Raw genomic sequence first — 288,358 nt, 5'->3', positions numbered from 1 at the left:
TTAAAAAAATACAAAGTTTTAAGCAATAAGCTGAGATAATTGCATTTTTTTTTTTTAAGGAATTTTGTAAGAGATCACATTCAGATCAATGATCAAAACATACACAGAGTTTTAACCCCTTTTAACTGATTGTTTTAAAAGTTGAGTAAAAGAGTAGCCACCTAGTGGATAATAGCGGAAATCTTAATTGTCGTTAAAACTCGTCATTGGCAGGGAAGCATTTCTTCTTCTTCTTCTTAATTGATGAGATAACTTGTCAATGGTGGGGACAGAGTAAAAAAAAAAGATTTTAGAAAAGGAAATACTGTGTCGCATATTGAATATTGCTAAATATATACATTTGAAAAAGTGAAACGATCCACATCTAGAGACCCAAATATGAGAGCAATTACTTTAATAACAACCAACCAGAACACACTGGCAACTGCATAGAAATCCACTAAAAACACACATGAGCCACGTAGCTGTTATACAATAGTTGCCTTTCACAGCACATTTAAATTGTGCCTTGATTATTTTCTAAAAACCTCAATGTCTAGTAAACAATTGAGTTGTCATGTTCTCAAGCTATTAAAATGCTTATTTATGCTTGTTTACAGTGGTGACAATTGTTCTCTCTCATATTTTCAGCTGACCCCAGGCGGCAAGGCGGCCCAGGCCGGAGTGGGTGTGGGTGATTGGGTAGTGTCCATCGGTGATGCCAACGCAGAGGATTTGACCCACGTGGAGGCACAGAACAAGATCAGAGCTGCGACGAATTCCCTCGCTCTCTCTTTGAGCAGGTACACAAACAACAAACAACATTTTCATTGAGTTTCAGAATCATCACATCTTTCTTTGTCCTACTTTCAGTGTTCCCACGGGTCCTTGAAAAAAGTTTGTGAATCTGGGGGAAAAAATTCAAGGCCCTGGGAAGTTTTTGAATATGTCCATACATAGATACAGGTCATTGAAAGTGCTTGAATCTATTTTATGTCATAAGTTTTCTGGAAAAAATCCATATTATTCCCTGTGTAGTGTAGAATATTATCATAAAAATTCGAGGCTTTTTAAGAACATGTGCTAAACTGTTTGCTTTAAATGTTTATATCTTCTGTATGTGAATGTTGATTCATACAAAAATGCTTTTTTGCATAGTTGTGTTTGACACATGAAAACGTCTTGGGTTACGTATGTAACTGTTGTTCCCTGAGAAGGGAACGAGATGCTGCGTCTCCCTTGCTATACTTCCCGCATCCCTGTATCGCCATCTTTGGCAATATTTCTGATAGTGATATACATCCTGGCTCCACGTCACCCTGTCTTTGTCGTTAAGTCTCACTATTGGTTAAATTTGATATACACATTCAGACGCACCTGGAGGCGTCCCCAAAGTGTCACCACAGTGACGCAGCGCAAGTTCCCTTGAAAGGGAACTGTAACAATGTATCTTTAAAGGTAACACGATGTAACATTGCTCTCACTTGAAATGTGTCCCCACATTTACTCCTTAAATTTGAGGGTATTGGTCCTTGAAAGATCCTTGAATTTGACGTTAACTAAGGTGTGGGAACCCTGTGCTTTACGCAGTGAATAGTTTATTACACTCATGAAAGATAAGTATAGAGCATGCAATTTAATATTTTTTGTTTGGTATGAAATTTCGGTTTGGTTTAAGATCTAAAACTCTTTATTTGAAGACTTGCTGGGTTAAAAATATTTGGTTCTGTTAGAGGAGTGGATTTTATTGTGGTTTTCTATTTAGTTATTTTGGTGTCTTTAATTGTGCGTTGCTTTGCGATCTTTAAAACTATTATCCCAAGTTCTCGCTCTCTTTTTACAAAACTGCTCAGGAAGCAAATCTCCAAAAGCTTATTTTTTCCTGTTACCATAACATATCTTTTAATAACAGCTTGGCTTTGGACATTGTGACATTTCAGCAGAATTAAGTTGGAACTTTAGGCCTCCCAGTTTTTTGCCAAAAGGTTTTAAGGGAGGTAAAGCCTTTCCTTCATCCTCTCTCTCATCTTGTGTAATAAAACTGTCCTTTGTCTGGATCGGATGACCCAGGGCTAAAGGTAGAGCAGATAAGCTGAAGATGAATGTGTAACTTTATGACCGTAGTCGCTTCTTTCGTTTCTACACCGAGATGAGAGAAACTCCAGTGCCCTAGGACACAATCCCGAGATGGCTTGGCTTGTGCTCTTTCGGGATGCTGTAAAAAGGAAAGTTTGAAATGGACCATGCTCCCCTCAGACAGAACGGTGGAAAGAGTATCGTGTCTGTGGTTGAGAGATTATGTGAATTGGGAAAAGATGAGCAGAGCACGGCTGAAGAATGACAGATGTGCTGTTTCCTCCTCTGTCATTAAGGCCGCCCCTGTGATCAACACAGCTGAAATAGAGGCTGTGTAATGGTTCAAACCGCAGTTATAAATGTGCTTTTTTTCCTTTTTAGGTGTGTAAGAGTAGTTTATATGTCATCACAGTAGGTAAGCACTTGTAGCGGTTAGTAATGGCCTGTTTAAGAGATGCCAGTACAAAAACTATTGAGCTGTGAAAATTACAACTCCCTCGATAAAACGCAGCTTTGCGTGCATGCATGACTAATTGAAGAGTTTTAACATTTTGTTGGGCAGTTAATGCAAAAATAAAACACTATTTACTTACCTCCATTTTTTTCTAACCTATATGACTTTTTTCTGTGTAAAGGCCTGTGTTCCAATGACTAGGTTTAATTTCAAGTGTTGTATGGCTTTAAAAGACTTTAAATACAGAGCTATGTGTATTGTTATGCCATTTAATATTAGTGATGCACCCATCATGAATTTTTTTTATTTTTTTGCTGATTCCTATTGCTGATTTTTTACAAGCAAATAGGCAGATACGGATTTCATTTTATTCTGTGTTCTGTTTCACCACCAGCGTTTTTTAAAAAAGTTGCCCGCCAGCGTTTTTCATGATTTTCACCAAAGTTTAATGCCTTCCAGAAAATGTTTTTCTTTAAATGTATAAACATACAATATACCAAATGAAAGAACCATTTCATCCTACCTTCAGTGGTTCTTTTGTAATCAGCTTTTGAATATGGGTAGGTTTCTGCAAAAACACCACATTTTGAGCAAAAAGCAGAGATAATTCCATTTTTGTGACGGACTTTTCATAGAGATCCCATTCAGAGCAATCTTTAAAACAGACACGGACATGCAGCCGCTTGCCATAGGGCAATACTTCCGGGTATAAAAAGTTGCGGAAGGGCGCCACCTGGTGGATAATAGCGGTATTGCGGAAAGACGGAAAATCTCGTCATTGGTGGGGAAGCGTTTCTCTTAATTGACGAGATATCTCGTCAATGGCGGTGAAAGAGTTAAGCAAGAATCAAAGAGTATATGAACAAGATATTTATTTACCTGTTATATAAGGTTAAACGGCTCAAACTGGCCTTAAACAAAAAATACCTGTAGCTATTTGAAATTGGAGTCAACAACTGTATCTAAGCACAATGATCAACGATGCAACATATTTGTGGCATCAGAAATTGTTTTTGTTTTGGAGTCCCCGTGAACAGTATGTTGTGATCGACTCATTTCGAGTGAAACCGAATATCACATGAAGAAAATAGCATGCGTGGCTTGTGTTTTCCAATGTGATTCGAATGGATATAGAAAAGTCGGCGTTTCATTCAGAAATGGAACCTGCAGTTGACCGTAAAAGGGGAACCAAATTTCAATGAGCTATTTTTCCCATGCTTGCAGAGATGAAATTTCATGATATGATCCCTTTAAATTAGATTTCCTTAGCTGCGTTTCCATTGCTTTTTTAATTACACAAATTAACATAAATAAAGCACGTCAATTTTGCTAAAACTCATCTTTTGCAAAAAAGTTGTTACGCTTGAATGAGATGTTTTTTAAGCAGTTAGAAAAAGTTGTATTTCAGAAAGCTGCAATGCTAACAATTCACATTTTCATGTCACCTGATCATGTAAGTCACATAATCATTTATTTGAAGATGACGCGGTATAACTAAAACCTACCAGAAACACCTCAATACATGTCTGCTCCAAAGTATAAGAGTCTTTCCTTGCCAATGTTTGGATAACACTCCTACATCTCTCTTGATTTAAAATAATCTACTATTACCTCCTACGTTGCTGCTTTTAAGTATAGGGGATTTCTTTGGCATCAATTTTTGGATAATACTCTTGTGTGTCCTTCGGTAAAAAATAATGCTTATTGTTGTGGATGGATGTGATATTAGTAAACCTACCAATATCAGTCGAGGTGATGTTTGAAATGACTTATCACGAGAGATAAAACTACCTTGCAGGCGCGTATCATCGGTAAATGGAAACACTGCAATGTTTTGTTGACATTTAAAAAATATCACTAAAGTTTTGCGCAAATCTGTAATAGAAACGCAGCTACTGTTCTGTAATGTCAAAATGTATAATTTTTTTAAATAATTTAGAGGATAAAGAAGTAAAAAAAAAAACAATCAGACGGGCTGTATAAAAGCGCAAAATCACTCTCTGACAGTAGATGGCGCTTAATAGCAGAAATACAGCGGTTACAATGGTTATCATTATAACGGCGCAGCTGTGGTCACCTATGAACAGTGTTTGGAATAAAATGTCGTAGACTTTGTATCCATAGTGCAAATTGGCCAAAATAAATAAAAAATCTGTGTGGCCGGTTGATCCGTGCATCTCTATTTAAAGGGGCCATGGCATGAAAATGTGACTTTTTCCATGTTTAAGTGCTATAATTGGGTCCCCAGTGCTTCTATCAACCTAGAAAATGTGAAAATCAACCCAGTAACTTAGTTTTGGTAAACCATTCTCTACAAGCACATAAAAAAATAGGTTGATGAAATTTGGCTCTCCTTATGATGTCATAAGGAGCTCTTATTATAATAATACCACCCCTTAATCTCCACTATCCAACAAATCCAATAAATTATCTGTATGATATTTTGAGCGAAAACTTCACGTATGTACTCTGGGGACACCAAAGATTTATTTGACATCTTAAGAAAGTCTTGTGACATGGCCCCTTTAATACATAACCTGACATAACATTGGGCAAAAGCAGCTTTAACAGTCTTTGCATAAAATCTTTTGTATTCCACACAATACAGAACATCATGAGTTTGAAGGGATTTCAGGATGAGTAAATAACAGATTAGTATTTTGGGTGAACTACCCCTTTAGCCGTTTACCACAAGTTTGACTCATGTCAAATAGTCATTGTTCCCACTAAAACCCCCGTGGAAAACAGAAAGGACAAAGGACTTTGGTTATAAAATGTTCCTGATGCGGAAAATCTCTAATTCCCCAAATTCCTCAGATCTTTGTCAGAAAGCCCACATCTTTGTGAGATGGGATAAGCTGATTGGAGGTGTGAAGGAAGTGGGCGTGTCCTCCTCAGTCCTATCACTGGTCAAGATCATATGATGTAATTCCTAATGTTTTTATGGAGTTTGTTGTGACATGTAAACATCTCTGCTTGCCAATGTTCATAATTACCCCTGTGCCCAGTATGCTAATAGATGACTGCTATGTTCTGTCTGTTGTTGTCCATCAAAGATGAATTGCTGTGTTTTTCCGTCCTGTGGAAAGGCGAAATTAAAGACATATGTCTGAACACGTACTGTACTCTCTGATTACAGAGGCTGATGTTGTTTTAGTTTACATGCCTATGATAGCTGTTTGGGCAAGCGCTTGAATTGCGGTTACCAAGGGTTCTTCAAAAGCTTTGTTGTTTTAAGAAGACATGTTTTTTATATCCATGCTCTGCCCTTCCTGTGTGGTTGTTCTTGGGTTAAATGCAGTGTTTTTATGCGTAATAACTTGACGTTCTTGTATTTTTTTTTTCAATTCACCCTTGCTTAAAAATCTGAGAAATGCTGATAAATGTAATTTACAGTGATTTACTGTTTTTTAAAAAAAATAATAATAATAATGTAAAGAACATTCTGTGAAAAAATAAATTTGATATCTTTATATCTTTGACATGACCTCAGTCAATATTAAAGGGGACATGTCACAATAATTTTTTAAGATGTCAAATAAATCTTTGGTGTCCCCAGAGCACATATGTGAAGTTTTAGCTCAGATAATTTATTATAGCATGTTAAAATTGGCACTTTGTAGATGTGTGCAAAAATGTGCCATTTTGGGTGTGTCCTTTAAAATGCAAATGAGCTGATGAAGTGCAAACACTGATCATGATGGTGGTTTGTTGCAATTGAAACTCAATTGTGCTGTGAATCATTTTCTCTCCCTCTCTTTGCTCCCTCAGTGCTGTGGTTGGATAGTGCAGATTAAGGAGTGGTATTATTATAATAAGAGCTCTTTATGACATCATAAGGAGAGCCAAATTTCAACAACCTATTTTTTCATGTGCTTGTAGAGAATGGTTCACCAAAACTAAGTTACTGGGTTGATCTTTTTCACATTTTCTAGGTTGATAGAATCAATGGGTACCCAATCATAGCACTTAAACATGGAAAAAGTCAGATTTTCATGCCATGGCCCCTTTAAAGTAAAATCAATGAATAAAATCAAACTTTAATGCTCCAAATCCCATCATTATATTTTCAGACTTTAACCTGGATTTCACAGACAGGGTCACAAATTTCATGAAAGAACAATGCGTGTGCGTGCCCGTGTACCAGGTGTGCCTCATACATCCTGAAAAAAAGCTGCTGGCTCTTTGATCGCCCCCAGGTGGTTGGATGGAGTACAGTAAAAACCCTGCTCTCTCCATGCAAACTCGGGTCAAAATAAAAAAAGAAATTACACTTCCAATAAAATTTTCCAAAAGATAGTGTTGGTCCTTTAAGGTAGTTGTTATCACGCTGATATATGTTCACTTGTTTATTTTTGTGCGAAGTTTCATTTTAGTTAGTAATTTGATGCTATAGAAACTGGGCGTGTTGTTATGATTGACATTTATAATTGACAGCTTCTCTGAGCGGAGTCTCCGAGCTTCAAGGGAAGATTGAAGATATAACTTAACTATACATTTTCGATTTCTGTGTTATATCACACCGACAAAATGAGTTGTATTTCACTTACCGCATTTAGCAAGCCAGTTAAATGAGACGTTTAGGGGGCGTGGTTGAATTGGGCGTGCAAGCGTTTTGGCAGAAGTTTGATAACGTGGCTCCGCCTCCGGGCGCTACGGACGATTCCTTCAGCGCTTGCCCTGGCTTCAAACTGATGTTTTTGTGTAACATGTCTATGGTGCGTACAATAGCCCAGCGCTGCTTTATATGGTCACTATGGATGCCGTTTATTTCCTGTGCCGTTTCCTGGACCTTGTAAAACAGTCCATTTTTCTCTTTTTCTCTGAGGTCTCTGCACAAAGGCCGCTGTGCGAGAGATCACTGTGTTACAGGAAGTGCTGGATAGACACAGGAAATGCAGACTCACTGCTGGAATGCCACAGTTTGTACAGCCCAGATAAAATGCCCAATTTAATTTTAGAAGAAAGAGGAAATTCACTTACCAACAGTAACATATGGTGATACATGATAAATTGTACTTTTTTTGTACCTTTGGCAGACACTATCTTAAGCAACTTACAATGTATTTAAGCTAGTAGTTTTTAAACTGCGGGTCGGGAACCCTTGTACAGTGGGATTAGGGACATGCAAAATTTATTGACTTTTTGCTATATTGAAATCCCTTATGGTGTATCTATCAAAGTTATAATTAATTCATAAGAAAATTAAAAGTACTTTTTTATTTCGAACAAACACGTGTTTTCTCCATATTTCCATAAAAAAGTCTTTGTTTTTTCTTTTAAGAAAAATTTTGTGCCTTTTATTGGACAGAAGAGTAGGGGAGAGTGAGGCACAACCTAATGCTTTTTGACTTTTATCATTAAAAAATATTTAAGTTAGATTAATCATTTTTTGCACAATCAACACACACACACCTTTTTGGCCACTAGGTGGTGCTAGACATGTATTTTTCACGTCTAGCGCCCCTAGAGGCCACAAGCGCCGCGGCACTGTCGCAAAACAAAAGAAGACAACTCTTTAGGTCACAAAGTGTGCCTTCCTGCATGTAATATGAATATAATTTCGTGGGTTTTATTCTTTTCAAACGCCAAAAGATCGCGTAGCTCATGTTTGCAAGCCAGTTGTAACGGTGGTCGCTTGGTTAAAGTTTATGTATAAAAAGGGGAAATCGAACTCTGATCACCGTGTTGTTAGTCCATGAGGTTACCACAGCGCCACAATGTCACATAATATAAGTCTCTCTTTAAACTCTCCAAGTAGCCTCCAGAAAAATTCACTTAAAAAAAAGACAAGACTTATATATGCAAGCAATATAACATTACTTACTTGTACAAAAGCACGAGGGCCAAGTCAGCATCGTTCAGAAACCCCTCCTCCTCCTTTATTTCACGCCAGTGAGCGAACGCTGACCCAATATTGATCCTCGTCCTTCTTTTTATTCTGTCACTCTCCTGTTTCCTCTTTCGGGTCTCCTCCGACGTACCCTTAGGTTTCTTTTTCTTAGTTGCTGCTTCGGCCATGACAAAAACATCAGGAAAATAAATAATTATGCTCTCACGTCCGAATTTGAGAAAGTGGAGGAAGTGACGTATGCCATAAAGCGGATTTCTGTAGTTTTTTGTTTTGTGCTCCGGTTACTACCCGAAACCCCAAGTTTAAAAGCGATACAGACCCCGTCAGGCTATGGTAGACATGTCATTCAATCTTTTTTAAGTAGATGTACCATCACAAGGGTCTTGAAAATATATTATGAAGGTTAAAAAACTACAAAGTGTTTAAGTTTGTTTGTGAGACCTACCGTTATTGCATAATTACACTGAAAGTGACAGGAGTGCAAACGTTACCCCATAGAACCCCATTTAGAAACATCAATTCAAGATTCGAATGCACATTTGCTAAACCTATTGAAGCACTGTCCACTTGGCCATTACCTTTAAATTTACTTATATTTATAGATTTATGTAAGTTATCCCAAAATCTTTAGTGAAAACATTTGGCAACTGTCCATGATGCTGAATAATTAATATATTTGCACTATTATATGTTTTGCATATACAGTACTGTGTTTTTGTTTTATATACTGTTGTTGTACTTTAAGGAAGAATCAGTAAAGAGAAAGTTTACAGTATTTGTTGCTTTTTGGTGAATTGATGTCAGCTGTGTTTATTTTGACTCAGAAATCTATCATTGTGATTCACTGCAGATATGTTTCTATTCCCCACGTTTGAATTATATGTGAATCAAAGCGCTTGAACCGCAGTCGGTCATTTATTCTCACTGTACAGCTGCAACATTTCATTCAGGCTGATAAAATAAAATCTAAAGCCAGAGAAAGCAGATATAATTCCCACGAGTGCACAAATATCTGTCTGTTCATCTATTAAAGTCTCTTAATGAGTGTTTATCTGCCATTTTATGAACGTGTTTTAGTGACTTTTCTCTCTGTCTTTTATTTTTTCTCTCCAGAGCTTATAATCCAACCATTGAAGAGCAGAAGGTAAGAGACAATTTTCTCTTTGTCTGACAGGACCACCGAGCTTTCAAAACATCACCCCAGCAGTTCCCGAAATCTAAAATGAATTCGAATGGATTTTACTTTTGTTTCTATCCCTTTTATATGAAATATTTTTTGTTTTGCTCACATGAGCAATGCTTTTTAACTTAACTGTTAATGCACATTGCAGACTCCTGCTATTTTTTGTTGTTGTTGTGAAAGCTCGGGTGGTTCGTGTCTTTGCCTGTCTGATATAAATGTGACAAATTTCTTGTCTTGCTTACACATCCCTTCAGCGGTTTACAAAAGAGTTAACCGAATGCACAACCCCAGATATTATCAATATTTTCATAGCCTGAACAAATCTGAAATGTGTGCATTTAATGGGAGAAATGGCGCCCCCATGTGGCCGCAGTAAACCATAGCATAACCAGAGCTGTTCCCTGGTTATAATTCAAGTCATATGAGATTATAGTTATGCTTTCAACACAATCATGTGCTGAGAGCAGCAGGAATACAAGAAGGTTGTTAAAGACGGACCTTGGCCTCGTCTCAAGATAAATATTTGTGCCTAGGGTGTGTTCACGCCTCTTAAATGATCCTTTCTGCACTTTCACCGAGCTTGTATTGTAATTTCCTGCGAGAAGACATTGAGACAGTTCACACCTTTTCCTCTGTGATTTAATCTTTTCATTTTGAAGAGGATTAAACATTAAAACCACATCTAGGATTGTGCATTTACATGTATTTCCACTAATATGAAAACGTGTGTGTGTGTGCAGGGCCGGCCCTGGCCAATTTGCTGCCCGAGGCAAGATTTCACCTGGTGCCCTTTAGAATCACAGAATCATAATTGTGTTCCAATAATTTTGTTCATAAACTTAAATAAATATTCTGTAAACACACACATGCACACATACACACAATACCCTGTTACTCAGGCATTTGATCTTGACATTGTTAAAATCTTGTCTTTTTTACTGTACATTTAACTTAAAATATTTAATGTTTGTACAAGAAAACAGCTCTTATAAATGAATTATTAGTAGCATGTTGTAGTGTCGCGGGAGATTGTGCTCATTGTTAAATAGCTTTGTGGCTATACTGCATTGAAGCAGCAGTTTAAAATATAAACCCAGAATTCAGCCAACGTCAAGAACAAAAAAAAAAACAATAAGGCCGAGACGCGGGATTTAAATTACGTTACACGGACCATGGTTTAAATTTCAATGTTTCTGGACAAAAATACCAACTTTGTCTGGTATTAATAAGCTGCACATTGGAGTGCTGGCTGCTCCCCGCAGTGCTGAAGACGCGTGATGGCACATATACACAGATATTTACGTGCAATCTATTGGAAAGCGGAGGAGTCATTAATTGGGTTAGTAAAATAACGAAATTACAGCTTTTAAATATAAGAAAAAAGTTTTTTTGTAAAGAGATATTTTTTTAAAGTTTAAAAGTGCAGAACTCTTCTCAATGGGAAGAAAGCTATACTTTTCCCCTTACGTGCAACCTATCGGAAAGCGCAGATGAGTTAGTTGGGTTAGTAAAATAATGAAATTATAGATTTAAGTACAAAATAGTATTTATATAAAGAGAAATATTAAAATAAAAAAGTGCTGAACTCTTCTAAAGTGGAAGTAATAAAGTAAAATAACGAATAATAATTATATAATAACGAATAATAGTTTCCAATAGGTTGCACGTAAATATCTGTGCTGCCATCAGTACTCCGTCCGTGCGCGTCTTCAGCACCGCGGCCAGCACTCCAATGCGCAGCTTATTAATACCAAACAAAGTGAACAAGTTGGTATTTCTTTGCAGAAACATTGAAATTTAAACATGGTCTGTGTAACATTATGTAAATTCCGCGTCTCTGTCTGATTGTTGTTTCCGTTTTCTTGTTCTTGACGTTGGCTGATTTCTGGGTTTATATTTTAAACTGCCGCTTCAGTGCAGTATAGCCACAGAGCTATTTAACAGCATGATCTTCCGAGATACTATGCTACTAATAATTCATTAATAACTGCTGTTTTCTTGTGCAAAATTAAACATTTATAGTTAAATGTTTATATACATATATTAAAAAAATATATAATTTTGGCGCACGGACGCCCCAAGGGGTCGGCGGCGCCCTTAGCATTTGCCTATTCCGCCTATGCCCAGGGCCGGCCCTGTGTGTGTGTTTTGCACGGTCTGACATGCATGGTGTTGCTTTTGCACTGTGTGTCTTTTTTCTCAGGATACGCTCAAACTTGCATCCAGTCAACCCAAGTACTCGTTCGCACCTAGTACAGCCATAAACAAGATGGCACGGCCGTTCTCCGCACCTACTGGCAACGGCGGCAAAGGACCCATCATCAAGCCGGTGTCGTACGCCCCCAAGCTTAACTCCAGCTCGCAGGTGCCGAGCAGCAATGGGTAGGTGACCGGCCAGCCAGAAACTCTGGCTCGTAATCTCTCTTTAAAGCCGTGGGACATTCGCGATGAGCTCAGTCCACAATAATGAGACTCATTTCCCAAAGGCCTCATGTTTCTCATGAAACAGCAATATCTCAGCGCTGAGTAACAATGGCCGAGCCTCCCAGAATTCCTGTGGTGAGCGCATTTCCCAAAAGATGTCTAGATGCGAGAAAAATTATACTTTTATCTTCAAGTTTGTTGACTTTTAGTGCATTGCAAAGCATGGAAGCAGATTTAGGGTCACCGAGTTGAAGTGTTTTTGGATTTGTGCTTGTAATAAACCGTGTGGCTTTAAACAGCTGTGTCTGTTTTCCGTTTGGGAACAGGCAGGTCACATTGCCACCCTTCATGACCAGACGTCCTCTGAGAGGAACTGTTTTTCGGGATCAGCTCAAAAATGTGATCTTTATCCGTTTTCCTCTCCTGTTTTACTCTTCATCATAGCTTTGCATTTCTTTTGCACCAAAGATTTTGCATTTCAACAAGCACTTTCATTTAAGCTCAAACCAACATATGTTAGCAGTCAAGTAAATAAAATAATTGTTGATTTTTTGGCATAAGCGAGTTTGTTAAGGTTAAATGTTTTTGTCTATCTGTTTGAGAGAGGTCTGATCCGACTTTAGGCGAAGACTTGATGTTTTGTCCGTGGCTGTTTATAGACAAGACCCTCCTATGAAATGTGCTGAGCCCTTAACGTGCCGTAATGGGTCGCGGTGCCGAATTACTTAAGGGTCTAATTTGGAAAGGCTCCTCCTTAGCACAGCATTCCTCACAAATACATTCCACGAATGTAATGTTTTATTCACAAACGTGTCCTTGTTGTTTTGTTCCAAAAATGAGAAATAATAAATTCCCTAACCGTGACATAACCTTCAGTTGAATACTGGGAATGGGAGTGGAACGCTCTGGAGTTTTGGAGTGTTATGGAAAGAGGTTGAATTGTTGCTCTTGGAGTGTTTGGAGGATGTTTTCACCCCAGGTCTTCATGTTTTTTGAAGATCAGTGTCACGTCAGCGTTCTCGGCGTGTTTACAGAACTGCATGCCGGCAAGCTTGTTTTTACCGCTGTTTACTCTAAGGGGCGCTATTGCTTGTGTGAAAAATCACATTGAGTTTGAAGTAGAGCCCTGCATTTCAGCCCGAGCCCGACGGGGCCCGACCTGTTTACGTCCTTCGGGTCGGGTTTCGGGCCAATTTTAACGTCACAGCAGATACGCGGGCCGGACCTCGGGCTTATTTAGGCTGCCGCTTCTCCATCTTTTTATAGTTTTCAATTTAATTAAAAGAATCTTTTAACAGACATTTATGATTGGAAAACAAACATTGGAAGAGGTTTAACCTATCGCATGAGTCCGCTACGCACAGCCACACATTTATAATGCAGCTGTTTTAACAGCGTATTTAAACAGCAGGATCTTCAGCGCACCAGGAAAAATTATAAATGGAGTAGATTAAAACCTTGGATACTGTAAATAATCTATGCAGACAGCATCCAAGACATAATCTATTAAAGACTTCTCCCTGTATTCATTTCGTGTAAGAAGGCTGTGTCTTTATTTCTTGTTTGTGTATGGATCGACTTTTTTATTAGTTTAACTGTTGGATGGATACATGAATAGCCATGTTCTGTGGTAAATCCTTACATTTAAAAAAAATGTATATGCAAAAGCGAAGTTGTAAGATAAGGTAGCATGCATGTTTATTCTGTTTCATGTTTATTTCGTTTCGTTTTGTATAGCCCTTTTTATTTTTTTATTTCTGCACCCGTTGCAACTGCGAGCAGCAGAGCAACCTGCCTTCGCTTTTTAAAAATAGTATGTGTTGATAATAAACGTTTAAACTAACATTGCTGAAAATATTTATTTTATATGGTTGATATTATAGGCAAGTGAAGTGTTGATTTGAGAGGATCAATTCATCAAACATGTCGTCAACTTGCTGTCGGCCGCTAACCACTTGGTTATCATAAAAAACTTTAACAAACAAAAACTGCTCTAAAATGTTAATAAAAAAGAAATATAACTATTTTGCCATTTAAAACAAAACTGAACTGCTTTAATTGCTGCAAGAGTACAACTGTACAAGCTGTGTAAGGAGTTATTTTTTGCTATTTCTTTGGATTTCTTTTGCAAAATCTATGCGGAATTTTGCAGAAAGATTTAAAATGTTTTAAAATGATCCGAGAGAATGTGCGCTGGGAATATTACAAAACAATAAAATATTTTATAACTATATATTACATTTTATTAAAGGATTATCCTGAATTAAACTGGACCAACATGAACCAACAGATAATGGATAATGTGCTGTCACGACCATAGTTTTATATAATATACATATTACTGTCTACAGTGTAAGAGTAAAAAGAAAAGGCTTCTCATAATGAATGTAGCGTATATAGCAAGATAATTTCATCAGTTTAACAACACAATGTATATATATATATATATATATATATATATATATATATATATATATATATATATATATATATATATATATATATATATATTTTATTTATCTTGTAAACGGATTTGAAATAATAAATAATTGTCGCGTCATGTAGCAAGAGAGATGATAGAGATCTCATTAACTTCTCCGCAGAAAGTTTTATTTCAAATTCAAGTTTTACATATTAAATAGGCTATTAAAAAGTTTGTGCTTCTCTTATAAAAACCTCACAGCAGACAGCACAGACTTCTACTCACAAACACACACGATGCAGTGACTATATCTGCGGACACAGATTCCTAATGGGGAGAATTAAAAAGTTCGGACTCGGGTCGGACTCGGGCTGAGAATTCTGATAAGCTGTCGGACAAGGGCCGGGCTAGGGCCTAAGCTTCTCGGGCCAGGGCCGGGTCAGGGCCTAGATTTTTGGCCCGTGCAGGGCTCTAGTTTGAAGATAACAATTGCATGGATGTATGTATAAAGCTTTAGGGTCCAAATGTTTACAGTAAAAATGCTTTTAATTTTATTATTAACCCTTATTATCGCAATTAAAATGAAAAGTAGAAAAAGTAAATCTTCGGGTAAACGCAGTAATGTAATGTAAAGTAATGTAGTTACTAATTCGTTATTGCAATTGTATTACTTTTCATTAAAACAATAAAGTAAGGGATAACTCAGTAATTTAATAACAGTTAGTTCTGATGTTATTGAAGTAAATACTGTAGATCAATGATATATAATGCAATAGGGAATTTAACACAAAAAAATTAAAGTCTAAGGTTACAATGCATGTTTTTTATGTATCCTTCTCCCTTTAAATACTTTTCTATTTTCTCTATTAACTATTTGGTTATTAGCATTAATATTACTGCGATATTGGCTGTTTATTAAACATAAAAAGCACATATCAATGGCTGATTCTACTTATTATACAAGCTTAATCCAACACAATTCCTACCAATACTTGATCTTAACAACTACTTTACTAAGTATTAATAAGCAGTAATTAGCAGTATATTGAGGCAAAAGTAGTTAATAGTTATCTAATAGTGAGAATAATTGATGTACTTTTATATGATTTTTTTCAAGTCGTTTTAAGCTATGTTTCATCTTTTTATCATTTACTAAATAGGATTTAGAAAGGAATAAGTAATTGAATACGTTTTGGAGAGAATAATTTGTGAACTAATCAAATCACATGATTGATGATGTAATTACTAGCTAGTTATTAATTCATTTTTTATAACTTACAAAAAAAGGGTTTTGCAGCTGAGCTCTTCATATATTTACATTTAATATCATGTATAAATGCATTTATTTCTCAGTTTAGTACCCTATTGTTTTTTTTATTATTATTTTCTATCGCAGGTTTATACTGTGAACATTAGGATCTTATTGTTTATATGTGACCCTGTCTTTGAAATCCAGACTGAAGTCTCATAATCTAATGATGAGATTTGGAGCATCAACGTTTCATCTCAATCATTGATTTCAATCTTGGATATGACCTTACTCAGTCAATATTAAACATTTTAAGGTTATATAATGTTGTACACAATGTACACAAAAAATAGCTTTAGCTGGGTTTTCACACACGCTCACCTAAAGGATTATTAGGAATACTGGTTCAATTTCTCATTAATGCAATGGTGAAATGGTGTGGGGGATGTTTTCTTGCCACACTTTAGGCCTCTTAGTGCCAATTGGGGATAATTTAAATGCCACGGCCTACCTGAGCATTGTTTCTGACCATGTCCATCCCTTTATGACCACCATGTACTCATCCTCTGATAGGATAATGTACCATGTCACAAAGCTGGAATCATTTCAAATTGGTTTCTTGAACATGACAATGAGTTCACTGTACTAAAATGGCCCCCACAGTCACCAGATCTCAACCCAATAGAGCATCTTTGGGATGTGGTGGAACGGGAGCTTCGTATCCTGGATGTGCATCCCACAAATCTCCATCAACTGCAAGATGCTATCCTATCAATATGGGCCAACATTTCTAAACAATGCTTTCAGCACCTTGTTGAATCAATGGCATGTAGAATTAAGGCAGTAGTGAAGGTGAAAGAGGCTCAAACACAGTATTAGTATGGTGTTCCTAATAATCCTTTAGGTGAGTGTATGCTCATGCCATTTTTTTAATTGCTTGGTAGTGTCATATAAACTCTGTTATGAATGATCTTTTTAGTTATGCTCAGCTCAAAAACATTTAATCGGCAAGAAATGACTTCATATTTTTAGTGCAGTGCCAGTGAGATGTGATATTTGGCTAAAGGGTTGCTTCTGGGGTATGCTATAATAAAGTGTGGTGGTGAAGGATCCTTTGACTTTTTTTAATAGGAGGTAGAGCTTTGCTGACTTTGCTGTCCTCTTACTTCGCATGTGTGGGTGATTTTCTGCAAGAAAGCCATCAGTTTGTTTCTGTTGCTATGTTTGTCTCTTCATCTTGTCTGTTATGTATTCTTTGTCACTACATAACAATTTTTCTAAACTCTTCTCTATTTTTCTTTTTATCTCTTTTGTTATTCCACAGATGGAAGCTCCTGAGAAGTTAGTAAATGTCTTTATTTCCCTCAATGCTCTGAGAAATGTGTGCAATTATAATTTTTGGCTATCAAACCTCAGCCTCCAGTGTTTTCCTAAATGTAATTTTTCTTCTCTTTCGCAAGCTTGCCTTCTTACACTATTGGCCTTCATTTATATTTTGCAGACACTTTTTATCCAAAGCGACTTTACATTGTATCAGTATGTGTGTTCAATGGGAATCAAACCCATGACCTTTGATACTGCTATTGTAATGCTCTATCAATTGAGCTACAGAAACACCAAAGCTTTCGGAGACGGCAGAGTAACCGTCCCGCTGTGTAATTATTCCCTAATGGATCGGTTTGGATGTACAGCTTTAGTCTTTCATTGATGTTTCAGACTGTAATAGTTGTAAAGTCAGGTTCTCTTCATGGACACCATTGTGTTCCTGGTTGTTCTGATCTCACTTTTTTCCTCTGTTGTTTTTTTGTGCTTTGTTTCCTTTTCTCTATCCTTTTTCTTCTTCCACTCTGTCGTTCATTAGAGTCGAAGCGTTTTATGAGGAGTTGTACCCTGAGGGAAAGTAAGTGCTGGATCTAATGCACGAGCTGAATGAACACAGACCTGCTACTGACCTCACTAATAAACTCACTTTTGTGTGGTTTTGCTTTCGAGGACATCTGACCATGTTTATTTCAGCGCTTTTTCACTCAGTAGTTGAACTTTATTGAAAAGCGACACTTTCGCTGGGTCATTTGAAGCTATTAGCAAATCTAGCTCTCTGTGGAGTTGTTTGAGATTGAGACGGTCTTGCTGAACTTGAACTGCAGTTTTAGTTTTGCATGGGTTTTTTGTGCATGTAGTCATTCATCTGATGTGCCTGTAATCTCAATCAGATAACTTTAAAAAAAAAAAGTGTACCATGGTAATCATAGTAGTTTTAATCATGTGACAAGAATGTTGTAAAAGCTGCAAGTACCCTCATGATCATTTAATATATATATGCATGCATGCATGTATGCGTGCGTGTGCGTGCGCGTGCGCGTGCGTGCGTGCGTGCGTGCATGTGTGTATGCATGCATGCATGCATGCGTGTATGCATGCGTGCATGCATGCGTGTATGCATGTGTGCATGCACGTATGCATGTGTAAACTACTATTTCTCTAACGCGTAAGGAGAATGCCATATAAACACGAGTAGTTTGGCTAAGCGGTCCTCTTTATGGTTGATGTGTTATATTGTTATAGCTCTAAAATTGTGCAAATGATTGAAGGTAAAATATTTTGCTCATGCATGGATCCATTTGGCGTTATGAAGGTTGCCATAGTAACTTTGTGAGCTGTTTTCGTCCTCAGAGTTGTAATTTCGTAATTACAGTAATTTCAACATAACATGAATGCAGCAAAATATTGGGTGTGTACTGTATCTCACCTTGCATCAATTTTTTCTTCAGATATGAATGATACCTTACTGAATAATCAGACTTGAGTTTTTTGACTTGGCCGAAGATAAAACTGGCAAATCAAAATTTATCAGAAATCTTTTGAAATGTGGGATAGTTTAATTCGGACCAGAAAGTAGCCTACGGCTTGGCAATCATCCATAACACCTTAATATCATGGCAGCAAATTTTGTGTGGTTATGCTCCAGTTTATTTTTTATAACCTATGTATTTTGTCAAAAAGTTATCATGGTCATTTACTCTCACTTACAGCATGTTTTGTGGATATATAAAGGTGATTAAATAATTGCAGGTACATTTGGTGTCCAAAGTCATTCTTTTATTAATGTTTTTTATTATTTTAATAATTTGGTACTCATATTTTCAGTAAAAAGTGTTCGTATAGCTGCAAATCATAGTTGACCAGACACTTTCAAGGAAATGTTATATTGTTATGGCCTATATTATAACATCTATAAATAATGACTTTGGACACTAAATATACCTTTCAAATTTTATAATCACCTATAGACCAATTTAGAGTAGACGTCACAGTTACGTCACTGCAAGCTGCGCGCGCAATGCGGTTGCAGAAAAACAGTGGAAATGAATTAGACACGAGTGAAAAGAGCAAGATAACTCCCTGGAAAATGTCCTGTTGTGCTGTTAAGTGTCAGAATAAGAATGCCAAAAAAGATGGATTTCATTTTTATAGAATACCTTCGTCGAAGACATCATTTGAAGATAAACGTAGGTGTTTATGATTACAATAAGCCCTTAAACGGACAGAATGGAGCGAGGAAATCATCTGGAAATCTTTTAATAATTAGAATAGAAAATAAGTAGAGAAGATGTCCGATGTTCTGTCGAAGTTTGTTCCCTCCATGTGTTTCTGTAGCGTTTTTATCACGTTACAATTATAATTTATTAAGGAAGAAATAATAGAAAACAGGAAAATTATGAAATATTTAATAAACGCTATTATATATAATACATGATAGTATTGCTTTTACATGTACTTTTAGCGATTCAGACTGTAAAAATAATTGATTTAGCAAAAAAGAACAATACATATACATTACATACATGCATATCAGTAGCCAAGCCATTTAAACTTTTTATCTATCTAAAAAATAAACGTAACGTGATTAAAACGCTATAAGAAACATTGCACTAAAGGAAAACATAAAGGAATCAGACTTCGACAGAACACCGGATCCATAAAAATCACGGTTTAATGCTAAAACACTTCACAACCCTACTGCGGAGCAGTCACTTTCTGCAACCAGTTTGGCTCCGCCCACAAAAAACGTCATCTCTGTTTGCAAACACGAAATTGGTCTATAAGGCGAGTATCTTTCTACAGTGCATGGATTACGTGAGCTAATTCACCAAGTTTTTGTGGTGTGTTGCGTGTAAATGTAAATGAGAGAGGTCACGAAAGCTCATGTGTACAGGCACGGTTTGCGGCTGGAAAACGCGCCCTGTTTCATCCCCAACTATCGCGGTAAGAAGAGACTGATCGAGGATACGGAGGATTGGCAGCCACGCACCGGCACCACCCAGTCTCGCTCTTTCCGAATCCTGGCCCAGCTCACGGGAACTGACTTCAGTAAGACAGACGCATTCAGACCACAGTCTGTCAGCGCAGCGTCTGCACACAGAGCACTTTTGCCTTTCATTTGGGCTTTTAGCATCTTAGCTCATTTATGTCAACGAGTTCACTTGGAAAGAAGCAGATCATTTCTCAAGGATTTAGCGTAATGTGGAAAATGTCGGTATAAGCAAAATCTTAAATTATGGCGTGAATAATTATATATCACACTAACCATATGCATCACAATATAGTTATTTACACTGGAAATGTAGTCCACAATGTCATATTTTTATGACTATGCATTATATAAAAAAAATCCATTTACCGGTATGGAAGGTAAATAAGTGCTTAATCTTTTTTTATTTAAGAAAACCTTGCTTGGTTTGCAAGTTTATAATAAAAACAGTATTTATATCAAATCATACAAGTCTGGCTTCAGTATAAAAACATCTGCTTCGTGTTATATAATTCAATTCAGTTTGTTTATTTGTCATACACAGTTATACACACGATACTACTTGCAGTTTAAGAAAGCTGACAAGACTTGCATATCACTGCGAGTGCAAAGAAAATATATAAAAAAGAGGCAATGAAAAACTAAAAACAACAATAATAATAAAATACCATTACAGAATAAGATGATGAGAATATGTGATTTGGAGAAAAAAAATTTTTTGCTGACATGAGCACAACAAAGATCTACTGCAGTAATAATATTATAGTACTGTAAAATCTCTGTCTATACCTTCATACCGCCCAGCTCCTAAGTTAAACCACTTCTCCCTTACCAAATCCCATCTTTACTTGGTGACAGACTAATCTTAGTGTAGGAGGGCATAAAAGCATATCCTAAAGGACCGCAGCGCTCATCTGATATTGAGAGTAAGATCATAAGGGCTGGAAAATGTCGTCTATCTATAGCTTAAAGGGTTATAGCTGAGATTTGCTTTATGTTGTCTGAAGCTGAAGTGGTTGTGATTTTGCTCTCGTCTAAGTGGTAGTAAAGTGCAATATTCAGTCGATGGTCGTTGTTGTATCTCGTGGGATTGATTCTCGTGTTAACATACAGTATAGGATGAGGTGGCACCTTTTTTAAAGGCAATGAATAAGTGCTCAGCTGCTTTTCACAGACCAGCAGTGAATGTTTGTTTGTTTGTTTGTCTGTTTGTTTAACCGTTGGTCTGATTTGTATCTCTCGTGCTTTTCTTAGTGCAGGACCCAGATGATGAGAACATGAAAAAATCCAGGTAAAGATCTGTGTGAACTTGTTAATGGTCTGCAGTTTGATGCATTAAAAACCGCCGGCTCTGACCTTTCGCCCGTGCTCATTAAGAGCTCACGACCATCAGGTCTCTGCGGAGCAATGCTGAAAATATGCTGTGATCCACACAGAAATCTTTATAACCGGAAAAATCGAACACCCATATTTTGCATTGTTTGACACGTCACCCATTGGATGTTTATATTGTAACTTTGGTCCTCTTTTGTGTTGGATACAGTGCATACTCTTTATGGCACATACACTCTTAAAAATATAGGTGCTACATGATCCTAGAAGAACCATTTTTGTCTGAATGGTTCTATAAAGAACCTTTAACATTTAGTTTATAAACAGGTATGAAATTAATGGTCGTACACCAAGTATCCTTTGATTGAATGGTACTTTGAGGAACCAAAAATGGTTCTTCTGTGGCATCGCTGTGAGGAACCTTTTTAACCCCCCTTATTTTTAAAATTGTACTTTTTGTGACAGGTTAATGCAAACACTTTATATCAGTTTTATCCACAAAACAAACTCGGAAAGTTATAAGGCATGTTTAGCGTAATGTTCAAAATCAATGCATCATTAAAAATTTGCCTTAAAATTATATTTACATTTCATTTATGCATTTACAATTGCTTTTATCTAAAGCAACTTACATCGCATTACAAGCCATACATTTTATCATAATGTGTGTTACCTGGTATCAAAACCCATGACCTTTGTAATGCTATTTTAACACAATACTCCTCCAGTTGAGCCTGTCTGATCTCCATGAGAATTCGTACATATTTTAAAGGAAAACACCACCGTTTTTCAATATTTTACTATGTTCTTACCTCAACTTAGATGATTTAATACATCCCGATCTGTTTTCAATGCAAGCACTTTTAATCTTTGTAAAGCACCTCGTGAATGTTCTAGCATTTAGCCTAGCCCCATTCATTCCTTAGGATCCAAACAGGGATGAATTTAGAAGCCACCAAACACTTTCATGTTTTCCCTATTTAAAGACTGATACAAAAGTGAACGACACAGAGCGTCACGCACTCGCTTGATGGGCGTTCCTTGGCTGGTATCTAAAAGCGGTATCAAAAGTCACTTTAGAGGTACTGTTAAGGTGCAAGAACGACGTTTAAAAGTATTTATTTCTCCATAAAAGTAACAAAATATATGAAATAAAATGCCAAAATTATCAGATATATACAGAAATACACATTTTCCGCCATCTTGAATTATTTTCTTCGACTCGGCCACAGATCTACGTCACGCTGCCACTTCATTCCCATTGGCAGTCGCTTTGTCGCATTGCTCAGCATTTGCATAAAATAACTTTCTTGTCTATTTTGGCCCCACCTTGCTCGCGCAGCGGTGAGTTTGTCAAAAACAGCCACTTCCATTGAAAATGAATGGTAGCCTGTCGCTATGTCTCTTGTGGCTAATGTGACTGTGGGGTTAGTACTAACACATTCATGAGGCGCTGTACAAATATTAAGTGCGTGCATTGAAAAAAGATAGGTATGTATTAATTCGTCTAAGCTGAGGTAAGAACATAGGAAAATATTGAAAAACTGTGGTGTTTTCCTTTTAAGAGTGGCTAATTCTTATGAATCTAATCGTGCAAAAATGTACGATAATCATAAAACAAAACAATAGCAAAACCCCACGCCAATGTCAAAGTGGCACAGGCAAATCCAACAAAAATATATACGAATTGTAATACAAATGATCCACCTCGCAAAATACATACGAATTGCCATGAGATAGCGTTGGTTGAACTACAGGAACACTAATCTGTGTGATTTTTTTTCTAAATAGTTCACTGCTTTATCTTTAATATTCTACATCTTTATCACTTTTATTCTCTATTTATTCTCTTGCACACTTAAGGGGGCGTGTACACCAAGCTGTTTAGGTCTGTGGCCGGCGAATGCTTTCAATTGTTTCCAGTGGAGGCGCTGTGCTTTTTCAAAACCTCAGCAACTGATGGGTTTTGTCTGCGCAGTTCGCCAACGCTCTGCGTTTTTTCTGCATCCAGAGTTGAAACATTTTCAACTTTGGGTGAAATGCTCAGCTCTTCGATGTCACTTTTCACTCGGCCGTCCAATCACAGTGAATGAGGGGCGGGACAAATATAACAACACCCAACCGGCATTGTTCAACGACTGATAAACAAAGCAGAAGTATTATAGGAACCAAAGCCCTTCGTTGAAAAAAAAAATAACGTTGGCACGTGCCCACGGCCGGTGTCTGCCTGGTGTTTTCAGCCATGTTTAAATGCTTTGGTGTACACACCCCATAAGTTTTGTTTTTTTCTGTACTTTATATGCTGGCATACACTCTTAAAAATAAGGTGCTTCATGATGCCATAGAAGATTTAAAAAATGTATGAACCTTTGATTGAACGGTTCTTGAAGGAACCAATAATGGTTCTTCAATATGACATCACTTTTAAGCATCTTTATTTTTACGAGTGAAAGACTTCTCTTTTCCTTTCTGTCTCCTAATTTCCTTTCTTTTCTTCCCCGTCCTGTACTCTCTGTCCTGTGGCGCGCACGGATCGGCAGGGAAAAGTTCCTCACTGAGATTCAGAGTCCTCGCTATGCCAGGCTGAGAGACTGGCACCACGAGAGATCCGCCCGTGCCCTCAACATCTAGTCCTGAACGTTTTGCCTCCCGGCTAACAGGTGGCGAGATACAGCCGCGCTAGATACAAGCGCATTGCTGAAGCAACACGTGTCGGCTATGGGTGAACATCGACCCCAGCTATAACAGGGCAAAAAATGGGGGAGTGAGGGAACATTGTAAAGTTAACAAAAAAACTAAAAAAAAATTCAAGTAAAAATAGCAAAAACAAAAGTGAGCAACGCAGACATTGTCAGAAATCCATGCAAACTGAGCCCTACATCAAGTTGTGTTGGGAGTATCTGAATGATGTTGGTCTGTCATAGTCTCTTTCAAATGGTACAGTTTCTCTAACTGGTAATCATGTTGTTTTGTTATTATTATTTTTATGGTTGTTCAGAGGAGTTATCATCACTGTTGCCCTTCTGTCATTTCTTTTCCTTTCCTTTGTATTCTTTCGTTTTTCTCCCTGTAATTTAACATAAATCACCATTTTGATGTCATCCGATCGTTCTTTCTCTGGTTTTCTCTCCAGTAGGAGGTGAAAAGACAATCTGTTGACTTGTGTCTCTTGAGTACATAAAACACTGTGAAACTCGCTGGTGTCTTTTTTTAACCTTCATCTTTTCATTTAAACATTTTGAACATGTTTCATTCAAGTAGACATGCTGCTTAAAAGTGCACTCATATGCACAAACAAATCATAAATATTTGGTAAAATTATACATTTTATTGCATATATATTGTTTGTAGATGCTTCTGATGTAATATTGCCAATCTAAACTGATTTGGGTTTGGAACAAAGCTAAACATTTCGGTAACACTTTACATTAAGGCCGTATTGTAAGTTCATGTTTGTTAGTTCATTGTGCATTTACTAATGTGAACAATTACAACTTTTGATAAAAAAAATTTTTAAATGCTTAAATTAACATGATCTAAGATTAATAAATGCTGTGAAAGTATTGCTCATTGTTCGTTCATGTTAACTAAAGCATTTAATAATCTTAAAGGCAGGGTCCATGATTTTTTTTTAAACGCTTTGGAAAAGGGAGTCGGGCAGAGAACAAAACACATTGCCTGGGTTGCGTATGTGTGGGGCGGGTCTATCAAAAGAAGGTCCAGTTTCTATTGGGGTAGTGGGGTGTTTGTTTAGGTGATTTCAAATGTCAACATTGGCTTTCAGAGATCATGCACCCCACCTTTAACAAATACAACACTATTGTAAAGTGTTACCAAAATCTCAGACTGTGCTTGTCTAAAAATCACACATTAATCATTTTAATGACATAGTTTAATCATAATGAGAGGCTTTTAATTCATGTCAGGTTGCTTTGAGGAATTAGCTGGTGTACTTTAAAAGTCTCTTTCTCACCCTAGAAAATGCATGACTTAAGTCAAAGACCTTGTTGCCATAGTAAAATTAAAATTTTCTCAAAATAATTCAACAGAGCTCACTGCTATGTAAACAAAAGTATAAGTTTTTTACAGAAATAACAAAAATGTACAAGTATTAAAAATATAAACATTTGCTAGATGATAAGATGATAAGTGAACAGTTTGTTGGCATTATTAATTGGCCATTATCATTATTGGTTACATATACATTAATATGATCATTTTTGATCATTAACAGGACAATGTGTATCCCTCTTAAACCTTTAATGGGAAAAGAAACTCAAACTTCAAAAGGCACATCTAAAATCTTGTTGTCATTCACAATCTCACTTTTTTTAAAATACTCTCTGGTCATGGAAAGCAAAGACTGCACACAGACTTCTTTGTGTGAATAATGTGTTTGCACTCAGGGAACTTAAGGACCTGAATGTATTGTATCATTTAGTGGTGGACACCTGTGATTTATATCATTTAAATAATGTTCAGGGTTCCCACGGGTCGTGGAATTTCAGGAATATCATGGAATTTTTAAAGGTCTTTTCCAGACATTCACTCAAAAAAAAGGTTAATTCAACAAGTTTTCCACGAAAGTCGTTTAGGCTTGTACAACAAGAATAGAATAAGTTCATTTAAACAAATAATCTTTTGTTGCAATAATAAATTAATTGATTAATTAATACATTTTTGGTCATAAAAATATCTTGTTCAATAAACTTTAATTAAGGAAAACTTTTCCACGCAACTAGTTCTGGTCTCTTCAACAAGGACAAAACAAGTTAATTAAAAAAAAATGTCTTGGTAAACCAACTGTCAGTTTCTATGTCATACTAATTAGCATAAGCACATGTTAGCATGCTAATAATAATAACAGCATATGATACATTGGTCGGGTATGTGAGAAGAAACTGATCTCCAGACAGGCATTAACACAGTTAATGCTCTTTGAGAGAAGTACCTCACACATCCATAACTTAACCACAAGCGCCACTCTTCTGCAGGACTGTAACCAAACAATAAAAATAAAAAAACCTTTCTAAATCAATAAGATAAACAAACATTAAACACTATAAAGTCTTTCTCTTTACCGAAAAATGCATAAAATAACACTTAATTAAAAAAAAGTCTCTCCAAAGGCAGTTGCATGCAAAGCATGCTGGGAAATACAGATCCAAGGCCCAGTTAGTAATAGCAACAAAAATCATTCATGTGGTCCCAACATAAAAATATTAAGTTATTGTAATTTGTGGATTGAACATGATAAAATTAGGTTGAGACAAAAAAAATAGTGTTTTATTATTTCATTTAAGACAAGGTGCAAACATTTTCTTTTTTTTTTTGAGGGTTGAAAATCAGGGAATTTTAAATTTTTTTTGTCCAAGTCATGAAATGGTTTGTAATAACTAAGTTTATAAAACATTATCCAGGCATGGAAATTTGGCTTTTTAGTCTGTGAAAGTCAGGGAATTTTACATTTGACTTAATGTGGGATCCCTGAATGCGTCTCCCTTTCCATACTTCCTGCGTCCCTGTAACTCCGTCTTTGGCAATATTTCAGATAGCGATATACTTCCTGGCTCCCGCGTCACCCTGTCTTTGTCGTTAAGCCTCACCATTGGTTGAATTTGATATACACATTCAGACGCACTTACCCCTGGAGGCGTCCCCAAAGTGTCACCACAGTGACGCAGCGTGAGTTCCCTTAAAAGGGAACTGTAACAATGTATCTTAAAAGGTAACACAATGTAACCTTGCTCTCACTTGAAATGTGTCCCCACATTTAGTCCTTGAATTTGAGGGTATTGGACCTGGAAAGTCTTTGAAAGGTCCTTGAATTTGAAGATAACTAAGGGGTGGGAACCCTGCAGAATTAGATTAGTTGTTTTTGCAATGTTATAGTGATCATATATAATCGTTTCTCAGTCTCTTTAATAGAATTCATCCAGAAAATACAGGAAATGTTTATATAGTATTAAAAACAGTATAAAATGTAAACTGATGTGTCAAGTATTTAACTGAGCTCCCCTTCCACTTGAGCAATAGCAGGAAACTGCAGGATCTCTTAAATAAAACCTAAATAAAATAAATTTGGCTCAGCTATTCTTATAACGTTTATTCTAAGGGGAAATTTTTCTTTCGGCAGTCACGGTGTATCCTCCTGTCCTGCCAAGACCAAACCTGCAGACAAACCTGATGGAGTTCAAGGTAAGCGCTCTCACACCGACTCATGATCCACAGTCACTCCCACGGGAAGAGCTTAACTCTCATAAAACAAGCACGCGTTCACAAAACGCCCCGGCTGGCTCGGGCAGGCCTGCTGTTAATGGGATAAGAAAAGCCTTTGAGGGAAAGTGCCACTGATGTGTTTATAGTCAAAGATGATAATACAAGTCAATTATCACTCTCTTGATATTTATATGAGAACCGTCAGGCACTCCTACAGTATTGCTCTCCTCTCAAAGTATAAGGAGTGTCTATTTGTTTTTATAGATCCGAATAAAAGAGATTTTAATTTGCACTTATTTTAATAGCCCATAAATGTACGTACTAACAGCCCTCTGTAGACAGATACTTAGAGATTTCAAATGTATGGATTTCATTGTCTTGTATCTTAGCACCAGCTAAAGCACCAGCAAGTTCCGGTCCATCCTGTCGGCCCCCGTGGGTAACGGACCCCGGTTTCGCCGACCGCTATCACCCGGACAAGACCAGCACCACCGTGACGCAGCATAAGCAGCCGGTCCAACCCACGCCCATGCAGAACCGCAGCTCCATCCTGCAAGCGGCCCAGCAGTGCCCAGCCGACACCAGCGGACGAACGCCGCTCTGCACCGCATGCAACAAGATCATTAGGTACTACTGCCCCCTACAGACAAACTCCAGAACTAACTTTAAAATCAGTGCAACCCAAAGTACCCCCAAATCAATGGCGACCGTGGCGCTAAATGTCATTACTTACAAGACTAAGAGAGAACACGGAGAGGTTGTGTCAAACTTCACAAGGCAGCAATATTTCTTAAAATACACAGGGTCTTAGAAAAGGGCCGTGTCTTTAGGCTTTCTGCCGTGGAGAATCGATACGAAATGGAGTGGGTTTCGTCGTCCGACCTGCTATTTCCATTAGAATGACTTTTGCACACTGCACACTTATAAGTGCTAAACCCTGCCGTCGATGCCTCAGCGACCCTTTCACTTAAATGCAAAAGGCTTTTGTTGCTTGCATTTGTGTTCATGTGTATGTGTGTGTTTTAGGGGGCGCTACGTGGTGGCGCTCGGTCGTTCCTGGCACCCAGAGGAGTTTGCTTGCTGTCAGTGTAAAAGGCTCTTGGATGAGGGGGGCTTCTTTGAGGAAAAAGGCTCCATTTATTGTACCAAGTGCTACGACAACCGGTATTCACCCAACTGTGCCAAATGCAACAAGAAGATAACCGGGGTAAGAGCATTTCCTACTGTTCACAACACAAACATCACAACACAATTCTTTAGAAAAGCTTTTCACACCAGATTCAAGGTCGAACCAGTCATACAGAGTGGTGAAATGGGTTGTAAAATTGTGACCAGGGCTGTGAGATCAAGGCTAATGTCTCATATCTGGTTATGAGGTTAACTTTATAAGTTTAAGTAAATGACGTCAAAATTGATCCCATTTACTTAGAAACTGTCATTTTGACAGAAATCACCAGTGGAGGAAAAATACGGGCTGCACAATATATTAAAACTAGCAAACTGTGCTTATCACAACAAGTAATTTGCAATGGTTTGCAATAACTGAATGGTTTAATACTTGAAAATGTCAAAGTTTTAGGGCAATCCAGATAGCAGAGAGACTGGCAAGACTATACACTGCAAAAAATTATTTTCAAGAAAAAAATCTTAGTATTTTTGTCTTGTTTTCAGTAAAAATATCAAAAAATTCTTAAATGAAGATGCTTTTCCTTGATGAGCAAAACGACCCAAGAAAATAAGTCTAGTTTTTAGACCAAAAATATCAAATTTAAGTGATTTCATGCAAAAAACAAGCAAAAAAAATCTGCCAATGGGGTAAGCAAAGTTTTCTTAAACACTAAATTCAAGTAAAATTCAAGAAAAAATTTGCTTAACCCATTGGCAGATTTTTTTGCTTGTTTTATGCACGAAATCACTTAAATTTGATACATTTTGTCTAAAAACTAAAGTTATTTTCTTAGGTCATTTTGCTCATAAAAAAAAACATCTTGATTTAAGACTTGCTGCTTTGAAAAAAATGACTTTCTTTCTTGTTTTGTTTTCAGTATAGAAATATCAAAAAATTCTTAAATCAAGATGTATTTTCTTAATGAGCAAAATGACCTAAGAAAACAAGTCTAGTTTTTAAAAATATACAATTTAAGTAAAATTGTGAGAAAAAAAATCTTGAAATAAGTTAACTTTTTTCTTAAACAATTCATTCATTTTCTCACCCCATTGGCAGATATTTTTGCTTGTTTTAACCACAATTTCACTTAAATTGTATATTTTTTGTTTAAAAAAGATATTTGTACTGAAAACAAGACAAAAATACTAAGTAAGAAAATCATTTTTTGCAGTGCATTGTTTTGTTGTTACGTAGGTGTGAGGGAAAATGTGCTGTTTTTGTGTTGTTTTAAAAGCAAATGAGCTGATGAAATGCAAACACTGCACTGCAAAAAAATATTTTCAAGAAAAAAAATCTTAGTATTTTTGTCTTGTTTTCAGTAAAAATATCTAAAAATTCTTAAATTAAAATGCTTTTTCTTGATGAACAAAACGACCAAAGTCTAAGTCTAGTTTTTGAACCAAAAATATCAAATGTAAGTGATTTTGTGCATAAAACAAGCAAAAAATCTGCCAATGGGGTAAGCAAAAAATCTTGAACATTTTTCTTAAACACTAAATTCAAGAAAAATTTGCTTTTTTGCTTGTTTTCTGCACAAAATCACTTAAATTTGATATTTTTGGTCTAAAAACTAAACTTATTTGCTTGGTTCATTTTGCTCATCAAGACAATACAGCTTAATTTAAATATTGTTAGATATTTTTACTGAAAACAAGAATTTTTTTTTGCAGTGTGATGGTGTTTTGTTGAAATTAAAAAATGCAATTGTGCTGTAATTTTTCCTCTCTCTCTGCACTAAATGGCAGTGTCGTAGTTCTGTAGTGCAGATGAAGGGGTGGTCTTATTATAATAAGATCCCCTTCTGACATCACAAGGGGAGCCAAATTTCAATGAGCTATTTTTTCACATGCTTGCAGAGAATGGTTTACCAAAACTAAGTTACTGGGTTGATCTTTTCACATTTTTCTAGGTTGATAAAAGCACTGGGGACCCAATTATAGCACTTAAATATGGAAAAAGTCAGATTTTCATCATATGTCCCCTTTAAAGCATACAGATATACATACATATCAATAAAGTGCATGAAATGCAAATGCAGATAGAATGTGCTTTCTGGGAAACCAGATTAGGAAAGATGAAGCTGATGAGGATGAGAAAGGACAGCTGGCTAAAGTTTGGGCATGTGATGGACAGATTTTCAAAGTGTGAATTCATAGATGCCTCGTGCAGCTCCTTAACACAGCTCGCTCCTCCCCGCAGGAGATCATGCATGCCCTGAAGATGACCTACCACGTCCAGTGCTTCCTGTGCGCTGCCTGCAAAATGCCCATCAGGAACGAGGCCTTCTACATGGAGGAGGGGGAGCCCTACTGTGAGAGAGGTGAGCGAACGCGGCCGCTCTCGCACGCCCGAGCGCACATCTTATCGACAGCCCCTACCGAGAGCAGAGCGCTGGCTCCTGTGGTGTTTAATCATTCAAATGCTGCCACTTCACTTCAGACATCAAACCTGCTCCGCAGCGGCCCCGCAGATTGATTAGGAGATTTCGGAGCACTTTAATGCTTGAAAATCTACTTTAAATAAATACACCATTAAGTGGAGAATCATTTGATTGCCGGCTGATGAAATGCTTAATAATGTTTGTTAGGGTTTTACATAACTTATTACTTTATTTGAATTGTGAGCTAGATTCAAACCTACAGGTTAAAGGGTCAACAAGTGTACTAATTACAAAGCCACGGTGTTGGGCAGTTTCCTGGACAGGGTAAAATGCATGTTTAATGTAAAAATATCTTGCACATCACACATCTTAACATATGAAGAGTTTGGTTCTAAAACGCAATACACGCCATTTAAAAAATAAAGGAATACCGCCAAAATCGGTATTGTATCAGCTCAGTATTCAAAAGTAAATTCTTAATTTAATGCAAACTCCAATATCCGCTGTGTTAATCTTTTATCTTTTCTCCCTTTTTTCCCCAAAACACGATAAACGCCAGTCCTCCATTTCTGCAGAATGCAATAAATCCACTTAACCAATCACAGCGCACCATTACACGCACTGTAAACAATAATGGCGGCGTGTTGAACACACAGAATCCTAGTTTTCTTCATCTGCTTTGTACTTCGTGATCAACACACAAACAAAAACAAAATAATACTTTTGATGGCATTGATAAACTTGTGGTGGTTTTCTGTGGCGGGGAAGAAACGTAAGCCATCAAAATCGAATCATTTATGCGAGGCATAAGCATCAAGCTTCTGTCATGCTAACACATTGACCCCAGAGGATCTTATGAAAAACTTTACATTATTTTACTCAAAGTCAATGAAAATCATGCAGGACCAAAACATTTTACAGCTGATCGCTGTCAAAAAAGTTCAGCGACGACGTCCTAAGTATAACAGCAGCAATGACAGTGTTCTTAATATGACAAATAAAGTGTTTTTTTTTTAATCAGTGTATACCACTAGTCAACTAAATGAATATAACATGGCAAAGATGAATGCACATTTATTTATCGATTTAATAAATGTATCTGTTTTTATAATAAATCTTTGAAAATCTAATTATGGATTTGATTTTTTTATGTTATTATAACCTAAAGATGCTATGTGAAAGTTTGTAAAAGAAATTGTGGTTTTCATCTTGTCACGTTCTTGGTATAGAAAACACATTTTTACCCAAATTACTCATTATGGATTTATAGCGTTTTGAAGCCAAACTCTTCATATATCAGTGCCATTTTTTTTTGTCTTAAGATGCACACCTGTATTGTTTTTGTTAAAACTACTTAATCCCCTAAAATGGTTCTGTCCTGTGACCGGGACACCTGAGTGTACTTCAATATTTTGCTTGTAAATAATTTAATCTACAATGACAAACTATGACTGGAAAGGTCTAAGAATTTAGGGGTTTATACTTTAAAACATTTTAGCAGCAATAATAATGCAGTGGCAGTAATTTATTAATTTGTGACAAGAGTATGCAGCAAACCGTTGACACCTAGTGGCCATTGTTAGTAAAACCACTAAAAGTGTAACAAAACAATTTTTTGTGCTAATTTTATGTATAAAATATATACTTTATTGCATTATTTTTATTTATAAAAATAAATATAAACTGTAATTTGTTTTAAAAATATTTTCACCTCCAGACACTTCTGTTAAAAACTTTAAAGTGTCTTCTTTAAGGCCAAGAATAGGCTTTTAGACCAATAAAACGCATAGAGTTATATTCATTTGAAGGTATACATCACCTTTTCACCTGTGCCAGTTGAGTGGTTTAGGGGCGGTTTCCCAGACAGGGTTTAGGCTAATCCAGGACTAGGCCTTAATGCAAGTCATTTAAGTAGTTTTTACAAACATACCTTATAAAAAACCCTTCAGGTGTGCATTTTGAGACCAAACAATGTCACCAATATATGTTAAAATTAGTCAGGATGAGGTGTTTTTAAATTAAAGCAACCCAAACATGCATTTTAGTATGGGAAAATCCTGGATTAATCTAAATCCTTTCTGGGAAAATGCCTCAAAGTGTCAGAGCATGTGTGCTATGTTTGTTTTGGACAATTTTATTTATAGTAAGACGTAGAACTGAAAATGTGAACAATTAATTTGAGATGTTTCATTTGGTAATTGAGACCCATTTTAAATCTGGGTCATCCATGAGCACCACAGCTAGGCCACGTCACTCACACTTTCCTAAAATATTTAAATTCAGTAATTCGTGTTGAGCCGAGCTTGTTTATTCAATTTGTTTCCTGAATGGGAAAAATTCAGCCACCTTCCATCTTTAACTTATATTTAAGTATTGCAGTTAATCACATTTGTTGACCTCCTAATCTTACATAAGCAGACATTAAAATTTCGGAAGTAAGTGCACGTCTTTTATTATGCATATAAGCTTGCATTGCAGTTTGTGACGCTTTTCGGCTTAGAAGAGTTTTGCTGTTGTGTCAGCAGCAAGTGGGCAGCTGTTTCTGTTAGAACTAAGAGCTGCTGTTGATAAAATAGCTGCCGTCTCAGCATCCTAAAGGATTGTGCCTCCAACCCCCCAGCGTGAGACCTAAAGTCTTTCCAAAAAAATGGGCAATCCTTGTAGGTATCTGAACCAACTTCTGTTATCACGAACCAAGCATGTGTGAACTTAGAAAATGTAATCCCTTTTATTTCTGTCTCTTTTTAAAACTTTCACCGTCTCAATCTCTTGGTTTCTGACCCAGCGTTTTCTCCGTTCTGTTCTAATGGGCCTTTTTGTTTGGTTTGTTTTTCTCTGCAGACTATGAAAAGATGTTTGGTACCAAATGCCACGGCTGTGACTTCAAGATTGATGCAGGCGACCGTTTCCTCGAGGCGTTGGGTTATAGCTGGCATGACACTTGCTTTGTCTGCGCTGTAAGTCATTTTGATGCATTGGGACTTGTCCCAAAACTCTGTATTGAACCCTTTGTACAACACAACATTAGAAACAAACCCTCAGATCCATGAGCTTGAACGTTTCTCTACTAGAGTTCAAAAACTTCATCCAGATGTCTTTTTTTACACAACAGGGTTTTCATCCGAAACTTGTAAAGTTTTTATGAGATTTGGCTGTTCGTTTTACACAACCATGTGTTTTGAGGTCCTGAATCCACAAACTTTTGAAGATGGGTTTCAAAGTGCAAGAAACTATGATGTCATGCGCATGTGTTAATTCCCTTTATGAAAATGAACCATGGTTTTACTACAGTAAAAAACATGGTTACTGTAGTAAAACCTTGGTTTTGCTAATAGTAATCAATACACCAAAAAACCATGGTTGCTATACTTTTACCCATAGACTTTAAAATATGTACGTAGTGTCCGTGATGTCACCCATAGGTTTGTGAAGAGATTTTTTGAAGCAAATAGTAGGCGGGCCTGTCGTCGCATCACTCGTGGATAACCTAAAATGAGTAAAGAGGCGGGACTTGGGTGAAGCGGAGGTGACTGGTTGCTGAAACCACACCTCCTTAGCTCAACTTTAGTGACATCAGTGGCAGTTCACCCGTCACTCAAATGGCCACACCCTTAATTATGCAGAACTTTAAAGGAATATTCCATTTTCTTAAAAGAAAAATCCAGATAATTTACTCACCACAATGTCATCCAAAATGTTGATGTCTTTCTTTGTTCAGTCGAGATGAAATTATGTTTTTTGAGGAAAACATTGCAGGATTTTTCTCATTTTAATGGCCTTTAATAGACACCAACAATTAACACTTAATTCAACACTTAACATTTTTTTTTCAACGGAGTTTCAAAGGACTAAAAACGATCCCAAACGAGGCAAAAGGGTCTTATCTAGCAAAACGATTGTCATTTTTGACAAGAAAAATAACAAATATACACTTTTAAAGCACAACTTTTCGTTTAGGTTTGGTCCAGCGCGACCTAGCGTAAATGCGTAGTGACGTAGGGAGGTCACGTGTTACAAATATAAAACTCACGTTTGCTGACTATTTTAAACAATAAACTGACACAAAGACATTAATTAGTATCAGTTGACATACAACAACGTAGGAACGGTCCTCTTTCACCACATTTGTAAACACTGGGGCGGTTTCGCGTTCGTCCTCTGTGACCTCTTGACGTCATGACGTATTGCGTCGGGTCACGCTAGCGCATGACGACCTGATCTAAACGAGAAGTTGTGCTTTAAAAGTGTATATTTGTTATTTTTATTGTCAAAAATGAAAATCGTTTTGCTAGATAAGACCCTTATGCCTCGTTTGGGATCGTTTAGAGTCCTTTGAAACTCCGTTGAAAAAAACTGTTAAGTGTTGAGTTAAGTGTTAAGTGGTGGTGTCCATTAAAGTCCATTAAAATGAGAAAAATCCTGCAATTTTTTCCTCAAAAAACATTATTTCTTCTCGACTGAACAAAGAAAGACATCAACATTTTGGATGACATGGTGGTGAGTAAATTATCTGGATTTTTCTTTTAAGAAAATGGAATATTCCTTTAAGGCTTAATATAATTTAAACAGATGAGTTATAAAAAATCACCCACCCACAGTTGTCATGAAGGGCAAAATTAGCTATACAGACCAAAAACACTTTTTGGTCTGTAAACATATTATTTTCTACTGTAAAGTTGAGTATTTTAACATGGAGGTCTATGGGAATTGACTCTCTTTTGGAGCCTCTAGTGGCCAGTCAATGAATTGCACTAAGTCATTCCGTATTGGCTTCATCAGAGAGATGGGAAGGTCCCCCTTGCTTTTACCACAAAAAACATGGTTAATTTTTATAAGCGTATGTCTATAGGCATGCGCGAGTATAACCAAAACGGCAATGACGGCCTACAGGACTGCTCAAGATACACTTGTTAACGCTTCTCCAAAAAAAATTTTATGCTTTATAGTCCAGGGTCACCTTATTGTCTATATAAACAAACCTGCTTGATGCTTTGCCGTAGAAGAATGTGTACAAATTCAAATCAACATATGTTTTTATATTACTTTAACTTAACAAATAATGTCACATTATGTCAACTTATCACAAGTAAAAAATTGTAGGTTGAATTGACTTACAAAACCAAGTTGTTTTAACTTCATGCCGCATTGTTTTACAATGTATGTGCGCAGGTGTCTAGTGTTTCTTTACAAAGTAACATCGCCATCTACTGGCCTTGCACATGTAATACAGTAGGGGTGGGCGATAAACCAGTAGAGATGATAAACGGTAGAGATTTTGGACTGTCGTCTCTATCGAGGTTACACGCACATGTCACGTTGATGCGAGTCTGGTCACGAAAACGTAACGTTTGTATACGTATTTAAACACCGCAGTGTGAAAACAAGTGATTTTAAACCATTGAAACACAAACAAGAGACATGCGCGCACTGTTTCTGTGTGTGAAATTAAGCATTTTTGCCGCTTTATTGGCCTTAAATTCATATATGTGTTAAAATCCCCATATTTGCAAGTAACATAAACACAAACAATGAGAAAGTAAACCGCTGAAAGAGAAAACGCATGTGTAATGCTGCGTTCAGACCAGCCGCGGTAGAGGCGTTTAGCGCGAGTAATTTCAATGTTAAGTCAATGTGAAGACACGTTGACACCCGCCTAGAGGTCTCGCAGCTCGAATGAGGCGTTTAGCGTGGCGTGCTAGACGCCTTTCCGCCTCATTCACGTGTCTAGTTCGCGCAAATGGCGCAAATTGAGTGGTGCTGCGGCAAACGCGCGAGTTGAATTTTTTTTACTTTGGCTGAAAAGCGCGCCGCGTTAACCAATCAGGAGCTTGCTCTAGTAGTACTGTCGCTCAAGTTAATTAAACATGACTAAATCTGCTTGACTAAATCACTTTTCTACCTTTAATAAAATATATGCATTACATTTTTTATCATTCTTTCCTCACTGACTGTTTATCTTCAGTGAACTTGAGTTTCGTTTTTTTTTATGCATGTATACGTTTTTTGTGAGAATTATGAAAATTCTATGGCATTAAATATTTTTAAAACCTTATTAAAAGATAAAAAAGTGTACCGTGATACATATCGTTTTCATGAATCCTATCGTGACATAACATTTTGGTCATTTCGCCCACCCCTATAATACATCATTGTTTGCAGATCCATGTAAATCCGGATCTTTTGACAGCGTTGTCATGTGTACGTGAAACTTTAAACTACACAAAGGAAAAATGTACATTTTTACTACACCCTGGCAAAAAAAATGCTGGCGATCATATTTCCTCACATGTGAATGTGAAATGTAGTTTAATGGGTCTAATCCTTATTTTCTTATTTATTGTCTGCAGATCTGCCATTCAAATCTGGAGGGTAAGACGTTCTTTTCGAAGAAGGACAAGCCTCTGTGTAAAAGCCACGCCTTCTCTGCAGTGTGAAGCTCCGCCTTTATTCATCAGTGAGGGCGGCACAGGAGGTGCTTAACAAGACCAAATACTTTACTTGAAGCCTGTAACGTTTGACTGACTGACAAAGTGATGGATAATGTAGCTACTCTGGCTGCTAACAGCTTCGATCTGCATTTACAAAGTGTGAGACATTCAGCACAGCACCGACTCGAACGCTTGCTTAGACTGGCCACGGTTTAGCGGTCACGTTGTTCAACTGGAATGAGTAGCTTATGAACTCTTTAAACCACCAATGCCAGAGAGATGTCAGCACGAGTAACAAGGTATTTTCATGAAGTATTTAGCTGTTCCTCCTTCCTCGCTTCTTTCTTCTTCTTGTGATATTTATGTTGCTCTGTAAACAGCTGAAATACAACTGAAATACAAAGACCATTGCACATTCACAGTCTACACTTATATTGCTCACCTTTTTACCATGTTCACTTATTAGAGGTTGTTTTTTGACATGTTGGTGGTGTGAATCTCACAGATTCAAGCACATCTGGGTCATCAAAATAAAGATGTTTTAAAGTCATCGCATTAAAGATTTTTTGCATTGTCACTCATTTTGCCCACATTCTCATTAATGTAATGCATATAAACTCACTGCCATTACTGTAATACAAATGAAGAGTTTCGTTGCAAAATGAGATAAATCCATTTTTAACATGTTTTGAGAAAAATTATTATGTATTTATCATGTTATTATTTTATTTTATGGTGCTACTTAGCTGTATTTTTTAAGTTGTGAAGGTTTAAGTAAACTGAAGTTGAATTGATATTAATTGGAATGCACAACCAAAAAAAACGAGATTTCTAAAAAATTAAAAAAAAACTGAGTTATCTCGTTTTGCAACGAAACTCTTCAAATATATATCTATTATGATTTAAAGGGCCCATTTTTACAAGATGTCTCATAAGTCTCAGGTGTGTCCAGAATGTTTCTGTGAAGTTTCAGCTCAAAATACCCCACAGATCATTTATTATAGCATGTCCAAAATGCCCTTATTTGGGTGGGAGCAAAAATGCAATGTTTTGTGTTTGTACCTTTAAATGCACATGAGCTTTTGTTTTTCCAAAAGAGATGCTTTGGTTAAATACAGAGCCGGCCCTAGACCTTTGGGGGCCCTAAGCAAAATTTAGTCGGGGGCCCTTTGACCGTTTTAAGTAAGGCCTAAAGAAAAGCAATGACTACCTTATGACTATACTGCACATATGATATCTAATATGCTATTTTTTTAAATGTGTCTATTAAATTATGTTTTAATTATTCTATGTATACTGTATGTTAATGATCTTTTTTGCTGGTCCTGAGTACGTATTTCGTTCTTATGTGGCAACATGTAGCCTACAGAATGACAATAAAAGACCTTGGGGTGGTCCCGGACAGGGAATATCTTAAGACAGGACTCGGCCTTAGTTTAATTAGAAAACATAACTAATTTTAACAAAAATGCCGCACTAAAAACATTATTTGTGTGGATTTTGAGGCAAAACAAAGGGCACTGGTGTATTTTAAGATATGTCAGTGCAAGCTTTTTTCAGTTTGGACAGCTCTTAGCCTACCTTTATTTTAGTCTAGGACTAGTTTAATTCCTTTCAGGGAAACTGCCCCCTTGAGTTCTTGATTTGAGTTCTATGTTTGATGTCTAACAGGAAAAATATGATACCACTGACTGAACTGAATGGCAGTGCAGTGCAACAAACACACACTGATGAACTTGCTGAATAAAAAGACTGATAAAGTGATTTTCACTGACCATCAAAGAAACATTTTTAATTGACACCAGAGATTAAGAGGCACAAACAACAGCCTATATATAATTAAAATGAAATAGAGTAAATAGAATAAAATTTAATTAAAATATTATATAAAATAATAAATATAATACTTAAATGTTTAAATTTTTCAAATAAACAAAATTAACAATAATATCTAAAACCCAACAAACAAGGTTAATAGTACCTAACATTCTTGTTTGAAATGAGCTAAATCTGACACAAACATAGGTTTGTGGATAATAACAATTCACTTGCAAATAATATTAATAATTGAAGATTAACAATTAACATTGCATTCATAACATTAATCTAACAAAGCTGGCTACTGTATGTCATATGCACTGCTATAGTTTAAATATTAAACACCGAACAGTGACATTATACACTTTTGCAAAGGCTAGCAGGTGGTTTAACAACGGTGCGCTGTCTGGACATGTACCACGCATATGCGCATGAGTTTGTTTACTCTTACACATAAAACACTTTAAATTCAGACGTTTAACAATATAATTACACTAATGACATAAATATGTAGAAATGACAATGGCATACGTGAAATATAAGCGTAACAGAATTAATTTACCACGTTAAACCGTTTAAATATTAATTATTAAGCTTAATAAACCAATTCACGTTATGATGGCAAATGTAAGAAAGAGAAGTCAAACAGAACACAGGTTTGGTCATTACCGAAGTCAAATAAGATCCACTTACTTCGCATTTATGCACAAACACGCATAACATTAAAGAAATTGTGCTTAAAGCAACAGCAAAAGTTTGCGTCTTTATCAGTGATCCGGCTCAACTCAACTTTGCGTTCTGTGGGCGGGATGCTCGCCTGCACATAGTCGCGGGCACTGATTGGCTGCTGCGCTGGATGCTGTGTGTCAATCAATCTCGGCAAGAAAGAGATCTTATTAGCGAACTTTCATAATAACTATAATTACAAGTAACAGCCTTTTTAAAATTGCCATAATAATAAATAATGAATATTTATATTTATTTTATGTTACTTTTGATGAATGATTTTTTTCAAACACTAGCTAAGTGACTTTAGGGGGCCCTCTGCTGGCCACGAGGCCCTTTGCAATTGCAAGTGTCGTTTAGTGGCTGGGCCGGCTCTGGTTAAATAGATTTGATTTTGCAAAAAATCATGGAAAAATAACAGACAACGTCCAACTCACTGAAGGCAGAAACTATGGTAATACAAGACTTTCAGGCCCTGTTTACATTAGAGAATTTGCGTTTTAAAACGGCATTTTAAAATGAAAACGATCCTCGTTTATACTGGCATTTTAAACGCATGAAACATGACCAATCCTGTAACTGGGCATGCGCTTAAAGTGTAAAATAACTTATTACTCTAATAATAGTTTACCTATGCGCATTTCTGCAGCCTAGGGGTGTGCGATATTGACAAAAATTCATACCTGGACCCTTTGCCGGCAACTACAACAGACACTATTTTTGAAACTATAAAAATGTGTTTGGGAAAGTCTTATATTGTTCTACCTCCCGCCTACAATTAATATGATTCATAGGTTAATGTTATAAACCAAACAGAAAGGTCTTTTAAGATTTAACTCTTTCCCCGCCATTGACGAGATATCTCGTCAATTAAGAGAAAACGCTTCCCCGCCAATGACGAGATTTTCCATCTTTCCGCAATACCGCTATTATCCACCAGGTGGCGCCCTTCCGTAGTATTGCCCTATGGCAAGCGGCTGCATGTCCGTGTCTGTTTTAAAGATCGCTCTGAATGGGATCTCTATGAAAAGTCCGTCATAAAAATGGAATTATCTCTGCTTTTTGCTCAAATTATGGTGTTTTTGCAAAAACCTACCCATATTCAAAAGCTGATTGCAAAAGAACCACTAAAGGTAGGATGAAACGTTTTTTTTTTTGAAAGCAGAGGGTCTGTTCTTTCATTTGGTATATTGTATGTTTATATATTTAAAGAAGAACACTTTCTGGAAGGCATTAAACTTTGGTGAAAATCATGAAAAACGCTGGCGCTGGCTGGCAACTTTTTTTTAAAACGCTGGCAGTGAAAGAGTTAAAAAGGAAGCATTCAAGTGAACAGTACTAAACAGTAGCAAACTTGAAGCAAAAATAAAATTCAGCAAATGCAAACTTCAATCAAACATAAAAAGAGGTGAAGTATAGCTTTAGCCTACAGAAATGCTTATTGTGTTAATTTTTAAAAGTGTGCGAGGTCCGTGCACGTACTCCGCTAGCAACACAGAAATAGCAAAAAGCGCAAGAGGCTAAACGAGCATTAAATATTAATATGACGTTGATTTTATTGTTTTTATTCATTAAAATTCACAAAACTTATCAACAAAACATCGATTAAAATTAAGAGACAAATGATATGTAACGAAATTCATTTTAAAGTAGCAAACAAAACTTAAATTAAACTCGAAAATAATGTCTGACCCATTACAATTCTCCCTTCATATTGACCTTTAAAACGCCCTATATGGCATTTAAAATTACAGTCTATCTTTCGTAATAAGCTTACTAAATTTAAACAAAACATAAACAACATTACAACAATATTCAAACCCAACAAAACTCAACCATAAATAGTGAGTTCTCAAACTAAAACGGTGGTGACGTGATAATGAAAGGCGTAAACGTGGCAAAAGTAATGCTTCTTAAAAGGTAAACGCATTAATGTTAACATAGCCTCAGTCAGCGGCCGTGGGCGGGGCTTTATCAGTGTGACATCACATTGCTAAGAGAATCAAAACCGCATGTCTAATGAGACTGCTTTGGTTTAATGGTGATTAAAAAAAATGTCATTGTTGGGAGGTTGTGATCACATACTGCCAACACACATTTATGTCCAAGTGGATTTTGCCCTTTAAATAATAATTATAATAATAATAAATAGCTTTTATTACTGTTACAGTATTTAATGCATTACATTTATGAGAAAACACTATTGAGAGTAAAATGCATTTCTGTTTGAAAAAATGTTAGTGGATTTATTCTCATTTAATCAATATTAATATATTTATGTTATGTTTTTTTTTGTCTTTTTGATTGTTGCAGAATGTTTCGATTTTTTAAAGTTTCATCCATCATTTGCACCGTTGTCAACCTATGTTTTCTCCTCTCCTTTGTGACAAATCAGGGCGATGCATTTTCCATGTTATGTCTAAAGCAATCTTTTACTCTGATCCATACAATGTGTGTTGTAGGGTAAAGCATTGAGCATATGATGTATTCAGACACGATCTTAAAGTGTCCCCTCAATCCTCTAGATGCTCTGTAGCCTAGTTTCTGTTCTGGCTGATTTGCTGTGCCGGGGTACTTAAGGTAATGGCAAACCACAGTGGAATAAAATGCTCCTGGCAGCTTGACTGAAATACATTAGCACTGATTGCAGGCTTTTCAGCATGACCCAACCAATGGTCTCTACATGACTGCAATACTAAACATGCTACATTTATCTGAGCTAATCAGACAGGTAGTTCTAATTAAAGCTGCGGTCCGTAACCTTTTTCAGTTAAAAATAAACAAAGATCAGTTAAAGGGGTAGTTCACCCCAAAAATAACAATACTGTCATCATTTACTCACCTTCATGTTGTTACAAACCTGTATAAATTTATTTGTTCTGTTTAACACAAAAGAAGATATGTTGAGCAATGTTTGAAATGTTTTTCGTCTACTGTGGAAGTCAATGGTGCTTTTGTTTTGTGCTTATTTACAAATATTTTCCATTGTGATTAAACTCTCGTAGTGGGGCAAAGCACAACACACATACAGAAAATTACTCTGCAATTTTGTGTTTCGAACAGAGATGGTGCTAGAGAGGCAAAAATTACAGATTGCAGCTTTAAAGTTGACCTAATGTATGAAACTATTAAAACATTACCAACAAACAAATCTGCAACGTTACATGGTCACAAACTTATTTTGATGTTTAAAAATGAATTTTAGGGATTTTGCTAGCATGTGATTATGTTTCCAAAGAAAGTCCTGAAACGTGAAACAACGCCGGTGTATAGATAAAGTCTTCAGAGACATTGTGCACCAGATTATTTCCAGAACATAATTCCCATCATGTCCTTATCGCAATCTCTTGTTCCAGAACCGGAAGAAATGCTACAATCCAATATCCTGAGCGAATTGCTAAGATTTTGTACTTTTTGTATTGATAATGTTTTATGTACCAAGTGCCTTTTTTAACAGTTTTGCAACTTGTAACTATTATGTGTGTCGGTGAACTGCTGTATTCTTATTGTGCGTATTATAAAGAGGTTCCTATGTGAAGATGCATATCGTTTATAACAGAATTTAGCCATTTAGTCAATAAATCACTGCAGTGATTTTGCTTTGTGCTGACTTTTCTTGCTTACCAAACTGTACACTTTAAAAAAAAGATTTGTTGGTTCATCTTAACTCTTTCCCGGGCAGCGTGTTTTTAATAATGTTGCCAGCCAGCGCCAGCATTTTTTCATAATTTTTTACAAAAGTTTAATGCTTTCCAGAAAATGTTGTTCCTAAAATATATAAACATACAATATATCAAATGAAACAATATTTTCAAACAAAAAACGTTTCATCCTACCTTCATTAGCTCTCTTTTTGTAACCTCTCAAATATGGGGAAGTTTCTTCAAAAACACAAAATTAATTGTGTTTTTTTTTAAGGACTTTTGATAGAGAGCGCAATCCTCAAAACTTACACTGACATACAGCTGTTTGCCCTAGGGTGATACTTCCGGGTTTTATAAGTAGTGGATACCGATAATAACGGTACACTGCAAAAAAATTATTTGCAAGAAAAAAATGTATTTTTCTTGTTGAGCAAAATGACCCAAGAAAATAAGTCTAGTTTTTATTCCATACATATCAAATTTAAGTAATTTTATGCATAAAACAAGCAAAAAATCTGCCAATGGGGTATGCAAAAAATCTTGAACATTTTTCTTAAACACTAAAGTCAAGAAAAATGTAAGAAAAATTTGCTTACCCCATTAGCAGATTTTTTTTCGCTTGTTTTATGCACAAAATCACTTAAATTTGATATTTTTGGTGTAAAAACTAGACTTATTTTATTGGGTCGTTTTGCTCATAAAGAAAAAAGCATCTTCATTTAAGAATTTTTTGAAAAAAATTTTTTGCAGTGTATTGCGGAAAGCCGAAAATACTCGTCATTGACAGGGGAGCATTTTTTCTTAAAAACGAGTTAACTCATCAATGGCGGGCAAAGCGTTAAACAAATGAGTTACGGTTGCCTTAAAATTTTATTCAAATCTTCCCCGCCAGCGTTTTTTTTTTTTTTTAAGTTGCCAGCCAAAGCCAACCTTTTTTCTAGATTTTCACAGAAAATCATTCCAGAAAATCATTCCAGAAAAATTATTCTTAATTATATATATATATATATATATATATATATATATATATATATATATATATATATAAACAAAATATATCAAAATGAAAGAACAGACACTTTTTTAAAAAAGTTTCATTTGTTCTCTTATCACTGCTCATATATGTAGGTTTCATCAAAAATACCAAATTTTGAGCAAAGCTGAAAAACGTTCGCATTTATAAAAAACGTTTTTTTTTTTTTTTACGTGACCATCAGGGCAGACATACACACTTTTGCTTATACGATTCTTACAGTTTTTTGGAAAATAGGCCATTCTTGCTGCTCGAAAAGTGTTTAAACATTGACAATTGACATTGACACTCTTTTTTTATGACATTAATTATGCATTGTTTAAAGGTGGAGATCTGGAACTGCTCAGTACAAGTTAATTTGTGATTTATAGATTTCACATCTGAAAGAAAGAGATACATGCGTTTTCTGTGTGAACGTTCGTTTTATGAATAGAACGTATGCATTTTTGATAAATGATGAATGGATAATAGGGGAAATAAGGATTGCCGTTAAAATGCAAGGAAGCGTTTTCTCTTAATTGAGGAGAAAACTCGTCAATGGCGGGTAAAGAGTTTAAAATATTACTCAAAAAAGTTGTGTAAAAATTGTCAACTAACATTTTTAAGTTAACTCAAAATATTTTTAAGTTAACTTTTTTTCAGTGTATTAAAGCACTGAAAAGCATTTATTTTACATATAACAGACATTGTTGACCCTGAATGTTTACCATGCAAGTCAAGATTATTCCAAAGGCTACCAAAGTTTACAGAATAAATCAAATGTCAGATGTGAAAATGAGTAGCCTGCGTTTACACAAATCACTCGACTCCTCTTTTAACAATATATAATTTATTTACATCCATTTTAGGTTCAATTACTATACATACCTTTTCTGAAATTTCATAGAGATATATACATAAGGCCAAGTAAATACTTGAAAGCACTTAGAAACGAATTTCCAAAATTCTACCCACAAATCCATATCATTGTCCAAAGAGTACAGAAAACCTTCCGCGAAAGAAAGACGGCTTCCTATTACCACAAAATCATTGACGATTTACATTGACAAGGTAAATGAAAAATTAACGTTACAAAAATGAATAGAAAAGAATTATACAATTGCATAAGCGCTGTGGCATGTTATACAGCATTTTGACTTGCAGAAAGGCAAGGAACATAAAAAATCGAATCGAAGAACATTCACGGGTACACAATTCTACTGTTTTTAGAAAAAGAAAGAATGAAAAGTAAATAGCACACACTCGTACACAAAACAGCTATGAATGAGGCTGACGAAATGTACAGTCGTGAAAAGAGATCAGCTTTTGTATCATAAATAAAACTTCTGCTGCCGTATTCATCGCTCGTAAGCCGAACAGACTTCTGGTTTGTAACGATGGGCTGCTGGGATGATTTTTTTATGCCGGTGAGAAATTCATAATTTATGCACTCCATAAAGAAAACGCGCTTAAAAATGCGTAACCTGTCGAGTCTGCTTCAACTGAGCTCCTGTTTGTAAACCTGAGGGTTATCTGAGGGAATCTGAAAATGCATTCGCAGCATTAAATCCCCTAAAATACTCTTGCCGGCAAGTACTGGTGCATCGCACAACATTGTGTTGAGATTTCGTAGGAGTCTGACGATTAATTACCCATATAGCAACAGGACAAAAAAATAACGTCATTATACGAACTTACTGAAAAACAGTCGAAACCTCAAACACTTCATAATGAACTCAGTGCTATATAACCAATGAACAGTAGGCGAACACTTCACAGGTTATACTTAGACGAATGTTACGTCAGTTGTCTTTTTTGGCTCGTTATTAAAATATCATTTACAATTACTTTACAAAGTGCTGTATTAAATATTTAAATCGTTTTAATGCTCAAAACTAAAACGCGACCCGAAGCGATGACATAGCGAAAGAAAAACTAAACGTTCACGACGGCACGCATAGGAATTAAATGCTCCAGATGGCTCATAGGCTTTGGTAGCTGCAGATGTGTGTTATGTATTAACGGAAAAATTTGCATCACGAACACGATGAGCACAATGATCATAAAAATATTACAATTTGGCCTTCTCTTTGAGAAATTTATCGATTTCTCACGTTGCATCCCAGATCAAAGCGGCCAATCTGTGATCTATAGCTGTAACTCGCAGATCATCCTTCATATAAAATGAAATGCGCGCACATTCAAAAAAATCGGACAATCTTGAAAGTGTGTAATGCACATTCACGGTGCCGTGAGTCAGAGCAAAGATGTGTTGTGAAATCTATCGAGTGTGACAGGATACCACAAACAACACGGTTGAAAAATATGACGGGTTTTGATTAAGTTTTCTTGGATGAAACGTTTGCTGTTTGGGAAGTGGGAGTGAAAATCTTCTTTCTCCTACAGATAAGAGTTTGCCCTGGAGCCGAAATGGCTTTTTAGACAAAATATGAATGAAAATGATGCATTTGGTTGTATTGCATTTTCTGTTTATCAGAATCAAAATCTTCCTTCGTAATAAACTTCAAATTAAAATTTAGATGACAAATCTACAATCAGGGGATTCTCTTTGTAGAACATTTGACCCAAAATCTATAAAAACAAGCAAACATGGTGTTTATGAAAACGTCCAAGGTCCTCGATCACCAATTTGTCTTTAACATCAAATGATTCAGAGAAAGCTGTGCTATTTTCTGATGATCGATCCAGATCAGAACACACTTAATGCATCGAGGTGAATTTTTGGACTTTATGGCTTTATGTAGTAAAATACATACTGTAAGTGCACAGGGGCAGAATTAAAACCGAATGGCTCTGACAAAAACCACAGTTTTGCTTTCTTTATTAATGTTTCTGACCTGAAATTGACTAAAATCTGCTCTCGTGTCAAATGCTTTGTGAGATAAGCAGATGTGCGGCCAAAGGAAATTGTCGTGATTGGATATTGCTAAATGGTGCACATTTACAAAATGCATGTCACATATCAGAATTTGCTAAATATTCTCCTTACCGATGTGGCGGACTTGGACGACATTGCGTTTCGTTCCATACCGTTCGTTTCGTTTTAGTTGCCAGTCCGATATTAAAATATCAATGTGCCTAACACAAACATATATCGTATTGGTCAGCTGAGGCCATTTCTGGAATTGACTATACACCGTTATTTTTGTTCTGAGAGAGGGGCCATTTGATTCAGTCACAGTACATCTAAAAGCTCTGGCAGGTTGTCTATTTCTTTTCCCTATTCGCTGGGGAAGTGGCCTCATATAGTTGGGTAAACCCTGTTCTTTGATTTGTTTCTCGTCTGTGGCGGGGCGGGCAGAGGGTCGCATCTTTCCCCCAACCCCATCACTCGGAGAGACGGCCAGTCTTAACGTGTCAGCACTCGCCGTCTGACACCAGGAATATCATGGCTTCCTGTTTGCCGATCTCGGCCATCACGGCGGCGAGCTGATTGAGATTACCGCTGTGGAAGTGCTGAGCTTCCCATAAGTCCAGGATCACTGATGTGGGACTGGATTTAGATGCGAAGAAACTCATGTGCCTGTGGAGAAAAACGCAAAGGAAATCACAACTGTATGAGAAACGGTGGTAAAGATTTCAAGAAATGCAAGGGTCTTGTTAATAAAATTAACACATGAAACATTGGGGATTTTTTTCATTGTTATGTGTTGCAGTGTCACAAACCATTTTGTTGTTATGATAATAAGATGAGGTTGGTACTACATTTTTTACATTTGGAAGCAGTCTGGATTAAGTTTTTACTTTCTGCATTCAAAAAATGATTTTCTTACTAAGTATTTTTGTCTTGTTTTCAGTACAAATATCTACAAATGTAATTAACCTCCTAAGACCCGAGCTTTGGTTTGTCTTTTTTTCTGATTTCTTCCAGCTATTTGGGAGTTAGGAAGAACCAATAAATATAAAAAACAGTTATTTTTCTTTGAACATGAAGCAGTGTACACTGCAAAAAATGACTTTCTTACTTAGTATTTTTGTCTTTTTTTTCACAAAATATCAAAAAAATTCTTAATTTAAGATGTATTTTCTTGATGAGAAAATGACCTAAAATAGTTTTTAGACAACCAATATACAATTTAAGTGAATTTGTGCATAAAGCAAGCAAAATAAATAAAGATTTGCCAATAGGGTAAGAAAAAAAACTTGAAATAACTTTTTTTAAAGTTTACTTTTTTCTTAAAAACTTAATTCAAGGATAATTTTCTCACCCAATTGGCAGATATTTTTGCTTGTTTTAAACACAAATTCACTTAAATTGTGTGTTTTTGTCTTAAAACTAGACTAAGTTACCGAGCCCCTAAGGGGACATGGAGCAAAAATTAAATAAAGGTTAGTTTCATGTGCTTACGTGAAACTTTCATGTGCTCACGCAAAACTTTCATGTGCTCACGCGAAACCTTCATGTGAAGAATTTTTTTTTAAAGTTTAGTTTCGCGTGCTCACGTGAAGTTATCACGCTAACACGTGAAACTATCGCGTGTTCACCTGAAACTATCGCGAAACAAGCGAAAGTTTCACGTGCGCACACGATAGTTTCACGCGAGCACGCAAAACTTAACTTAAAAAAAAAATTTCTGCACATGAAGGTTTTGCGTTAGCACATGAAAGTTTCACGTGAGCACATGAAACTAAACTTTCGATTTTTTTTACTCCAATGTCACCTTAGGGGCTCGGTACTAAGTCATTTTGCACATCAACAAAAAAAACATTTTGGTTTAAGAATTTTTTATATTTCTACTGAAAACAAGACAAAAAAACTAATTTAAAAAAGTCTTTTTTTTTGCAGTGCAAGTGTCCATGTTTGGGTACAACAGGTTCCAGTTACACAGAATTAAGTATTATGGTGCAAAAAAAATTGATGTCCACATAAGGTAAATCTTAAATCAAAATGAATTTTCTTGATGAGCAAAATAACCTGAGAAAATAGGTCTAGTTTTTAGACCAAAAATATCAAATTTAAGTGATTTTGTCCATAAAACAAACAAAAAAAATCTGCCAATGGGGTAAGCTAATTTTTCTTGAATTTTTCTTGAATTTAGTGTTTAAGAAAAATTATTTTTTGCTTACCCCATTTGCAGATTTTTTTCTTGTTTTATGCAAAAAAATCACTTACATTTGATATTTTTTGTCCAAAAACTAGACTTATTTTCTTGGGTCGTTTTGCTCATCAAGAAAAAGCATCTTAATTTAAAAAAAATTTGATATTTTTACTAAAAACAAGACAAAAATACTAAGATTTTTTTTTCTTGAAAATTATTTTTTGCAATGTGGTGCAAAAAAAAAAAAAAAATTGATGTACGTATGTGGACATCCAGGTCTAAGAAGGTTAAATCTTAAATATAGATGAATTTTCTTGATGAGAAATCTGCCAATGGGGTAAGAATTTGTCTTTCTTTTTTCTTGAATTAAGTGTTTAAGAAAAAAGTTAATTTATTTTAATATTTTTTTCTTACTCCATTGGCAAACTCTTATTTTTTTTTGCTTGTTTTAAGCACAAATTCACTTAAAATATATTTTTTTGTCTAAAAACTAGACTCATTTTGCTCATCAAGAAAATTCGTCTTGGTTTAAGAATTTTTAGAGGTTAAATCTTAAATCAGAATTTTCTTGATGAGCAGAATGACCTAAGAAAATAAGTCTAGTTTTTAGATTTTCAATTTTAAGTGAATTTGTACAGAACCCCTAAGGGGACATGGAGCAAAAATGAAAGTATTATCGCGTGAAACTATCGAGATTAGTTTCGCGTGCGCACGTGAAACTATCGCGTGGTCACGTAAAACTTTTGTACAGTATGCGCACGTGAAGATTTTTTTTTAAAGTTTAGTTACGCGTACTCACGTGAAACTTTCGCGTGCACTTAAACTAGTTTCGCGTAGATTCACGTAAGAGTTGTTAAACTTCACAAAAAAAGAATTCTGCACATGAAGGTTTTGCGGGAGCACATGAACGTTTTACGTGAGCACATGAAAGTTTTACGTGAGCACATGAAAGTTTTACATGAACACATGAAACTAAACTTTAGATTTTTTTACTCCAATTTCACCCTAGAGGCTCTGTAAATTTGTGCTTAAAACAAGCAGAAAAAAATAAAAATCTGCCAATTGGGTAGAATTTTTTTTCTTTTTTTTCTTGAATTAAGTGTTTAAGAAAAAAGTAAACGTATTTAAAAAAAAGTTTCTTACCCTATTGGTAGATCTTTATTTATTTTTTGCTTGTTTTAAGCACAAATTCACTTTAAATCTAGACTTATTTTCTTAGGTCATTTTGCTCATTAAGAAAATGCATTTTCATTAGAGAATTTTTAGATAATTGCACTGAAAATAAGACAATAATTCATTTTTTATTTTTGCAGTGTGTAATTTTGTTAATGGTGTTTTATGACGAGGGCATGGCACACATCCTGCCCATGTTGGCATCTGGCGAGCTCCTACTAAGTGACAGATGGATTTGTGCCAAAATACCATAGAGATTGAATGCAGGCATGACCTTTGGAGGAAAATGTGCTTAATTGTCATGAAAATAATGACAACGCATAAACCAGACACAGCAGAAGCCATGAGAGGAATGCAATGAGTTACGATTAATCTGTTTAGCTGTAAAAAGTTATGAAATGATTGCAGAGAACTTGTAAGTTATTGTTGCTTAGCTTGAATTGTAAGCTATACGAGCCTCTCCGTCTTTCCATTTGTAACAAGAGCAGAAAATCCATGCAAGTTGGTCTGGTGAGACACATTAGATTCTCCACAGAGGAATATACATTATTTTTCTCCATTAAAACAGTTATATACTATCTGTAAATATGTTCATCTCTCTTTTGTTAAAGCAGCCGTCCTTTTCATTTGATGAATTATCCACTGTGGGTCTCAGTCCTCTAAAAGGGTAAAGCCCAGGTTGCATGTGACCTTTTCCATTGACCACCCTGAACCTTTCGGATCAAAGCTGATCAATAAGAACAAAGCAACCCCTTTTTGCAGCGTATTAGATGTTGCGAGATGCATCTCCCAAAGGGAAGCTGAAGTGGGTTGTTCGATCTAACAGCTTTTTTTGTACCTCGAATGCCTGGGGCTTTAAGTGTTGTTTTCTACATGTGCTCTGTTCTTAGTGAGAAAAGCTTCGCCATATTCGCTGCTTTTAAGACCAAAAAAACATTTTCAGAGGGATCTTAAGGGAGAATTGTTCAAAACCATTTCCGCCTTTGTGAAATCTGTGCTTTAAGTAAATGAAAATTGATCGTTTTGGACTAATTGAACACAAACCACAACACTTTAAATTGTAATTAATTGGAGCAAGCGAATGTTATTGGACAAATGAAGTCCGCCCATTATCTTCCATTTACCAGGAGAAAGTTCAATGGAAGAGTAATTAAATCACCGCATTGCAATTTCCTGTGCAAGTCTGAATTTAATATGTAAGTACAGAAAATCATCAAGACTATCTGCTCTAGGAATCACATTCGCAAAAACAATATCCCCACCCCCAAACCAAAATCTTTATCTTTTGTTAAAGAGGATTGCTTCCTGGGTGTATACACATCAGATATTGACTACACTGTTTGGCTTAGTTTTCCTCAAAATGTCAGTGCAAACGCTCAGTCCCAAAGATCGAATTGGAAAAAACTAAGTTGATTAATGTGCAGCGTGACCGAAGCATCCAGCATCGTACCTGTCGAGTTTCAGTCTCTGAGCCAGTAGTCTCCAGTCGGCTCCGTTGGGGCAGGGGGCGTCCAGACTGCTGCAGATCTTCTGTCGGATGAGGTAAGGGATCTGGAACGCACTCGGGCCAGCCAGGGCAGGGGTACAGTTGTCCATCATCAGGAAATCTGAGTCCAGTGGTCTGATGTCCTGGACAGACAATTCAATTTCATTCAATTTATTATGGTAACTTAGACAAATTCAATGTAAAATTCAAACCAAAACCTTGAATAAATAAAACCAAAATACACATTTGGCAAACCCTTAAGGGGATCACACACCAGCCGCGCAGCGTCACGCCGCGTCGCGTCTAGGACAACTCGGAGGTATTGTAAACCGGAAGTGCACATTAAATAGCGCGAGCTTCGTCAGATAGCGTCTACTTCAAAATGCAAAATATACGTTAGCAGCCAATATTAATCGTTAATGATTCGGGACAAATATGATGTTATTTAATGTGAAACTGTGTGAGTGGCGCTGTGTGGCGCGACAGGGATTTGAGCAACTTCCTGAGTCACAGCTGGGCAGCGCGGACAGGCGCCACCTGGCGGCGCCGGTGTGCGTATACTCATAGAAAACAATGTGTTCGATTTTTTTAGAACGGCGTGGCGCTGAGCGACGCGGCCGGTGTGCGATCCCCTTTAGAGGCGGTTTCCTGGACAGAGTTTTTAAAAACCAACCTTAAAAAAAAACAACAACAGTGAGACTTGAGACAAAACAATGGCAGTGATATATGTTAAGATATGTCAATAGAAGGCGTTTTTGAATGCATTTTAGTCTGGAACAAGGATAAGGCCTATCCGGGAATCTGCCTGGGAAGTGCATAACAAGCTCTTCATTTTATCAGCATGTGGATCAAGCGTTTGCAAATCTTTTGCACTGCTAAATCAATCCAGTTCAGCCACAGGGACTCAATGTGAATTCAAATTAAAGTTCAATAAAAAATTTTGTTTAATTTGTGACCATCTGTAAAATTCAAGATAAAGTCTTTTAATCCAATGATGAGATTATGAGCCATCAAATTTTTATTTCGCGTACATATCAATCTAAGGATGCACCAAATGTTCGGCAACCAAAAATATTTTGCCGAAAATAGCAAAACACTCATTTTTGGTGTTGAGCTGAACAAGTTAAATGACTGAATACATTTTACTGAACAATGAGGTCTTTCATGACGTGATCGAATTAACCAGCGTAGAGTGAGAGGCGCGCAAATGCAGCAAACATGTCGGTAAAAGCACATTAATCTGTCTGAGAAAGACGCAACAACATACAGCACTACAAGTTTCATTTATCATTTAAAATCAAGACATCCTGAACACCATGCACCATGCAGTATGAGACATGGCGACGATCCTCGGTATCTGTTTGCTGAAAGCATGAGAACAAGAGACTTTAGCTCTTCATCTCATGTCATAGAACGATACAAAGAGCGTCAGCAGTATATAATAAAAACTTCCTAAAACCACTCCTACAATGACAAACACACCTATAATAAACCAGAAATAAAACCATTATTACCAATAAGCTTTTTGTTAGACTGCTTTGTTGAGCGCATTTTCCTCTGTCATCTCCTGTCAATCTTGCCGCCGTCTTTTTCTCTCCCTTTGCTTGTGTTTGACCGTTCACGCCAGTGATGCGTGGGTTGATCCAAAATGAGCGGGTGCCTGCGGTCACCCACGGTTACGAGTCATCCGAAATATTTTTCATGATATTCGGGTTGCGGTCGTGGGTCGTTTAAAAAAGGTGCCAAGGACGATACGTTGAGCACTTACTATTTTTAAAAAATGCGGACCAGGAAGCTGGTCGGGTACCATAGTTTTTGGGGTTTTTTGGGGTCCGAGTTGTGGGCGGGTTAGTTAAAAACGTCAGTCGGGTGCGGGTTGTTTATACATTAACCCGCGCATCATTGGTGCACGCAGGCGCGCGTCCGCTGCTCAACAGACAGTGGTATATAAGTGTTGTTGTAAGTCTCTTAAGGCGCAATAATGAATATTTTATTTGCATTTTGCACGGGAATAGAAGATGGGGTTAATATAAGTTTAGCCAAGATTTATGTGGTTGAATGTAACTGGAACAGTTTTAACAAGTCCATCTATAGCTATCTGATCAGAAAAGTGACCAGGTGCAAAGGACCCTATAATGTAAAATAAATTTCATTGTTAAATAATGTGAAATAAATATAGTAAAAATGACATTCTAAAAATGCTATGGTGAGAAAATTGGCAAAATAATTAGCAAAATGAAAGAAAAAATTCGGTATTCGACTTAGTTTTTCATTTATTCAGTTTCGGACAAGAATTTTCCTTTTGGTGCACTGCAAAAAATTATTTTCAAGAAAAGACTTTCTTAGTATTTTTGTTTTCAGGAAAATTATAAAAAAATTCTTAAATTAAGATGCTTTTTCTTGATGAGCAAAACGACACAAGAAAATAAGTCTAGTTTTTATACAAAAAATATCAAATTCTTGTCTGAAAGTGATTTTGTGCATAAAACAAGCAAAAAAAAATCTGCCAATGGGCTAAGTAAATTTTTCTTGAATTTAGTGTTTAAGAAAAATGTTCAAGATTTTTTTGCTTACCCCACACTGTAAAAAATACTTTGCTGCCTTAAAATGTTTTGTTAAATCAACTCAGATTTACAAGTCATGTCAACAAAGAGAAGTTGTCACAACTTATAAAATATAGTTGAGAAAGTCAACTTAATTTTATAAGTTATAACAACTAGGGGTGGGCCGATACGATATTTGGTATCAATATTAGTCCGATATTTGCGAAAAAGGCTGGATCGAATATCGAAGAGGCCGGGGAGTACAATCCGATCCAATACCAACACATACCTTGTCATGGCAACTTGGGGTAAAGCGCGACTTGCTGAGCAACATGAATTTGCACAAAGTTGCACTTTAAATTGTCCAAAGTTACACCTTAACATTTTGAATTGTTTTGCTGACTAACTAAAAATGTTGCCTCTAGTCTGTTTGAAACATTTAAATAAAAATGAAGCAGCAGTATTGCACAATGTTTCACTGAGTCTTAAATTTGCTTTTTGTACGGCTAACAAATGTGTTATTTGCAGCTTAATTTATTAAAATGGTGATAGAGATGGTATTGGATCGGTATCGGTATCGACAGATACTCAAATTTGTGGTATCGAGATCGGTATCAGACATGAAAAAGTGGTATCGGCCCAGCCCTAATAACAACTCATCTGTAGTTATAACAACTCATCTCTAGTCAAGATAAATAATAGTAAGTTGAAATGACTTGTAAATCTGAGTTGATTCAACAAAAAATTTTAAGGCAGCAAAGTATTTTTTACAGTGCATTGGCAGATTTGTTTTTTGCTTGTTTTATGCACAAAATCACTTAAATTTGAAATTTTTGGTAAAAAAACTAGGCTTATTTTCTTGGAGCATTTTGCCCATCAAGAAAAAGCATCTTAATTTCAGATTTTTTTTATATTTTTACTGAAAACAAGACAAAAATACAAAGTATTTTTTTTCTAGAAAATAATTTTTTGCAGTGTGCATCCCTATTTCAATCTTTGTCATGACCTTACTCAGTCAATGTCATGCAGGGTTCACACCAGACGCAGTAGAGGCGGCAAGCGCGAGTGATGTTAAGTCAATGCAAAGTCACAAATTGGCATCCTGTGGCGCGAATTGAGTGTTGAAAAATCTGAACTTTGGCAGATTCTGCACCGCATTAACCAATCAGGACCTTGCTGTAGTAGTGACGTGATTACAGGAAGTGAGCGGAGTCTCAGCGGGGTCGCAGAAGCCCCTCCCATGAAGCAAATTTAATGACTAGGCTTTCACACGCGAATGAAGCGAGTACACTCAAATGTTCAAGCGTCCAACTAAACATGAATAGCACGTTTTTGCCGCCTCTACCGCGGCTGGTGTGAATGCACCATTAAAGATATCATGGTTATATTTTACATAGATTTAACGTAGGACAATTATATGTACATTGCAAAAATGTCTATAGCTGGGTTTTCACAGTCTGGGCCACAAAAACCAAAGCGAGCAAATCTAACCCACAATTTGAGATTGAATACTTTACCCAAAATGTATCATATTCCCAAAGCAGCTTGACAGAGGATGATGTCCTAAACTGTTCATTGACGGATCATACTGCAGGTGGGCTCAGTTACCTTTGAGATGTTAAAATCCAGGCTGATGCTCTGTCCCTCTCCTTCTACTTGCCACACACACAGTGTACAGGTGAGATCACAGATGCTCAGGTTCTGTCTCTCCAGTGTGAAGGTGCAGTGTAAGGTCCGCTGAGAGCCGCTCCAGATGTGATAGAATGGGATCTCCTACAGGACCAAACAAATGTCTCATTGAATTATTATTGCTTATAAAGACGTGCCATCAAATCCACATGGAGTCTGCAACAACTGAAATTTACAGATGTCCACTGAATTTAAATTCCCATATATTACAACCAAAACTCTTGCAAGTTAATTTTAGTAAATTTAAAGATTTACAAATAGATCCTAAAACAGACAAACCAGTTACAATATATGTTTGTCCATATTTTACCAAACCATGGGTTGCAACAAAACATATATAGCATATAAAAAGTGAAAGTTGGATCTACTTAAAAAAAAGACTTCAATTGGTAACAATTAAAACAATTTATTTTTTCAACTTAAACTTTCTTATTTTAAGTGAAAAATTTAAGGTAACAAAAATCAGTGTTTGGTGTAACACTGTAAAATAAAAGTTACCTGCTTGGCTTTATATATCACAGTTTCTTACAGACACTAGGACACATTTCTTAATACTTAGGTGACTTTTGTGAAACTCTTCACATAGTTCTCTTAACAAACTTTCAGCTTGGCAAAGCATTCAAAATGCACTACAACTACCAAAACACTTTAGTCAGGTCTCAAATCAACTCATTCTTCCAGAACAAGGTTTACAGCCGACAAACACACTTTGTCACCCACAAAACAATAACCAAAAAAACACTAACAACATGTAGCATTATACAATGTTTCTCTGTTTATAATTCACTGCATTATATGTTACTGGAATGAATCAGACATGCTGCCAAATTCTTCAAAATTTAAGTAGTGTATTTTTATTTTTTTGCACTGAGTAATTTCAAAATACAAGAATTTGTATACACGCCATCCACTGATAAAGATACAATAGGAATGCTAATCTACTCAGTCTTCTCCATTTGGCCAATTGTTATTATAACATTTATTTTTAAGATTTAAAATATATTTCATTGAAATATTACTGTAGAAATGTAGCAAATTGCTGTCTTATTTAATTTTGTATTATGTTATTTTTTTGAACATAAGTTTAATGTGCAAATTGGCCTGTATGTATAAAAAGTTTTGGCAGTTGTTGTGTCTGAGTGAGAAAAGAATTCATGAAATTTGAGAGATGTAGTCTTGAATGCATTTTGTGCCAAGGCAATGATAATTGATCCTCAGTTTAGCCCACATAGACTTCTGTTGTGCTCACTGTGTGAAGAGTTTTGCAAAAGTGACCTCGGTATTGAGAAATGTGTCCTAGCGTCTTGAATCAATTATAGCCCTTTTCACACAGACATACAGAAAATTCATCCAGGATCGTTTGATTTTTGGTTCATTCACACTGCCAATGATTTTCCAGAATCTATGCATGGATTCACAAATGCCATAAAGATCCCATAAAGGCACATTAAAGTCCTGCACTTGGTATTTTTTTTCTCATCGTCTGAACTTAGCTTATTATCCGTTATTTCTCTCTCCAGAAATTTCTGTTTATGATAAGATTATAAAGAAGCGTGTGACTTGCCGTTCTAGTATGTTGGTGAATTATATCAGCTTCAGCGAGAGCTCCCTGATCTCTGCTCCGGTCCAGTTTGCTGACATTTCTCATTGTGAACATTAATCTGCATGTAAATTCCTAGTTTTAAAGAGCTGAATGATATATCTTGTTGCAATGACATGCATGCATTTTTATTTATTATAAACTCATATGCGCTATTCTTTTATGCTGCTAATTGATCTCAGCTTAAGTGCGGAGCTCCCTGATTTCTGGTTCAGTCCAGTTTGCCGACATTTTTCTTTGTGAATGTTAATCTGCATGTTAATCCCTAGTTTTAAAGAGCTGAACCATAACTTCATGTTGCCATAACATGCGCGTCCCTTTACGGCATTGGTTCTAGGTCCTCGCGATCTTAGACGGGACGCAGTTGTGTTAACACAGAAACCTGTCTGACAATTTTATTGGTATTTTCTGGGACCAAAGTGCTGTGTGAATGAGGTTTAGGACTGATTTTAATGAACTAAACATTTTAAACTGAACCAACAAATTTTTTTATACTCACAGTGTACCAATATTTTTTTTTTACTTTTTTTACTACAAACAGTGTCTAAAAACTAAGTCTAGTTTTTTAGACAAAAAATATCAAATTTAAGTGATTTTGTGAATAAAACAAGCAAAAAAATCTGCCAATGGGGTAAGATAATTTTTCTTGAATTTAGTGTTTATGAAAAATTTTCAATATTTTTTTGCTTACCCCATTGGCAGATTTTTTTGCTTGTTTTATGCACAAAATCACTTAAATTTGATATTTTTGGTCTTAATTTAAGAATTTTTTGATATTTTTACTGAAAACAAGACAAAATTACTAAGAATTATTTTTCTTGAAAATCATTTTTTGCATTGCATGATGTAATCAAGTTTTTGTTACTTTAGTTAAACAGATTTAAGTTATACAATTTTACATCAAGTTGTCAACTCATCGCTAGGTAAACTTAAAATATTCAGTAAAATAGACTTGCATAACTAAGTTGATCGATGCATTTTTTCAGTATTGTATGAAAATATATGATGAAAAATATGATAAAATCTATGATGATAAAAAATTCTGCTTTAAATATGAACTGTGATTTAAAGTAAAAAAACAACTGTTAATTGAATGTCTGCATCTTTTTACATCTCATCTGCTTTCCCTAAATTGTAATATCAGTGATCCTGGCCTTTATATTTTCATTTTCATCATTCATTCGAGGCCAAATCTTATTGCAGATTGCATTTTTCTACCACCGATTTTCTCCTACATAAAGGAACCCAGTGTGTGGATTCTGTCCTAAAAACGTATAGAGCTAAATCTAATATAATCAGACTTACAATACGTTTCTTTCAAGTACAGCCTGTATGAGGGGTACAGATACATTTCCTGCAATACCTTGACTATGGAAAGCTTCCCAAATCTGGCAACAAAGGTAAAGTTGTGATAGGAATAACAAATCTTGCATTTCACAAAAACTTAACTTTGTTTAAAAAAAACCTGTCACTCCCTACATAATGAACGACATCCATTTTTATGAAAGTTTTGCTTTTGCAGACAATAGACCTTGCACAATTTGACGATCAGTGAGAGACACACAAAGCAAAGCCCAACACCTGATGATTTATGATGCTGTGGCTGCCGGTGCGAGCAATGAAAGCTCTTCAAGACCTATTGTTGTAGTTTCTATTGTGGATGTTCTTAAGAGCTAAATGCTCTCTATGCTGATTTGGGTTTCATTTATGAACATACATAACTCAGTAGATATGAGAGATATCATTTAATATCCGCAGTCAAGAACGGGTATTAAACAATAGCTATAGTCTATCAATCAAACACAACACTTCAGTATGAAAGTGTGATTAGGCTAATTTGTTATCTACGGTGGTCTTCTTCCACAATGTCTTATTGTGTGCAATGACACACAAAAACAAAAGATAAGCACAGACCGCATTAGACAACACATCAATCATGAACCACATAGCATTAATATGCAATACCACAGTTTGCTCTAATGGGGGAGCTGTTACACTGAAAATTACTGCAGGGAAAATAAGCAAAGACACTTGGGAAAAAGAGAAATAGAGGACACTCAGGTGAGGAAATGTCTCCTCTATGCACACTTGTGCTTTGACACTGTTGGCTGGCATCTTTAAATCCTCAGAGGAGCTTCGTATGCCAAGATTCCTCCAGAATCCAGAGAAGCTCCCAAAGGGTCGGCATACAGGATCCGGTAAGGGAAGGATGAGGAAAAATCGGGTGCTGTAGCCTTGAGCATTTACATGCCGGTCTATATTTAATCTCCTCCAATAAGAAAGAGTCTCGAGTTGGGCATAGTGAGTGAGAAAAGTACAACAAAGCTCCCAATTCTTCGTTTCTCAAGAAGCTGTTAACTCGTAGTCAAGGCCGCGAATGTTATTAAGCACAGACGTCCTGCGGTCCCTGCTCGCCAATTCACATTATAATGGGCTTCTTTAGCATCCCTGCATGTTCAGAAATACTCTAATGAGGCGAAACCAAAGAAATTTCCAATTACAGAAATCTGGAGAAGCAGACAGATCACACGCTCTGTTAGAAAACCCACCGCATCCCACAGAACATAAAAACTCTTCAGATTTGCCCCCAAGAAAAGCGGCTTGGCTGGAGCGAATGCAAACTCATATACAGCACAGAGGCAATTAAGATTCACGCCTTCACAACAAAGATCAAATAGACAAACATTAGCAGCATGTCACTGGCAAACATTTTTGAGAGAAGTGCAGTTAAGGAAAATAAACACATTTTTGGGAAAATTAAATGGTAGCAGTGCTGCCACCACACAAGGGCTTTGATATATGGTGTAGTAAGATGATGTTGATGGGGTATCCTGGGTGGTGTGTAGGGTGGTTATTTGCAAAGGTCAAAGTCACTTTTGTTATGTTATGTTTAATATTTAAGAGTGGGTTCAATGGTATTTCATGCATTCTGACTTATTAACACAGTTATAGAGTTGTTTCCTCATGCTTAACGTAGGCAAAGTGTCAAAAAAGCATTTGGACATGTTACAGAGTATTTCTGTGCCGAATGCACTTCGCCAGGGTTCGTACAAGTTTCGGAAAGTTTTTTTTGATTACAGGTCCAACTGACGTTTCAGGGTTTTTCTATACGTATCACTTTTTTATATGGGCACTTCCCCCGGAAAACCCCGCCCACCCGTCAATCAGCGGGAGACGCTAGAACTTATAAACATTCACATCACGCGACAGCTTTGTTTAATTTCAAAACTTAACAATTATGGCACAAATGAAGAAGTGTGTTTTTGGATGAAAGGAGAAGAAATCCAGCCTTATGAAAACAATGGATATAGTTTATTATCCGGGGTAGCAGCGGAGTTTTGCGTGTGTATTTGATGCACTGGATTTCAACCGGGTCACGAGTTGCATGCGGTAAGTAAGACTTCTGTCTTATGTTGTAAATATGCACGTGCATATTATATAAATGACACGAACATGTAGTGAATCATAAGTTAAAAGAGTGTTGTATAGTGTTGCCTGACTCATACTCGCTCCACCCGCGGTAGTAACTCCTCCTTCTTCATTGTTTCGTACGTTATCGGAAAGATTCGGTAAAGCTAATCTTTCTTTTATATATCTGATTAAACTAAAGACTCTTCGGAGATATAAAGGATGTCATACTACTTTATAGGTGCTCAGATTAACATCAGAAATAGATGATGAAACAGTGTGTGTTACGTGAGCTTTAAGTGTTAGGTATTCAAATTCCAAGTGATGCTTGCCTTACCAAACACCATTAACTCTTTCTGAACCAACCATTTTTTTTTAAGTTGCCAGCCAGCGGCAGCATTTTTTATAATTTTCACAAACATTTAACGCCTTTCAGAAAAATTTCTCCTTTAAATATATAAACAAACAACAACACCAACAACAAAAAACATTTCATCTTATCTTAATTTGTTCTCTACCGAGCCCCTAAGGTGACATTGGAGTAAAAAAACTCTAAAGTTTAGTTTTATGTGCTCACGCGAATCCTTCATGTGCAGAATTTTTTTTAAGTTTAGTTTTGCATGCTCACGTGAAACTATCGCACGCACGTGAAACTATCACGCACGCATGTGATAGCGAAAGTTTCAAGTGTGTGCGAAAGTTTCACGTGAGCATGCAAAACCAAAAACGATAGTTTCACGTACGCACGCGAAAGTTTCAAGTGAGCACACAAAACTAAACGCGCAAAACGTACGATTATTATATATAAAAAAAAACAATAGCGATACCCAAACCTTAAGGGTTGCAGGGGTAAAGGAAAATAGTATAAAAATCTACAAATGTGGTCATATAAATTAATACCAATAACCACCTCGTATAATACGTACAAATTGCCATTAGATAGTACAGAACCCCTAAGGGGACATGGAGAAAAATTAAATAAAGTTTAGTTTCACGTGCAGACATAAAAACTATCACATATGCACGTGAAACTTTCACGGGAGCACATAAAAGTGAAAGTTTCACATGCGCACGCGATAGTTTTAAGTGTGCACGCGAAACTAAACTTTAAAAAAAAATTCTGCACATGAAGGTCTTGCGTGAGCACATGAAACTAAACTTTAGATTTTTTTTACTCCAATGTCACCTTTGGAGCTCAGTAAGATAGCGTTGTACAGTCTGATTAGCAAATCTGAGCTCAGTTTGTGACACGGCTGAGATCTCTTCTGAACATTTAAATGAGTCCATTTTAAGGGCCTTTTTCTCAGGAGAAATACTGTATCTAAACTCTGGAGACTTGAGCAAAAATCTCATTTCTGTCTAGGAGGAATAATGGCGATATTAAAAAGATCTCATCTGTGATTTTTCTTTCTAATGGAAAGCGCAGTGAGCAATAGGATTGGTTATATGTGAACCCACCTGATATCCGGCGAGTAGTTTGCTCCTCCAGTGTGTTTGGGGCATGTCATGGATGGAGAGTCGCAGGTTGTGGTAGCTGTCTTTGAAGAGCAGGACGTGAGGTTCGTCGATCAATCGACCTCCCAGCTGTCTCTCCATCTGCATCACTTCCTGCAGAGCAAAGCAGAACATCACAGTGCTTCAGTTCACAGTTCACCCTTACAGTACAGTACGTCCCCCTAATGTCACTCCAAGGTCACACCGACCGCAGTTATGCAGAAAGTCAATTTCGCATCAAAGTGTGTTTGTGTATTAGTCAAGCCCTGGTTGTTTGTGCATCGAAATCTGCTTAATTTCATTTCTGCGGCTGTGCCAGGATAAATTTGTACCCACACGTCTGATGTTTTCCTCTCAGTGGGGTTGGTACGGCAAAGCCATTTGTTGCTATCACAATGGCCATCTGGAATTAGGTAATAATATCTGCACACACCCCCCTGATCTATCAATTCATTTTCAGGGCACATTTCTCACGCTGAAGGAGCGGAGGTCTCGCAAAGTGGGAACACTCCCATCAAAGACCTCGGGAGCGCATCTCAAACGACGTGATGAATTAGATGCAGAGGTTGCCAATAAGAACGACAATCTTTCACAACCTCCTAACCAAACAGTGGCACAAAGGTAAGGAATAAAGAAGCGGAAACGGTGCGGCGGGAATAAAACGGAAGCTACGTGAACGAACAGACAACAAATGCGGGAGAGAGAGGAGGATGCTGGGAATAATAATCACCATATGTTTAATTCTTTTCTCTGTGAATGTGGATGCACATGGGCTGTGTTCGAGAGCGCCTCTAATGAAGATGGAGAATGATGGTGATTTTTGTCTGCACATGGATGATTCAATTTTCTGCACTCTTTGCTGAGTATCGACAGGCACGGATTTCAATTAAACAGCATGAAACCTGTTTATTATCCATTTGTAATATTTTTGCTGTACATGTAACATCTCTTTGCTTATGCCTCTAGTCAATATGTAGCTTATAACATTAACATTGCTTTAAAAAAGCAGAGATAATAAAATCATTTACATTTTTTATTGTCATAGTTGGAAGGTCAAAGCCACAATCTCTCTGTAAGTAAAGATAGCAATGCAATCATTTTATTCATATAGGGTGAACCTTTTTATCAAAAAAGTCATTAGGTTACATGTCAGAGGGTACTGAAATATGAAGAGGAATATAATCTCTCCTTCATTTCTTATAGACTTTATTTGACTATAAAGCACCTTGTTTTACGTCCTCTCTTAAACACAATTACTCTTCGGGTGCAAATTAGCATCGCAAATTGCCGTTGGCGGACTTTGATCCTTATTCTGACCTATCAGCAGATCTTGCTGGATGGTAATAGGAGACACAGAAGAGCCTGCCAATTATCCCATTATGAATAACTAAGAGCATGAATACCAATGCAGAAGCAGCCCAGCCTGTCCACCCTACGTATATTAACAAGGCCGGCTCAAAATGAGGAGCACAAACATGTCAGTCTTGGCCCGGTGCTGTTGCACGCCAGCCAAGAAGTGAGCTTGCAATTTGTGTGTTTGCTTTCAACATATGTCACAAGCCGAGGGAATACTGCTCTTGTTTACACCCCATTGTCTTGCTGAATTGTCCTGACATTTTAGGAGAACAATTAAATATTATTGATTATTGAGTAAAACGGCATAAACCTGGCCACTATTGTGTTAGAAAAATAAATGATAGAAATGCAAAATTTTAGAATAATAGTATCTAAATATTGGAAATATTCTACAGAGCCCCTAAGGGGACATGGAGCAAAAATTAAATAAAGTTTAGTTTTGCGTGCTCACATGAAACTATCGCGTGGGCACGTGAAACTACAGAGTTTAGTTTTGCATGCTCACGTGAAACTATCGTGTGCGCACGTGAAGCTATCGCGTGGGCACGTGATACTACCGTGTGTGCACGTGAAACTATTGCGTGCGCACGTGAAACTATCGCATGGGCACGTGAAACTACAGAGTTTAGTTTCGCATGCTCATGTGAAACTTTCGCGTTCGCACATGAAACTTTCGCGTGCCCACGTGAAACTATTGCGTGAAATTTTCACGTATTGTTTTTAAAATGAGACGTTTTTATCTCCATACACCGCGGGCCCCCTTACATGAAAGTCAGCTTAATGTTTCTACAGTAGCCCTAAACGGACAAACTGCTCTAAAAAACGCATTTTGTAACTACATTGTAGATTGCGTTTCGAAATTGAGGTTGGTTGTAATTTGCAATCTCACAACTAGATGCTGCAAAAAAGCCCCATACATTTAAACAGTCAAATCTTGGCTACATTAGCAAATGTTTTTCATACACACCTTTTTTACGTGCTTTTTCAGATATCACATAAAAAACTGATTGAAACACTAAAATGCAAATTCCTCAATCTACATCTATAAATGTGATTAAATTTTTTCTGTCTGAACTGGAGCGCGATAAGATGGCACAACTGGACTAACCAGTGGACCGATCTTATTGCACAGCATCTCAGTGTTCAAAGTTATATTCATACTAAAATGTTTTTAATCCGTCACGATTGCATTCCCAAAAGTAGACATCCACCTCTTAAAGCAAGACGTCTGGACATCTTTGGACCACAGAGTTTCATTTTCTTCCTTTGTCACACAAGGACTTTATTAACCTATACAAATTAAATGAGGCTTTATTTGCATTTTGCGCATAAGTGCAACTTTGGATGCAAACACTCAAAAAATGCTGCATTATTTTCAACCCAGCGTTGGGTCAAACAGGGATAAAACCTAGCCACTAGGTTAAATGAACCCAGAAAATTTTATATTTGAAACAACCCAGCACACTGAAAAAAAAGATTTTCAAGAAAAACATTTCTTAATATTTTTGTCTTATTTTCAGTAAAAATATAAAAAAATTCTTAAATTAAAATGCTTCTTCTTGATGAGAAAAACGACCCAAGAAAATAAGTCTAGTGTTTAGACCAAAAATATCAAATAAGACCTTAAAACAAGCAAAAAATCTGCCAATGGGGTAAGCAAAAAAGCTTGAATCTTTTTCTTAAACACTAAATTCAAGAAAAATCCAAGAAAAATTTGCTTACCCCATTGGCAGATTTTTTTGCTTGTTTAAGCACAAAATCACTTAAATTTGATATTTTTGGTTTAAAAACTAAACTTATTTTCTTGGGTCATTTTGCTCATCAAGAAAAAGCATCTAAGCATTTAAGAATTTTTAGATATTTTTACTGAAAACAAGAAATTTTTTTCTTGAAAATAATTTTTGCAGTGCATAGGTTAAATTACACAGATGAAAATAACAGCATTTACCGAAAAATAAATTACATTAAATAAATGGAAAATCATAGGAGACAATCAAACTATTTAAATACATTTCTGCAAATGATAATAAGCATTTAATGCATAAGACTTTAATGCACTGTAAGCATTTTTGCCATTGTGCTTCCATACCCAAAGAATCATACGGAAAAAAAAATGTGTTTTGGGTACCACAGCAAAACTGTAAAAATGAACCATCAGTGTCATAGAAAGAGAATAAATTAACACTTAGCTTAACGTTACAATGGTTACCATGTCAAATATTTGTCAATGATTATTTAAAATATATAAACAGAAGAAGATGTGATGTTCTCAGACACGAGGACATGATGGTGAGGACTTGGCTGTATATAAACAAGATTTTCAATTTTTCGAAAGTGACTGTAGCCTACATAAAAAATATCTAGGGCAGAGACCACCCTCTGACTTTTCTTCCTCACTGGAAAACTAAGAGCCGGCGCAAGAGAGAAAAAGCGAATGAACCATATAATAAAAAACCATGGAGGAGAGAAAGCGACAGCTTAACATTGATGTCTTGGGGTCAGAAAAGTGGTAAGCTTTAGAGAGACAGATAACGGGATTATGGGAAGCATGGCCACAGTCCTCCCGAGCTCACAAACTCTTCATCCTCGTAGGCCTGGACAGCTCCTGCGGCGCGCTGAGCCGGGGCTCTGATGGACCGGCCTCGTGCTCCGTATGGGAATACACGAGACTCTTATAGTTTATCTCGCCTTGCCGTCTTTGACAGAAAGAGGTTAGATGCTCTGCCACCACTCCCACGCAACAAACGGCCATCCACCAAACTTGTTTGAGAAAACATTTAAAAGCAATTGAGGCAAAAGGGCAAACCTGTAGTAAAGTTCATGGTGACTTCACTTTGAATTAGGATAAACATTTACATTCATGCATTTGGCAGATGCTTTCATTTAAAGTCACCATTACAAGGTTTACATTTTATTGGTTTGTGTGACTCTGGGGTTGAACCCATGACCTTTGTTGTGCTGACACAATGCTTTACCAATTGAGCTACAGGAACATTATTTCAATCCTTAAAGGGCACCTATTATGCAAAATCCACTTATACAAGGTGTTGGACATAATGTGTTTTGGCAGTGTGTGAACACAACCACCCTACGATGAAAAAAAAATCCTCATTAAATTAAAGCAGTCTTATTTGACATGCCGTTTTGATTATCTCTCAATGTGAGGTCACATTGATAAAGCCCCGCCCACTTACAGTCCTGCATTCCCATAGTTTCCACCCTCAGCAAGTTATACTCAGTGTCCACTAGATACTATCGTCTCAGACTGTATTAATCAAATCAATTTGATCTAAAAAGCACTCACTGTCTCTTTGTAAGAAAGTGAGGAGCTGGAGCTCATTTGCATTTAAAGGTACAGACACAAACTAGGGCTTTTTGCTCCCACCCAAATAGGGTCATTTTGGACATGATATAATAAATGATCTTTGGGGTATTTTGAGCTGAAACTTCACAGACACATTCTGAACACACGTGAGACTTATATTACATCTTGTAAAAAGGCCATAATAGGTGTCCTATAAAAGATTAAGGGAATACTGGATTCAATATTCATCCTTTCTGCAGATTTTAAAACCTGATTTCCTGCATTTGTTAGATTTGCATGCATACACCACATCTGTAGGTTTTCTAAAGTGGCACTGGCTTAGTGCATATATTTTGATTTAGGCATTTAGCAGGCACTTTTATCCAAAGCGATTTAAAAAAGTGAGAAAACAGCAAAGGGATTTGTCATAGGAAAGCAATAACAGTAGAAAGGCCGTTAAAGTCACTTTCAGCTTACAAGTTTCACCGACACAACCTGTTTAGGGACGGATGGAAGACTAGAGGAATGTTTTAACAGGCAAAGCTTTTAACATCTCAAGTCTTCACAAAAAAGATGCGTATATCCAGACAGAGTTTGGAAGATCATTTCACTACCAGCAATGAATAGTGAATGGGAATGAGTGGGAGAGTGATCTTGTCCCCTTTTGTAAAGGTGCTGTACCACTAACAGCCGCTCATTCGCTGATCACAGTATTCTGGATGGGGTGTAGATGTGTAAAAGGGACTGGAAGAGTCCAACGCATTAGTCTGTGATGCTTGAATGGGTGATGCAAGATCAAATTCACCTCATGACATGTCTGTGTGCATCACCGCAATTCTAGAATGTAGGTTGGTTACTAAGGCACAGCTAAGTGGTTGCTAAAGTGTTAATGGCGGTTGTTCTGATTGGTTGCTTACTGGTCCAAGTCAAAAGACTGGGGTTCCTTTAAATTCTTATGTATAAACATTAGTAACATATTTGTCTTTGAAAGCACTACATAAATTCTTTAAGTTCAATCTATCACAAAGCTATTTAAACAAAAAGCTATTAAAGATGAATTCACAGTGGGCCTATCCATTTTGTCCCTATAGGCTTGCCGGTTATATAGTACAAGATATAACCATCATGCCACATCAAATTAAAATGAGCAGGATATAAATTAACAAGCACTGAGAGAAGTTTGTTACTTAACATATCACAATTTAAAGGTGCATTGTGTAACTTTTAAAAGGATCTCTTGACAGCAATGCAATGTAATATACATAACTATATTATCAGTGGTGTATAAAGACCTTACATAATAAAGAAATTTTTTTTATTAACTTTGAATGAATAAATAAAGTTGTTATCACGCTTATACACTCACCTAAAGGATTATTAGGAACACCATACTGTGTTTGACCACCTTTCGCCTTCAGAACTGCCGTCATTCTTTGTGGCATTGATTCAACAAGGTGCTGAAAGCATTCTTTAGAAATGTTGGCCCATATTGATAGGATAGCATCTTGCAGTTAATGGAGATTTGTGGGATGCACATCCAGGGCATGAAGCTCCCACCACATCCCAAAGATCCTCTATTGGGTTGAGATCTGTTGACTGTGGGGGCCATTTTAGTACAGTGAACTCATTGTCATGTTCAAGAAACCAATTTGAAATGATTCAAGCTTTGTGACATGGTGAATTATCCTGCTGGAAGTAGCCGTCAGAGGATGGGTACATGGTGGTCATAAAGGGATGGACATGGTCAGAAACAATGCTCAGGTAGGCCATGGCATTAAAACGATGCCCAATTGGCACTAAGGGGCCTAAGGTGTGCCAAGAAAACATCACCCACACCATTACCACCAACAAGAACAACCTGCACAGTGGTAGCAAGGCATGATGGATCCATGTTCTCATTCTGTTTATGCCAAATTCTAACTCTACCATCTGAATGTCTCAACAGAAATCGAGACTCATCAAACCAGGCAACATTTTTCCTGTCCAATTTTGGTGAGCTCGTGCAAATTGTAGCCTCTTTTTCCTATTTGTAGTGGAGATGAGTGGTACCCGGTGGGGTCTTCTGCTGTTGTAGCCCTTCCGCCTCAAGGTTGTGCGTGTTGTGGCTTCACAAATGCTTTGCTGCATACCTCGGTTGTAACGAGTGGTTATTTCAGTCAAAGTTGCTCTTCTATCAGTTTGAATCAGTCGGCCCATTCTCCTCTGACCTCTAGCATCAACAAGGCATTTTCACCCACAAGACTGGCACATACTGGATGTTTTTCCCTTTTCACACCATTCTTTGTAAACCCTAGAAATGATTGTGTGTGAAAATCCCAGTAACTGAGCAGATTGTGAAATACTCAGACCGGTCCGTCTGGCACCAACAACCATGCCATGCTCAAAATTGCTTAAATCACCTTTCTTTCCCATTCTGACATTCAGTTTGGAGTTCAGGAGATTGTCTGATTGGTGTGTTCCTAATAATCCTTCAGGTGAATGTATATGGTTAATTGTTAATTTTTGTGATAAGTTTCATTTTAGCTAGTAATTTGATGCCTTAGAAACGAGGCTTGTCGTTATAATAGGCGTTGTTGAATTGGGCATGCGAGCGTTTGGGTGGAAGTTTGATACCGTAATTGCACATTGCACAAATTGACGTTTTTACGTAACATGGCAGCGCCCATGGTGGGACATTTTTGACTTCAAGTCATTAAAATGGAAAGAAGCGATGTCGCATCGTCCATCTTTTTTCACATGCTATAATGCCATAATCCAGTCCCAATGTATTGTAATCTTGTACAATATTATCCTTACAGTCTCCTGCACATAAAGATATGATCGAATAACTTGACTGATGTTGACTAATATCTGCCTGCCGTGACTTCTCAGCTGTGAGAAAACAGATTTTGCACTTTTTGTTGATGAACAAGTCGGAAAAGTCCAAAAATAGTTGGGAATGATGAAGGCAAAGACGTTCACAGATGTAAATCATTCAGACATATGTCTGTGAGTTTTCTACAGCTGGTGACAGGGTTATTTTCCTCTCTCTCTCTCTCTTCCACCAACACCTCCACAATCTTCACCCTTTCCCTCCTCTCTATGATTAATATGAGCGATGTGGAAGCAAGCAGACAGCAATGTTTGAATTACAAGAGATCACCTGAACCGATTGTGGTTTCTCCTCCAAACACACACTTACAATCCATCTGATATGAAGACACATCTTAGCACCGCTCCATTAAAAACACATTTCTGATAAAGACTATAATTTGCGACAGTTCAGAACTTGATATTATATCACACAGATAAAGACATTTAGCCCTGCACTAAGAAAATAACAGACTGATATCTAATCTGTCCACAGATGTCTTTGATTCCCAGACGTATGGCAGCTAACTGTTGAAGAAACAAGATCTGTAAATATAGGAGGAAAGTGTTAACTATTTGAGCTTAAACTTAAACTTTATAAGCCTAATATTACTTTACATTTGAGTTTGTATATCATGGCAGATGTAAGGTTATAAAAGACAAAAATAAAAGACAAAAATAACATGTCTGTTCCAGAAGATTTCACCTTGCAGGTTGTGCTTCAAGTAAAATGTCTATGGTGGGAATCTTTCTCAATATATATCGATCATTATTCACAAACTTTTCATAAAGCAAAAATATTATGAATACTGTAACACCAACTTGATCTAACAAAATTTTTACATATTTTTAAAGTTGGCTTATTCATATAAAGTTAACTCTTTCCTTGCCATTGAGAGGTTATCTCGTCTAATTAAGAGAAAATGCTTTCCTGCCAATGACGCCTCTCTGACGAGTTTTTACCGTAATCTATATTTCTGCTATTATCCACTTGGTGGTGCTCTTACCCAACTTATAAAAAACTGAAGCATCAACTAATTTAAAAACATTGAAAACTCTGTGTATGTTTTGATCATCATTCTGAATCTAATCTCTATCAAAAGTCCTATCTCAGCTTTTTACTAAAAATTTGGTATTTTTGAAGAAACCAACCCATATTTAAGAGGTTATAAAAAGACAAAAAAATGGAGATAGGATATACGTTTTTTCCCCATTTGTTTGTATGTTTAAGGGTCTGTTCTTTCATTTGATATATTTGTATGTTTTTATATAGAAGCAAATTCCTGGAAGGCATTTTGTACAGCTTTTGTAAAAATCACAAAAAATGCGGGCGGGCTTTAAAAAAATAAATAAAAAGGCTGCCGGGGAATGAGTTAATCATGCAAAAATGTACGATTATAATAAAAAGAAATAATTAAACACCACCCCAATGGTACAGGGGTCAAGGCAAATTGTAAAAAAAAAGAATAAATGTGGTTGTACCCATTAATACAAATTATCCAAATCATAAAATATGAATTGCCATGAGATAGGGTTGGTAACACTACAGCACAGTACACAAAATCAGGATCTGTTGTATTAGTTTAACTTCTGAAATAATGTAATATGTGTGGTCTGTGATGTTTTGGCGATGATCATTTTTAATGACATATGATATTTTTTAATATTAAGAAGCTCTTTATGACCTACATTCACTCTTAAAAATAAAAGTGCTTCACGATGCCACAGAAGAACCTTTTCTGTCTAAATGGTTCTTCAAAGCACCTTTGACATCTAAAGCACCTTTCTGTTTCACAAAAGGTTCTTAGAGGTAAAAAAGGTTCTTCAGATGGTTCTTTAAACGTAATTCTAAACATAGGTTCGGGAGGAACCTAAACATTCCGGCCTGTCAATCATTATAATGGGCGTATATAAGGCACCCTCTGTGTCCAACTGCAAATCTTCCAGCATCCCTCCTCCTCTCCATCTTCTCCTTTACTGCTCTCTTTCTTCCCTGTGCAGGTCTATCGAAGGGGGGTTGAACTTTGGGCTTGAGCCTCGGCCTCAGGTTTGCTCTCTCTGAAGGTTCAGAGCTCCCTTCGAGGACAGCAAGCCAAGTTAGTTAACCATAAATCATTAAGATCTGAATGTGCATGGGAACCAAAAACAGTTCTTCAATGGCATCGCTGTGAAGACCTTTCCGCATCTTTATTTTTAAGAGTGTTATTTCAACTGTATTTGACTTCTACTATATTTTATATTTCGATTCTTTCCATTGCTCCTACTACAAGGTTGACTATCTAGTAAAAGAGATCAAAGCCACAGGGTAATGCGCTGCGACTACATTTTCTGTTTCTCTCCGGGCTGAGAGAATGCATGCACGCAAATTATACCCTGATGTTAGACAAAAGGTCAAATACGAGAACCCTCTCTCATTCTCCGTCTAACCATCTCTCTTTGGTTTCCGCACAGTCAGCAGGTAGAAAACATCAGCCGTAGCTCCACAGACATTTGGCTGCTGGGTCGAAAGGTCTGCAGGGAAAACAGAATATGGCACGGCTGTTGATTAAATGTGAACCCCATTTGGAAGAGGTACCGAAGGTCATCGTTCATTCATCTCTGAAACAAGAGAATATTTTATTATGCGCTCCTGGGTGACTGAACTTGAAATATTCTTCTGCTGATCCTTCAGACTTCCTTGAACAAACGGACAGAAAACCACTGATGTTATTGCGCTATAATCTTCTGGATCATTATGCTCGTCCTGCTGGACGTCAACACTGTTGATTGTATATAAGGACAAGAATATAGCAAGATCACGTTAATAATACCAGAAAGGTCAGAGCTGTGGCTTAAGGGTAAAGCATGGTATAGGCAGGTGACGCAAATTTAAATCCAGATGGCTATAATTCACAGTGATAATTTCCACTCTCTCTCATTTTACGCAAAATCTGATATCCGCTGTGTTATTTTGTCATCTTTTCTCCCTTTTTTCCAAACTGTGACAAACACCAGTCCTCCTTCTCTGCAGAATGCAATAAATCTGCTTAACCAATCACAGCGCATCATTCCACGCATTGTAAACAGTAATGGTGGTGCGTTAAATACACACAGAATCCTAGTTTTCCTCATCTACTTTATTCTTCGTGATCCACAAACAAACAAAAACAAAATAATACTTTGATGGAATTTATAAACCTGTGGTGGTTTTCTTTTACTGGCGAAGAAACGTAAGCCATCAAAATCTAATAATTTACGCAAGAGGCACTCGGGCGAAGGAAAAATGCCGGCTGTTGCTTGTTCTGCCAATAGCATCAAGCTTCTGTCATGCTAACACACTGACCCCAGAGGATCTTATGAAAAACTTTACATTATTTTACTCAAAGTCAACAAAAATCGAGCAGGACCAAAACATTTTACAGCTGATCGCTGTCAATAAAGTTCAGCGACGACGTCCCAAGGCTGACAGCAGCAATGACAGTGTTATTAATATGACAAAGTAAGTGTTTTGATTAATGCCATTAATGTTTATTTTTTATCTGTGTATACTACTAGTCAACTAAGTAAGGGATAATGTAGAGGCAGCCGGTAGTTATCGGGAAATAAGCCCCGACAGTGTGATCAGGACCCGACGCAAAGCGGAGGGTCTTGTATCCCACTGAAGGGGCTTATTTCCCGATAACTACCGGCTGCCTCTACATTATCCCGCTTATTACACGGATACTTGTCACATAAGAAAAAAAACGGACATAAATATGAATTTGAAACATTTTATTGGCATATTTGTTTTAAATTAACATTTTTATCCTTCCGCGAAACTTTGCACAGATGCATAAAATGATCGTAATACCTTATTAAGATCCTCTGCTTCATACTTGTCTGTCTCCATTTTTTTCTCTTTAACCGGTCTTTGAGAAGTTTTAATGCCCATTCTGTATTTTTTTGTGTGTTGGCTTCGCTGTCATGCTATATTTTGTCAAGTTCAGTCTCAGTAAGCTCTCTGTGTCTTGTCGTGGTTGTCGAGTGTTTGTCACAAGATGGCGCCAAACAGACAGTAATCTTTATTGATCTTTATTGGCGCGGAGCAATTTTACTCGTACAAGTAGTACCGGCTATGCGTTATTACTTTGGAGCGGTAATTATTTAAAAAGAACGAACCTGCAAATGTCTCAACTGACCAATCAGAAACAAGCATTCCAGAGAGCCGTGTAATAAATGAATATAACATGGAAAAGATGAATGCACATTTATATATTGATTCAATAGATTTATAGCATTTGGAAAAAAAACTTAGTCATGGATTTATTGCATTTTGCAGAAAAAATTATCAGTTTTTATAATAAATCTTTGAAAATGAAATGATGGATTTGAATTGTTCATGTTATTATGTAACAGAAAATAGTGGTTTTCATCTTGTCACTTGGTATAGAAAACACATTTTTATCCAAATTAGTCCAAATGGATTTATTGCGTTTTGGAAGCAAACTCTTCATTTGTTTATATCTCTACCCCTAAGTATAGACAATATTAATTGTGATGTTTGCCTTAGTAAGCTCTGATTAAGTATAAATAAAACATCAGGTCAAGAAACATTTGCATCTTTTGCATCAGCCGACCACTGAACTGTTTAAAGGACGTGTCTCTCACAGGTCCTGTAACACAACACACAAAGAGCAACTAGCTACAGTAGAGGCATCTCTGGACCACTGGACATTAAATATTTATCTAAATTGGTCCCATAAGACTCACAAACATATTGAAAGCATCTCTGTTGAAATGTCACAGACTCCCAAATGTCATCCACATGATCAAAGACAATGGCTTTGTTTTTAATGTGCTTTAATTGGGAGATGAAAGATTCCTGGTTTTCTTTAGCTATCAGGCACAAGCCAAACTGTTGACAGATCTGGCACAGAGTAAAGAGAAAGCGTAAGGACATACTGGATAGTGTGTAAGGACAGTGAAAGAAAAAGTTAGTATGGGTCATAATTTTCGATTAGTGTACATACAGACTTTTATGTTTAAAGTGTAAATAAAACCAGCCGGCACTTAGTGCACTTAGTTACAGTACTGAGTTTTCTAAAGACAGATTAGTCAACTAGTTGTTCAGGCAATCCAGGACTAGTCTAAAATATAATAAAGTGCCTATCTGCCTATCTCTAGTATAGAAAAGATTCTGCCCAAAGGCAGAGAGAAAACTAAAACATCATTAAATATACAAGGGGTTTCTTTCATTGGCAGCACATTACTGTGTTTAAAACTAATGTAGTAACACGATGTGTATGTGATTGAAGCCCACCGGCGATCATAACGCAATTAATATTCACAGAAGACGATAGAGGAGAGATATTATAAAAGTTATGAATCTTTGTCATGAGCGACGCTTCTAATGCTAATGCTAATTCCAAAATCCTCGGCTGTTACCAGACGCAATTACCATAATAACTCCATCACAATAAATCACGCTTACATCTTTGGAGGAAGGTCAGATCAGTGGTGAAACCCTTTAAGCTGAGTGAACACCGTCAGTGACTTTGGCGCTATGTGTCACCCGTCTCTTTCAATTAGGTCATTAGGAGGCGTTCCTAATTTTGGTTGTTTATAAACAAACGTGTAACTATTCATCGCAATAACTAACAACAGACAGATGAGGTGAGGTCCACTGCTTCACTCATTATTTAATATTTAATATGCGTCCCAAACGCCTACTCCCATACTTTAAAGGAGATGAAAAGCAGTATGAGTAGTAGGAGTGTAAATCGGACTGTTCATTACAATGCAATGTAGATTTTCTCCGCCAGCATGAGATTTTTACACTTCTTCGATACGATTAGAATTCGATCCGATAAAGGATCATTTAACTCAAGTCACTGAACCTCCACACTCCAAGATCAGCTCACTTGCTTTCCTTTCAACCACCGTAAAAACCGGCACATCCCACAATACTAATGTGGCTCACCACAGCCATCTGTGTATTTGAAGGGAGTGAGAATTGCACATGGGGAGCAGCACCAGAATAACAGCACACCGCCGCATGAAAGGTGTAACATTTCCCCTCTCATCAAAGTCAAGGAATGAGGTCACGGGTTGAAAAAAACAACATCAATTTACATCAGCAACCCAAACACTCTTGCACATATTACACATTCACATCTACAATATCTAAACAACAGAAACGGCTTTTTTGGGAGGTGCAACAAATGGCCACTTCAACCCTTCACATGCGCTCTCAAACGCTTGAGAGATAATTGGTGGGGAGTTGGCTTTGAATGGCTAAGAGCTCATTTTAAACAAACCAGCCAAATTCCTGGCATCTCTCGGGTTCTTTCTCAGCCCACCCGAGTGGGGTCCGATGAACAGCTTTGGATCGGGGAGGTCATCTTTTCTGGCAGGTCTTAAGAGGCTGAAGTGGGCAGAGCAGGGAAGCGGCCCTCTTACCGTGACAGTGAGAGCTGAGTCGAGCTCAGGGGCCACGGTCGGAGACTCTCTCCTTTTCATTTACTAATTAGGCATGCAAATGAAATCTTAACAGTGCACAGACGTGGTTCTCGAGGGAGCCTGCTTTGGCATTAGCTCTCGATTAATCTTGATCCGTTCAGAGGGGCAAAAAATTAAGCGTGAGCCAGCAGGAGCTAAAAACTGTGACTGCCCTGCAATTAAAATGCTAACACTTTAAAATAGAGTTGTATTCGGTAATATTAGTTGATGAATTGGCAAACAATGAACAATACTTCTACAGCATTTATTGACCCTAGTTTATTTTTGCATTGTACACATTTATTATTACATTTTTACATTAAACGTTTTTTAAACGTTGTTGCATAAACAAACAGCCAAACCGGATAAAAACTTCAATTACAATGTTCCCATTTATGTTTGAACATTTTCATGCAAACATCCCCTTGAATGTCTCACCTTTAGCAGGTCCTGTGTGTCATCCATGCAGTAGACACGGATGTTGTACTCGAGGGTGGAACAGTAGGCGGGAGCAAACAGCAGCAGTTTTAGGCGTTTGGCCGCAGCCATGCTGAGCGACTCCCCCACCAAAGCAAAGCGACCCAACTGTTCGGTGAAGACCCGGCACGTCTCCGCTTCCAGTTGGCAGTAATAGGGCTCGGACACCACATCCTCCCCCAACAAAAGTACATCCTGATGAACCAATGAAAAACGGCACAAGGATTAGATGGGAGGACAGATACAGGTCGTGCGTTTTTTACATTTTAATTATTCATTTAACCGAGGATTTTATACGGTGCACTCAAACTTTATGACTGCGTCCAAAATTGCATACTATGCATACTGTGAATTAGATGAAGTACCTACTCATCGACTGTTAAAACAGTAAGCACTATATGTAGTACGAATATGGATAGTATGAGTGAACTCTGACGTACATCCACCATGTTGATACATCACGTGACATAGGGTGACCATACGTGGCATTTTCCCAGGACGCGTCCCGGCCAGGATTTCAGGTGCATCTTCCAGAAGTCGGATTTGTCGACCATATACGTCATTAAAGTTCTCACATTTCAGTAAAAACATAAACACTCATTGTAGTTTCATTCTTACTTTGAAATGTAACGTTGCTTTTCTGAAACTGAAAAAATGATGTAAACCTCAATGACGTATACGGTTGACAAATACAACTTCCGGAAGACGTACCGGACATCCCTAGCAAAGTTGCATGCTGGGAAAACGGCACGTATGGTCACCCTAATCATAACACAAGTTAGCCATTAACTGGAGCTATGTTAAACAAGCACAATTTAACCACATGGGATAGCTGTTTAATATATGTTTTTTCATTTGAATAAAGCCGCGTTATCGCTTTTGGGCATTTTAAAAAAAAATAACGCCCCCCATCTTCTTCGTTGGATAACTTCTCTCCTGGGGATCACAGGATAGCAAGGGTCCATCAAATAAACACTTTCGGATCTTGCCAGAAGTAGTAAGTGCTTTTTGCCTAGTATATGCAGTCCTTTTTTTGTGATTGTTGCGGGTAAAAATCCTTGATATTGCGGTACGTTTTCTTAAAAAAATGCGATGGAATATGCGGGACACATATGCAGTTTTATGCAATGAAACTGCAGGAACTTGCAAAACTGCTGGAACTTGCAAAAACAATTTTCATCTATTGAATGATGTTCAGGTCGCATAATTATGTCACTTCATAACATTCCCATGGCAACAGGGGACATGGCTGCGCTTGTGTAAAGTAAATGCAAAATTTTTCAACTTTCTTCTAAGATATATGTGACTCTTTGCTACAAAAATGCGGAGATTATAAAATCATGCAAGCCCGCATATTTTGCACGTGGAAATCTGCAATATATGCGGCAAAAGTGCAGCGTATTTGAAAAAATGCGGCCCCCGCATAAATATGCGGACTTTGGCTGATTATGCATTGAATCATGCGATCGCATAATCGCGTTTTTCTATATAGTATATATTACGGCTATGACGATACATCGTGTTTCCCATTAAAAAGACCTGTCTAAATCAATTCTGAATCGCAAGGCCACGATTTTGTGTTTCGTGCACAGCTCGTGCATGTACTACAGCTCTGTGATCAGTAGGAAGTCCTTATCAATCTAAAATCACTATGAGTTTGAGTCAATTATAATGTGCATTTAACTCTTTCCCTGCCATTGACGAGATATCTCGTCAATTAAGAGAAAACGCTTCCCCGCCAATGACGAGATTTTCCGTCTTTCCGCAATACCGCTATTATCCACCAGGTGGCGCCCTTCCGCAACTTTTTAAACCCGGAATTATTGCCCTATGGCAAGCGGCTGCATGTCCGTGTCTGTTTTAAAGATCGCTCTGAATGGGATCTCTATGAAAAGTCCGTCACAAAAATGGAATTATCTCTGCTTTTTGCTCAAAATGTGGTGTTTTTGCAAAAACCTACCCATATTCAAAAGCTGATTACAAAAGAACCACTAAAGGTAGGATGAAACGTTTTTTTTTTTGTTTGAAAGCAGAGGGTCTGTTCTTTCATTTGGTATATTGTATGTTTATATATTTAAAGAAGAACATTTTCTGGAAGGCATTAAACTTTGGTGAAAATCATGAAAAACGCTGGCGCTGGCTGGCAACTTTTTTTTAAAACGCTGGCGGTGAAAGAGTTAAAAAGCAACAGTCGTCAAACACAATCATTCAAAATATTCTTTATAATCATGAAAATACTTGAAACAATTCGTAGAACAGCGATATAAATATTCCTGTAGACATTTCCTGGAATAGTGTTTGTAATGCTACTTCTTCTGCGGCACAAATGGAGTTTCTGCACAAGAGCGCCCTCTGGATTTTGGATGTGGTGGCATTTCACCGTAATTCATTCAAATTCATTCATTGAGAAATGCACATTCGCACGATTAATCGTCACAGCCCTACTATATAGTACAGAAGTAGGCGATTTCGGACGCAGCCTATGTGTTATATCAATGTGTGTGTGTTCCCTGGGAATCGAACCCACAACCTTTTTCACTGCTAATGCAGTGCCGTACCAACTGAGTAAGAGGAACTCAGGAAAGGGTTTATTAGAGGGATGGTGCACTCTTGCCCCGAGGCTGTTCAGTGTCAGGTTTTAGTTACAATGAAGTGATTTGGCTGAGCAGTAATGGAATGATTCGCATAATGATCAGTGTTCTGTGCTCTAATGAGACACTAATAGCAGGGGTTCATCCTGAACGCTCACACATGACAGTGCCCACTAAGAGACATATGAGCTCGCCTTCCTTCTGCTTACAAGCAGAGAACAAATCATTTGATATTTATCGACTCTGCTTTACTTACTATTCAAAAATGCTGTTTATTTTCTAAAACAAGAAAATGGAGCTCTTATAATCCTTAATATTTAGTATGCAGTGTTATGTAGTTAAAGTCTCATTAAAGTTGGATTTCACATTAATTGCAATATTTGACATGACCTCACTAGGTCAATATGAAGGTTATATCTTCTTAACAATATGTAGGAAACAGTAAATCACTAAAAATGGTTGTGTTTTCACAGACTGGGTGACATTTTGTGAGTATTTTAGTGTTTCTGACTTGCAGATGGAAATAAGGTGAGACTGAATGGAAAGGGTGTTAAGGACCGGGGGATATTGTGAGTGGTTGCCAAGGAAATGCTATTCAGTTGCTAAGGGGTTTTGGGTTGTATGTAACATGCTGTTATTCAGTAGGTTGCTTGGGGGTTACATGTTGCCCAAATGATATACAGATCAATACAGATGCCAAGGCCATAACCACATCTTGTATATTAAAAATATCAAAGCCCCTGTATGTCTATTGTGGTCATGGCCCTGACAGAGGGTTAAGGCCTCTTCTTTAACATATTCTGTAAATGATTTGAAAAATTTGTAAGCCAGACATTTATTTTTAGCATTTTTTTTAAAGTTGCCAGCTGGCACCAGCATTTTTGATTTTCCAGAAAATGTTCTTCTTTTTATAAACATACAATATATTAAAGGGGTCGTCACAATAAAAGACCCTCTTCTTTCAAAAAAAGAAAATAAACGTTTTATCCCACCTTAATTTCTTCTCCTTTTTATCACCCCCCTCACATATGGATCAAAAAAATAAAAAATTTGAGCAAAAAGCTGAGATAATTGCATTTTTGTGAAAGACTTTTGATAGAGATCAGTTTCAGAGCGATGATCAAAACATACACTGAGCTTGAATTGTTTGCCCTAACGGGTTGCTTCTGGGTTTTATAAGTTGGGTAAGAGCACCACCTGGTGGGCAATAGTGGAAATATGGATTACCGGAAAAACTTGTCATTGGCAGGGAAGCATTTTCTCTGGGAAAGAGTTAAAAAAGGTTTGCTTTGCAGCCAAAAGGGAATTATTTTTAGACCTCCAAAAATGTAAATTCTGTCATCATTTACTCTTAAGCCAAAGGTATACAAGGGACATCTGCGTAGAAACGATAGCTTGCGTTTTCAGTCTGACACATTTGCATGTATATAAATGGAAAGAAAATTGTAGTGTGACCGCCCCTCAGAGGTTACTATTTCTTCCCTACTGTACCATACAGTAATGTTAAAGGTGCATTGTGTAACTTTAAGAAGGATCTTTTGACAGAAATGCAATGTAATTTACATAACTATATTATCAGTGTTACACCTTACATAATAAATTGTATTGTTTTTATTACCTTACATTGAAATTGAGGGGTGAGCTGTTGGTTGCAAATCGGAATCTCACCACTAGGTGCCGCTAAAATTTACACACTTCACCTTTTAAGGTGTAAGATTGAAAATATAGGAATTTATTACTCCGCCCCAAACCCATTCATCATGTACTATTTCTTTCTACTATCAGGTAAATATTTCACATACATTGGAAACAGTTAATTCTACAATTTTATTATTTACCATTTCATGCATTTATAGTTTAACCATTTCAATTGTAACTTTAAAGGATTAGTAAATTTTCTAAAAAAAAAAAAAAAAATGCAGATAATTTACTCACCACCACCATGTCATCCAAAATGTTGATGTCTTTCTTTGTTCAGTCGAGAAGAAATTATGTTTTTTGAGGAAAACATTCCAGGATTTTTCTCATTTTAATGGACTTTAATGGACCCCAACACGTAACACTTAACAGTTTCTTTCAACAGAGTTTCAAAGGACTCTAAACAATCCAAAACGAGGCATAAGGGTCTTATCTAGCAAAACGATTGTCATTTTTGACACGAATAAAAAAAGATGCACTTTTAAACCACAACTTCTCGTCTATATCCGGTCCTGCGTGCAACCTCACGCAAAACGTCATCACTTCAAGAGGTCACAAATGATGTATACGAAACTACGCTCCAGTGTTTACAAGTGTGGAGAAAGAGGACCGTTCTGACGTTGTTGTATGTCGTATGATACTAATTAATGTCTTTGTGTCAGTTTATTGTCCGCAAATGTGCGTTTCATATATGTAACACATGACCTTTCCACATCCTTACACAATTACGTGAGGTCGTGCCGGTGCGTCACAAGACCGGAGGAAGATGAGAAGTTGAGGTTTAAAAGTGCATATTTTTTATTTTTCTTGTCAAAAATGACAATTGTTTCTCTAGATAAGACCCTTATGCCTCGTTTGGGATCGTTTAGAGTCCTTTGAAACTCAGTAAAAAAACTGTTAAGTGTTGAGTTAACTGTTAAGTGTTGGGGTCCATTTAAGTCCATTAAAATGAGAAAAATCCTGGAATGTTTTCCTCAAAAAACATAATTTCTTCACGACTGAACAAAGAAAGACATCAACATTTTTAAATTGACTAATCCTTTAATGTTACAATTGAAATGGTTACACTATAAATGCATGAAATGGTAAATAATAAAATGGTAGATAGTAGAAAGAATAATAGAAATAGTAGAAAGAATAGTAGATAGTAGAAAGAAAAAAAAGTTTCGAAGAAAGATTTTTTTTAAGAAAATGGACTGATCCTTAAAGTCAGTATTGTTATTAAACATTTTCTTTTATAAATCTGTTGTTTAGTTTTGATTTAATGGTAATACTTAAACACTACCTTTTGCAATACAATATATTCATACTCTGGCAACGCTCTCCGACATATTGTGTCCAAAACCAGGGAACGATTGCAGTTCTGTTCTCCTTCCGTAAAGGTTCATTATGGAATCAACAAATAACCTTAATTTTTAAGAGTGTAGAATGAACTTATTCATGGTTTGTCACATGCAATATGAAAATCATAAGCGAAATGTATTTAATTGGATGTAAAACTCTAGACAGTCAGCATGAATGGCATCATGTGTGAAAATATTTTAAAAGGCATTCTGGCCAAAGCTACAGCAAATGTGTCATTTCTCTCACAGTCTATGGTCAGATACAATCACATAATAGTTCCCCAGAGTCAGTTTAATTAGAGAAAGGCAAGTGGGACCTGTGGAGACAGAACCTTGTGCAGGAACCTCATCAGAAAGACTCCACACACACACACCTACACACACACACACACACACACACACCATTATCTAATCAAATACAGAGAAACGGCCCTACTGTCACGCACCTCGGGATCCCAGCCAGGAAATTACATCCAGCAATCAATAAAATAAGCCGCTATCTTCATCAGTGAAATTAGTATTGGCACTGGCCATTTTCCATTTGACCACAATGAAGTCTCATTTTTTTCCATTATAATTTTTTTGAAATGACTCAAAAAAAAAAAAATCCTCCCGCAGTTCGATAACGACGCGGACTATATTTCATTCCCCTCCGCTTGTGTTTCGCTGATGTGCGTCCTCTGGAGAAATTAATTGCTTTGAGTCTGACTGCCAGGGCTTCTATCAGAACAAACTCGTCTGTGTTTTTTCTCCCGCGTCTGCAATACCTGGCCAAGAACGGTGACCTGCCGCCGACGGGCTATATTTGGGCCAGGGAATGATTAAAAGTGCTCCTCTACTAAGACAGGCCTATTCATTCTTCAGCGACCCACTGCTGACACACCAAGGAGCTTGAATAATTTATGCACGGTATCGAACATGAAAGAAGACCTTCGCTCTCTTTCTCCTTCCAGTTCCTCCTCTTCCTGATCTCTCCCCGGTCTTGACCCCGACGCAGTTTAGCGACATTCGGAGGTAATGAGGAACTGACCCGGGAGCAGTGAAATGTGGGTGCGAATGGCCGTTGGATGGAACGAGGAAAGATCAGTACAATTAAATGGAGATTAAATGTGCAGGTATGAGGATAAGTGAAATGCTGATGGAAACACTCAGAGTTTTATTGTCTGAGAGACTATTTGAAATGATTATGATGATACAGCCCATTTAGCGCCATAAGAATTCAATAGGGAGATGACGCAAGAGAGCGAGACGGAGATGAGAAAGGGTAAGAAAGGTGAGCGTACAGCATGAATTCATTAGCCACAGCCACCTACATGCGACTCAATGCTTATTAAAGCGAGGCACAATCACATGGAGAAGATTATGACACTGCTTTACAAAATACTTGAATTGGGGTCAATGACTACATTCAAGGAAAACTCTTAAATCGAGCTTTTTTGTACAGTTGACGGTAAAACAAATGTTTGTATAAAATACAAAACATGTATCCAAACACACACATGCACACATATGGCATCGTTTGGCGTCCTAATTTATAAGAGTGCAGACTTGTCATTAGCCTAGATTTAATTGCAAACCCTCACCTCCCAGGTTCCTTCATAGGACTGCTTCTTCAGACGGATGGCCCAGTTCTCCAGGCAGGCATCGGAGCAGTGGTCCATGCTGAGGATGACCGGCCGGGTGAGCACCACACCGGGCGGGCCGCAGCTCACCACGGGGCTTAGCAGTGTCTGGCAACCAGCCAGGGGCAACCTAGAGGGGACAAATGGTCAAGTATGGTCAAGTATTCAGTCATAGGGCCATGAACAGATTTACAATGTCAAGCACAGACCAGAACCCTTTTAGAAGACAAGGTTCCTCTATTAATCAGACCTCTGGGGCTCTCATCTGACTTTATACTCTCTGCATTCAGGCCCAAAAAGGAGAAAGTTGCAAACAGGGCACTCTAAAAATGCTGGGTTATTTTTAACCGTACGCTGGGTCAAAAAGGTACAAACCCAACCCAAACACTCACGTTAGGTTGTAATTTGACCTATGCTGTGCTGTTTTAACCCAGTGTTGGGTCAAATATAAATATTTTCTGGGTTAATACCTTAACTGGTGCTGTGAGCGAGATCTGAGTTTACAATGCAAAAAATTATTTTCAAGAAAATAAAATTCTTAGTATTTTTGTCTTGTTTTCAGTAAAAATATCTACATTTTTTTAAACTGAGATGAAAATAATTCTAGTTTTTAGACCAAAAATATCAAATTTAAGTGATTTTGTGCATTAAGTAAGCAAAAAAAATCTGCCAATGGGGTAAGCAAAATTTTCTTGCATTTTTTGTGAATTTAGTGTTTTAGAAAAAAATTCAAGATTTTTTTGCTTACCGCATTGGCAGATTTTTTTTTCTTGTTTTATGCATAAAATCACTTAAATTTGTTATTTTTGGTGTAAAAACTAGACTTATTTTTTGGGTCGTTTTGCTCATCAAGAAAATACATCTTAATTTAAGAATCTTTAGATACTTTTACTGAAAACAAGACAAAAAAACTAAGAATTTTGAATCTTGAAAATCATTTTTTTGTAGTGTACTTCAATATTTAGCATGTACATTTTAATCTATCATGACAAACTATACATCATTGGAAATATCTAAGCCTCTAGAATACATATTTCAACAGTGTTTTATAAAATACATTTTGTAGGCAGAGTAATTGATTCATTTCTGAAAAGAGTGTGCCTCAAACATTTATACATTTAGATGCTGACGTTTACTTCAGTGTTTTGCATGTAAATTCTTATCTAATCATGACTAACTATATATCACGGGAAAGCTCTAAGAATGTCGTTTTCATTTATCATCACCATTTTGGGAAAACTGTGTCAGTTTTTAAAAGGTCACGGGCCCAGAGATAGGTCCAATTTGTTCTTACTAAACCCCTACTAAAAAACCTAAAAAAACCCTTGACAAACTATATATCACTGAATATCCCTCATGATGTACTTTTCATATTTTAAGGTCATCTGATGATAGAAATAATGTAGTGACAGTTTTTTGTAACATGACCCCCCATAGAAATGCATATTAATTATTTTATATTTATAACACTATATCCTAATATAATTCTGCAATTCAGTTTTCATATTTCAAAACCTTTTAGCATTAATAATAATGCAGTGACAGTAATTTATTAATTTGTGACAAGAGTATGCCGTAAACCGTTGACCCATAGTGGCCGTTGTTGGTAAGTCCACTAAAAGTGTGAGACAAACCTCAATTTTTGTGATTTTAACTTGAAATTTGGATCATAAACAAATTTTTTAGCATTTCTGGCATGAAATATTTAGTTTTTAAAATTTGATGTATAAAATATATACTTTATTGCATTATTTTTATTTATTACAATAAATGTAAACTGCTAAACAATTTTTTATTTAATTTATTTTCACCTCCAGACACTTACGTGAAAAACCCTAATATTTAATCTTTAAAACAAGATCAAGATTATATTATTTATAATTATAATAAGATTATAAATTAATTTGAAGGTGTACCTTACATTTTCACACCCAACTCAAAAAGTGCTCCGCCAGTTTAACCCAACGTCTAGGTTTGTCAATAACCAAGCATTTTAACCCGGTGTACATAGTAAAAATAGCCAGATGATACCCCTCTTGCTTCACATTGATAGAAAGATGAAAACATGAAAGCAAACACCACTGTGGCACATTTACATGCACAATACAAGATGTTGGTTTGATGTAGTCCATGGTTGGGTAAAATATGGACATAAATGTCAATTACTGACCAAAACCATTTGTTTTGAAAAAACCCAGCAGTTTGGGTTTATTTAAATCCAGTAGTAGTATTTGACCTACTGTAACCATTGGTTGAAACAACCCAGCATTTTTAATAGTGCACAATTTTACTGACTAAATATAAAGACAGAAAATAAATACACTCCGAAATGCATTAATGTGGTATAGAAATTCAATCACTAAAACTTCACAAGTTGAAATTGGCACAAGACTTGACCAAATTTGGGACCCCTGCAATCAATATGTGAGCGAACAATCACAAATGAAAAAATCAAAAATCCAACACTAATTGCCAGCCGGGGTGAGAAGAGAATTTTGCAAAAAATAAAAAACTCTCCCAAACATTGAACAGCAATTTTGCTGCCCTGTATTAGCATAGATTTGCATATCTGCATAAAGTCTGAGAACAGGAGGCCGGATTTATATACATTTCGTGGAAGCACATTTATGTAAATAAGTTTAAATGCAATGTGCATAATGGACTGCAATCCAATCGATCAAGATGCATGAAGTGACACACACACATAAAACCATGCACACTAACACGTGGAGATTGGCTTCACTTCTGCTCAATGCTCCATGCCAGCTTTTTTTAATCTGATTCAAACTGTGCGTCTTTTCTTTGTGAGTCAGATGCTCAGATTGGTTCAAGGGACCTACCTCATATCTTCGTTCTTCTGAGCGGTGAGATAAATCTCATAAATCTTCCCTCTGGGAATGGCCTCTGGCGGGATGAGCAGACTGATTCCTAATGTAAATAGGGACAAAAGAGGAAACGTAGGATCATTTGTTCCGTGTGAATGCTGCTTTTGTCACTGTTCAAAGCGGATCACTAAGGGACAAAACTAAATGTGCTTAATCCTCCACAAATCCATGGTCAAGGTGAACAATGTCATCTACCAGGTGTATATTTTAAAACATATCCATGCTTTTTTCCTCACTGCCAAACAGGAGAAAGATAAAGAAACAGGAGACGAATGCAATTATGATGCGCTAATGAAGCAGAATGATCTTATCTACAGCACATATGAACCCTACCATGGTGTCTTTATTACCAGAAAATTGCTTTTGGTTATAATTAAGTTTTTTGTTAAATAATAATCTTCACTGTAAAAAGTAACTTTAAATGATTTATAAGCACAGTGGCATAACTAGAATTTTATACATTTATAAGAATTTATCAATATTCCTATTCTGCACTGTGCCATTAGGCTACTAGCCCAGATGTAAACCAAAGCTGAATGTATGCTTTTCTATTTCTCAAAAAAAGTAAATATGGATGAATCTTTTTTACAAAGTTACAGAAGTTGAGTCAGAAGCATCTCTTCTTCTTTTGTTATTTAATTAACTTTAATGACAGCGACTAACTTTTAAGCATGTACTGTTCATTAGGCATTAATACCAAAGGCAATAAAATGTTTATATTCAGTTAAGACATAACTAATTGTTTACTGTGATACTCATTATGGCAACTACTTTTTTATGTGTATTTGTCCGTTTAAAACAAAAACGAAGCAAACGTTAACTGATTTAATCTCCGGGCACTCTTAACATACGTTAATATTTTCTCAATATTTGTTCTTAACAATGTGCAGTGCTTAACATCGATTAACCGGAAATTAATTATTTAAGGGGTGAAAGTGGCGCATTAAATTTGGGATGGTACCCCTCTTGCGCTGCCAGTGCATAAGCATCCCTGAAGGTACAAAATTTGAATGTGACCCAATTAAAGGCGGGGTGCATGATTTTTGAAAAACACTTTCCGGAGTCGGGGCGAGTACCAAAACACACTTTTGTGGGTCTATCAAAAGAAGATAGGTCCAGATTCTATTGGGGTAGGGGCGAGTTTGTTTAAGTGATTTCAAATGTCAACATTGGCTTTCAGAGATCATGCACCCCGCCTTTAAAGTCATGCTTTGTGATTTACTGTTTCTACATAAAAGCATCCTACATAATTTAAAGAACAAACAATCTTGATATCTTTAATATTGACTGAGGAAGGTCATGTCAGAGATTGAAATCAATGAGTGAAATCAAACTTTTATGCTACTAATCTGATCATTAGGCTATAAGACTTGGTTAAGAGCCTGGATTTTACAGGCATGGTCATGAATCTGCCTAAAATTCTTGTTTTAAAATAATTTAGCTAATCATCTGTGGTTGACTAATCGCTTTATAATTATATGTTTATAAAATATATATTATAATAACACAACACTTTTGTGACACATATACCACTCACAGAAAAATGTATTTAATCATGCTTTTCATTTAGGATTCATATTTGTCACACTCGCAGTTATACGCGGTTAACGGTGGATATAAATAATCTGTAGTAAAATGTAAATCTGGTATACTTTATAGACCAGTGGTCTCCGACATGGTGCCCGCGGGCAGCAGGTTACCCACACAAAGTTTGTGAGTTGCCCGCCAAAGCACATTCCACTAAAATTGTAATATTTATTTATTACATATTGTATATAAGCTTGGCTAGCTTTTATATATATTAAGATTTTAAACAATGATAGAACATAACAAAATAAAATAAAATCGACAAGTAAATCAATGAAGTTTTGAGTAAACTATATATAAAAAAGTAGCCCTCCAGATGTTTTTTTTCCATTTTGGTAGCCCTTATTCACAAAAAATGCTGGAGACCCCTGCTATAGATTGTGCAACCAAAAAATGTAGAAAACATATATAATATACACTCTCAGAAAAAAGATACAAGAAGGTACAAAAGTTGTCACTGGCCCGTACCTTTTAATGTCTTTTTACTTGTTTTGTATGGAGAGTCACGTGGCCTGCATTTTGCCCTGACAAAAAGTTGCACAACGTTTATTAAACAGAAACGGTGATGTGTTGAACACCCTGTTGTGATGATGCAAGAGTTGCAACTACGTTAGCCGAGAGGCCATGCTTTGTGTTCTTTTTTAAATGTTTCTGAAGCCTGGTGAAATCGTTATAAATGTGTGTTTAATACTGTAAAATACCCTCGATGTTACAGTCACTGACCTTGCCGTCCAGAATGAAAGAAAACATTCCAACTTAAATCCATTGGGCAAGCTGTCTCTTTAGTACTGCGTGGTTTATTTACATGTTGCTGCTGATTGGACTGCAGTTCTGACACACCCACCAAACAAGACAAAACTAAAACCCTGTTGCACATCGGTGCTCACCGTTTCCAGGAAACATTTCGTTCAACCCGGAAACCGTAGCAAAACGTTGCGCACCGCTTTGAACGTGCCCCTGTCTTAAGTCTTGACCCTGTTGTGCCCCCTTGTTTCCTTGTTAATTATTCATTATTAGTTAACACCCTTCACATGTGTGTCCCTGTTCCCTAGTTTAGATCTCCCCTATTTAATGCCCTTGTGTCTATTGTCTTGTGCTATAGATCATTGTTCATTTTATGATGATGCTGTGTGTTCTTGTCTTGTCTCATCCTGCCCTGTCACGTTGTGTTATTTATTTGGATTATTGTCTCTGTTTTACCCCTTGAGGGTGTTTTTGTTATATAATAAAAGTATTTTGGTTGAGAGCTGTGTGCACTTGGGTTCTGTTTTTCCCCCAAACATTACAGCTACACACTGGTGCCTTAAATATCTTAGGGTGACCATGCGTGCCATTCTTCCCAGAAGCGTCCTGTCCAGGATTTCGGCGGGTCTTCCGGAAATCGTATTTGTTGACCGCATACGCCATGCGGTTAAAAACATAAGACATACAATCGTAGTTTCATTCTTACCTTAAAATGTAACGGTTGCTTTTCTGTAATAATAATAATAATCATCTATGACGTATGCGGTCGACAAATACGACTTCTGGAAGACACCCAAAATCCTGGACAGGACGCGTCCAGGAAGAATTTCACGTATGGTCACCCTAACATATCTGTACCAAAATGGTACATATTAGGACATTTTAATATGTACCATCAGGGCTTGACAATAACACCCGCCAACCCGCCAAATGCGGGTAGATTTCGGCTGTGGCGAGTAAGACTGTAGTTTTCTTAAAAGTTATGCGAAATGATAAACAATGCGCAATGCAACACTGGGAAACTACAACTCCCATTAGCACCCAGCGCAACGCACAGAGACGCAACGTTTGTTGAGACGCACGCGCGATCAGCGGAGCACAAGAGCGCATACACACTTCGGGAAACATAAAACAATTGCATGGAAGTGATTGAAGAGATATAAAATTATTGCGTGCAATCTCTCAGGGCAAGAGCAGAGAGAAATTCAGCACATACCCGAATGCAGACGAAATCAAAGGAGACCCGCCAGCTGGGATGTTCGCGCATCATTTTAATGTAGGTTACTCTGGGCAACAATAATGCCCTCTCGACATTTGTCATTAAAAGTCTTAAATCACTTTTTACAGAAACCATGATCAAGCTAAAGTTGACAGTAAAATTCATGTAAATTTCTTGACAGATAAATAATTAAAGTGGTTGTTGAGGAGTTTGTGTTTATCTTTTCAGTTAATCTTCTACACCACTGCTCCACTTTTAATATATTCATTCAAAATTAATCTATTTATTCTTTTCAAGCATGTTTTTCATGCACCTAAATATTTGATATGATCTATACTGATACACCAGCTAAATAATGTGGTCTTAATTTGGGTGGTCAGTCTGCATTTGAAGTCAATCTGCAGCTAAAACAAGTAAATTTGCTCGAATTAAAGTCATTTTAGGATGCCAAAGTCAAGTTTAATCATATAAAATGTATTTTACCAGCAACAAAATTGTGGCAAGTGAAAATGCTGAGTGGCTAGTAACTTTGGAAAACAACTAGCCACTTTGGCTGCTGAGCAAAAAAGTTAATGTCAAGCTCTGTGTACCATCCCAATGACAACTTTTGTACCTTTTATCTTAGAGTGTATAAACACTAAAGTCAAGGCAAATCTAAAAAAAGAATCAGAAATGAAATTAAGGACTGAAAAAAAAGAAATTAAGTAAAAAAATGTAATCAAGAGAATGAAGATTGAGGTAGGGTTGGAAACCGAGGGCTGAAAAATTAAGTTATTTAGCAAAAACAGCTGAATTCACCAGCAGAGGCAGACTGTTGAAACTAACCAGACAAACAAAAACACACACATTGAGTTGTAATTATGTCTTACAAACTCATAAATAGGTTCATCCCCAGCGGACCTAAATGCATTATCTGCAAAACGTCCTCAAAACACCTGCCCACATCAGGTTTAGCCACAACAATGACCACAGACAGTCGTTGCGTTTCTAAAGGACAATGTCCTCAGCTCAGGGAGCCCTGGTTATTTCATTTCCATTCCCTTCTGAGCCGTCTGTTTGACCGCGAATGATTCATAATGTGACGGGCTGATGAACAGTCTGTCTGTTATTAAGAAGCCTAATTGCTTTGAATATACTCTGGCGGTGTCCTTGGAGTGGATAGGGTTGCGGGCGCTGTACATGTGCACTCTGCATATCGGCTTACAGCGCCACGACTCAAAACTAAGCCACTGTCTCAGCCAGCGCCGGATGCCATGAGGTATTCATCAAACGGAGAAAGGGAAAATAAAACAGGACGTTCCCCAATTACAGCTATTTTCGTCTAAAAAGAAAATGGTCGTCTTTGTCATAACACAATCATTGCTGTATAAATGGAAGCAGTTCTTTGCCTTGCCTTGTTACTCGGAGAAACGTTTTAGCAGGTGTTCTCGATAGCTCCTGTCCTAATTTACATAAAACTGCTTGGATTGCTGTGTAATTGGATCGCCTCACCCCAAGATTTTGGGCCGTGTCGGTATAATAACGCTGCAGTTTTACAAAGCTTCAAAAAACTCACTGTTTGCAGTCAAATAATCTTACCAGTGTTTGGGAGAGTCAGACGGCCACCCAGGAAATTAAAGGTGCCGTACGATGTGTTGACGTTGTCTCTCGGTAGCGTTTTGAAATACGTCTGTGTGGAAAGGCGATCCATGAAGGCGTTGGGGTCGCTGGGCAGCTTTCCGTTGTGTAGCGTGTGAGAGCCGTTGGGAAGCGGCTCGAGAAGGGGGCCATTGCTCATGGAAAACTTTCCGGTGACTTCGTGACGGGAACGCAGACTTCCCTGGTAGCTCGTAGTGGTGGTGGTCAAATCGGGCTGGATTGTGAGCAAATGAGAGTTTTCTGTATAAACAGGGAGAGAAAACAAGTGAGAAAGTCTTTAAAGGTCACGCTGGTTAAAAGTGCACGGCACAAATTGATATTCAGCGCAAACGCACACATCCATGGATGTTGCCGGGCCTTCGGCGCTGTGAGAGACTCGCTCGTAAATAAATCAATGCCTTCTCCTCCTCTTTAGCAGGCGCAATCGATTCTGTACAGCGTTTAAAGAAAGCTGTGTAGTAGCCACGCTTTACATTTTTACACTTTAAATAAAACCCCTTTTCTGTGTGGCTTAATTCAGGTGAATCTCTACATTTCCAGTCACCGAGAGTGCTATTCTTATTTGTCCGCAAATATACACTTTAAATAGAGGAAATATAAACGGCAGATTTGTTTCATGTGAGCATTAATGATAAACAGCTTAATGTTGCTATTACTAAATAATTTTTGGGAGATTTTCTCTCGCTTTCATATTTTTTTGAAAAATGAAAATTTGTCAACATGACAATGGCACACAGACTACGACTGCCTCCAATCAATGGCACACAAACACATTTACAAGACTGTGAGCAGCGACCGCCACAGGTGGCACAGGAACATGGGTGCTGAGGTGAAGGAATGAAAGACCGGGACGAGGACTGGATAGTGTAGTGAAACAATAGCCTACTGCTGCGGGCTGCCCTGCGCGGTGCCCACACACCTGGCTTGCTGGGCTTGATGCCCATGGGCTGGAAGCCAGTGGTGAGGATGGACGAGTCAGCCACATCTGCATCCAGACCTTCCTTCTTCCTGCGGTACACCAGCACCAGTATGATCAACAGCAGGGTGAGACACAGGGCGACTGCCACGATGCCCACGTAAAGGGCAACATCCTCAGCACCTGACGCGGCTGCACAGAGAGAAAGAGAGAGAGACAAAAATTAAATATAAAATACATATTACATTTACATGTATTTACTTAACAGATGCTTTCATCTAAAGCAGGGGTGGGCAGTCTTTTCTTACTCAAGGACCACATCAGGTTTTGAAAATAAAGGGCGCACAGCTGCATAAAATGAATGACAAATGTAGCTTTATTTATTCCAAATCAACACTCAGTTACTACTGTACTATATACTGTACTACATACTTTCATTTACACCCTTTCTAAACACTTTTCACTACATTAATATTTCGGAAAAAAAACTGCATATGACTGGTTACTTATACATACAGTTCTGAAGAAAACAGCATACTGTAGTATAACAGTCTGAGTAATATATTTAGCATAGTAAGATTGTGAGCCATTTTTACAGTTTTCAACCATAAGGAAGAGTAATCATGGTTTTATTAGTGTAATAACAATGTTTTTAGCAAATTAATTCCCATTTGTTTCCCACAGTTTTACTACAAATAAAATACCATAGTAAGACCATAGTAAATTTGTGGTTACAACAAATAAAAAAATATGCTTGATGTAGTTAAAGCTTGCTTTATTTTCCTAAGGACAAATCATGTCATGTGCATTGCTAGATAATTATTACATATCGCCATGATGATAAAAACAGAGGTAAGCAGTTTTTCGTCTTTAAAAATGGCAAAACATTTTGTCAAATAACACATACTGGCTTCAGTCTGATGTTGGGAAAGTATTTTGCTGTCCATTCTGTTTTAAATACGCAACATTCAGTGTTTATTTTTCTATTTTGTTGACCCCCATGGTGCGCTCATTTTCCAGTCGTGTTTTTCAGCGATAGCGTCATCTTTTGGACGTTGATGATATTGCATCAAAAAAGTCATTCTGGCCCAAATTCTACACTGTTTAATATAATTATAAATGGCTTCGCGGGCCGGATACAAGTGCCAGGCAGGCCACATTTGGCCAACAGGCACTAGTTTGGCCACCTCTGATCTAAAGCGACTTAAAAATGACACAGCATTCAACATTTAATGAATGGCTCAAAAGCTACATTTACAAGAGATATATTACAGATGCTATTTGTGAATTGCATAAAATAAAGTTGTTTTTTACAAATAGTTAATCAGTGGAAAGTTAAAGGGACAGTAAGTAGGATTTACCCCCATCTAGTGGTGAAATTGTATTTTGCATTCAAACGAACAGTGCTCTCTAGCGCCTCGCCTTTTCAAATGCGTGTTGCAACTACGGTAGCCGTTATGTACTCACTGATCGCCTTGTCCGTTTCAGCTGGTTCACTTTTTTCCCTCCCTGCTATTATAATTTATCAATATGGCGGAACGACAAAGGAAGCCTCCTTGGACTTACCCGTTCAATGTAATAAAGAGAAGATATTCTAAGCTTACAAAGAAAAGTCAGATCATTGGCAAAGGTCATTTGACACCAATGAGGACATATTTAGGAATAAAGACATTGATTAATAAAACACTTTAAGTCCTACTTAGAGTCCCTTTAAGTGGTATGGATAACTTAAGTTTATACAGAAAATGTGTGGCTTAAAGTGAGCATTGTACTGTATACTGTACAGCTGGGTTTCCCAAACGGGTTTCGCAAACCCCTGGTGGTTTACGTGGGAATTGCAAAGGTGCGTGAGTTGATGATTAACTAATTAAATATAGTTAAATCATAAAATGTAAAAAAAAAATCAACTTAAATATATAAATAAAATGTTTACCAATAAAAATATATATTTTCTTTGTTTAACTCTTTCCCTGCCGTTGACGAGTTAACTTGTCAAATAAGAGAAAACCCTTCCTTGCCAATGTCGAGCATGGCTTTCCGCAATACTGCAACTTATAAAACCTAGAAGTATTGCCCTAGGGCAAACAGCTGTATGTCTATGTAAGTTTTCAGGATCGCTCTGCATCTCTTTCTAAAACCCTTCACCAAAAAATGCAATTATCTCAGCTTTTTGGTCCAAATTTGGTGCTTTTGAAGAAACCTACCCATATTTGAGAGGTGATAAAAAGAAAACAAATAAAAGTAGGATTTTTTTTCTTGAAAGCAGAGGGGCAGACTACGGAGCCCCTAAGGGGACATGAAGCAAAATTTTATAAAGTTTAGTTTCATGTGCTCACGTGAAACTTTCATCTGCTCACGCAAAACCTTCATGTGCAGATTTTTAGTTTCGCGTGCTCATGTGCGAAAGTTTCACGTGAGTGAAACTCAGACAATGTTCTCTTTCTAAGGTAATAAAAACAATATGGTTCATTTAGTAAAGTCTTTATACACCACTGATAATAATGTAGATATGAATATTATATTGCATTTCTGTCAAGAGGTCCTTCTAAAAGTTACACAATGCACATTTAAATCAGATAAAAATAAACATGTTAAACAATCAAGTAAATAATTTAGGTCAAAGGGGTTCAGTTGACAAAAAAGGTTGATAACCGCTACTGTACAGAATGCTGTTAACTAGTATTCCATTACAAATATCTCCAGAAATGGTTTAAAACAGCTTAAAGAGACATTTACAAACAGAAACCTTATTTTCCATCTGGTCTCTGATACATACCAAATTCTGTCAGATAGTTTCAGTGTTAAGTGCAGCATTTTTAATAAACAAAATGCCTTAAATGTGACTTATCTCACGCTAATAAGGTGTTTAAGTCAATTAGCTGGCATTGCATTCAATAGATGTGCAGATTCCCAGTTGTATCCTCCTTAAAACGCTTATAACATCTTTGCTTTAGTGAGGTGGTTTGCAGTTAGAAAGATGGGAGTGTTTGCTGCCAGCTTGCAACATCAGCATTCTGCAGCCGAGTTTACGACCGTGATTTTGAAAGACACTCACTTCCATAGAGAGAGAGAGAGAGCGAGAGAGAAAGAAAGAAAGAGAGAAAGGCAATGTGTGTGTGTGTGTTTCTGACATGAAGCAGATTTCCTTATGAACCCACATAATTTCATGAGCCCTGCTGCTCTACGTCATGCAGCTTTATGGCTGAGCACCCAGAGACAATCACACCCCAAATTATCCTAATCAATTGTGGCGGTGGGAAATGGGATTTGTGAAGGTTGTCTCTGCGGCGCACTGATTTTTCGGGTGGCAGAGGTGTCCGTGTTCGCAGCTGGGAAAGCCCTGGTGGCTTTTTATTGTGAAGAGAGACCGCAGAGGCGTATTCAAGCCTATTTAGATGCTCTGTGGAGTGACATCTACTGTATAAGCTAAAACGAAAGACTGACTAAGCTCCCGAAAACACATACATTTGCATCTCTGTATACACACAGTCGGAGCTATTTAAGAATGTATACAGTATGTGTGTGTACTTAAAACCTGAGTCTCTTGCTTCAGGTACAGTACATGTCTTCAAAAGTTAATTAAATCCGACAAAACCTTTTTGGGTGATTCTCGTGAAATTAGACTTATGAGGGGTCATGAAACATTTTGATAAAAAAGTAAATGCTATCAAAATAAGAAGCATACAGTTACAAACATCTCTTCACGTTCATGATTTCAAATGACATCATACAAACCAATTTTGTAGTTTTTTCCACATTTAAGGGAAAAATTGTCATTACCGCAACGTGTCCATGATTGGATTTGGGTTCTTTGACATGAAAATATTTAAAATTAAAAAATCTAAAAAATAAAAAGCTTCAGTGCATGTTATACTATTAACATTTACAGTAAAGAAACATGTGGTATTTGGTGATTATTGGCAAATGTAGATACAATAATAAGAAATATAAATGTGTCCAAGATCAATTTTCTCATCCTCCGCAACAATTTTCAATCATTGTTTAAGCCCTCAAGGAACTAACATTAAAAAAAAATGTAAGGGAAAAAATTGACTGTGATACTCAAGATGGCTACCAGGTAAGCAGTTCTTATTTTTTCTCTCCAGATAAAAGTAAAAATTTTGTTTGCATCATTACCGAAACATGAGTTTGTAAATGCATATATTTAATGTAATATCATGTTGCGGTAATGATAATTTTTGATAATGATAATCTAAAAAATTTACAAGATTCTATCGGAAATATTTTTAACTCCTCTAAAAATAATGGTTATAGTAAGTTCAGACCTTAATCTTATGTGTGTGTGTGTGTGTGTGTGTGTGTGTGTGTGTACCTGGTAATTATCACGTTGTGGGGACCAATTGTCCCCACAAAGATAGGAATACCAGTGTTTTTGTGACCTTGTGGGGACATTTTGATGTCCCCATGAGGAAACAAGCTTTTAAATCAAACAGAATGATGTTTATTGAAAATCTAAGGTACAAGAAAGGTTTTTGTGATGGTTGGGGTTAGGGAATGGGGCAGGTAAGGGGAATAGAATATACAGTTTGTATGGTATAAAATGCATTACGTCTATGGAATGTCCCCAAAAAACATGGAAACCAGAATGTGTGTGTGTGTGTGTGTGTGTGTGTGTGTGTGTTTGTGTGTGTGTGTGTGTGTGTGTGTGTGTGTGTGTGTGTGTGTGTAGACTTGAATCAGATTAGATGCTGATGTGAAAACAAGGCTGTAAGGGAACTGCAATCTGTTCAATATGTTGTACTGTTTTGTATTTGGATGTTGAACATTCAGGCCTTTTAAACCAGAGATATAAAACACATTTCCCCTTATACTACTAAAAAAGCAAAAAGTGAAAAGGTGTGTGATATCACTGCCATTTGTCATCTTCAAAAACAAATTTTAGATCGTCCTGAATCAAACTACTATATAAAACAATGGCTGAGCCAATGTTGCAGCTTAAAACTGTTATCTGCAACTTCTGGGTTAAAAATAAACAAAATCAGTTATTACGTATGTAAGTACTTGAGTACATTAAGTAGATAATCTGCCTTACATCGTCTGACAACCGTAAGCTTATAATGGCATTTATAATTCGTGTACACTATCCCATGTACGTTTTTGTGAGTAATGTCAATTTGACGTTTTTCAATCCAACCCACTTAAAAAAATATGTAACCCTGGACCACAAAACCAGTCAAAAGTAGCATGGGTATAGCCAAAATACATTGTATGGGTCAAAATTATATATTTTTTTTATTCCAAAATCATTATGTATTAAGTAAAAGTCATGTTCCCAGAAGATATTCTGTACATTTCCTACCGTAAATATATATCCAAAAATTATTTTATAATTAGTAGTACAAGTATGTGTTGCTAAGGACTTCATTTGGACAACTTTAAAGGCAATTTTCTCAATATTTAGATTTTTTTTAACCTTCAGATTGCAGATCTTTCAAATAGTTGTATCTCGACCATATTGGACCATCCTAACAATCCATACATCAATGAAAAGCTTATTTATTCAGCTTAAAAAATAAATCCTTTAAAAAAAATATTTTACCCTTGGTTTTGTTGTCCAGGGCTACATAAAGCAACATGCAATTATACGTATCAAACTAAGATGGCGATAAAGAGGCAAAAGTTACAGATTGCAGCATGGCAATTTTTTTTTAATAAAAATACATTTCTCTGGCCAAAAATATATTTTAAATATATGCTAAATACATTGTGTTTAAAGCAATGCTCAATAGAATATATTTTTGAATTTGGAAATATAATTAGTTTTAACTTTCATACATCAATATTTAAAAAATGTATTTCAAGAGCAAGCAAATTCAAATTTTTCCTTTATGGAAAAAATTATTATTTGCCAAAATATATTTAAAAAATATGCTAAATACAATTTAATTTGCTAAAGTATATTTGAAGTTGAAACTATATTTAATTTTTAAAACATGTTATGTTTACAAGTTCGTAACAAAGATTTTTTTAAATGCAACGTAAATATAGTTTCTTGAATTGAAATATATGGAGGGCTAAATATATTTCTAAATGCTTTAAAATGTATTTATTAAAAAAAATTGACAAACATATAACGGTGAAAAATACTGTAAACATAATCCATAATATATTTTCTGGCCATTTTTTTTGTATACTTAAAATATATATTTTTTGCCGTATGGGTAAACCAACAAATCATTGTTTTGACAGCGCTATCACACACACGTTCTGCATCTCTACAGACTAAAGTCTATTTTGATCCATCAAGTCTGGGTTAAATAAGTGGTTTCAACCTTTATTAGTTTGTACAAAGACGTGAAGAAAGTTTCACTCCCTGTGTCACACCTCACTGTCTCGGCTGACAAGCCTTCATTTGTTTGGTCTACACAAGAGTGAGATTGTCACAGGAAATGATCCAATTAGAATCATCCTCGAGTCTAAAATCACACAGACAATTAAAACACGGCTGTCAATTACCATTATACCAGCCTGCGTCACTCTAATGAAGCTGTGCTTTAATTGTTCATCACACTTTTAATCACCAGAGTGGCAATAAACACGCTCATCACTATCAGCCGAGATGTTACTTAAGACGATCTGCACTTTCTGGGACTGCAGGTGCCTGGTCCAGTTAATTTAATCTAAATATAACTCCATTACTTTGACGTGCCCTCAGAGTGACGTTAACATCGCTCAGGAGGCCCGCGGGTCATCGGGCGCGTGTCTTGGCGTGTGACTGATGACTCTGTCAATACGACACAATATTGTAAAAGCAGAAAGGTGGCCGCGCTCCAGGAAGTAGCGTTGCGTGAGGGTTTATTTCATGAGGGATGGTCAATAGTGAATGACTGAACGTATGCAAACACGAATCGCATCTGCGTTTGTATTGACTTTGCATTAAAAGTGTCTGGGGGAGATGACTTCATCATGCCTTAATGGGGCTCAAGATATAATAAACTGGCAGTTGTCGCACTGAGAAATGATGGAGACTGGATTTGCACAAACAAACATATGCGCTTCAGGTGACGTAAACAGCCTAGTTAACAGTAGTTAAAGCCTCCAGAAGGGTAGCAAACACTCTCCACTCAATAATGAAATGCAGCTTTGCAAAATTAAACACATCTGGATCAATTTCACCAGCAAAAAGATCTTATTTTATTTGCTATTCTCTCCAATAAAAATCCTACAATCCCGCTCTTTATCAGTGAAAATATGAATGCAGGCATAAATAAATTAAATTATTTATGAAAGTGATTGGATTTGGTACACTACTAGTTATTTTTTACTCAGCATTGGGTCAAAAAGGGACGAACTCAGCCCATTGGGTTGTTTCAACCAAAAATGCTGGGTTGTTTTTAACTCATTGCTGGGTCAAATATTTTTTTATTTAACCCAGCAAGTTGGGTTCTTCCCTTTTTGGCCAAAAGTAACCCAGCATTTTGATAATGTACATCGTGCTTCACTTACCACATAATAGGTACTATTTATAGAGTACATAAAAATACAGTGCATTAATTTTAGTACTATGGTATATGTCAAAGTATGAAGAATTTGATACACAGGCCTATTCAACAGCGCTATGCAAATAACAGCCTGATTGTTTCTTTGCTGCTGATACTGCTAATACATTTGTATTTCATAAAAAATACCATTTATCCTATATATTTCATCGGATGCATTTCACACACAACACACGTGCACACACACACACATACATATATACAGTATTGTGCAAAAGTCTTAGGCCACCATAACCAGCTTTGTTGTTTTAGCAAAGTTTTAATGTCCATCCATATTTATTTTTTTATCTACTTTATTAAGATACAAACAAAAAAATTTACAGTAAATATGTACAAAAATAATAATAATTACATTTTCAGGACTTAATGTCTTATTTTAGGCATCGTCTGTGTTAAGTGTGACCTCTGTTGGCCCTAAACACATCTTGAGCGTTTTAAGCAGAATGAAGTAAAAAGAATAATTTCTTTAAAATTAGAAATTAGGATTTAATTTTATTTAGGTTTAAGGGATCCTGCTGTTTCCTGCTATTGCTCAAATGAAAGAGGAGTTTACCCTAAAACTTGACACATCAGTTTACATTTTTATACAGTTTTTAATCCTATATACACATTTCCTGTATTTTCTGGTTGTATTTTATTAAAGAGACTGAGAAACAGTTATATATGATCACTTTAACATTGCAAAAACAACAAATCTAATAGTAGCATGGTGGCCTAAGACTTTTGCACAGTATCTGTATATATTTCAATGGTCCCTTTTAGTTTTTCTATATTTATTTAGATATTATATCTATTCTACCATTTATAGGTAGGTGTTTAAGTAAAATTATAATTATTTTTCATTTACTGAAAATTAAAATGGGGAAAACATGGTCAAAATAAAGAGAAAAAATATTTAAAGGTGCAGTGTGTACATTTTAGCGGCATCTAGTGGTGAGGTTGTGAATTATAACCAACAGTCCACTGCTCATCCCTCGCTTTTTAAACACATACAGAAGCTACAGTAGCCGCCACCGGACAACAAACATGTCATTGTCTGAGACAACTAAGTAAAAAAATGTATCCGTTAAGGGCTTCTGTAGAAACATAGCGGCCCAAAATGGTGACTTCCATGTAAGGGAACTCTCGATGTATGTAGATAAAAAGGTCTCATTCTAAGGTAATAAAAACATAACGGTGCATTATGAAAGGTCTTTATACACCCCTGATAATATAGTTTTGAATATTATTTTGCTGATTTTTTTTAAATTACACACTTCACCTTTAATACTGCAGAGAAAACCAGTTCAAATTCATTTCTCAAGAAAAAAACACTTATGTTTTTATATGCATTTTATTTTTTGGGGGGAGAAAACCCAAATTTTTGGTCGCATCTTTCATAGGTCTTGTCATGCTCTCAGTCTTTTACATTTGCTGTTGCTGGGCAACTTTATGTCACTCCTGTGGTTTGCTTTTGTTAAAGGGACAGTAAGTAGAAGCCTCCTTGGACCCGTTCAATGTAAGTAAAGAGAAGAAATTCTAAGCTACAAAGAAAAGTCAGATCACTGGCAGAGGTCATCTGACAGCAATGAGGACATATTTAGAAATAAAGACATTGATTTTGATTATTAAAACACTTATAAAAACACTGAAATGGTCACAATACATCTAGATATGATGATTAAAGTCAATTTGTATATATATAAATATTGTTGGATGTATTTTTTGTATTCTGTATTCACTGTAAAGCTACTTTTGCTATAATGCAAAATTCTGAAAAGCACTACAAAAATGAATTTAAATTGAATTAATACTATCACTGCACCACAGTAACACCACAGTAATTTTTCCCAATGTCCTCTCCTCTTCCCAAACCCCTCCACCCTACTTTGTTCTGACTTGTAATCTCTTTGGACTTATCAGAGCATCCCTAACTCTACTTCTTATCAGGTCCAACAGATGTATTGAAGACCCAATCACTGACACTGCCGATAGACCAGGTTCACATTCCCTGTGCCCTGCTCAATAACTGAAGAGACATCCATCACGCTTTAATTGACACAGTTAATCAGGTTTTATAATTGGATAGATTCGGCTTTATTCCACATGGCGGTATTCTGCCTCCACGTCTCTGTGCTTCTCGCTCTTTCTCGCAGGAGGAGGAGAAGCAGGTGATGTGCTTTTGCTATCAGATTCCCCAACTATTGCTCCTTTTTCCTGTAATCAACACAAAACAGATCGAGCTATGTTCCTGCACTTCCTGAGGCTGATGTAAGGTGTGTCCAAACACGAGTTTCTGAAGGTGTAACATAGCGAGTCTCCGAGCGTCTTCTGCAGTGTAACAGCGGGGAGTCTTAGCCTGTTCCGGAGGGATTAAACTTTACCTGTGGGTATAGTGAATCTCAGAAAGAGGTTGCTCTTCTTTCACTGTGGGATACAGGCTATAACCTACAATTCTCATATAAAGGCCGAAAGAAACAGGCTTGGACTTGTCTAGCACTGTGACATTTGTAGAAACAGCGGTGAGAATACGTGGACGATGCTATTAGGGTTCTCGCATAATGTGTGTGTTTGCACTCGTTTCTATAAAATGACAAAATGTGGCTTTGGCAACTGTTGCTGAGTACATGTATTACAGAAAGGTTTTTTATTGTTGCATTTGAGAAGATGCCCGATCAAAGATTTGGATTTACTCCGGGGGCCCCCGCTTCTACCTTCTACAGTATGCATTAAGGGGTCCTTGGCCATAAAAAAGGTTGAAGACCTCTTTTATGATCTTAAAAAAAAAAATTCAGCCTGAGATAAATCCATGGGACAATGCTTTATGGGAAAATATAAATACATTGTAAATAAATAACCATCACCATGGTAGGTAATGTTTAATTAACCCCTCAGCATAAAACACAAAGACTAGATTTGCACTTACAGGTTACAAATTATTGAATTAATTGCTAAATGGCAAAAACCATGGTGCTTTAAAATGTCTTAATTTACTCTATTGCACGAATTAACCTGATTATCGGTGCAGGCTGCATTAATTCAGCAACATGACTTCTTATTTATCATCACTTTTTACCCAGAAACACCTGGGTGCAATTTCACCAGTTGGCATCTTACCAGACTGTTAATTATCCCAACCACACGAATTGAGCATTGTGTGGTATTCACATTGTTTTAAAAAAAAGAAAAATACATGAAGACTTTTGCATTATGTATGCTGAAATATGGCGGTCAATTACTGTAGTCCCCGAAATATCTGCATGCTTAGCAGCTCTGCAGGCGTGTAAATCAAGCTGCAAGCATAAAGATTTTAGACAAAGAACTAAGACTCAATCGAGCAGCTGCCTTGGATTTTTGTGCTTTTAATCTTGAGAAAAGCATATGACTCGCGACAGGTGCACTGGGGTTAATCTTGCCTTGAATGACGAGGACACAAAATGCCACTTTCCTTTCAACGGGAGTTTCCTTTAGCAAATAATTAAAGAAGAAAATGAAAAACATTTCCTGACTAGCCGACGCAGGCCAGATTTTCTGCTCATTACTGTATAAAACAGGTCTTTTGTCTGGTGAGAGGCATCTGCTGAAAACAGATTGGGATAAGAATTCCTCTTCAGCCTGCGTTCCAATTTTAGGGATTTTTGCCGATTCAATGTGAGCTTTAAAGATTGTAGGAGGGTGCGTATAAATGAGACGTGGGAGATTAAGATCTTAAAGTACCTCTCTCACTTTATATATACTTTTATATTATACATTTGGTGTAAATAAGAAATTAAAACAATTAAAGTGACAATTCTTTTATGCTTTTACAGTTGAAATAAGAGATCAATGTTGCATTGTGCTCAGTGGCAGCCTGTGACTTATTTTTCGAGGGCACACAATGCAAAACTCGTCACAACATGTATGTAACACGTCATGCGTGTTGCTCATCATTTCAAAATAGGTGTTCGGCGCGTCGTGTAAACTTATATGCATCATGTGTCTTGTCAAAATAAGTGCCTGCTGCATATGCGTCGAAAGTGACGCTCGCGTTTGCCAGATACTCGCTTAATCTCACGTGTAATAAGAGTTTAGTGTTAAGTTTCTGTTGAGTATTTTGTGAACGTGAGCGTCTATCATAAACCCTTTCGATGCATCTGCAAGATGCACATGGTTCACATGATGCAACGAAGACATATTTTGAATTTGCTCCCCTCGAAAGAGAAGTCACCGGCCGTGTAAATTATTAAACACTTGTTAACAATACCTAATTTCATCTTTTTTAACAATAACATAAGTCACAAGTAGTCAAGCAACTTGAGTATGCATATACATTACCATTCAAAAGTTTTGAAACACTTAACTGAAATCTTTCTCACTATCTTAAAAATCTTTTAAATCTGAATTTGTGAAATTACTTTTGTGGATAAAATATAATTCACTAAAACTAAATTGTAATTAAAAACAGTGCAAAATAGATGTTAATTCCTTCAATACTGTTTCAAATGCATCTCTGGGTGAAAGCACAAGAAGCTTCTTGATAAAATAACAAGATTAAAATATTGCAAATTCTAGACAAACCATGACTACTTTAAAGATGCTAAAATATAATCATATTTCTGTTGCTTTTGCTCACATAATAATTTCCATAGTTACATTGTATAGTGTATCCGAATTAAGTTCCCAATCCCAAAACTTTGATCTAAGAGAATGCGAATGCACTTTGATGCCCATCTGCTTGGCCGGACCCCTGGCCGTGCAAATTTCCCGTGGCTGCCATCATAGCAGCTCCTGTGCTTTTAATTTGGGCAATATGGGCCAATTAATAACAAACTGACTACAGCACGACCTCCCGGTAAAGAGCTAGTGTATGTAAACATCTAATGCTAATAACTCGGCCTTGAGCTGGCAGCTTCCAAAATTCTGTGTTTATTTTTTTTTATTTTGTTGTTGATGGAAACATTTGTAATTTTAGCACGTAATATCTCAGAGCTGCAAATATGCTGGGGTGGTTTAAGGTCATACTATGATTAGACATGCCTCCATATGTGAAAAGAGCTAAAGATTTCAGAGCTGTGTATCGAATAAAAAACCCCTCGCTTCTCGACCTCTGATTCTGCACAGACTAATGGGAGTGTTTGCTCACTTTCTACCTTTCACTTTTTTTCTGTCTCTTTCTTTTTATATCAGTCATATGAAAATTAAAGAGGAAAGTGCATGAAGTGTGCTACTAAGTGAAGTCCCGGTATTTGATTGATTGATTTATTGGGAGTGAAATAAATTATTTATTGATAATGTTTATTGATAATAATTAATTAATTTTGATAACTTGATCATTCATTATTATCCAGAACTTGGAACATGTCAGGAAAATCTGGAAAAAGGCAATGCGGATTTTAGCAGACGCTTTTATCGAAACTGACAGTGCATTACAAGGTAAAAGCTGGGGCAGTACTCTTTAAAAATATCCTAATATGTACCATTTAAGTACAGATATTTATACATTTGGTACCAATAGGTACTTTTAAAGGTACTCATATAAACTTTTTAGATGCAAATCTGTACCTTTGATACCCAGTATTATCTAGAGACCATTTTTTCTGAAAGTCTATACAGTACAATTTTTTTATCAGCATGTGTTTTCCCTGGGTTCGACTTAATGACCTTTTTGCGTTGCTAATGCAATGTTGGTACTTCTCATTTGGCTTCATGCTTTCATAAATGCATTCATTTAGCATACAAACATTTTGCATGCATGCATAAAAACTTTGGAGCCTCCTAAAATAAATCTTTGATCTAGATGCTCCACTTCTCATAGGAAATCATGAAGAACCATCTTGCAATCTCACCGGCAGTAACACCTTAACACTATCTGCCCTCCAGCATTAGTTTAAACCAAAGTGGTTCTCACCACAACCGTTGATAAAAGCCATCAGAAACTCGGATATCAAAAACAATCACTGAAAGAACAGCAATAACATTACTGAGGAGATGCTGCTGTGGTGCCATGACAACAGATGCTGCAGAACCGAAAGGTTTAACATCATTAAAAGAACACAAAAACAACAGAAATGAGAAAAGGTTAAACGAGGAAATGGCTAGTGAAAGCAAACAGCAGTGTAACCTAAGGGACATCAAGACCTTGGACAGTTCGAGCTTCTCTGATCTAGATAAGTGACCTTCCTGCAAACACCACAGCGCAACAATACACAAAGCCTGTCTGTGACACTGAACAAAGCGTGTTAATGCTGTGCTCCACCGTGCTCCTCCCCAGTGGTTTGGGTTCGGGCCCTTCCCGGATTGTTAATGGGATCTGAACTGATGTTTCCTGAGTTTGATTCAGAGTCACAGTCCACTTAGTGATGTGATCGATAAAGGAAGTCTGTCTTTTGATCGATCGATTAATCAAGGGACAGAAGTAAAGGCACTTACTCTGTGGACACTGCTCGCTTGTGCAGTTTAGGGACTGTAGATCCAGACCCTGGCAGTCTTTTCCTCTGGTACCTGGTGTAGGTTGCGTACATTCCCGGCTCCTCCACATGGTGCAGTCCACTCCGCACGGCGACCACTTACTCCATTCACTCCAACCTCCATCCACTGAACACACACACATACACACAATGGAAGACGAATTAGCAATCAGTCACGTTACCTTAAAATGTCTGCGATTCATTTGTTGTTATTCTTGTAGCTGGCTAGAAATACGTTAACTTTTACTCAATCAGCTCGGCAAGATTGACTTTAAAATCTTATTCTTATCATCTTTGCTCAGAATTACAGGACAGATATAGTTGAGTATGAAACGTGCAATATAAATAAATTTGCCTTGCATATTGGTGTTACGTTAAAGGATTACTCCACTTTCATAAAAAATCCCAATAATTTACTCACCCTCATGTCATTTTTAGGAAAAAAGGTAATTTTTTTTAATAATACATTCCAGATTTTTTGTCCGTATAGTGGACTTTAGTTTACAGTTTCAATGCAGCTTCAATGGGCTCTAAACAATCCCAACCAAGGCATGAGTGTCTTATTTAGCGAAACGATCGTCATTTTTCACCAAAAAAGGTAACCACAACTTCTCGTCTTGCACTAGCCGTGTCATGCACCATGCAGCGCGACCTTGCATATTACGTGATCGCGTCAAAAGGTCATGTGCTACATATGTGAAATGCACATTTGCAGACCATTTTAAACAATAAACTGACACAAAGACATTAATTAGTATCATTCCACATACAACAACGTCAGGACGCTCCTCTTTCTCCACACCTGTAAACACTGGAGCGAAAATTTTGCATACGTCATGCGTGACCTTTCGACATGATTACGTAATACGTAAGGAAGTTGTGGTTAAAAAGTACTTTTTTTGTGAAAATGACCCTTATGCCTCGGTTGGGATCATTTAGAGCCATTTGAAGCTGCATTGAAACTGTTGAGGTCCACTTAAGTCCACTATATGGAGAAAAATCCTGGGATGTTTTCTCGACTAAACAAAGAAAGACATAAACATCTTTGATAATATCAAGGTAAGTAAATGATAAGATTTTTTTTATGAAAGTGGAATATTATGCATTTGTTCATAATTTGGTTTTACACGACCACTGACTGACTCTTACAATGTGCCTGGAAAACAAAAAAATATTATATTACTTTGTTTCCAACTTAATTTTCAATGTTTATTGGTATTCAAGTATGCAGTGGTTAGAAACAAAAGATGATTGAAATTGGTTTGCCAAATACCAGAAACATAGCAAGCTGACTTTGATGTCACAGCCAGAAATCATTTAAATTATGGATGCACCAATATATATCGGCCTATATATCGGGATAAGCGAATAAAAGCATCACACATCTGACTTAGTTTAAAAACAGCCAATGATCAAGGCAGATTATATACTGGCATCAGAACTCATAATGTATGAATATTTTTAATTGGGTCACAATGACAACAAATTGCATTATGTACAATCTGCACTTTTTTTTAGGATTTCACAACATCATAATTTGAAACAAGGAGTATCAGTAGACGACATTCAGAGTAATTGAATATTGGTATCGACTAGGGGTGGCACGGTTCACAAAACCCTCGGTTCGGTTCGTATCACGGTTCTATGGTCACGGTTCTCGGTTCAGTACGGTTCTTGTTGTTATTTTTCTTTAAATTTTTAACACTCCAGAAATGTATTATCTTATTAATGTATTAATTATCCATAATTTAGGATACAGTATTAAAAAAAAGTTATATCATGTAATCATGCACAAACTGAATTTGACTTTAAGCACATTATTGGGACCTTCTCTGAGGAAAGCCAGGTGAGATTTTGATAGAGCAAGAGGGAAGACATTGATGATTTCAACATGCTTTTCATATATTTGGCAAAAAAGAGAATGTGTATTGCCATCTACATGAACTTTATGTGCATTTTTAGCACACAAAGATAACTTGCATTTATTAAAATGCCAACTTCAGTGTAGCTCTTAGGTTTATCACTGAGAGGCTGCTTTAATACAGAGAGTATATGTGGACGAGAGAGAAACACAACGTTTACACCTGTAATATTTAAATCCGTCTCTTTTGTCCACTTTTGACCACTTCTGTCCTGATTACTTTGAGGGGCAATTTCTGAAATAAGATCGCGCAACTTTCACACGCTAGCAAAATGAAACTACGCGGAAATCAGCCGCTTTAATTTTATCAATGAAAGGCTAAAAATAGCGCTAAAGACGTAAAACAGTACCTCAGATTAGATAAATGGTCGGAGAGAAGGCGATCTCCTGTGGCTGTTCCAGCACATTCAACCCATAGACTGCAGTTCAATCTATTGTTTTATTTCCGCTGTCATCATAGGTAACATGAAATAAAAATATGTTTCCACACACCAAACTTATACGACGCTGGCGCATCCTCCAACTGCGGGCAGACTTCCTTTTCTCTCCCACTTGCCATTTCTATACGTAACATAACCCGCAGTACTTATACTCCAAACCAGTCACCTCTTCTTTCGCGCGAAAGGGAAACACGCTATCCGAGGTCACATACAGGGCATGAGACTACATTGCGCATGCCATGAACCGTTGAACCGTGCGGTACACACGCGCTCCGAACCGAGACAAGCGAACCGAACGGTTCGGATTTTTTTCATGGACCGTGCCACCCCTAGTATCGACACATAAACTTTGTATCGGTGCATCCTCAATTTCAAAACAAAATGAATAGCAATCTATTTTTACATATGATATCTGTAAATATAATATTATTTCAAGCAGGCAGAGAAAATAAAATGACTGCGAAGGGCAAAGGATAAAATACAGAGTTAAAGCTATAACAAGTTTAAGCGACCTTGCACTTCTGGGATTTCACAACATCATGAAACAAGGAGTAAAGAGCAAAACTATCATTATCGGCATATATGTTACTCTATGTAATCGAATATCGGTATCGGCACAGAAATGTTGTATTGGTGCATCTTCAATTTCAATACATAATGAATAAAATGAACAGCAATCTATTCCCACATATGATTTCTGCAAATAATTTTTTTTAAGCAGACAGGGAAAATAAAATGACTATGTAGGCAAAGGAAAAATACAAAGAATTGCAGGTTAAAGCGACCTTTACTGCATGTTTACGAATACCACACAACTACACAGTGCATTAAATCTTCAAAAAGAAAAACTTTTAAAAGATAATAATTTATTTTTTTCATAATGTATTTTCTTTTAAAAAACAGCAGAGAGTATATGCTCATAAAAACAAGAGGACAAAAACCAAATGAAAATGTTGGAAGTCTGTCTCACAACACTCCAATTTTCTATTTCCTCCCAAGTCATTGAAGGAGTATGCCATTTTCACTTTTTCTCTTTTATTCGTCAGTTCGGACCAGAGGGTGTTTAGGAAGTCTCATTCAGACTGACGCTGTGCCAGGTTGAGGAAGGTTACTACAGGGCTAATGTGAGCGGCTCTGGTAATGAGATCTCTGGGGACGCTTAGCCATGGCCCTCACAGGACAGAGAGCAGGAGGTGAATTATGGTACTTGGATATAAACTTAATGATGACTCCATTGGACAGACTCAGGATCAGTCATGGTAGACTGCTCATTAACCTCTGCCTATGAAGCATATTTGCTACTGTAGATTTAACCTGGCCCTGGAAATACTGTGAGGTCAGCATAGAAAAACAAACAGCAAACTAATAAACTTGCAAAAAATGAAAGGTTATACACAATGACAATACTTGTATTTAAATATGCACAGGGAGATTATTATGCAGCACAGTACTAATTTCAATTCAATTCAATTCAATTTTATTTATATAGCGCTTTTCACAATTTGGTAATTGTATCAAAGCAGCTTTACATAATAGATGTAGTGAAAAGCACAGAAAATCGACAGATAGCATAACATAATACACGATAGCACAAGCAGCTAAATTTGCTGCGGCTATAAATCAACATTATAAGCAAACGTATTACTAATGTAATGTATAGAAGTTAAGCCCAAAAAGGCTGCCTCCCCGGGTTGAAAAACCCCCTAGGAGAAAAAAAACCCCAGTAAAAAAAAGTCCTAGGAGGAAAAAACCCTTGGGAGATATATATATATATATACACATTGAAACGGAAGGAGATTAAGCGGAGATTAAGCGGGTTCTGCCGGTGGTCTTTGGTCAGGCATCAGCTGGATTCTATTCTAATAAGAGAATGTGTGAAAGAAATGCTGACAAAGCTTTTGATCAAACGTTTGGAGAGTGCCAAAGCATTTAAATAATCGTCCTTGTTTGCCATTGAGTGAGCGGGGAGATATCATCACACAAGCCTGGCTCAACTTTGAATTAATGTCTAATGAATGCATAACAATATGAATCGTGTTCCTGTCTCTGATTCATCCAATGAATTTGAAAAGGCGGGTGATAAAAGATCAACAGCTCAGAGATGAAGACTTTTCTTGTCTTGGAAAACTGTACAAAGCGATGGAGAAAACGTCTCTTGACTTGCACATATTTGAAAAGAAAGCTAATGATGAACGTAAAGAGATTTAACAAAATGTCAGCATGAAACGACGTTCGCAAGCCAATTCACATCATTAATGTGACATTTCTAGAAATGCAACAAAAAATATAGGGTGGGGGATGAAATGTGTGAAGTGTGGGCGTTTCATATCAGTATGGGGTCCTGAATCAAGTTTTTCAGTCAAATGTGCTTTTATGAAACTTCGATGATGATAATTGAATTAATGTTAACTACTTATTGTTAGCCCAAAATGTTAAATGCTTCCTTATGTATGTTGCTTTGGAAAACAAGTCTGCTTAACAAATAAACATGTACAAATGTAACCAGGATTACTGTGTTAACTTTTGTCCAGTTATTGCAGTTTAATAAACGTCTGAACATTTATCTGTATATTGTTTTGTACATTGTGGATTATTATGTATATTAGGTATGCATCGATGTATCTGCCTACAGTATATTCGGTTTCGCAAAAGCAATTTTGCTCTGCACTTAGGATTTTATGACATAACATTTTATGACAAGGAGTAAAAAGCAAAACTATTGGTATCGGTAGACGTCTAAGTAATCGAAAATCAGCATCGACACAAAATCTTTGAATCGGTGCATCCCTAATGTACAGTGGCAAGAAAAAGTATGGAATTTCATATCTTCTGAACAAATTTGTCATAAAATGTAATCTGATCTTCATCTAAGGGTATTGACAAGCATAATGTGTCAAAAAATAAAAAAAATACTGATCTTTCATGTCGAGAACAACCAAAAACCTCATAGTGCAAAAAGTATGTGAACCCTCGAGTTAATGACCTCAAAAAAGCTAATTGGAGTCAGGTTTTAACACACCTGGAGTCTCTTAAGATAATACATTTGGAGGTGTGAACTACAGCTACTTTGACTGTTAAAACCCTTAAACTTTTGAAGTTTGCTCTGCACAAGAAGAACACGCTTATGTGAGGCATGCCGAGCCAAAAAGAGCTTTGAAAGAAGCTATGATCAATAATTGTTGCTTTACATAAAGCTGGAAAGGGTTACAAAGTTATTTCAAAGACTTTAGAAATTCACCAGTCCACAGTTAGGTAAACAATCTACAAATGGGGACGCTTTGGGACTGTGCTACTCTACCAAGAAGTGGGCGCCCAGTCAAAATGACACCAAGAGCACAATGGAGACTCATTAATGAGGTAAAGAAACAACTCCGAATGACAGACAAAGATTTAAAGGCATCATTGAAACTAGAGGTCGACCGATTTATCGGCCGGCCGATTAATTGGCCGATTTTTGGCATATTTTAAAAAATCGGCTTTGGCCGATTTTGCTGCAAAATTAGGCCGATTAATAGGCAGGCGCATCTGCGGGCACCTAAGCGCTGTTGTAGAGCTCGTGACGCTGCCTGCCTCTTGCTGCAAGCAGCTCGCTCCCGTCTCGTGTGTGTGCAGCCATGCCTCGTTCACAAACAGCTTTACTAAATGATGGGGATCGCGCGAATTAAGCAGCCAGTACAACAGCGCGACGGGGTTATGTCTCGCGGTGCACTGTCCGTGCAAAGATTAGGCTCATTTCATGTGATTAATGAGTGATGATGAGTTTTGTTTGCGTGACAGAGAAAGAAGAGCCGCGCCCGCACGCTTTCTGTCTCCCTGCTTTTATTACTCAAAACAAAACTGACCCGATGGCGAAAGGTCGGAAGACCAAATCATATCCACCGAGGAAATGTTTTTCGTGTTGTTACAGTAACACTTTGTTTACAGTTTTGCGCTGTTCAGCCTGGATTAGAACACAGCGCGTCCGATTCGCGAACTGACTCCTTTGAACGGATTCGTTTGAATGAACGGTTGAAACAACAGATCTGTCCCAACACTAAAGTCACAAGACGTCACTGTCAGCACAATCAGTCACTTATAGCGTCTCAGAAATGAGAATGTAAATGTGTTTAAAAAGATTTGCCCTAAATAACAGTCTCAACTAAAAACCATAGACATTTACTATGTTAACTTTATGATGAATAAATATTTTATCAAAGCAATAAAAGCAATGGTAAAAAACTGATCAAAGATGATGACGGCAGAGTGTCAGGTAATAATCTGTGTCTGATAAATGCATGGTGCAGAGGAGGTTGTAAAACTTCAGAAAGACCAGTCATATATTTTTAAATACTTTGACTTAAATAGTGACATTTTTGCATTTAAAATATCTGCTAATAATGATGAGAACATTTTGATTATTATGTACATATAGAAAATCGGCCAAACATATCGGCCATCGGCTGCCCTGATTTCTAAAAAATCGGCATCGGCATCGGCCAGAGAAAAAGCATATCGGTCGACCTCTAATTGAAACTTGCTAACATCTCTGTACGTGAGTCTGCAATACGTTTGATAGGACACCACGAATGAAGCCACTTCTTACTAAAAACAACATTGTTGCACACCTAAAGTTTGCAAAAGAGCACATTGACACTCCACAGTGGTATTGGCAAAATGTTTTGTGGACTGATGAAACTAAGATTGAACTATTTGGAAAAAACAAACAGCTATACATCTGGCATAGAAAAGGAAAGATAAATTGAAAAGTATGGGGGGACAACCAGTTACTAATTCCAAGGGTTCACTTACTTTTCCCCTGTTATTTTAAATGTTGAATGAGGGTGTTCAATAATGACATGAAAGATCAGATTTTTTGTGTTATTATTTTTAAACACATTGAGGCAGTTTCCCAGACAGGGATTAGACTAGTCCTAGACTAAAATAAATGTAAGAGCTGTCCAAACTTAAAACTACTTTCACTGACATATCTTAAAAAACACCTGTGCCCTTTGTTTTGCCTCAAAATGCACACAAGTAATGTTTTTAGTAAGGCATGTTTATTAAAACTATATATTTCCTAATTAAACTAAGGCCTAGTCCTGGTTTAAGATAATCCCTGTCCGGGAAACCACCCCATTATGTTTGTCAATACCCTTGACTTAGATCATTTTATGACACATTTATTTAGAAAATCATGAAATTCCTAAAGGTTCACATTCTTTATCTTGCCACTACATATATGCAAATTTTGTTGTGTAAATATGTTTGCAGAATATGTAAATATCTCATGTGTCTATTGTAATATTGGCTGTGTCCGAAAACTCTAAATTGCTGCTTTCCAAAGCAGGAAGACATCAACTCATGTCCGAATTCAATTTTAGATTTACTTCCTGATTCCTGAGATCTTGTCTCAGAATTCTATGCGTGTGCGTTCATCGGGAATGTGATTGGTCGAGCCTGGTCGAGTTCGAAAAAATTAAATGTTGGCTGGAGCACAAATTTAGTGTAAATAAATGTATATTTTCACTTTTTACACATTTTAATTGCATTTCTAGCGAGAAATTATTATTGTAGTTTACAAATATGTGATTAGTTATCACAAAGGCGCTCTCTGTTTATATTTCAAACACGCTGCCTATGAAGTGTGTCCGAAAGCGTTTCTCTTAGCTGCCTAAGTTTTTGGACGCAGCCAGTGTCTCACTACTGTTATTATCGCTATGATATTGCTATTGATTGTATCTGCACATGAAATTTTCATTTGAAAGAAAAACAAAAAAAAAACATTTTCCCCTTGTAAAAACATGAACTTAATCAAATGCAAAAAGCCTAGTGATATAACTAAATTGGGTCAATTCATGTTGATTTAGAAGCAGCCAAATAAAAACAAATAAAGAAAGTGAGGCAGAAAAACAGCTCATTTCCCTTTCATGAAGCAGCAAGTGTCTCAAATGTGTTTAAAACGCATGCACTAATATGAAACCAAAGGGTGTTTCATTCAAAGGCAGATAAGTCATTGTCTTTTTAGGCTTCCTACAATTATAATAAATTCTCAAATTTCACATCGTTCTGCTTCTAGGTGTGAAAAGGTGTCTGTGTGTGTGTTAATGTTTCTGTGTAGGGTGCCTATAACACAATAACGCAGTGGCAGGTCTATTTGGACGTCTTGTCCGTGGCACTAAAGAGCGTCCGACTGCTTTTACGCAAACCGCAGGAAGCCACATTTCCGCTTGCCGCTGCTCAAAATCACAGTGACTGATGCTGGACACCTCCAGCTGCCTTGTCCTTGAGCCGGTAGGAGGACCGGGAGAAACAGGCACACAATTACCTTTCAGAGCAGCGGGGACGAGACAGAGTCAACACTCACATCTGTAATCTCACCGAGACCTAAACGTTCAGTGTTCGATAGAACTGAGACAACAAGATTACAGGTGACCCGTGGCCCTGAGCCATAGAGGGCGGGGCCAGACCGTCTGATGTCACTGCAGTCTGCTGCTTTGTCAAATGTGTAAAAACACAACTTTTTGTTAATTCAGATACACATAAAATATTGTAAAGTTACTATTTTGGTTGAGAAATATTAAAGCAGAATGCACTAGGCCTTTATGTGAAGCTTTTATTTTGCTTGTATGATGATCTCATACCTTTTTTTACTTAATAAAGTTCCAAAAAACATTACATTTACACATTTGACAGATGCTTTTATGCAAAGTAAATTGCAGTGCATTACAAGGTATACATTTGGGTTAAGGTTGTGCCAATACTAGTTAACATGAATTGATTGATCACAACCCATTCTGTCTTTGTAAATGTGACCTTTCTAAGTTAAGAAGAATAGTCAGTTTGAGGCAAATTGTTGGAGGGAAGCAGTTGAACAACAGGGATTGGTGATGAAAGACTGAAAAAAAAATTGCTACTTCAGTCAATCAAAAGTTGTTATTGTAGAGGGTATTCTAAAACAGTTTTACACAATGGCAAGACTTTGACACAATTTTGTCAAAAATGTTCTGGATTAACATCTACATGAAACCACACAGTACTCTCTAAAAATGGCTGTTTTAACCAAATTCTTGGTTAAAATTACCCAATGATTGGTTAAAAATAATGCAACGCTGGGTTAAAAAATTACCCAATGTTGTTAAAATGACCCAGTGCTGTTAAAAATTACCCAATGCTTGGTTATAAATCACCCAATGATTGATTAAAAATTACCCAAATGTTGGGTTAAAAATGTAAAAATGCTGGGTTAAAAATGTAAAATTACCCAAATGCTGGGTTAAAAATTACCAAAATGCTGGGTTAAAAATTATAAAAAATGCTGGGTTAAAAATCACCCAATGCTGGGTTAAAAATCACCCAATGCTGGGTTAAAAATCACCTAATAATGGGTTAAAAATCACCCAATGCTTGGTTAAAAACTGACCAAATGCTTGGTTAAATCTACTCAAATGCCGGGTTAAAAATTAACCAAATGCTGGGTTAAAAATTACCAAAATGTTGGGTTAAAAATGTAAAAATGCTGGGTTAAAAATGTAAAATTACCCAAATGCTGGGTTAAAAATTACCAAAATGCTGGGTTAAAAATTATAAAAAATGCTGGGTTAAAAATCACCCAATGCTGGGTTAAAAATCACCCAATAATGGGTTAAAAATCACCCAATGCTTGGTTAAAAACTGACCAAATGCTTGGTTAAATCTACTCAAATGCCGGGTTAAAAATTAACTAATGCCGGGTTAAAGATTACCCAATGCTTGGTTAAAAATGACCCAATGCTGGGTTAAACATTACCCAAATGCTGGGTTAAAAATTACCCATATGCCGGGTTAAAAATTAACCAATGCTGGGTTAAAGATTACCCAATGCTTGGTTAAAAATTACCCAATGATGGGTTAAAAATGACCCAAATGCTGGGTTAAAAATGACCCAAATGCTGGGTTAAAAATTACCCAAATGCTGGGTTAAAAATTACCCAAATGCTGGGTAAAAATTACCCCAAATTACTTAATTTGAACCCAGTGGTATGTTCCGGTATAACCCAGTCATTTTTAAAGGGTAGTAACAAAGCTTCACAGTGGATTTAAAACAGAAAGCTTGGTAAAAGCAGAAGAAACCAAGAGAAAAGACCAACCAATGACACTAACGGATAAAAACACAGAAAAGGTTTCGTATTCCAAAATCATATTCATATTAATAGAGGAACATTTTATCTGTTAAAAAACTTCAAGGGGGCTGAGAGATAAAAGATAAAATTCTGCAAAACAGGGAAGGAAAAACATTTAACGGGAGTGAAGGCATACTGCAGAGTAAGCTGGGAAGCTGTTTGCTTACCATCAGTTAAGGCACTGGTGGGGTTCTGCACTTTACGTGTCCTTCTAATGATAATTCAGCCACCAACGGTGGTACAGAAACAAAGGAAAGATATTTTGTGATGTCAACTTTTGTTGTGTTTTACTTTTGTAAAATTTAATATTCAACACAGTTGGCGCTCCAAATGCTCTGAGCTTTAAAGCATTTCAAAGTCTAAAAGATTGCAATTCACAACAGGTGCTGCTCACTTAAGAGGCCATTAAAGCTTTGCACAAGCAGGTAAGGAGTTTGTGTGAGGGTCTTTGTGCTTGCGTGTCATGTGACGTCTCTTGACGTGTCGGGTTAGGCACGCAGCAGCCTCTTCACTATGCTAAAGGTTTAAATAGTCGATGATTCAACAAGAGCAGGTACAAGAGACTCATCAGGGTCAATTAGTCCTTTAAAACCCACTTATTACATTAGACTCTTCACAGCTCAACTCATCCAGCTGATTGGCCAATTGTGTTGGGTTACTGGTTTGTTCCTTTACAAATGATTTGAAGGGAGAATAAAAGACCATACTATTGATTCTTATTTTTACTGTAATATGTGTTCATGACAGAAGGAAAGAATGCAGATAAAGAATGAGTCATTGTACGATACAAAAAAGACCTTGAGAATTGCATACAGGATAGCATTGCCTTACAAATATTACTCCAATGATTTGTATTAGAAAATAACCCCTTAAATTGCATTTCCTAGAAATACTAAGGCTAAAAAAAGCATAAAAGCAGATTTCTAGATATTCCATTTATTTTCTCCAGAATAAAAGAAACTGATATTTAGCGATAACGTGTATCCTTTACAACACAGACCTACATGAGCTCCGAGAGTTCAATATATGAGCGATGACATGCTTCTTTAGAAACACAAGATAGCATGGTACTGCAAAAATGAATACTTAGTATGTTTGTCTTGTTTTCAAGTAAAAATATCTAAAATTCTTAAAAAACGACACTTGAGATGCAAAATTACCTAAGATAATTACCCAAGTCTTGCTTTCTAACAAAATATCAAGGTCAAGTTAGATAAAAGCTGTGTTAAGAAATACAAAACAACAGTGGTTGTAGCTTAATTCAAAAAATGTTTTTTACTCCACAGGCAGATATTTTTTTCTTGTTTATCTTATCTTTATATTTTTACTAGAAAACCCAAATTCCCCCTAAATTTGAGCATATCAGCCCAAAACTCTCAAAACTTACTGTATAAGGCATTAAAATAAAGGTGCTTCAAAATGCCATAGAAGAACCATTTGGTTCCATATGGTTTTATAAAGAACCTTTAACATCCAAAAAAAACATGTTTATGTTTCACAAAAGGTTCTTCATATTATAACAATGCTTAAAAGAAATGGTTCCTTCAAGGACCTTTGAGAGAATGGTTCTTTGTGGAAACAAAAGTGGTTCTATGTCATTGCTGTGAAGAACCTTTTCAGCACCTTTATTTTGAAGAGTATACGCATCTTTAAAAGTAAGGCAGAAAATAAGTAACAATCAAATCTCAAAAAACACAAGTGCTACAAAAGGTTCTTCACAGCAACACCACACACTCATAAAAGTAAAGAGCTTGTATGGGCTAAATGGTTCTATAAAGGATCTTTAAAGGTGCCAAAGAATGCATTGACATCTGTTAAATTGTTCTTTAATATCTACATAGAGGGTTTGTTGCTTTATTAAGGGCAAAAATGATCCAGAGAGAGTTTTACATGTCCATTTACAAACCTAGGATTTGCATTTAGAATGAAATGGTCTATTATTACCTTATTTGGAAGGGTCATGAATAATAATGTTGAGCCCTGCTCTGATTGGCTGTACCTCAGAGCAGCTCCATCAGTAGCTCAGTGTGTGTGTAAACATATCTTATTCCTCAAAATCTGTATCTTCATCTGATACAGACTCAAACAATCAATTGTTTGGAGATTGTTAACGGACGTTTCTGAGTGGTAACTTTGTGTTTTTTCAGTATGGACCTGCAAAACGTAACCTTAACATCAATAGTAAAACTTCAGCCTAAATGCTAGCATATAGCATTAACTAGCATATAGCGCTAACTCTGCAGTAACAACTTTGTTTTTAGCATTGTAACAACATTGTAATTTAATGTTGGGCGTACATCTGAACTGTAATGTCACAGTTGGTGTTATGTTGAAATTGGTCTTTTGCATGCACGAGGTTTACATAAGAAGGAGGAAACAATCGTGTTTGAGGCTCATGATATGTCATTACCATGTACACAACTCTTTTGATTCAGCTATGCCTAGGTAAAGATGTTCAAAAAGTTATTTGTGGTGAAAAAGGTTCTTTAGATTATAAAATGGTTCTTTAAGGAACCAAACATGGTTCTTCTTTGGCATTATGTAGTGCTAGGGTTGCCAACCGTTCCGTATAATATGGAATCGTCCCGTATTTGACACATAAAATTCTTGTTCCGTATTGAACTGATACGGAACGCAGTTTGTTCCGTATTTTATGAAAATTAATTCAGTGCAAATACATGACAGACACATAGCTTATAATGTCAGCCATGAACGAAGACCGCGTCATTTGTATAAGAAAACCCTGACGGTGCGGTAATTTCTCCCTCTGTTTGTCTATGATCTGCGTAGCGTTGCAGCCCCATCAGGGAATGCCCATTGGTCGTTTCAGTCATTGTGATGTCACGTATCATAGCAACGATGACGACAAGTGACAACAGCGGGAAATGTAAAAATGACTGCATCCGAGCAGCCGGCGAAAAAGAAACGAGCACAAAAATATAGAATTGAATGGGAAAATGACTACCCGTGGCTGGAATGCATGAGGGACAATGAATACAAGGCCAATTGTACCATATGCCGTCGCGTTTTTTCTGTTTGTCACGGCGGAGTGTGTGATATAAAGCAGCACGCATTAGGAGATAATCACAAGAGGAGCGAGAGGCTGCGGGCACAGGATGGAGGAATGTTAAGGTTCATTGTCCGTCAGTCGTCTCCTGAGGCTCATATGGTATGTAATTATGTGGATTTTTAAAACTCAAATATAGTTGATAAGAAAGTGATTATATTAAAAGTGATAGTACAGATTTAGCCTAACAATCCACATATATATCTCTCCAGTGCTCTCCCTCTGTTCCTGTGTCCCGCTCCCTCCCGTCTCATAATGTGTCAATCATTTCTGATGGGTTTCTTATTAAATAATTATGGAGTTAGATAGCTCAAGGTTTAAAAAGGGGTGGGGTCTTTGAAGAGGGCGTATTATAAACTTAAATTGAAACCATGGTTCATTGTTGGCAAAATGATCATGATAGCCTTTATATTTCACATTTATGTGGTTCAGTCTTGTATACTTAGGCCCTAAATATTTATTTAATAGCAAAGTATGCCTAAGAAGTTGTATAAAATATATTTATCTAAATTTATTAATTAGTTTCCACTATTTTCACCAGAAGTCTTCATTTCAGGGGTTATTTTTTTGTAAAATTATCTTCTGTGGGGGCATGTCACCGGACCCGGGCAACCCCCCCCAACCCCCCCCCCCCCGTTCCTTATTTCCATTTCAGAAAGGTGGCAACCCTATGTAGTGCATAAGAGTGCATACTGTAGCACATCTAAGAAAAACTGATTTACAAAGTGAAAACCAAAGTCTATACATTTCTACATTATAAGCATTTCTACCTAAAGGTATTAAAGAGATCTGTGGTGGTGAAGAAGAAATAAGAAAAATTTGAATGGATCTCTGTATAATTCAGCTTCATTGAGATGTGCTGCGTGTTACACGAGACTCTCGTCGGGTCCTTTAAAGTCACCCTGTCCTGAGGATCAGTGGAGCCGCGACGACGGACTACGCTCATACGGCGAGTCGTTTATCAAAGCCCGGCTGTTTCTCTTTCTGTGTACTGCTGTCTGACTGTGCTCTGGGAACACGACGCCTCTACCTGCAGCTAGTCAGTAAATGATGATTTATACCTCCTGCAGTCAGGAGTCACGTTTTGATAAATCGGGATGAAGTCTCAGATGTAATTTTTAGGGCCTGCAGTTGTTCGCGTGTGTCTTTCTGTGGTGATAAATGGAACGGGATGGTCACTCTCTCTCTTTCTCTCCCTGACAGGATTTGGGGGTCCTCCGGTGAGCACAGCAAAGCAGGCAGGTGCTCGTTTTTGATTAGAAACACAACTATGTCATATGTGGCCAGGACACTGCGGCTCCCTCGCTGTGACCCATGGCAGGATTAATCAGTCGGAGTGCGAGAAACATGTGAGATCCAGTGAGGAATAAAGCCACTGCAGGAACATTATCCAACCCCCTGGCTCAGCATGACCCTTATCAAAAAACCTGCCTTTGTCACCACTGTGAACCTTTCATTTTTTATTTATTTTCCTTTTTACTTTATACTTAAATCACAGCAATAAAGGTGCTACTAAAAGTTCTTCACAAGAATGCCATAGAATAGTGGTTCAAAACTCCAGTTCTCACCCCCCCCATTGCCGAATGTTTTAGATGTATCCTTATATCAAAAAACCTGATGATTCCACTCATTAGGCTCCTTCCAGACTGTTTGAAATGTTTCCTTAATTAACACATTAACAAGCTAATGGACTGGTATCAGGTATACTGGGAGAGGGGGCCCGAGGACTGGAGTTGAGAACCAATGCCATAAAAGAACCATTTTTTGGTTCTCCAAAGAAGCTTCTTAAAGGTATAGTTTGGCCAAAAATGATATTAAACCCATGATTTACTCACCCCCAAGCTGTCCGAGTTGCATATGTCCATCGTTTTTCAGACAAACACATTTTCGGATATTTTAGAAAATGTTTTAGATCTTTCAGTTGATTAAATCTAATGTTACGGGGTCCACGACCTTCAAGTCCGAAAAAAGTGCGTCCATCCTACACAAAATAAATCCAAACGGCTCCAGGATGATAAACAAAGGTTGTCTGAGGGTAATCTGTGCGGTGTTGTTGTAGAAATATCCATATTTAAAACTTTATTAACGAAAATAAATACCTTCCGGTAGCGCCGCCATCTTAGTCGCGTCCGCATTCAGGATGAGAGCTTACGCAGCCTACGGAGGCTACTCTGCTGCTGCTCTGTACCCCCGCCCTCCGAATTTGTCATACGTCACTAAGAAAAGTGCGTACACTACGCTAATACTCTCTCCTGAATACAGAGGAGTCTAAGATGGCGGCGCTACCGGAAGGTATTTATTTTAGTTAATAAAGTTTTAAATATGGATATTTCTACAACAACACCGCGCAGATTACCGTCAGAAGACCTTTGTTTATCATCCTGGAGCCGTTTGGATTTATTTGTGAAGGATGGACGCACTTTTTTTGGACTTGAAGGTCGTGGACTATGGGTGGACCCCGTAACATTACATTTAATCAACTGAAAGATCTAAAATATTTTCTAAAATATCCGAAAATGTGTTTGTCTGAAAAACGATGGACATATGCAACTCGGACAGCTTGGAGGTGAGTAAATCATGGGTTTAATATCATTTTTGGACGAACTATCCCTTTAAAAGAACGATCATCCACTATAAAGAAACATTTGTGAAATAGTTCTTTATGGAACCATACAGCCAAAAATCATATTAAATCTATTGCATCGTGAAGCACCTATATTTTTTGCACATATTCAAAAGCCAATAATCTAATTCACTAGCCAGTATCAGCAAAAAAGACTGTTAGTTAGGTGTAAATAAAAACTTGAAAGCTGGAAAACTCAAGAAAAAGCATTTACTCAAGAAAAAAATGTTGGGTCAAATATGACCTATGAACACAACTGTTAGGTTAAATGGACTGCATTTATATAGCGCTTTCATAGACCAATGGCCATCCAAATCGCTTTAAATATTCCTTCACATTCACCCATTCCCTCACACATTCATACACCACCAGCGGTGTCACCCATGCAAGGCGCCATCCAGCTCATCATCGAGCAGCTGGGGTTAGGTGTCTTGCTCAAAGACACTTAGATACTTGGTCAGGTGGACCTGGAGATTGAACCACCAACCTTTCGATTTGTAGACAACCTACATGAACCACTGCTGCCCCAAAAATCATAGACTGTAAAAAATATGGAACTCTAAAAAATGCTGGGCTATTTTCAACCCAACTGGGCTCGTCCGTCAAAAAGGAACGAACCCAGCTCGCTGGGTTGTTTTAACCCACAATGCTGGGTTGTTTTAACTAATTGTGACCCGTCACGGAAACCAGAGACACAAGTCGGCAGCACAAGTTTCGAGGAAATGAGAATCAAAGTTTTTTTTTTCAAAATATGTGATTTTCGTTTTATTGCAGAATCTGTTAGTTGAGATCACGAAGAAGCCTCTCCATGTTTGAGATAGCAGTTTATGTATATTTAAAAGCGTACATTTTGCGGTTGAAATAGGCTTGTTTTTCCGGAGATTCTAGCGTGCAGCGGGGGGCGTCATTGTCTGTGTGTATATTTACATACTGTATAAGCTTTTGTTTTCGCCTCCGCCCCCAAAGGGAACAGCGTGACTACTGAATAAGGATAGTTCGGCCCAAAACTGAAAATAATGTCATTAATGACTTACCCGTATGTCGTTCTAAACTCGGAAGACCTCCGTACATCTGCGGAACACAGTTTAAGATGTTTTAACTTTAGATTTAGTCCGAGAGCTTTCTGTTTCCTCCATTGAAAATCTATGTACGGTTTCCATGTCCAGAAAGGTAATAAAAACATCATCAAAGTAGTCCATGTGACATCAGTGGGTCAGTGAGATTGTGGTGAAGCATCGAAAATACAGTTTGGTCCAAAAATAGCAAGAATTACGACTTTATTCAGCATTGTCTTCTCTTCCGGCTCGAGCGTGAAGTCACGTGACTTGTAGTGACGAGGCTGCCCTGTTCCTCAGGCATGTTTGCTTAGTTTTATTTATTTTTTTCAAACTTATAGCGTGCGTCTCCACAGACTGTAAATGAAGCTCGGGCGCACAAAACAAAAGAAAGATAAAAGAAGCTGGGGCGGAACAAATAACAGTCAGCCGCATCATACGTCAGCCGCGTCACTGACTTTATGGGGCGCCGCAGTCGGATGACGTCAAAGTACCGCGAGAGCTCTTCAAGAAATCTTACGGAGTAGTTTAATTTTGTCTCGCTCTCGCGGTACTTTGACGTCTTGCAGCGCAGCATGAAGTCAAACTCATAAGTTACACAGAGACCCTATTTTAAATACAAAATTTGAAGGCGGGTTCATCTGTTTAACGGAACGCAAATACCGGACTGTAATCTGATATACCCTTACATGTTACGTTGTAAATAGTCCTCAAATTGTATATTATATTGTATTACCAGAAGTTCATGCGAAATCTGATGTAAACAATAGACTATATATTTCACGGATTATAAGCATTTGTGGACAAAAATCATTGGATGATTCACACATCTGAAACAGACTGGATTCGACTTGTGATCCCCACAAAGGTAAAAGTCCTGTTTATTTTTGCATGTTGTTCATTCGGACTTCTGTAATAAAATACTACATATGATGCTAGAACATCGTCTTAAAACGGCTTTACAGGGGGTATGGCTTAGCTAAATGAGATGTAAATGAGCCCTATTGTCTCTCCAGCCAGGGAAAAGGGAAAAGTGTTAACTTTTTTCTTTCTCAAATTTCTCAGCATTCTCTTTCTTTGAATGTGTTACATTCAAATGGCCACAACTTCTCCAAATCTTATCAGATTTCCATGTGTTACACATCTTTAGAAAGCTTAGAAACTGCACTTTCAGAATCTGTGAATAACTCAAAATGCCCCAGATCCGACTTGTGTCCCTACTTTCCGTGACTGGTCACAATTGTGGGGTCAAATATAAAACTTTTCTGTGTTAATTTCAACCCAGCTGCTGGGCTCGTCCCTTTTTGACCCAACACAGGGTTGAAAAATAACCTAGTATTTTTTTGAGTGAAGTGTCCGTGACGTCACCCGCAGGTTTGTAAAGAGCATTTTTGAAAACAATATTTTGCGAAGCCTGCTGTCACCATCTTGGAAGTACATCACCACGAAATCACTCGCGGATAAGCGAAAACAGTAAAAGAGGTGGGACGTGGGTGGAGCTGAGGTGGCTGGTTGCTGAAACCATGCCCACCTAGCTTGATGCTAGTGACAGCAGTGGCAGTTGACACCTCACTCAAGTGGCCACGTCCTTAATTATGCAGACATGTAAGGCTTTATATAAATTAAATGGATTAGTTACAAAAAAATTCACCCCCTCACAGTTGTCATAAAGGGCAAAATTTGCTATATAGACCAAAGAGACTTTTTGTACCAAGCTGTAAACATTATTTTCTGCTGTAACGTTTTAGCATGGGGCGGTCTATTATTCAACCCAGCACTGGGTCAAAAAAGGATGAGCCCAGCCCGCTGTAATTTGGTTTAACCCATGCTGAGTTGTTTCAACCCAAATGCTGGGTTATTTTAACCCATTGTTGGGTCAAATAAAAACATTATCTGGGTTAATTTCAACCCAGCTGCTGGGCTTGTCCATTTTTGACCCAACGCTGGGCTGAAAATAACCCAGCATGCTTTAGAGTGTAGAGACAGCCAATATATTGCAGTTTAAGTCACTACCGTGTTGGCTTCATGAAAAAAGTTGCCCCTTGGTTAAAAATCATCCTTTGCCGGTTGTGTCAACCCATGGTTGGACCAAATAAACATTTTCTAGGTTAATTTAACATAACGGTTGGGTTTGTCCATATTTCACCCAACCATGGGTTGAAACAACCCAGCATTATTTTTTTGAGTATTTGGTCTTTAAAGTACACCATAAGCTGCAAACCCCAGAAGCAAAAACTGTGTAATGCATCTAAACAGACGCAGTTGTGCTGACAAGCACAAACAGTCACAACACTCGCTCACACTGAGAAAGCACAGCTTGTAAGTTTATAAAAAAAAAAACAGAAACATTAAGTTGTTTCACACTGAATAACAATGACACAAAATGTGACATGTATTATAATCGGTTTGTGATGATTGTCAAAATTTGACTTTTTTGCTAACATAGTCTGATAATGTGCAGTTTATAAGGCCTATTAAATGTTTACATTTATGATTTTAAAATAACAATATAAAAATGTGCCAAGAATTAGTTCATCTTTATAAACTGCAGAAACCTTCCTTTATATAGAAATATATAAAATATTTTATTTGAGTGATATTCACGCAAATTGTGGTATTTCCCCCAACCCTCTCTTCTCTCTCCTTCCTTCACCCCGTTATTTTCTTCTCCGTCTCCCCCACTGAAATGCTATTTGGGTCGTAATCATTTGAAATCCATCCCTACAGATCTCTGTCAGAGGCCTTCTCCTGCTCTTTGTGTTTCTGCTCATCAAAAACGCCATATTTTGAGAGCACGTTACTTACAGAGCAGCGTAAAGGTGGCGTCTTATTAAATTTCATTGGATGCTTTGTAATGAAACAAGAGATTGGCCTAAGTAGATAAACCATCTCACTGGAGAACTGAAGGAGGAGAGGGAGCGAGTGATGAGGGCGAGCTGCAGCTGACAAAAGCTTCGATTTCCTCTCCTGTTTACTAAGCGTGGATTTTTTCCACCGGTCAGCAGCGCCTACATAATGCCATTTTTGTCCCAGCTGAAATACACTCGCAGGTCTATCGCAGTAATCAAGAGATTTCCTTCCCCCAAGTCTACCTGAGTCTAATGTCAGCCTGTAAATGAAGTGACCTGACTTCCATTTCAAACTGCACGCGATCGATAAATCCTGAGGAAAACCAGGCTCCCTGTCTTCCTTCTTCCTCCTCTTTATCCGCTTTTAACCCCTGAAGTGAGGGAGTCACGGAAAATCGTGGCGGGGAGACTCTCTTAATACCGAACTAACATTAAACCACACGTTCACTAATGCTTGCAGCGTACTTGCGTGATGCACGAGGGTACAAATGTGTCCAAACCGTTTTTAGTTTTCACGTCATCAGTTTTTAAGTAAACAGAAAAAAGACCTCATGCAGCAAAAGCGACAAAGAAAGAAATAAACAGGAAAAAAACATGATGGCCTAAATGGAGACACGAGCACAGGTTTGGCTATGAATAATTCAATGGTTTTCACGAGCATATGCACAAAAAGCTAACGCCAAGCTACTACAGAGAGAAAGCTATTGGTGCCATCAGAGCAAGGGGAAAGAAAAGTGAAAGGGTCTAAACTAACTCTATTCTGCATTGAGGGACGCCCGGTGGACGTTACCTGGACAGGTGGCAGTGCAGGCGCTTTTCTGGACGCTCTGGCCCTCGCAGGACGTCCCGCCGTTCAGGGGAGTGGGGTTGGTGCAACTCCGGCTCCTCTTCTGCCACCCGCGACCACAGACAGCGCTGCAGGCCGACCACATGGCCCACGTTGACCAGCCCCCATTCACTGCTCGTGTGCCCAGTGCAAAGGAGAGGGGAAACGAACAAAGCGAGTCAGGATTACCCGACGAGCACGAGGACGAAAAACAGCCACAATCACTCTGTGCTTATCCTACGCAGGCCACGGTACAACAGCAAGAAAATGTAAATTGTTGCTAGCGCTACTGTTGCTAAGTGGTTTGACATCCTTGAAACGACGGCCACATCTCAGCAATCATATTTTTTCTTTGGCATGATATTTTTAGCAACAGTGCTTTCATTAACATACTGACAGTGTTATACGGTTAAGCGGCATCTTTAAATGTATCCCCTTTAAAACACTGAGCTACCTCATTGGCCATTTAAAAACGTAAAAATCAATGCTGTTTATTGCTCAATCTCTTTTATAAGTAAGGTAACGTCTAACACTACTGGGTGAAATGGAGGACACATGGTAAATGGGAGTTTTTACGGGAACGGCCTAGTTTTATCTCATGACGCTCATGTGGGGAGTATATTGGTTTTCTGCAATGCACCGTAACACAGTATGGTTTTTATGGCACCAATATCTTGGCTCGTGAAATTCGTAATCCTGGAAGATTCCGTGATGATGTGAAGTCCAAAGTTCACGCAGGGTTTTTAATCAAGTCCTCAGCCTCCTCTCTCTTGGTGGCAGAATTCCGAGCAAATCTGATTTCTTCTTCCCCTGGTAACTCGACTGATTTGTTGTCCTGAAGCCCCGATCGCCGTTCAGGGTCTATATTTTCGCCGGGAGCTGCTCCCTAATTCTCAGCGATTTCTCACACCGGTCGGGCTGAATCAATTCTTTAGCCTCTCTTCTACCACTGATTGCTCACCGCAAAGAAGGAAATTGCGCAGCTACTCGGGGTCCTGATTACCTCTTAGCGCACCGTCGTGCCAGAAGTCAAATTCAGCCTTGTTAAAATGCATCTCCGGCCCCTGTCCAACAGCACTAATAACAGCTCTCACACCACCTATGGCTCAGCCAATAAGCAAGCCTGCAAGACTTCAAATTAGTAAACTGACATTTTAATGTGAAGCCATGGGGGAAAAAGGAATAGCATAAAGGACCGTGCTTAATAGTTCTTTTGATCAAAAGCTATTCAAGGGGATTTTTTCTTTAATTAATTTTTACAATGGTAGCAAATTGCTGAAGGAACATTGCGCAATTTGAAACCGCCAAATTGTATGGCAGTGCACCTACAATTCATAAGGCTATTTCTCTTTTTTCCCTCGTGCGAGGGCTTCATTGATTGACAGCTTAAAAAGCAAACAATGGAGGAAAATATCCTCGGCTGGCTCTTCGCAGGAGCCTTCCATTAAAATGCCCCCAATCATGCGGTTCTGACGAAATTCGACGACTTATCCAATCTCAATTCATCAGAAAAATAATTGTAAGTTTATTTCACTTTTTCCTATTAAGTACAACATGCTGATTTCTCCGACTGATTGGCGCCTTTGGCGTTACGAATCAACCGCTGCATTTATTCCGATTTAATGCAAATCGATGCACAGTTGTCCCTTTGCTCATTATCTTTACACTCCCTAATCAATCTGACGAGTTATGCTTCAAAAACCCCCAAAAGTTCAATTTCTTCATCGTTAACGTTTGTTTTCAACGTTGTTGTGTGTAGAGGGAGTCTCTGTAGATCTGTCTCAGCTCTGTAGTACGCATCGTGCGTGACCAACTCTGTTCTGATCAGCAAAATGCGTGTATGGGGTTGTAATGCGCGTTACCTTTAGTACGGCGCTTGTTCGCCGACCCCACCGGGGCTCAGCGATGCTCTGCAGCTGTGCATTTTAATAAAGGTCAGTTAGCTTATAAACCTAATTCATTAGCCAATTTCTGCCATTAATTCAACAAGCTCGACTACAGTGTTAATCTTTGTCAGCTCTGCTGAGATTTCTCTGACGCTTTGCTCCTTGAAATGTTGTGATTACGTAAGCAGAACAGGGTCACTTTAGCAAACTAATGCAAGCTAAAGCTGACGCTGAACTTTGTTTATTTATATTTGTATGCTTGATTTTAATGTGGCTTATTTAAAACAGTAAGAAACAAAGAAATAAAACAAAAAAAGTTGTAGTAAAAACGCAGAAGAAATATTTGAAGCTATTTTTAACGTAGTAAACCAAGGTCGGTAAATTCTTTTCTCAGAATCTGATCAAAACAGAGTTGTCCATCAAAGCTAGTCTGACTCTCAGTAAATTACTCCTGACTTTGGGTCAAAACCATTCCAAAACTTTTGTCTACTGAAATGTGAAGGCATTTATCTGTGATCCAAGAGTGGAACAAAGTATGAGAAGAAACGCACCATAGACAATCACAGTGGCCGAGGAGCTCTTGCGTCGGGCCACAATGTTCTTGGCCACGCAGGTGTAGTTGCCTGTGTCGGCCAGACGGGCTTGTTTGATGATGAGATTATGGTCCTCGGTGATGAAGAAATTGGGGTCAGTCTTGGGGTCGATCAGCTCCTCGTTTCTCTGCCACTCCACCTGGTGATATACACAGAGGAAAACATTTCACAGCTTCAATCTGACTCAGACGAATGGAAAACGCTCGGTATGATCTTACAGGTGTTGTGGGCAACTCCCATGGCCTCTTCTTAGGCTGAGGATATTAAGGTTTGGCAGGCGTTTTATGGAACCATCCGGGTATGAAGAAGTCAATTAGCATTTTAACTTTTTTAAATCTACTGTACGTAAAGAAATAAACAACGCTATCTCATGGCAATTCTTATATGGTTTATCAGGTGGCTAATTCGTACAGTACGACCACATTCATACATTTTTAACAATTATATATTTTTTATGATAAATGTATGTTTTGGCACAATTAACTTTGTACGAATTCATACGATTTCGCAAACTCATAAAATATGTACGAATTATTGTGAGATCCGGCAAAAGCTTCATCAGCAATTTGAAGTAGGGATGATCAACGTCGCAATATTTTTCATATTGCTTGTCATGCTTTGTTAATTGTTATCCGTCAAATTTGACCGCAGCAAGACTTTTACATGATTCCTTTGCTTGCAAAATGCAAATATCACATGGTATGCAAATGCTAAATTATATCAAGGTTATTTTTTCTCTGTAATGCTAAGCTACGTTAATTTTTCACAATCAAGATTTCCAAAAATATTCAATGTGCTAATCAATTAAGAAGCATTTACCGTACCATGACCGACACATCTCAAAGTAAAAAACGTAGTAATAGTAAAAAAGATTTTCACGAAAGTATTTTCTAAAAATACTTTCATTGATTAATTAAATTTTTTCCATTAAAACAAGGTCTGATATGTTTAAAGGCATTCATTTCAAATATTTTACTTACAATTTAACACACCTTTGAATATTAAAAATGTAAAAAATGTCATTACCCTAACCATTTGAAACTATCAATAGCAAAAAAAAGAAGATATGATGCCTAAGGATGTATTTATTAATAATGCATAATTACATATTAGTTAAGTATATTTTATTAAAAAATTATAATTGTAACCAATTTTGGTTCAATGTGGAAAACTATATATCGGTAATTTTAATAAAAAAAGTAATGTACACCAAAAGCTTTTTACTAAAAAAAAATAAAGTAAAATGTTAATCTGGTAGCCATTTGAAAGATACCGGCAGATGTGTTTTTTTTTAAACATAATCATTAAAATATACTGTTTTAAAGTACAGCTACATTTCAATGATGTTATAATTTTTGTAAACCATGGTAGCTGTATCTGTATTGTGCTGTGTACATACATATATATATATACACACATTTATGTATGATATGTATACATTTGGTACCAATATGTGCCTTCTAGACACTAATAGGACCTTTTCAGGTACCAGTATGTACCTCTGAGGTACTAATATGAACTTTTTAGGTGCAAAGCTGTACTTTTGAAAGGTACCTGCCCCAGTGACAGCTGGGATATATATTTTTAACTTTTTTCGTTTGAAAGTGTGAAGTATTTACACCTCAAACTAGATGATTCGCACAACTTCACAGCCTAAATAAACTGAGAATTACTGAATAATTCATGTGGGTGCTTCAACAAAAATATTGAAAGTAGCTTTCAAACCCAAAAAATTTTATTTCCATTGTAAGTGCCTTACTGTAACAGCAATTTTTTGACTGAATGGCGAGTTATCAACGTGCGTTAACCAACATTGTGCCACAGATGCTGTTAAGTAAGTTTAACTTGTGCTAAACTTGTGATAAAAAATACCAGACTGGAAAAGACAGAAAAGAATGAAGTCAAAAGTCATGAGCACTTCAGTGAGAGAAAATTGAGTTCAATTAAATCGGAGTTGAATATTTTTTTTTGAGAGCAGTGAACTGCTGTCGCCATTGTTGGGCTGATCTGGAAGTTTCGACAGACATTTTAAGTTGCAACAGCTGCTCACAGGCTGGTCCAGTGCAAAAAGACACATTATTGATGGGATCTAAGCTGCCAAATCACTTCGCATGGCTCCTCGTCAAAGTCCATCTGACTGAACAGACGGATTATGGTGAAAGACGTCACTAAAATGCGGCAAATCTCTGGCTCGCTGGTGTATTTGTGCGAGTACATTAATAAGCGTGATAATTAGCAGAGCGGATTTGAGCATGTTTCCGTGTTAGTCTCACCTCAGCAGGAGGAACGCCTTCTGGAGGATGACAGCGCAGGAGAACTTCCTGATCCAGTGCCACTTCCTTACCCAGTGGTTCCTCCTCAAAGTTCTTCCTCAGATCTGCAGACCAAAATCATGCATCTGTCATGTTATGATGTTTATTATTATAATACAACACTGGTTTTGACTTAACATTATAAAAAAGTAAATACAAAAATAGAAATTTGCTTATTTACCTATATTTGTCAAGTTATAGCAACTTAGTCATGGAAAGTAGGGGAGAGCGGGGCACAACCTAACACTTTTTGGTTTTGGCTCAATCATTAAAAATATTTTAGTTTGATTAATTATATTTTTACACAAGCAAAACACACATCTCTTCTACGAATGAACATTTAAAGTTTGTTTCTAGTACTTACCATTCTTGGACAATTACACCAAACATGACAGAAGTGCAAACGTTACAACTTACCCCATAGGTGGGGTTAATTGTAACAGGCAGGGGGTTAGTTGTAACACTTGCTAAAAATTAAGTTTGCAGGCAAATATTTCAATACTATTTTGTCTATATACTTGATATTGTTTATATATCTGCCTATAATAGAAAGCTATCCACACTGTATTCATTCATCCAGCTCTTTTCTAACAATAGTTCAATTATAAATGGATACAAATGTCTAAATATGTGATAACTGTGTATTTTTTATGGTTTATTGCACGTTATGCCCAAAACACACCCATTACTCATTACGAAAATAGGAACAACCCCTTTAGGCCGTGCGCTTTCAACGCAAAGTCTGTTTGCTGCTACGACCGTACCGGTGTTTTTTTTTACCAGAAGCGCATGCTGATAACGTCATTGTGCTAATGTGTGTCGCAACCATACTTATACTTAATATATTAAAGAGTTAAAGCTAGTTTTATACAGTACACTGTACGAAGTAAAAGTTGGATCAACTTTAAAAACTACTTTAATTCGTAAAACCTAAAAAATATATTTTATTATCAACTTATATGTTTAGGTGAAAAATACTTTTTTGTATCAAAAACTTTTTACAGTGTAGTTAAAGGAATTAATCATGTACTAAACAGCAGCACACAATGCTTAATAAACTCACTGTGTTGGGTTAAAGTATGTGTATGTTATGTATAATTCGTCAAGTATACATATATTTAAGCTAGCTTTCTTGGTATATATAAATTTTTTCATTCAGATTGCTTCTATGTGTAGTTAGATGCTTCATACAACTAGACATGTGTAATACTTGTACAAAGTGTAATGTGCCGTACTGTAAGTTAAATGTGTAGCACCATCAGAATTTCATTTCTCTGTATGTTTGTTCACATAATGGAATGACAGTAAAGCTGATAAAGTTAAAGTTAACAAAATAATAAAAATACTGCCACTGACTATTGTTTGTTATAAAAATACAAAATGTAATGAGGACAATAAAGCCTCCTTTGAGAATTGTGTAATTTTTGAATAATTGGCCTATGTGCTCAAGACTAACAAAAGGGGTTTGATTAAATTTCATTTAAATAAATTGAAAACAACAGATTGCAATGACAATGTGACTAAAAGCCATTTATTTTTCAAACAGTTGTTGATCTGAGAAATGTTTAGCAAAAACGCACACATGATCGGCCTTCAAATTCAAGTGTGGGCAAGACAGAAAAGTAATGTCACTGTGATTTCTGTACTATATAATTAGTTTCTTCCCACATACAGTACAGGAATATCATTTTTAAAATATGCATAGTGTCAGAAATTGTTAGCAGCAAGTTTGTTTCATTGATTGATAACTCATCATGCTCATTACATTACAGTATATTGATGCAATTCATCCCTAATCGTTTTTTTCCTCCAGAAAGGCAGTTTATTTGCATCAACAATTGATTAATTTTGAGAATATAATTAAGTCTTATTTTTACAGATTTTTAAACTATATGCCCAATTGTAAGCCACTGCGAATCAAAAACATATTTGGCAACATCTAACAATTCATGGTCAGTGTGAATGGAGCATTAAAGGCGGGGTGTAACATTTTTGAGAAATGCTTTGGAAAAGGGAGTCGGGCGGAGTACCATAACACACTTGTAGCCAATCAGCAGTAAGGGGCGTGTCTAGCGAGGGGAAATTAAAAATTAGATTACACTTCAAATATTTTTTCTCAACGATTGTATCTGTTACTTCTGTTATTTCTTATACTTTCAAGTGTTTGTTTTTCTAATAGGTTTGGTTTAAAGCAAGTTATTAGATGCTACTAAGAAGGGGTATGACATCTTGATTTGTGTGTTTGATTGATTAAAAAGGGAAAATGGGCGGGGCCTTGATACTGCGGCTCCACCTTACGATCATCCCTGCGCACAATCTGGCTCCAAACCATATTTGAGATATTTAGACTTTTTTTTACAGTGGAAGTTCATGCAGACACATCGTCCATCTTTTTTAAAGTCTATGTTTTTTTCGTATCCAATCTGTAATCTGGATATTGACTTAAATTCTCCAGTGGTTAAGAGGAGCTCTTCACATTTACAAACATCACCAAGAAAGTAAACTGACAGAGACATTTAATTTAATATTTCCCATGTCATATTCCATAATGTGTTTTGTGTGTGGAGAGTAATATGTGACTCAGGGCTTCGTTTGGACTGTGTACATTTCATCCGAGCTTTCTCTCCAAGAAGGATCCATATCATATACCCAAGTGCTTGTTACACCCTGCTTGGCTGCTTCACAGAACGGCTGTCTGTAGCCCCCAGGCGAAGCATCCACTAAAAGGAATTGTATTATCTTCACCCGATACCACGCTAAGACTGTGGTATCCACGCGACCACCCACTCTACGTAAAACCCCTGGGACAGGTGTTGATGCGAGCCGAATTGTATTTGCCATCAAAATTGCATTACTCTTGATGGGGGGCTGACGTTGGATGGTACAATTTCAAAACAACATTTGCATAAGCATTTGTATTTGTTATGGCAAAGAAAAGCTTTTGGAAAGAGATTTCTTCAGCTGATGCACGTAAAAATGTAAAGGGCAACTTTTATAAATAGTTGATAAACTTTGTCGGAGGCAGGGTGCGATTTGTGAAAAAAACAGAGGGGGGGATGTTTTCAGAGGCGTCGATTTCTGCGACGGTGGGTACTCACCATATTTCGTCATGAGTTATTTTGAACCCACCACTAGTTTTTACTTTTTTGACTGTTTTCAGTGGTTATGAAGAGCAATATGAGAGAGAAATTTGGTAATCATTGTCCGACCTAACAAAAATCCATTATAATATATTTTTTTATATATATATTTCTAATTAAAATATTTCTAATATTCAGAAATGCGCTCTCCGCTCACGAGCTCTGATCGGAACAAACCCGAACCTCACTGTCTGCTGAACTTGCGCAGAAACATCAAAATAACCAGCTTTTTAAAATGGTTTTAAACTAAACATTTAGACTATTTTAGCGCAAATTATGAGCTTATTGACGATTTTTTATCATTCTTGACATAATGCGTCTGTTCACAGCACATTTCAAAACATTTTAATTCATAAAAATAAATCATGAGAACATTAACTTCAATTATTAGTTAATTAATTTTTAATTTTTACACTAATAGTTTATCTTTCCCCACACATATGAACTGTGATCATGCACAACGAAAAAACACGCAAGAATTAAATCTTGAATGGCAAAACTGTATGGCACAACGTAGTGTCAACTTAAACATATATGAACAATGTATTGATTGCAAAGTTAAACCATAACAGTAGAAACAGCTTTACTGCTGCTTTTAAAGTAATAACATTAACTTTACACCGCAATGCTGAGCTACAGTGAAATGATAGAAAAGACAGATGCATTATGTCAATTAGCCTCATTTGCGCAAACTGGACGCGCCCGCGCCTCGCTAAACGCCTCATCGGCATTTATCATGTGTCACTTCTGCCATTCTCAGTGGTGTGACTGGGACACTTACTCTGCTTGTCATCATAAACAGATTATCAGATTGTCTCGCTTTATTAATATGCGGATGAATATGCTGCCTTCCATCGTTTCGACACACAGCTCCATAACCATCTCGCATGTGTTGATAGGCTTTTACTCGTGAGGTGTAACCGGGTCTGTAACCAATCAGGTAGCGCCGTGGGCGGGACATTGAGCAAGTCTTCAGAGTGGTGAATACAGAGAGGCTGCGCGGCAGCTGTATCAGAGCCAGCCAAAGCAGCGCATTTTAAAACAAAATTGACTTTATTCAAACCACGGATCCGTGATAAGTTTTGTGATCCGTCTCGCCACTAGTGTAGTAGCACTGATCACTTTGAGGGGGGGATAAATTTATCCCCACCGGGGATAAAAATTATTAAGCAGAGGCAGGGATACATTGACCAGAAAGGGGGAAATCCCACGCATCCCCCCCAGCAAATCGCACCCTGGTCGGAGGTGTAAACGTGATTTCTTGGTTGTGAGTTGTATGAAGGTTGTATTAGGGGGAGGGCCTTTCTCAGTCTAGAGAGCACATGATTGGACTAAAATCTGTGTATTTCTTCCTTTTTCCCAGAAGAGAATGAAATATTTACATCTGTAAGGTGTGAGGAGTTGATTCTAAGTTGATTCAGTCAATGCAAAGACGAGTTTAGGCATCCTGCCGCGTTAACCAATCAGGACCTTGCTGTAGTAGTGACGTGATTACAGGAAGCGAGCGGAGTGGCGAAGTCTAAGCGGAGTTGCAGAAGCCCCTCCCATGACGTGAATTTCCGCGTGAATGTCTTGAATGACTAGAATTTTCACGCGCGAATGAAGTTACGCACACACCAAACGCAGGTCATAACGTTACTCGCTCTAGATTACTCGCAGGATTTAACTTCGTGTCATGCGAATTTTTCGCTCGAGTTGAATATTTTCAACTTGGGCGAGAACGCGTTTAAGGCAAATACAGCGTGTTTTTGTGGCAAACGCGCCGCCCATGTGGCGTCATTGCATCGCCCCACACGAGGATGCGTCTGATCACGTCATTGCATTGACCTTGTATGTAATCACGCAAATCGTTGAGCTCGCATCTGGTGTGAACCCGCAGTGAAATGTTCAAGCGTCCAAATAGTAGACAGCTGCCCGTGTAGACAATTGAGTTTTTGAGACGGAGCTAATCTGTGGTCTTTTCTCTCGGTCAGGCCGACACCGCAAGTCATTTAATTCTTCAAAACAGATATCATGCCTGTCCTCACCTATCAGCCCTTTGCAAACATCAAGAGGTGAAGAGGGGTTTTTGACAATCAATTTAATTAAATGGGATTTAATGGGAATCAAAGCGGCACAAAGGATTAGATGGCCATCGAGTCCTTAGATGAAGCTGTCTTGACATTGAGGGAAATACAGAAAGGTTTCTTACAGAATTTGTAAAGGTGATACATAAAATAAAAATCTGTCCTTATTTGCTTAACCTTTCAGAACACAAAAGGTTTTCTGACTGCTCTGAAAGCATGTTGTCAAGCTTTAAAAGTAAAGGTATTATTATAAAAGCACCATATATGGCTCGTGTGCATCCATCATGCCTTCTGATGTCATATGATAGCTTGACTCATACGTGCTTTAGCATATGAAAATCATCACAAATGGCCACGAGAAACCAGCGGTTCGGCGTCACTGGTGTCTAAACTGGAAACATATTCGAATAAAGCATGTGAGATTTGCGAGTAGCGGTAGAGGCGAACATGTTCAGTGAATAGTAATTTACATGTCAGTCTTTTTCTTTAACACAAACCTATCAAATGCCAACTACAGAAGTTGCATGGCGTATATTTATGGCAAAGTTTTTTTGTAATTTAAGCTTAACAGCTCACTGCTTGTATGGGGAAGGATATAAGCTGGAGCAAACCTTTTCAAGTGAACTATAAGGTGAATGTGAAGCTGAGCGATATTTATTCAGAATATTTATAAGCGCCACACTGAGATGATTCACAATTAAATCACAGGGTGCTTTGATCACCGGTTCAGACACAAATGGTCGTCCTTTAGATGATATTTAAAAGCGAGAAGGTCTCCTGCTCAGATTTCTGCTGATGTTTGTTCTGTGTGCTTTTCTGGTGTTTAATCACTTTATCGCACACAGATATCAAAACCGCACAGCCTCTCGAGGCAATTACTAAGTGTTACATTTCAGATTAACAGATTTCCTTGCCACAGGCTCTTCTTGATCAAACTTTTCCAATCAAACATTAAATAAATCATATAAAACCAACTCAATCAATCAGCCTTGAGGAAAATGCAACATAAGTGCTAAGATTGATAGGGATAACACTACCAAATTACTGTAAAAGTCGGCACTTATGTGGTGTTTAGCACACTAAAAAATTTCTCAAAATTTTGTATTTAATGCTGATTGGTTAAAGAGTCTTTAATATGTGCTTAAAGGGATATTCCACCCTTAAATGAAAATTCTTTTAATTTTCTTAAAAATAAAGTATGGTAAGCAAACAGTTTTAGGTACCCATTGACTTTCAAAGTAGGAAAAACAAATGCTATGGAAGTCAATGGGTACCATACAGCTGTGTGTTATTTTTTATGCTAAATACAAGAGGAGATATTTTCATAAATGATGGGAAGAACATGGTAGATGGTACACATTCGCTTCCATAGTAGGAAAAACAAATACCATGGGAGTCAAAGGGTTCAGTCAACTGTGTGCTTACCAACATTGGTAATTTTTAATGATGGAAATTTTAAATATTTGTGTGTGCTTAACAAAATGAAAAACGTATACAGGTTTAGGAACAACACAAGGGTGAGTAAATTCATTGAAACAAAAAATACCACAGTTATTAATACGACTGTTTACTGTAGCAAAACTGTGCTTAATATGTGATAACATTAGTTTGACAATACCTTAGTTTATTTTCCTAACTGGTTTGTTCGATAAGACACTTAAGGCTCCATTATATTGTAATAATTGGTATTGGTCGATAAAAAAAATTACACTATCAGCTATCGGCTGATAGTTTAAAAACCGCCAAAAGTCATGGCCGATATATCCTGTCAATCAAAATGCAATGAATTTGAGGTTTGTGTAAAGAAAATTTAAAGAAACATTACTAGTTTAATTTTCAATATAAATGATCATCAGAAAATGTAATCTTCAGAATTTAATTAATGCAAAGTAATATAACCACTTAACTATCGGTATCCGCAGATACCAGTCTGAATAATCTGCTATTGGTAGAAAAATTTAATATCGTGCATAAAAATCCAAATATTTTTATTGAATGACACCAAAGCTGAACTCACATGCAATGCGCACATATGCCTTTTGGCTCTTCTGGGTTCCCGTAGTGCTCCAGGCCACACACTGACACCAGTAATCCTCCAGGCCGAAGATCTTCTCCACCTGCTGTCTAGAGATGTCAATCTTTACCTGCATCACCGGCAGCCCTGGGACAAAACCAGACACAGCAAACACGCTCAACTCAAAGGTCTAAACATATCACCGCTGACAGAGAGACCTGATCAGAGGTCAGTCTGTCTGCTGCCCCTTGGTAATTTCCAGTTAATTTGTGGCAGCGTGATTGCCAGAAGTGTGCAGCTCATCACAATGATGCAAACCATTGGCAACTATGGACGGTAAACGTGGACACTTCTACAAATAGTTATGTGGTGAACTATCATTACTTTTATGCAGTGATGGCAAACCTGCGGCAACAATGGACAATTCATCATACTCCAGCTGCCTACAGTTACTTTTCATGGAAGTGTAAAAGTTAACTTTTTGCAAGAGCTGCAAACTTTTGCAAAAAAAATCACTGCAATTTGCAATTGCATAGTATTTTTAAAAGAGGACTGTGGATGGTTAAAGGTACATTATGTCATTTTCACCATTAGAAGTTGCTAAACAACAACAACGGTGTAGCTTGATGATGGTGCGAAAGAGCGTGGAACAATGGGAGTTAAAGTCTTCACATTCATTGTCGATAGAAATCGATCTGACAGGAATCATGTTTACAGATGATGTAATGAAATAAATATCTATTACATTATATTGTACTCCCACACTGTGGCATAATAGAAACAACAACAGTGCTAAACACATCAAGTAATACTACTGCATATGACACTGCGCAGATCGACCGATGTATGACATCAAAAAGTGACGCAACAGTCCTGCTTTTGATGTCATAAGCCATCAAAGCAGCAAAAGATGAACCAAGAAAATACTTTGACAAAATGCCATTAGTAAGCATTTGAACAGGTATAAATTTGCACATTTTTTAACACTCTGGGGGTCCAAAAATGCAGCACCGCATTTTGTTGTGTTTTCTCCTCATTAAAGCAAAATCAACTTAAAATACTCCATCATTAATAATCATATACTTACGTGTTATAGATCATTTGAAACTGTGAAGGGTTTTCTTTAATTTGTGTACATTCACAATTACAACAAATCTTTGTGTTTTGTCAAATAAAGAAAATAAACCGGTTGCGCATTCAAACATTTCTGTCTCCGCCAGCTGTCTCTCAAAACACGTTACAAAAATCTATTGAAACTCCACGAATTCTCATCACACAAACATGATACACATATCCAAAGAAAGCCTGAAATGTCTTCTTTTAACAAACTAATTATAATTAAAAACAACTATTGCCTGTTTATATAATCTGTATTGAAGTAAAGAGAGTACTGTTTTTTCCTGACTGACCTCATTATCTGTAATGAGGTCACACCCACAGGCGGTACCTGATATTCATTTGCTAATGACTAGGCGAACAGTTCAAACAGTGACAAACAAAGCATAAAGTTTTATCAGATTTAAAGACTTTACTGCGTGTTTGGATGATAAACATTGTGAGGAAGATCTTCAGTTATGTCTGGACAATGTGGAAGAGTAAAGAAGCGTTCACCTCAGAAGAACAATGAAAGACTGTCTGGAGGTCTTTATATTCTTGAAGTAAGTCATTTATCCTCATTTATATATTTGCTATCATGTAATATGCTTATGGCTTGTGCAGTTCAGCCTACATTATGCGACCTCAGCAGATTGCACGCTTCGGACTGAGAAACGAGCATTGTTTAAAAACTCAAACATTGTTCAAATGTACAGTACGTGCACATGGAAACGAGACACTGTGCTAAATCTGGATGGAGGGATAACAGGAAATACTGTACAGCACTTTGGTCAGTCTTGTGGCTGTTGTAAACATGTTATACAGATAATGTGAACTAGAACTTTGCTGGTAGTTTTTCTGATATTTTAATTTAAAAATATTGGTCATTTAATAGTACTGAGAAATGATTGCCAAATAACATCACAATCATTATTTCCTAAATACAAGAAGAATGCCGCAAGCGAAGTCAGGTTTTGTTTTCTCAAATCCAAACGTCTAATATGATGTCTGGGGTGGATTAATAAATAAACAGATTTAAATATTTATGTAAGCTTTCAGTGGGAGATATTTTTCCCGGTTCTTTAATATGTGTCCTCCATTGTGAAATGAGCAGCTGAGGATTATCCTATCAAGGGTATCTTCTGAAAATAAAAATTCAAAGGGGACAAGAAAAAAGTGATAATTTGTCAGACAAATACGGCTGTACAGTCATCCAACAAAATGATTTATTTTCAGCTGACAATTATGAATGAACATCATCACAGTCAGCCGACACCAACAACAGAAAATGTGTAACGCATAATGAAGCTTGTTTTGCAAATGGGGCTGAGGTTAGACAAAGATCATTTTTCTTTTCTTTATCTTCCCAGCGTTCATCACTCTGTACGAAAGCATGACCTTGAAGATGTCCACATCCCCCTCAACATATCCACCTTACATCTAATTTCTCACATGATCTCCTTTTCTCCCACCCAAGCCTGATTATCCCTCCATCCAACCCAGTTTATCACTTTCACTCCCGCTTTTGCTTTCTTATATCTAGTTTGCATTCTTGCAAACAAGGGCTGGGTTTCAAAATCTAGCAAGACATACATTTTGAATAGATTTTGTTGCACATCATATGTGCATTTAATATTAACAATGGAAAATAATTTAAATTTGTGAAATCTAAAGTCTCATAATCTGATTAGGAGTTTGATTTCACATAAATTTTTTTTTACATGATTTCACGCAGTCAATATTATACATTAACAGCAAATCACAAAAAATGACTTTATCTGGATTTTCACAGGTAGGGGCATTTCTGCATCATAAACTATTTTGGGGCATCATCTGTACATTTAAATCGAAGCTACTTTAACTCCAACCCCAAAAAACCTTAGCTATGCAGCTTGCTTGTTTCCGAAACGCTGATTTGCACTGCAGTACCACCACGACCGCTCGAGCGTTTAATATCATAACAGGCGTTAAACAACTCTAATAACTGCATTCTGCATTTAGTCGTGGTGCTGTCAGCTGGCCCAAATAAATGCAACATCTTTTCAAATCCTCCTGGCCATTTGGGTTCTTGCTTGGACCTGTCTGTCACGAATCAATGTACATCACATCCATCACCGCTTGGCAGAGAGTCTCTGAGAGGAGAGCGCGGAGAGCGTGTGTCTCACTATCTTGGCAGACATTATGAGCACTTGCAATTACTGTTAGATTTAAACCGGCCTCCAGTGTAACTCAGAGCGTCAACATCAAAAACGGACCTCTAACAATCTCTCTCCCCTCCGACACCACGTCTGGACTTTAATCCTCGCTGACGGCTCCAAACACTTTTGCAACGGGTCAGAAATATACGCTTCGATGCGCAAATCTCTGTAATCCAGACAAAAATAAGCACGTTCCAAATTGCGTTTAATTGCATCGCTCTCGCTGTGTTTCATTCAAATTATGCGTAACCAATTCAATATCAGCCGCGGCAGCTATATGTGACCAACGAAAGGATGGATCTTTTTAGGGAATGTAATTATCGTTTCGCATTAAAACGTAAAATACAATCAATGGAAACGGGCGTAGTCGAGAAACCGTCAGAGGAAAAGCTATCTTAAGCACTGATTGTTTTATTAATTGGTTTTTGTTTCTTTTAACAGCAATTACCAAGATTTTTGACCTCACTGTCTCTCTCCGTGCTTTGCGGCAAACCGCCACGTTCGCTTGTGTTCGCTTTTGTGAACCTGCCAAACCCCTATACTGTTACTCAGGCATGAAAATTCACTTTTCCTGCATGACAGATTTAGCTGCATGATAGGCCATGATAATACCGTAATGCTGATTTGTATAATTAGTAATTAACCGCGTATGAAGTCGTTGACGGAGAACACCATTAAAATGTTCACCCCTGGGCCCTTGAGCGAGGTCGCTGAGGCAGCCCTCCCTTCGGGGTCCGAGGGGTCACGCGGCTATAAAATAATTGACTCGTAGACTCTGTGTCACACGCCAGCACCTGCTTCCACTACAGCTTAACCCCCACAGACAGAGGAAATGATTTCAATATGAAGACACATTTATTAGTAGCTCAAAGACAAAAAGGGCCTGCAGTGATTGAATCATAATTCTGAGTTATTGCTCCTTGCTTTGGCTGTGTTTTGTGTTTCCATTTTCAATACATGCGGCATATCTTCAAAATTAATTGTTAAAAATTCATGAACCATCTCATTTTTCCATGTTGACATCTAACAAATTATTAAAAACAGACATTTCATGCAATGAGGACTGGGACTCTATGATGCATTTTTCATAGCAGATCAAAAGTTCAACCAATTCCCAGGCATTTATTAGAATGTTTAATGTTCTTGCGTTTAGAAAAGAAGAAATGAAAATGACTCTCAAGACACATTTAAAAAGTAAATTGAAATGTTAAAATACCTTCAATCTACTGTAAAGACAATTGTAAGTGATTCATTAGGAGCCTGTGTTTGAACCCCTCACATGTGAAAGATCAGGCCTGAGAACTTGCAGTATAATTCGTTCTTCAGAGAAAAGTTTCCACCTCCAGGATCATGGTAGGATTTTAAGATGCACCTCAAATGAAATCCAGGGATATGATGTCATCCTTATCCAAAATCATCCTTTTCCCTTCCATTCCTCACCTTTATCACCGGGGCTGTTTACACAACAATGTTTTCTTTGTTTCTCTCTTTAGGCCATTCCAGCATCTATGGCTATATTCATGGCAAGAACCGGTTAATCCATACACAAGTTTATCCATGCACAGGTATGGAGGGGAAATTTAGATTCTCCAATTTACCTTAGCTGCTTGTTTTTGGCATGTTGAAGGAAACCGGAGTACCCGGAGTAAACCCACACTGACACAGGGAGAACATGCAAACTCCACACAGAAAGGCCACCTGACCTAGCTGGGGCTCGAATTGGGGACCTTCTTGCTGTGAGGCAACAGTGCTACCCAATGAGCCACTGAACCACTGTGCCATAATATACTGCTGTTCGTTTACACTACAGCTTAGTTTTGGGGTCCTGAAAATGCAAACTTTTGAAGTGCAAGTTTTTGAAAATTATGTTGGGGAAAGTTACTTTTAAAAGTAATGCATTACAATATTAAAGCAACACTATGTAGTTTTGGTTACATTTAAATAATGTCTCTAAAATTATTTCAGTGATAGAACAACTTTTAACTAGACAAATTGTACTGTTGCTGCAACCTGAGCAGCCTCCTAGCTGCTACAAGCACACTCTGAAAGTGGAGGTGGAGGGTAGGAAACACAGCCCCGCCCCTCCCCCTGCCTGCAGAAGAGTGTCTGATACCAGGCACTGTTGCGCTTTTCAACAACATGGGGGAGCTGTAAGTCATTTTTACATTGAAACTACATAGTGTTGCTTTAAGTTACTTCCAAAAAAGTAACTAATTGAGTTACTTAGTAACTTTTCATGGAAAGTAAGGTTTACGTTACTTTTTAGTTACTTTTGTGTTATTTTTTCTTGGCTGAGGCTTGATCTCTTTCAGGCATTACTTTACTCGTTACTTCAGAAAGTAATATTATTACGTAATGCACGTTACTTGTAATGCGTTACCCCGACACTGATTATGTGTAAACTACTTAAATGCAACGGTGATGTAATGTGCATGTCTATAGGTATATGCGAGTATAACCGAAACAACAAGGGCGGCTAACAGGACTGTGTTTGTGCTGCTCAAGATACTACGTTTATTAACGCTTATCTAGTTTTGCGTAGCTTCCTACTGAAGGTCTGGGAACCCTGACAGCTTTGAATGGCCAAGAATCACCTAAAAGGCCATATGACTGACACCTAAAGCAACCAATCACGTTTCGATTTGTGCTGCATCATGTTTAGGAGCTTGGAGATGTTGACAAAATAACAGACCGGTGTGCAACCATCATTCACAAACGTCTCTAAAGTTTATAACAACAATAGCAAACACTTAAATTACTTTGCATTGCAACGTTTATTCAATTTTGATGAAGCATATTGGCACTGATGTAAATATGAAAGCTTTCTTCTTCGATCAGATGTCTTTGTGTTGTTTCTGGGTGGACTGTTAAAGATCATGACACACACATTTCCAAGAAATCCTGTATAATTCAACCAATCAGAGGATGACTTCGAAATCTGCTGTTTCCAGAATTGTTCTGAGGCTACAACTAACGTTAATGTAGTATTTCTTTGTACAGCACCTTTGGCAGCATTGTGCTGTAACATGTGTACTTTATAACCAAACTAAACTAAACTAAATTAGTCCAGGGTCACTTCCTTGTCCATCAACATGAAACTGCTTAACTCTTTTAGAAGAATGCACACTTGCGTAGGCATGAAGTGTTTCTTTACAAAGTACTGTCGCCAACTAGTGGCCTAGCACATGTAATACAGTGAATTTAGTTGACCATTTTGACAGCGCTGTCAGCATGAAATTTTTTAAAAATACGAGGAATTTTTTTTACTACATCATTGTCATTTAAACGTAGTCTCTGCAAATGATGACAATTGTGAGCATCTGTCTGCACAAGCAACAAAATTTTAGTGTAGATGTTCTCCTTGACTAGGTGCCAATAAGATGCATTATTCAAGAATGGTACCCATTCAAATGCAAGTGTTACAAATCTCTTTTTTGCTGAAAAGAAGATGGAATTAAGTTTCAAATAAAGACGATGTGTGTAAGTCTGAGCGTGTTCTCTCCCCCCCAAAAAACAGACAAGTCAACATCGCTGTTTTTATTCTCATGAGAGTCGATACGAGGGCTTGTCTGGGGAAGAGACTTTATTTTCTTCATTCACTCTTGTTTTTGCTGCGGGTGACCTCAATTCCACGGGGGTCATTTGCTTATCAAAGGCTCAGCCTGAAAGTGGCAGGTTGGAGTATGTTTTCATTGTAACCAAGGAAATTCAATTAGGCTGAATCTAGACCACGAGGAGCTAAGATTCATCAATGGTAGCAGAGATTAAGGGGGAAATGACTTACACTATGAAGACCAACAACTATCAGTCAGAAGGTCAGCGTCTGCCCGTCACCAGCGACAAGGCTTCTTTCTCTCTATAGACCAATTTAGAGTAGACGTCACAGTTACGTCACTGCAAGCTGCGCGCGCAATGCGGTTGCAGAAAAACAGTGGAAATGAATTAGACACGAGTGAAAAGAGCAAGATAACTCACTGGAAAATCTCCGGTTGTGCTGTTAAGTGTCAGAATAAGAATGCCAAAAAAGATGGCTTTCATTTTTATAGAATACCATCGTCAAATACATCATTTGAAGATAAACGTAGGTGTTTATGATTACAATAAGCCCTAAACGGACAGAATGGAGCGAGGAAATCATCTGGAAATCTTTTAATAAATAGAATAGAAAATAAGTAGAGAAGATGTCCGGTGTTCTGTCGAAGTCTGTTCCCTCCATGTGTTTCTTATAGCGTTTTTATCACGTTACAATTATAATTTATTAAGGAAGAAATAATAAAAAACTGTAAAATTATGAAATATTTAATAAACGCTATTATATATAATACATGATAGTATTGCTTTTACATGTACTTTAGCGATTCAGACTGTAAAAATATTTGATTTAGCAAAAAAGAACAATACATATACATTACATACATGCATATCAGTAGCCAAGCCATTTAAACTTTTGATCTATCTAAAAAAATAAACGTAATGTGATTAAAACGCTATAAGAAACATTGCACTAAAGGGAAACATAAAGGAATCAGACTTCGACAGAACACCGGATCCATAAAAATCACGATTTAATGCTAAAACACTTCACAACCCTACTGCGGAGCAGTCACTTTCTGCAACCAGTTTGGCTCCGCCCACAAAAAACGTCATCTCTGTTTGCAAACACGAAATTGGTCTATTGCCTTTGCACTGAATGCAGTCGCTCTCCAATGCTTTGAACCTTACAGATAATTGCTTTCATCACCTGTATAGACACGGCGGTGGCGATAACGATGTTTATCATTAGCGTTGAATTAGAGAGGCAAATACACATTTAAAACGCATTAGTGTTTTGAACTGTGTTGAATAATGTAATGTTTACCATGTTATTTGACAAACAAATCACTCTCTTTCATTGAATTACGCCATTTTCATTACCCGTTATCGGTTCTGGTCGTCTGAGCCCCGAAACGACGGTCAAAGCCGGAGAGGTAAACAAACGCACGCCAAGCAAACAACATCATTAAAACTGTCCATTGCTCTGACTATCAAACTCTTGACTAACACATTATATGTATCTGTAGCTTAGTTGCAAGAGCATTGCATCAACAACGTAAAGGAGATGAGTTCGATTCCAGCGAACAAACGTAATGATACAATTTAAGTCACTTCGGATGAAAGCATCTGTCTAATGCATAAAGGTAAATATATAAATGCTTGCTTAGATTCAGGGGCGGTTTCCCAAACTGGGATTAGACTACTCCCAGACTAAAATAAATGTAAGAGCTGTCCAAACTGAAAAAATACTTACACTGACATATCTTAAAATACACCAGTGCCGTTTATTTCGCCTCAACATGCACACAAGTAATGCAAGTAAGGCATTTTTGTTAAAACTAGTTATATTTCCTAATTAAACTGAGGCTTAGTCCTGGCTTAAGATAATTCCTGTCCGGGAAACCACCCCTCAATGGCAGGGGGTGTATTGTACTGTAAACCTACACTGTAAAAAAAGTCCGTTAAAATTTCAATGTTATTGCAGCTGGGTTGCCGGTAATTTACCGTAGATTTAAATTTATGTTATTTACTGGCAAGAGTTTGTTCAAAGTTAAATAAATTTTAAATATTAACAAGTCTTTTCCTTTATAGAATAAAACTATACAATAACAGCCTCATGCAAAGCATTCTGGGAACCAGAAATCATCATCAACCTTTTTCTGTTTTTTGCTTCAGATTTTGTTTCCCAGAATGTTTTGCTTGATGCTGTTTTTTTAGTTTTACTCTGTAAAGACAAAGACTTGTAAATGTTAAATGATCATTTAACTTTGAACAAAATGTTGCCAGTAAATAACATAAATTTAAATCTACGGTAAATTACCGGCAACTCAGCTGCAATTTCTACGGAATTTTTTTACAGTGTACACTGCAAAAAAGATTTTCAAGAAAAAAATTCTTAGTATTTTTGTCTTGTTTTCAGTAAAAAATATCTAAAAATTCTTAAATTAAGATGCTTTTTCTTGATTTGCAAAACGACCCAAGAAATAAGTCTAGTGTTTAGACCAAAAATATCAAATTTAAGTGATTTGGTGCATAAAACAAGCAAAAAAATCTGCCAATGGGGTAAGCAAAAAATCTTGAAAATTTTTCTTAAACACTAAATTCAAGAAAAATTCAAGAACATTTTGCTTACCCCATTGGCAGATTTTTTTGCATGTTTTATGCAAAAATCACTTAAATGTAATATTTTTGGTCTTATTTTCTTGGGTCGTTTTGCTTATCAAGAAAAAGTATCCTAATTTAAGAATTCTTTTGATATTTTTACTGAAAACAAGACAAAAATACTAAGAATTTTTTTTATAAAAATCATTTTTTGCAGTGTAGGCCTTCGGTGATTTAATCCACCATCATTATGATGCCACAGCTATATAAACCATCAATATTATACAGAAACGCAGTATAACAGGCTGTTGCATCAGAGACAGGTATCTCATGCAGCGAGAATGAATGCCAATCAAATATCTTTTCTTATCCGCAATCGTGGGTGTCTCGTACAAAATGCCCTTTACTTAACAGTTATAACTTCAGATTCCCATCCGTGATTGCAGGTGTCTCGTGTCAAATACCATTCATATTCATACTGTTAAGATACTTTTGGTTATTAGTGTATGGGTCATTCCACTGAATCGGTGCCATTTCTGTCCCCTAAAATACATTTTATTAGAAAGCAAAGTGTCCTACATGTTAATCTAACACCAAATTTAAATATTTTAAAACATTAATAAAAACTACATAGAACACTAAAAAATAGCATTTTTATTGTGTCGCTACTCTACTGTATATCACTATACTTCACCTTTAAAGGATTAGTCAATTTTCTTAAAAAAAAAAATCAATTTTCAATATTTCCGGTAATTTACTCATTAGTCCTTCTTTGTTCAGTGAGAAAAATCCTGGAATTTTTTCCTCAAAAAACATAATTTTTTCTCGACTGAACAAAGAAAGACATCAACATTTTGGATGACATGGTGGTGAGTGAATTATCCAGATTTTTTTTTTAAGAAAATTGACAAATCCTTTAATTATAAAGCAAATATTTCTTTAGATATCTTTAATTTTTTGCAATTTTGTGTGGATCCATATCCCATCTTTGCTTTAAATATTTTTTACCAATAAAAATCTTATATATTTGAGATAAATGCACATTTTAGTTATGTCCCCTAGGATTTCACTCAGTCCTGTTACCCAAACACGTCCCACGTTTCCCTTTTGGAAAATCTAGGAATATCCCGCAAGTCACATTTTCAAGAGGAAGTGACATCATCTGGATCTTCTGACGGTCATGTGAAGATCAAAAGTCACTTTTCTCATTTTCTTTTCTTTATGTTTCATGATATTGATGCTATGACTGTGAATGTGAATCTTAATGTTTAGTCCTGTTACCTATATTATTTCCTTGATGTTATCAGATTATTTTAAAATAAAACATTTTGGTAAATCACTAGAATTTGCTAAGTGTCTTTATGCTATTAGCATTATTTTTACTGTAGCTATATTTCATGTATTTGCTAAATCTATGCTAAAAACTCCTCCTCTATTAAGAAACCAGGTTAAAAAATAAACTAGTTCATTCAGATGGACCAATACTCATTTTGAAAAGTAAAACGTGTGTTATTATTTTTAGTGTTAAAAAAGAAAAATATCAACTTTAATTTTGACGAGTTACAACATATAAATGGCACTGATTCGTTATGTCTTAACGTTTAATTTTATAGACTTTGGCAGTACACTATTTGACCATACAATCAAAGGATGTGAAAATGTTGATGCTATTATACGGATGCTAGATAGTGAACTTGAAATATGATTGGTTAAAGCAACAGCTTTATTGAAATTCATTTTAAGCTACATAAGCACATGATGGCTGAAATATGATTGGATAAAAGCCTTGTTTCGGTTTGAATAAAAAAAAACAGATTCTATAGTCTTATAAGCACTATAATAAAATATACATATTCAAGCACAGACTCCAACCCAAAAAAAAAAAAACAAGTAACACAAAAACCTTGAGCTTTAAAACTGAATGTGTGCCATCAGGGAGTATGAGTCAGTGAACGACTGTCTCTTCCTACCCTAATACGATACTGTAATCCTCAGTTCACTTCAGTGAGCAGCGGCCTGTGAAGAAGAGAAGAGAAGGCGGACTGTTCACGGGCCACATTAAATCCATCAGCCACCGAGCGGCACATCCGGGGACCCCCTAACGTGTGCTTTCGGGTCAAGGCTCGGCTCAAGGATTTGTGTTATTAAAGGTTTCTTCTGAAGATCTAATTTGATTGAATCGTCTATTTGCTACCGTGAATGCTTCATTCAAGGCCCGCACCGGCGCTTTCTCTTCTATTATAGACTTTTTAAGGTCGGTGACCCAGCATGTGACTGCGGCACCAATCAATTCAGTCTGGTTCGGGCCAATGCCAGATCAAGGTGAAATTTCTCTACAACTAACGCACGCTAGTCTATCCGTCAACGACTCGGGGACTCCGATGTGTGCCGTGACACGGAAAGCGAATGAGGGTGATTACGGGCAACACTGTGATTTTATGTCGACTTTTATGTGACTGATATTAAATTAAATGCTAAGCGTCTGTAACCTGGAGGAGCCCTGCCGGTGGTGATCATGAGTTTCTCGATCTGACTGTTATGTAATGGAGCATGTAAACAAATCAGTTTGCTCTTGCCTATAAAGTACTTCTGTTTCTTTTACGTAACGTTCTTATGTAAGATTATTCAACAAGATGCTGGTAAAGGTTAACAAAAGTTTCATTTGTCACCTGTCTGCTGATTGATTTTTTTGTTTCTTTGGGAATGAGAACGCTCTCGTCTGTACATAGCACGATCTTGGGATGTCAATGTTGATTGTGGTTATTTATTGGACTTTTAATGCCAAATTGCCGTTGGGAGTCAGTGTGCAGTGATCATGTAGTCATTTTAACACACAAAGAGAGTTTTAATTGAAGGCATGCGTTCACACATCTGATAACATACTAGTTCACGCTGAATAAATGATTTTCTCTTAGCAAGGTGCTGATTTTGGCTAATGTCACATAAAAGAAAAGAAATTATAACAACCTTAGAATAATCAACTTTAACTACTGACCAACGCACTCTCATTGCATTTTTTATGTATTTTATGACTTGGCTAATTCCTATTAATTCGTACAATCACATACATACATGTCTCATACATTTTGCCCTGTGACATTGAGGTGATTGTTGGGGTTTTATTATTGTTTTATTATGATAACCGTATGTTTTCTTAAGATTCACTTCGTACAAATTCACACAAATTAGCCAACTAGTACATGGTAAAAACTATGCAGCATTTTTGTCAAATCAACACATATTTTGTATGTTTAAAGGGGGGGTTCAACAATATTTCATGCATTCTGACATATTAACACATTTTCCTCATGCTAAACAAATGCAAAGTGTCAAAAAATTAGTTGGACGTGTTACAGAGTATTTCTGTGCTGAATGCACTTCGCCAGGGTTCCTACAAGTTTCGGAAAGTTTTTTGACGTTTCAGGGATAAGCCATTCGTATCACTACTTTTAATGGGCACTTCCCCGAGAAAAACACGGACACATGTCAATCAGTGTGAGACCGAGAACCAAGGATGCCTGAAGTCACAGGCATCACTTCACACAACAGCTTTGTTTTATATCAAGACTTAACAATGTCTCGAAAGACGATGTATGTTTTTGGTTTTTAAGGAAAAGAAAACCAGCTTTATGGAAACAATAGATATAGTTTGTTTATCCGGAGTAGCAGCGGAGTTTTGCATGCGTGTATATTAAACACTGGATTTCATTGAAAAGTCCCAAGCAGGTCATGAGTTGCATGCAGTAAGACTTCTGCGTTATGTTGGAAATAGGCGCGTAAGTGCATAATATATAAATGACACGAACATGTAGTGAATCAGAAGTTGTTTTTTGTACAGTGTTGCATGGCTCGTGACTCACTGCTCCTGCAGTTCGTAACTCCTCCTTTCGATTTTTTCTGTACGTTATTGTAAAGAATCAGTAAAGCAAATCTGTCTTTTATAAATCTGATAAAACAAAAGACTCTCTGGATATATAAAGAATGTAAAACTACTCTATAAGTACTCTAGATTAACATCTAATATGCAAAACCATGCGTATGTGTTATGGATGTTATGGAGTGTTATGGACACTTTAAGTTAATCAATTTCAACTTAAATGTATAAGTTATATCAACTTTTTTAAAGCAAAACTTAAAATAGTAGGTTGAATTTACTTGCAAAACCAAGTTGTTTTAACTTCATGCTGCATTTTATTTTACAGTGTACAAATTCTCTGAAGATCAAGCTGGACTGATCCCTAATCCCTAGTTTTACTTTATTGCTAACAATATTATTTAAAAACAAACTCTCTTTTATGCTTACTTCAAGCTTCATATTTATTATTTTTACTTCAAGCTTCAAAGTATTCATAAGTATTTCAACTTGCAAGCATAGCTTTGTCTACTAAGCTTATTGTTGGATCTTAAAACAAAATGTGAAAAAGGTTGGATAAATACGGAGCCCCTACTACCGCGTGCGCACATGAAACTATTGCGTTTAGTTTTGCATGTGCACGTGAAACTTTCGTGTGCGCACATGAAACTATCGCGTTCATACGTGAAACTTTCATGTGCGCACACGATAGTTTCACGTGAGAATTATTTTTTTAGAGTTTAGTTTCGCGTGCTCACGACGTAAAACTTCTGTGTGTTCACGTGAAACTAAACTTTTTAAAAAATTCTGCACATTAAGTTTTCGTGTGAGCACATGAAACTAAACCATATTTTTTTCCAAGTTTAATACCAATAAATCGTTTTGTGTGTGTGTGTGTGTGTGTGTGTGTACCTGATAATTATCACGTTGTGGGGACCAATTGTCCCCACAAATATAGGAATACCAGTATTTTTGTGACCTTGTGGGGACATTTTGATGTCCCCATGAGGAAACAAGCTTATAAATCAAACAAGATGATGTTTCTTGAAAATCTAAGGTACAAGAAAGGTTTTTGTGATGGTTGGGGTTAGGGAATGGGGCAGGTAAGGGGAAAAGAATATACAGTTTGTATGGTATAAAATGCATTACGTCTATGGAATGTACCCACAAAACATGGAAACCAGAATGTCTGTGTGTGTGTGTGTGTGTGTGTGTGTGTGCGTGCGTGCGTGCGTGCGTGTGTGTGTGTGTGTGTGTGTGTGTGTGTGTGTGTGTGTGTGTGTGTGTGTGTGTGTGTGAATAAATAATACCTGTATATAAGTGTTAATCTCATCCTGTGAAAAAGACAATTAAATTCTTAAATCACAATTATTATAATCAGCTTTGGCAGAAGGTATTCCTCCCATTGATAATTTACACCTCAGGTAATAAATTATCAAAGCTAGAGCGAAGCACAGAGGTTCTCCATCTGCTAGTTACAGAGCTAAACCTAAAAATTACATCAGACTCATTACAGCTCCATTTCATTTAACCTAGAAGGCATCTCTGTCAGAGAGTACCTCTCCAGGTAAATTAAGGACCAATTAAGACCATGTGCTGACCAAAATAATCCAAATAGCTTCAAGCACTGACCTACCAAACCATGAGGACCAGCTGACATCTCACAGTCAAGATGTCAAATGGTCCAAGATGCTTTGTGTCCAATCAGTTGGACTTTAATGCGACGTGTAAGCAATTCACTTCTTCTATGGTATTAATGTGGAGAACTATTAAAAACCTTGATTTTTAGAAGTGTATTTTCTGCTCTTCCCTTTTTGGCAAGCTGATAAAGAGAAGTCGTATGTTTTGATATTTGTTTGAGTACTGAATGGGTTTGTGCTGATTTGTTCCTGAGGGCTAGTGCACACAAAGCACAAACCGTCATCCACTCGGTTTCTCTGCCTATCAAAAATCTCTACGGGCTATTAAGCTGTCACGTCCCGTTCTCTCAGCTCCCAGCGGCTGATCTATTTATGAAGCGACGGGAGTCGAGCAGGTGTTTATCTGCATTAAATATCATCTTACCTGATTGGTGATGGATAAAAACTCTAAATGTCTTGTTGCATTGTTAATGTTTGATAAGGCCTGAGTGACAAGCAGCACGAATCATAAGATTTTTCTGATTTTGCATTTCTTTATTTGACAGAATGGATGAATAAATGTGGGATATGGATATCTGTAATCTCTGTTGTGTATCTTCATCTACAGGGAAAGAGCAATGAGATAAAGCGGAATTAATTTTGCAGTCCAACTCGAGTTGAAGTCAAGACCAAGACCATTCAGTGTTGAGTCCAATGCTTTTTCTGGAGCTTTATCTGGACTCACACTCGACACTTCTGCCCTCCAAAAGCTAAGTGCAGTAACTACGCAAACACTGAAACCGAGAAAAATGCCCTTAAAGTTTTTTACACCAGCCAGTCAAACATGTTACTGCAATTTTGGCACACACATTTCTCTGAAATTGGACAAAATTGAACCAGGAGACTTTGTCACAAGACACAACAGATCTCACAAAGCCCATTTTAACCCTTAACTCATTTTTGACCAAATGCGTAGTTACTGCAGTTATTGGGCAGACTTGATCTCTGGTCTTGGTCTTGACTCGAACACGAGTTGGACTCGACTACAACAGTGATATTTTGAAATTCTTACCGTATCCACCATTTTATAATCATCAATTTAGGGCTGAGCAATAAGATATAATATAAATGTTTTGGTTAGTTTATATGAATCTTTAAAGTGTGATACATGAGGCATAACAATACTTTGGATCCAAGTCAGAAAGACTTTTTTTATTTCAGCAACATCAAATGATTAATTATCAAATAATTATAAAAAACTGTAATATTTATTGATATAAACTGAGATAACAATCATATTTTTGCCATATATTATATTTACTTTTTTGCAAATGCTTTTATCCACTTTTCAATACTGGGTTGCTTCCTCATATGTTTGGATGATATATAAACAAGCCTAATGATCGGGTTAAATTAACCTAGAAAGTGTCCATAGTTGACTCAACCATGGGTTAAAACAAGCCAGTGGTTTTTAAGAGTTTGTGGTTCAAACTAGGGATGCACTGAATGTCTGCCAACCAAAACTATTCAGCCGCAAAAAGCAAAAACGCATCTTTATCTGACACTTTAAAATGCCTGCATGTTGCCAAAATGTTTGCTGCATTTATAAAGAGTGCACAGCTCTCACTATACACTGGTTACTATTTGATTGCATCATCAAAAACATTGATCATGATTGATCAGTAAAATTATTAGTTTTTTTTCTTCACTTTTTCAGCAGAACACTGACATTTTTTTGTATTGAAATTTCTGGTGCATTCCTAGTTCAAACCCATGTAAAAAATGATGGTAAAACTTTCTTCCACTAATCACTGTGGTCCAGCACTGTAGGTTTGCAAAATGACTGGAAACTGAAAAAATCTCCCATTGTGTATGAATATTTCCAACACCTGGCCTGAGGACACCATTCCATTTTCTATGCCATCCCATGGACGTTTTCCCAGTGCTGGACGGCATTTCCTCCATTCACTCCCTTGCCCGCCATTTTAATTGTCAAATAAACAGCTCTCCGGGGCATTTTGCTGCCATACTACAGTGTCTGTCTTCATTCTCTGCCATATAAAGCAACACATCTTAATGGTACAGTATTTAGAATCCATCGCTCCCCCAGTGCACAGTAAGAAAAATAAATGCTTCAAATCACTACCACGGGCATTTTGTTAGTCCAGATTGCATTCTGTGCAACAACAAGGGCATAGCTCTTGATCAAAAAGTAATTACTTACTAGCTGTAAGCTATGGGCTCAGCTGAAATGCATTGTGGGAGAGGAGTCTGCATGTGTGTGTATGCTGCATTGTGTCCAGCAGATACTCTGCAGTACCACACATTTCCTCTAAATGCTAAAGATTCGAAGCACGTTATAAATGTGTCAATGACGAAAGCTTGAAATACAGTCGTTCAAAAAGACAGATTTCACCTCAATGACAGATCGAATTCTTAAAACGCTTCGGCACGATAGCAAAGTTATGTGAAGATGTACCAGGTCTCAACTATTGACATAACTTTGATCCAGATTGCAAACTGGTGATAAACAGTTTTATAACTGGTAAAACTTTACAATAAGGTTTAAATTAATTTCTGATAACCGCACACCTAACTTGTCAAATGTCTTAAAAATAGGCACCAGAGCAATGTTTGTGGTAACCGTGGTATAAGAGGACGCTTCGCGTCGTGCCGCATTGCACCTTGGGTGTGCATTATTTTCTTATAATTCAATGGCCCGTCGTCAATTATTCCTTACTTAATGGATGAGTCCTATCTATTTAAAAAGAGAAAAACATTAAACCTGAAATCAACTGCACCATGACTATTGGCTTTTTTTTGGCGAGGACTGCCGTCACCATCTTGGCTGAGTGTCACTGGAAAAACGAAAAATAGGTAAAGAGGTGGGGCGTGGGTAAAGCTGAGGTGGCTGGTTGCTGAAACCACGCCTGCCTAGCTCGACGGTAGTGACAACAGTGGCAGTTCACCCATCACTCACGTGGCTACGCCCTTAATTATTCACGCCCTTTAAGGCTTAAAGCAACACCAAAGAGTTTTTTTTACCTTAAAATAATGTTTCCAAAAAAGTTTCAGTGGTTCATCCACTCTAAACAGGGTAAACAGCACTTTCACATTCGCTTTGCAGCCCTCTATCGGCCAAAACCGCACTAAAGAAGTTTCCAACTGTCGGATAGGGGTTCTGTAGTTCGAGTGAAAACTACAAAAACTTGCTTTACGGCAGACCTACAATCCAATCAGAGCCAGCTATGCTGCAGTATTTACAACAGTGCTAATGAACAATAACGCTTCTAACCTGTAGGGGGAGCAAAGAGCAATAAGTCTTTAGTGTTGCTTTAACCCATTCTCCGCCAGCCTTTTTAAAAAAAAGTTGCCCGCCAGCATTTTTTTTTATTTTCACAAAAGTTTCAAAAAATGCCTTCCAGGAAAATGTTCTTGTATAAATATATAAACATACAAATATCAAATGAATAAACAGACCCTCTGCTTTCAAACAAACAAACGAACAACTAAAAAGGTTTAAGCAAAATAATAATTGCATTTTTGTAAAGTACTTTTGTAAGAGATCAAATTCAGAACGATAATCAAAACATACACAGAGTTTACAATGTTGTTGAATTAGTTGATGCTTCAGTTTTTTATAAATTGGGTAGGAAAGCCACCTAGTGGATTTAAGTGGAGTTGTAGATTACCGTAAAAACTCGTTAGGGAAGCGTCATTGGCAGGGAAACATTTTCTCTTAATTGACGAGATAACTCGTCAATGGCAAGGAAAGAGTTAATATAATTTAAATAGATGAGTTATAAAAAAAAATTCACCCCCTCACAATTGTCATGAAGGAAAAATAAGCTTTTTGTACCAGGCTGTAAACATATTTATTTTTGTTGTAAAGTTGGGCATTTTAACATGGAGGTCTATAGGAATTGATTCCCTTTTGGATCCAGCACTTCTGTATTGGCTTCATCAGAGAGATCAGAAGGTTGCCCCTCAGTCTTTATCGATTGATGATTGGTTCTGTTAACTGGAAGGCGGGACTTTCATTGCCAAAGCGGCCATATTGAGTGTTGCGTTGTCCTCTATTCATAGTAATAGCAATGCTTAATCTTGTTAGATCCAATATCTTTGCCAATAATGACATAAGTTATACAACATTTTCATTATCGTAATTATCATCTATTATCATCATCATCAAATATTTGATTCATAGTTGCAGCCCTAATTCTTTTTTACCTTGGTTATCGCCAACTTTTATGATCTTTCTGCCAAAACTGTATTTTTTAAATACAGTGTAATCTATGGGCATCAGTATTTCCCAGGCCCGGATTGGCAATAGGGAGGACCGGGGGAATTCCCAGTGGGCCAATCTGTTTGTTTTTTTTTGGCCATGAGGGCCGGTGTTGTCATGCCACCAGCTTGAAGGTTGCTGTACCTAGGCTGCCAGCACTTACTTACAGTGCAATTTGCGGGTGGGAGATGTCGCCACCACTTTATGCCCAAGTTGATTGTGTCACAAGTTCCGACCACTTATTGGAAGAACACATGGAAAAACCAGGATGCGCCGCTTTCCTCTGCTTTTCAAAGCGCTGGCCTGTGAACACGAGTTTTGTTTCAGACGCGTTGATATTTAAAATAAACTTGCATGCAAACGACCTCTAAAAGTAAAAGGATCCATAAATCATATTTTTTCAATCTAAGTCATAGATGTAACAATGAATTGTCTATGAATAGTCATTATTGATCGACTATTGCAAGAGGAACAAAAATCTATTTGATGTAAAACAAAGTTAAACAAAATTTTGAAAATCCATTATAAATTTGTTATTTTTTGACACAAGGTTGGTCTACCTTATGTTATTTGGCAATATACAGTACACGATCAAAGTACTAAAACATGAAGATAAGGATTTTTATTTTTCCATCTGTTTCCCCTGCATACTTAATAAATCTTGCTTGTGTAATGTTATCAACCCAACAGGTAATCTCAAGACCCACCTTTTTTTTTAATAAATAGAAATATGGGGGAAAAGACAAAGACATTTAGTTTTTTAATAAGGTTGATTGAATAATATTAAAATACCTTATGGTAATTCCACACAATAATGGCATAATTGTTTAGGCTACTGTATTTGCATTGAATTGGAAATAATATATTTGAAAAATATGAGGTTGTACAAGGCTGAGAGAACAATGCACTATTTCAGGCTTATGTAGGCTACTGAGGATTTAATGATATTATTTTAATAAAGTCAGTCATGAACTAAAGTGGGCCGATCTAAAGCATAAAAAACTCCAGGGCTGAAAATGAGTCCCACTCCGACCCTGGTATTGCCTTTCGTTAAGCTTGTTTTTGTGTTTTCCAAACAGTTTACTTTGAAAAGGTTTGCAGTAATGCAGATTGTCACACTGGTGCTGACCTGCCCAGGTCAGTTAATGGAGCTGTCTGTTCACTGGATTACTGAAGTCAATGACCTTACCATCTGCTCCTGATTCTTCAACAACAAACACTTTCCCTGTCTGACACTCGGCCAGGATGAAATACAATCCCCATTAAAGGGAAAGTTGCTAATAATGCTTTATCAATTAGCCCCATTGCTATTGATTGATGTCTAGCAGGTGGTATGAGACTATTATGTCCATTTAGGGGTACAATGTCCGCTTCCTCTGCTTTTTCAATGTTCATTAAAGTCCAGGGTGTACATGAACTGGTGCTTAAATCAGAACTATTGCTCTTTAACAGCCCATTAAAACTCGGTGTGTATAATTGCTGTGAAAAATCTTTGTATTTCTATAGCGCTTATCCTAGATAATGTTTATTGGGCACCATTTTGTTAACGCCCGCAGGCGGCTATTTACTATCGATTCAATGCGATTAAGTACATCTGCTGAGAGATCGAAATATGCAAAATAATTATGTTTTAATATCAATGGGATCATGAATGATCATATTTTTTTTACCCCAAACCATAGTGAATATTTATTTATTTGTGTGTTTATTGGTTGATTCAATGAATGCATATAAGCTTTCTATAATGAAATAAGCAAGCAAGGCTTTTAACAAAAACAGTTTTACATTTAAGCAATATTATCTGTTATCTATTTATCAAGTCTATAGGCAAACGTTTTATTTTTAAAAATGATAAAAGAATAAAAAATATGAATAAAATGCTTTCTCAGAAGAGACCACACAATTGCTTTTCATTTAATTAGGTCTTGAAAAAAAAAAAGATTTATTATAATGAAAGACAAAAAGTCGACATAAACTTAATTACGCTCTTCTGAAATTATGTTGACAGGGTGGCAATAATTCTTACAGGTTTCTGAAAAATACCCATAATTCATTTATTTAAGTGGCTTGATTTTTTAACAGAGCTCCTCCTTATAATTCAGATGGTACAAACAGGATACAAAAAAATCCATTGTACCTGGAATCTCTGGAATTCACATCCGACTTGGCAGAAATCTTCCTCATAAATTAAACGTGATTGTGCTAATCATCTTGGTTGAATACTCTGGAGTTTTTCCAAAGAACGAGCAAAACAACCCTAAAATGTTGGCACGGATGAAAATTATGATAATTTGCTTATTTAACAAAATAAATGAAGGGAATCAGATCCAGAAGAACTTAATTTGCTTAGACAAATTTCCTTTCCATTCATTTGCTTAAGAAAATATTAACGAAATTCATCCTGCAAAACGGAAACGAATGAATTGGATTATTAAAAAGTGTTGTCTAAACAAAACCAAGAATCTCGGCATAGCTAAAGACACTCATGGGCAAAATGTAATTTCACACGTATCGCACCGTCAGTGGGAAATCTTTTCCTAACAAGCATTTAAAGAGACAAATATTTCCGCTTTTTTACCATTACTTGCAAAGTGACGCCACAAATTACTCTGCACAGTATGTTGGGAATAAGATGTTTGATAAACCATTGATCCCCTACGACAAAAACCTCATTGATCCCCTATGACAGGCTTTCAAAATCAACAAATCTAATATGATGGTATGATTGAATGCTGTTTATAATCCATGCAGCTAGTTAACGGAGTATATTGCGATATATATGAATGCAGGGCGAGTCCATGAAAGCCACTGTCATAATTGATTTCTATTTGAACAGATATGTCTTTATCTCTCCCCTGACTTAGCTTCGGTTCCTCAGAAGAGAGGATGAGAATTCTGTGTGTGTTAAAACAGGAGGCGAGATGCTTTGAACTGGCCAGAGAAATACAATTGAGATAAGTTACTGGAGACAGGTAATGAGAACCAATAGACTCCCAGGAAAGAATCAATAGTGGACACTGATACACAAGAGAGGAAGGACACATAGCAGCATTATTCTTCATTCGAGTAAACACGGCAGATATAAAGAAGACGTGCATTAAGCAGACAGACACAAAATAGTTGTCGATAGCTTGATATTTGCAAAGGAAAACATCCTTTGATGAGATCAGACTGTCTCAAGGTATTGATGGCTAAAAGTTTGATAAAAATAAAGGATTATGGGCGGTCTGAGGTTTAATGATAAGAAGGAGATGTGACATTTTGAAATATTAATAGAATATGTCAATCTTACCAAAGCATATTGCAATACAAATGTTTTGCATATGACATTATTCTTATTATTGCAATGCAATGAGAAAAAAAAAACAAATTATTTATTTCAGTTTTTTTTCTTGTTCTCCAGAATTTTAATGGGGACATTTTTAAAATACTTTTTAAAGATGTAAAATAAATCTTTGGTGTGCCCAGAGTACATATGTGAAGTTTTAGCTCAAAATACCCCATAAATTATTTATTATAGCATGTTAAAATTGCCACTTTGTAGGTGTGGGCAAAAATGTGCCGTTTTTGATGCGTCTTTTAAAATGCAAATGAGCTGATGAAATGCAAACACTGATCGCCATAATGGTGGTTTGATGAAATTAAAAACTCAATTGTGTTGTCAATTATTTCTCTCTCTCTCTCTCTACGGATAAGTCCAAGGAGGCTTCCATGTCGTTCCACCGTATTGATAAACTATAATAGCAAAGATGGACAAAAGCACTAGCCTACCAACGTGTTTCCACAATGCGTTTTCAGGAGGAGATCAGTGAGATTACATAACAGCTACCATAGTTGCAACACGCATTTTCAAAAGCGAGGCGCTAGAGAGCACTGTTCGTTTGAATGCAAAATACAATTTCACCACTAGTAGGGGATTAAATCTTACTTATTGTCCCTTAAGTGACAAAAGACAGTGCTGTGGTTGGATAGTGCCGTGTATTATCCCCTCCTGACATCACAAGGGGAGCCAAATTTCAAAGACCTGTTTTTCACATACTTGCAGAAAATGGTTTGTCAATCTGTGTGTTTGTTGTAGTCCAAGAAAAAAGAATTACGCTGGAGACGATAACTCATGTCATCTAGAGCTGCAACTATCGACTATTTTTTCAACCAATTAATCTATCGATTATTTTTTCGATTAATCGAATAGTCTAATGATTTTTTTATAAATATAATTCCCCAACAAATAATAAATGTAACATCTGCCATTAACGCCAACATTTTATTTAAGCATTTTCTTAATTAAACAAACACACAAACCAAAATTTTCAACATGAAAAATAAAGTGGCAGTGCCACTTTAAAAGAGGCATTATTCACCTTAAACAATAAAATAGGCATATATTAATATTTTAAACATTAGTTTATGATTAGTACATGCATTAACTCAGCATTAGTTCAGACTGAAGTAAAAATAAGTTCATTGTGATTCATGAACCCTTATATAAAATGTAATGGTTATATTATTACTGTTAATATTATTACTATTAGTAGTACTGCATTCTCATTTAACTTTAACATTTAACGTTTCTTAAGTTCCGGGTAAAAAACAAGTTCAGTTAGTATGATCTTCTAATATTTTATAAACAGCGTTTACGCCGCTGTTACTTTAAATAAACGCATGTCAGGAATACCTTACAAGACGAGCTTCTGTAATATCTGCGCACATATTCGCAAAAAAGACGTTCATTGGGAACTCCGCACTGCCAGCTGGCTTTCAGTGCACGCGGGCATATGCCTATCAGTTCTCAATGTGACAGTAACTTATTATTTCATAACTTCTTAATATAAAAACATGTCCTGCTCTTTATTTACTGTTTCAACATACTGCCCAGAAGCGATGCAATGTCGCGTCTGTCAGGCGTCTCGCAGCTCGTATTAAACGAAGATGTAAACGCAGCTGTATTAAGCACAATATGTATTGATTCTATTGTTTATAGAGTAAGTATAAAAACTTACTGTAATAGTTCAAATTCTTACGCTGACGTCTCGTCATTTTGAGGTCGGAGAGCCCCAGGTTGTTTTCTTTTAAGATGATCATACACAGGTGTTGCGCTGCTGTGGTATGCCATTTCAGTTTTACACAGTATGTGTTTAGTTGGTCTCTGCTTAAAGTATTCCCACACTTTTGATCGCGTTCTGTCTGTTTGGTATAACACGTGTATCACCCGGTCGGAGCTGAAGCCGCCTTCATTTCAAAATGTAAACAGTGCGACGCATCGACGCATTTCCGGCAAATCGATGTAATTACGTAATCGACGTAATCGACTACGTCGACGCGTCATTCCAGCCCTAATGTCATCGTTTACTTTGGGGTTTGTAGCTTCTGCATATTGTTAACAAGTACTAATACACACTTGTGTATGTAAAATCGTAAATCGGACGAAAGTTGCTCTTTAACTGAATGCTCTCGGCACATAATATACATTACCCAAATACTTTAGATTAAAATTCTTATAAATACTTATAAATAATTGTATCATTTACAAAGTGTAGTTGCATGTTTTAAAGATTTTGCAAAAGTTTACTATGTCTTGTCGAAAGAAGTGGAAAAACAGTGGAAACAGTCAAATTTGTTAAATACCAATAAAATAACTTAAAGGGACTGTAAGAAGGATTTTAAGTGTTTTATTAATCAAAATTAATGTCTTTATTTATAAATATGTCCTCATTGGTGTCAAATGACCTCTGCCAGTGATCTGACTTTTCTTTGTAAGCTTAGAATTTCTTTTCTTTACCTAAGCCCGTGCGTAATAGTCGTGCGTAAGCTCTACGCCGTACGTTATCCGTAGCCTGTGCATGGCCTGACGTGCACCTCGCAAAATTTTTATCAGCCCATCAGTTCTACGTGGACCGCAAGCACTGTGATTGGTCCCTCCCGTCAGGTAAAAAAACTGCATTATAGGTATTTCCGTTTGCAACGGTGATTTAACTCAAACTGCAACAAAAGTCGTTGTTTATTTACGTCCATAATTGCTGGTCTTCTTAAATCATACACAACAAGTTGCTGTTTCTTCTTCGTTTGTGGTTTAACTTGCCAAGCTACTTCTTCATTGACGGTCGCACTGCTACTTTGGTTACACGCATAAATATGTACACTAGATGTCGCCTTGGCTACGGCAGTTCATTGAACCGAATGTGTCAACTAGAGCCGCCATCTTGAAACAGGGGAGCCCCGCATCAGCGTCATAGGCAATGATGTAACGGAAATAAAATTACCATAAATCGTCATGAATGCGATTGTCTTTGTTTTCCTTTGGTTCGTTTCAACGGTCAGACATGTATTTAGCATTGAGTTCAGAAAAAAATAAAGTTTTGATATTTTGAAAATCTACTTTTTCTAACTATAATGTATAGTGCTAGTAGGCCTTACATCCATACGCAGCACAAAAGTCCGGCATCGTCCATGAATTCGGAGTACAGGCGGACATAGCAGCTTTACCTAGCTACTCCCTGTTCCAAGATTGCAACGGTTTTGACGCAGGCTTAGAACCCCAAGGTGACATCTAGTGTATATATCTATGGGTTACATGTGTGGATACTGCCTACCAGTGGTCTGCGCACGTGTAAGCATGTCGATGTGAACAACGACGCAAAAGTATAAATGAAAACCAACGCGGAAGCTATGCCATTGCGGCTACACTGTAAGACTTACGCCCTTTACATTGAACGGGTAAGTCCAAGGAGGCTTCCATGTCGTTCTGCTGTATTGATAAACTGTAATAGCAGAGATGGACAAAAGCACTAGCCTACCAACGCATTTTCATTCAAAACACATGAACCAACAGACAAGGAGATCAGTGAGTACATAACACCTACCGCTTAGGTGCAACATTTGGAAAAGCGAGGCGCTGGAGAGCACTATTTTTTATTGGAGGTTTATTTTTATTTTATTTCTAATTGCAATATTTAATTATTTCTAATGCAGTTTTGCTTCTTAACTCTTTCCCCGCCATTGACGAGATATCTCGTCAATTAAGAGAAAACGCTTCCCCGCCAATGACGAGATTTTCCGTCTTTCCGCAATACCGCTATTATCCACCAGGTGGCGCCCTTCCACAACTTTTTAAACCCGGAAGTATTGCCCTATGGCAAGCGGCTGCATGTCCGTGTCTGTTTTAAAGATCGCTCTGAATGGGATCTCTATGAAAAGTCCGTCATAAAAATGGAATTATCTCTGCTTTTTGATCAAAATATGGTGTTTTTGCAAAAACCTACCCATATTCAAAAGCTGATTGCAAAAGAACCACTAAAGGTAGGATGAAACGTTTTTTTTTTGTTTGAAAGCAGAGGGTCTGTTCTTTCATTTGGTATATTGTATGTTTATATATTTAAAGAAGAACATTTTCTGGAAGGCATTAAACTTTGGTGAAAATCATGAAAAACGCTGGCGCTGGCTGGCAACTTTTTTTAAAAACGCTGGCGGTGAAAGAGTTAAGTATCTTATTTTAAAATATTGTTATTATTTCTCTTACTTGAATATCTAACTTTAACAATTGAATAAAATGTCTAAAGATACCTGCTCAATATAAAATAATGGTAGTTGAATGCTGTAAATCCTCATACGCAGCAATGAATGTTACACCTACAGTAACTCCTGGCTCAGGAGAGATGATGCCTTTAAGAACACTGCTGACAGCACATTGTGAAAGTTAGGAAAGATCAATGTGAGTACCTTCAGAAACTTACACTGCTGGACATCTGTGTGTCCTTCATCTCTGGCCAAATGCTGGTCATACATCAGCAGCACAGAGGCAACAGTGTCATATACTGTACAGGCCTTGTACTGTCTCACTGTTGGCAACCGACTGTATTCAGACAGGGCGACAGTTACCATACCGTAGACATGCAATGCTCAAGCTAACATAAGCCATATTGCAACCAACATTAAAAGCAAACTAAATCTATATTTAGGAATATTTTGATACCGACTGTCATCAAATCCTTAATCAAAATTAATGCACAAAAGTTTTAAGGGCATGGATATGAATGGAAAATATACATGCCGGGAGAAATGAAGTGGGTCCACTTTTTAAATTTTGTTTGCTTCCTTATCCTCGTGTCATATAATTTTAATGAAAGTTTTATGTATACAAATAAAAAAGCGTATACTGAAGTGCGTAACAAAATACAGCCCACTGCCATGCTTCCGCTGTTTTGAGAAAAGGCCAAATCAACTTGATCTGTCAAGTATTTCTTAAAGACAGTTATAGTAAATAACATCCAATGCTGTGGTGTGAAAAAGTGACTGCCCCATTTAGAGTCGAAAACTGTAAAAGTCAGGAGTGTGAAAACAAACTGAAAAGTGTGTGTGCTTCCGCTGGGTCCTAAAGCCACCCCCAGCAATTTTTTCTTCATGAGGCAACTCTTATATAATGTACAGATTATTTAACCAGAATTTGGGGACAAACTTCCAAATTAATAAAAGTAGACATTTGAAATTTTACGTTAAACTTAAACTTTTATATAATACACTGATCATTTCTCCAAATGTGGGGGGACAAACATAGAAATTTCCACTTCTTCCCAAAGTTAAACCGCTTACTACATTCCTGCCTGCAAATGATCTGCTAAGTTAAAATTGAGCAGCAAAAGTCAAATAGACAAGTCGAGTTATGCTTTTTTACAATGCAACTCAGAGCATTCAAATCCAAATAAATAAAACAAATATACTGTGTGACAAACAAAACAAAATGCTAATTGTCTAGTCTGTGCATGTGTCACAAACATATGACAAAAATGTACGCCTGTCTGATTTAATACCTTACAGCATATCCACCATCTTAAAAAATGCGACACTCTCCTGAAATTGTTGCGGCTCCCCTGCAGCATGTCATCTGCGCGTCAGTTCTCCCAATCAGCTGTCACGCTGTGAATTGGAGGTTTTAAGTTACAGATCACTTCTGAATCCCAGCGCGCACGTGATGTGCATTCGTATGCCCCTGCGCTGCCACCAAACACACAAACATTCACTCGCTGAATGCAGACGAGTTTCCCCGCCTCCATGTGTGAGCGTAACCGCTCTTTAAGAAATTCTGTTGACATCGGGAACAATGTGTAGGTAGAAAGCTGAGCTGAGTACTAGTCAAATAGATCACTATCAAGTAAAATAACAAATACAGCGTGTCTGTCTAAGAACAGATAAAGCTGAACATCAGCGTAATCCTGATGACTGAGTGTCATGTAGGCCAGTGGTTTTCAAACTGGGGGGCGGCGAGATGGTGCCAGGGGGCCCCAGTTTTATGACATTTTATGAAATACAGTAATTTATCATGAATTCTGTGTAATTAAACCTAAAAAAATAAGGCTACTAACCAAAAGCACTACTTTTTTGTATAATTTAAATTTTTTTTTTATTAAAATGTTGAGTTTTAAAACAGTCTTTTGTCACACATTTTCTTTGGGGGGCTGCGAAGGAATGCACCGTACACAAGGGGGGCCACACACTGAAAAAGTTTGGGAACCACTGATGTAGGCTACATATACTTACACCATGGGGCGGTTGAATGCTTTATTCTGATTGGTTGAGAAATGTTAGATGGGTTTGATTATTTTTCTGTAAAACACACACCTAACCTTTTAAACGTCTTAATGGGGACATTTTTACTTTTAAGATGTCAAATAAATCTTAAGTGTCCCCAGGGTACGTATGTGAAGTTTTAGCTCCTTTAACAAGCAAATGAGCTGATCGCTGCACTTAATGCCAGTCATGTAATTGGATAGTGCAGATTAAGGGGCAGTTTTATTATAATAAGACCCCCTTCTGACATCACAAGGGGAGCCAGATTTCAATGAGCTATTTTTCACATGCATGTGGAGAATGGTTTACCAAAACTAAGTTATTGGTTTGATCTTTTTCACATTCTCTAGGTTGATAAAAGCACTGGGGACCCAATTATCACACTTGAACAAGGATAAAGAATAACCACCAGAATATTATCTTAGCAATTTCTGTGTTAACCATGGTATAAATGGAGTCCTTTGAATTATTGGAAAATAATGCACACCCACAGTGTAACGGCACAACGGCCCATCGTCAATTATTTCTTACATATACAGGACCAGATTTACTAATAGCCTGCACCAATGCAATGCAAAAAAATCTTGTCGTTAAAAAAACTGCTGTCAGGATTTACTAAGTCATGTAGTGAAATATTAGCACTAAAAAAGGAATGGACATAGTTGTTTTTGTGACTGACCTTATTGCATATGCATTGTTAGGAGTTTCCCTTTTAGACGCAACATTTATAGGAGGAGACTATTGAAATGAATCACACAATTCCCCAATATTTAACTCCCAAAATAGTATGCCATTAAATTGTGTTAGCCATTATGTAAACTAGATGTTGTGACTGTTCTTTAATGGGCACCTTGTCAGAGAATCGACTGCCGTAATTTTTACTGCCCTGTGCGTTTTTTTTTTATTGCACTCTTAGGCTAACTTGCACTGTTTAGTAAATCTGGCCCATCATCTTACAGGAATTCGTAAATATTATATGCAATGGCTAATTTGAATGAATTTGTAGTGGATTACTCAAAGACGATTATTCGAAAAAACAAGAATGAAGCCTTGCACCTAAACCAAATCGTCGGTGGCGTGAAAGCAGATTATAGAGATCGTACAATTTTATAGAAATTAGTCTCAAATAGATGCCTAAACTCTTTTGGAGAGGACTGACAAAAACAATATGATAAAAGATGCTAATGTTAATCATTAAAACATCATACCAAGTAATATACGTTCATTAGTCTAACTGGAGGCTGTTTACAGTTGCAATGCATCATTTTAGCACATTAAAATATAAATTGTAAAAGATGTACAGGTGTTTTATATATAAATTGAACTTCGATCTTTATGTTACCTGGCAACTTTAAACAAAGCCTACATGTGTGCTAATCAACTTTACTACATGCTGAAAGAACTGTAATGCTGTTATTGTATTGAACATTTCTGTCTGCAACAAAACAGCGCTTACTGCTTAAAAAAATTACCATATAAGCTACATATGTTTGCCTCAGCTACGAAAATAAGCCAGGCCTGCTGTTGCCTTCATGAATTCAATAATGCAAAACAGAAATGAAACCTTATTAATAAAAAATATGGGAAGCAGAAGACCATTTGGAAATTGGCTGCAAAACACACATTGGTTTCCTGGGACTGTACACTACAGATCATATCAAGAAAGGATTTGTTTATAAGACCTCTCAAGTGTCATTTTGTAAACGCTGCGGGTCAGCCGTGTTTAAAGGTACCTGTAGCCGGGTCCACGTCACGCTCGATCAGGTGCTGATCTTGATGAACCCACTCGCCGTTGCATTTGAAGTAGATCTGAGTGGCAGGCGTAGACCGGCAGGTGAGGGTCACAGGCTTGTTTTTAACAATATAAACATCATCGGGCTCCACCAGGAAATTGGGCAGAAGGTCGGAGAAGGCCGCAGGAAGCGGATGCGTTACGGTGGCCGCATGCTCTCCACCTGTGACGAGAAGGACGATACAAGTTTAGTCACAGGTTTCAGTTGTTCGCACGTCCAAAAACCTTTCAGCAATGCAAACAGATAATGAGTGAATCAGATCTAATTTCACACTCTGAATAGCGTGAGCAGACAGATTGCTTGTGACACACCTGAGTGTAATACTAATGTGCATCCATTTTTGCTTGAATACTGTACAGAATGTCTTTTTCAAATCACAGCTGATAAAAATCTCTACCAATGCACGTTTAAGTAGTTTTTTTTTTAAGTAATAAAAAGTAATTTATTCACCCCCATATCATCCAGGATGTTTATGTCTTTCTTTGTTCAGTCAAAAATATATATATATTTTTTTGAGGAAAGCATTCCAGGACTTTTCTTTATATAGTGGACTTTAGTGGACCTCAATAGTTTAAAGTTTCAATGCAGTTTAAATTGCAGTTTCAGTGCAGCGTCAAAGGGCTTTAAACGATCCCACCTGAGGAATTAGGGTCTTCTCCAGCAAAACAATTGTCATTTTGTCCTCCAAAAATATTTTTTAAACCACAACTTCTCATCTTGCACTAGCCGTGTGATGTGCCTGCGCGACCTTACATATTACGTAATCACGTCAAAAGGTCATGCGTTATATTTCTGGAACACACACTTGCGGACCATTTTAAACAATAAACTGACACAAAGACATTTATTAATATCATTCCACATCATCATACAACATTTTTGGAGCGGTCCTCTTTTAATTAGTTACATTTATATAGCGCTTTTCCAGTGCTCAAAGCGCTTTACATATGAATGGGGGAATCTCCTCAACCACCACCAATGTGCAGCATCCACCTGGATGATGCGACGGCAGCCATATTGCGCCAGAACGCCCACCACACACCAGCTTATTAGTGGAGATTAATTATCTTTAACCAGTAAACAATGAAGTTTCACATACATTCAGGCTAAAGCAAAGTACTTATTTATTTATTTATTTACTTATTTTTGGTGTAATGACGATCGTTTCGCTAGATAAGACCCTCAGTTGGGATCGTTTAGAGCAGTGGTCTTTACTATATTTTTTATGTCAATAGGAGAGCCACAAAGTATAAAAGGTTGCATCCAGTCATAAATAGCATGTCTGATTATCAATCTGTCAATTTGTTGCAATGCAATAAATATGAGGGCAAATCATTCTTTATCATTTACCAGTCACATTTGTAACGAAGACAAGATGATTACCCTTGATGACAAAAACAGGATTTTAAAGGATTAGTCAATTTTCTTAAAAAAAAAAAAAAATCCAGATAATTTACTCACCACCATATCATCCAAAATGTTGATGTCTTTCTTTGTTCAGTTCAGAGGAAATTATGTTTTTTGAGAAAAACATTCCAGGATTTTTCTAATTTTTATGGACTTTAATGGACACCAACACATAACACTTAACCGTTTTTTTCAACGGAGTTTCAAAGGACTCTAAACGATCCCAAACGAGGCATGAGGGTCTTACCTAGCGAAACGACTGTCATTTTTGAAAAAAAAGAAAAAATGCACTTTTAAACCACAACTTCTCGTCTTCCTCTGGTCCTGTGACGTGTCAGCGTGACCTCATGCAAAACATCATCACGTCAAGAGGTCACAGATGACGTATGCGAAACTACGCCCCAGTGTTTACAAGTGTGGAGAAAGACGACTATTCAGGCTTTGTTGTATGTAAATGATAGTAATTAATGTCTTTGTGTTAGTTTATTGTTTAAAATGGTCCGCAAATGTGCGTTTCATATATGTAACACGTGACCTTTCCACGTCATTACGCAATTACGTGAGGTCGCGCTGGCGCTTCACAGGACCGGAGATAGACAAGAAGTTGTGGTTTTAAAGTGCATATTTTTAATTTTATCGTTTCACTAGATAAGACCCTTATGCCTCGTTTGGGATCATTTAGAGTCATTTGAAACTGCAATTTTAAACTGCATTAAAACTCATAAGTGTTGGGGTCCATTCAAGTCCATTAAAATGAGAAAAATCCTGGAATGTTTTCCCTTAAAAAACATAATTTATTCACGACTAAACAAAGAAATACAGCAACATTTTGGATGACATGGTGGTGAGTAAATTATCTGGATTTTTTTTTTAGAAAATTGACTAATCCTTTAATGCTATGCATTCTTATAATGTGCGTATGCAGTGCCTCCCGAACCACTAGGGGTGCACCTTTCTCTTAATTTTATGCGCCGCTGCACAGGACGATTGGCGAGTGACATTACTTTGCCGCGAGAGCAATTTGAAAGCATAACAAGCAGTCCAATCTCACGGTATATTGATGTCATATGACAATTGCTCTGTGCAAGTGTTGCATGCGATTATTAACCCTTATCGACATGGGTATTGTTTTCAAACAAAGTTAGCATCCGAAGCAGAAAAGACAGAAAAAGCGCATGCCTGCATAATCATATCACTGTATTATTTACTGCCATGCGAGCCACAAATTAAAGCTTGCCGAGCCGCATGCACCCGCGAGCCACGCAATGAGAAATACTGGTTTAGAGCCCTTTGAAGCCGCATTGAAACTGTAAACTGCTGAGGTCCACCAAAGTCCACTATATTGAGAAAAATCCTGGACTGTTTTCCTCAAAAAACAACTTTCATAATTTTTTTATGAAAGTGAAGTAATCCTTTAATGATACAATTATAACTGGGCTGTATCATGTGTACACCATAGATGTACAGAATGTATGATGATAACTAATATTATAAAGTGTTACGCATAAATCTATAGGAAAGATCAAGTTTATCTAATTTGCATATCACTTTCAGGATATAAATATAGCCATCATCACCACTTTTATATTGAATCTCTAGCATAACTATGTTTTAATATATACCATTACTAAAATATAAAATTACACAGTACTGTGATATAATATATGGTCATACCACCCACCCCTAGACGTGCTGTTAGAAATGCATGTTTTGTGCAGTATGGGATTGTGTTACAAGACAAAGTAGGGTCCTATTTTCTCCTGAAAGAGATGTAATCCCCCCACCGCACACAAACAATACGCACGTGAGAGAAAGCGAGTCCTCTTGTTAACAGGCCGAGTAAAAAGCTTCTGAGTGAAATGGCCTTGACAGGGTTTGCCTACAGCAGCGCTGGAAGACCATCTTTACTCTCTCTACTGTTAATCACAGCCTTTTAAGATCAGAGCTGATGGACCGCAGGCCATAAATCCCTCTTACCGAATGACCGCAGCATTTCAAAATATACTCGCCGGGCCCTGTATCCAGGGCTTTAACTCAACTCTTTATTATGCCCGGACCGAACGCAGCGACGTGACTGGCAGCCGTTCGCTGACTGACGGGCTTCTATCACCTACATGCGAGATAAAGGTGGGGTGTGCGCTCCCTGCTGTTTATGGATCAAAGATCTGTGTGACTTTGTGGGCGGAAATATTTCTTCTCTACGTGGATTTATGGAAGAAGCGCCGAGGCGGTTAGATCCGCAATGTTTGGAGAGATTCAATGAGAAATCATCATTAATCAGAGCTTGGCCCGCGCCGTGCGGGGAGAGCGATTCCTCTGTGTGGCTCGGGTAGAGACTGCATCCTATCAGTAATTTTGTTGCTTCATTTGTTAGTGGAAATGTTTTTCTGGGTTTTGTAATTAAGAATGAATTGCTAATTTATCCTTTTCCGCCCACAATGCAGAGCAATCAGCTTCGGCTCGCTGTTTAGTCTCTCTTCATACTCGCTGTCCAACGCCATTGTGCATCATACACAAACAGCCGCATGCTTTGAATAAAACACAAACACGCGCCGAAGCGCCCGACAGCCTCCAGGAGTGATTTTATAATGGAAAGAGGAAAAAATCCATTTTTAAAGCGATATCAGTTTTGCTAATTGGTTATTCCCTCAGCACCGTTTCACTTTAAAGATTAGCTGCGGGAAGATTCTGTTTGACTGTTTTCACACAAAAAAATAAAACTAACATCTGGGATGCTTTCCATGTACGAAATAATGGTTCGGACTGAATGGTTCTTTGAGGAACCAAAAAATGGTTCTTCTATGGCATTACTTTGAAGAACCTTTTAAGCACCTTTATTTTAAAAGTGTAGATCAAGAGTTTAAAATTAGAGAGTTTAAAGAGTTTAAAATGTAGATCAAGTTTAAAAGATTGGTTTTATATCACATACTGGTTCAGCAGACATGAGAAGAGATAAAACAGCAGTGGCGTAGCGTCTGGGCATGCAGGGCACTTGCAAATGGGCCCGGGCCAATAGGGGGCCCGGCCCTGGGCCCACCCCAGCTTTTAATAATTTTTTTTTTCAATTTAATTTTTTATTTGTGGCCGCAATAAATATATTTTGCATGCATATCATGTGTAGTGATTTCTTATTTCTCCATAATGTCTAATTTCTCTGTCATTTTTTTGTTTGCGTTTATTATTTTTTTTGCACTCCGCGGCTGCCGTAAACTACTACCCCATCATTTTTTTACAGGGCGGCGGAGAAATTAGTCACGAGTCAAAAACTACCCAAAACATTTTGTTTTTCTTTATTTAAATCTACCCTTTAAAGTAAAAAAGTAAAGTAAAAATATTTGACTACCTTATTAAAAGTATATGTTGTTAACAGACCTGCGCGCCACAGTTAACAGTGCCAATGGGCAAGGTTGGGGGGGGGGGCTTTGGCTTAAGGGCCCAGGACTGACTTGCTACGCCACTGTACAACAATATACAGTTTTCCTGTCTGCTTTTTGAACGACTATATACTATAGGTGGTTATGTCACTGCCTGTAAGAAACCTGACAAATCTCTTAACTCTTTCCCCACCATAGACGAGTTAACTGGTCAACCAAGAGAAAACGCTTCCCTGACAATGGCAAGTTTTTTCTGGCAATCCGTATTTCCGCTATTATCCACCAGGTGGCGCTCTTACCAAACTTATAAAACCCGGAAGTATCCCTTAGGCAAACAGTTCAAACCATAGACTGTAAAAAAAAATGGACGAGGCAACGTCGCCTCCCTCCATTGTAATGAATTGAACCAAAAATGTCCGACCATGGTCGCCGCCATGTTACGTAAAAATGTCAGATTGGATCCAAGGCATGCACAGAAGGAATTGCTCTTGGAGCCAGAGGCGGTGCCGCGGTATCAAAATTCCACCCAAACACTTGCGCGACCAATTCAACCACGCCAATCATAACGACACGCCCTGTTTCTATTGCATTAAATTACTAGTTAAAATGAAACTTATCACAAAAATGAACACTTGAACATATATCAGCGTGATAACAACTACTTGAAAGGACCAAAAATATCTTTCTGAAACTTTTATTGGAAGTGTAAATTACTTATTTATTTAGAGCAGAGTCCCATTGGTTTGAATGGAGAGGGCGGGGTTTATGACTTGTACTCCAACCAGCCACCAGGGGGCGATCAAAGAGCCAGCGGCTTCACTTTTCAAGACTTATGAGGCACGCCCGGTTCAAACTCTGTGTATGTTTTGATGATCCCTCTGAATCTGATCTCTGTCAAAAGTCCTTTACAAAAATGTAATCATCTTAGATTTTTGCTCAAAATGTGGTATTTTTATAGAAACCAGAGAACAAATAAAGATAGGATGAAACGCTTTTTTTGAAAGCAGAGGGTCTGTTTTTTCATTTGATATATTGTATGTTTATATATTTAAAGAAGAAAATCATAAAAAATGCTGCTGTTGGCTCGCAACTTTTTTTTAAAAACCCTGGCGGGGAAAGATTTAATCCCATGTAAAAGCAGTTTTCTTCACATGAAACCGGTTTCAATAATAAGCAGATTTTTGATAGTTATCCGCTTATTCTGTGCATGTAAACACACTCAATGTTGACTCCCATATACTGTAAGAGAACAGGATGCAATTTTAATATAAAATTATTCATTTTTGTTCAATTGAGGGAAGTCATACATCTGGGATGGCAAGGGGATGAGTAAATTATGAGAGACTTTTTCTTTTTAAGTTTTGAATAGGAAAAATATTGAAACTCTTTGGTCATTTTTTACCGCGATGCTAATGGTCTAATCAGATTCAATGGATTGTGCTAAGCTATGCAAAAAGTGCTAGCACCAGACCCGGAGATCAGCTGAATGGATTCCAAAATGGTAAGAATCGAATGTTTAAGGAAAATTAGGGGAGCTGGAAAATGAGCATATTTTTAAAAAAGTGGATTGTCCCTTTAAGAGTTCTTTCTTTTAGGTTTAATATTGGATGGTATAGAAATAAAACACAAGTAAATTCATTACTTCACCTCATTTTGAAACATATGTGACCCTGTACCACAAAACCAGTCATTAGTCACATGGGTATATTTGTAGCAATTACCAACAATTCAATGTATGGGTCAATATTTTACGTTTTTTTTTTTTTTTTTTTGCCAAAATCATTAGGACATTAAGTAAAGATCATGTTACATGAAGATATTTAGCAAATTAAAAAATATATATATATATATATATATATAATTTCACTAGTAATATGTGTTGCTAAGGACTTTATTTGGACAACTTTAACTCTTTCACCGCCAGTATTTTTTAAAAAAAGTTGCCAGCCAGCGCCAGCGTTTTTCATGATTTTCACAAAAGTTTAATGTCTTCCAGAAAATTTTTTTCTTCAAATATATAAACATACAATATATCAAATGACATTTTCAAATCCATTTTTGTGACGGACTTTCATAGAGTTCCCATTCAGAGCGATCTTTAAAACAGACACGGAGTCACGGACATGCAGCAGCTTGCCATAGGGCAATACTTCCGGGTTTAAAAAGTTGCGGAAGTGGATAATAGTGGATAAAAAAACCACCTAGTGGATAATAGCGGTATTGCGGAAAGACAGAAAAACTCGTCATTGGCTGGGAAGCGATTTCTCTTGATTGACGAGATATCTCGTCAATGGCGGGGAAAGAGTTCAAGGTAATTTTATCAATATTTAGATTTTTTGCACCATCAGATTCCAGATATTCAAATAGGTGTATCTCTGCCAAATAATGTCATATCCTACAAAAAAACACACATCAATGGAAAGCCTATTTATTATTTAGTACAAGATGATGTATAAATCTATATTTTATTGCAGAATGTTAAGTATTGTAATGCTAAAAAGTTTTTGAGTTCAACAAATTGTGGTCCAGAAATGATTTACAGTAAATGGCTTTAGCTACTTCTCTTGGTTCAAAAGAGAAAAATATATATTTTTTCTGGGTTCACTATACATTCACACTGGCATTTTTAACAGTGAACTGAACCGAAAGGCATAAGAATCAGTCTATTGTACAAGTCAGTGTATAATTTACGAAGTAGGTCAGATTAAGGGTCGCAATTTTTTATTCGGAGACAAATTTTGGTCAGCAATATTACTTCACACGGCAAGAATCCAATATGGCTGTGAGGCGGACCGTTAATACGATTCTGTATCACAGCGAACACATATCTCCTCATGAAACAGCGACGCCATCACTGACCTTTCCCGCACCTTTCTCATCTCCCACCGCAGTAAAGCAGAGCCCGGGTCATGCAGATAGCATTAGCTCAAGTCATAAACGTCAGCCTCCAAGCTAAGACATTAGCAACATGCCATGTTAATGCCTTTCTGCTCATTTCCTTTTGTCATTTTGCGCGGCGTGCTGACTTGCTAATTTATCAGAGTGAAATACAGTAAAGAGCAAAGCTATCGCTATTGAACCTCCTCTAATGTATCGTGTACGTGTTTAACTCTTAATGAAAACTAAATGTTCTGTGTCCAATGAAGGACATACATCACTTTCCAGTTTCATGTGTTATTGCCCCCCTCTCTCTCTCTCTCTCTCTCTCGTGCGACAAGAGACAAGTAATTCATCTTACAGGGATGTTCATTCGTTTAAAACATGTTCAGATGAATTGGGAATTCAACCCTTTCGGTACAAACATGTCTATGGCAGTTGATGGTGCAATCAAGACAATTATTGCAGGTCAGAATGGCTTTTCTTTGTGCTGATGTAAGAGCAGGTCTGTGGGATGTGGTCCATCTAATGAGGCTTAATTTGGCACATTGATGATGGCCATTAGCTCTTCATGGTGACCTTTTCTACAGACAAGAGATTTAAACATGAGAGCTCTGTAAACCACCAGACAGACTCGGAGAGAATCTATCTAGCTAGCTAGCTCCCAACCTACCTACAGTATCTATCTGTCTGTCTGTCCGTCTGTCTCTCAATCCATCCCCCACCCACCCATCAACAATATCTATCTATCCGCCTGTCTGTCCATCCATCAATAGTATACATCGTGTCAATCTATAGAGTCTGTCTGTCTGTCTGTCTATCTTCAGTATCCGTCTACAGTATCTGTCTGCCTTTCCATCCATCCTTTCACCCACCCATCAACAATATCTATCTATCCATCTGTCCATCCATACATCTGTCTGTCTGTCTCTCAATTTATACTAAATATTTGTCTTTCTTTCTTCATATCTGTGTACAGTATCTGTCTATCTATCCTTTCATCCGTCTATCCACCCACCCATCAACAATATCTATCTATTCATCTATACATACTGTATGTGTGTATGTCTATCTGTCCGTCTATCTTCAGTATCGGTCTAGAGTATCTGTCTGTCCATGCATCCACCCACCCATCAAAAGTATCTATTTATCAATCTGTCCATCCGTCCAAACATCTGTATGTCTGTCTGTCAAACTATAGTATATGTCTGTCTGTCTATCTATCTTCAGGATCAGTCTACAGTATTTGTTTGCTTGTCCATCCATCCATCCATTCACCCACCCATAAACAATATCTATCTATTTGTCTGTCCGTTCATACATCTGTCTGTCTGTGTAACTATTGTATACGTCTGTCTTTCTATCTATCTTAAGTATCGATCTACAGTATCTGTCTGTCTGCCTGTTTATCCATCCATCCATCCATCCATCCATCCATCCATCCATCCATCCACACACCCACCCACCCACCCTTCAACAGAATCTATCTATCCGTCTGTCTGTCCGTTCATACATCTGTCTGTCTTTCTGCAGTATCTGTCTGTCCATCTGTCCATCCACCCACCCATCAACAATATCTATCTATTCATCTATACATCTGTGTGTCTGTCTATCTATCTGTCTGTCTGTCTATCTCCAGTTTTGGTCTACAGTAGTTGTCTGTCCATCCGTCCATCCACCCACCCATCAACGATATCTATCTATTCATCTATACATCTGTCTGTCTGTCAACCTATACTATTATATGTCTGTCTGTCTATCTTTAGTATCTGTCTACAGTATCTGTCTGTCTGTCCGTCCATCCATCTATTAATCCATCAACAGTATTTATCTATCCATCTGTCCATCTGTCCATACATATGTCTGTCTATCTTCAGTATCTGTCCACAGCATCTGTCTGTCTGTCCGTCCATCTGTCTATTCATCAATCAAGAGTATTTATCTATCCATCAGTCCATACATCTGTCTGTCTGTCAATCTATACTATTATATGTCTGTCTATCTTTACTATCTGTCTACAGGATCTGTCTGTCTGTTTGTCCTTCCATCCATCCGTCTATCCATCAATCAACAGTATCTATCCATCTGTTCATCCGTCCATACAACTGTCTGTCTGTCTGTCTGTCAATCTATACTATTATATGCCTGTCTGTCTGTCAATCTATACTATTATATGTCTGTCTGTCTATCTTTAGTATCTGTCTACAGTATCTGTCTGTCTGTCCGTCCATCCATCTATTAATCCATCAACAGTATTTATCTATCCATCTGTCCATCTGTCCATACATATGTCTGTCTATCTTCAGTATCTGTCCACAGCATCTGTCTGTCTGTCCGTCCATCTGTCTATTCATCAATCAAGAGTATTTATCTATCCATCAGTCCATACATCTGTCTGTCTGTCAATCTATACTATTATATGTCTGTCTATCTTTACTATCTGTCTACAGGATCTGTCTGTCTGTTTGTCCTTCCATCCATCCGTCTATCCATTAATCAACAGTATCTATCCATCTGTTCATCCGTCCATACAACTGTCTGTCTGTCTGTCTGTCAATCTATACTATTATATGCCTGTCTGTCTGTCAATCTATACTATTATATGTCTGTCTGTCTATCTTCAGTATCTGTCTACAGTATCTGTCTGTCTGTTCGTCCATCCATCTATTAATCCATCAACAGTATTTATCCATCCATCTGTCCATCTGTCCATACATCTGTCTGTCTGTCAATCTATACCATTATATGTCTGTCTGTCTATCTTCAGTACCTGTCTACAGTATCTGTCTGTCTGTCCGTCCATCCATCTATTAATCAATCAACAGTATTTATCCACCCATCTGTCCATCTGTCCATACATCATTCTGTCTGTCAATCTATACTATTATATGTCTGTCTGTCTGTCTGTCTATCTTCAGTACCTGTCTACAGTATCTGTCTGCCTGTCCATCCATTTGTCTATCCATCCATCAACAGTATTTATCTATTCATCTGTCCATGCATCTGTCTGTCTGTCTATCTTCAGTATCTGTCTACAGTATATGTCTATCTGTCCGTCTATCAACATTATCTATCTGTCTGTCAATCTAAAGTATATGTCTGTCTGTCTATCTCCAGTATCTGTCTACAGTATCTGTCTTTCTGTCTGTCCATCCGTCTATCCGTCTATCTGTCCACCCATCAACAATGTCTATCTATTTGTCCATACATCTGTCTGTCAAACTATAGTATCTGTCTGTCTGTCTGTCTGTCTGTCTGTCTGTCTATCAGTCTCTGTCTGTCCGTCCATCCACCCACCCATCAACAATATCTATCTACCCTTCTGTCCGTCCATACAGCCGTATGTCTGTCTATCTATCTGTCAAACTATAGAATATGTCTGTCTGCCTTTCCATCCATCCATCAACAGTATCTAACTATCCATCTGTCTGTCATCCATCCATGCATACTGTATGTCTGTCTGTCTGTTAAAAATACATACAAATACAATAAAATTACAAAATGCATACAAAATGTGCATAATTAAAATGAATTACATCAGATATTACATGTAAAACTTCTCACAAAAACACTTACAGTACTGAAGACAATTTCCACAAAACTGTCCCATGCATTCCAACATATTTCAATGTATTTAAACGTGTGTGTGTCTTATAAAGTTATTTTTTAACAGCTGACTTGAGCGAGGGAGGGAAGGGGTCTTTACAAAATAAATTGCATGGAAAGTTTCCATATTTTGTCCACACACGATGCCGTTTATGATCAAGTCAAATCCTTTATTCATGACAGCATAATCCAGACATGCAACGCTTCAAATGAAACTCATTCTGTAAGCGCTGATTGATGGGCTTCCCACGCTTATGTTGTTATAGGGTTTAATATATTCATCACTCAGTCTCACTCATTTCATATGCATGCACACACACTAATTGACACAATACCACGAAAACAAATGCCCGCCACAAGAAACGCTCGGATCATGGATCAACGCACAAATAAAGTAAGCACTGCATAATGGCAACCATTTGAATTTGAAATCTGATATTACACAAAACCAATATTTAATGGACACACCGTCGTGCAGAATCCGAAACCGCCATCTCTCATCCCCGAACGTTACATCAGCGGCTAGATATTTCTGTCAGCGACGGAGAAATATGTCAGCCAGCTCAATAAAATGACATTTTCTCACGCAACCCCAGTCACGGGAAGATGCAATTCATAATGTTCTCAAAAAATGTGGATGAATCCAAGTGAGCAAATTCATTTAAATAAACTGCATGAAAAGGCACAATAAATTATAATGCCAGGAGTAAAAAGTCTGTATTTCTCCAATTACTGGCGAGTAAAGCAAACAAGGTTTTCTAGCCAATCAGAAACAGACTGCTAAGCACCAATGAGACCAATCAGACCCAAAGGATCCGGCCCCAGCTGTGACTCCACTAAAGCCCGATGCCCAAAACCCACAGCGCCCACCGATCAGACATCCAATAAACAGCGTCTCTCCACCGCAGCTACAGATCGCTCTCTTCTCTAATCTGATACACAACACTGGCATTTGACTGCACAGCCAAAATCTGCTGATAACTGGAGCCAAACATGAAGGCTCTATCAGTTCAACTGAAATAAGGAGACTGTAAACACGGTCGGGCGGTCGTTTGCATAACAGATGACACCGCACACAATGGCTTAGAAGGTCACGTAAGGTTTCTCGCCCTTGCCGTCTGCCCTTTCCAAGACAATTAAAGTCCTTTATCAGTTCTTTGTTCCTAAAACAACTGGTCATAGCACGAACACCTGGCATAATTTAAATTTACAATGAACTAAAGCTGTAATGCGTTTTATGATATAATCACCGTTTTACAATGTCTTCACAAATTAATTTTATTAAAATTACTATACGGACTATTAAGCCATTTCATGTGCCAGTAACTTAACAACATAACCATGGTGATACAAAATGTCGGTCAAAGGACGGAAATCATTTTTCACAACTCCGTTTATCATCCGTGGTGCGGTTTGGATTGCTTCACGTGTGCTATGTTTAATGTGGTAGTATAATTCATTTATTTTAATTGCTTAATGAATGTTTGCGCCTGTGCATCATGATTAAATTTGTCTTATATGTGACCCAGTCTGTGAAAATCCAGGTAAAGTTATTTTTTGTGATTTGCATAAAATAATCTTAATGTACAATGAATATTTTGATATCTTTAATATTGACTGAGTAAGATCATGTCAAAGATTGAAATCAACAGAGCACTGCAGGGATAACATATTTTTGTAAGCCAACCCTGGAAGTTAGTGAGACGCTGGTTACTTTGCTGAAAAGCCCATTCATTTTTCACATAAACATTTGGATTATCACAAAAAATAAAATCTGTGTCAAACAACAAAATTTTCACAGATCAATAAAAATTTATTAATTTTGAAGTGTAAATGAGTTTACTATAAATATAAAAAGCCAAATCTTTACTTAAAAATTCATAAAAGTTGTGTTCATATGTGAAGACTAAAGGGCTTATCTTAGGCTACAGGGTTTCCCGCAGCACTTTGCAGTTCGGGCGGCCCGCCTAAGCTGGGAAACCCTACCGCCTTAACTAGGTTGTCCCAAAAAAAAGAAAAGAATTCGCTGCACAAGTGTCAAGTGCATCTCGGAGAATAGTGCGGATAGCTTCACACCAGGAGCGGGCACCCGCCACACGCCTAAAATGAAAAAGACGTGGTCCAGACCGTCACTGTCTGGAGGATAACCAGCCAGTTGATAAAACATCTCGGAGAATAGCGCTGACGTGATTCCCCCCTGCGAGCATGCACGCACGCCACGCGGCTGAAATGAGATAAAGACGTGGTCCGTCATGTCTGGAGGATAGCCAGTTGATAAAACACGTGTCCGTGAGAACTGTACGTGGACTTATGTTTTGGGTTTATTTAAGCCTGTTATTGTATTAGTCTATAGTTCTTGCAAATTTAAAGTAAGTTAGCTGGTGATTTTGTTATTTGAGCAACCTGCTAGCTAGGTTGCACGTGCCTGTTGATTCAATATAACTGTTGAGCACTCTTGCTCACTTTACTTATGTGCATTATTTACATACTACAGTAGTTACATTCCTTTTAGATTAGGGATGCACCGATACCGATACTGGTATTGGGTATCGGCCTCGATACCACATTTTCTAAAGTACTCGTACTCATTAAAAGTCCCCCGATACCTGGAATCGATACCACAGTCTGAGAAATGTCTATGTTTGAGCGGCGTGTAAGGGGTTAATGCCTCTTGTGTTGTCCAAAGAGGCAGAGTTTACAACAAACTGGAAAACATGTCCTTTGTGTTTTTGTTAAATTATATGAATAAAGCTGTTATCTGTAAATTTAAATCATGTTTTTTTTATTAAGTACTCGGTATCGGTATGGGCAAGTACTGAAATGCAAGTACTCGTACTCGTATTCCAAAAAAGTGGAATCGTTGCATCCCTATTTTAGATAATGTAATTAATAGTGGGAAATAATCAGTTTGTACAATCTTTGCGCTATCTATCACCGTTCGCCAGACGTTCTACAACATCTGCTTTAGTTTGTGTTTATTAACCCTTTAGTTTCACTTCATCACGCAGCTATTCCCGTTAGAGGTAAAAACATTTAATTAATTAGTAATCTAGTATGTGTACATTTTTTGTCATAGTTTCTTCAAAATCAAGTTTTTAAATAAAAATATTTTCATTTTCATCATGATGTGTACGCCCCTCCCCTTTGATTGTCACGCCCCCGGCCCCGCACACCCGTCCAACCCTACCACCTTAACCTTAACACATTTTCTGCGGGAAACCCTGGGCTACGTGAGCTACGTGTCAGTTTTCATATATTAGGGTGACCATAGGGTGACACTTCCTGTCCAGGATTTCGGCTGCGTCCTCCGGAAGTCTTTATTTATTTATTTATGTCCCCTAAGGGCAATTGGTTTTACAGCAAGACCGGCACATAAAAGGACAAATTGTCGGATTTGTCGACTGCATACATCATCAAAGTTTATTATCCCAGGTTCTTTTTCAGAAACGCAATTTCATGGTGAGAATGAAATTTGTGCGTCTTAAGAGAAATAAATGTAAACTGAAATGTGAGAAACTCGATGACGTATACGGTCAACAAATGCGACTTCCGGAGGATGCACTCGAAATCCTGGCCAGGACGTGTTTGGGCAAAATGGCATGTATGGTCACCCTATCATTTTTATTTTTGTGTCGTCCTGCAACGGCATGCAATTACACATGCAGACTTCAAACTTATCAAACTTTTGTTGAACACAAAGCTTGTTTGTGTAATGAATGAATGGGCTTTTTTGCTAGGGAACCAGCATCCTAACTTTCGTGCTAGCCTACAAGAATGCATCAATTCTGCAGCACTCTTTGTGAAATCAAAATTAGATTACTCTAGCCTGGATTTCACAGACAGGATCATGTATTAACTACCACTGGAGCAATACAAGTCCGTGATGGGCTTATGTTCAAATGCATGGAAACATAAACGATATACTGACGTCCAAAGAACTTCATACTAATACCTATCTAAAACAAAAACATCCAAAGCCATTGTCTATCTATTCCATCATCCGGATGTCTGATAAAAGATAACGGCATGTATGTGCAGCACCGGCCAGACAGAAAATAGCCTTGTCTGACGCACAGTAAAGCCCTCCGCTGACTGATGCCTGTTTACCAGCAGACAACAAATATTTGCACTGCCATGAGTTCAGGTTTAGCGAAAATCTTTTTCATGTCCAGCATCTCTCCCCTTCCCTCAAAAACACGAGCAAGAAGCATTGATTCACACTACAGGCTACATACATCTCAGTCAGGTGCCACGTTCAATATGCTTTGTTCCCCATCGAACACCACATACAGTTTACTTTGCAAAACTGAGGGATTTTACTTTAAAGAGACATTTCACAAGACTTTTTTAAGATGTAAAATAAATCTATGGTGTCGTTTTGGATGTGTCCTTTTAAATGCAAATGAGCTGATCTCTGCACTAAAAGGCAGTGTTGTGGTTGGATAGTGCAGATTAAGGGGCGGTATTATCCCCTTCTGACATCACAAGGGGAGACAAATTTCAATGACCTATTTTCATATGCTTGCTGAGATTGACCAAAACTAAAGCACTGGGGACCCAATTATAGCACTTAAACATGGAAAAAGTCAGATTTTCATGATATGTCCCCTTTAACATAAAGCCTAAACAATATAAACAAAAAAGGTATAAACGTTTGAATTGGATGCTTCACAAAATAAATCCAAATCAACCTATGAGTCTCCTAAGCAGCCAACACATAGTGAATGGCTATGATGTTTGGACAAAAGAGGAGATGTGTAATTTATATCCGCTATTAGCCATGACATTGGCTGTTAAAATAAATATTAGTCAATGACTATTGATGACAGTCAAATCAACCACAATGGCTTTAAATGGATAAGATATGCAAATTAAGACAATAAGTAAAGTTTAGTAATGGATTCGCTGCATTTCCCTTGTCTCTCTCGCTATCTAAAGCTGCACAGAAGCATTATGTTGAGCAATGGTTTTGATTTAACCATTAAAACCAATTTGCTCATTATGCGCATTCGAATCTGTTAATAGGATCTTTGCAAACCAATCTTTGCAAACAACGGAAGGGGTCACTTCGAAACGCAGGATTACCATTAAGGTAAATATTGATTAAGCCTTCAATTACACCGCCTGAAGGGAAGCCCTTAAACCGGTCGTATTGTACATTATCATTTCAATTCTCTCCCTGATGTCAGTAAAGTATGTTTGGTGCACGCACAACAGATAATTTCGTTTTATGACCGTTTCGATTTATGACCCTGTTGTAGTCCTGGAGGTCCGCTGACAGCAGAGTTTAGCTCGAAACCAAATTAAACACACCTGAGTCAGCTAATAAAGATCTTCAGAATGGCTTTAAAATGGGTTGGACCTAAACTCTGGAGGACTGCGTCATTTAAGGACTGGAGTTTGACACCTGAATCCTCAACTATTTTTTTAATAGCAGTTGGTTCGCACCTACTGTATATAAAATTGAAGTAATCTTAATTATCCAATAATAAATGCATGTTGTGAGCCTTCACACCTTCAGCCAACACTACGTACATTGTCACATCTAATTTACACTAGCACTGTGAAAAAAATATATATAATCACATTCTACGTTTAAAATAATTTAATACCTCCAGGATCCTTGATCAGTTATTGGTCTGGGCTGAAAAGAAAGAAAAACTTCACATTTAAAACAATATCAGGAGTCATTTGGGGTTTAAATGTATATGCGTGTTTATTTTTTAAACAGCTGCTGGAGAAAATGTTACGCGTTAAAAGTGTGAAGCCTTTAATGAGTATCCTGGGCTGTGAAACAGATGTCTCGAAATTTCAGATTTCATTCGCTTTTTACTGTTTATCGTCTCGTTTTCTGTCATCTCCCACCTCCCCGTAAAAGGCCTGAAAGATGGTTTAAGGTGTCAAACAAATCAAGTCAACCAAACCTCTTCAACCTTAAGTGACACCACGGTACTTGTTTATGTAACATTTTAAGAAAGTGTTACTTTGAGGCAGGTGCAAATTGTCCTCCTGTTTCCTTTTTTCAGACATAACTATGATAACAAAAAGTGCAATGTTGAAAACACACACACATAGAATATATACAAGAAAAGATTCATCTAAAAAAAGAGCAGAAGCGCCGGCCTGAGCCAATCTGCTCCCCTTACACACGGAGACAGGAACCAATACGTTTTATCTAGTTTCTTATCCAGATACATCTAATCAATATCCAGGGTCTCTCCAATGTTCCTTGAAACGAACAAAGGCTTATTTTCTACTGATTCATTGCCTGATGTTAAACCTAAAAGTGCTTGAAACTTTACCTTTAAATGTATGCTAATGAGCATTTCTAACAAGTGCATAAAGGAAACGATTGTGATTGTTAGACATGCGCTCGGGTAACTGGCACTTGCACAATATGTGCCTTAAAAAGAAACCACATGCAATGAACCAAAATGTAAATTATTTCTTTACCTCAGACTAAACATTAGACCGGAGAAGAATACGGGATCATTTATCAAATGGTAAAGATCATTTGCTGGATTGTCTTAGTGTAAGTCTGTGTTACCTCTCGTGTCTGTTCACATTTGTCTGTTAAACAGTGCTAATGAAGCTTGATATTTCATTTAAAGTTAATAAGAAAGAGTCTCTGAATGAAGACAGGATTTCATGTAGAGAGCAGCTTAACACAAGTCAATTATCCGATCCACAGTCAACAAAACAATGATGTAACATCCCATTATTCTGACATATTGTTGTGAACAGCCTTCAGGGAAAGATGAATCCAATTACATGTGCTTGTTAAACTATATAACTATTATTATATTATATTATATTATATTAATATAAAATTAATCTTGCATTAACAGTAATTTTTATTACATCAAATGTATCTATTGATTCAAATCATAATTTATCCCTATTACGTGCATTTTAATTTTATTGCATACATTTTTTTAAAAACAAATAATCAGGATAATTTTGAAAAACCTCAACATTTTCTCTTAGTCTTTTGACATTCCCGAAGCTTATGTACCTTTTGTCACTGACAATTACAAAAAATGTGAAAAATATCAGGCCCTTTCTTATGCCCAATTAGGGTAAAATGCACACACCCAATTAAAGGTGGGGTGCATGATCTCTGAAAGCCAATGTTGACATTTGTAATCACCTAAACAAACACGCCCCTACCCCAATAGAATCTGGACCTTCTTTTGATAGACCCACACATACGCAACCCCGGCAACGATGTCAGATTGGCTACAAATGTGTTTTGGTAGTCGACCAGAATGCCTTTTCCAAAGTGTTTTTCAAAAATCACGCACCCCGCCTTTAAAAAATAAACACAAAATCTACAAAAACATTGAGTGGCAATGCATAAAGTCTTTGCAATGGATATAAACAGAATGAGTGTGGGAAACCATTTATATTAACATTTCAATCTCTTATCTAATTACCCAGCATCCCCAGAGATAAAAGGAATTTAGCCCAACACGCAAATGCAGTTATTTTCCAACACAACCCTTACAAATACCAAAGAAATTACACGTTCCTCTGCAGACATGTTGTATAACCACAAACAGAAAGTGTCAGATTTTAACCTCTTAGGTGATATACAGTACATCCGTGCGTGTGAGAAAATAATCACGATAATTAGCTAATATGACGTCGTGAGAATGTTCTTATTATACTTCTCAGCGACTGCGCCAAACAAAAAGCAAAAAGACCCGCATGCGACTTGTCAACGTGTTCACCTGAAAAGCGTAACCTCCTCCGCACGCGGGCCCGGCTAAACCGTGAGGTTTCTGACTTCGGTGGTTTAATTAGCGTGACAAAGAAGCAAAGCAAGTACACCGGAGATCTTTTTTAAAAAGGCACATAATATAATACTTAACAAGAACTAGACAAAGCAAAGCACCTGAGCACCTGCTCGTGTCTAATTATAGCCGAGCTATGCTAATGCAAAACAATGATGTGCCACAGTTCTCTTTTTCTGTGCCTGCATGCTGAATTTAAAAGGCAATTGAACTTTTTGAAAAAAGGCAATAAAATATTAACCAGTTCTGCAGTGCAGAACCTGACAGTGTGCGTAAAGTTTTCTTTAACACGAGTTAATGAACCTTCAAGTTTTGCAGGAGGCCTTGCAGATGAAGTTTTGCAGCGATTTATACTTTGAGATACTAAGGTTGAATTTTCATGCTGCTCCTAGCTGCTAGTTAGTGCCGGTAGACTAGTACAGCCATTGTGTTCGTCAGCAAAACTGGTGAAGCAAGTTAACTGCAGGACACCAACATTTAAAGCACAACATATGCTGGTCTTTATACACGGAAGAAGGATAGTCACAGCATTCACATAACATACACTGTAAAAAAAATTCATATTTTTAACTATTTATTCTGTGATTTTAAAGAAAACATTTAAAAATGCTCCTGTAAGAACTCATTAAAGGGATAGTTCACCCAAAAATGAAAATAATGTCATTAATGACTCACCCTCATTTCCTTTCAAACTCGTAAGACCTCTGTTAATCTTCAGATCACAGTTTAAGATGTTTTATATTTAGTCCGAGAGCTTGTTGACCCTTCATTGAAAATCTACGTACGGTATACTGTCCATGTCCAGAAAGGTAATAAAAACATCGTCAAAGTAGTCCATGTGACATCAGTGGGTCAGTTAGAATGTGTTGAATTATCGAAAAATACATTTTGGTCCAAAAATAAAAATATTACAACTTTTAGCATTGTCTTCTCTTCCGCATCTGTTGTGAAGCACATGTGCAAGACTAAAGTCGCGTGACTGCAGTGACGTGGCTGACGTGTAATCCTCAGTTATTGTTTTTTTTTTTAAACTTACAGCATGAGTCTCCCTCAGACTGTAAACGAAGCTCAGGCACACAAAAAAAAAACAGCTGGGGCGCACCAGATAACACGTCAGCCGCGTTGTACGTCATCCGGAAGAGAAGACAATTCTGAATAAAGTCGTATTTTTTATTTTTGGGCTACTATATTATATGATTAACATGTATGTATGTGTTTGTATTTTTGAGAGAAAAATGTTTATGCGTGGTTTTTGAAAAAGCTACATTTTTAAGTGACTAATATATGTCCACAAAACCCATACTAAACATGTTGTCCCAAGACTTTTCAAAACAGGATCTAGTAGTCTAGAGTTTTTTTCTTTAAAATGATGTTAAAATCATTCTGCTTACTCATTCACATAAAACAATAAATTGATTTACAATTTCAAAGTCACTTTTTGGTTAGGAAGGCAATATGCAAGGAGGCTGGAAGCTCTTGAATAATCTGTGATTGACAGCTGAAGAACAAAACACTTGCATAATGAGCTGCATAATGAGCCTTTAGGCAGTAAGATGACACCATTATTGTTACATGTTTGTTTGTGAAAGGAACACAAAAGAAATGCCTTCCCATGCGTGATCCTGCGTTAAATGAACTTACTGTGTAGAGATATACGCGAATAAACAATGTTTTAAATGTGTTTAGATGCGTCTTATTACAAAGTGCGTCAAATATGAGGCATTGTGTGTTTGTGTGTGCGTTTGGCCGTCGATCGGGTCTGACGGAAGCACAAAGAAAACATTAGCGTCTGAAGATAACTTTTTTTACAGGCGAGAGGAAACAACAAGATGTGACGTTTGCAATCGCATTTTTTATAATGATACCACAAAGCGCGTCAAATATGAGGCATTGTGTGTTTGTGTGTGCGTTTGGACGTCGATTGCTTACTGTGTGATGAAGCACACACACTCGCGTCTGGAGATAACTATAGTTACAGGTGATAGTAAACAAGTAGATGTGATGTTTGCAATCGCATCTTTTATAATGATACCACAGAGCGCGTCAAATATGAGGCATCATGTGTTTGTGTTTGTGTGTGCGTTTGGACGTGGATTGCGTACTGTTTGATGAAGCACACACCCTCACGTCTGGAGATAACTTTAATTACAGTCACGAGTAAATAAGTAGATGTCATGTTTCCACTACTCGGATTAAAACTCAGAGATGGAGTCTCCATTGACTGTGGGTTTGACTAATGAATATGGATGCTCTCTGCTCTTCTCTTCAATGAAGCGGGGCGTGGCTCATTATAGATAATGCAGTAACAGGGGAAAGACGGTACATCTCCCTCTTCTAATACAGTTAACAACGAATTACAATATTTGTTTTCGATTTCACTTACATCAGTTAAAAGTAGACATTCCAAGCATTATGTAGACATTTATCTTTTGTTTCTATGACAAGTATTCGTTAAGTTACAGTTCATTTTTCTGACGTGTTTCTGAAAGGACTTCACTGAGGGAGAGAGAACAAAACGTGGATCATGTTTATTTTCTTAATTTGCGAAAAGCACAACATTCTGTTTTTATTTGGAGTGGACAGAAAAAACTAGAAACTTTAACGTTTTAAATGATGTATAAATCCTATCAGTATGTCCAAAATCAGCAGAGATATCTAAGTCTCTTTGCGGAGTGATTTAAAAATAAAGAGTTTGCGGGGCCCGCTCCGCAGTCGACCCCAGAGTGTTAAAATGTAAAAACAACATATTTTTTACAGGGTATAAGTTACATTCTTACATGTATAGTGGCCTGCTTCTTTAACCAAAAGCTTAAGTTATTTGCCACACTGTACTCTTAAACTCTATGCTGTTTCAATGATGATAACATCCGGTGATTAAGAAGGCCATGAAAAGTGTTTGACTCCAACCTTGTGTTCATAAAAATCACACTTAAATCTATTTAGTAGCGTGTATGGTCACATTATCACCTCCGAATATAGGAGAATCACAGGAAAAGAGCGTTTGCACCATAGGATGCTGTCAAATGGCCTCATATTACTCCATCATTATAGGACTATACAGCACAATCACTGGACCTAATGACTCCCGTGAGATGTCTGCCCACACCATTATGGACAAACTTCAATGCTTAATAGTCTGAAATATCTTGAGTCGAGGGTACACCCTGGTTTCTTAAAATGTAAACCCATTTGAATGTTGAAAATGGGGTGAAGGATCGCTCATCAGATAATATTACTTTTTCCATTACTCTGAGGTTCGGGTTTTGAGCTTTATATAAATGGTAATATATCTTCGTGAGTGGCCCTGGATTCAAAAGGTTTCTAAATGGCAACACTCACATAACTTCTAACTTCCTGATGCTAATGACTTATTGTTTTTGTTGAGAACAAGTGACCGAGGTGCCGATTTGTTTTTGTGAGCACGCTGACATGTATATTGATGCCTGCCACTAAAATTGTACATGCGGGCACCATTTTTCAATTTGTCCTTACTCTGTATTGGTTTTCATTATCTGTCAGACTGTTTCCATTTATTGGACAACTAATTATAATTATTAAAAACTTTTTAATTAGCAATGTTGCTACAATTAAGTCACCAACAGCATTGCAAAACTCACATTTTGTGAGACTTACAGGCAATAAATTACACATTTTTAATTGGCAGGTAATCAAATGTAAATGGTTCAATGACGTGACGTTAATTATTTTGTGTCCGTATGGTTCAATGAAATGTAAAAGGGTTAAAATTTCAAAATAAATTTGTAGATTACTTGCAAACATTCTCTTTTTGAGAAGTCAAAAATTTCTGTTTTTATTTAATTTTGAAAGAATATTTAGGGGATAATTGCAAAAATGTCAATGTGGTGTAACCGGTCTGTCAATTGGCGTAACTGATTTAAAAAAAATTAAAATATAAATATATTCATAAAACATGTGGAATAAAATATAATCATCTACTTAGGGTAATATGATTTTTTAACATACATTTTTACATCATTTGTCAAAGATCATTTAAAAAACAGAGCTGCTGATGTCAGGACAAAAAAAACGCATTAAAATTTACATTTGGAAATAATTAATAAAATTATATTTTAAAATGTTTTTTTTATGATTACGCTTACATGCCATCAAGGTGGATAAAATATTTAATATTTTTGGCACAATTGGTAGTTACACCTTAACTTTCATAAAAATGGTGCAAATGTAATTTTTTATTGCATAAAATCAACATAAATACACTACGTGCATTGAAATAAACCTGATGTGTGCTTTTAAAACAAGTTTTTTAAAAAGATTTTAGATTTTTGTAATTTTGTCACCGACCCAAATAACTTTGCAGATACGTGTGTAATTCATCGATAATTGTAATTTAGATGGGAATTGTTAGTTAATCAACATATTTAAAAGAATCAGTGAATAATAATCTTGTTCACTCAAAATAAACTCCCCAACACATACGCAAAAGCCTTTCAAGTGCATTTAAACGTGTAGAACAGTGACAATAACATTAATAGCAGTAATATTATGGTGTAAACTAAATAAACTAAATCTGATTGGATTGATCATCTTTAAATTCCAGCTTCTCTGTCTGGCTGTCAAATCGTAATGATTGTGCGACGCTGTTATAAAGTTCACAAGGATGCAGAGAGAGATGACATATACTCGCATGAAGGAGAAGGGCAATTGGGACTTTATGAGATAAGACTAAATCCTTTCTAGGAATAAAATACAAAGAAATCCGATCTGAGTTTAGCCATAAGTCAGACAGACACGATGCTCGACTCGCATGCTTGTTTAGGAACCTCAGGAAATTCAAGCTTCCCTGGAATGGCGTTCTGATCAATTCTATTCATTTTCCCCAGACGAATCGCTATGATTTCACAAGCGACAGACATATCATGTCCTGTGACTTCAACCGCTCATGAATACAAATGATCTAGAAAGCACATCTTTTACAACTGGAGACCACCTCTGAAGCATCCCGCCCAAAGCCTGTGATCAAAGATAAGCCGGTGCGTGTCGAACCCTGCCAAGCTGCTTTGTTACAACGTGAATAATAACACAGTGGAAATCCACGCACATAAACGTCTTCGCCGCTGTGATCATCATAATTCTAATAGATGGGTTTCGAATTTAATACGATCGTATTATCTAAGTATTTTCTTTGTCATTTATTACACGTTCTCATTTTTGTTCTCCGCTCGGCGGCACATGCGACCCGGACGCTATGACGTGATTTACTTTGCGCAATTAATAATATTAAGTTATTAAATGACAAGTGTTCCTCGCAGTTAATGAATAGCTAGCCTAGAGTCAATAAATTCTGGAGATTATTGCTGACATTTCATTGGCGTATCTCTCATGAGCTCTTGGAAACTCGAGCAAGCTAAAAATTACTTTATGTTTCTACACTGAAAGTCGTCCTAAAGCTTTGCAAGCACTTAAATGATGACTATATTCTAAACAAAAAAAATCAAGAGTAGTTTCATACAGTTTCACATTTTCGTAAAGTTCATACACTTCGACGTAGATGTTATTCTGACATTTTGACTGTCGATATGGTTGCTAGACATCAGCACAGCTTCTCCTGCAAGGGCTAAACAGCCAAGTTAACACATGTGGGTGTTGGATTCAGTTTATATTCTCATAAGTGCAACAGCAAACGATTCAATTTGCAAGTATACAAGAAAAAAAACACGTTTACCAAAAGGAGACACAGGAAAAGATGCTTTCAAGTGTGTTGCGAGTACCCAATGATTGTGAACCTGCTAGATCCATTTAATACTGCGGTGGAAACGGCACATGATGAATAATGGAGCAGATGTTATAGACATGATTACATGGCGGAGATGCCCCAAAACGCTACTTGAGATCAGAGAGCAAAAGAGACAAATACTAAGAGACAAGGTTGCATTACAGGAAATTGTACAAATGCGAATGCCGGGTAAGACTGAAATAAAGTGCAAAAAAATGCACGTAGGCCGAGCAAAGCACGGCATGTGTGTGTGGCGTACTGTATGTGTTCTCATTTGGTTTTTGGAAGGTTGATGTTTTTTTGACAGGCGGGAGGATGGGGTGGAACGGTTAATGACACCTTACCACAAATTGGAGAGAGAGGACAAGCTCTGTCCAATAACAAGGTCTCTGAATGTCTGAAATTTTCTTTATCTACCAATATTACCTCTCTCTCTCTCTCTCGCGCGCGGTCCCTCTGGGACAAGCTTATCTCTCTGCTCAGCACAGAAAGAGACATTTCTTAGTGCTGAAACACAATTTATTTTCCCCCCCTTCACACCTGTCATGTCGGTGATGGGTAATTTATGGCAACTGTGCAGGCTAACTCTTCCAATGAGATGATTCTCACTAAAAATAAAATAATATTAATAACAGCTTCACCCTTTGGGAATATGAGCACCAGCGTGTGGTTGACATGAGTGGCGGTTACTACGGGGACCACTGTGTTTTAAAATGAGGGCAGAAACATGGTTGTGACATCATGCAATGACAGTGCTCATGAATATTCATTTGGCTGTGCACAAGCATGCATTCTGTGACAGTACGGCTTTTTCGTTTCAACTGTAAGGTCTATATGGTATGTGTGGGTACATTTCAGAGGTGGGTACTCGTATGTCCTTTGACGTAATCACAACAGTGACCATAATTTACTAATGCATTTTTAAACAAGAACAATTCAATCATGAGGAATACATTTCTTGGTACCTAAATCACTTAAAGGAGGCATATGATGAAAATCTGACTTTTTTCCATGTTTAAGTGCTATAATTGGGTGCCCAGTGCTTCAATCAACCTAGAAAATGTGAAAAAGATCAACCCAGTAACTTATAAAAACTTGTAAAAAATACAATTTGGCTCCCCTTGTGATGTCAGAAGGGGATAATACCGCCCTTTAATCTGCACTATCCAACCACAGCACTACCATTTCAGGGCTCTACACTAACTTTTTGCACTGGTTGCACTGGTGCGCCTAATTTTTTTTCTTAGGTGCACCAGCACAAAATGTAGGTGCACCCAAATTTTTGACCGCATCGCATTTATAGTTCACCCAAAAATGAAAATTCTGTCATAATTAACTCATTCTCATGTTGTTACAAACCTGTATAAATGTCTTTGTTCTGGTGAACATGACTGGAGATATTTTGAGAAATGTTTGTAACCAAACTATTCATGAACACCATTCACTTCCATAGTATTATTTTTTTCTACTATGGAAGTGAATGACTCTCATGCTTGGTTTGGTTACAAACATTCCTCAAAATATCTTGCTTCATGTTCATCAGAACAACGAAATTTATGCAGGTTTGTAACAAAATGAGGGAGAGTTAATGATGACAGATTTTTTATTTTTGGGTGAACTATCCCTCAGTTTAGCGCACATGCTGGTTTAATGTACAGAATATAAACATGGAGGCTATATTATAATTTTCATGCTGTCATTCCATTTTCCTTATATGAGTCATGCACAGTCCTGCATCTGCGTGATAAAAATAACACTTGATAATATATTATCATTTAATGTGAAACTTTGTGAGGGTCGGCAGATTAACAGCTGAACACACCTTGTTTTAATAGCACATCCATGGGAGAATAAATGGGCACAAGTGCATTTGCTATTTAAACAACGTGGCACTGGGCGTGAAAATGATAACCGGGTGGGGCTGAAACTAGCAAGAAACACTTGTGTTGCCTGGCGTCGCATTGCGCAAGGTGTAAGATATGGCCCTTAAAAATGCACTGCATGTCACTTCAGATAAAAGTGTCAGCCAAATGTGCAATAACAATTACCAAATCGCTTTTATTATCACACATGTGCAGGGGTGAATAGAAGTCCTGTGTGTGCGTGCTCCAGTGCAAAATACACTGTCAATAACACACAAAAATATTACACTGTGTGTACCAGCAAAATTGCTCTCAATAGAAGTTTACTCCAAACGTTTTGGATAGGAAATCGATTTACTTTGCCTTTCATATTAACAAGCCTCTTCAGCCAAGAAGAAATAAGTCAAATACTTTGCCAAGTGGGTTCGAAAAGTTGTTCAAAAACTGCATCCACTTGCTATTTAAAACCTCCTCCAACTTCTCACCCTATGTTTGCCGCATTTCTCGTGAGTGTTGTGAAGACTGCACTGCCAGCGTGACTAAAACCGGACCTCCTGCGGCTGCGCAGGCGATCTCCCAGTGCCACCGCCTGCAGCACAGATTCACAGCATCATCCGCGTCAGTAGGGGTCCTTGCACATAGCACTTACGATCTGTCCTCTTTTCTTCCCCATCTGAATTTTGCACTACACCCCAGAAGATTATTTCTTCTCACCCATGATGGAGTGCTTAAAATAACACACGGAGATCTATCCTTAAGATTTCCTATACAACAACGAGTTTGGTAATTGGAGCTGGGGGGTCATTGCAATAATTGTATACATTTATTGACTTTGTTTCATATAAATGAGCGAATATCTCATAGATCTGTTTGTCCTGGCTGTGTAAACATGTTAAACAATTGTCTAGACTCTTAAGCAACGAATGGTCTGAGCTGGGCAACCCCAGCAATTTATTTTAACAGGGACAAAGAGCTTGCAAACAGCCCAAGCGCTAAACAAAGAGCCTATAGTGCACCACCAACAAAATGGTCAACCAAGAGCCTCACCGACCGCAGAACATTAAGGTACTCCATATAAATATTTGAAAAGCCCTTTAAACACGGTTTCCAAGGTTGAGGTCTATGAGGGCAGAAAAAACGCAATTACAGCCTTGGCATAATCTCTAAACACATTATGAGGCGAGCGGGGTACACTGGAAGAATACAAATAGTTTGTGTTGGCACGTCGAGGCTTGCGTACTGACCGAAGAAAAGCTTATGATTAAATCTTATTTGTCAAAAGTAAACGTTAAACCTTTCTCATCCGTCAAAGGCCACTCGTTAGCCACCGAGCTGATGCCGCCCGAAAAGCAGCGGCCGTTTGCTTTTTAAACGCGGACGGTTAGATCCATCATTGAGAAAGTGAAGATCTAAGCTCACAGCAAGGCTGATGCACGGCCTGAAAATGTGCCATGGTGACAAATCTAAGTCCTTGAAGAACCAGCGAACATATGAAGCTCCTAATGTTAGCGCTGACAGCTACTTACAGCACACTGCTATGACAGCAACTCCCTCGGCGTTTACCACAGCTCTCTAATGTTCCTGTAGATATATTTTACAATCTCTAAGAACAAACCTCTGGTTTGACAAACATCTCACATTCGGAGAGAAGAATCGATACGCAACTAATTGGAATTGGCTGCTTTACAGATATCACTGTACGACAGGGAAAAACTGGGTTTACGTATAAAGGTGGTGTTTAGCTGCTTTTGCACCAGTGCTGCTCATTCTTATTCAAGTGAATTAAAGGGGTCATATTATGAGATTTTTTTAAAGAGGTAAAATAAGTCTTTGGTGTCCCCAGAGTATAACCTGGGTTTCCCCATGCTGCCTTGCTCGCAAATTTATTCACGCTGCAAGTCCAGCATGGAAACCATGAACCAAATTTTCCCCTGAAATAGGGAACCAATCACAGAACCGGGAGGCGGCAGCAAGACGATGACGATGTCTATGCGACACACCGAAGCAGTTTTGTTTATCCAACAAGGCAGCAGACGCAAAGTTACTTTTCAATGCAGTCTTAGATAGTGTTTGAAGTAGTTTTGAACGCAAGTTTTTTTTTTAAAGAGCAACTTTTGGCGCTAAACAATTTCATATCCAAGAAGGATGTTTGGATATGGCAAGACATGTTAGCCATAGAGTTTTATAGGACCAACCTGATAGGCATAAGTACAATTAACTTATAAATGGTATTTATTAATATCATATTATCATTATGCCTGTACTGTGGTTGTCACAGTGCCACTTAGTTGTGTTGCTTTTCAATATCAATATACAGCTACCGGTTTAGTTGCATAGCTTTCAGCTGTGTTCACACATACCAGAAAAAAGTTGTTAATGCTTGATTTTATGTCGCCCTACATATGTCATCTGGTACAATTGAAACAAATGGCTATGAGCTACGTACAGACGCATTTGATAGACATTCATAGTGCCCAAAAAGTGAGCATTTGGTTCCCAGACCAGGTCTCATTCTCTATGAGACTGGTCTGGTGTTAGCCAGGCTACCCAGAGTATGTATGTATGTAAAATTTTATCTTACACTGTAAAACCTAAAAGTTAACTCAACTCAAACCATTTAAGTAAACCGGTTGCATTAGTTTTAAAACACATACATTTGAGTACTGTGAACTTAAACAAATTGGGTCATATGCAGTTATGCACTTATATTTAAGTTCACACTACTTAAATATAAGTGCATAATTGCACATGACTCAAGTTCACAGTACTTAAATTTATGGGTTTTAAAACTTAAATGGTCTAATGCAACTGGTTTACTTAAATGGTTTGAGTTAAGTTAACTGTTATACTGTTAACTGTAATAGTGCAGATTAAGGGGCGGTATTATCCCCTTCTGACTTCACAATTTTTTTACATGCTTGCAGAGAATGGTTTGCCAAAGTTACGGGGTTGATCTTTTTCACATTTTCTAGGTTGATAGAAGCAATTATAGCACTTAAACATGGAAAAAGTCAGATTTTCATCATATGTCCCCTTTAAGTAGTTTTGGATGTTTGTTTAATTGTACTGAGTCAACAAAAATTGACATTATATTGTATACTACTCTAATATTCACTTATTTCATTGTTTAAGCATTGCATTTAAGTGCATCAGTGAAATAGGCTTATTTAGTTTCTTGAAGGCGCTATATAAATAAAAACTTTTTCGGCAGGAATGAATCAGCCACACTTATCTTCTCCGGAGATATCACAAAATTGCATACTTTAACATTGCAATGATTAATTACCTCAAGTTTATTTTTACGAAAATAATTTAAACCATTATGCGCAAGACTGGAATGGAAACCCGACGATGAATTGAATGCCCTTTAAGTGTTTATTTCCTCATTATTATTCGTTTTAATTAATTCGTTAGTGCCTCAGTGCACGACTTTGCACGAGCTCGGTTTGTAAATCTTTTATATCTCGACAGTCTTTGTTTTGATTTATTTCATTAGCTATTTATTAACCTATTTATCGATTTATCCACAAGTGATTTGTGTTTCATGCACCGGCTGGAGAGATTCAGCATATCTCAGAGACAGAATCATGTGATTTATACTACGCATGTTTTCTGGCACGGAAGCACAAGTCTGTTTATATATCCAATTCCACAGAGAACAACCAGATTTTACAGCTGTATAGAAAAGCTTTACCTGTCCTTTTGCCAAGAGAAAGATGTGTCTAGGAATGAGGGTCTTCGCTTGGTCACTCTCGCATCGTTCTTTGGCGAGGTGGGTGCCAATTTATTTTAAAGTTGCTTCTATCAGACACCCGGGTGAATAGTGCAGTGCAAAGTGCTCTCCTTTGCTGACATATGACCCTGCTGATGCGGTCTGACTGACTCTCGCTGATAGCATCCAACGCGCATTAGCTTCAACCGCACGCTCTAATCAGTCTCCATACATCCACTGACAGCTCCAGCATCAGGCCTTCGCGTGCCCTTTAAATGCATCTAGTATCCCAAACACATCGCAATCCTAATTTACTTTTCTTATCTTAATGAAAGTAAAAGCAGTTTGTTAATTAAGTTGAAAGACCTATCAGGAAAAGGTTGAGTCATTATATACTAATTATGATCCTTATTAGATAGCCAGATAGCTTCCTTCAGGCAAATAACTTGTAAATAGTCAATAAACTGTTTTTTAGACCCAAAACAGTGGAAAATGTACTTTGCTCAACTTTTATAACCGTCAGGGGCAAAGGGGTCGACAAAAGACCAAACTGGTATAGCGAGTTCCCCATGCGTGATGAAATGGAGTCTGTGAATGGTGGGGCAAAGCTTTTACAGCTTCTGCCCTGGGAAAAGGTCAAGGCACGGGGTTGCCTGAAGCTATGAATTCTGTTTTCATTTCTCATCTGTAATGTTCTGCAAATGATATATGAAGTCATATTTATTATAGACCACCTGGCTCAAATGGCAGCAGTGAAATTAAAGGCATGTGTGGAGCCATGTGCAAGTGATTCTGCAGACACGCAATGTAAATTCGGCAAGATGTGGTTCAGAGGTGCATTGCATTCATGTAATTGGCACAAATTGGAAAGGTGAGCCATCTTTATTACCATCTGCTTTAATTTCTGGCATATAGGCTTTATAGTCGGACAGATCTGGAGAGTTACTCGAAGATGGCTGTGCGTGTTTAAATGCCAGAAAATCTTTACGTTGAAGACATACATTACTCATCTAGATCTTTAAATCCTTTTTTAGATGTCAAGGATGATGCATTCCCAACTTATACACTGATGAAATCATGCACAGCATCTATTTGCCAAAAGTCCTTAGATAATCATTGCATTATGTTTTGTTTCTATTGACTATAAAAGCATCTGTTGCAACACTAAGCGGGCCCTATTATGACGATCTAAACGCATTGTCTAAAGCGCACAGTCTAAATGGGCATGTCTGAACTAGGCATGGGCCGATTACCGGATTCAAGGTGCTCATTTACGTCCAAGAGACTCAATAATAATAATTTTAATCAATTGATTTTTCGTATTTAAAAGTGTTTTTATGCTGCTGTGCATCCATGTGTGTGATAAGCAAACCCGCGTTGTCATCCTGTTTAGGTGCATATTTCTAATGCGCTCATTAAATAACAAAAACAATATTGCGCCATAGACTTTAGATCAGGTTTTAGTTGGTCAATGACGTAGTCTATTATAGTTGCCTCAAAATAGCAACGCGCAACAATGCGCCTGAACACACCTCGTTTTCAGACCAGAACGCCCATGGGCACAAAATTGGGCGCAAATGCATTTGCTAATTAAACAACGTGGCGCTAAACGTGAAAATTATCATTGCGCCGGGTTGAAACTAGCAAAAGACACTTGCGTCGCACATTGCGCTGCATTGTGCTGGGTGTATGATAGGGCCCAGAATGTCTTACAGGAGCATCAAAAACCTGGTTGAACAAACTCCCAAATAAACGAAAGTCATGCTTTAACAAGAAGAACTTTGTTTTATTAGCCACACAGAGCAGAATTTACAAGCGAATTAACCTCAAAATGATTTCACTTACAGCTCGATATGCATAAACTAAGTATGTTAAATGGCTATTGGCTAACCAGAATCACACTTTACTGTAGCGTGTAAATAAGCAAACTAATAGTTAATTTAGAGACACAACTGTCTTTTGGATACTCACAGCTCATTTAACAAAGATAGAAAGTCACAAAACATGTGTTTGAGCTGGGACTCGTTTATAAATTTTAACTGCACTATAGTTGCTTCCACCAGACCTGCGGTGAAGAGGTAACTCATACATTATAGTCCTGAGAGAACTCCCTGTTTAAATTGCATAAACAAAACACACTGCCTCGGTCGACTGTGATTTATTTTGAAACCGCTGGACTTTAATGTGTCTCCAGTTGCTAATATTTCATTCTGCAACAATATCTAGAACCAAACTGTTGAAGCGTTAAACTGTTGCCATTCATAGCTCAACAGCAAGACACCATGATGTTATGCTTATGTCACCTATCGAAATTTCTGGCAGAATAAAACTTTTTCATTCCCACTTCTGTAGCACGTACAACGTGCCATATTTCTTCATTACACCAGCGTAATGCAAACAAAGTCCCTCAGCTATGAACTAGCAGGTTGGTTTAAAGCATCATTACACCAAAGCCTTTATCCGGCAAACTGCCTATCGGTCAATACTAGGTGACATTTAGACAGTCTCATCAGATGGTGAGTTAGAAACCACATCACAATCGACATTCATTCTCAACCACATGCTATCAGAAATCAATACAAACCTAAATATAAACCTCAACTATCTGTGTTACAGATTGAGCGTATAGTTTTAGCCATATTTTTAAATCAACTTTTAAATAAGATGTTAAAAAGTTACTCTACGGCAGGGGTTTTCAAACTTTTTTGTCAGCCGAACCCCCTTGACCTAAATTTTATCCCTTGAGATTTTAAGTAAATATTTAAATATTTTAATTGCACATTGGCATGTTTAACGTTAAAAATATATATTTTTCATCCGTTTATCAGTATTATTTTACATTATTATTGCTATTATCACATGTTATTGGACCAGAGTTTTCTGATATATTTTAGTGACATAAAATGGTCACATGACATGCAGATAAAACAAATAAAATACAGATTTTTGTTGGTGTTATTTACTTTTTTTCCCAAACAATAAATCACCATAAATCGAACACAAAATAATGGTTTGTGTTTGCATAATATGTGTGTAATTAATATGCATATATAAATACAAAAACATTAAATATAAATAAAAAAAAATCTTACATTTATGCATGTATCTGTGTATTTATATTTTACATTTTTATTGTATTTATATATACATAATAATTACACATAGTACATAAATTATGCAAACACAAACTTTTATTTTGTATGCGATTAATCACGATTAATCGTTGGCAATGCAAATTTTAAAATGATTTATGTACATTTTATAATTTCATTGCAATTACTTATATATATTTTTCATCCGTTTATCAGTATTATTTTACATTATTATTGCTATTATCACATGTTATTGGACCTGAGTTTTCTGATATATTTTAGTGACATAAAATGGTCACATGACATGCAAATAAAACAAATAAAATACATATTTTTGTTTGCATAATATGTGTGTAATTACTATGTATATATAAATTCAAAAACATTAAATATAAATAAAAAAATCTTACATTTATATACATAATAATTACACATAGTACATAAATTATGCAAACACAAACTTTTATTTTGTATGCGATTAATCACGATTAATCGTTGGCAATGCACATTTTTAAATGATTTTATGTACATTTTATAATTTCATTGCAATTACTTATATGTTTTTCATCAACTCACTTGCAGTTCCCTTGTGGTTTGCGAACCCCAGTTGGTAAAACCCTGCATCAAGGTTTAAGATTTTGGACTTTTACGTTTATATAAAACATAAACTGTATCCCATCCTTACGAATCAGTGACCTTGTGCCAAATCTTATCGAGCATACACCATTTATTATCGCCAAATTTTAAAACAGGGCCGCGGGTACACTTTGTGAAGATTGCGAAGTAAAATGCAATGCTCAGTGATAAATATTAACGCAAGATGCTGGGCAAAGCTGAGCCAAGTATCTATTATCAATAAACTTTATTTTTGTCAATATTCAAGTCTTCATAAAAAACTTAGTGTAATTAAAATTGATCAAGAATGAAATGTTAGCAACATTTATTTTAAAACTAATAAATGATCTAAAATGCAGCTCACTTCATCACACAAATAGCTTTCCTTGAGTGCCTAGAGACTCAACCAACATTGATTACATAAGTTTTCTCAGTCAGCTGCCCACACTTTAAAAAAAATGCTGGGTTATTTTCAACCCAGCGTTGGGTCAATAATGGACGAACCAAGCAATTGGGTTAAATTAACCCAGAAAATGTTTATATTTGACCCACAGGAGTTAAAACAATCCAATATATAAGCACAGTTTTCCATTTCCTATTTGAAAATAACCCAGCATTTATTGTGTGTATGTATCCAAAATACAGCAAGACTATTAAGCTTTGTGTTCAATCTGATTGTTCAAAGCGTTTTTATTGATTAAGACCAGGTGGTGATAATCTTAATATAACAGCGTCAATAACTAAACAGATTTGCTTGGCGTCAATACTAGAAAGGCATTTTGTTATTGATATTCCTATGTATTAGTCAGCCTGAATTCAAGTCACACAGAAGCCAGACGCAACAGTCACATGACCTTTATAAAAGTCACCACTATGGAATAGACTCTCCCGAATGCTGTTTTTCTTCGACAACATGAAACAAAAGCTAAAATTATGTGGCTTTTACCGGTACAACAAATCTGTCGTGGCAAGTTAAATGTCTAAGAAGGGCAAAAACACACCGAAGAATCTCTGTAAATAAGCCATTACAAACAACAAGTCTCCATTTTTTGATAAGGTGGTTACACAAATCCATTTGGGCCCATTTGGACCTGTAAGAAATGACTCATTTATTAAATCATCTGCCGAGCGCTGTGTGCCGTTCTAAGCAGCCCCCCTATCCGCCCAGTGCTTATTACCAATAGCTGCTATTTGCAAAAACCTTACGTGCACCCGTCGCAGCACTGATTTTTCATAAGCTAGAAAATCGTGGGTTTTTCCACAGGAAATCATCAAAGCAATTTAGAGATAAATGAAAGGTGCGATGTGGAGAGGGGCACGTCTGCATCCTAGCCGCGCCGGTTCAGCTAGCCAGTGGTTACGAGTTCAGAAGTTCAGATTTGATTCAATAACTTTGCCCTTAAACAAACAAACTATCAGCAGAATTCAAGTTTGCCACGGTAAGGTGCACAAAACAAAAAGAGCAATGCGCATATTTTAAAAAATGTTGTGGAGTGATAAAATGCATCTAAAGCCGCGTGTAGGAGTAAAAACTCAGATTTTATGGACCTCCTGAGAATAAGGCTTTAAAAAGCTCAAATGTTAAGAAGTCATATTGCATGTACATACTAAAATACCTTACTTGTTTTGTTTTATAGACCCCCATTTAAAATGCACTACTTCAAGATAGCTTTGTTGAGCACTCACCTGCTTGCATGTTTTTGTTTGTATCCCAGTAAAGATATCTTTAATATGCACCTTATAAATATTTTAACAATTGAAATGCATCTGTAAACGTGTTGAGAGATTCTCCACCCTGGGAATTAAGCATTAAGCATTCAGATACGGCTTTTGCTGTGACACGAGCCCCAGACAGCATCTTTACACCAATTCCTTTGTGAGGTGATGATAGCCTTGTTATGGAAATTCTCTTCTCTGTGTTTAAGACAAAATGTCTCTTATGGTTTAAATGGCCCTGTAATTGCGATGCGATAAACATGCATCAAAGAGTGATGCGGGGAGAATGCAGATATATTCTAATTACAGAAATCATTTAGAAATAAATAAAAGTGGCTGCTTTCGACTCTCGCGTGACGGGCACCTCTGACACCCGGTGAATGGGGACTGGAGAATGCTGCAGTCGAGCAAAAACACACTTGCACTTTCTCGCATTCGGGCTGCGTGCGTACGAGCTCTTTGATCTGTGTTCTACTTTCACTTCATTCCCTCAAGTATTCGCCGTTTTCGACAAAAAATAAGTGCAATGGGAAAAAATGCATAATAGGAGAATCAGCCCCCTCACACAGCTTCTTTCCAACTGAGCTTTATCATTTTTTTTTTTTTGTTTAGCATCAATACCACAATAACTGAGATGGAAGACAAAGCATACGGCCTGTCTGTTCATCTTTTGGAAGAACTTTCAACGTTAGCAACTATAGCAAAATGATAAGCATTATAAATTAATTCAAGTGCAATAAAAGATTTGGGTTTGTGTGTTTCATGAACAACTGGACCTCCCTAAGATTTGAGTCCGCTGTATGTTATATCCATATCATTTTTTGTCTTGGTTTTTAAAGAAGCACCTGGAGATGTTGCTTGGTACTCACACTATCTCCTGACTACTCTCTTCGCCATATCTCTTTGATTTAAGCATGGTAGACGATGATGCACATAAAAATATGCCTGGTTATTGTTTTTTCATGTGATCTCTTAAATAACTACTAGCCTAACTCATATACATTTCTAATATTGTTAAGGACAATTAAATGGTCAGTAATAAAAACTAATCTAAAAATGAGAAATAGCACAAATAAATACAATAAAACAAACATGCAAATGAAATAAACAGTGCTATTCATGTTTTCAGGTACAGCACAGAAACTAAATAAATAAATCAGGAAATACTGCATAGTCTGCACTGTGTATATTCTTATTAAAGGTGCAGTGTGTAGTTTTTAGAAGGATCTCTTGACATAAATGCAAAATATTATACAAAACTATATGATGCCGGGTGTATAAAGCACCGTTATGTTTTTATTACCTTAGAATGAGATGTGTTCATCTTCATACACCAAGGGTCCCCTTACATGAAAGTTGCTATTTTGTGCCGCCATGTTTCTACAGAAGCCCTTAACTGATAAACTTTTTTTACTAAATTGTCTCTGAAGATGACATGTTTTTCTGGTGGCGGCTAACATAGCTTCTCTATGCGTTTCAAAACAAGGGGTGAGCAGTGGACTGAGCGGTTGGTTGCAATACACAACCTCACCACTAGATGCTGCAAAAATTTACACACTGCACCTTAAAAAAGTTAGGAACTTATGATGTTTTTTTTTTCTGTGGTTTGATTAACATTAAAAACATCATCAGGTTTATACTCTAAAAATGCTGGGTGTACTGTCACTTAAAATGCATGGATGCAATATTACACAACTGCTTATATTTATTTAATGTGTAAACCACTACAATCATGGCACTTTGAAATAATTTTGCGTTAAAATGTCTCCTTAAGTGCATTTGCACGCTGTCTTTATCATTTCCTTGTACTAGAAAGCTGTCTGAAGCCTTGATATGCAAATCGCACTCTCGCTTTAGAGGTGCGCGCAAACAAAACTTATCAAAAAATACGTAAGTAAAGTGTTGAAATCATAAATATTTAAATTGACTGTTACATCGCTGCTAACCAAACACATTAATTTTAACACGTTTGTAATAATGATCTTACCAATGATGCAAGTGCTCGGTACGCAAAAGCGCCTTTTTGAGCAGTGTCTGGTGCGCATTTTTATTTTAACCAGTTATGTTCACCCTTGGTTATGTGACGGGTTGATTTCAATCATTGATTTTACACCGATTTCAATCTTTGACATGACCTTTCTCAGTCAATATTACAGATATCAAGATTAGATTTTCACAGAAAGATAAAAAACGACTTTAGCTAGGGTTTACAGGCAGGGTCACATATAAACACAATAATGAATGTATCATAAATTATACTGCAAGCGGTCTACAGTGTGTAAAATTACTTATTTATAACCTTGTATATCTTGCACAATCAATTTCCCACCTGGCCAGGACCCTAAAAGTTAGCAATGCCAAAGCACAATTCATTATAAATGTATGGCACCTGCGGCCAAATCATTTGACCAGAGGGACCCAATTGTTAAACACCCGATCAGTGTTTAAATACATTAAGATTCTGCTAGACTACACAGCTAATCCTTTTCTGTGTATAATTAATAAAGATAACAGCCAAAACAGATCCGTAATCTGCCAAAACAAGTGTCCACTGACTTCTCTGGAGCTCGCATTAACACATGCACAGAGAATACAATTCATTATGCATCCATTACGAGAAAAATCTCCAACAATTTAGGGATTTACTACCAAAAATATGGTGCTACACTCTTTAAGGTTAAAGGAAAACTCTTGCATGATTTAGGCCACACTTTCATGTTTAAAGTGACAAAATTTTTCCCTCATGTGGCTCAGATCGGTTATGACCCACGGACAAGTAAGCAGGAAAAAAGGTGCATAGATTCCGATATTCCCTGATTGGTTTTAGGCCTCATTCTTAAGTGGAAATAAATCAGATATGAATCGGATGCATGCATTTGCGTCTGCAATGTAAGCAGAAAGATCGGATATTCCCATCTCAAGACGTGTCGTGCACCATTGAAAATGTGATGCTGGCAAATGACGTCAACTCAGGTGGACACCTCCCGCGATCACATGACTCTTCTTAGCAGTGCAATGGAGGACGATGGCTCCTTTTAGTGAAGTAATTTTGAAGTTTTATGTCTATATAATATAAAAAGCTGTATAATCAATGTGTCCATTGCATATCACAAGATTTTACTTCCTCTGTGGTTTAAGCTGTTTCGGGACAGTATGTTTACCTTGAATTGTTAGCCGAGTATTTAGTGTAAATGTTGATTTCGGATACAAACTTTTGAAAGATGATGTAAGTGGTTCGTCAAAAAGTCCGATACAGGCAACAAATCGGAATTGGGCATCAAGTTTGCAGTATAAATCCAGCCTTAAGCATCATTAAACCATACACATTTCTTTGATCTGCTGAACACAATGAAGATATTTGTAATTAAGCTAAATGCAAGAGCACCATTGACCTCCATATTAGAAAAACTAAGTCCTGTGGAAGTCAATGGTGCTCGAAAACGGTTGGGTTACAAACATCGTTCAAAATATCTTCTTTGTGTTCAGCATAACAAAGAAATGTATACATGATGAAGAAATATATACAATGTATTGTAACAACTTGAAATAAGTAAATAAGAACAGATATTTTTGGGTGAACTATCCCTTTAAGACAGAATATATTTTAACTCTTTCCCTGCCATCTCGTAAATTAAGAGAAAACATTTTCCTGCAAACGACGCTTCCCTGACGAGTTTTTTAATCTGTAATTCCGCTACTATCCACTAGATGGCTCTTACCCAATTTATAAAAAATGAAGCAAAAATTAATTTTACAAATTTTAAACTCTGTGTATGTTTTGATCATCATTCTGAATCTCGATCTCTAACAAAATTCCTTTACAATAATGCAATTATTTCAGCTTTTTGCTAAAATTTTGTATTTTTGAAGAAACCTACCCATATTTGAGTGATTATAAAAAAGAAAACAAATGAATTTTGGGTGAACTATCCCTTCAACATCCACAAAACCTTTCTGTTGCACAAAAGCTTCTTGTAGTGAATAAGCTTCTATGCTGTCAGATAAAAGGTACAAAGAGACTGTCACATGGATTGTACCTTTCATAAAGGTCCTAATATGTACCATTTAGGTATAGTAATGTACCTCCGGGGTCCCAATATGTACCACTGAGGTACTAATGCTGTGTGCACCGTTAAGGTAAGATATAAGTTACTTTTTGAAAGGGTACCATTCTAATATCAGCCTTAGCACCTTTATTTCTGACAGTATACAGACAAAAACTTAATAAAGAACTGATTTGACATAAAATGTTTTTATATGGGATCATTGTGTGAATAACCCTTTTAAAACCTTTCTTATAAAACGGGCAGTTCTGGTTCTTTATTCTAATTGGTTGAAACGCATTCTAAGCCGTGAAAAAATACACCGGTAACCAGACCACATTACATAAGTATCACTGCGCCACTGTTGCTGCGTACTGATTTATGAAAATAAACACCACAGTCTTTAATCATATTTTTAATTTGTCTACAATTGCACAATTAATGGCGATAACCAGATAAATGTCAATAAATATTGTTGAGTCATCTCGTCGATAAAGAGAAAACGTTGTCTGAGGAGTTTATAACCCAATCACGTGTCTCGTCTCGTGGAGTAAGTGTCTTGTCACACCCCTAGTTTTTGTGTATAAAAAACGACCCTGATTTAATCATGAATGATAGCTACATAAATTTAGAAACACACATGTTATGTTAGTAGTTTGTAGTGTAGTTACTTTTCTCCCAACAATATTTTAAACAAGCCCGCTGTGTTATTGGCCTAAGGGTTTCTCTTATTGCACACAGAAAACCCAAATACAAAGCTTTGACTGTTTGGCTTGCATAGACTGAACAATGGTATCCACAGACAAACTAAATATAATCTTTCCAGATTTTGGCAGACACGCACATCTACTATTAAAACAAGCACATTTTCACAAACTAATACAATTTTCTAGAAGTCAATTGAAAGCTTTCTAACAGTTTGTAAGCACACAGCGAAACAATATTACAAAATGAAATTCCAAAAAACCCATGTGGACCTTGCTCTGGGCTGGGACGTTTTGAGATTTCACACCTTGTTGAATTACCTGGCCCCAGGTAACTTGTTAGCTTCTTAGGAAAGAGCCAAGTCCTGTTAGATTTCAAACATCTGCCGTTTATCGCCACACATAAAGCTCACACACCGCACTGGATCAATGAGATGCAAATCTAAGTTTATTATGCATGACGCCGCCTATCCACGGCAGACAAAGGACTGCCTCAACACTGCTGCCTAATATTTGTGCAACTGTATTGCATGCTGTCTTGGTATCTCGTGGTGTCCCGCTGCGCGTGTGGGAAACTTATTCTTCAAAGCACCATAAGTGACATGAGCAGAAATGGAGAATCCCTTCATCAGCTGCCTCTGCTTTATCAAAAGGGGACTCATGGCTCCTGTTAACTGTCAAGAAGGCGGCAAAGTGTACTTAAACCCCTTCGTCCGAAGCTAGGCAACGTATGGCTCGGTGTAATTGCGGTCATACATCTCTGACCCGTAGACAACCAATCAAGATGGATCCCTCTCCCAGAGTAGGGCTGAGCAGCGGTGATTTTGGGTGAATTAGGGATGGGACATTATTTAACGCCCACCCCGAGTCACATTAAGGAGCATTAGGCTCCACAGTTGTTAAAGTGTTTGTCACACTCTAAGAGCATCCATCTGTGCAATGCTGGGCCTCAATCAATAAGTAAGTAATCTACCGCAATGAGAACAAGTGTGGTGCATTACTCACCCGTACCCGAAAACAGGCAGCCACCGGAGGACACCACAGCCCGGTTTGTCGCAGTGGACGCTTATCTATTACCTGCCCAGAGCAATATCGACAATTCAAGACTCCAGGCATGTGCTATATTGAAGCTACAGTCAGTGGCCTTACAGCGACAGACTTCTCATTGGATTCCGTCGCTCCTGGCTGCCGTTTTTTGCACTGCTTTTTAGGGCTCGACAATGCACTAATATCTGAACTTCAGCCAGGTGCCCTCTTTTGAGGACAACCCTGAATGCTAAATGAAAAAGCAAAAGATCTCCAGTGCAGAGAGATAAATGTGTTCTTGTAGCTTAGTGGTTCTCAAACTTTTCGTTGTGTGCTCCTGCTGTGTAGGGTGCATCCCCATAAAGTAATTTAAAACATAAAACAATTCCAAGATTGTAATTTGAATTAAACAAAGACATATTAAATTATACAATGTAGTGCTGTTGCTTAGTAGCCTTAGTTTTCTTAGGTTTAATAAAAGGGCACCTATTGTCGATTCACGTTTTTTACATTCCCTTCGGGTGTGTAAGTGTGTTTTGGTATGTTAATGATATGCAAGAGGAACAAACCCCAATGTAAACGATGATGCAACATAAATCATTTTTATTGGACTACAACAAACACACAGATTGTAGGCAACAGTTTACTTCGTGGGATTGGTGATGTAGACAAGACCGATATTATCATAATTCCTCCCACTTCTGACTCACAGCCTGTAAGTTTACAACCATGTTAGCATTGCATTGTGAGCGAATCTTTCAAACATGGTAAGGAGCACCAGTTAATCTGTACGTTGTGATTGGCCTGAATACCTCTGACATCAGCCGGAAATGTGCCGCTCCTAACCATGTTTTAAAAATTAGCTCCCAGTACAATGCTGACAGGAGTTAATATCGTCTTTACTACCTTATCTATACGAGACGAATCTGATCCAAAAAATACAGATGAGCAAGCTGAGCCAGGGCGGCTTGAGCAGAACGCAACAGATTGGTAAATTAAGGATATTAAAACATTGAAATCGTAGAAACAACAAACAACAAGCACCACTCTGCACTGCACAAAACTTGTGTTTGAGTCATGGTTTAGTTCAGTGGTCGCCAACACATTGATCGCAATCGACCGGTCGATCTTTGACACTTCCTCTGTAGATCCCGCAAGAAAAAATTAAGTTGGTCCAGGTCCGGATCATCGGGATCACCGCAACAATTCCCGGCAGCCCGCCGACTTAATTTGCCCTGCTGCCAGTCAGCCGTTTTATTGCTTTTATGAACTAAAGTAAAATATTACGAATTCGACATTAAATAGAAAAATCATCAATCAGTTTCACTTCACGCGCGAGCAGAGAATTTGCACCGCCCACGCACCAAGTCATTGCAAAGTGAGTATAATGTGGATTTGAATTGGTGAATTGATAATTTGACAGGATTTTTTTTTTCGGCATACAGTCTTGTTCAAAATAATAGCAGTACAATGTGACTAACCAGAATAATCAAGGTTTATAGTATATTTTTTATTGCTACGTGGCAAACAAGTTACCAGTAGGTTCAGTAGATTCTCAGAAAACAAACAAGACCCAGCATTCATGATATGCACGCTCTTAAGGCTGTGCAATTGGGCAATTAGTTGAAAGGTGTGTGTTAAAAAAAATAGCAGTGTCTACCTTTGACTGTACAAGTTTGACAAACTCAAAACTATTTTGTACAAACATTTTTTTTTCTGGGATTTAGCAATCCTGTGAATCACTAAACTAATATTTAGTTGTATGACCACAGTTTTTTTTAAAACTGCTTGACATCTGTGTGGCATGGAGTCAACCAACTTGTGGCACCTCTCAGCTGTTATTCCACTCCATGATTCTTTAACAACATTCCACAATTCATTCACATTTCTTGGTTTTGCTTCAGAAACAGCATTTTTGATATCACCCCACAAGTTCTCAATTGGATTAAGGTCTGGAGATTGGGCTGGCCACTCCATAACATTAATTTTGTTGGTTTGGAACCAAGACTTTGCCCGTTTACTAGTGTGTTTTGGGTCATTGTCTTGTTGAAACAACCATTTCAAGGGCATGTCCTCTTCAGCATAGGGCAACATGACCTCTTCAAGTATTTTAACATATGCAAACTGATCCATGATCCCTGGGATGCGATAAATAGGCCCAACACCATAGTAGGGGAAACATGCCCATATCATGATGCTTGCACCTCCATGCTTCACTGTCTTCACTGTGTACTGTGGCTTGAATTCAGAGTTTGGGGGTCGTCTCACAAACTGCCTGTGGCCCTTGGACCCAAAAAGAACAATTTTACTCTCATCAGTCCACAAAATGTTCCTCCATTTCTCTTTAGGCCAGTTGATGTGTTCTTTGGCAAATTGTAACCTCTTCTGCACATGCCTTTTTTTTAACAGAGGGACTTTGCGGGGGATTCTTGAAAATAGATTAGCTTCACACAGACGTCTTCTAACTGTCACAGTACTTACAGGTAACTCCAGACTGTCTTTGATCATCCTGGAGGTGATCATTGGCTGAGCCTTTGCCATTCTGGTTATTCTTCTATCCATTTTGATGGTTGTCTTCCGTTTTCTTCCACGTCTCTCTGGTTTTGCTCTCCATTTTAAGGCATTGGAGATCATTTTAGCTGAACAGCCTATCATTTTTTGCACCTCTTTATAGGTTTTCCCCTCTCCAATCAACTTTTTAATCAAAGTACGCTGTTCTTCTGAACAATGTCTTGAACGACCCATTTTCTCAGCTTTCAAATGCATGTTCAACAAGTGTTGGCTTCATCCTTAAATAGGGGCCACCTGATTCACACCTGTTTCTTCACAAAATTGATGACCTCAGTGATTGAATGCCACACTGCTATTTTATTGAACACACCCCTTTCAACTAATTCAACTAATTGCCCAATTGCACAGCCTTAAGAGCGTGCATATCATAAATGCTGGGTCTTGTTTGTTTTCTGAGAATCTACTGAACCTACTGGTAACTTGTTTGCCACGTAGCAATAAAAAATATACTAAAAACCTTGATTATTCTGGCTAGTCACATTGTACTGCTATTATTTTGAACAATACTGTATGATATAAAAAACAACTTATAAGAACCTTGCTTGGTGGACTGTGCGTGAATGTGTTTCATACTAAGATACTAAGTCATTTTTATGAGAAAGTATCTAAAAAAATATGAAATATCAAGTCATTATTATGATAACGTTTCACACTGCAATGACATACTGACTGTTTGTTAAGAATGTTAAGAACTTTGCCGATGTTTTGCCACACGGAAAGTGGAAACTTGAAATATTATGAGTTTTCTTGGCATTTGAAAATTGGATCCATGCATTTTATGTAATTCATATATATATATATATATATATATATATATATATATATATATATATATATATATATATATATATATATATATATATATATATATATATATATATATATATATATATATATATATATATATATGGCCTTAATTAAACGCCAAAAGTTGGAGAACCTTTGATAGGTAGATCTTTTCATTCATTAAGGCCGAGGCTGGGGATCTTGGGCGTAAAAAGGTTGGTGACAGACCACTGGTATAGTTAGTAGTAAGTAGACTACTTACAGGCTGTAAGTCCGAAACAGGTGGAATTATTATAATGATTGTTGTGTCCACATCAACAGGCCCATGAAGTTAACTGTTCCCTACAATCTGTGTGATTGTTGTAGTCCAAGAAAAGAGGTTTACGTTGGAAACAATAACTCGTATCATCATTTACTTTGGGATTTGTACTTTTTGCATACTGTTAACATCTAACAATACACACTTACACACCAAAAGAAATGTAAAATCAGGAATCGGATAATATGTGCTTTTTAATAGTTTAATTGAACAATATTTTATACAGTACAGGCCAAAAGTTTGGACACACTCACTCGTTCTTTATTTATATATTTTTCCACATAACAGAATAATAATAAACTCGTCCAAACTATGGCATAACACAAATGCAACTGTGGGAATTATGTTGGTGACTGAAAGCATCCAAAATAAATCAAAATTCTGTTATATTTTGTCATTTGAAGTGCCAAGAGCCTGTGCTGCTTGAGAAAAACTTTCTAAAATCTCTATTATAATTATACTGAAATAAGTTGTATATCAGTGTGACACCGAGCAAACCGAGAGCCAAAAGAGTTTGTTTACACAGTTCCTGTGTGTTACTAGTTTTCATCATGTTCCCAAATATCTTCACATTTCAAAGTCATGGCCCTTGTAATCCACAGTCTACAGCTGACATTTTGAATACGGTCCAAATATCCTAGAGAAAATCTCACATAACATTTGGCCACGTCCCAGCTCATCTGCCACAACGAAAGATAGCTGTCCATCACCCGTTACTGTTTTTTAAATAGCGGACAAATGCAATGATTTCTCCAGTGCAAACTTTACAGTGCTATACCCCTACAAATAATAAACATAACCCTTGCTCTGGACTTATAGACTACACATGTATTTATAAAGCATGTATTAATGCATATAGCAGCAAGTTATTTGACAAAATAATGAATTGTCTCTCTATATACTGTTGCTCCACTGGTTATGCATGAAAAAATATATAATTTTACTTCTTATTTAAAAAAATAATAATAACATGGGTATTCAGAACAGTTTCACGCTCTAAAGCCATTATAAATTGGACAAGGCAAACCGACAACACTTTAAAAGCTACCACTAAAAAACTGTAAATGGGCTGCCTGCTAGATAATGTCTTTAGCACCCTTGACAACAAAAACAAATGACCGGACCAAAGTTATGTTCCAATTCAGAGTTTCAAATTGCTCTGTAGATTTGTTTTCTTTGCCCTCTTCGATAGCTAAAGCATCATTCACCTGCTGATTGTGCACATTGATTTCCAGTCTACGAAATGCACTTAATATCAATGAGGTGCATTTACTTCTGGCAGGGATCACCACATTCAATGAGCATGCAAAATTCATTGCATTTTTCTCTTATGTATATCTTACTTTATGTAAATAACTTCACATTTAATTTTCTATGCATGATGGTTGGAGTGCGCTATGAAGTTCATTTGAAATGACCTTGGGGCTTTCGAGATACCAGGCCGAACGTGCTGCAAGGGTTTATTATAACTATGATGTTAATATAACAAACTTGAAACAAGGACATTGTGAAGTACACCGAGAGTGCTTTACGATTTTTTCTTATTCAAAAATGATGACACACGCTATGAATTAAATGTTAGCGTGCTTCGTGATTTCATACATTGGAGAAATTCAATTACGCTCTCCTTTCCACTCCATTAATGAGAAGCCGTGCTGCAGTCAGAAGTAATGTGCCCAGAATGATATGTGTGACGGAGCACGGTTTATATTCATTTCAATCAGAATGACCGGCTTTCACAACACCTGCGTAGACGTCGACGCGTGCGGACGAAAAATAGCGCCTGATTCCGTTCTGCGTAACTAGCGGACTAACAGAAATTTCCGAAAGCGGGTTGATGTACTAGTTCTGATTGGATAAACCAAAGTTAGGGATCCTATCGTATTCATCCAAGCTTCGAGTTCATAATGGCCCTTGATGTAGCATCTGTCGCAAACAAAGCTCTTTAAATAAGCTTTTCATGTCAAATTTATGAGCATTCATCGTCTGCAGATGACGGTCAGCTATGTTAGTGACGGTATTACATTCATGTTCAATATTGTGAAATTATTGTAATTTGTATTTCATGTGTAATCAAGGCTTTGACTAACCTACTGGACCTTTTATTCCTTTCATCAATGGAACAGTGAGTGCTGTGTGTCCTCTGAAATAACCATGCAGCTGCAACTACCACTGGTTTCCAGTGCTGAAATTATGAACCACTTGTCTGTGGTTTATAGTTGGTAGAAATAAAAATGATTTTTCTTTTGAAGATTAGGTGAAAAAAGGCAGCACATTCTCACTTCCATTTCATTACAGTAAGTACTGACGTTTGGTCAGCACCTCTACGTGTCACTTTTTTAGCACCCTTTAGGGTAGAGGTGGGGTCATAAATATCATAAATATTATTTCTACTTTTACAAATGCAATGAATTAACTGCATGAGTAAAAAAGCAAGTATCCTGCATATCCAAAAACGATGCCAAAGGGTACCCTGTGCCATATGCGCTGATCCTGTGACCACCAAAATGACGGAAAACTACCGATATACTCAATTAATTTGAAAAACACTGAAATTATTAAACATTTTGATTAAAAAGTAAATGCAAAGTATGAGTATCAAAATAAGAAGCATACAGTTACAAACATCTCTTCATGTACTATTTTGCACATGATTTTCAAATTACATCATACGAACCAATTTTGTTGTTTTTTCCACATTTAAGGGGAACATTTTCATTACCGCAACGTGTCCATGACTGGATTTGGGTTCTTTGACATGGAAATATTTATAATTAAAAGATCTAAAAAAGAAAAAGGTTCAGTGCATGTTATACTATAAACATTTACAGTAAAGAAACATGTGGTATTTGGTGATCATTGGTAAATGTACAGACAATAATAAAAAAAAATATGTGTCCAAGATCAATTTTCTTATCCTCCGCAACAATTTTCAATCATTGTTTAAGCCCTTAAGGAACTAACATTTTCAAAAAAAAAAAAAAAAAAAAAAATTGTTCGAAGGGACATAATTGACTGTGACACTGAGAACTGCTTACCTGGTAGCCATCTTTATTTTTTCTCTCCAGATAAAAAGTTAACATTTTGTTTGTCATAGTACCAAGACAACTTTTTAGTTGTCATTACCGAAACATGAGTTTGTAAATGCATATATTTAATGTAATATGTTGTGGTAATAATCATTTTTGATAATGATCATCTAAAAAATTTTAATAATTCTATAGGAAATATTTTTTTAAAATCCTCTAAAAAAATGGTTACAGTAAATTTAGTCATTAACCTTATATGTGCAAAAAATAGCTTTAATTCTGATGCTGGACGCCTTCTAAATCTGAGTTTCGTGAGAATCACCCATTTTGCGTCTTAAACAACGTTGAAAGCACTACCACGGCGCTTTCCTCCTCCTTTCCAAAGTGCTTGGGCGCTCCCATAGCGTCTGCTGTTGCTTAGCAACCTAAGCATTGTGTGAAAAAAGAGATGTCATGTGCGTTAAAATGTTACGGGGTGAGGTGCTGACCAAACGTCAATATGTGCTAAGTTGGGAGTGAAAATGTGTTGATAAAGGACTTGATAAAAGATGAATAGTTGAACTGACAAATTTGTAAATTACTTCATTACTTTATAACCCTGTACTCTTCCTGCTGAATGTTGCAAAATCGTTCTTGTGTCAAAATGAACACAGTGGATCTTTGCAACGCTCATTTGCAAAATGTAATTCCACAGATGGACTCCAAAGCTGTTTGCTCGAACGTGAGCGATCTGTCTGTCGACTGCCTCATCCCCGTGTGAACAGGTTGAACAGCATACATGTTAACTTTTTAAACGGTGCAACAAGCTCATCGCTGTCTTCCAGTGCATCCTCTCACCCACTTATCGCGGTGCTCTGCTGTTTTGAGACAAAAGAAAGCTCACAGCATCTCTGATAGTCATAATCACAGCTGAACATGAAAATAGGTCAGTGCGACGGGCGTGACGCCAGGCCGTGCTAGCTGCCAGCTTTACGGTCCCATTTCCACACCATTCGCAAAAACAATATGCAGTGACTGACGTACTGTAGCTGCTTTGGTGGGCCACCAATCAAAATTCTCACACTTGATCGTGGCACCTTTTGATAAATTGTAAGCGCATGTTCTGGTTTGCCATTTGGTAAAGTGCTGACGTACGTAGCAGTCGAATTTGATGATTTATAGGTGCGTACCTGATGAACGATAATAGCTATTAAAAGCAGAGAGAAATAATTATAGCTTATTATATTTTGTGGCTAATAATTACAGAGAAATGTTACAGCTTGTTGTGATCTCAGTGGGATACAAACAGCAATGCTGTGCTTATAAAAGACACAAAACTCAAAACCATTTTATAATCAGAAGTCTGCAGTACTCAATTAACACCCACTGCATTTTGTTATGGCAGAGACAGCAGATGAACTAAATGTCAATTTGGTGACTATGGATGTCCCATCTTTTAATTAAGAGGGACGGTGACAAAATGCTGTCAGATTTTTTGATGATATGAAATGTGTAAGTTTCTGTAACAAACTGCTTTGGGGATTTTCATCTTTCTCTCATGAGTAGGAGTTAGATGCATTATAGTTAAATGCCGAAAGCACCTTCCATGTACACTCCAGGTCAAAAAGTTTAGGATCTCCTAAAAAAAATGTTTCTAGTTATCTCTTTAAAAGCATGTGATGTGTTCGTTTTATACATAAAGATGAATAAATGATGACAGAATTTTCATTTTTGGTTGAACTATCCTTTTAAAGGGGACATTTCACAATACTTTTTTAATATGTAAAATAAATGTCCCCAGGGTACATATGTAGTGTTTTATCTCAAAATACCATATAGATAATTTATATAAACGTGTTAAAATTGCCAATTTGTAGGTGTGAGCAAAAATATGCCATTTTTGTGTGTGTCCCTTTAAATGCAAATGAGCTGATGCAAACACTGATCACCATAATGGGGGTTTGTTGAAATTGAAACTCAGTTGTGCTGTCAACTTTTTTCTTTCTCTCCCTATCTGCACTAAATGGACGTGCCGTGGTAGGAATGTGCAGATTAGGGGCGGTATTATTATATTAAGATCCCCTTCTGACATCACAAGGGGAGCCACATTTCAAGGACCTTGCAGAGAATGGTTTACAAATACTAAGTAACTGGGTTGATCTTTTTCACATTTTCTAGGTTGATACAAGCACTGGGGACCCAATTAAAGCACTTAAACATGGAAAAAGTCAAATTTTCATGATATGTCCCATTTAAAATAAAACATTGGACTAAATAAAGAAGAATAATAGCCAATAAGAACCCACCATACAAGGAAACATCTTCAATACTGCTTTAATACTGCATTTGTGATATTTAAATCACAATTATGATGAATTATGCTTATTCTTAAATACATAATAATAAAGAACAAGTACAGTTCAAAAACAAGTACGTTTTGAATGGTAGTATACAATATATCAGGATATTTTATTTCATTATTTTATCTTTGTTTGTAAAACAAACATGTAACAATTATGTGAGTTTCTAGCAATAGTACCAACTGCCCCTTGGCACCACCTGATGGTGAACTCATTAACGACTTTGGTGGTAATAGGCATTTTGATGGCAGTCTATTGTAGTTGCAAATGGGCGTAGCTAAAGGCTGGTTCAGACAGGACGAATTTTAAATTGTCGGCTGAGAGACTCCCACACACAGCAATAAAACATCACGGGTCTAACAGTTTTGGCCGTACAGTGAGTGGTGCGCAGCAACATGGCAAAATCAACACATCACACACAAACCGATTTGACTCCCGAGCATTCCCAAGTCAGATGGGAAATCTCGCAAAATCTCTCGAAACTAAACGTGATTTCAGAGAAACAATCCTGGTTGACGAAGAAAATGCAGGGGCGATAGTTTGTAGATTGTTTTAACTGAAAAAAAAATTATCAAAAGAAAAGGCGATGGTCAAAGAAGTAGAGACAATGCGAGCATGATATGGAGGTGAGTTGTTGTTTTTTTCTCATAGAAATGTCGTTGGTCCTCCATCTCCGAAGTCAAACGGACTTTCTGGTGCGCCATGCCGCCAGCTGTTTTGATTTTGTTTCCCGGTGCTTCCTCGCTGCCTCGTCACCTCGCTTTCTGATTGGCTACACGTCACAGTCCACAGGCTGCATGCTCGTTTGTCCCCGGGAGATACCCAAGATACACAAGAAGAAATCAGGGCCAAAAAAAATCCAACATGTTGGATATCCCTGATTTGAGATCGGAGCGGTCCCGAGGTCCTTACGAGTAGACGAGAGCTGTCTTAACACACCACACACGGCAGGAATATCTGATCAGATTATTTTACGATAATCGGAGCATCTTTAAGATTGTCGGAATGGGTGAATCGGGGATAAATGGGCCTAATTATCTATGCCCAGCTGCACTACTTCCTGAACTTCAGCCAGCTCCATGTTTCCTGTCTTCCATTATTGGACAAACTGATTAATCCAGGTGTGTCTGATTATTGTTGTTGTGACTACTGAGGAAAGGCACACCTGGATTAATCAGTTTGTCCAATAATGGCAGACAGGAAACAAGGAGCTGGCTGAAGTTCAGGAAGTAGTGCAGCTGGGCATAAAGCCTATAAGGTGACCCACCTCAAAGGGACATTGCCCATTTTCAAAGGTCCTGATAAAATATGCCTTTGTTCAATTCAAATAAATTTTATTTATACGCCGCTCTTCATAATTGTTTATCAAAGCAGCTTTACATGATTTTTCAGGAATAAATGAAAAACCGGCAGATCTCCCTCAGCTCCGCACGAGGAAATAAAACCCGGACCTGGGTCATTGTTTAGGGCTCTCCGGAGTCACCCGGTCTACTCTCATACAAACCGGATGATTTTGGCAAGTACACAGAGTTCCTCAGCGAGTGAGTAAAGAGTGAAGAAATTATGAGAGAGCTGGAGGTGGTGTTGCTAAGAGATCCGGGCATGTAAAGAGGGACTGACAGTGGCATTAGAGACCCCATACTGGGCTGTGCAGCACACTGAGCATGATGGACCATAAAGTGACCTATGGGAGAAAGAAAAAGGGTGGGGGGGATCTGCATCAGCCATGTACCAGGTCACCTTCTCTGCAAGGCACAAGCTGTGTGATGAGCCCTGAGGACAAGGTTGTAAACGCAGTCACTGTTCCTCACACATACACTGGATCTCCCACACCATCTAGCTTTATTCCCAACAAATAAAATCAGGAAGAAGTATATAGCAGTCAGCATTGTGCTACAGTTCATTGCACATCAGTCTGTTAAAATGTCCTAAGCTGCCTATTTTTATGAGGTCTCATTTGGCTGCTTTTATATACAGTATGTGGAAACACAGATAAGGACATTTTTTATACATAAATCATAAAAATATAACCTTAAAATAAGCATTCAGTGATAATATATCCTTGATATCTTTAATGCTGACTGAGTAAGATCATGTCAAAGACTGAAAGGGAAAGAGAGAGATTCTGTATATTATTCTATATGCATTATCTGGGGCATGAGGTGGTTTTCTCATTAGCATTTAAAGAATAACAATGAACTGCAATGCAAATTACAACTATTAAACAATTCCCATTCCCACCCCTAGTACATTAAATGCAGGTACAGTCCATTTGAAGCAATCTGAGTTTAGTGGCTTGCTATAGGCACAGTGGAGCTATCGGCTTACAGTACGTCTCTCACCGCTCGGCTAACTCATAAAGTTAAATTTCCTTGCTGAGTGATGCAAAGAGCGAAAACTCAAAAACGCAAGTACAGGGTTAAGCACCTTGGTCCTCAGTGGATCTGCACGCCGCGTTGATTGATAGAAAAGAGACTTACTCAGTCACTTGGCAAATAGCAGGTGCTTTTCATTCAATGTGACCCAGGGCAAGGGCCTTGCTGAAGGGCAGAACGGTCTCGGTAGACCTTCCAGTTCCTGGGTCAGCGCTACTTGAGCATGAAGCTGCCGTCTTGATACATAAACATTAGGGTAGCACGATCCAATAAGCTAACGATATGCTATCTCAAATCTTTTCTGCTCATTACTGTAGGACACAAGTCTGCAATATAGTTTTTCATATAGATTGTGATTACCGACAGCAAAAATTTTTTTCTATTTTTAAGCTTCTTGTTTGCAGTAATCACAATCTATTTTATGTTCTCTCAAAGCGCACCTTCAGAGATGTTGACGGGAGGCTAATGCGATCCTCAACCGTTTTCCTTTTGATGTATGGGTGATTTTAACACAAGCTGTGTTACCCTGGGACTGTCATCTTTCAGATTTGAAATTACCCAATCGATGACGCTAAAAGCTCTAATCTGATTGTTAAAACAGCTGATTTGACAAAGCTGTTATCAAACTGATTTAAGCATCAATCAATATCGCATTACGGGAGAGTCTCTTTTCTCCCGCAGAGCTGATGCTACTTTTTCAAGGACTCGGTAGTCCTTATATCTGACCTTTCAGGCAGAAACACACACGTGCACGCAAGCATGTTTGTGTGGGCAAGAGCAAATTAATTGGTCTGTTCACAGACAAAGCACAGATACATTAGCTAAATAAATAATAAACTGTACTAAAAATACATGAAGCTTGCTGAAGCCAGTGAATCTTTTAGGGGGACATTATATCATGAAAATCTGACTTTTTCCATGTTTAAGTGCTATAATTGGGTCCCAAGTGCTTCTATCAACACAGTAAACATAAAAAACTCAGTTACTTAGTTTTGCTAAACCATGTGAAAAAATAGCTCATTGAAATTTGGCTCCTCTTGTGATGTCAGAAGGGGATAATACCGCCCCTTAATCTGCACTATCCAACCACGGCACTGCCATTTAGAGCAGGGATCAGCTGATTTGCATTTTAAAGGACACACCCAAAAACAGCGCATTTTTACTCACATCTACAAAGTGTCAATTTTAACATGTTATAATAAATTATATATACAGTATGGTATTTTGAGCTAAACTTCACATAGGTACTCTGGGAACATCAAAGATTTATTTGACATCTTACATCTAAGTCTTGTGAAATGTCCCCTTTAACATTCAAGTTTAGAGATCATCACTAGCTGCGTTTCCATTAAAGATTTGAGCAAAACTTCAAGGTTATTTTCTAAATGTCAACATAAACAACAACAACTATTGCGAAATGACTGCGTTTCCATTAACCGATGCTATGCGACTAAAAATTTATTTTGTTGTCTTGTGATGAGTAATTCCAAAAACCATAACAACGGGTGTGTACGAATTTTTAGTGCCGTGCAGATCCACATGCGAATAACATCAAAATACGTTGAGAGTGACTCGAAAGCATACAAAACCGTTACCTCCCACATCGCATTTGTGGTAATTCGATGTCATGTGCTTGATGGTTCTTGTGATGCCACATTAAGTTTTGTCTTGTTCTCTAACCAAACATACTGCCGCATATTTAACTAAAGAATGATCATGTGCCATTCACGCACATTAGGTGACATATAAATGTGAAACAAACTGTTATAGTTTTGCGATAAATATTCGTTTTTCGAATGGCCTGAAAAATTACTTTACCTGAGCGTGAAAATGTTTCTACGATATTTCAACGTTATCTCACGAGAATTCGTACATATTTCACGAGTTGTCTAATTCGTATTAATTCATACGACCACATTCGTAAATTTTTGTACGATTTGACTTGACCCCTGTGACCTTGGAGTTAGGTGCGGGGTTAGGGGGTCAGTTTTTGTTGTTGGTTTTTCATGAGAATCATATGTTTTTGCACAATTAACTTTGTATGAATTAGCCAACTCGTAAAATATGTACGAATTCTCGTGACATCAGGCGAGTTTATGCAAAATTGCCATGTTTCCATTGAGCACATTTAATTAAGCGCAATTTGAAGGGTGAAAACACAGCTACTGTAAAACCTTATTTATTCGTTCGTTCAATAAATGTGTTTTTATACTAAATTACTTTGCTAAAAAAATATAAACTGGGACGTCCCACCTTCAGCTTAATCTGGAACGCCCCATAAACAAGCAAAACCACAGCATTCTGTAAAAAAAAGGGTTTTCCTCAAGGGATTTAAACCTACAGACTTGCTTTTGCCAGCACCCAGCGATTAACCAGTAAAACGTACACATAAGACATCAAATCCAATTCATTTAAACAAAATTCATTGTGCACTGCGGCATAAATAAATGTATGACTTTAAATATTCCCTTTTTTCCGTCTGGAGGAAGGATAGATGATGTTCTCACCTAGTCTTGTGCCCACCTGGGCAGTGATGCCCAATTAGACTCTCTCTGATGAGCGGTCCAGGAGCCCGGGCAGCAATTAGGACAGCAGGGAGAGGCTTCTCATTAGCGGAGACGGCCGGCACTATTACGCTTCTCCTGAAGTCTACATTTCTGATTCCAAAACATTCATTAGAACACGGCTTATTGTATCTCTGCCTGAATCAAATTTCTATCAATCGCTCTTTAAATGGTTAGAGGCTAAATAAGGCGCGTTGCCTTTCGGGGTGAATGTGTGCGGGTAATGCATTGAGCCGTCTGGCAGACATCTTTAAACTAGAACTAAAAATTGAATATAAAGAAAACCATTTCATTAATCCTATCTAAATGCAAACAGTACAGCAAAAGACATTAAAATGCAGTTTTGAAGCTGTGTGCTGAGCCACCAGTTCATCGAAGAAAAGCCAATAAGCTTTCTTCAATCTTACAACGTTTTTTACTACAGACAACCATACTTGCTATACCGCAGCACTGTTTCTGCAATATTGCTGACATGGCCATTTTTCATCCACAGCAATACTAATTACAGGGATAGTCCTCCCTGCAGCATTGTGGGATTGAATACCTTGCTCATGGGCACAGTGGCGAAGTAACAGGATTGTAGTTTAAAAATCCATATGGTTTCTGGTCAACACTACTTGAAACACTTGGGGACGGTTTCCCAGACAGGGCTTAAAGGGCACCTATTATGCAAAATCCACTTATACATGTTTGGACATAAATGTATGTTGGCAGTGTGTGAACACAACCACCATACAATGAAAAAACTCACCCTCTCCTTGTATGTAATTGTTATTAAACCAAAGCAGTCTCATTAGCGTGGGTTCACACCAGCCGCACCTAGTTTTCGGCTTGAACATTTTGAGTTTACTCGCTTCATTCATGCATGAAAGCCGCGCATGAAATTCTAGACTTTCAAATGGAAATTCGCCTCATGGAACGTGGCGCGTTTTTCTGCCAAAGTTCACATTTTTTAACTCGCGAGTTTGCTTCAGCAACGCTCAATTTGCGCCATTGAGCCAGAATCACGTCTACCGCGCCGCACTAAATGCCTCATTTGCGCCGCGAGATCTCCAGACTTGCATCAATGTGTCTTCACATTGACTAAACATTAAAATCACTCGCGCTTAACGCCTCTACCACGGCTGGTCTGAACGCAGCATTCGACATGCCGTTTTGTTTCTCTTATCATTGTGAGGTCACACTGATAAAGCCCCACCCACTAACAGCCCTGTATTACCATAGTTTCCACCCTCAGCGAGTTGTACGAGATACTATTGTCTCAGACTGTATTAATCAGATCTATTTTAACTGAAAGCACTCACTGTCTGTTTGTAAGAAAGTAAGGAGCTGTAGCTCATTTGCATTTAAAGGTACAGACATCAAAACAGCCCGTTTTTGCTCCCAACCAAATAGGGGCATTTTGGACATGTTATAATAAATGATCTTTTAAGCTGAAACTTCACAGACACATTCTGGACACACCTGAGACTTATATTACATCTTGTAAAAAGGCTATAATAGGTGTCCTTTAAGTTAGCTAGTCTGCGAATGTATTTGCCTTAACTGAAAGCAACTTATCTTAAAATAAAAATAAAATTTTATAACTTGTTAGTTTCATCCTGCTACATTTAATTGTAATTCTGTCCTTCATGTAAAGGTGGCTGCAGACGAAAAATACTGCACTGGATGCTGCAGCTGCACTGTATGTTGTGTAAAGGAGTTTCATAAATCATACCCGTTTAGCATATATGAAATCTAAAGAAAGCTTACTTGACTTTGCCCGGTCATTTAGAAGAAAACATTACTGCAACTCAGCACAGCTGCAGTTAATAAACTGTGTGTTGAGGCCGACAGACAGTGTGTTACCCACGCATCGAATACATTTTTGCAGTCTTTAAGGTACCTAGAACACAATGCATCTGTTATCCTTTGTGCATTTAGGGCACTCGGTATGCCAAAGAGAAGAAATATGAACATTTCTGTTCTGAGAAAAAAAAACAATGCACATAGAAATAAAATAAAGATGCATGGATGTACAGTACAGCTGATCTTGTTTCGAATAAATATACATTTGCAGAAGTTTTTGACTCGGAGAGATCTTGTCAGTTCTGGCGGCAGAGGCGGAGCTGAGCTGAACTGTGTGTTACAGAGCAATATCTTGTAGCATCAGGGGTTGTGTTTTTATTATTATTTTGTTATATAAACAATAGCATGTGGGAGCATCGGAAAAACAGGGGGTGTGAGAGCCAAAAAAAAATGTCCGTGAGAAACTTGGCTCACAGCAAGCAGTTTCTGATGGGACTTTGTATTCATGAAACCACAGTAAATTCATAGCATCTGTCAACTAACATTCATCTTCACAATGGCAACGTATTTAATTGCAGTGCATCTAAAATTATGAATCTTTGCACAAAACAAAACATTTCCTGTATTTATTGCAACAAATACGCAAATATTTGAAAACTCCTGACGAAAAACTTTTAAGGTCAAGTACTCTGAGAATTAGCATAAATATTTCTAAAACAAATGTCATTCTTTCTGAATTATCATCTAGCAAAGACGGAGATAAATGGGCTTCAAATGCAACGCAGAATGATGTTTATGAAATAAAACATTTCTGCTTTTTACTCTAACCAAACCTCTAGATATTGTTTATATCACTAATAATATTTATATCGCACATTTATAATTAATTCTTATAAGATTGATGCTGATCCAAGTAGTAACATTCACAGATATTTTAGGCAGTATCAAGTTTTGCATCTGGCATCAAATTATGCAAACATCTCAGAATAAACAGGATGAGCTGGCTTTTTATCAAAGTCTCTCCTTCAATGTCTTTTTTCTTATTTTCTGGAGGAAATTACATTTTCCTTAAACAAAATAACTACTTTTAATAAACTAGGCCAATAAAGAGCACGCTGGGATATGCAAGTCTTAGATTTCCCTTTAGTGCGTCTATCACATTAAAAGAGTGTAAATGACTGATTGATTTTTTATATCTAATCTGTTTGCGCTAATTCTACGCATCTTACACCTGCGCCGCTCTCAAGAGGACAGTCGTTTTAACTAATCGTACACAAGAAAATAAAAGAGGCAGACTTTATTCTTCTCATGAGTTGCCAAGATTATGTTTTCTGTCTTGCCCAAAATCACTCTGCCACTCCACCTCACCTCCAAATCCAACAACAACACACGCCCAAAGCCATGTGGCATGAAACCTTCGCCATATGGCATCTGCACAAAAACAACTGTGAGAAATTAGCCCAAAATGGCTCAGAGCTCTCAGTAGATGGAGATCAATGATGGCTACTTATCACCTCAGGACAGGATTCGTGTGTTATTTATCTAACAAAGAGTGGCTGTAGTTGGCACTGTGATCAAGGAACGTGTATACATCCTACCTTTAACTAGAGATGGGTCAGGTTGGTTGACTAATCTAGATTAATGTTTCTCAAAGCAGGAATATCAACTTGAGCAGGTTTGAGAGATTTTGCTTTGTTATACCAATAACTGAACCTGAAATTGAGACATGATAATAATAATAATAATAATAATAATAATAATAATAATAGCAGCAATAATAATAATAATAATAACAGCAATAATAATAATAACAATAAAAATAATAGCAGCAATAATAATAATAATAATAATCATAATAATAATAATAATAATAGCAAAAAATAATAATAATAATACTAGCAATAGTAATAAAAGTAATAATAATAATAATAATAATGGCAGCAATAATAATAATAACATTAAAAATAATACTAGCCATAATAATAATAATAATATAATAATATAGACCGTTTCAGCAGTAACAACATAAACAAGCCACTGTCGCGGTCCGCACCTAACTTTCGGCAAACTCCGCTAATAATAAATAACAACAAATTCTTTAAACATAGTTTATTTATATAACAAGCAAACAAAACAACACATAGATTACCTAGGAAACCAAAACATTTGTTATTTTCGACGAGGCATTTGTTCAAGAGATCAGTTTAGCAACTAGTCAATCCATTAAAAAACGAAACCGGAAGTAAGGTTCGAATCCAGACGTGTATCGCGTGTGTCCGATGAAACCATCTATTAATAGCAGCATTAATAATATGATTAATAATAATAATAATAGCAGCAATAATAATATTAATAATAATAATAATACTAGCAGCAATAGTAATAATAACAATAATAATAACAATAAAAATAAAAATAATACTTGCAATAATAATAATAATAATAATGTTTTAATTATTATTACTATTATTATTAGTTATAATATTATTATTGTTGTTATTATTATTATTGTTAGTAGTAGTCGTAGTAGTAGTAGAAGTACTGGTGGTGGTTGATATCATCCTTATTATTATTATAGGATGATTTTATGTTCTTCTGTAATTATTGTCTTAAGCTATTCAGTTTCTATTTAGGGAAACACGTGTACACTGGTTTGGTTTGCTCATACAGTAGGTGATATTTTTATATATTCAATGATAATTAAATTCAACTGCACATGACTTCTGTTAAAAGCACCATCTGTTTTTCATTTAATAATAAACTCTCTATGATGGGCACCAAAACTGGCAGAACTTCTTATGTCCTAATTAAACATGTATACATTTCTTTGTTCTGATGAACACAAATGAAGATTAAGCATTAAGCAGAAGCACCATTAACTTTCATTGTAGGAAAGCAGAATACCATGGAAGTCAATGGTGCTTTAAAACTGTTTGGTTACAAATAATATTTTTTCTTTGTGTTTATACAGGTTTTGAAACAACTTGAGGGTAATGACCGAATTAAATTTTTTAGGTGAACTATCCCTTAAAGAGATGGTAAGGATATTGTTGTGCTGATAGTGGCAGTATGGTAAACATGAATGCTTTAAACACCAACCAACACCAAGAAACTAATTCATACTAAATGATCTGTACTAATTTGGCGATTTTTGGACTTTGTTAAAGGGATAGTTCACCCAAAAATCAAGAATCATTTACTGACCTTCCTGTTGTCACAAACCTTAATTATTTAAAGGCAGGGTGCACGATCTCTAAAATACAATGCTGACTGCAGATTGGCTACAAGTGTGTTTTGGTACTTAGCCCGACTCTCTTTTCCAAAGCATTTTTTTCAAAAATCACGCACCCTGCCTTTAAGGGAAGATCAAGTATTTTGAGCAATGTTTGTAACCAAACCTACTACGGAAGTCAATGGTGCTTCTGATCTTTAATCAGGCAGCATAAATTCATTATAAATTATTTTGTGTTCAGCAGGACAAAGACATGTATACAGGCTTGTAGCAACATAAGGATGAGTAAATGATGACAGAATTTTCATCTTTGGTGAACTATCCCTTTAAGATGTTGGCCCTTCAGATTAATCCTCTTTACAGCAACATTGCTTCAGTCCTCAAAGTGCTGCTTTTGTAATAATTCATCGCTCTTAACAATCAAATTTCAAGACAATTACTGGCAAACGATAACCTGCCTGCTGTGTACACTGTTATACAGTTATTATGTAAACCCTGTAGGTCTTTGTTTTGTAAAAACTACATTTGTTTTGTGCAATAAAAGGATTTGTAGCTTACTATTGAAAATGTTTTTTTTATATATATATAAGTTAGTTAAGTTTAGTTTATTGTCCACAAGCCTCATCACACATAGCAATCCTAAAAAAATAAAAAAGCACTATAATAATTATAATGTTTTGTTACCAAATACCTGTCTTGCATTCTCATGCATGCTACAGTATATCAACAATCAATCTTTGCAGCCATGCAGCCAGATCTGTTTTGCATCTATCCCATTTTCTTACTGCATTTATTTTTGCACATTTCGCCAAAGCTTTTTACCCAAAACTTCTTCATTCGAATTATACATCAGTGTATGTGTCCAAAACTTTAAAGCTCCAAGCACCATGCTCTACCACGACTAAAAACAGCCAGCAGATGCCCATTAAATCACATCGACCTTGTTGATCTAAAATTGAGCCCAGGCTGCCGTTTCCAGCGAGGAGATTTCCATTTCTCTGACCGCAGTGCAGTTATAGCAGGTGGGGGGAAGCTAAAGGAGAACCTGTTAGGCACATCTCCCTTCCTGCTGAGAGAAGGCCACTGTTACCCCAACACTCCATCACTGCGCTGACACGCCAACGCCGTTTCATAATGAGCCGAGGCTGCGAGAGGCCGGGAAACGTGGAGAGAAGGGCAGAGCCATCGAGGCCCGATGGAGGAGTGTGGTTTCATCTAAAGGAAATCAAATCAGGCCAGTTTATTAGGAGCACGGCTCCAGAGAACACAGTTTACAAATAGAAGCCAGTGGGAGCGCTTGCATAAAGAGGAAAGCGTGGGAGTCCACATGAACGCTTAGGATGCAACGCTAGTAAGGCTCTTTTATAGGCAAGGTATGCGTTGGTCAAAGCATTTCTATGAACAATTATTTCAAATATTAACATTTAGTTATTAAATAAATTGATTGTACTATATAAAGAATTCCAACTGATTTAAAGGATTAGTCCATTTTCTTAACTCTTTCCCCGCCGTTGACGAGTTATCTTGTCAATTAAGAGAAAACGCCAATGACGAGTATTTCCGGCTTTCTCCAATACCGCTATTATCCACCAGGCCCTTCCGCAACTTTTAAACCCGGAAATATTGCTCTATGGCAAGCGGCTGCATGTCCGTGTCTGTTTAAAAGATCGCTGTAAATGGGATCTCTATTAAAAGTCTGTTACAAAAATTGAATTATCTCAGCTTTTTGCTCAAAATGTGGTGTTTTTGCAGAAATCTACCCATATTCAAGAGCTGATTACAAAAGAACTACTGAAGGTAAGATGAAACAGGTTTTTTGTTTGAAAGCAGAGGGTCTGTTCTTTCATTTGATATATTGTATGTTTATATATTTAAAGAAGAACATTTTCTGGAAGGCCTTAAACTTTTGTGAAAATCGTGAAAAATGCTGGCGCTGGCTGGCAACTTTTTTTAAAAATGCTGGCGGCGAAAGAGTTAATAAAAAAATCCAGATAATTTACTTTTATTAGGAAAACATTTCATAGTCTCATTTTAATGGACTTTAATGGACCCCAACACGTAACAGTTTTAATGCAGTTTAAAATTGCAGTTTCAAAGGACTAAACAATCCCAAACGAGGCATAAGGGTCTTATATAGTGCGACGATTGTCATTTTTGACAAGAAAAATAAAACAATGCACTTTTAAAACACAACTTCTCATCTTCCTCCGTTTGTGTGACACATCAGCACGACCACACGTAATTGCGTAATGACGTGGAAAAGTCACGTGTTACATATATGAAACGCACATTTGCGGACGATTTTAAACCATAAACGGACACAAAGACATTAATTAGTATCATTCCACATACAACAACATCTGAGCGATCCGCTTCTCCACACTTATAAAAAGGGGCGTAGTTTCGCCTACATCATCCGTGACCTCTTGACGTGATGATGTTTTGCATGAGGTTGTGCTGGCGCATCACAGGACCGGAGGAAGACGAGAAGTTGTGGTTTAAAAGTGCATATTTTTTTTCTTGCTAAAAATAACAAACGTTTCGCTATAAGACCGTTATGCCTCGTTTGGGATCATTTAGAGTCCTTTGAAACTGCAATTTTAAACTGCATTAAAACTAGTAAGTGTTGGGGTCCATTAAAGTCCATTAAAATTAGAAAAATCCTGGAATGTTTTCCTTTTCGACTGAACAAACAAAGACATCAACATTTTGGATGACGTGGTGGTGAGTAAATTATCTAGATTTTTTTCTTAAGAAAATTGACTAATCCTTTAATACAATCAGTATTTTGTCATCTTGTCCATGAATGGCCTACACTGTAGGCCCTACAGCATGTGTGTTTGCAGTAACAAGACAGAAAGGTTTTTGAACATGTATCAATATTTATTTATTTAAAGCCCACTAAGCAGGCCTGCACTTGATCTTTTACATGGTTAAAAGTGAAACTTAACCCCTTAGCTTTCCTAAAAATGACAAAAAAATTGTTCATGCTTTATAAAAATGGTTTACGTCATTCGAATCAGAAGAATCTCAGTTTAAAACATAAGGGTGGCAATTTTTTTAATTTTGGGGTCAACTGTACCTTAAGGGGGTTTAAGTAAGGATTCATTAAAAACATACTGCTGAATTATTGAAAATAATTGATGCACATCTGAGATGAATATTTCTAATAATTCAGCAGACCAGAGTCCATAATTTTACTTATACTACAACACAAGACATTTTTCAGATGTTTTATTTTGGTTTTGTCCTTGTAAGGCTTTTGCTTCCAAAACATCATACCAAAATGTAATTTTAGAGTAACGGAGGTCTGAGCCAGTGATATGCAGTTATGAGAGAGAGGGGAGAGAGAGAGAGAGAGAGAGAGAGAGAGGGAGAGACACGTTTGCAGTAATAAGACAGAAAAGTCTGTGAAGAACTATCAATATTTATTTACGTGTCATATTTTTTCAATTATCTGCAAAAAAAAACGAAAAACCTGTGAACAAGAAGGCCTATCGATTCAGCATATTGGTTATTGGCAAGAGTTGCTTTTGCTCCACATTTCATTTAATTTTTTATTCGCTAAGCTGAAAAAAAAGGAAACCAGAAAACTTCACTAAATGTCCAAATGTGCGATTGATCTGTTATTGAGATGGGTTAGGAGCGAATTGGACGCTTGTTGTTCATCTTATGGTTAATGCAAATGCATCTGTCAATCAAAGCATCTGTAGATATTGCTTCTGCAAACACTAACACACTGACTGATAAACAATGCTGCCGTCATCCAGCTGTAATTTCGCAGTCAAGTCAAGGTTCAGAGGAGTCAAGGAAATATGGAGGAAATAAACACAGCTTGTGTCACAGAAACGCTTAGTCGGATTTTTCCTTTATGATTTGCACGTCTTAAAATGCATTTCATCAACTTAATTAGCGGCCTTTTCTCTACTTAAATGCATTTAAAAAAAGCTGTCATCAAAGCACTCCATAGTAAGTGGCCATTACAATAAAAACATTTACCCTTGAAATGCTCCAAGCATCGTGCATAAACACAATATCTGTCAGTCGATTGCTGATTTGAATAACTTATTTGTGCATATTTGTTGCCCTAAGTATATATGTTAAATTTCATTGCAAGTTGCACTTATGACAAATGAATGTCTTTAAATAAATAAAACTTTTAGGTCAAGAGGTATTTACTAACTAGAAAGTAAGCACAAGCACAATTTTCATGCAATATATTTGTACAGAAACTTCTTGTTTTGATTTAACTAAAAAAATCCACCACAAATAACCTTGAAATCGGCAATTGCAGAAATATTCACAATAAAAGTCAAATAGTCTAGCATCATGTACATGCAGATTAATATTTTGCATGTGATGCAATGACATTTAAACATTGCAAGTGAATCCAAAAGCCAAGGCACAATAATATTGCCTTAAAGGGACACTTCACCCATTTGCATTAAGCTTTGTATAGTAAGAACCCCAGTCATGTTTTTGAATGGTCGTGCATCATTTTCTCAGTTGCCGCTGAGACAGGAGAAATACAGATTTCAGTGTTGCACTTCCTTCTTTCAATGATGTAAAAATCATCATTTTGCATCATTGAAAGCAGGAAGTCCAATATCTTTGTTGAGGTGGTGAGACTACAAACACCCCTTTTCTCGGTCAAACAGGCACCAAATTCGAAATGTATGTTACATTTCCACTACAAATATGACGCACTTTCAATAAAGATTAATGTTTTTAAGGGTGAAATGCTCCTTTAAGATGAAACAAAGCAAAATTCTATCGGGGTCAAGGTAAGCCGCGCACCGGCACATCTCCATGAGCAATCCCTCCGACCGCATGCCGATGGAAAAGGTAATTACACAGCAACAGTGTGAGATTCGGCTCTTTCATCTCCATGTGTTGAAGAACCCAAAGCGCAGGAGATTGGCTAAACCCTGTCGCTCCGAACAATCCCTCTTTTTCTACACTCTCCCCTGGCCTCCCAAATTCAATTGTTCGGTTCCACGTGCAGAGGTCACATCCCATCGCCCCAGCACAAGAGTGTCATCTGAAGAGCACCTGCATGCCGGGTACGCCGCCTGTGCAGTACAAAGCAGGAAATGTCGTCCTGCCCTGCGCGGTCCTCACATTTACATTTGATTTAGCAGCTTGATTGGGTCCACCTGGCCTATGCACCCATCCTTACCCGCACGACTGCCATCTGTACCACGACAGATTGAGATGCATTGACTGAAATTGGGAAAGATGTACACATTTAGCACAGTATCTCTACACGTTTGTGCATACTGTACTAGTATCAGGTAAGTCTGTTAACACTTAGTTCTTATGAATAAACCATTAGCCTACTGCTGTCCTGAGTACTACAGCATATACAGTACTATATGCACTACTACTTCATTTATAAAATGTGATTGGTCCACTAGAACCCGTATTTAATCGCATTTAAACTCCCTAGAAAATATTCATAATGCATGCATTTTTTTATTATTCATTGTTGGTACGCAACAAGAATCCCGAAATATGAGAGATGCTTGTATTATAATGTTATTTTGATCACATCCATCAGGATGTTACATTGTGCTTATGCTTAAATCCTATTTTCTGAACAGCCAGACATTTTCACTGCGGTACAACATGGCAATTAGAAAATTACACTATCCATCTGTCAGCCGCTTATGTGTATCGCTCGTATTTCTTTGCAAAAAATGCATGGTGCTACTTCAAACTACAATCCAATCGACTCACCCACACTGTAGTAATCTAGTAAATGGGCTGAATCTGCATCCCAAACCGGCTAATCGGGAACATTTCATTAGCAGCATACTGAATATTGATGCCTTCACAAGGTCATAAACATAATGCGCCATGCCAAAAAAGTTTAGAAGGTTAATGCTCTGAATCTGTGATTCGTTCAGCATTCATATCCATTGCTCTCCCATCTCGTCACCGAATTACATTTCTGTTGACACACAGCAGACGCCCGACAGCTTGTCTTCCCATAGACCTTTATCCAAAAACATTATCATTGGGAAAACAGACGGTTACTTCAAAAATGGACAACTGTTCTCATTTTGGCTTATTTCAAAAGGCACTGGGTATCATAACGGGTCGAATTTCATACTGAGAAATACCTTAACCGATTTATTATCGACAAATTAGGGCCGCTTTGTCTGCAAAATTGTCTGCAAATTCGCCTGTGTGCATACAGAGATCAAGTTTAGGGTTTGGGGAAACTAACAGCGTTGAGGGTGATGTACGGCTCTGCTAAACTCTTCTCTGAAGGTTTCTCTGGGTAGGCTGTCGGTCCCTATAGCATTGCTGTTAATGTTACTACACTACTGCTTGTAGCAGATGGTAATGAAGAATGCTCCAGTGAAACAGAACCTCGACTAATGACGCACAGCTTCCAGTGCTAAAAAACAATGCCTGCAGTCCAGCATAGCCTTGAGATCTCAATACAACACACACACACGCTATACAAACAACTAGAGTTTGTTTTGAAAGTCTATAGCTTCCTTTAAAAGTCCTATAGCTGTGTACTGTAGCATACTGCGGTCAAATCTTGTCTATATACTTAACTATTTTCCCAAGGTACCGTTTCCTTCCATAGCTTTATGTCTCATTCTCAACTCAAATCTATACGTCTATTTAAGTTATTAATTTAGTGGGTAGCATCCAGTCAAGAGGATAATGGGATAATGTACATTTAGTTGCTCAATAATGACCTGCTGTCTGTAATGTTATCTCTTATAGACACAACTGGATGCGTACACACCCACGCACACCCACACACAATAATATGCTGTTATACTACATATAACTCAATGTAATTAAGCTTTATTTTTGCACAGGCCTATTAAAGGGTTAAATGGTGCCACATGGTGATCAACAGTAAAAATGACAAACTTTACCTCTTTGCAAAAGGAAAAGCCACCAACAATCAAGAATGCATGATAATAAGGTGTCATGCTCTGCAATTAAAAAAAAATATATATATAATGGAAGTCAATGGGGCATAAACGACCACAAACCATAAATGAGGGGGGAAAAGCACAAAAACTAGAAATGCATCAAAGCCAATATTTTTACTAATCTTTGACTTGATCAAGACCAGGGCTTTGAACCAGAATTTTCCCCCAATTGGTTCGTTCCGAACAGAAACAGTATTTTAATGTTTCTGGTTTTCGGTTCAACCCTTAAATTGACGTTCCTGAAACAGTTAGAACAAAAATTAAGTTCCCGAACCGGTAAATTAACGTTCCATGTCAGCTGTGGAACATACAACAAGTAGGCTGATCATTAGGACATTAAACTTAAATTATTAGTCTACATAATTTTCCTTAGGTCTCTATCTTGTCATAAAACATTAAAAAAGGCAACATTATGTAAGCGCAATGTAATTCTGACATGCCTACATTTGTTTCAGCATTATACATGAATTAATGCAAGGACCATTTCTGCCATGTCGTTTATTGGCAAACAACTTAAACAAATGTTTTTATTAGAAAAAGAATACTGTGGTTTAGGGCTGTCAAATTTTAATTCGAATTTCGAATATTCGTCGAATGTAAAAAAATATGCATATTCGAACGTAAAACTTTGCATTCGAATTTTACCTGTGTCAGGAAGCTCACGCAACGTGATAATGCATAACTGACGCGGATTGTTATACAGAGCGCGGCTCAGCCAACTATGCGGAGCGAGCCAGCGTTATTCATTTGAAAAATAGCAAGAAAAGACAGTGGGGATTACGAGTCGGACAGAATACATATTAAAAGGGCTGTGTGATGCTGCTTTGGTTTTTGGAGCATCAACTGGAATTCAACCGCAAAGTGAAACTAACTGAGATGAATTATTGTCGTCTGCTTCTTAAAATAACTGATCAACACGAAAGTGCCATAATACAGCTGTTTGTTTAGCAACATTAAAACCATATGTGCGTCTACAGAGTCCACACCGCATATGAGAGAGTTGCAATGTAACGCCGCGGTGGCTTTATTTTAACTGACTGGAAACTTGACTTTCACCTGGACATTTGATATGCAAGTTTTTCATCAACATTATCTGCGTGAAATATACTGTAAACATGATGATCATCTGCCAACTCGACTGTTTCAGCACGTCCTCTATGTTAATAACGGAGAGTCTGCTTTATTAACGGCTTCGCTCTGCGCGTAAGTTAAACATTTCTGTTCTGTACTTTATTACTCGCATATATTTCTACATATTTTCAACCAAGGAACACACAAAATATAATATAAGTTGTTGTGAATAGCGTTTAAGCTTGACAAAATTTAAATGACTAATGATCTTTCCCCACTTATTTTGGCTTAAATAAAGATTAATTCGTTTTTATACTTTATTAGAAACACGTACTTATCTACTTATATAAAATGCCCTATATTAATATGCATTGTCTATGTATGGCATTTGTTTTGTACATTTACAGGTGCACAACTATACTGGTTAATTTTGATTTCATTAGCAGTGTTTATAACATTCGTTTTAACAAAAAATATGCTGTGCATGATTATATTATTGGGGCTTTGTGCTGGGCCCTCTTGTGGGCTTTTAGGAGTATTTTCTCCAAGATAAAGTATGTCTTTATAATTCGAATATAATTCAAATTTTATTATTTTTCAAGGACGAATTTCGAATGTACTTGTTCAGCCATTTTGACAGCCCTACTGTGGTTCGCTTGCTTTTTGAAACGCGTCTCTCCGTGTATGCACTTTTGAGTGCACTTAAACACGCGCACACACAGACGGAGGACAAATTCCAAACGGCTCTTCGGGAAGAAGATGCAGCATAAACAGTCGCTCCACATAAAGTGAAAATTATGTTGTTTTTCAGTGCTTTATTCACCAAATGTATTTTAATGGACTACAGTATGAGACACAGTAGCACAACGTACTCTCTTTCAAGTTTAGTTCTGATCTTTGAAAGGATAATCACGGAGTTGGACCGACCACATTCAACTGCATATGCGTCTGTGCATACATTTTGTGCTTAAATTGTTTAAAATGACTTAAGAGTTACCATTTGTAAGCCTTTGAAACAAATGATTAACTTTCACTCTATTTAAATTTGCGTATTAATCCGCAAAACGCATGCAAGCCGAACCCTGGGTAGTGATCTCTACGGATCACAGATCAACTGCAATCCGTTACACCACTAATTAGTATTAAAAAAACAAACATCTTGCAATATTTACCTCTTATGATTGAGCATTAGAGACTTGAGTAGACTTGCTGGTGGCAAGCTTTTCATTTCTCAGAGTCAACGATGACCGGAAGTGAACTTTACCGAGTCATATTGCACAGAAATCTTGTCAAAAAACGGAAAAAATAACGATAATAACCGGTTACCATTATTTTAAATAAACGTTTCTGTTCCAGAACATACATTTTTTTTTTAAGTTTCTGGTTTCGTTTATGTTCCTGGCAAAACATCAAAAGTTTCTGGTTTTCGTTTTTTGTTTCGTGAACCGGTTCAAAGCTTTGCCCAAAACTGTGGAAAAGGTAAGAAAAAAATTAATTTAGTTTTTTTCCCCAAATCAGTGACCCACTTATGAACCTGGCAATTAAAGAGTTAAAATCATTTGGTAGTTTTGATCAGTAAGTTAATTAACATATTTATGCAAAAAAATATTCATACATTTTTACAGCAGTTTAATTAAGTGGCCTTTTTTGGCCACTAACAACACGAAAGGGTAGTAAATTTGCCCATGGTATATTGTTGAGTTTTTTAAAATAATCTAAGCATTTTCTTAAAAACGGTGTAAATATAAGATTTGCCACCAAAAATCATTCCAGTTGCTGAAATGCATAGAAAGTTGTGGCCAAATAAAAAAAAGCCAAAATGTCCCCAACAACACACATAAGGGTTAAACTTTATAAACTATAATAACTAGCTTCTAGTAACAACGCCATCTTTGATTCACGAGAGTCACTGTGCAACGTTCCCATAGCAACGAGCGTTTGCTACGCTAAAACTCTCGCATGAGCCCAAGATGGTGCCGCTACCGAAAGCTACTTATTTATAAAGTTTGAAATATGGATATTTTTCTTACACAATCCCACAGAAGGTCTGTATTAACCCCTTGGAGCCATATGGATTACCTCTGTGAAAGATGAATGAGTTTTAAAGTCAGAAGTTGTTCCCTGATCCCAGTTTTCTACCATTATAAAGCTTGGAAGTGCAAGGACATTTAATAAAAGAACTCCAAATGTCTTCATCTGAAAGTTAATGGACATATGTATATCGAATTGCTTGAGGGTGAGTGAATCATGGGGTAATTTTGCCTGGAGTATCCCTTTAAGCATATTTTATAAACATGTCTTAGAAAAAGACGTTGCTGGTGTTTATCTCAAGACAAATCAATGGCACTGGCATATTTTAAGATCTGTCAGTGCAATTTATTTTCAGCTGAGATAGCTCAAACATATGTTTTAATCTAGGACTACCCTTAAGCCTTGTCTGTGAAACCGGGGGAAAGAGAATTAGAGTATTATCGAGTTGTGAGACTATATGCCAAACAGTTTCCTTATTAACCTGAAGTTGACTGCGGGAACATGGGTAATTAAAGAAGATGATGAATGTTACAGAGGATCTGCCTCCTCCGAAATAACCATGTCCCAGTCCACCCATCAACCCATATTCAGACTCACGAGCGCAGCGGGAGGCTTTGAGGAAATGCACGATACAGTAACCTGCTGGTAATGTGATGAAGAACAAGCAACATTTATGTAGCGCTACACTTATACTGTACTGCTATAGAGAACATAACTGTTTACAAACAAACACTTCCGGCACCCTTAAATTGGTTCAGATTAGCGCTTCGTTCAGATTGAGACTCAGAGATCAGATTAAGAACGATAACGTGCTATGCTCAGTATTTTTCAACTGTTCCACTGAATCTGTGCCATTTTTGTCCACAAAACATTGGGTCTCATTCACTAATAATTGCGTACCTATTTGTGAGGTCTTGCTGTCGCTGGAGGAAGACGGTGCTGTCCACCGAGCAACATTAAAGAAGTATTGGAAGCGTTAACATATATGACATTTAATTAATATGACAGAGACGCGCATCTCTATCTAAAATAAAACAGACAGAAGATCAAGTGATTGACGTTTGGACTTTTCATTACATTAACATGACATTTACATTAGGCATTAGGCAGACACTTTTATTTAGAGATTTAAAAAGTGAGGAAGAAAGGCGTGAAGATTTGTCATTACGTGGATCTTCTTTATATGTGTAGAAAAATAAGTAGGCAATAATAATGTATAATATAATATATATAATAATAATATAGATCATGTATAATAATATATAATACAGAAAATATTGTAATATAAAATATAATCATGTACATTTTATATAACAACATTATTATAAATATTATAATTATAGCCTAGTATTTTATTATAGCGTATGTGATTTTTGCGTATGAGTTTTCTTGAATTTTTGCATACATTAAGAAGACATTTTGATACGATAGTTTTTGTTGAATCACGTTTTGTTCGTGAAAACATCCGTACGCACATCTCACGCACAAATTTGTGCGCACACATGCTAAGTGAATGAGACCCATTATGTGTGTAAAAATGAAAGACAATTAAATACATTTTATTATTAAAGTGCACCTATTTCATTGCTAAAACACAACATTGTAACATGTGTTTGCTTGGCTTATGGTTGATTTTCAACGTACCGCAAATTTTTGTAGCTCCAGATATCCTGCCTTCCTCAAATGCTTTGATTTTGTACAAAGCTCATCGATCTGAAAAGCGCTGTGTCTTGATTGGCCAGATAATCTGTACGTTGTGATTGGCTTGAATACCTCTGACGTCAGCAGGAAATGTGACGCTCCTTACCATGTTTGAAAGATTCGCTCACAATGCAATGCTAACAGGAGGTAACTTACAGGCTGTGAGTCGGAAGCGGGAGGAATTATGATAATGTCGGTCTTCTCTACATCACAAATCCCAGGAAGTAAACTGCTGCCTACCATCTGTGTGTTTGTTGTAGTCCAAAAAAAGAGATTTACGTTGGAGACGAAAACTCACGTCATCGTTTACTTTGGGGTTTGTACCTTTTGCATATCATTAACATGAACTAATACACTTACACGCCAAAGGAACTGTAAAATCGGGAATCGGATGATAGTTGCACTTTAAGCAATGTGTCCTGTGCATAAATCTAACAGCAAATCAAACTATATAATTCAAAGCAATAATACAAATTATACCCCCTGTATAGATTTATAAACATGATTTATGAACAAAAGTGCGTCTCACGTGTTTTTTTTGTGAATTAGTATTTTTTTATCAAACTCTTAATAAATTTGATGAATTCATAATTCATGCCAAGAGCATTTAGTTAATATCATTATATCTCGGAGGTGGCGTTTAGCAGCTTTTGCATCTGATTTCTTCAATTCTATACAGTAAACTGTACATTTAGCAAATGGTAATAATAATCTAATAATCTTCTTTGTAAACATCGGCATCATGTGTTTAACCTTGCTTTGTGTCTACCAGGTCCACGCATGTCAAAGACAAGTTGCCACCAAAACATTGACACCCCTAACATTATGCTTCTGGACAAACCACACCCCCTTCCCTGCATGATAACAACCTCACGTCTCTTCCCTAAAGTGTCATCACCAATCTCCCAGTGTCTCTATTCACTACCCGACACATGGAGGACTGCACGCTGCGTGACCTCGGTTCCCATGTTGATTCGCCCATATTAAAGTGTTTGCAGTAACCAATTACCCCTGCCAATGTTCACTATATGATTAAATATAGCAGCAATCACTTACTATTATTCATCATTGTAAAATGACGAGTACAAGTTAGTAGATTAATTGAAGTGTCACATGCAACTCTCTGGTGAATAGTTTGCGACATAATTAACTATCTTCCATCATTAGTTAGCGGTCTGTCCCTGTTTAGAAAAGGTTAATGTCACTTTGCATCTCTGATTGAAAGCAGTAACACTCATTCTCTGCTGGGTCACTTCAAGAATATCGCTTCATAAATCATCCACGAACCTTCAGGGCTTTAAGCGTGAAAGATCCTTTTTACAACATAATGATAACGCATATTTTTATAACATCTGCAAATATAGAATATTTATCCATATTCATAAACCTTGAGGATTTACTTACTGTCACAAAACAGATCACAGGTCCGCTGAGTCACGCTGATAATAATACCTGATGCTTACATGCGTCTCCTGTGATCAGCCTTCATTAAGAAAAGTGTGAAATCGGCAGCAATGTCTGCACATGTTTGCTCCAACAAACACTTGATATTAATATCACCTCAAAGGAAGTTTAATGGGAATTTATTAACTGAAGCATGTGTGTTTTATACAATCTATGTCCTTTTATGTTGGTATGAGGCATTTTTAAGATATTCAGTGAAGGTTTTATGAACTTCTCCAATTTGTGTGATTCATAAACATTTTAGACCTCATTTACGCCTGTCGATTATCGCATCATTAAAGATAGATGTCATTAAGAACTCAAGAAGTGCCAGTGTGCCATAAGAACCACATGTATATAAGTTCCTCCATACATTTACGTTTGTTCATTTAGCACATGCTTTTATCCAAAATGAAAGAGCGTTCACCATTTTGTCAAATGAGCATACAATAAGCATAGTCTAAAAAGATACAGTATGTTTAAAAGTAGGAATACAGTATTATACTGTAGGTAGGGAAGGGAAAGATGCACAACATATATAAAAGACTATTAAATATGTTTACCGCACCACTATCTGGTAAATATTACAATTGTTCTTCATAAGAAATCAAAAGACAATACTACACGTAAAGACAGATATTTGCAAGGCCCCATAAAAGTTTTTCTTTAACCTTAATTCACTTAAAGTCCCACTGTGTGGTGCAAATCAAGTTTCTTTTGTTGTTTATGTCTATGTGCTATTTTAATACGCTTTAAAGGAAAACACCACCTTTTTTCAATATTTTACTATGTTCTTTCCCTTAAATTAGATAAATTAATACATGCCTATCTTTTTTTAATGCATGCACTTAATCTTTGTACAGCTCGTTGTGAATGTGTTAGCATTTAGCCTAGCCCCATTCATTTCTTAGGATCCAAACAAGGATGAATTTAGAAGCCACCAAACTCTCTCATGTTTTCGCCACATTTTATTCTGTGCCACCATACTTACTCATGTAACTACTCATGCAATAGGGAAAACATGGAAGTGTGGCTTCTAAATTCATCCCTGTTTGGATCCTAAGGAAAAAATGAGGGCTAGGCTAAATGCTAACACATTCACAACGCGCTGTACAAAGATTAAGTGCACGCATTGAAAAAATATAGGTATGTATTAATTTGTCTAAGTTGAGGTAAGAACATAAATAAACTGTTAAAAAACGGTAGTGCTTCCCTTTAAGACCAACCATCATTCAACACCATTTAGACTCATTAAACCGCATAGACTCATTAAAGACAATGAAACAATTGCAGCACGGCTGCTTCAGCTCTTCTTACGTGACGTACGTGTTAATGGTCTAACCTGTTAACATCAGCACCAAACTCAAGTATGCTTTTTCTGGAACTGTCAAATGTGGCATCTATGCACATATATATCTATGGTCTGAGCTGTTGTGAGTGGAGGCGGGTCTAATTCGCATATTTATATCAATATATTCACTTGCTGTTGCGCTTGGGTAGAGGCAGGGACTAATTATCATATTCATTTAGCACATGCTAAATGAGGCAGGGGTGTAGAGTTACATTCAAGCTATTTTAATGCATGAAGAAAGTGTTATCACAGGTGAACTTTTACATATGCTGTTTTGATCCTCAAAGATGAGTCTTCATAGAAAAAAATAGTTACTACAGCGGATTTTACAAACATTTCACCCACCCAGCCAATAATACAGTATATTGACTGACTAACTTCCCATCAGTCAATCTCAGACACTGCACACAATTGTAAGGAGAACATTCAAACTGGTCTATTTCCCACAGGAAACCAAGCGAATAAGAAAGCCCAGACAAAGTCGGTAAATAATGTGTCCCGGCGGTGCCCGATTCAAAACATTTGTTTTCACTTGCTACTGTTTATTTTATCCCATTGCATCTCAGAGCTGGTTTGACAGCCTCAAATCCCATCGGTCTACTTTATGAACAATATTCATCACGAAACCTCAGAGGCTAATTATAGCATTAAGCCCCCACCCTTGGACCGCTTCCAGTAGCCTGGAGAGCGATACAAGCAAGGGTCCGTCAGCCGAAGGCCCCGGCTGTCCGAGAGGTGATGGGTGGGGCTTGAGAAGCAAGGTAAATGTTTGTCTCGGGTAGGGCGGAGAGGCCGAGCTCTACCCTGACCCGTTTGCGTTAGGGGAGCGCTGATTTACGACGTTGCATTTGCTACCTATTGAGTGCAATTACGCAGAGCAAGAGCCCGTACAAACAAGGCCTTAAAAAGAGGCCATACCACGTTCAGGAATAGCAGGGGTGTGAGATAAAGGAGGCCGTCCCTGAACTCAAAGCTCAGGAGGAAGATTTATCACTCCCACCGGCTCTAAATCTAATCTTTCTGCGATCCGGTTGGTACTCCACGGGAAATATATCCCGTAATCGTATAGCATGCAAAAAACGCTCCTCTCTCTTTTCATTGTTATAAGTGCCTTTTTAATATCCAAAGGATCACTGTATGAACCAGCAGGCTGTCTATGGGTTTTATTGGTGACAGGACGTCTGGCGAGGGCACGGTTACTGTTCTTCTTCATTTGCATTATGAAGTGAGAAGAGGGTAACAGAAATATGTGACGAGCACATTTTGACAGATTAGCTCAGCCGTGTGTTAGACCTAAAGTAAAGACTCAACATTTATTCAGACTGACTCTTTATCCACTCATTGGATTTGCATACAGTAAACACTGAAGAGAGACAATAGAGAATAAAATAACAGCTTAGCCTGAACAGATGCTTCACACAAACACATTTGTCTTCACTAGCAACTGACTCATTCATACACGCATTCAGCCAACGAGATTTGCTGCAAAGGTAAACATGGGACTGTCAAGCTTTTTGATTTCATCTTTTCATTTACATTTTTAAAAATGTGTGTACTGTGTGTACTACGTTACTAGCGCCTCCAAAAATAGAGGGATTTTTACATTTCAAAAGCGTAATGGATGTACCTGCACAGAAGGGATGCAAAACTTGTTGCCATGATACTACAATCTTTTGGGTGCATGTCAGAGAGATGCAATGTGGTTGCTAAGGTGGTTGTTAGGATGTTACTATGCAGTTGATATTGTTGCTACATTATTCTTACTAGTCTAAGCCTGTGTATCAATGTGGTGAATCCGTATATCAGTCCTTTCAGAGTTTTTTTGTGATTGTTGCAGGCAAAAATCCTTGATCTTGCGGCACGTTTTCTTAAAAATGTGATAGAATATGTGGGATATTTATGCAATTTTATGCGAGGAAATTTGCAGTAACTTGCAAAAATTGTGGCATATATCTGCAAATTTTTTTATGAAATTGCGCTAACTTGCAAAAATTTTGGGGTATTTATGCAGTTTTATGCGATGAAATTGTGGTAACTTGCGAAAATTGCGGGATATTTATGCGGTTTTAATACGTTGAAATTGCGGTAACTTGCGGTGTATTTATGCTATTTTATGTGATGAAATTGCGGTAACTTGCCAAAATTGTGGCATATTTATGCAGTTTTATGCAGTTAAATTGCAGTAACTTGCAAATTTTTTTTGGATATTTATGCAATTTAATGGGATAAAATTGTGGTAACTTGCGAAATTTGCGGCACATTTATGCAGTTTTATGCAATGAAATTGTGGTAATTTGCAAAAATTGCGGGATATTTATGCAAACAAAATAACTTTTTTATGGTAAAATTGTGGTAACTTGCAAAAATTGCGGGATATTTATGCAATTTTATGCAATGAAATTGCGGTAACTTGCGAAAATTTGGCATATTTATGCAGTTTTATGCGATGAAATTGCGATAACTTGCAAACATTTGGCCATTTTTATGCAATGAAATTGCGGTAACTTGCAAAAATTGCGGGATATTTATGCAAATTTTTTTCTATGAAATTGCGGTAACTTGCAAAAAATGCAGGATATTTATGCAATGAAACTGCGGGAACTTGATAAAACTGAGGGAACTTGCAAATACTGTTTGCAGATTTTGCAGCTTTTCAATAATGTTCAAGTCACATAATCACGTCACTTCATAGCGTTCCCGTGGCAACAGAAGACATGGCTGTGCTTGTGTGAAGTAAATGCAACATTTTTCAACTTTCTACTAATATGTGATTTTTTTGCTACGAAAATGCGGATATGAAATCATGCAAGCCCTGCATATTCTGCACGTGGAAATCTGTAATTATTATTATGCCAAATTATTATGCAATGAATCATCTGATCGCATAATCGCTTTTTATTTGGAGGGACTGGTATATGGTGTATGCAGGTTCAGACACGTGTAAGGACCCTAGCTCACTTGACATTGGGACCCTGTTCATTTATTTTCCTGTGACATGGCTGCTTAAGCACGTTGTGATCATTCACAGCTGTTATTCATCAACAACCGGCAAACCAAAATAATTTATGCATCCATGCAGAAGAATATAACATTTAAATATTAAGTATTTATTGTGATCTCTTCCTGTCTAAGGATGTGTGTTTATATTAAAACTAAAACAAACTTTTGTCTTTATAAACTTTCTGTTGCATTTAATGAAGTTTATTGTGTAGGCTCTCGTGATTTCGATTGGAGAGCTCCAGAAAAGTTAATGTGATTTCCAGTAAGGGAACATAGGGACTATCAATGTTCACTTGTTTTTGCGTTGAATTATCGGAATATTTAGGGAACGAATGTTCCAGAGCACTGGAAGGATTTTGCGATTGAGACAGCACTTAAAATTGCGGACACCCGGACTACTGAGCAAGGGAGCGGATTAAGTCACAGCCTAAATTAGGGATGCACCGATACCAATACTGGTATCGGGTATCGGCCTCGATACCACATTTTCTAAAGTACTCGTACTCGTTAAAAGTCCCCCGATACCTGGAATCGATACCACAGTCTGAGAAATGTCTATGTTTGAGCGGTGTGTAAGGGGTTAATGACTCTTGTGTTGTCCAAAGAGGCAGAGTTGACAACAAACTGGAAAACTAGTCCTTTGTTTTTTTGTTAAATTATATGACTAAAGCTGTTACCTGTAAATTTAAATCGTGTTTTTTTATTAAGTACTCGGTATCGGTATCGGCAAGTACTGAAATGCAAGTACTCGTACTCATACTCGTATTCCAAAAAAGTGGTATCGGTGCATCCCTAGCCTAAATGTCTGTAATGTTCTGTTTTCTTGATGTGAAAAGTAAGTCTGTTAGTTTTTATTTTTGTTTATCATGCACAAAACGAAAGCAGAGCATCCATATCAGAATCAGAAGAGCTTTTGTTGCCTGCTACCACAGCAGAGTGACAAGGCACAGATAAATAAGTAAAAAGAAATAAGTTTTATCCAAATAGACAATAGGCAATGTTATATACAATGGATGAAGTATGAAATAAAAAGAAGAATGGATGAATAGGTTGCTCAGTTTGGTATTGCACATGTTTTTTGTTGGGGGGTTTTGCCAGCGGGGGCATAAACTGTTCATGAGGTAGATGGCCTGAGGATAGAAACTTTTCCTATGCCTGGCTGTTCTTGAACATTTGTCAATACACACCACCCAACATTTCAGCTGTTATCGATGATTCAGACAATTTACTGGACATTTTGGTTGGAGGCGCAGCGGTGCTAGTAAAGATGCGCAAGCATGGGAAACGAGCAGGTGCGTTCATCACGCTCAAACAGCACAGCTTTAGTATCTCGCTCCCTAGCATCCAGCAAATCTGCCCAACAAAACGGATGAAATACTTCTGCTAATTTAAAGGCATTATATGAAGAAAGAGCTTACAAAAATCAGGAAGTTTAACTTTTAACAGTTCAACTTTAAACTTAAGATTTTTATACATTAAAAATGGCACAATTTGCCTTTAAGTGTGACTAAGACATGTGCCGAACATTCATTTGGTTAAAAAAGGTTATAATTTAAGGTAGGAGGAGGTCCGGTTCTCAATCTTTAATGACTATAATGTTCACTCATTAGTGACTATTCAAAATGTGTGAATCAATTTGCATTGTGACGAGAAATAGCCGTTCTGGCTTTCTTAGAAATATCTGAGGGCGGGAATCATTACCGAAGTGTGATAGCCGTTCACACAGGAAACAGCACCCGGGTTTGACGATGGGTGGGTAGAAGGTGGTAGAGACCAAAAAAAGAGGCGATGAATATGCTAAAACGTGTGCAGACTTACAAAGAGACGTGTGGAGGATCAGCCCAAGTCTTCATCATCAATTTTTGATGAATTATAGAGAGTCTAGATTTAACAGGTATGCTGACATCATCTTTAAATCATCACATAATTGTGCCATACGTTAAATATTTCTTACCAGCTCTTAACTTGCATTTATGTATAATTAGTCGACCATTTTTAATGTAGGCTCGAGAGGGGACGAGGTTATGACCCTGTGGTTGTTACAGGTTTGACGTGGCATAAGATAATAAGGCACTTTGTACGAGCTAAAAAAAGAGATGTAGCAGACTAAAAATGTTAGATGTCTTCAACATCTCACGCTCTTTTCATTTCACTTGAAACCTGCAGAGCCTTGATTTAGTAAGAGTAAAGGTAAAAAGTAGAAAGGGAGGCTTTTTATTTCCCTAAAAACTGTGCGCTGCCTGTCAAAACATTCTTTGTATTCACAGAGAGAAAGTGAGAGAAGTGATTTGTTGGAAGCGGTAGTTGAGTTTGACAGTTCTGCATCGCTGTGTTTCTCCCTGACATTGTTTTTACGCTAACATCTTATATCTTCCTGATTACTGATTTTCAAAAGGACCCATTTCCATCTCTGCCAAAGTCATATTTCCAAAGAAATCCATTAGGGCTCTGAAGCACTTTTGTATCGCATTAAAAAATATGGGTCACCAGGAAATGACATCAATATACAATAACAATGAAACAAACTATAACATTTTAATTTTTAAAAATACGTCTCAGGAATCCTTCATCCTGGTCTATTCCACTGTGCTCCATCTAGCTGTAATCCAACATCCCGTATGTGCACCCCAATGTGAAATTAAGGTATAGTGCATGAATATTAATTTGGTCGTGCAGATGTTAGCTGCTAACCTTCTGGGGCGTCCAGTTTAGCAACCTAATTAATATTCATGAACCATTATAGGATTTGCTTATTCGCCATCTAATTACCAACACTTTAGTTTCCTACTGGTTGAATGTCAAGTAAAGTTTTAAATATTTATGGGTAATCCCTTTATTATTTAGGTTTTAATAAAAAAATAATTTATATGTGCACCACATATTACAGTTAACTAGGGCTGTCAAAAGATTAATCGCGATTAATCGCATCCAACATAAAAGTTTGTGTTTACATAGCATATGTGTGTGTACTGTGTATAAATATTATGTAAATATAAATACACACACATTCATGTATATATTTAAGAAATATTTGCATTTAAATACTGTATATACATTTCTATAATTTATATTATATATAAATATAAATATTTTATATATAAATATAACAATTTTTTCTTAAATATATACATGATTGGGTGTGTTTTTATATATAAATAATAATTATACACAGTACACACACATATGTTATGTAAACACAAACTTTTATTTTGGATGCGATTAATCGCGATTAATCTTTTGACAGCCCTACAGTTAACATATTATGATATTTTATAAACATAAACAAATGCATTATTCGTTTTCAGGTCTTGAATGAGCAAGCTCACATTAACTCATCGCTTTACAAACACAGCATTCAATTCATTATCAACGTTTAGCTGTAATGCAACGCTTTAGAAATGCAGGTTCTTGACGCAGGCGGCACTCCTCTTAAATAGTTGTGATTCATTCATCTCGTGGTCATTTTATACTTCGATCTTAGATTTATTGCCCATTTAAAGTGAGTGGAAAAATGGGAAATCTCTTCCCCGTTTACTTTTAATTTGTTTAATGCAGTCACTTAAAAATATCTCAGTCAAGTCATCCAATCAGTGTTGATGAAGGGCGGGCGTATAATGAGTTTGATAGTGGTGTGTAAGTGTGAGCTTTAGAGCAGGGGTCATCCCAAGGTTTATAGCCAGCAGTCGACTGACTTTTTCAAAATGACGCTGCTGAAAACAGTGAATATTGAGTGATGTGAGATTCGGTTTGATCCTCGCTTCAGATGCTACATGTAGTCAAGGGTGGGAGAAGCAGATGTTTGGAATTTAACCATGAAAAATATTCACAAAAGGTTTAGGAGACAGATGTAGTTTCTGTAGTATATCTGTTCGCATTTATTATAGATGTGTTTAAGGTAAACAATCACGAAAGTTCAGATTAGAAATGTATGCATGTATCAAATAGTTTGATCATTTTGGTACTCATTGTCATGGATCACAAGATGTTACACGCCATAACAATTTAATATTTTCTGTAAAAAGTATTTTTATAGCTGAAATAGTCTGAAATAGTAATTATCAACTCTGTAATAGTCAAACTCTGTTACCCAGCTAGAGTAACAGTGTGGACTGTTATAATAAAATAATAGAAAATCTAAACATTAAAAAAGAAAAAAATATGACATATCATTAGGGCTGGGTATTGGCAAGGGCCTCACGATACGGTACATGACACAATGTATGGCACACGATACCACGTGCCGCGATACGATACGTTGCATGTTGCGATACATTGCAATACTTTTCATTTTTTTCATATCAAAAATGCAAAATATAGAGCAAACTTGCTTTACTTTTTTTTAAAGCCAAAGTGCTTCCACACATCAACTGTGAAAGCTGCAGGTGTTTTTACATTTTCTGCCATTTTCTCACTCCCGCTTACTTCTGAGACATTGGCCGAATGGCCGTATATGACAGACAACTGGACAGCGACAACTACAGGAGGAGGATGGATGCACACAGAGGGATTTGATGGGTTTTTAAAAATATTGATAGTAGAGATTGAAATATTGATACACTATCGTGAAAAAAAAAAGTTTTACGATAGTTAACTGTATCTGTATTTTTGCACAGCCCTATATATCATAAATAATTACCATGTTTAAACCTTATTTTTCATAAGATATGTTTTTTTTTTTAAATCTACAATTTGACTATATCCTCTAGTCCTATTACACACGCATAACACAAAAGACAATGAAGCCAAGCAAAGGTTCAAATGCACACACAAATATACAAATACCTAGAAACAGACTCATGCACATGCATGCACGCACCCAAACAATTAAAGAAATGCTTTCCAGACAGAAGGCTGATTGTTTATCGGTCTCGTAGCAGAGAATGGAAATCTTCAGTTTCAGATAAGACATCAATCTCCCTCCGTGGGCTGCGTGAATAAATCTGATTAGGAGCAGAGTCATTTCCCCTTCAGGACTGTTTTATCAGGCCGCTCCATGCCGCCGCTGGAGATAATTCTCACCAAACTCACAGCCAGAGGTTCATGTTCTTTGCTCGCCACGGGGATGACGCTATAGTTTTACCAAACAGGAACATGTCCATCATCTCTGGGCAAATACGCCGATGCTTAGCGGGAGAGAGCGCAGTGCATTTAAAAGCCCGCGACACTCGTTTGAATACGAACAAAAGCGCAGTATGTTGTGGTTCACTTCTTACTTTGAATGAATATTAAATTTCAAATACACGCAATCAACATGCCATTTTCCAGTAAAGTCTTTCATGCATAGAAAAGTTAATTGAAAAGTAACACCAGATTATAGTAGTCACATCTAGATTTTTTTAAGTACTGCATGCTTTTGCAATAATTGGCACCATGCAAGGGTAGTTAGTGCATTGCGGTTGCCATGGCATTTTGCACTGTTGTTAGCATATTATTATCCGGTTGCTACAGTGTTACTCAGTCCTTAGATACAGCAATCGTCCCTATCTGATAGATTGTTCCTGTTTTATTATCAGCTATGTGCATGCTTTTTTATGATTCATGCCTATAGCATAACTGCAAAAGAAAAGTTTTTTGCTAACATTTAATACTTGATGTTCTTAAAAGTGTAATACAAATGTTATCTCCACTAATAAAATGACAAAAAAATAACTAATTTGTTACAGTTCTGCTCAGGAGATGCATTAGATGATCTTTAAGTTCAAACAAGCACTAAAAAGGAAAATACTTGGGAAAACTATTTTCCTACACTACTACAGGCCAGAAGAAAAAGGAAATCAAAGATAATGGAATTATGAGTAATGTCTCTGATCTGTGCAGATGTGGGTTCGGCCTCATTGCCATTTACCTCCTTCACAGAGGAAATAAATCATATCAGCAAAGGACCACAAGTACTGCTGAACGCAATAAAAAAAACAGGAAATCCTGGGTGGTTTTATCAGCAAATATTTGGGAGGAAACTTTAGGCTATTTTAATGCCAATAAATAAAAGATTACAAATCAACACAGCAAAACAAACCTTGACGTGGCCTTCTGTGAAATAAGACAATGCAAATGTCTGTAATGGGGATGGATAGTTTTTTGGGTCAGACGCGTGGGGTTATTTACTTTCAGATGACAATAAGGTTTTGGCATAAAGCGCAATGGATGAGAAGATAATTATGATGCATTGCTAATAGAGCTGATGTCTATAATTACATAACCCAGTTAAAATGACAGAGTGCATTATGTTCGTTTCTATCCTATCACTACAGGGGATACGGTTAGCTTACTGAGGCGTCCTGCACGGGAGCTATTCGAATCCATGGTACAACATGACGTGGCCTTCTTTCTTGTGTTTAAATTGTTGTGATGTGAAGAGAAATGAGAGATGATTATGACGCACGCGCAAGTACACTTCGAGCGTAAGAGCGCACTTCAAATGATGAGAAAATTCGATCAGGAAATAATTAGTTCTGTTTTTATTCTTTCAAGGTCCAAAGAAAAGTAACTCAAGTGATGTGGAGGGCTCGTGGGTTGTTTACTCCAGATGTACAGCCCATTGTTAATGAATGTTTGTTCCTATGTAATTGAGCCGCGGCGTATTATAGATAAAAATGAAACTGAAAATGGAAGATGTGAGGAACCGTCACAAAAACCAAACATCTGTCCGAATCATATTTCTATAAAAACTAGCAGTAGTACCAAGATCAGTGAGTATAATGCACATAAAAGCCTGACAAAAGAAAAAACTATCTTACAACACTTTCTTTAACAAACTGGACAGCGGTCGACATGGGGAAAGCGGTAAAGTAGATTATTTCCCGGTGCTGAGACTCATCTTGTCGTCGGAGCACAAAGTGAGGGGATTGATGAGAGAGGAGAGGGATAAAACGAGAGGCGGGAAATGGAGGCAATAGTGCATCGTTTATGCTTGTGGCAGCCTGAGCCTCTTGTGAAGTATGAAAACATAACGCTGATGAAAATCCTATTGATTCCCGTCGATTCGGTTTACACAAATTGCACTCTGCCTCTGCGCTCCAGGCTGTTAGGGAGGAAAATTTGTTGCATCTTCTAGAAATAGCCTTACTGACGGTCAACAATGACAAATGGCAATATTGAATGCAAACACATGCGGTTTTACAGCTCAACAAAAGCTTTGACCTTGAGGGCATGTTACTAAACAGATCTACTGCTCGCATTATCGCTTTGCATTCAATGTCAGAGCAACTTTTTAAAGTTGCACTATAATATTAATAATAAACTATATTATAATAATTCAGTTTTGCTTTAATGAATTCATGCATTCGTACAAAAGCCCTTTGTTTCCAAATGTAGGGCAGAATTTTTCTTTCTATTTTTGTGGTAATGTATTCATGAACAGAAAAACATAAAACTTTTGTTTGTATGTCCTTCGTTATATCTTTTTCTTAGTAAACACTTTGCTTATGTTTTCATTACATACTGAACATTTCACTTGAAGTTAAAAAGTAAGCAAATATATGTCAGAGCATGACCCAGTAGTTACATTATGTACCCAAAGAATGTAAAAAATATTAACATAGTGCCTGTGACGTCACAAGCAATTTTGAAGCCCAAAGTAGGCATAGCCCTCCGTCACCATCTTGGCAGCGCGTCACTCCTGGATAACCAAAAATCGGCAATAAGGTGGGTTGTGGGTGGACATAAGGTGACTGGTTGCTGAAACCACGCCCACCTCACTTGACGGGAGTGACAGCAAAAGCAATTCATCTGTCACTCAAGCGGTCACGTCCTTAACACTTTCCCCTCCATTGACAAGTTTTCTCGTCAATTAAGAGAAAACATTTGCATTATCCACAAGATGGCGCACTTACCCAATTTATGAAACAACTGAAACGTTATTTACTCATTTTAAACTCCGTGTACCGCATTGTTGACTCGAGGAAAAGCCACGTGATATTTACTCTCGTTTGATTTCTTCGTTTATTCCTTTTTTTGCCTTGTTTCCCTGACTGCATATGCAGGTACTGTGAGTTCTGAATGCTCTTTCTCTGCCGTACTTTTGCTCTTCCTAGAGTGCCTCGTGCACGTTCAAATCAATCGGGTGTGCGCATGTGTGGGCAGATCCCATAGCAACAGGGGTGGTGCCATGGTCGTGAGAGAAAGTGATAGTCGCGCAAGCCAATCATTTGTTTCGTCCCGAATGGAAATAATTAACTGTGTTTAAAACAGTTGTGAGAGGTCTACAGACACTCGAGTTTTTACTCTCTATTTCAAAGTACTTACTTTTTTAATTATGTATTAGTATATAAAGACAGTTTAAACAAATTTGTAAAAAACGTTTTTTAGATAATTCCTGCCTATCCTGCCTTTAACTTCTTGACGCGCACTAGCTCGGGGGCGGGATGACGTCATTTCTATATAGCCTACTGTCTACAAACATTAATAATATTAACATTACTATACATCGTTTAAAAGGTCTATGGGTTTTGCATCAGTGTATGGTCTCTGTTTTGGGCCAGAGTGGGGGTGCTTTTCAAGCTGAGGAAAAAATTGATCATAGGAAATGTTTTTTTTACCCGTTTTGTTTGTTTGTTATTTCTGTTCTATCATTTGATATATTTGTATTTTTATATATTTTTGGAAGAAAATTTTCCTGGATTGCATTTTGTGAAACTTTTGTGAAAATCACAAAAAATGCTGGCGGGGAATGAGTTAATTATGCAGAACTTTAAGGCTTAATGTCATTTAAACGGATGATTTACAAAAAAACTTACCCCCCTCACAGTTGTCATGAGGGGCAAAATTAGCTGTATATACTACTAACACTTTTTTTAGCAGGCTGTAAACATATTTATTGCTGCTGTAAAGTTGGGCATTTTGACTTGGGGGTTTATGGGATATGACTCTCTTTTGGAGCCCGTCAATAAATTAAAGTTGCCCCTTGTACCCCAGAGTTAAGCAGTGGTGCGCATATAGGCAAAGCAGGTTTTAATCTGGCTTGCAACATATCCTGAACTTGCAACATATTTCCCTCCTTCTCCCTAATAAATCTACATTGTAAAAATGATATTATATTATATCAATATATATTTTTTACGTTGTTAAACTTAATTTGTTGTCAATTTATCAAGTCAAAACTTAAAATAGTAGATTGAACTGATTTGCATAACCAAGTTGTTTTAACTTCATGCTGCATTTCTAGTTTCAGTATTATTAAATTTACTTGTATTATAAAAAACATTATTTATATCTACCTTTTCATTGTTGAAATTGTTTACAATTCTGATTTGACCTTTTAGCATCACTGTCTAAAAACAAGATTTGAATACATAAGTCCTACCATTCACATTTACATTTAGGCATTAAGCAGTCGTTTTTCACCAGGCCTTCAGACTATATTTTTAAAGCTGATCCATATATTTGACTATTGACCACAAAACCATAATGGTCATAAGGGTACGTTTTTAAAACATAGATGTATACATCATCTGAAATAAGTAGTATAAATAAGCTTTCCATTGATGTATGGTTTGTTAGGACAGGGCAATATTTGGCTGAGATACAACTGTTTGAAAATCTGAAATCTGAGGGTGCAAAAAAATCTAAATATTGAGAAAATCACCTTTAAAGTAGTCCTTTAGCAACATATATAATAAAAAAATATATATTTACTGTATGAAATTTACAAAATATATTCATGGAACATGATTTTTACTTTATATTTTAATGATTTTTGCCATTAAAAAAATCTATAATTTTGCCCCATACAATGTATAATTGGCTATTGCTACAAATATACCCGTGTGACTTATGTCTGGTTTTGGGGTCACATTTACTTTTCATGGTATTTGAGTGCATGTGTATTACACGAGTCCCAAGGTTAAACGGCCAATCTAAATAAGCCTGTGAGCTAAATAATTACAGCTGCCTCGTCACATCACCTCCTCTCGGCTTCTCGGCAAAAGTCAATCGGACGCCAATGATGGAGTTGATTTCAAGCAGAGAAACGATAGAGGAAGGTCATTTGACAAGACCTAACAGCATATATGTTGAAACAAGACAGACAGCCGCTCCTGATGTTTATCTGTTAGTCCAGCGGCCCTGTTGCTTTTTTAAATTAAAGATAGTGAGATAGCAGCACCAGGATGAGTGTTTGGACCAATAAGAGATGTAGAGGGGGTGACTACTACATCTGACCTCTATCTTAAGGTCAAGGGGTCCTGTAATACTATTCCATTACTCGTATCATCAGTCTGTGTTGCCAGTGACAGAATTACCGTCCCAATGGTTTACACCGATTACATTTTGATCCCTGTGTGTTTACTTCTGCTGTACCGGCAAAGAGTATTGGTTTTTTTTTCTGTATTTCCAAATTGCATATACAGTAGATTTTATGGTGATAGCATGGAAAATAGAAAATAAGACTTCTGTACAATTTACTGCCTCTAATATCAACATATTGTACTACACAATCTTAGAAATAAAGGTGCACGATGTGCAATGTTACTAAACTTGGAAATAAACCAGAAACAATCCTGCAATTGTGGATGTGCCTGATATTTTGTCCAGTATAAAAAAAAGCGCACCTTACACATTTTTTGTGAAATCGGCCTTAGCAGTTACATCTGGTGCTGGTGAATGTGGCATCTATGTACAGATATATCTATGGTCTGTGCTCGTGTAGAAACACGGGCTAATTTGCATATTCATAAATTTGCATACCTAATGAGGAAAGAGTTACATTCAAGCTGTTTTAAAGCATGAAGAAAATATGATAAAACAAGACGTTCAAATGTCACGAATACACCATTTGGTTCAAACATTTGTAAATATAATGCCATACATGTTATTTAAAGACATATTTATTTTTGTGTATTATTATTTTGAGCTGTAGTTATTTGAAAAGAACGAACCTTGAAATGTTGTGACTGGCCAATCAGAATCAAGCATTTTGGAGCACCATGTAATAAGGGATTTTAAGAAACTTTTTACAAAGAATGATCTGGAAATGTGGTGCTTTAAAAACAAAAAACAATACTTTAGCAAAGCTTGTTTGTACCTACTGTATACAAACATAAGCAGAGGTGGGTAGATTACTTAGAAAATTACTGATTACAAACTACATGACAAAAATCATCAACATTTTGTGTAATGTAATCTGAGTAGTCTTTGATTACATTTACATTACATTTTATTTGATGTCACATATATTTAAGTGGGATAGTATTGTACTATTTTGTCAAACATATGCCAATTTTAAATAATTGTTTTAAAGTGCATTTGTCATTACATTGCATGTAAAACATAAATAAACATCAAATCGGCAATAATTTTTTATTCAGGTAAGATTCAGATCAAATTTCACCACAGTAACACTGTGTTGCATGCATATTTTATTAAAAACTTCAATGACTCTTCTATATAAAATCTGATGTAAACACTGAAGAATATATCAAAACGTTGTATATTTATTACTCTAAATACTTTGACCTTTACAATGTTATGTGAAATGTATATGCAAATACATTTAGGCCCACCCTTGTGATCAGTTCGCTTATGAAAGATTATGAACATTATGTAAAAAGTAGGAAAAAAAGAAATGAATATGTAACATAATCCATGTGAAGGAATCTGTTACAATAAAATAGTAACTGTACGATTTCGAGTATTTTAAAATGTAATATAATTTAAGTACACGTAAACAACAAGTATCAGTTTTTGGAATCTGATTACTTAATCCAGATTAGATGTGATCAGTAACTACCCAGTTCTGAACATGTGTTGCTTAACCTGTCATTGGTCTGTCCCTTTTAATGCAAATTTAAAATGACCACACAAAAAGCAGATGAATGTATCAAGCAATACATGAAAAAAGACCAGACAGCATGCCTCGCAGTATGCTGCACACTGAAAATATGAAAACTGATATTCACATACATATAGACACAAGACGATGTGAACAACACTTTTCAGAAACATGTTGAAACACTACCCATCAAAGCAGCCAGGCGGCCGATACAGACGCGGGAGAGTCTGTGCGGAGCTCAGCGAGACACATGAGTTGAAAAAACACAATATGTTCCAGCTATCAAGGGTATTACTGGAGATATTAAACATAAACCAGTAGGACTCGGTTGGGTTGGCAGCTGTGGGAACAGCTAGTGTTTGCAAGACTTATGTGGGGATTCAGGGGCCAATGTTGGGAATAAAGGCCAATGTTGGGAATTAAATATTAACATAGGCTACTGCTGTACAGTATTTGTAAAAGCAATATGTGGGTATGCAGGGTTTCCCGCAGAAAATGTGTAAGTTCAGGTGGTAGGGTTGGACGGGGGCGGGGCCAGGGGCGTGGTAATCAAAGGGGCGGGGCGTACGCCTTATGATGAAAATTAAATATTTTTATGTAAAACACTTACATAAAACTTAATTTTGAAGAAACTATGACAGAAATGAACACATACTAGATTATTAATGAATTAAATGTTTTTACCTCTAACGGGAATAGCTGCGTGATGAAGTGAAACTAAAGGGTTAATAAACACAAACTAAAGCAGATGTTGTAAAATGTCTGGCGAACGATGTTAGATAGCACGAAGATTGTACAAACTGATTATTTCCCACTATGAATGACATTATCTTAAAGAAGTGTAACTACTGTAGCATGTAAATAATGCACATAAATAAAGTGAGCAAGAGCTATCAACAATTATATCGAATCATCAGGCACGTGAAACCTAGCTAGCAGGTTGCTCAAACAACAAAATCACCAGCTAACTTACTTTAAATTTGCAAGAACTACAGACAAATACAATAACAGGCTTAAACCAACCCGAAACATACTTACAGTTCTCACGGACAATTGTTTTAGTGTCCGCACTATTCTCCGAGATGTTTTATCAACTCATTCGACTCATTTCGACCGTGTGGCGCACGTGCCCACTCACGGTGTGAATCACGTCAGCGCTATTCTACGAGATGCACTTGACGGCCTTTTTTGCAGAAATTTTTTGTTTTTTTTTAAATGACCTAGTTAAGGCGGTAGGGTTTCCCATCTTAGGCGGGACACCTGAACTGAAAAGTGCTGCAGGAAACCCTGGTATGCAACCCTAAACAATTCAAACCGGAATGTGTTAAATTATCAAGATGATCTCATCAAATTACATTTAATTCAATGATTGATGTCCAGTTATTATTTTGTAAACAACTAAAGCGTGTCAATGTAATACATTAATTTAGTGTGACTAAAAAAGTGATAAAAATTGTATGAATCATCTATACATAAATCCTATTAAAAAAATGACTTTTTTAGGATTGCAGACATTTTAACCAGCAGCATCTTTCAACATTGCCTCACTACCGCCAATGCGCCTGTTTTACCTTTTTAATCAATGTAAAGCCCTAATAAAACTGTCTGAACTCTTGCCAATCCATTAACATAATGAGTCAAGACAAAGATGTTAAAAATCGCAGCGGATATCACTTTCTGTTCATTTATCGCTCTGGAAATGCAAGGTCGAGTTGAGCGCATTGCATCATGGGATATGTCTTGCACTGCGCCATGATTTCACAGTAATAGTAGAATATTCGGGTGTTTTAGGCATACATAATAATCTGTATATAAAGCATACACAGTAAGAATTGTATAGAAATTGTCTTGTCCCTGCAGAACAGAAGTGACACAGTTTGTCGTTGTGAGCGGCATGTGATCTGACACCAATGGCAAAGGCGATAAGTGTAGGACGGCCAAAAAAGTGCAATGAAAAGCCTCGGTGCAAATGTTTGAAGCTCGACAATCCAAATACTCATCTAAATGGCGGATCCAATGCAACTCCAGGAAAGTTTAGGCCACAGGTTTAAACCTCTAAATCTCAAACTTAGTTTCTCAACATGTTACCTATTCATCTCATCCTACTTTTGAATATGTTTAACAAGATATGGATGCATACAAACCCTGGAATTGGAATTTCTTATCTAGACCGCTCATGCACGACTCTGAAACGATGCTAAAGCTTTGGCATCAACTATAAAAAGGCACGAAAAATTGGCGGAGGCTGCATTAATTCAGGGTATGTGAATAATCTTAGCATCTGCTTGCACTGTAAGTCGGTTATGAGAACCGAGGGGGGGATTTCAAATACGAACCGGCTGACATCCGGCTTTTATGAGATTGATAACATCCGCACACATCTTTGATGTTGATGGGTACAAATATTTTCTATCATCTTACTATGTACTTTCATGACTAAAAAGAGCCGCAAGCAGTCACGGTCCAATCCTGGCAGAGTTATGGTGTGATCCTATCCCTGCACACACCGTTTATCGTATAGCTACAGTACTTTAACTAGAATTTTGGGTTAAACAAAACAGGTTGGATCTTAATGAGAAGAGGTGCTGAAATGCAAATGGGCATCCCATATTCTTTTTTGCATTAAACTCAATTAGCTGAAATGAGAAGGCCTGTTAGGTTTTACCATCACATCAGGCGATCATGCATAACACAAACGTTCTGAGATACAGAATCAGATAATGCAAATCGGGTTCGTTCATAACTCATTTACAAAAATTTGGCATTAATATGACGATTTTCAGAGCTCTCGCTGTCACAGAGTCATGCGGAGAAATGTGAAATATATGCAGTATATATAAATGAGACAAGTTGATGCATTACTTTTGTGAGATTTTGTTTGCAAATTCATTATTCGGAAGCCAATTAGCTACAAAATATCATGGCAGTTTTCTGTATTCCCTCCAATTACCCTTAACAGTGGCAAAATATTCCTGAATACCATCTTACAAACCAGGAGTCCAAGACCAATAGCTATGTTTTTATTTTATTTAACCTGGCACAGAATCTATAAGTTTGTCAAAAACACGATAATCTGTGTTTTCCCAGCATAATCTAAAAAAAGATTAATTTGCCTACAATTGATTAGCAAAATGGTGTAAATCTCTTCCCAGACAGCAGACGACTCCGGGCCGAATCTGCATCAGATCTGCACCGAAGCCACTGACTTCGGCACAAACTTGGTTTGAATCCGGTTAAGAGTCATAACTTTGTAAGTCCTTTAAATTTCCAGGTCTTAATGAAAAATTCACATATTTAATATGGTCTCAGACTTGTGGTCGCCATCTTAAGTGGGATCGCTTAGAAAAAAGACCACCAGACAAGCAGCACAGGACCCCGGGCCGAATCTGCACCAGATTCGCGCCAAAGTCAGCCGCTCGAAGTCATCTGCTGTCTGGGTATCAACCGCATGCTGTGTAATAACACATATGAGTCGACAGAATGTAATCATGTGATGCAAATGTGTACAGGAATGTGATGGACCGCATGAGCACGCCAGACCATTTACCCAGCCATTACCATTCATTATCTCAGCTGTAACGGACTAATGCAAACATCCATTTATGCACAAGTAACATGTTGAGCAAACAAGCTCATCTTCTCCTCCAATTAGCACAGAGTGTGACATCTATTGTGAATCAACATAAAGAGTTTCATTAAAAGAGTGCAGCTATCCCATGATTGTCCAGCAAAGGGTCATTATTGTTCACTGGGTGAGAACATATCCATTGACAATTCAATTTGAAAACGCTTGTTGAATGACGTTGTTTTAATGGGTAATGAGACATGTAATGTCCCAAGTGACCATGCATACCTAAGGGGTCACTCATTGTAGCATTTTATTTGTGCTATTTAAATGCAAATCTGTGTGAGAATGTGTTAAAAAAATAACTTTCTTCAGATTTAAACAACTTTACTTTTGGCTTGCCAAACAGCTGTTAATGAAGCTTTGTGTAAGGAGCAAACATTCAAGAGGTCGACCTTTAGTGGATTTTACCGATACCAATAACTAAGGTGGTCCATGCTTGCCAATAACCGATTAATCGACCGATAGTTTTTAAAGTGTATACTGAATAAAAACAAACATAACTCTCAAAGTGAAACAGTGCTGAAATGTATTACAAAAGTAATAAAACAACAGTACTGAACCATGAAAATGTGCTATATTAAATAAATGTATAAATAAAAATATATGAATTATATAAATAAGTAATGAAGTAAATACTTCTGTGAAATACTCCCACTGGTAAAATTCAAATGACATAAATGCCTATTATGCCTGTAGTCTTGTACTTTATGCTTCTGTTTTAACATTTAATAATTATCTAATCAAAATAACAAAAGATTTATTGTAGTGATGATAAATAAGAACTGAAATCAGATTTTGATTATTTGGATGTTAACGTAGCCGACGGCAGCATGTAGTTCGCTTTCTCTAGTTATTAACTTAAAATATGGATAAATCATGGATAAAAGTAACCAGCTAGATTTAAACGCATGCAAATTGATAGTTATAATTATGACATTAAACATATGGGTTGGATTTATCTGTGTGTATTTTTGTTTGATGTACTACTATTATTGTCCTGTCATTCTTGACGACAAACTTAGGTTCCTGCTGCATCTATTCAGCAAATTAATTACTTCGTATTGATAATAAGGAAAGGACACACTCAGAGAAACTATCGACATGGTTTTTTTGCCGATAGACGATTGTTCTATCAATGAACTATCGGTGCCGATTAATTGTCAAAAACCGATTAATCGGTCTTCCTAAAAAAAACAAATGATAATATCTCTGCTTATTACACTGTGCTAAAAGATGTCATCTTTAAAAGATGTCGTTCGTTTTGTGGCTGCTGTTCAGGTCGTCAATACAGCAGAAAGGTTTGCTTGCCTCCATTTACGTGAACGCGCTGATGACGCATGATGTCTGCGTGAACAGGGTGCACAGTGGCATGCAAAACACTTTCACAGAAGAGTAGCAAAACTTGCATGCATCCAATTATTGCATTCAGTCCGAGTTAAATGATCTGTTGAACATTTTTTGGTCCTACACCTTTTACAGATGATTTCTACAAATACATTTAGACAACTTACATAGTGATTGCCATGTATATCAGGATGTAAGGAGACTTTCAACCAGCATAACTAAAATGTTTTTGGATCAAATCCGATATTCTTGCCTTTAAAATAGATCAAGGAGTTAAGCAACTAGTTAACTGTACATGGTTCAGTTTGTTCTTTAAAAACACACTTGCAAGTAATGAAATGGTATGCAATTCAAAGAACGTTTGAAAATGTTTACTTTTAAAGAAAATAAAGGTGCGCTTTCATACCTTCTTTAGCTAAGGACAACGACCAATTAGACTTTACAATGCTTATTACAGAGCTTAAGTGCACCATTTCATGCAGTCTTAATAGCAACGATTTGGTAAAAACACTTGCTTTTAAATACAGCACACCTGGCTTGGCTACACCTGCGTCTTTGTGACTGATTGTTTTTAAGCAATTCAAGCTGTCGCAGAAAATTTCGAGGTTGAGCCGTGAAAGCCAATACTCCTGGTTTCTCTCTCGCACCCTTTGTCCCTGCCATGTCTTCATGTCTGAAGGCCACACCTTTGTCTGTAGGCACAAACAAAGGCAGACAGTCTAATGGACAGGATCCCTGTGATTTCGGCCCCTTTGTTCCACCCCACACTATTAGGAAATGCCATTAGTGCTCTGTCAGACACTGATGGTTACTGACAAGACACTGAACTCTCCGGTCAAGAGAGCAGCCTGCAGCCATAAGTGTGTCACTAGTTTTCTTGCATGTCTCTGGGTCGCGGGGATCACCTTTGTTCTAACTCCAGCTAATTGAACGACGGTGGTCGAGCCGGTGGTCCGGGTGGGCTTCAGCTTGACGTTAGCTTCACGTGTCAAACACAAAGAGGGAATTAGAGCAAAGTTAGATACACGGCGCCTTTCTCTTTGTTGACGGATCCTTTATTTATTTATTTTCCTACACAACCCCACTGTCAGGAAAATGAATGCTAAGTGAATAGAAGACATAGGCTGCTTTGTTTAGCGGCCGGCTAATATGATAAGATGGTTTCTACACGGCCTGGTACGGGATGATAGGGAAGACTAGGCATATATCATACACCTCCGAAATTGATTAATGTTACCTCCATATGGGCGATCTGCAAGAATGAAAAATCCTCGAGAAGAAAAACTGGCATATCTCAGCATTTAAAAGAATATTGCACCATGGGCACGTTTAGTCGCTGTGTAATAAGAAAGGCCAGGCTGTCCTGAGACCGGGAGGAAATATGGATAAGACTGGAATTTTGTGCCGTCAGACGGAATGATGTGTGTTCCTGTAGCTCAGCTGGTTGTGTGTTGTGTTAGCAGCTCAAATGTCATGGGTTTAATTCAGGAAACACATGCAGATTAAATGCAAGTTGCTTTGGATAAAAGCGTCTGCCAGATGCATAAATATGATTATTTTATGTGTGTTATTTGTGTTTTGATAAATGTTTTGTCTCAATATTCTACATTAAAAGTTATGTCTTTCGTATTCGGGCTACTTGCATTCATTTCGGGCAACCAAAAACTAAAGAGTGCCTGCCCGAAGGGCTACCAGGGATTTTTACATTTTTGCAGTTTTAAAAAACATTCATAAGCTACATTATCATATTATTCTGTTGTATTGCACTGTGCAAAGTTTTTATTGTTATAAAATTAAACATACAGTAAAGAGAGTCATTCAATTTGTACAACATATAAATGTATAATATTTAAACACGCACATTAAAGCACAACAGATTGTAATTAGCATAAATAAACACCTCGTACTGCTGCACGACTGCAGATAATAAACATATAAGCTTAATAAATAAATACTAAACTGACAGTGAAGATATGCTAATTAGCAACATGCAAACTACATGTATAATGTGTGTGTATATATTTCAGTTTTTTTCAACACAAATACATTTTAACCATTAATAAAAACCTATTTACTCGATTTTTATTGCATATTTTACAAATACGGATGTCCCCAAAGGGACGTTTTTCTCACGTTTGTCAGGTTTGTTTACTTTTGGGTACAAATTTGTTCTCAAAATATATACACAAACGTGTGTTTGAAACAGAAAAGACTTTCACTGAACAATGTATTTTCCGCTAGTCTACATGAAGCTGTACACTGTTCATTTATATTCACTGATATCCAGTATTACAAGCAAACCCATTTATAAAACATGATGATATACTGTATGAAAGCACAATATGGTTTAAGAATACAAGACAGAAACAAAGTGAGAGAAAAATCTACAGTACACGTCTCTAACAGGCCAAAAACACTTACTTCATACTACATAGCAGACAAGGCGAGTATTATGTCTAAATTCATAGTATTCGAAAATTAATAGGTGTAAGGTACCTGATCTACTACATCCAGCAAGATTTTAAAGTGTGCATTCGATGGACTATCCTGTGAGCCGCTGGAAGAGGAGAAAATGTCGGAAAGCGGTGAAGTGGCTGTATTTAAATGTAAATACACAAGGTAAACAGTTGTTATTTGTGGTTAACTCTTTCCCCGCCATTGACGAGTTATCTCGTCAATTAATAGAAAATGTTTCCCTGCCAATGACGAGTTTTAACGGCAATCCATATTTCCACTATTATCCACTAGGTGGCACTCTTACCCAACTTATAAACACCGAAGCATCCACTGATCCAACAACAGTAAAACACTGTGTATGTTTTCATTATCATTCTGAATCTGACCTCTAACAAAAATGCAATTATCCCAACTTTTTGCTCAAAATTTGGTATTTTTGAAGAAACCTACCCATGTTTATCAATGAATAGGTACTTTATCTCCTTCCGTATACGTACCGTCACAGTATGTGATTTCGGCTCATCCTCATGAATAAGGACATCTAATGTATGACACTGATTAACTTAACAGAATCTTTAAACTTGTTAGACTGAATCATGTAGGTAAAACAGAAGCCTTTTGGAAATCATAAACCATTTATAAAAATAAGCGGCTTTGTGTTTCCTTCTGTTTGGGGTCCAATATATATTTTTTTATCTTTTAAAGGCTTGATTGAGACAAACCCTTTATCTAAATAATCCAAAAATCCAAGTGGGATATTTATTCATTTTTTTATTGTACAAAGTGCCGTCTTTAATGAATCCTTTATCACAGCGGTTCCCAACTGATGGGTCACAAACAGAAAAAACAGCTTCAAATGCAATTCATCAAATGCAACTAACCATATAATTGTGGACAGTTTGGATTTCAAAATAGGCTTATCAAGTTTAAAAAAATGGGTAAATGCCTTCTTTCACTCAATCTGGTTTTCGGTGGATATTCATCTGTCACATAGCAGATGCTACCCAAGCCAGGCAGATCTCAACATGGCCACAACCCTAAACCATGAAAAACAAAGCAAATACAACCAGCGAAGATGTTTATATGTGGTATTTTGGGGTCTTTGCATAAAGAACAAATCTGGCACGATGTTGAGTTTCAACGTTCAAATGCAACACCGTTAAAGCAAAACCAGAGCACCAAATACATCCATGAAAATCTTCCTGCAGGTACGGCATGATGAGAAACACAACTAAATAAAAAGCAGGCTTGTTCGCCTTTGAAACTGTGATCGCACTTTAACCCAGATTATCACAAAAGGACACTTTCAATAAATATTTCTATGTCAGCTATAATGAAGTACATTTGTAAAGTGACACTGGATCACTAAGCTCTTTGTACGCTGGGTTAATTCATGAACGAAAGCCAAAGATTGTTATCAACTGAGCTGCACATAACCTGATCTGACATAAAAACACCTATTTTCAGCGTAAAGGAACGTATGTGTCTAAATATAACCGTCTGAGATTTATTGTAATGAATCAGTGGGGTGATGCTACACGCTTAGCAGCCCTCGGTGGTGTAATTCAGCATCCTGAAAGTTAAGTGTGAGACAAGGCCAGGACACCTCTACACACTTTCTATCAGTGACATCTCGACAAACCAAAGTGAGTCAGAGAGAGAAAAAAAAAGAGATGATTCACACAGCTATCAATGAAAGGCCTCTCAGAGAAAGCCAGACCTGAAATGTTGAGAGCTGTGAACGTCTGGATTGTTTTCTTGAGACTTAAATAGGAAATCTCAAACTGCAGGCAGAGAGACGGCCTACTTGAGTCACGCTGAACTCGAGAGATAATTTCAGACATCTGATAGAGAAAAGAAACAATTAAGGCTTGAAAATCTTTTAAATAACAAGATGGACCTCGGCTGTGGTTGGTCGGAAACATAAACACAACCACTAATTAAGTTCAAAGTATTCTCTTCACAGCGAGGATCTCCCAAAGATATGATTTTCTATTTTGTGCTGTTAAAATGAAGTCTAGTTTTAATACACAGTTAGGATTTTTACACTGTGCTTAACTTAGTTCTAAACCCTGCTTTTAACGCTAGGTTAAGGAGCGTTTCGCACTTATTTAGAAGCGGAGACACGTGCGTTAGTTTGATTTTGACATTTTGACAGAGCTGCATTGTCACAAAGGTTTGTTGCTGTTTACTTGAACAATATTTAAAATAGTATTTTGTTGTCACAATCTTATTTATTAAGACGATCATAAACCAACGTAGGTTAGAGAGATGGGACTCAAGAAAGGCAAAGCCAATCGTAAAGCGATGTAGGTTAAAGAGGCGAGCCTCATGAAAGTCAAAGTCGATCATAAAGCAACGTAGGTTAGAGAGGCGGGACTCAAGAAAGTCAAAGCCGATCATAAAGCGACATAGGTTAGAGAGGCGGGACTCAAGAAAGGCAAAGCCAATCATAAAGCGAAGTAGGCTAGAGAGGAGGGACTCAAGAAAGGCAAAGACAGTCATAAAGCGAAGTAGGCTAGAGAGGCGGGACTAAAGAAAGGCAAAGGCAGTTATAAAGCGACGTATGTTAGGGAGGCCGGACTCAAGAAAGTCAAAGCCGATCATAAAGCGACGTAGGTTAGAGAGGCGGGACTCAAGAAAGGCAAAGCCAGTCATAAAGGAACGTATGTTAGAGAGGCGGGACTCAAGAAAGGCAAAGCCAATCATAAAGCGACGTAGGTTAGAGAGGCGGGACTCAAGAAAGGCAAAGCCAGTCATAAAGCAACGTATGTTAGAGAGGCGGGACTCAAAGGCAAAGCCGATCATAAAGCGACATAGGTTAGAGAGGCGGGACTCAAGAAAGGCAAAGCCAATCATAAAGCGACATAGGTTAGAGAGGCGGGACTCAAGAAAGGCAAAGCCAGTCATAAAGCAACGTATGTTAGAGAGGCGGGACTCAAGAAAGGCAAAGCCGATCATAAAGCGAGGTAGGTTAGAGAGGTGGGACTCAAGAAAGGCAAAGCCGATCATAAAGCGACATAGTCTAGAGAGGCGGGACTCAAGAAAGGCAAAGCCAATCATAAAGGAACGTATGTTAGAGAGGCGGGACTCAAGAAAGGCAAAGACAGTCATAAAGCGACGTAGGTTAGAGAGGCGGGACTCAAGAAAGGCAAAGCCAGTCATAAAGCAACGTATGTTAGAGAGGCGGGACTCAAAGGCAAAGCCGATCATAAAGCGACATAGGTTAGAGAGGCGGGACTCAAGAAAGGCAAAGCCAATCATAAAGCGACATAGGTTAGAGAGGCGGGACTCAAGAAAGGCAAAGCCAGTCATAAAGCAACGTATGTTAGAGAGGCGGGACTCAAGAAAGACAAAGCCGATCATAAAGCGAGGTAGGTTAGAGAGGTGGGACTCAAGAAAGGCAAAGCCGATCATAAAGCGACATAGTCTAGAGAGGCGGGACTCAAGAAAGGCAAAGCCAATCATAAAGGAACGTATGTTAGAGAGGAGGGACTCAAGAAAGGCAAAGACAGTCATAAAGCGAAGTAGGCTAGAGAGGCGGGACTAAAGAAAGGCAAAGGCAGTTATAAAGCGACGTATGTTAGGGAGGCCGGACTCAAGAAAGTCAAAGCCGATCATAAAGCGACGTAGGTTAGAGAGGCGGGACTCAAGAAAGGCAAAGCCAGTCATAAAGGAACGTATGTTAGAGAGGCGGGACTCAAGAAAGGCAAAGCCAATCATAAAGCGACGTAGGTTAGAGAGGCGGGACTCAAGAAAGGCAAAGCCAGTCATAAAGCAACGTATGTTAGAGAGGCGGGACTCAAAGGCAAAGCCGATCATAAAGCGACATAGGTTAGAGAGGCGGGACTCAAGAAAGGCAAAGCCAATCATAAAGCGACATAGGTTAGAGAGGCGGGACTCAAGAAAGGCAAAGCCAGTCATAAAGCAACGTATGTTAGAGAGGCGGGACTCAAGAAAGGCAAAGCCGATCATAAAGCGAGGTAGGTTAGAGAGGTGGGACTCAAGAAAGGCAAAGCCGATCATAAAGCGACATAGTCTAGAGAGGCGGGACTCAAGAAAGGCAAAGCCAATCATAAAGGAACGTATGTTAGAGAGGCGGGACTCAAGAAAGGCAAAGACAGTCATAAAGCGACGTAGGTTAGAGAGGCGGGACTCAAGAAAGGCAAAGCCAGTCATAAAGGAACGTATGTTAGAGAGGCGGGACTCAAGAAAGGCAAAGCCAATCATAAAGCGACGTAGGTTAGAGAGGCGGGACTCAAGAAAGGCAAAGACAGTCATAAAGCGAGGTAGGTTAGAGAGGTGGGACTCAAGAAAGGCAAAGCCGATCATAAAGCGACATATGTTAGAGAGGCGGGACTCAAGAAAGGCAAAGCCAATCATAAAGCGACGTAGGTTAGAGAGGCGGGACTCAAGAAAGGCAAAGCCAGTCATAAAGCAACGTATGTTAGAGAGGCGGGACTCAAGAAAGGCAAAGCCGATCATAAAGCGAGGTAGGTTAGAGAGGTGGGACTCAAGAAAGGCAAAGCCGATCATAAAGCGGCATATGTTAGAGAGGCGGGACTCAAGAAAGGCAAAGCCAATCATAAAGCGACGTAGGTTAGAGAGGCGGAACTCAAGAAAGGCAAAGCCAGTCATAAAGCAACGTATGTTAGAGAGGCGGGACTCAAGAAAGGCAAAGCCGATCATAAAGCGAGGTAGGTTAGAGAGGTGGGACTCAAGAAAGGCAAAGCCAATCATAAAGCAACGTATGTTAGAGAGGCGGGACTCAAGAAAGGCAAAGCCAATCATAAAGCGACGTAGGTTAGAGAGGCGGGACTCAAGAAAGGCAAAGCCAGTCATAAAGCAACGTATGTTAGAGAGGCGGGACTCAAGAAAGGCAAAGCCGATCATAAAGCGAGGTAGGTTAGAGAGGTGGGACTCAAGAAAGGCAAAGCCGATCATAAAGCGAGGTAGGTTAGAGAGGTGGGACTCAAGAAAGGCAAAGCCGATCATAAAGCGGCATATGTTAGAGAGGCGGGACTCAAGAAAGGCAAAGCCAATCATAAAGCGACGTAGGTTAGAGAGGCGGAACTCAAGAAAGGCAAAGCCAGTCATAAAGCAACGTATGTTAGAGAGGTGGGACTCAAGAAAGGCAAAGCCGATCATAAAGCGAAGTAGGCTAGAGAGGCGGGACTCAAGAAAGGCAAAACCAGTCATAAAGTGACGTAGGTAAGGGAGGCGGGACTCAAGAAAGGCTAAGCCAATCATAAAGCGACATAGTCTAGAGAGGCGGGTCTCAAGAAAGGCAAAGCCGTTAATACGTTTTCAGCGAAAATGTTTTGCATGGCATTATTTTTATGACAATCAAGCACTTCACCTACTCATTCTTATATCATTATTGTATTACAAACTATCCAAATTATTTTATAAAATAAATTAAATTCCGATTAAATTGTTTGTCTTTCTGTGATTCACACTTAAACCCTCTTGCAACTGTGGTCAAAATATGGTCTTAACACTTTATGTACCATTTTGGTATGTATACATTTGGTACCAATATGTACCTCTGAAACACTAATGTATCTTCGAAGTACTAATATGCAATTTTTGGTACCAATATCTACCTCTGTGCATAAAAATGCAAAACAAAACCAAACCCTACAGTACATGAAAATTTGTGTTTACTGTATCTACTACAGCCGAACGTATAAACTGCATCTGTGCCGTGTTGTCGATTACCGTGGAAAATTATTTTGACTCATCCTCAGTCTGAAGCGGAAAATGTGTTTACAGTAATGCACTTACAATGGATGCCTTGGAGGCAAGCTGGCAGCTCCATGAATAAACTATTAAAATAGACATTAACTTGTAAATAACCTTGAATATTCCTTTAAGGCTTTAAGTTATTAAAAACACCAATTTACATTAGCAAACCCTCTCAGTTCCTCCAGTACACATTAATCATTATTAACAATTCAGATTTTCATATTAAACTTGGGAATTATAATTTAAGGTACTATAGATGTATAAGAATCACCTGAAGACATAATACAGCAAGCTGACCTCTAAGGACGAGAAGTGACTTAATAAAAACACCCGGCACGGTAAAACCTTTCATTGCGATGACATCATAACCTACGGTTACAAAATCCCACATAAAGAGCTTCATGAGAGTGAAAATTAACAGTAGGCCTTGTTAATTTATATGTTCCAGCGCTTCAGTCTTACACTCCCAGGAGACTCGCGCCGAACGTGAAGCCTCTCAGCAGGCCATTTCTGAAAATGTGTGTGATTACACTGAAAATTAATCTGATATGTTTGGCTTCGTTTTGGTGAAAAGCTAGAAGCGGTTGCACACAAATTGCTTTTAAGCAGTCTCGGGAGTTGCAGGGCCTTTCACACTCATTTGAATTTGTAGGAATATCTCTCCGGAAAAAAACGAGGGTTCAAAACGCTCCATGTTACTTGCATTTGTCTGCCAGCGCTACAAATGTAGTCCTTTGCTAAAGCTCATTCAACATGCATGACTGCCAAATATGAACATTAATAAGTTAATATAATCAAAGTCATTTAGGATATACAGACACAAATTTATAGCACTGACTTATCTCCTAATTTGACAGACATAATCAGGTTTATAAACAAATATTACACAGCTAATAAACCCCAGGTTACTATAAACAAATTAAAACCTAAAGAGGATGCTTTTTTCCTTTTTACACTGCCTAAAAGGCACTATTAAAAATACGCATGTGCTTTTTTAGAGATTAATAAGTGCAGCCTTTTACTTGTATGCTTTTCATATATCAAACACATTTACGCTCAATTTTGTATTAAAATCCATACAAGCAGCATTGCACTGCACATATTCACCGACCGAGCAATTCTGTCATGATTAATTATACAAGCATAAAGTCTTAAATCTACTTCAGCAGTCTTAATGCTTCATACATCCTTGCCAAGAAATGCTGTTCTAGAATCTCTCAAAGCCCAAAATCTTGTCTGCTACCACCACATTTCACACACAACTCGAGCTTAACGCAAGCAGCTGGCATCATAACTACTCCGTGTTAAAGTAAAAGGAAGAAAATTAAATGTTTAACCCACACACTTTTCACAAGCTAGAGACTACTAATAAAAACTGTTGCCAAAGTAAGTAGTAAACGAGTTAATTTTGCCAACCCTTAAAGTTTTGACTGAATGTGCGGTTCTTAAATCTTCTACAGTGATGCTAAAACAGCTAAAAATGACCTTAAAGAAACATTCAATATTTAATATAGCTACTCGAATTACTGGGATCAAACACATGGTCTTTATTAGTGCTGCACAATATATCAAAAAACCCGAAATAACGCAGATGTGCATACGACAATATGCTTCGTTTGCTATAACTCAATGATTTTTATACTTCGAAAGCTTATGCATAGTTGAGGTTTTAGTGAACAGAAGAAAAAGTGCTTGTGTGGGCACCGACGTGTGTTTGTCAGTTTTTGATTTTACAAATGCAAAGCATTATCAAATTGTATATTTTATCGCACAATTTAGTAAGTTACAGCATATCGCATTTTTCCATCAATACCGTGCAGCCCTAGACTTGTTAACGCAATGCTCTACCAGTTGAGTTACACAAACACTACACCATCTCTACTTAAAAAAATGCATGCATACACTTTTAAAAAAATGCAGCAAATCAAATTTTTGGCAAATCAACATATATTTGTATGCTACTTAAACTTTAACTTAAAATTAAGTTAAACATCTTCAACTAGTTGTTATAAGTTATATCAATTATTTACAGGTCAAAATTTTGAATTGACTTGCAAAATGTCTTGGTTACGTATGTAACCCTCTTTCCCTGAAGGAAGGGAACATAGACGTCACGTCGTGACTGACGAATTGGGAACCGCTTCCCAATTCGACAGTCACAATGTGACGTCATAGTGACCGACTGAAAGGGAACCAAGTTGTGAATTTTTTTATTAATGGAATTATAAATATAAAAGTAACTTACATTGACATGACAATAATGTTTTAAATATAAATTATTAACATGAAATGATTAATAAAAACAACTTACATAACTGTGGATGTATTCTGACTATTTTTAGTATTAAAAGTATAACTTCAGAGACTGTGATTTCACACATATTAAAATTAATGTTTCCCCTTTGCTTGACAGTTTTTTAAAACAAACCAAGCTATTAGGCTATTAGTTTTGGATACCGCTTGGTAATTCTGACACATAGCCTCCCGAGCTGAATGCAAAAAAGCGTTCATTAATTGTCCTGACAACAACAAAACTTAGTTATGTATATTTTTGGCGATGGTGAAATGCTTCTCATATCCTTGCCTAAAATACAGTAACAATTTAGGTAATTAGATAATTCATAGCTTATTTTCCCTAAAAGTGCAAACGCTTTTGCCCTGTGATGCTATTAAAATATTGGTGAATTTATCTAAGCAAATAACCACCCTGGAAAAAGCAACACTTTCTCAACCAATTGCATATATATATACTTTACCTTTAAAAAAATGCATCAGGGCTCTTCCATAGTACCCCATCGTGTTGGCAGTGCAATATGTCATGGGTTTGAACCCAAAAAACCCAAATACTGATAAAACATGTATACTTTATAATGCAATGTACTGTAAGTCACTTTGAACAAAAGCATCTGCCAAATGCGGGCAAAGCTGGCATATTTTCCATTGTGTATTTACAGTATATGGAGCCAGTACAGAGCCTCCTCAGGGCAGCATTAGCTACATAAATTTTTTTATTAAAAGGCTTTCATTTTATTTACTTATTGATCTGACAGAAGTGTTACAATATGTACAATTAAATATTCTGATTTAAAAAAAAAAATTGGCTCTTAACAGCCTGTGCAGATGTTTAAACTTAGATATTGCATCCCGTGATGCATGCCGAGTGAGGGCTGAACTACGGGTCGATGTTGACTCAGTTGAATTGCCACCCTGAGGCACAACTGTGCAGAATATGAACATAATGAGCAAAGGTTAGTAGGCCTTCTTCCCTGTCAACATCATCACTTTAAGAGGACATGTATCTGCTGTTTTTCAGCCAACTCTTCCTAAAATATCCTTGCCATCCGAGAGCTCACACCACCTACGGTCTGCCTGCAGTAATCTGTTATTCAACCCAATATAAGAACATGTTAATACTGACACGCACATCAACATGCTGCAATTAATTTATCATGCAAAGCATATAAAGAAACTGGATCCATGCATTTTCACTTGCCACCATCTAGGATGCTGTAGGTGTTTGCGAGGCGAAGGCTATGTTTAATAATTGGCCAGCCTGATCTCACGAGAATTTTTACTTATTTTACGAGTTGGCTTATTCGTATGAATCTGTATGAAGTTAATTGTACAAAAACGTACGATTATTTTTAACAAACAGTAACGAAACCCCACCCCTAACACCAACGTCAAAGAGCTAAGACAAATCGTACAAATTTACAAAAATTGCAAATTAGCCGCTTTGTAAAATATGAACAAATTGCTGCAAAGTCCCAAAAATAACTAGATCAAACCTTTTCAGCGCTAATCATCTATTGCGTGTCTTTAGTAAATCCTGACAGTCGTTATTTAACGCCAAAATGATGGTTTGCACTGGTGCAAGCTGCTTAATCTGGCCCTATGGGTTATATCTTGTTCTCCAAATTATTCAGTGTCAACCCTGTTACTGTCCAACTCTGTTACCAAGATAGAGTAAAGCCCTATTCGTACAGGATAATTTTTACATAGGTAGATAGTAATGCAACTTACCATAGGATGTTTGTAATATTAATGGCCAATTCACACAAGATTAGAAATCTCAGTAAAATTATCAGTGAGGGGTACTTCGATTACGGATTAGGATTAGGATTTTCTATTTCCGGGTGGATCATCAAGACTATTGGTCCTCCTAGTTGTCAATCAAGAGTGTTGCGCAATTGCATTTTTTTAAAAAGTGGAGAAGGCGGTTCTTTTCTAAAATTCGAGAAAATCTTCCGCTATACCTTTAAATAACATATGACCATTGTATGGATATATATAATGAATTAATCTTTCAACATGACCTATACACGTCTATTCACACAGGATTAGTATTACTAATTTAGTTTATTAATTTCTCAGACCTTATTACAGAAAGTAAATGTCACCGTAATCTTTACTGACAATGTCCGTAATGATTACTAAGTTGGGACATTCGGATGGGACTAAAATCGCAGAGAAGCACTGGTAATAATTGCCTCACCCCACCTCTGCATGTAAAATGAATCCCGTACGAATAGGGATTAACAGTATTGAGAGTCAAGTATGTTTGTGAGAGAGAGGGGACGAGAGAGACTGTGTTTCACTGTGTATGACTGCCAGTTATTCTCAACACTGTTACTCCACCTTTGTAACAGAGTTTGACAGTAACAGAATTGACTCCGACTAATTCAGACAACAGGAAATCAGGATTATTAGCTATACTGTACAAGACACTTTTTATAGAAAATATGATATTGTTATTTTACTAGAGTTGGAAATTGAGAACCGGTTCTGTTTTTAAATGGAACTGGAACCGTTTTGTTTCTAAAAGCGGTTCCAATGCAATGCACCGACACTTGGAGCGCTTACATTAAACAGCCATGTCTTACCTCATGAATATTAAATACGTTGAGCCACTGTTTACAGTCACGCAACCAAATTAACACAGAGAAAACACTCACACTGCTGAGGGACGCTTTGTGTACTTAGTGTTAAACGTCTAAATGTCTAAAAGAAAGTCAAAAGTGTGGATTCATTTCCAAACAATAAAACAAAGTGTAATATACATGTGTGTGCAAGCCTCCTCTACCCCATCTGAGATGTTTTTTTTTCACAGGTGGAGATACTATAAGCCAGGAAAGGTCTCGCTTTCTCTCAAAAAAAAATCAGAAAAATTGCTGATTGTTTTGTTGGGTTTAATACTGGATGTTAAATTTGATATTGAATTTAAATTGATTTAAATGCTCTGTTTAAAATATTTTGACAGTGATTAATAATCACAAATGAAATTGTTTATTGTGCATTATTTTTCATATTTGAAGAGTTTCGTTGCAAAACGAGATTTTTGTCAAAACATGTTTATTATTATGTTATCATGTTCTTATTTTGTTTTATGGTGCTACTTAGCTGTACAAAACAAACAAACCAACTACATTTGAATTGATATTAATTGGAATGCACAACCAAAAAACCAAAAAAAGAGATTTCTGAAAAATAAAAATATTGAGTTATCTCGTTTTTCAACGAAACTCTTTATTTATTTTATTATAATGGATTAGGAATCAGAACCGGGAATCGTTAGGCAGAACTGGAACCGGAATCTGAACTGAAAAATTTCTTACGATACACAACCCTATCCATGACAATGAGTACCAAAATAAAAAAATAATTAAATACATAACCATTTTTTTTTTTAAATGACTTTAGACACCAAATGTACTTATTGAATTAAAAATGATCATCATCAATATAACAAACTTTAGTATGTTTAGGGTTTTGTCCAATCTCAATAGTATGAGCAACATTCAGATCACAAACTCTCATGATCAACCTAACTCAATCTGAAAAATCCCAATCACATTCAATATCAATATCTCTCAGTGACCAAACAGCCGTCTGCTTTGATGTGGATAAGTCTAGCATGTTGAAAATTCTTGAAAAGCATGTTATAAACACCCTGAAGTAAGCAAGATGAGTTTGTTCTTTATTACCAAAAACACGAAGGTCTAGCAAGTACATTAAGCCCTAGAAAACTCCTCTACAATAAACACATGAGTACATAGACGTAAGCTTCGGTAACCTTGAAGTGGGCAAAATATCAATATGATGCACCGTCATTTCTTTTCATGCCAGACATATTATGCGTTCAAAAGGAAACTCCGCCCTGCTCGTATAATGGGCTGGTTGAGCGTTCAACCTACAACACGGTAGTCGTCAAGACAACGCTCCCTTGCGGAAGCCCTCTGGAGCACTTGTGTGAGGCGCATACAAATAACACTCCTCGGGAAGCGACTTGGGCAATGTTACAGGCAACAAAAGGACCCAGAGGACTTCCATAAAAGGCAGGGATTGAGAACCTCTGGGTTAAACTCTACTCCGTCGTTGATTGATGGCCAATTAAACAGTTAGAGGGTTATTGATCACGGGAGAATGAAGAGCATACCCAAACCACCCTAAATATGCTGGATGATGAACCACAGATGGGCTGAGAGCGAGCGGAGTGCCACTGCAAATTTTTCATGTTTATGCTCGCCAGCGAACAAACCCTATGGAGTAATAACAACTGGAAAAAAAACACTCGCTTTTGTTGCGCTAGTATTGTGGGATAAGTGCTTGAGTCTATTGAGATGGCTCGTCATTAAAGAGGACAGATCTTACTTAGATCTCGCCGTCTGCAAGTTAAGCCAAAAGCACCTTGGGAAATGCACTCTTATCTCTTCAGGGGAAGGCTAGCGTTCACAATGTGCCGAGGTGCAGCATCTGTGCATTAAACCATCTATGGACTCAAGGTCAACACTACTCCAGCTTTCTCTGGCCACTGACAGCACCTTAGGGAAGAAGAACACGATTAGTCTCTCCGGTGACAGCGCTGATCTTCGGTTCCTCATGCTGACCTCGTCTTTTCTGAAGGGCGCCCGCAGGAAGTAGCAGGTGCTGAAGCCGAGGATGGGACCGAGAGCTTAACGCTAGAGGTCGACTAATATTTGGAGTTTATTTAAGTGCATTCCAAGTATTCCTTTTGGTTTAAGCATTTATACATTTTATTTTCTAATTACACATTTTTTGGTTACATTAATGGATTTTGCAGACCCTTCTATCCAATGAGACCTACAGTGTATTTAAAGGACACCAACGGCCATTTTTAAATGATGTTATATAAGTCTCAGGTGTCCGTGAAGTTTTAGCTCAAAATACCCTACAAAAAATATCTTAAATGCCTGTGTTTGGGTGGGAGCAAAAACATGTTGTTTTCGTGTCTGTACCTTTAAATGCAAATGAGCTACAGCTCATCAGTCCCTAACCAAAAAGACAGTGAGTGCTTAATAGATCTGATTGCTGTGAATAAGTCTAAGGGGAAAGTATGTCACTGTTGAGATAAGCATACATTATGGAAACGCAGGACTGTCAATCAGTGGTTGTGGGTGGGGCTTTATCAGTGTGACATCACATTAACAAGATAATTAAAACAGCACATTTAAAGCGACTGCTTTGGTTTAATGGTTATTAAAAAGAAAGAGGGGGTGAATTTTTTTCATTGTAGGGTGGTTGACTGCCGACACACATTTATGTCCAAATTATGATTTTGCATAATAGGTGCTATTTCAATATATACATTTCATCAATTTCTGTATTCCCTGGGGATCTAACCATTGTGCTACTAATGCAATACTGTACCAACTGAGCTACAGGAATACATAAAATGCATGCAACATTAATGGTTTGTTTTGAAATAAAGTTCAGGATTATCATCAATAAAACATCCATCAGTTTTCCCAACACTAAATTAAATTATTGATTTCTCTCATAAACAATTATTTGCCACTTTAGCTTTTCTATCAACAAAATCCAATATCGCTCGACCTCTAATAAACGCCCTAAAAATACGCCCTATTTTCAGCAAGCTACGAGTGTACGACTAAATGGAAAGGGCACGTTTCCTCTGAGATCAGATGTGGGCTGATAGAAGACTTTCCTCACCCCAAAGGTTGGCGTCACACTTTCTCATGTTCTCTCCCTCGCCTCCCTTCTCCATTTGAATTTGACACTTATGGAGAAGACATATATAGCACCGTGAGATAAGAAGAAGAGCGCATTTGTCATCAAATGGAGCATGCGCTTGGATTACGGAAAGCCAGCTGCTGTTGACTTACACTGTTTGCCTTCTCCTCGATCCTGCTACACAATTTCACGCCTCTCCATTCATCAAACTCAAATGCTCTACATGTATTATAAGCTCTACAGATATTAGATATGTGTGCAAACTGTGCAGACCTTGCTTGCAGATTTTTTAAGGAACATGCTTAGATTATAGTGAAATTGCAAGGCGCCCACCGCCAAGAAAAAACAGATATAATCGGGTTCGGTGCGTTTTCTACTGCTATAGCAAACATTCATCTGCTTTAAATCTCTGCTTTAGAAATTTCCTTTTCTTTCAGGTTTTGTGCATCACAATACTTCCTACAGAAATAAATAAAAACTTCCTTTACGTGCATCATTTGCAAGTGGAGGGGTAACATTTTCTAATTTTTCATCACTTTTTTTTGGACATGCAACAAATTACAATAAAAAATAAAATACTGTACATGATAGTGATCTGGCATGGTTTAGGGGACCTAATGTTCTGCATTAAAACCTCAATTTAAATACCTCCCCCTTAACGTTTTTCTCAGAGACCCAACGGACAATGCAATGACTAGAATACTAAAAAGCTGGCTTCGTCCTAATTGCAATAATCCAAATGACGACTGTAAAATCACGTCTCTAAGGTCCAGGGAGCTTTCATGAGAAGCTGCTTAACCGCATTAGAAAGCTTTTGAGTTCCTCTGCACCCCAGATTCCGCCCCTTTCAGCGAGCAACAACCGAGCAAGCTCACCCCTGTGCCAAAAATCTCACAAACAAGTTCACCACAAACTCCAGACACAAAATCCCCTGTCTATTTCTCTTTCTTTCTCACACTGCAAAAACAGCAACACCATTATACTGTATCTCTGCTTTTCCAAGAAACTTCAGGAAACGTATTATCGCCAACATAACTATCAGCTGTATCTGCTTAGTACTATGGCACCATTGTAGTTCACCTCTCATATTCTCCATCAGGCAACCGTGGCATAGGTTAGTGGTTGTCAGCTGACAATTTGGTACCCCAAAACGCGTCTGCTAGGGTCTGTGTCTGTTTCAAACAGGCGAAAAGGGAAAAACAATGCAAAATGCAAATGATGCAATGCAACTAAATGTGTAATTGTGCATACTGTAGTTAAAAACACCAATAACTTTTGTTGCTGACATTAAAAGCTGTGCGTATAATCTACATTAAATACATGGCAGGTTCACAAACAATAAGGAAAACATGTCTTGTGCAATGAATTAATTGGTGCTTACACCATACTGTGTTTATGTATCTCTGTATCTTGATGTCCTCTGCAAAATCTTGGTTTCAAGCAAAACCAGTTGAGACTGGAATAGACATTTTTGCATCATCTCGATCCACTGTAAAAAGCACACCATCACAAATAAAATGTGCTGATTTCTTTTTCCTATATAGTGATGAAAAAACCTCCCCGCGGCTCAGCCGTTGCTCATCTCCCAAAAGGCACTACATTGTTGAGGAGAGAGCTTTGTTCTGTCTCCTGTGCGCTCTGTGATGAAGACTGACAGGGCGACCTTTATTTTTGACCGGATTATGTTTCAGGGGAAAGACAAGCTTGCTTTCATATAGAAAAATGCGGCGTCAGCCTGTTCCTCCGTGCCGAGTGCAACTCGTATGATCTCTGGACTAAACATGTCTGCGGCCACACATGCCTCCGTTACTTCCCTTCCATTCAGATTACACTTCCTAATCTTCAGACGGCCTAAGCATGAGAAAGTTCCTATCGGATCTTTTCTCCATTTTTATCATCAGGAAAGCAAGATAAGTGCCCTAGACAGAACAAAGCGTGCTGTAGACATTTCCACACCACCCTGCAATCCGTAAAAATAATGTGCACGTCTGAAATGCCCAGTAAATGCCATCGTATTTTCTGTCTTTCCATTTGAAACATGATTCCTCCGGGAAATGACTGTTTACGTGAAATCTCTTTCTAATTAACGCACAGGAAAATACCCGCTTAATTCAGTTTGCTAATACATGTACAGTATCCTAGAGCAAGATTTGTAATTACCCAACTTTTAACAAGTTAGCCCTCTATCCACAGCAGAGAGGCAGCCGAACAACTCAAGTGATGTGTGAAATTCAGACGGTGCTCTGAGGATACTCATCTACGATCCCCAGATGGGCTTTATGGTGATGATTACTTTAAAACCTCCAGGAGTGCAACCCAACTTTCCCACAGTCATATTTCCCGACCCGACCTTACCTATCCAACTCTCTTTACACAAAGCACAATGCACAGATCATGGCAAGCCTTAACCAGTCAGAGAAAACACATTCTGGGTACATGCATGTTATTCATTAAGCACAATCTTTTTCAAACGTAATACCTGTTCAGTTTCATTTTTAGGTACCTATTATGAGCATACATTACATTCTGTGTATACTTATTGTAGAAGCATAGTCATCATGTTAGAAAATAATATGACTGTGATTTAATGTTTTATGATCTTAAATACACAATATATAAAAATGAGTCACTATGGAGTGCTATTTTATGGTTATTGTAATTCAGAGGAGAGTGAAGAGCAGCAACACTCTTAAAAGCAGTTTAATCAACACATGTTTGCAAAATGAACCCACATGCCATCTTAACTTTAATCTCCCCTTAACTATTATGCAAACGCTATTATGCAAAATGCACAATGGAAATGCCTCTGCTTTAAATGGGACTGCATGTGATTTAAGCTATGGAAACCACACATATTCAGTCTACTGTGTACCGACTTATTACTTAAACGACCAGTTTTATCAATGCGTCATATTTCTGCTATTATAAATTAACAAATTTATATAACTATGATGGCATCAATGAAACCAAATAGTACCAATTTATAAAAAATTGATGCTAATAACATCTTCTACCACAAGGCTATAATAGGTGTCCAAAATAAAGACAGAAGAGAGCACGACATTTGTGTGGCACGCACGCGCCCTCTTTACATCGAGTTGACCACGACTGCATATTTACCTCATTTAACATTGTGTATAAAAAAACAACGTGTTCAATGATGGTCGGAGGTCAGTACATACTTTGTAAAGCTGTCAGAAACATTGCGGATGCAGCAAGAAAGGATGGATATGTGGCGCACGGAGATGAGCGCGCATTCGCCCAAACCGCTCTCTAAACAAAATGTTACGCGTGAAAGAGGGCACAATAAATAAACATACTAGCATGTTTATCTAATTTTCGAAGAAGCTCGCTCACTGCTTATAAATATAATCGTGTGACGTTTCGCCGTAGTGTGTGTGTGTCTTGTGCTCGCCGTGAGAGTCGCGTGCTCGGAGAAGCCTGCCAATCAAACTTGCACGTTCAAGTTCACGAAAATGATGTTTCAGCTAGTCGGTTAATTTTATTTTAATTAATCTCATTATTGGTTTTGAACGTTACAATAAATCACCGCCCTCTATATGTTGTGAAATAAGCCACATGCTCACGTGCTCTCCGTATTGCTGTGCATCAGCAGTATGTGGAGGCTGTAATTGAGACAAAAGATGTTGAAGGAGAGAAATGTCTTCCAATATCGCCATTCGGACCAAATGACTTATTTTGCATACAAATGAACCCCTCTTGTACTCAATGTTATTTTACGTCGTACGCACAGCACTAACGCGCGTGCTGTGTAAAAAGCAATTAAGCGTGACTTACACATGTCTTTATCAGTCGAAGCTGAAACAGAAACACTTAAAAATGAAATTAAACTCACCAACGCAGGTAAATCCGAAGGTAAACAGGCAGATCCATGCGAGTACAAGCCCGGATCTCCAGCGGACAAAGGGAGCCAGGTGTAACGGCATCATGTCTTTATCACCTCTCTCGCTTAAGTTTGAGTCCGTGAGATGAAGTAAATCAAATGAGATGGGGTGAGTATCTGTTTTCTGCGTTCGGTTCTTGTGATATTAAACCGATCAGTGTTGCCAGTGCATTTATAAGTCCTCTATCAACACATATCCTCTTCCTGTACCTTTAGCCATGAGCGCGTCTTCGTTGCTCAGAAACAGCAGCGCATCACAGGTGTGGTAAATAAAGACTCGTCTTTAATTTCTTCAGTCCCCCCACACACACATGCACTCCAGGCGTGCGGAGAGAGAGAGAAAACCTCCCGGCTCTTCTGCGTCTTCTCACTCTCAGCTGCAATACAAATACTTGCTCCGGTAAAAATAAAGGCTGGAAATTGGCTTCGGTGCGCGAACATCTGCTGGTACAGCAATGCAGAAGTGAGGAGAAGCGATGTATGAAGCGGCGGTGGAGGAAAACCCGGAACGGATTCCCGAGTCTTTACTGGAATGGATTGAAAGGACCCTTGGAGACGACGGCATAAAGTCATTGAGAGCGCGTGTAGTTAGATGTGCATCGCGTCGCGTTCTGTTTTTTTATTTATAATGATTTTGTTAAAGGGTTTATGCATAATCACGGAAATAAACAAAATATAACATACAAAAGATGTAACAGATTTGACCACGGATAGGCAAACACTTTTTCACAATGCAGTTTAAATTAGCTAACTAATTAGCAATGCAGGTTTTCAGCATTCATTAATCGTTAGTTAATGGCAACATAATTGTTGGTTCATTGTGCATTAACTAATGTTAACAAATACAACCTTATTATGAACCTCATCATAATAAATAAATATGAGAACATTTTCTGATTAAACAATGTTTAACACAGATAATGTAAACACTGTGTTTTGTATACTTAGGGTAAAACTGAACAAGTTTAGCAGTCATGCATTAACTTGTTTCATACAGCTGAATCATGAGACAGATAATAATTAATTTAATCAAAATAAGCAGTGGAATCAGAGGAAATGTTGACATGTGGATCGTAAATGATCCGGATATAAATATTAAATACAATTATATGAAAATATACTATAAAATATAATTTAAAGTTTACCAAATTTTGACAGGAAAATATTATTTGCACGTAGATCTCATGCTTACTGATTGTTAAGAAAAATGTTACAGTAAATAATCAAATCAATACTTTTATGGGGATTTTAAATATTGTATGATTAAATATTTAGAGACATTTCACCTATATAATGAATTGTATGGGCTGCTGATGTTGAAGTCATTGATCAATACTGTATCTACTGTAGTTGCTTTGCCAGCAGCTTGTTCCTCGCAATGTTTGCATTAGTTCATTCAACGTTTTATTAAGGCAAGAGTTTCTGCAACCAAAATACAATAGTCATTGTACTTTTTAATAATTTTCTTGATGTATCTCAAAATTGCCATGAATTAGCTGCTCTCCAATGCACTTAGTTAAAAGGTACTGCAGTAAGTAGACAGCCTCTTACTGTAGTATTCCCTACATGTGTTTTTCAGCAATTTTCACCAAATGGCAAGCTTTACGACCACAACCGGGACAGATTCAATAAACAAAATTACTTAAGTACTTAAATATAGTACTCTGTTTAATAGGCACGTTGGCCCACTTACATTTAAAAGACAATTAAAATTAATTTGTAGTACTGCTTTCTTTATTTCTCATTCATTTAAATACTTTTATACAACATGATCAAAGCATTTGGCTTATTTCATCATTACATTAGACGTTGATGTGCCATAACTTCTATGAAAAAAATCTTTATAATTTTTCTTTAGAGTTCAGGGCCTATTTTGTACCCAAGTTGTAGTAAATGCCAGAAAATAAGGTCATTCCCATCAAACGTCTCTGCAAAAAGTAATCATTTTGAGAATGTCACCAATTTCCTTGAAAAAATTGCCAAAGATGACATACGGCAAGGTGCTAAATACAGTATATGTATCTCAAAGTATTTGCTGATGCTTTGCTATTTTTCTTCCAGCAGAATCCTTGCTTATATTAGCACAGGAGATCGTATTGCCTATTTATAGTTTATTTTGAGTCGATGGGTTCACT

At 37.3% G+C, this 288,358-nt stretch overlaps 2 protein-coding genes across 8 annotated transcripts in view; one reads left to right on the top strand and one right to left on the bottom strand.

Moving 5' to 3' along the window:
- Positions 1–43,618, top strand: part of pdlim7 (PDZ and LIM domain 7) — a 64,402-nt gene extending 20,784 nt beyond the window's left edge. For 3 of the 4 annotated variants that reach the window (XM_065242154.2, XM_065242156.1, XM_065242155.2), the window contains exons 3-11: positions 631–782; positions 9,477–9,507; positions 11,750–11,928; positions 27,422–27,483; positions 27,894–28,131; positions 28,531–28,711; positions 30,872–30,992; positions 33,894–34,009; positions 37,400–43,618. In XM_065242154.2, the coding sequence (XP_065098226.1) occupies positions 631–782; positions 9,477–9,507; positions 11,750–11,928; positions 27,422–27,483; positions 27,894–28,131; positions 28,531–28,711; positions 30,872–30,992; positions 33,894–34,009; positions 37,400–37,486 (1,167 nt within the window). In that variant the 3' untranslated portion in view covers positions 37,487–43,618. Of the gene's footprint in view, positions 1–630; positions 783–9,476; positions 9,508–11,749; positions 11,929–16,965; positions 16,983–17,502; positions 17,542–19,857; positions 20,013–21,207; positions 21,245–23,825; positions 24,482–27,421; positions 27,484–27,893; positions 28,132–28,530; positions 28,712–30,871; positions 30,993–33,893; positions 34,010–37,399 lie in introns of those variants that run through there. The other variant, XM_073812130.1, reaches the window with a different exon arrangement.
- Positions 43,619–45,460: 1,842 nt separating this feature from the next.
- On the bottom strand, positions 45,461–286,705 carry unc5a (unc-5 netrin receptor A). Of its 4 annotated transcripts, none has more exons than XM_065263955.2 (16): positions 286,176–286,705; positions 171,174–171,395; positions 140,698–140,841; positions 133,436–133,539; positions 131,121–131,301; positions 128,648–128,815; positions 107,727–107,891; positions 93,790–94,011; positions 92,844–93,143; positions 87,671–87,758; positions 84,792–84,960; positions 77,538–77,771; positions 63,098–63,247; positions 56,551–56,715; positions 52,364–52,542; positions 45,461–48,224 (listed from the first exon to the last, which is right to left on the bottom strand). In XM_065263955.2, the coding sequence occupies exons 1-16, from the start codon at positions 286,267–286,269 to the stop codon at positions 48,059–48,061; spliced, it is 2,751 nt and encodes a 916-aa protein (XP_065120027.2). In that variant the 5' UTR covers positions 286,270–286,705; the 3' UTR covers positions 45,461–48,058. The 4 variants fall into 4 exon arrangements, with proteins under 4 accessions (XP_065120027.2, XP_065120029.1, XP_065120028.2 ...); XM_065263956.2 differs by having other exon boundaries at positions 45,463–48,224; positions 93,823–94,011; XM_065263957.2 differs by lacking the exon at positions 128,648–128,815 and having other exon boundaries at positions 45,462–48,224.
- Positions 286,706–288,358: the final 1,653 nt, after the last annotated feature.

Source organism: Paramisgurnus dabryanus, chromosome 16 (assembly GCF_030506205.2).
Source record: "Paramisgurnus dabryanus chromosome 16, PD_genome_1.1, whole genome shotgun sequence".
In the NCBI taxonomy this organism is placed as follows: domain Eukaryota; kingdom Metazoa; phylum Chordata; class Actinopteri; order Cypriniformes; family Cobitidae; genus Paramisgurnus; species Paramisgurnus dabryanus.
The sequence above is the reverse complement of the archived record's forward strand: the minus strand, read 5'-3'. Positions and strand labels throughout refer to the sequence as shown.

What these genes read in the sequence shown, in the direction of transcription:
- unc5a (XM_065263955.2), bottom strand. Translation starts at nt 286,269, where the DNA reads ATGATGCCGTTACACCTGGCTCCCTTTGTCCGCTGGAGATCCGGGCTT. An exon ending in CAGAAGAACGAAGATATGAG is followed by an intron (nt 84,961 to 87,670) that starts GTAGGTCCCTTG and finishes TGTCCCCTCTAG; the next exon opens with GTTGCCCCTGGCTGGTTGCC. An exon ending in TGGATTTTAACATCTCAAAG is followed by an intron (nt 52,543 to 56,550) that starts GTAACTGAGCCC and finishes TTGTCTGTCCAG; the next exon opens with GACATCAGACCACTGGACTC.